At 40.1% G+C, this 225,515-nt stretch overlaps 7 protein-coding genes across 25 annotated transcripts; 3 read left to right on the forward strand and 4 right to left on the reverse strand.

Moving 5' to 3' along the window:
- Nucleotides 1-13,515: 13,515 nt before the first annotated feature.
- Nucleotides 13,516-39,300, reverse strand: PLA2G4F (phospholipase A2 group IVF). 3 transcript variants are annotated; one of them, XM_054828466.1, is made up of 20 exons: nucleotides 38,627-39,300; nucleotides 34,488-34,560; nucleotides 32,272-32,408; nucleotides 30,796-30,924; nucleotides 29,640-29,680; nucleotides 28,994-29,036; nucleotides 27,805-27,871; nucleotides 27,327-27,496; nucleotides 25,188-25,301; nucleotides 24,689-24,726; nucleotides 23,608-23,743; nucleotides 22,764-22,900; nucleotides 21,406-21,628; nucleotides 20,678-20,792; nucleotides 19,400-19,537; nucleotides 18,806-18,913; nucleotides 17,645-17,839; nucleotides 17,147-17,313; nucleotides 16,328-16,514; nucleotides 13,516-15,035 (listed from the first exon to the last, which is right to left on the reverse strand). In XM_054828466.1, exons 1-20 carry the CDS (start codon nucleotides 38,735-38,737, stop codon nucleotides 14,806-14,808), a joined length of 2,559 nt encoding a protein of 852 aa, XP_054684441.1. In that variant the 5' UTR covers nucleotides 38,738-39,300; the 3' UTR covers nucleotides 13,516-14,805. The 3 variants fall into 3 exon arrangements, with proteins under 3 accessions (XP_054684441.1, XP_054684443.1, XP_054684444.1); XM_054828468.1 differs by lacking the exon at nucleotides 30,796-30,924; XM_054828469.1 differs by lacking the exon at nucleotides 13,516-15,035 and having other exon boundaries at nucleotides 16,378-16,514; nucleotides 17,147-17,323.
- Nucleotides 39,301-43,082: 3,782 nt separating this feature from the next.
- Nucleotides 43,083-66,989, reverse strand: VPS39 (VPS39 subunit of HOPS complex). 5 transcript variants are annotated; one of them, XM_054826903.1, is made up of 26 exons: nucleotides 66,745-66,989; nucleotides 65,019-65,084; nucleotides 64,144-64,170; nucleotides 63,636-63,700; nucleotides 62,793-62,835; nucleotides 61,650-61,744; nucleotides 60,495-60,590; nucleotides 59,718-59,810; nucleotides 58,001-58,184; nucleotides 57,352-57,472; nucleotides 56,859-56,979; nucleotides 55,966-56,095; nucleotides 54,656-54,798; nucleotides 53,651-53,794; nucleotides 52,943-53,084; nucleotides 52,576-52,662; nucleotides 49,274-49,347; nucleotides 48,556-48,654; nucleotides 48,187-48,304; nucleotides 47,584-47,712; nucleotides 47,001-47,103; nucleotides 46,006-46,051; nucleotides 45,235-45,384; nucleotides 44,927-45,061; nucleotides 44,410-44,501; nucleotides 43,083-43,508 (listed from the first exon to the last, which is right to left on the reverse strand). In XM_054826903.1, exons 1-26 carry the CDS (start codon nucleotides 66,815-66,817, stop codon nucleotides 43,433-43,435), a joined length of 2,652 nt encoding a protein of 883 aa, XP_054682878.1. In that variant the 5' UTR covers nucleotides 66,818-66,989; the 3' UTR covers nucleotides 43,083-43,432. The 5 variants fall into 5 exon arrangements, with proteins under 5 accessions (XP_054682878.1, XP_054682877.1, XP_054682879.1 ...); XM_054826902.1 differs by having other exon boundaries at nucleotides 60,495-60,593; nucleotides 66,745-66,988; XM_054826904.1 differs by lacking the exon at nucleotides 64,144-64,170 and having other exon boundaries at nucleotides 60,495-60,593; nucleotides 66,745-66,988.
- A 2,841-nt stretch (nucleotides 66,990-69,830) lies between these two features.
- On the reverse strand, nucleotides 69,831-93,770 carry TMEM87A (transmembrane protein 87A). 2 transcript variants are annotated; one of them, XM_054828666.1, is made up of 20 exons: nucleotides 93,549-93,770; nucleotides 92,405-92,462; nucleotides 88,790-88,887; nucleotides 87,803-87,919; nucleotides 86,119-86,172; nucleotides 85,970-86,026; nucleotides 84,194-84,341; nucleotides 83,389-83,450; nucleotides 81,314-81,497; nucleotides 80,394-80,493; nucleotides 79,586-79,679; nucleotides 78,965-79,040; nucleotides 77,198-77,302; nucleotides 76,710-76,768; nucleotides 76,350-76,453; nucleotides 75,918-75,991; nucleotides 74,649-74,710; nucleotides 73,382-73,437; nucleotides 72,057-72,087; nucleotides 69,831-71,698 (listed from the first exon to the last, which is right to left on the reverse strand). In XM_054828666.1, exons 1-20 carry the CDS (start codon nucleotides 93,678-93,680, stop codon nucleotides 71,657-71,659), a joined length of 1,713 nt encoding a protein of 570 aa, XP_054684641.1. In that variant the 5' UTR covers nucleotides 93,681-93,770; the 3' UTR covers nucleotides 69,831-71,656. The 2 variants fall into 2 exon arrangements, with proteins under 2 accessions (XP_054684641.1, XP_054684642.1); XM_054828667.1 differs by lacking the exon at nucleotides 78,965-79,040 and adding an exon at nucleotides 78,342-78,414 and having other exon boundaries at nucleotides 93,549-93,767.
- Nucleotides 93,771-93,780: 10 nt separating this feature from the next.
- GANC (glucosidase alpha, neutral C) lies at nucleotides 93,781-121,565 on the forward strand. 7 transcript variants are annotated; one of them, XM_054828661.1, is made up of 24 exons: nucleotides 93,884-94,048; nucleotides 95,210-95,272; nucleotides 96,812-96,920; nucleotides 98,426-98,553; nucleotides 99,083-99,259; nucleotides 100,097-100,142; nucleotides 101,496-101,562; nucleotides 102,922-103,018; nucleotides 103,595-103,775; nucleotides 104,650-104,803; nucleotides 106,027-106,262; nucleotides 107,433-107,559; nucleotides 108,432-108,511; nucleotides 109,394-109,537; nucleotides 109,941-110,037; nucleotides 110,422-110,523; nucleotides 111,022-111,265; nucleotides 112,938-113,002; nucleotides 114,124-114,200; nucleotides 115,443-115,517; nucleotides 115,949-116,062; nucleotides 116,790-116,902; nucleotides 118,431-118,534; nucleotides 119,412-121,565. In XM_054828661.1, exons 1-24 carry the CDS (start codon nucleotides 94,020-94,022, stop codon nucleotides 119,519-119,521), a joined length of 2,739 nt encoding a protein of 912 aa, XP_054684636.1. In that variant the 5' UTR covers nucleotides 93,884-94,019; the 3' UTR covers nucleotides 119,522-121,565. The 7 variants fall into 7 exon arrangements, 4 of the variants coding, with proteins under 4 accessions (XP_054684638.1, XP_054684639.1, XP_054684637.1 ...); XR_008577472.1 differs by lacking the exons at nucleotides 111,022-111,265; nucleotides 115,443-115,517; nucleotides 115,949-116,062; ... (1 more) ...; nucleotides 118,431-118,534; nucleotides 119,412-121,565 and having other exon boundaries at nucleotides 93,793-94,048; XR_008577473.1 differs by lacking the exons at nucleotides 110,422-110,523; nucleotides 111,022-111,265; nucleotides 115,443-115,517; ... (2 more) ...; nucleotides 118,431-118,534; nucleotides 119,412-121,565 and having other exon boundaries at nucleotides 93,791-94,048.
- Nucleotides 121,566-122,926: 1,361 nt separating this feature from the next.
- CAPN3 (calpain 3) lies at nucleotides 122,927-154,966 on the forward strand. The gene is made up of 24 exons (XM_054828665.1): nucleotides 122,927-122,969; nucleotides 123,696-124,622; nucleotides 131,564-131,633; nucleotides 133,455-133,573; nucleotides 134,195-134,328; nucleotides 134,787-134,955; nucleotides 135,617-135,757; nucleotides 138,311-138,394; nucleotides 138,796-138,881; nucleotides 139,609-139,686; nucleotides 140,144-140,304; nucleotides 140,848-141,017; nucleotides 142,836-143,044; nucleotides 143,746-143,782; nucleotides 144,746-144,763; nucleotides 145,882-145,983; nucleotides 147,297-147,374; nucleotides 148,041-148,098; nucleotides 148,687-148,751; nucleotides 149,795-149,863; nucleotides 150,447-150,525; nucleotides 152,098-152,214; nucleotides 152,560-152,618; nucleotides 153,256-154,966. Exons 2-24 carry the CDS (start codon nucleotides 124,329-124,331, stop codon nucleotides 153,280-153,282), a joined length of 2,424 nt encoding a protein of 807 aa, XP_054684640.1. The 5' UTR covers nucleotides 122,927-122,969; nucleotides 123,696-124,328; the 3' UTR covers nucleotides 153,283-154,966.
- A 130-nt stretch (nucleotides 154,967-155,096) lies between these two features.
- ZNF106 (zinc finger protein 106) lies at nucleotides 155,097-203,168 on the reverse strand. 4 transcript variants are annotated; one of them, XM_054828645.1, is made up of 22 exons: nucleotides 203,021-203,168; nucleotides 191,855-191,940; nucleotides 190,505-190,566; nucleotides 184,856-185,053; nucleotides 180,527-182,623; nucleotides 178,889-179,513; nucleotides 177,155-177,224; nucleotides 175,451-175,605; nucleotides 175,300-175,360; nucleotides 174,670-174,966; nucleotides 170,277-171,057; nucleotides 169,829-169,884; nucleotides 169,449-169,594; nucleotides 169,006-169,140; nucleotides 167,980-168,096; nucleotides 165,834-166,025; nucleotides 164,663-164,725; nucleotides 163,589-163,708; nucleotides 163,052-163,123; nucleotides 161,449-161,520; nucleotides 160,696-160,842; nucleotides 155,097-159,658 (listed from the first exon to the last, which is right to left on the reverse strand). In XM_054828645.1, exons 2-22 carry the CDS (start codon nucleotides 191,906-191,908, stop codon nucleotides 159,602-159,604), a joined length of 5,577 nt encoding a protein of 1,858 aa, XP_054684620.1. In that variant the 5' UTR covers nucleotides 191,909-191,940; nucleotides 203,021-203,168; the 3' UTR covers nucleotides 155,097-159,601. The 4 variants fall into 4 exon arrangements, with proteins under 4 accessions (XP_054684620.1, XP_054684623.1, XP_054684622.1 ...); XM_054828648.1 differs by having other exon boundaries at nucleotides 174,670-174,843; nucleotides 203,021-203,147; XM_054828647.1 differs by having other exon boundaries at nucleotides 174,670-174,864; nucleotides 203,021-203,147.
- A 1,129-nt stretch (nucleotides 203,169-204,297) lies between these two features.
- Nucleotides 204,298-224,762, forward strand: SNAP23 (synaptosome associated protein 23). Of its 3 annotated transcripts, none has more exons than XM_054828678.1 (8): nucleotides 204,298-204,436; nucleotides 213,580-213,685; nucleotides 214,259-214,300; nucleotides 216,023-216,071; nucleotides 216,589-216,706; nucleotides 220,146-220,298; nucleotides 220,836-220,980; nucleotides 223,569-224,762. In XM_054828678.1, the coding sequence occupies exons 2-8, from the start codon at nucleotides 213,629-213,631 to the stop codon at nucleotides 223,632-223,634; spliced, it is 630 nt and encodes a 209-aa protein (XP_054684653.1). In that variant the 5' UTR covers nucleotides 204,298-204,436; nucleotides 213,580-213,628; the 3' UTR covers nucleotides 223,635-224,762. The 3 variants fall into 3 exon arrangements, with proteins under 3 accessions (XP_054684653.1, XP_054684655.1, XP_054684654.1); XM_054828680.1 differs by having other exon boundaries at nucleotides 204,303-204,440; XM_054828679.1 differs by lacking the exon at nucleotides 204,298-204,436 and adding an exon at nucleotides 204,606-204,811.
- Nucleotides 224,763-225,515: the final 753 nt, after the last annotated feature.

Consider the following 225,515-nt stretch of genomic DNA (forward strand, 5'->3'; position numbering starts at 1 on the left):
GGGTTTTTTAAAAAATTGTTTATTTTATTTTTTTAGAATTCCCAAGTTTAAGTCAGACAAAAAAATTCCTTTTTGAAGCAGCAGGACTTCTTATGAAATAAAAAAAAACCAAACCTGACTTTGAACCATTTCTAATGAAAGTATCTGACTTATTCCAACTGTCTGGTAGAGGAGAACTGCCTTCAATAAAATTTCAAATAGTCATTGTAATTAGTGTGGCCTTGCATAGACTCAGGCATTGAATACATAAAAGTTCCTGCCTTAGGTTGTACAGTCATTTATGCAAAAAAGGGTGACTAGTTCCCAGCTACCTGTTTTTTGTTGGGTTGCTTTTTTATTTTGTGGAGCAGTCTTACTACAATTGAGATCTATTTCACTTTGATTATATGATAATGCTTTCAAACACTCTCTGATTTGAAACAAGAGATTCAGCTCGTGCTGTTACATGAGGCTGTACACAACAGCCATCACATGACGTAGCTCAGGCTCTGAAGTCATTCTGTGGCTCAGTTTGATGACAGTGGATTCACTCCAACTCTTCAAGAATAAAAGTTATCTGTTCAGTTAAATAATATGCCATGTTCCCCACTCAGCTGCACCCTTTCCACAATCTCCACATTTGGATCTTCTGTGGATTTTATAAATTAAATTGAGCAGTATTAACTGCTCAGTTATGTTGCTATACTATACATGCTTGATTTGCACATCATGAGAAATCCAGCTAAACAGCTCTCCCATGCAAAAGCAGGCATTGCCCAGAAATAGTAGGAATTTACTTGGTAACATATCATGATATCATGAACTGTGGTGGAGGCAAGTCAGAAAGCCACAGGCCGGAAGACAAGATAGTATTTCACCAATAGCGTTATAACAACAGAAGCCTTCAGCAGTACTAGTTGCATGGCGATACGAGGTCTGGAGTCCCACAGACACAAAATGGCCACATAACTTGCAGCACAGGAGCAGACCGCTCACAGCAGCGCCAGCATAGGGTCTGCAGCCTCTTGAGGGACAGCTGCAAGAGCTGGTGAATCCCAGTTGCCACCAAGATCCTAGATCAGTTTTGACACAGATTCAGGATCGCTTTTCTCACACAGAAATTAGAGACCGATAATCAGCGATATCTCCAAACTCTCACAGGGTTTCTACAGCCATTTAACATCTAATATAAGGCAAAGGGGGAAAAGCCCTCACAGTCTGGCTCACAAACCTTGCAAGATTGCTAACTTCTAATAGAAAGAAGCTGTGATAAAAATCCAGACACACCTTTGTCTCAGCTCTGACACACCAATGCAGCCACAGGATCCACCTTTATTTCTAAAAATACTAATGATTTTGTTCTTCATAACCCCCTAAACAAAAGCTGTTGGGCACCACCTCTAAATATCAGACTTCCTTTACGTGACCCAAATCCACGCAACTGCTCACTCACTGTCCCTCCAGCAGTAGAACAGGTCAAAACATACAGAGAGCAAAATCAAGAAAACTCTTGGGCTGAAATAAAAACAGTTTAATAAGTGAAGGAAAGAGGAAAAGAAACAACTTACCATTGCCCACAAACAGGAGCGATGCCCAGCCAGTCTCAAAGCAACAGCTACCCTGGAATACTTCACTCTAACAAAGATAGACCTCAAGACCAGCGTGTGTCTGAACTTGATGTGCTTGAAGAGCCAGGTTATCCATTTGACTTGAGAACAGATGCTCCCTAGCACTGAAGACTTCTCCAAGTGACAACAGCTAGAGTAATCCAAATAAGATCTACATGAGATATCTAAAAGACAACTGGTCTGAAATAATAAGCATCAATAATGTTTTGGCTTGATATCCAACCTTAGATATCCAATGTAAAATAGAGAAAAACACTATTTTAAATTCGAGAAGGTTTTTGGTTGTTTTGTTGTTTTGGTTTTTTTTCCCCCACATCTAGAGTTATGTGATATATCACATCCCCCAAATCCTTCCACTTTAGAGTCAGACTGAAGAAAATGCATCACTCAGGAAGATTTAAGTCTTCCAGTACTGATTTCAGCTATTACAACATTCCTTCCATTCAAAGGCTATGCAAAAAGCCTGGAGAATCTGGTCTGTTGTTCTGGATATTGTAGCTACTTATAAGAAGTAGTTTGTCAAAATCATCCTTACAGAGCATCATATTCATCTACTTATAAGGAGAGCAGCAGCCAGCGAGAGGTACCACTCCTTCCACCCACACTTGTAGAACTGTGCTCCACTCCTACAAAAGGGAGAAAACAGTTCTGTTAGCAAAGTTTCAGACTTCAAAATGGTTGCATAGCCGGCATCAGTCTTGACAGCACCTCTGCTTGTGACTGTTAAAGACAGTGCTTTATAAAATGGCTGCTTAGTGGAAAGATATTTTTAAAAGAATAACCTCAAAAGCTGTGCTCAAGGAGTCATCTAAAGGACAAAATTATGCTCATGCTTCTCTCCTCCTTCAGGAGCAGTGAGTGATGGGTGATGACGACATATATGGCATCAACAAGGCAGAGTTTGCTTCCTGGAGGTGTCAGTCAATCAGGGAGTAACTCCAGCTGCCAGTCAGGAAGGCAGACAGTCACTAGCACTACTCAGAGAGCTGGTCTGTACCTACCTTCACTGGCAAGGGAATCAAGGCATTTCAGCCCTTCAGATATGAGGAGCCACGGATGGCTGTCTCCATCACTGTGCCTTTATTCCACCCTAGAATAATTCCTTAGAGTAAAAGGGAAGCTTTGATTTATTAAGGCAATTTAAGTTTTACCACAGTGGAATAGGAGCCATAAAAGGAGGACTTAAGGAAAAAATTCAGATATTCAGATACACTCAGGTGGTCCTGCAATTCCCTGTTGAAAATAAAGCAAAAGCCATGGAGAATTTCCAAAATGCCACAGAGTTTTTCCCATTATTCCACTATGCAATAGTGTTTAGTATATTTATAAATTCCTATGGGATAACAGATAATGACATTTTGCCTTTTCTGTATAATTTATAGAGTGGTACACTAGACTAATGAGCTGATCCAATTTCAAAAGGGCCACTTTTCTTCATTTATAAAAGGATTATCACACCTCAGCCACAGCTCAACTAGAACTTGCTTAATGAAGTCACAGTGTGACCTCACATCTCTCTTTTTTTTAAGAATTCTTGAGAGATGCAAACCTCAACCCTTTGAATCCCAAACACTTCAGCTTTACAGAACTAAAGGAGAATACAAATGGTATTTGTCATAGGCGGAGCATCTGGATTAGATCTTCTGAACCAGCAGAAGTGTCTGACCTCCAAGCAAAAAGCAGCATCTCTGGGATGATGTAGAGTGAAGATCAGGTGTAGATAGGCAGCTGCTTTACTCTCCTCTGAAAGAGTGCCATCTAAGGGCTGATTGTAGGAACAGAAAGAGCACACAGAAACAAGAAGCATTTACATGGACCTCAGAAATCCCACTGAGTTACTTATATCATGAATGAAGTGATTTCATGATCATGTGGCTGAAAAAAATAAAAATAAAAATCAGTGGATTCACCAGTATTTCAGAATACTGCAAAGACACACCATAGTGTTCTCCTTGGGAGTGAGTTATCATCAGCAAGGGAGGCATTAATAAAAATCTCAATCCTCTATCTAGCTATCTATTTCCACAGAACTGCTAAGGATTTGTCTTTGATAAATAAGTCAAATTCAGTTGGGAATAGCCACAGATTTAAAAAAATAAAATATTAGAGTAGAATACACATGCACAGGGAACATGACCTCATAAGTCGTGATGCCTTAAAAAAAGCCAGGAAAAAGAGAGAAAAAAAATACAATTTCTTGGGCGTTTCTTTCAAATTAATCCTATCTGTATTCCTAAGGGAAACAGAGTCCACATAATAAGGCTCCTTGGGATACTTGCTCAACACAGCTCAAGGATTTTGTATTGACTTCTGAGTCAGGGTCAACAGTATCAAGCAAGGGACAAAAATCAGATATTAAGGTTAAAGGCAGGGGATAAATGTACAGCTGACTGATAAGTGCATTAAGTATATGTACTTTTGTGCCACTCAGAACAGAGCAGGATCCATAGATACTTTTGACTTCCTATGCTCTTTGTGCATATTTCCAGAAACACAGTAACGTAGGAAAGAAAAAGATATCTGGTTGTTATTTCCATTGACAGCCAAATACTTATTTCCCCTAACATTTCCATGTCTTTCCAGCACCATGAGAGATGCCTCAAAAATTACAGGATTTGCTAAAGAAGGCACGTTTTAAAGGATAATTGAACTTCCCAGTGCTTCTGCTAAATATGAGTACTGCCTCAAGCGGATACAAAAATTAAAATACCAAAGCAGTCCTCCTGTCATTGAAAATACACACTCTTCGAATTCAACGTGTCTATGAAAGCAAAACACAATCATGCCTCTAGAACAATTACATTTCAATCAGTAACAGATAACATAGTTCTCTGACAATTAAGTAGAGAGGTAGGGGATTTTGCTCCCAACACCTGACCAAAGAATAAATATCCCATAACAATTGGATAGAAAATGGACAGCAAACTGAGAGAAAACCTGAATTAGCTGTTAATCGAATGGAGCTGACTTCCATTTCCTGATGTGTACTGTGAACTCTACAGGACAGGGACCTCTGCATGTAACCCCAGGTATGTGCAATCTGGCATCAGTTTAACCAGAATACATGTTTTTCTGATTCCCCGCCCCCATTTCTTCTTGATGCACTGCTTTAATGCTATTGACACATTTTAAGTGAACCTATGGTGTAATATTTTCCTTAAAGCATCACATGCATCGTTATGCAGATTCCAGTAATGGATCCACAGTAAAGGCCAAGGGGAAATTCGCAGATAAAACATGCTTAAACTTGCTGTGTTTCACAATGGAGTAATGAATGCAGCTGTCCAGATGCCATTTTCTAGAACACATTACAAAACAGGATAATTTCTGCAGACAAAGCATTCATGAAGCACTTTTAAAATACATTCCCATCCACTCTGAAGCTACTCCCCTGCCAAGCTTCTCATTTCTAGCACTGCTTTTCAACTATCTCGATTTCCTAGCAATAAAAAAAAAAATTGGAAAAAAAAAAAAGCCTGGTGAGTTGGGAAATAATCTTAACAGCAGGGGAGTTCCATTGGTCTAGCATAAGTGACTGTCTGTGTGGTGGAATGCTAAAGGAAAAATATCCCCACACCCTACATTTAAAATATGAATATGCCTGCAGTGAGTCTACTAGCTCTGACGAGGGCGTAACAATGCTACAGTTGTACAATGGTCGCATTACAGTTTAGGTTTAGATGCACGTAGCCACTTTGCAATGGGAACCCTTAGGACTGGGGATGGAAAAGAATGTATTGCAAAGGTACAGAGACTGGTGAACTTCACAGCAATGTTGCAGAAACCTGCTTTAATTTCCACTTTTTACAAAGCAGAAGGAAATGTTTGCGGTGGTCAGGTTTGACAGGGCCAGTAACCATAACTAGCCTTTTAAAAAGATATTTTTTCCCCCCATTGGGGTTATGTAATGATGGGTTTTGTTTGCTTTAAAGATTAAGGTTGCATGTTACATTTAATTACCCTTGATTTTATTTTATTTTTTTTAATAGAAAAGGGTTTGACTTTTTGTCCATAAATTTCTAAGCAGCTTTTATTCTCCTCCAAGTTATTACACCTAGTTAATTGAGCCTTGCAGCTCTACGTGTTTACCCTTAAGGTAAACTCAGCCTAATATTTACTTCAACACCCTTGGTTGAAACTACATGAGGCATGAATCATAGCCTCTGTGGAATTCTCATCACAATTTCTGGTTTGTAGGACATCATACAACTCTTAGCAGACCTGAGCTGATTTAACTGTGATGGCTGGCAACCCAACAACCAGTTCACAAAAACCAAAAACTAACCAAAATACCCACATGCACCAAGAGCACTGCTGAGCTTAACTGCAACTGTGGACAAGAGTGCTATAGTTAAAATCATAGGCATGATTACACATCCACAAAACTACAGCAGGGAAGATGGGGTACATGACAAAGCTTGTAGTTAATAATTTACAATGCTTATAGTTAGTAACAGAATGTTTCCCAGGTCTCTCCTGTATTACTAACCCCAATTCTGACTGTCATAGTTTGCTCTGAAAATGAAAGGTCCTTCTGTCAGATACAGTTCACTTCAGAGAGATTTGCTGAGATATTTGCAGGAAATAAGACAGTAATAATATCATTTCATGGCATGCCCACTAAATACAGCCACCTACTCTTGCAATAGGCTAACGTAGTTACTGTTTCTGTAGCTCAAGGTCTTGTCTTATGATATTTTAAGATTATAAATACAGCAGGTGATGTTTGTTGAGGAGCGGGTGGAGAGTCATTGCAGTGTCATGTAAGAGGGCACTATCTCCCTTTAATGCATTTGAAAAAACGTGATGGGTATGAAAGAGCATGCAGGTATGTGCGTCAGTGCTAAAGCACAGACTGTACAACCCAGTCACTTTCCGGACAAAGTTTCACTCACCACCAGCAAAACACCAGTGGTGATGGCCTTAGTAGGGGCATCTGTGCTGTGAAAGTGAAGGGTCAATAGAAGCGAGGTTTGATACCTTTGCTGCCATCTTCCCCCTCCTCACAGACTGATATTTAGGAAATCCACAGTCAGAAGCTATAATCTCACAGAGAAAAGAGTTATCAATGTTCCTTCATGAAATAAAGAATGTTTTCATGGCTTAGAGGAGCAATCTCGTGCTTTTGTACAACTTTACTGAGCTTGGCTACTGTTTCACCAAGAGAGTCAGAAGTGAAGGAAGAATTATTAGATATATTCTATATAAATATTGGAATAGGTAAAGAGACATTTTTGAGTGCACTAATCTGCTCCTTAGACCACAAGAACCACAAGTCCTCACAGCAGTGCTTTAATTATATCTTTACGCTTAGGAGGGAGCAGCACCGGGATATGCATGATCGCATTCCTTTGGACAGCAAGCAAGCTTAATAATACCATCAGGAATTGCAAAAAAATTAGGTCATAAATAAATTTACACTCAACAGCGTTTGGCAGACTCCTCACCTTTCTCCCAAGAAAAATTCCACATCCAACTTTTACATTTTTCTCCTTTCCCTTCAGACACGTACATGGGTCACCTGAATACATAGTTCATAACCTCAGGGACCATTGGATTTTCCAGAGAGTAACTGTTCAAACATATCTTTACATTGGGTCTGGCCATCTGTTGGTGAAGCCCCACTTCTGACACAGATGTCATTTGATTTACATCCATGTCTTAGTTCTCACCATGTCTCAACCTGTTGCCATCAAGAGTATCTTACCTCTAAAAGAGGGAGTGGGAAGGAAAATGAAACTGCCCTAGAGCATTACTAGGTGGAAAGGTAGTAGCCTGTTTCCTCACCTTCATTCAGAACACAATACTTTCACCAAAAACCCACACCCAGCCAATCTGCAAAGACAGCACTCGTGAGGTTACCCTCGTGTAATGCTTCACATGCAGCATGGGATTCTCTCAGGGCTCACTGTGCTGCAGGAGGAGTATATACACCAAGTTATCATGGCTATGATTCTTAAATAGGACTAAGCTGGAAGAGACTGGAAGAAGAGCAAGTACTGTCCTCCAGCTGCCAGAAAGCCTGTAGCATCCTATTTGCCCTACCAGCATGCAGTCAAATGAAGCAGGAGTGACAAGGTTTGTGACTGAATTTCTGTGTTACAGCACAACTGAAGTAGTGAAATAAACATTTATTTTAATTTCTGAACAAATCCTGCAGCAAGTGGAGACATGCTCTGAAGTAAAACATCATTATCTCTACCAGCGTGAGGGATTTATGTCTAAAGGCCATTGTAGCTGCAGATGCCCGAGCCAAAGTTCAGGCTTCCATTGACTTAATTTCAAAGCCCACCTCTCCCAACAGAAGTTAAAAACCCTAGTATGTACGCTGCTGAGAGGGAAAACTACAAATAAACTGGTGTGATTAAACATCTCATTTCCTAAACGTACAATATTACATAGGAAGGCTTAAGACTGGTCTGGGTAAAATCTCATCCTTCGAGTCCCTGGACATCTATAGCTACTGAGCATGGCATTTTTTTTTCTTATAGCAGTAAGAGTACTTTTTCCCTGAAAATTCATATTGGGCAATTGTATCTTGCTTCAGCTCCTGTAGTAGTTTTTATTTTAAGGAGAAAACAATACAGGCTCCCTTTGCTTATACAGAGTCCAGGGAGATATCAGCATTTCTTTTCCTACCAGTTGTTGAGCTCTGATCACAAAACCAGAAGATATGGAACAGCAGAACACAGCTTAATAACACTGACATACCTTTGTATAATTCATTTGTTATATCAGTTCATCATCATCTACTTTAGGTGCCCACCAATAAGTTAGCCTAACCATTGTCAAATCTTTTGTAGATGCCACAAAACGCTGAAACTTTAATGTTCAGCCAAAGTTTATTCCTTAAAATATTTGTTCTCACACCAACACTGACCTTTGAGTTTTATGTCCCTTCTCCAGATTGCTTTCATAAAGAGCAGACAGGTCCATTCTCAATTGCTGCTGTGACAAGCAAATTAACCTACAGTCATCTGGTGTCCTTTCAAATAGCAGGTGTTCCCTTTCCCAGACTTTCTCATCCATGCGTCTGTTAGGAGTTCATTTTCCTCAAACACAGGTGACCAGTCAACATGCACTGTTCTACATGAGACCTTACCAGAACTCTGTTCAAAGGTATTAGTATTTCCCTCTTTCCACTGGAAATGTTTCAACATCTAACACATTGCCTTCTTCAAAGACATGTCATATCAACATGATGTTCTGATTAGACATTGCTTCCCATATTTGTCTTTTTCCCTTTTGAGGTGTTGAGTAAAGCGTCTCACCAGGCAACTGAACACAAATGCGTGATTAAAAGTCTGGCCTGGTGTAATATTTGCCACATCAAAAGCAATAGAGATAGTACCACTTCTGCCTCAGTTTAAGATTTTTGGGTGTGATTCCAGACACATTTTTCATCTACTAGAGTTAATAATACTGTAAATATTTTGCACAGCAGTAGAAAGAGGTAAAGTTCAACATAAATAACATTGTTTGGCTTGCAAATAATTTTTTTTGAAAAATGCAAAAGTTTCTTCAACCATCCTGCTCCAAAATACAGCACCCTTAAGAGAACATTACCTTCCCTTCACTGCTCCAGCATTTTCCCAGGCAATGCTTTTCCTAGGATGCTGAGCCCTTTCCTAACATTTCTGCTCTCCACAGAGCTGGCTTGAACACGCCCAACAGCAGGTCACCAGGGGTCTGCCCTCTCTGCTACCCTTAGCACAAGATTCTACTCCCTCCTTTGCCCTGGCTCTGCTGTTTATCTGGAGCTGCCCTGAGCAACCTAACAAAGCAGCATAAATTTTACCTTCACAGCATTGCGGTGCTTGCATTTTAAGTTTCATTCCACTTCAAATCACTGCAGTTACAATAAGACCTCTGTTTGGAAGTGACTGAAGATGCAGTCAGAAGATCTGCTGCCACATAGCAGAAGACAAACAAGCAGTTATTTTCATATAATCCACTGTTTTCTGTTTTCCACATATGATATCCTGTTAGTCATTTTATATTGTTTCTTCACTACTTCAGACTTCAAAAACCTGCAAGAGAAATTTTATTATAAAAATGTTCCAAAATATTTTATTTCAAAAACATAAGAATTGATTGTTTACTTACACAGTGGCACCAACACTGAGCACAGTGAATTACAAAATCTTAGCTGCTAAGCACTATAGCCGAAAAGAAGCTTCTCAGCTACTTAGAACATAACTTGGTCATCATCTGTGGAGGAAAAGAAATCCATATTTTTGTGAATGCTCTTCTAAGGCTCTTTAGGAAATAACTCTGGTATTATCTTGCTCATGCTCCCCTTGATCAGGTGGCCTATAGGAAGCACCAACTATGAGGTTTCCTTTGTTGGCTCAGCCTCTAATTTTCACCCACAAGCTCTCAACCTGTTCATCACTATTTTTCAAAGGCAGCTTTGTATAATCGATTTTTTACACGTTTAAGGACTGCATAAAAAATTTCCATGTACTATATATACTAAGCCATGATGTTTCCAACTGGATCATCCCTTTGTTCCTCCCTTACCCTTTGGAAACTCATTACCATAGAAATGGCTGCCAAGCCTTATTTTTCTGCAAATCATCACGTGTGGTTTCCTACAGAATAAGCAGTAGTTTAGTACTCCACCCTTCTTTAAGTACTTAAACTTCCTAGATTTTCTGGGTTTATCTGTACATATAAGACACCATTTCCTTGTTCTTTCCTCCTTCTCCATATTTTAGAAATTAATTATTTTATGGAAGGCTACCAAAGTGTCTTACCTGGAACCGAGGAGAAAAACGCAATCCTGAAGAGCTGTTACTTCTTGCACATAAATTAAGCTACTTTGGTGTGTAAATGCAGGTTCATTTACATGCTTATCACTTACACAAATCATTCACACTGAACATTTATGAAGAACTAGAGTAACCCAAGCTATCCTGCCACAGGACAAATACAAAAGTGCTGTAAAAACAAGTTTCTCTTTCTTAGGACTCAGTTTCTCCACTTCCTTTGACATCTTCAGCCGATTCCGAGAGTGCAGCCAGAACCCCTTTGACAAGTGTATGATGGTGCAAATCTCTTGTCTCTACTTGCTGGTCTGACAACTGACTCTGCCCCACTCACAGACAGCTTTTGTCTGCAAACATAAGCCACACACAGGCTCAGACCTTGTCTGCACTACAGACTTGCTCAGCTGGACCTTGAGCCCATAGCGTGAACAACAGGAAGTGTAGTAATCCAGCCAAGTTTTAGAGCACTGAATTTATTTGGTTTTCTGTTAGGACTCCCTTGATGCCCTGGAGCTGCCCCAGTAGCTTCTGGAAGCCCAAAGCAAACAACCAGAAGAATCAGAGACAGGACTACCCACAAAGTAGAGACAGGACTTGGATTTTTCCTCCAGTGTGGTTTAGACAGATTTTTGAGCAACACATTTGAAAGAAAGGAAAGAAAAGACAGAAAAGGCAGCTAAGTGAGGCTGCTCATAGAAAGATGGAACAGTCAGGATCAGGATCCTGTGCCCATATCTACAACAGTATTACCATATGGAGTAAATCAATTTTAAATACTACTCATTATTAGCTTTGCTGCAGTACCAATATCAGCCATATATGGCCCTCAAGTGCTACACACAAAATTTGTTATTTTGGACAATCTGAGACACAGAGAAGGGGAGGGATAGGAGTTCCAAGCCTCTGCACACTCTCTCTCTCTAGAGTAGTATATGAAATAGTTTGAATTATTTCACAGGATTAATCTGAAGATAAGGTTACTTAAATGGTCCAAGTTCCCTTCACCAAGAACACCGAGTCAATAAAATATTTATTGTGGGTTTTTTTTCCTCCATTATCCAACAATATTCCAATATATATGTCTGTGTACATATATAAACACATTTAATTATGGAACACAGAAATTCTTCTATAATAAGCTTTTCATGAAAGACTTAAAAAGTGTTTCAATGGACCCTGCATTATATATAAAAAAAGACTGAAAGGGATGCATGAGTTATCAGATCCACTAGGTGCAGACAGTGACAGAATAATCAAGAAAGGTTACATGAACTTCCCTTTCCCTAAATCACCGCAAAGCAGGGCCACAAAACATTTCCCAGAACCTCATGATAAATTTTGTCTGTCTAAAATCATAAGTCACAATTACAACATAGCAAAGACTACATCAGGGACACCACTTCATGTTCTACATCCTGACAAGAGAAGGAAAATTGGCAAGTAAAATTCCATGGTATTCTAAAGTGGTTCGTGTCCTACAGGACAACATACAATGGTGACCAAAAAACTTCGCGTGTTGAGAAATTGCCTTTTGAACACTAATACGATGAGCTGTTAAATATTCTTGGCAAATGAGCAAGTGTTTGATACCAGGAAAACCATTGCATGGGTAGTTTGGATTATGAAAGGGTATGAATCATGGGAAATATTCGATTAGCTGAATGCACTCTATCTCAGAACAATCAATTTTACCAACCAGGCCTTCCTTGGAATAAAGCTAAGATATTAGAAAGACAGGTTAGCCAATAGACTATTTTTGTACACATCTTGTTTGTGGACTAACGTGCAGCCTGTATGCATACCTACTCTTGTAGGCACCCATGCAAGTTCTTCCTAGGACAAAAAAAGGCGGTGCATGCCTCCCATTTTCAGGGCTCCTTTCCCCATTAGCACTCCTTTGTAAGTTAGTTCTAACCCTGGGATTCAGAGTTAAAAAAAAAACCAAACAACAACAAACAAACCCCACACACCCACAAAAAAAGCAACCCCAAACTTATCTGCTTCCCATTTCTCCTGAATGTTCCTTTGACTTGGGATGCCAGGCTGATCTCTCCTTAATAACTAGGCTTGAATTTAAATACCAGGACAAAAGACACATTCCTCCTACAAGACAAGGCATTTTAACAAATCTGAAGAACATATGCCATGCAGTGAGTGCAGACAGACACAACAACAGACTTATTGACAGCTCTTCTGCCATAACATGGAGTTTCAAATGAGGTGACTACTTACACACCAGTTCAGGAAATTAAAATTAACTATTAGGGCCTCGTATCTTGTTCCAACAAAGAAGCTCTGCCACTGTGCAAGAACTTACAGAGAAGCTGTGCCTTAAAAGACTCCATTGTATATGCTTAGCAAATATGAGTAGATTTTGAAGAGACTGTCCTTGCTGTTCAGAGTTTTTGGAGAAAACCATTCCACCTTCCCATCTATATCCTGGGATCTAAATACCTGTATCTCCACAGTGTCCATGTATCTCCAATTAGGAAAAGACCTCAAAAACCAAGAAAGTAGAAGTAAATTAAACCATGCACTCAGATTCACATCAGGAAAAAAAACCCAAACTCCACATGAACAACTCAGGAGAAACAAAGGAAACTCCCATCCTACACAAACAAACATTCAAAGGCATGGCATGGTGGCAGGCTGAAAGGCAGCTGAAGCAAGAATACTTGAAAACCTTACATGGAAAAATACACAAAAGTCACTTAGCAAATATGACGGATGTCCAAATCCTACAAAGCAGGTAGCTGTGCAGCACCAATTATAAAGAAACATGATAACACTGAATTGCTGTTTCTCTTATTTCAGCTTAAGTACATAAGTATTAAGGACATAAAGGATACATCGTTCCAAATATCAAGGAAGTTTAATCATCCAGATGAAGCCATTGTTTGAAATACATCTAAAAAATTCAGTTTTGAGCAATGCTTCCTCAAAGAGAAGTCTCTCAATGAGATTACTTTCTACTGCTGTGCAGTACCAGTCCAAGACGGACTTGCTAAGTCACTTTCCCTCTGTCAGGTATCCAAATGTAATAAAAGAAATTATGCAATATAGTATTACATTGACTTTTTTGCTTATTTTTATTGGAATAAGGAAAAATTTATCAAGACAAGTGTTCATAAGAAAAACTGTGAAATGCACATTAACAAAACTAATATTTATTAAAAGAGAAACACATTAAAAAAATATATCAAGAATCATACCCGTTTATGTCTTTACATCATTTCAGAAAAGACAAATTATTTGTCTCTAGTTTTCAAATACAGAATCAGTATTCAGCTCAATGTAAAAGCCACAAAAGTAAACGGTGTTTGTTTGCTGCTCTTTTTTATTAGATATTTTCCAACTACATAATTCAGCACTTTGAGCTTTCTGCAAAGTGATGTGAATTCCATCCCACAGGACAGCAGAATCTCACATTATTTTATTCATTCACATTCATAAGGTGTGCCAACCTTGAATATTGATGTTTCTAAAATACATAGACACACACAGAAATTTCTTGAACAAAGGTCTGGCTGAATTGAAGCCCAAGTGTAAGGAAAAAATATCTAATTCTGACTCTTCAAAGGAGCCTTCCTTCCTCTTACACAGAAAGAGAAAGATGAGAGAGCATTTTTAAACTTTCATCAGCTTGTGATGATCAAACTGTAGGAAGAAGCAACACAATCCCATGATGTGTCTGTCATTGTTAAATATAAAAAAGGGAACTTATTTTCTCAAAAACAAATGGTTACCAAAGTAAGGTACTCTATATTGAACTTCTGGGAGACTAAAAGCCATTGTAATCCTTGAGAAGGGTAGGAATGAAATATCACAGAGATCTTTGAAACTATGAATGGCAAAAATGGAAATAAGATAATGACTGTTCAGTCTTGAAAGTACATGAGCATCAGCCAGTAGCAAGTTGAAAGTAAAAGGACACATTTCCTCTCTCAGTGCATAGTTACTATCTGTAGAGTTCCTTGCCAGATGATGTAAATTGTAAAAGTGCATGGAGGGAGGGTTCAAAAAGTGAGAGAGATAAAAGCGTGGAAGAAATCAGTGTTTCCACAAAAATCACTGCACCTTTGACAAAAATAGGTGCTTCACTCAGTGGAGTTTGGAAGATTATTCTTCAGATGCTTGAACGGTTTGAATAGACCTCCCTAGTCATCTGGTATCAGCCACTGTAAGATGAGATACTGGGCTAGATAATTCCCTGCTCTTCCCCACACGACAAAGCAACATCCATGTTGTACTGTACATCCCTTGGGTTTACGTAAGAGCATCTGTTATCTGGAATGAATTTTCCGTGTTACATGTGCTACTCCCTTCCCAAGAAGAGAGTTTCCAGTTATTAGTTTTCAGTATTCTGTCTTGAACCACATGGCTTTCATACACTGCAGACTGTTTGTATCCTCAGCTATGGAAGCTGCTCATGTACTGGGTGTATTGATAACTTTCTTCAACTTTCTCCTTTGCAGCGCCAAGTTCAGGGTTTTGAAGAGAGCGTCCTTGCTGTTCAGAACATTGTAGCAATTTACTGCCACTAACCTGCTGAAATCGTATGGCTCAAAGGTGAAGTTTAGTGTACGGTAAGGAGAATCTTTTGACTCAATAACAAAGTCACCAAAGGATTTCTCCTCTTCTGACTCACGTTTAACTCCTGCAGCAAGGAAAAAAAAAAAGCACACGCAAAAAACCCAGCTGTGGTAGAGTCATTTAGTTGCATTCTGCAAGGAAGGTATCACAGATAACTGTTGAACTTTAAGTTTTTCCCTAAAGCTCCTCCTCAGAGATTTCAGATCCTTCAGGATACAAAATGCTTGGAAGCTGAAGGTAAAGTATTATTACCCTTTCTTCTTCCACTAGACTCCAAAATACAGGACTGTGATAAATTGTTTAATGCATCCATAATTATCATGCTCAAAATAGGAAATACAAAGCTCAATTCTTCCTGGAAGTGCTTTCTACACTAAAAGACACTAACACTCTGAGTTCAACTGACCTTAGGATGTTAGCATATACTCTTCAAAATATGGTAACTTGTATTTTTAGCACTTGATTGCTTAAATTTAAATACCAGTCTTGAAAGATGAACGTTAAAGTAGTTCGCTAAAAACACTTTTACTTGTCACTATTATAGAAATAGTAGTCTTGAGCCATATTTAAGTCCAACACTTTGAAACTCTTCATTATTGATGAGGAAACGCAGCCAGGGCCTAGCAATCGTTACAGTATTAATACAGATAGCATTCATAGTGTGCCTTACATCTCCCTTGCCTGCGTCAGTTCTGCACATAATTTTCTATGTATTCCAAAGGTTTTCTTCAGGATGCTGTTTCCTCCAAGCACGGGAGAAATAGGACACTGAATTTTGTCTGTCTCTTCTTAAAAGTATAGCTCTATGTTTCATCCCAGTGCTTTTGCTTGATAGACTGAGGTGGGCCTTACAGTGTGTATTAATCACATTAAATGAAGAAAGGATTGTTTATGACTTGACATTACACTACAAGGGCACAGGACAGTTAGCATTCAGCTACATGATCTGACACACAGATTGGTCTCCAACATTTTGCTGCTTAGTGGTTTACTCATATCTAATAAACAAATTAACTTATTATTTAATCTGATTTATAGTGCTTTCTTATATATTCAGAGTAACTAGAAGTAACAAAATCTGGTATCAAGACAGAAAGGTTCAGAAAAAAAGCAAAAATATTGCCTAATTTTGATTCTTCTAATCTTTAGATTTTTATTTTTTTAATTGTCAGCCTCTTCTCCCACTCTCCCTTCGAAAAAAAACTAGTGGAGGCTGCCTTAAATGAAAGTAGCAATTTAATAATTACAGGGTAATATTAAGAAGAATGAAAGGACGGACACTGAACCCACTGAATTTTCCCTGTCAACATACCCAAGGAATTGTAAAAATAGCTCTTTAAGATACAGCCCTCTTACCTGGAGCTTTGTATTTCTGGAAGGTGTCGTTCACCAATGGGAAATGAAGCACAATTGGAGCCTTTGGATTATTATCATCCACGAACATGTAACATTCTTTTGGCTTCTTTTCATCTTCCTCACTCAATTTGATTTTTGGAAAAGGAATTTCCCGCTCCTCACAGTATTTCTGAGTCAGCTCTAAAACCTGTTGTCAAAGAACAAAAATAATTGATAGAATACCAGCAACACCTCCAAGGTCATCTAACTACAATCCTCCAAGGGAGAGAGACTTTCACAAAAAAAAGTGACAGAAATCCAGCTTCAAATTAGCAGAAACAATTTCTCTGGCTGGTGATACAGAAGAAGAATGAAGAGGAGAACTGAGATCTGCTACCAAACAGCAAAAAGTTTCAGCTGCAAACTGTTATGTTTTATTACACTAAATATATTCACTTTGACTTTTCTGCACTTAAAAATAACACTTGTAGAAACAGGAAATAACTTGTTTGCATGAAGAAAATCACCAATAGCCATTTTTCCATTAGAAACGTAAATCTAAGTAGCAAGGATCATATGAGCTAAGCAAATACTCTTATTTTAGGTAACAATCTACTTCAGCTTCCAAAAAGTTTTGAATTTTATTACAGTTGTCATTTTCTATCCCCTCATGACATTCACAGAACAAAGCATAGTACAGTAATATTTGAAAGAGGTAAGGATTTATTTTAATGCATTCTTTCATTAGTGTTTGTTTTCAACATCAACTGAACTGCTGCCATTGTGAATATGATTCTGTGCTTTTATCTTCCTGTAATAACGCTCAGCTACATGTCTCACCTCAAACGGAGCTTCCCAGGAAAAATTGAATGACAAGATAACATCCACATCCCTCTCTGGCTGAAGTACCAAAGGAAAGGGAGAGTTGATAGAAAAGCCACCATCCACTAAATACAAGCTCTCTTCCATGGGGGTCAGCTGGTTGGGAAATGCATCCAGATGAGTTCCTGGAAGACACTCCAAGTAACACAAGTAACTATAATGATTCATTACACACCTCTCGGTACAAGCAAGAAACAAAGCTCATGCTGGGGCTATTAAGGAAAATGACATTCTAACATGCACGTTCATCTGAGACTGACCTGTAAAGTTGGACGATGAGGTTGTCTTATACAACAGAACATACACAGTGGATCAAATTTTTTGCTATGGTATAAGAAGGGTTAAATTCCCTGACTTCAGTGGAACCAAGTGAAGATCACTTATGTCCCATAACATTGACTGTTACAGAATATTAACACACTGTTTTATATCCCAGATACATATAGACTTATTTACCTCTCCAAGCCACAAATTTCTTGATGTTAACATAATCTTTATGAAGATACAATCCCTGCATGAAGTTGAAGGTTTCTCCACATGTGACCCGGGACTTGAAGAAATCCTGAAAAATTTGTAACAAGGGGCCCCCAGGTGTAACCAAGCGAGTCTTCAGTCGTGTTGGATCTTGGAAATGGAATCTTCTGCAGTCATCTACAGAAGCCACAGAAGGATGCAGAACACACAGAAAATGCTTGTGCATTTCCAGGATTTCAATCAGACTTTCTTCTACAATATTTAACCAGTTGTCCTAAGGTTGAATTTCTCCTCTAATAAAAAAAGTATTGTAATGAAATTTAAATGACCTTAATATTCTATAGTTGGATAATTTCACTGCACTGTTTAAAGGGAATAGCATTATAATCATTGTAATGATTATATAATTATATATAATCATCGTAAATCATTGTCCACATTCATTTCAAACCCACACAAAGAAACCCTTGTTACCAAGTGACAACCACTTCCATCTCATAAGACAACAGCAGTCATCCACACACAGTGGCATTTATAGTTACTACAACAACAACAGTGTAGGGGGGAAAAAAAACTAGGGCTGCAAAAGCAGAGAAGAAAAAAAATCTCCCCACCACCACTTACTATAAGGCTAGAACTATACACCTGAGCAACTCTCAGCCTTTAATACAATTCCTTTCCACTGCTAGGGAGGCATTGTACAAATGGAGAAAAATGTATAAACATACAACCATCTTATCAAAGATTATAAAAATCAGGCGGCCAAGGAGGAAACGGAAAACCTATTTTCCACCTCCTGCTTAGCAGTCCAGCTTCTATTCTTCCTGTTCTCATGATTAAGACCCCTGCACTGCAGTATGTGTTTAAGACAGCTCCCAGTACTAGCCCAAATTTATAGTTAGTTATATACAAAATTAAAAAAAAAAGGCAAGAGAAAGCGTACTAAAAAACTGTAATTAATCCCTTCACTATGTGTGTGATGGAAGAGAAGAATACATAGTACAAGAGAGATCTGCCCAAATTCATCCTTTATGCTAATCTTGAAAATTACACACAGCACATTTTTGAGTCATATTATTTTATGATCATTCCAAAACCAGGAAACTTTTGAAAAACCCTACTTTTTTTAATGTATGTTCTTACCTACAATTTTGATAACATCTTTGAAAGAATCGAGAAAGCCCAGTCCTGTACCAACCACCTTGAGGCAGATATCATCCAAGCTTGCAGCAAAGGCACTACCCCACATTCCTGCAGGAGAAACATGGAAGAATTTAATACTCAAAAGGCTTTTCACAGTGTAACTGAAAGGCTTATAAGTCAGCTACCATTTGTCATGGGAGAGGGCTGTCACTTGACCCCTACTATTCTAACAGGTGATGTTTGAGTTTAAACCTTTGAGTTAATCATGTGACAAATTCTGATATAATACTATAATGCAAAAACTTCTCCAAGAGAAAAGCTCTTATATCAGCAAGGGAAAGATGGCAAGAGAATGAGAAGACCTAAAGCAGAAGTTTGACAGGCAGCTTATAATAGAGTCTTCTTGCTGACTCAGGACATCAGATTGTAATACTATGAACCTACATCCAAACCTTCAGAGAAAGATTCAACATTCTTTTCTTTCCTCAAATTCTTTAGGAAGGGACAAAAAGGCATGGGTTTAAATTGATGAATCCAAAAAGCAGCGTAGCTCCTTTCCATCTCCCCATTTCATTCATTACTGTAAGATTATACCTTGTAGAAAACAAATCCTAGGCTCTGGACGTTTACGGATGAGCCGTCCCATGAAGAACTCACTGTCAAAATCCTCTGTTCGGACAAAAGCTCCATATTTGCGAAATCCAACTTCATAGGGAGTGAACTCGCACCATTCTAAGAACAAGCCAACAGGATATTTACTCATCTCAGAGTAAACATAGGTGAAGATACTCATTTGATTTCTGCTCACACAAGGGAGACAGAAAGGAGTCTCCCTCCACTTCTTTCACCATCACTATGGATTTCCCTGTCACTCTTCTCAGTGAGCCTCTATCTTACACCGATTAATAAAAACTCTTGCACAGGCTTTCATTGACTAAATACAACCTCCTTTCTTCCTGGCTTTTCAGGGGAAAAAAAAAAAAATTTGCTCCATCTTGACTTTGTTACTGCAGAAATAACCTGCTTATTTTACTTCCACTAAACCATTCTGATGGCTCCCTTTTCCGCCACAAATGGTAGCTACCTCACTTTTCTCAGCCTTTCTTCACACTAGTTATCTCTCAGCAACTATTACAGCACTGACTTGAAAACTCAACTGACCTACTGTCAGACTCCATTGTCTGCTTATCAAAGCATCCCCTCTTTTTGAAAGCTTTCCACAAATATTTATAAATCAAATTTGTTGTCATACACACTCGTCCAGAAGAAAACAAAATGTCCTATAGTGGTACACAGATGGACACAAGCATTTGTGTTCCTGTCTCACTGTATCTATGCTCATTTGTTGCATCATATTAAAAGTTTCAAGTGACCTGGAATAGGACTGGCCTTCATTTTTTATTGTAATTGTATAACTAGCAAGAACCCAGGCTACTAAATACAATTTTGACCATGTATGCTACAAGGTTGCAAATCCATCGTTTTACATGAATCCTACACAAATTGATTATCTGAGACTATAAAAGAAATTAGGTCACCTAATTACCAAGGACTTCAATTCTCCAATTTAGACACAGACTCAAGTATTATCAGAATCTTCCCTCTCAGCTCCTGAAAATTTCAGGCACTTTCTAGCAAAACACGTGGAGTGGCCACCACAGTTGAATCTCATTTTTCTGTTATAGCCATGATGAAGAGATTTGCGATCAGGGTGGTAACACTCTGCCAATCCATATCCTATTGACTCTTGCACTACCAACTGCTGCTTGAGCCATGCTTCCTATTGTCAGCTACTCACTACCCAAGGAAATGGATAAGTAAAAAGAATTTATAGATTTTAGCAAACAAAAATAAAATTTCCCATGTTCATACCTGCAAAGTCACCACTGCTAATATTGGGTCTCACATTGACAGCTGCATAGATAGGATAGGGGTTCTGGGCCCATTTCACTGCTGCTTGCTGATCAGACAGCTTTGATGGATCTTCCTGGTCACAAGCAAAGAAGGAGAAGCACACTAGTCAGGTAAGTTCTGTACCCATACTTTGAATAAGTACCCATACTTTGAACGATAGAAATGCTAAGCAACAGCTTCAAGTTAACTAACAATACTACTAATTCAAAGGTCCCTTTTCCTCCCTCTGTCATGCACATGGTTAGATTTTGCCAGAATATTTCTGCAGTTGCATATTTAGAATGTCTGGTGTCATTAATAAACTAGTTACCCCTCTGATTTCCAATTTCAATTAGCATAGCGAATACTGCACAGTAACCCCATTTTATAAAACCAACATCATTCTCTCAGGCTTAACCTGCCCAGTTCAAAAGCCATTAATTTAATAACAGTCATTCCAAACAAACACTACAGTTTTCTGTAGCACTGACCTATATGACTTCAAAATTCTTTACTAAAGAATGGTGCTGAGAAACCCAGGGCAGAAGGAGATGAGAACTCCTTATGTTTATTCCACAATATCATCTCTTCCAGAACAGCTCACAAAGGTAGAGAGCAATTGGTTTCTTGACACACAACACATGGGTGGGCAGAGCTCCCACCTGGAAGCCAAACAGCAGTACACATCCAAACATGAACTCTCTTACCTTCTGTTGTAGGAAATATTCCACAATAAGGCCCCACAAATCTGTAAAGGAAACTTTCCGTCCACTAATCTCCATTGCATTCAGCTCCTGGAAATAGTATTTCAGTCGTTCTGGGGAAAATGCCCCTGCTTTGCTGCTGGACACAGTACTCTGAGCTCTTCTGATTGCACCTTGAAGGTCTTTCTGCGACCAGTCAGGATCTTGATACAATGTTGATAAACACCTGAAAATGGTTATATTAATGTCATCAGTAATAACAATCCTCATGTAAACAGTAATTTTAGCTAGTTATAATTAGTGCTGCAGCACTGAACTAAAAGCCTGAGAAGTCTAGCTAAAAGATAAAACATCGTGAAGAGAGACCATAATAATGGTTCTCTGAACTCTAAAACGTGCTGAAAACCCCGACACCTACAGGACAACTTCATCCTGATTGCTAACCTACCTTTCAAGGATGTTCCAAACATCATATGCTAGCACACACAAACCAGTTCATAAATATGAGTTAATTCCAGGCCATGACAACCCTGAGAGACTGGCTGACAGCAAAGGTGGTACTAGATACAGCAATAGAGGCCATAGCCTTCATCAGAACACAGGTCTGATTAAACTAGAAACTAGTTTGAACTGTTGGCTATCCACATGAACAGATGCCTACATTTGTTTGAAAGTCTTTCTCTGAATTCAAAAGCAGCCAGATCACAAGGTAGTGGAAGAATACTAGGTACATAGGGAGTTAATTTATCGCACAAAGCTTTGAAAGGGAGGATTATACTGTAAGGTTGCACAACTCCTCACTGAAATCATTTCACAAAAGCAATGTGTAGTTACGAGGGATGATTTCACCAGAAACTCCAAGAACTGAGCTACTGAAACATTCTAGCCATGTCTAACATTTCAGCACATTGCTCCAGTCCAAAGGGCAAGCCGGTGCTATTCCTCTATTCAGCTGCATACAACATTTTAGAAGGTGGTGAAATAGTGGTCCATGTGGACATGTTTCCAGTGACTTGCACCACCTCAGTTATCTTCTTGGCAAGAGAAAGGAAGGGGAAGAAGTCTTTGAAGTCAGGGCTCTGTGGGAAACACACAGCAGTTTTATTCATGTTCTAACATTCAACTGCCGGGCTTGCAAAAGCAGCAAATTCATAAATTTAGCCAATAGCTGTATGGGTTAGAAGTGACAACAAATCTCAAACTCCTTAGGATCCCCATCAGAACTCACAGGGGAGAATCGATAAAATATTTGACTTCGTTGTTTGTCTACAGATAGCACAAATGCAGTTTGGGCCTTATTTTGCACCAACACCAACATATTCACTTACAAGTTTCTGGAATCAACACTGCATGTAACTTACCAAGTAGAGCCAGAAATCCCACACAGATACATTGCAGCATCCAAAAGGCCAAGCTGCTGAAGCCCAGCAAGACTGCCATAGAACGATGTCAGTGCTCTCATCCCACCTCCAGACCCCAGTACTGCTATGACTGGAACCTGCAGACAGCAAACTCAGGAGTCACAATCACAGACTTTTGAATTGCCAATAAATTACATAACTAATCCCATTTAACTCTCATTCTTATAAGAGATAAAAATATCTATTTCTATTTACATTTCAAGTAACTTGAGGTTTAAATTCAACCAGAACTCCTTTCTCTACTTTGAGATATATTGTTTACTATAAAACATAGCAGTGTCATCTTAGGGACAGTCACTTACTGAAGTTGTTATGTATATCATCACACATTTACTTGTGTGCCATACAATATATGCATAAGAACAAAAAAGGCAATCTTTCTTATAATAGCACAGAGCAAGCTATCAAGCTATCTAGATATAACACTGTCCTCAAATCAGCAATTAGGAAACTGTTCCTGTGGTCTAAGCTTCAATTTAACCATTCTGAAACAGACTTTCTCATCACAATTCAGAGCTCAAAGACCAAGATAAAAAAGTTCAACTAAATAAAGTACATACATTCTGAAATTTTAATGGTGTTCCAAAACGCACACATCCCTCAAAATTTTAGAAATACAACAACATTCAAGGGTTCAGAACTGAAACGTCACAGGGATCTATCTCATACCATGGTGAATACGAACCACATTTTCTGTTGGTTAAGGTAAAAAATACTACAATACCTGATTATTAGCCAAGCACAAAGGATTTTACAAATCTCACTACAGCGCTGTGCTCAATACCTCATGTTTTGGAGGGGATTCTTTTAAGTGAAGAGTCTTCCTCAGTGCCTCAGAAACTATTTTCTTCCTTCTGTCCAAAAATTCTCTCTCTCCTTTACAGAGGTCAAAACCCAGACGTATATCAAGATCCCAAGTGCTGAAATAGAAATTAAGACAAAAAAACCCCCAAATTTTGGTGGAATTGTAATTACCAGGGAAAATTAATTTCTGTGAACACACAATCTAGGTGCTAATCTGAATCATTGGATCAAACTCTTAAATGATGTTTCAGTGTATGTCTATATACCAGCTATTTTGTAACAACAGCTTTTGGAATTAAAAATGAAACTTCTCCCAGTTGTATTTCTCCCTTAATGTCTAAATATAAAGCTTGTATCAAACAGTATTCAGATTAAGCTTCAGGAATTTCACAAAGGAAGAAAAGATTCTCAGTAGGTAAAGATTGTATGAGGAGCAACTGAGATCACTGTATTGACATGGATGGAGAAATGAGGGGAAAAGCAATTTTAAAACAGAAGTTTCTGAACTTAAGAGGCTGAAAGGGAAAACTGAATACCAACAAACTTGCTATTAGTTTGTAAAAGGGGATCAGGATCTTCAGTTAATGACTATATAGCAAATGACCCTATCAACTTACTAGCCAACTGCTCGGTTTTGTGTGTTATTCTTGCCTTATGACTCCTTTCTTGTGCCATTCCTCTATTTTATAGTTCAAGCTCTTCACACACTGAAATACCTTTTCCTATTTGTCAGTACAGCACCACACATATCCTGGGAACCATCTGTACCTAACAAAGCTACTTAATACTTACACCATCAGCTATTTTACATTTAAGTATTAGAAACACAAAATTTGTTCAGATTTCAGCAGGACTGACACCAACCCAATAAACAGTATTTGCAAAGTGAAGAGTTGCAGCCTTCAGAAGAAAAATAACTACAAATATTTTTCTTTAACCTATCCCAAGAGATCAGTGGAGACAACAGATCTCCCCAGAACAACGGGGATAGTCACTCAGCTCCTTCACTATGAGACAAAGGCCTTTCCTGGTTTTGAGATGTCTTTGGGGTTCCCACTCACCTCTCTTCAGTTTTCAAACTCATATCCAAACTTTGTCCCTGTGAAAAGAGAGAACACATCTTGCAATTGATAGCAACTACATAGCTGGAACTACTAACTAGAGCTTTTGACATCAACAGGGTCACTAGATACTAAGCAGAACAGCACTCTAACCCACCAAACTGCATCTCTGGAATAAAACATGTGCTCAGACAGCAGGGTGAAAAAAATTATTTCTTCTGCACGCTTCTTGCTTTTCTCCTCCTCCGATATATTTCTTTCACCCCCTAACATACTTTTTGCTTTGGAAAGTGATGAACTTTATACTTATTTTGCAAGACACAACCACAAAAACATTTTAAGAAGAATTGCACTGAGTAATCTCAGTATTTCATTCTAGATCTCCAAGAAAACAGCACTCCTAAGAATCATGTGCCGCTTAACTTTCCAAATGCCTATAGGCAATGGGGGAAAAAGTTAACACAAGCATGTTAAAACAAGTGCAAAATATTGATGTTACCTCTCCCAGAGAAATGACTCTATCAACTTCTTGTCCAATAGGAAGGGAATTAACTGGTACAGTCCCCAATCCCAGAACTGTGGTATGCTTTTCAATATCAGCGTTCATACCATCCTAATAAAAAACAAAATGTTATTTGAGCTCTCCAGAAAAAAGTTAAAGATTTCATACGTCAAAATAGCAAACAATCCTTAATATCATTATAACTAAATCTTTCCCAGAAGTCTAAGGCTTTTCAAGATCATCCTGCTCGCTGCTTGACAGATCTTTGCTAGGATTATTTCTGTCACTCAAATAGCTACTTTTTTTTTTTTTAAATATGGCTGTCACAAGCAAAAAATCTTCATCTCCAAATATAAATTTTTCCCTGAAAATAGTTGTGTTTTGACATGTGTCAGAAAGCTTACAAGCAAACTTGCATTCTGTCTTCACAGCAGGTTTTGGAAAAGATAACACAAGGCAACAGCATTAATCATTCAGTAAAAATAACACAGAATAGGAATTAAGATAATAGCCTTAGGGACAAATGGGAGCATGTAATAAAAAAACCCATAATCATCTCTACAAGCAGAGCAAATTAAGCTTTTCCATGTTGTATTAGCAAGTAGCAAGCTCTCTTAATACAGAGTTGTGTGCAGATTCCTAAATTTAAGAGATGCGTCTTAAAAAGCCGCTCATATCACAGGGCCACACTCAAACCTACAGAGCCTACCAGGTGGGCTGGAGCCCTTCCACCCACCGCAGGCCTCAACCCTTGGGAGGGGACAGCATCCTAAAGAAACAACAGGTTGTCACCCTTCTCACAACAAGAACTGAAGACAGACATGGAACTACCCATAGATTTCACAGATGTCTTCTGACCAAAACCAGCTGTCCTGAGTCAAATGTCTCTCTAAGGCCACTGTCCTCCCCACAGCAGGGGCAAATAACATGCATTTATGTACAGGACAAGCAACATTACTACGCTCCTGGCACTCTCCTACCTCTGATAAGAGGGGAAAGGTGAGACTGGATAGCTTTGTGCTCTATGCCAGCTCTTGAAGGAGTATGTTCTGCTAGCTACCGGGGATGGTTTGGTTGAGGTTTACCACCTGGGCCAATCTCCACGGTTGACTTCTACCATGTTTTTGCTTGCCTGGCTCTGAGTTTTTGACTACTTATCTCCCTCTCCTTCTCATGTTTGCTGCCCAACCAACCCCACTGCAAAGCTATTCTTCCATGTTCCTTTTTGTGTTCTCTTCTCCATAACTGCCTCTAGAGTAGTCAAGATCACCATCTGCATTCATGCTACCCAAATGCTTGTGGGGATGAATAATATCACAGAATAAATAATTTCCTTGCTCTCATTTTTGGTGTCTGGCCATACTGGAAGCAGTCATCACAATGACTTTTCAGTCACTCCTATGGGATACACACGCTGCATGGGTACCTGTAGAAACTGTGAAGTGATAGACAAAGCCAAATAAACCTTTGCAAGCAGCACATGCTCTACAAGTTTCTAATAGAAAAGACTTGCTATAGAGTATCTCAACAGCTGAAAATAAAGATGTCTTCATGTAGCAAGCATGTGCAGATTCAGATTTTTTAACCCCCAAGTTTGAACCGATTTTAAAGTGTTGGGGACAGTATAACTTTAAGACAAGTTCACCTCCTTACCCAATGTCAAGGATAAATAAAAAATAGTGTGCAAAAAGCAATGTTAGAGAAAAACTTATCTCTCTGCCCATAAATTCCTAATACACAATCAGAAAAATAAAACATCCATTCAAGACAGGCTTCTAGGCCAGAAAATTTTGATCTGAGCAGTTACAACATTACAGAGTTAAGTTGGATCAAAAAAGTCTGGAAGTGCTGAGTAACCTTCATAAAAGATGGTACCTAGCACCATGTACATAGAGTACTGTACTCCACAAGAAACTTGCTTCTAATGCAAGCTTTTGGCATCCACACGTACCTGAATAGCATACCCAAAACTGACAACCCTAAACATCTGAAGAAGTCCCTAGCTGCCTTATGATCAAATCAAGGCTGTTCAATTTATGTTTAAGGACATTTCCATGGACCAAAGGCACTGGTTTCAGAGTGGATTTATTCAAAAGTGGGTTCTAAACTTCCTAACAGTTAGTGCAGATGCTCTACCTGTAGGACAGATATGGTTTGCTCCAGCTCCACTTGCAGTTCTGGACACATCTCTTTATCCACATGAAAGACAAATGAGGTTCCATAATCCTTCTCATTGTCCTGTCTCCAAGGAATACACAATTGCTTCTGATATGCGCCTGGAACAGACAGCTTGACCTCACAGCTCCCTGCACATTAGAATAAGAAGTTTAGACTGCAGGAGCCTTTTAAATAAATGTTGAAAATCAGATACTTGTTAAGTGTAGCTGAGACTATGAAAACAGAAGCAAAAACTCATTTGTGGTATGCAGTGGAAATGGAACTGACCCAGTATTATTTAGTATTAAAAATAAAAGCAAAATTAATTTTAAAAGTCCATTTTGTAGACAGTAAATAAAAATGCACTGTATATACAGAGAATCAAGTCTCCCTTCTCTTCTAAGGAATAAACATGCTGAAAAGTAGATCTGACTTTAAACTCTGCAGACAGTCATACCTTGCTGTTTCTCTTTTGTTTTTTCCTCTTTGTTGACAGTGCCTTGCAGAGACAAGCAAGGATGAACCTATAAAAAGAAACCAGCTCTAGTTATGAGATTTTAGTTCACTTCTTCGATGAAGCTTAATCCACCTACTATAGCAGGTGTAGGTTTACAGCTGCAAGCTGTCAAAAAACACTGAGGATTATTTTGATCTTTCAAATAAGAGCAAGTTTTGTTTCAGTACGACAGGATTATTTGCTCTTGTTTCAAAATCAAAACCACCCTTCCTATTGCAGTTATTTACTGCAAGCACTTCATAAATTCTGCCACGACTTTCTGTCCTGGATTGTCCATGTCCTCCCAAAATTTAGTCTCTCACACCATTCAATCATCAGCTTCCCTTCTAGGACAGCAGATGAGATACTTAATTGGCTATAATTGATCTAAAAGATACAAAACTACTCCACTGCTTGAATGTAAGACTGATTTGCTAAGGGAAATAGGAACGCAAAAGACTCTCTCCTGTGAAATAATTTGCAGAACTGTGCTGTTAAATAACACAGATTTTTCCTGAAAAAATGTTAAAACTCTACATTTCAATAATGATTAACTCTTTGCCATCCTTTTCTCCTTATTGAAAAACATCACTCCAATCCCTATCCTTTTGGGGGGGGGGGGAACAGGTGGTAACACCTGTCTTTTTAATGTATAACACACCAATTTTCTTAGACTGATTACCCCAAGAGAATGGACAAATCCCTCAAGATGAAGCCTCCCACTTCAGACTCAGAGTTATCACCTACTTACGAGTGGCACTGAAAAAATGTTAGAAATAATAGGTGTTAAGATGGGGGGGGGTGTTATACCTGGCCAGCATCTAGGCTAGAACATTCAGTACAATCTGCAAGACTCACTAGCCTCCTAAAAACTTTTTTTGCTTACATCTTTTAAAACAGCCCCAGTGGGGGAAAAAAAAAAACCCACAACAACAAAAACCAGAACACTTTCTGTGAGTTGGTATCAAGTTTTAAAAATTGCAGAAGCTTTTTAAACCAGCAAATTAAAAAAGAGAAGCAGATGCTGGAAAGAATAGGAGCTATTTGGATGCAGGAGTTGAATTCTCAACAATTCTTGTCCTCTCACTACTAAAAACCTACCTTCAGGAGTAAATCCCAACATATATGTAATTGACTTCTATGTACTCACCACAAGGACTCCATTGGTCAATACCTCTGTAGGGGCATCAGAGCTGTGAAAGGAAGAGATATAATGCAAATGTGCTGTGGTGTTAATTTGCTTCATTCTACTTTACAAACTGCCTGGATAAGAGGTGGGGGAGCAACGTACTCAGTGTGAGAGACCTATGCAAACTAGACTGATGCCAAGTATATTTCCCTTCACAGAACAACGAGGGGAAAAGTACTGAAGAAAAAAATTCCTCTGCAACTATAAGCACGTGCTATAAGGTCTCCACATCTCAGTTATTTTGATAACATAGAGAAAAGCTGAGGTTAGATAGACTATCAGATAGATAAAGTTGTTTATATTGCAAGGTTAACTGTGTAAGCTTTCCACTCTTAAGTAACACATCCATAAAATGTTCATTTCCTTTATTGCACTGCCATTCCCATGACGTCCAGCAAAGTTTTATTTCTTTTTTGGCACCCAAAAATTTTGGTAACTGCAGCTTTAAGGATATTTGTGATCAACCATTGGCAAATCAACTCGAACATCACAGAGAACTGTAAAGCATTAGCCTTTTCATAGGCAAGACTGTCCTTGCACAGCAAAAGCAACTAAGACAACATATCTGCAGAGCACAAGTTCATTCAGCTCTTCAGGCAAGACTCACCATTTTTCCAAGTAAAACTCTACATCCAGCTCTTCATTAGCCTTTGAAAATAAAAGTTGGACACAGGTGACCCTTGGTCTTGAATAGAATTATGAGAAGTTTTTCCAAGAGATAAAGCCTTCTTCCTGTTACAAACTATAGTAACTATCTTAACTGTTAAACTATTAAAGCTCCCATTATATTTTGGAAGGTTTGAATTTATGTCTTTTGTTGTTGGTCTTTAAACATTCCACTCTTCCCAGGCATATCCTATATGATCAGACACATCTACATTTGAGGAGACAAGCACATGCAAGTGAGAGTTGACTCTCAGATCCATTACTCTACTAATGAGGAAAAAAAACCCCATCCTCTTCTGGCTCAAGGACCACTGCAGCATCACCTGTGCAAACAGCTTCTATGCGAGGCTTTGTGCTTCTTCCCATTTACTATTTCAGCAGATTGCACACTTAGCTCATTGCTGTCTTTGTCTTGTACAGACTTTGATCCAACAAACCATCTTGTTGTAAGTCCATGAACAGGTGCACAGGGACTGAGAACAGCTGATATGCACCAATGTCATCCACACAAAGCAGAGGTTAAAAGTAACTGAACATAACTCAGGGAAAATAAGCTTTTCTTAGGATTTTTACTTATTAAATATAGAGGTAACTTTTGCAGCAATAAACTTCTTCACTGCAAACTGATGATGATCAACTAAATAAGACAGTCTGCAGTCCCCAGAATGACTGCTGACTGCAAATGCCTTTCATTTCAAGCCCAATTTATACCCCTCTAGTCTCCTGAAAAATCAATTCCCTTAAAAGGTATTTTAACATCTTCTGAAAGACAGCAGTCATGCCAAGTTTCATTTAGCTGGGCATCCCAAAGACTGTCGAACACACACCAAAAAAAAAAAAAAAAACCACTAGGGATTTTGGAAACATCTCAGATGTCAGTAAAACCACGTATGCTGTTGCATTGGGTTTGTGTGGCAAGGTTTTGGTAGTGGAGGGGCTACATAACTCTATCGTAGCCAGAACCAGGATATCTGTCATCACTTGCTGAGGCATTTGCCCCTTCCAGCTTCTACAACACAGACAAATCAACCAGCATGTACTGCTGGATTTCTGTAATGATGAGCTGCAGCTATTCACAGTTGAAGGCAGGAACTAACCTCAGAGTTCAACGTGAAAGTGCGCAGCAGGGGCTGACCCAGCTTCATGCCCCCTACATCAAAGACGACAGACGTGAGCTCATCGCTGATGAGGACATCTTTATCATAGAGTGTCAATTCCAGAATGTTCTAAAACCAGAGAGCCTCAGATGAAGAGACAGAAACACTTCCACAAACCTGAGTAGCTGTACACAATAGACACTTTATGCATTAATCAATACCCTTCCCTTTTCCCACTCATGAAGAGAATTCACTATTTCCAGCAGGACTTACGGCATAGCTACGCTAAAAGCTTTCAGTTGACAGTGATTAGCTAAAAGATTTTCTGAGCTTCCCAACTAGAGAGAAGCCCCAGCTGAATGCACATGGCAGTACTCCCTATCAGATTCAGGCCCACATTTGCCCGATGAAGCAATAACAATTTCCACTCTTTCAGTATGATTCAGTCTGGGATGTTATAGGGACCTGTCACTTCCTGCTCTGCAGTCTCAGAGCAGGTTAGTCCAGCAGAAACTAATTGAAATAGACACAATGAGTACATTTAGCACCCAAAAAATGGTCTTGCAGCAACTAGTTTTCAAGGAGACAAGACTGAAATTAGAATTGTGCTGGCATAGCCATGCAGCAGTAACCAGATTGGGGCTCACAAGCCTGCAGGGGAAGAAAAAGCTCACACACTCTACAGCTTAGTTTGCAATTTTCTTACCATTTAAGTCAAGTACCGTTCCACCTTTGTCACCAACCATTTTGGAAAGGTACTCCAGTGAGGGGGATAGTTTCTTGTTAATAAGCACCTTATTCCAAAGCCTAGGACATTATTCAAAGCTATAGTGCCATACTAAAACTAATCTTTCAAAGTACAGTTTCCTTCCCTCTACCTTTAGTGTCTACTTTGAGAATGAATGCTGATGGTCTGAAGACTTTGTTCAGTACTCTATTAGGTCCTGCTCAGGCAGCAGACAGATGTACTATTTCTATCTAAGAGTCTGAATTTTGCTTTTCTTGATCATAGTAACTGGTAGCGAAACTTGACTGAATGAACCAAGTGGCAAAGTGATTTGAAATTTAGTTCCCATTATCCTCACTCAGGCATTTGGCTGTGTAAGGCAAGTAGAGATACAAGAGAAGGCAACAGCTACTCTGTGAAAGTAGAAGCAATCCTCAAATAGATATTTGCTTTATCAAGGAATTTCCTTCAACTCTACCAGGTAGTGTCGTAACCTCCCTTTCCTGGGTTGCATCACAAGGACATTTATGGAAAATTCTAGCTGTAATTTGCATGAGATCACAGTTGCAAGCTGCTATGGTTAACACTGGACATGCATAGTACAGCTTTTTGTACCACTGAAGAAGACTGACACAAGCAACATTGGTTTTGAGGGTAATAAAGATCCTTGAGTTTTGAATTAAGTATCAAAAGTAAGCTAATACACAAATGCAGGTAGCTCAACCAGCTCCACAAAGTGCACTCCTTACCTTGATAGCACTATGGATTCGATACTGGAAAGTTTCATTCCATTCTGGGTTATCAGAGTTGTCAACAACATGAGTTCTGGAGATCACAGGAGATGCAGTGGGCAGCTTTAGTTCAACATAGCAGTCTGCCTTGGACACTACAGCAGAAAGTGTAGACACAGCAGGAACAGCTTTAATCAAACATACTCTTTCCCATGAGCTCCTCATTTTCTATATCTCACTGCACCACAGAAACGTACAAATTTAAGGCTGGACTTGTAAAGCCTTTAATGAAGTACATGTCTTTAATATTTCTTTTTTCTGGCTCATCCAAACCATAAAACACTTCATAAAAGACACTACTATTCAAAATGAGGAAGATCAACTTTTCAAAAAAGATTACTGCTGATATCAGGCCCATTGCCCCTTGTCCTGTCACTGGGCACCACTGAGAGTCTGACCCCATCTTCTTAACACTCTCCTTTCAGACACTTGTACACATCGACAAGATCCCCCGAGCCTTCTCTTCTGCAGGCTAAGCAGTCCCAGATCTCTCAGCCTTCCCTCAATATGATAGATGCTCCAATCTGTTTACAGTCTTAGTGGCCCTTCACTACTCTCTTCAATAGCTCCAATAACTCTCGTAGTGAAGAGCCCAGAACTAGACACAGTACTCCAGATGCAGCCTCACCAGTGCTGACTAGAGGGGAAGGATCACCTCGCTCATCCTGCTGGCAATACTCCTCCTAACACAGCCCAGGATACTGTTAGCCCTCCCTGCTGCAAGGGCGCATTGCTAGCTTATGGTCAGCTTGCTGTCCACCAGGACCCCCAGGTCCTTTTCTGCAAAGCTGTTTTCCAGCCTATCAGCCTGGAAACTGGTGCATAGGGTTGCTCCTCCCCAGATGCAGGACTTCCACTTCTTTTTGTTGAACTACATGAGCTTCCTGTCAGCCCACTTTTCCAGCTGTTGAGGTCCCTCTGGGTAGCAGTGTGACCCATTGGTGTACCAGTCACTCCTCCCAACTTTGTAACATCAGCAGACTTGCTGACAGTATCCTCTGCTCCATCATCCAGATCATTAATGAAGACATTGAAAAATATGGGACCCAGAATTGACCCCTAAGTTACACCGCTAGTTAGTGGCTTCCAACTAGACTTTGTATCACTGATCACCACCCTCTGAGCTCTGCCATTCAGCCAGTTTTCAATCCAACTCCTTATCTGCTCATCCAGCCCATACTTTATCAGCTTCTCTATGAGAATCTTATGAGAGACAGTGTTAAAAGCCTTACTAAATTCCAAGTAGACAATATCCACCCACTGCTATAACCTCATCTAGTTTGGCCATGAGCTGAGCTTTCTGTTTCCATGCCTTGAAAATAACTGTTTGTCTCAGAATCCTTCCTTCTTACTGTTAAGGCCCCTTTAACAACACAAGTACAGGAACCATTCTTCACTCCAGTTGAACAGAAAGTCCGTTAAAAAAAAAAAAACCAAAAAACTTCTTTTCACAGTGTGATTCTAGCCCTTGGCCTTTCAGGACAGTTTTTAATTCCCTGGACAGTCATTTAGCATTCCAGTAGTTTGATATTGGATGCCAGATATAAACTTAAGGCAAGCAGGCTACCTTACCATATTAAATGTGAAGGAATTAAATCTCAAATGAGTTTTAAATATTCAGTCGCCCCCGAACAGCCCCAAATGCTTTAGGCAACACAGATGTGTAAGAGGAAGTGAATATATACCATGCTATAAAAAACAGGGACAGGTAAAAAGCAGTTTGTCTTGGAACCACCTACGTCCTTAAAAAGCTTCAACAGCATAACCAAAATAGCAGACAGACGAAAAAAAGCACTACCACAACTGAGAAAAAAAAACATTTGGAAGCAAGAACTGAAGAGTGCTACTTCCAGGTGCAAGAAGACTGTGCAGCAGCAGGAAGAGTGAAATTTGCCACGATCAGCGAGTCACAGTAGGATATACAAAGGAGCAGGGAAGTAAAGAGTTACCAGGACTTATCTGATCTTGTTCTGCAAAGTAGCAGGGTTAATTTGCAGCTTGGCCTTACATCAAGCCTTTAAGATATCTATAATGCTTTACAAGAGAAGCTTTTGTTCAGACATAAATGCAATACACTACATGGAAGTAAGAAGTTCCCATAACAATGCTACCTGTGTTACAGCCATGCACTGAACCAGTCATCTGTTTTCATAATACCTTGATTAAATACTTACACAGATCTGTACCCTTGATGTTTCTGGCTCGGAGGACTTTTACTGTTAGGTTGTAGTAAGGGTGTTTCTCCCACTGAAAAGAGAAGAACAAGCTCAGCATGTAACAACTGCAATGCCTGTTCTATAACCACTCTAGAATCAGTCCAGAGACATGGATTGGACCAGTCAGCCCAAACTAAACTATTAATGAGTCAATCTGGAAACATACACAGTGCTTTCAGTGTCCTGGAGGAAGACTAAAGGAGTCTAGAATGAAACTAAATTCCCTTTCAGTGCAGCAATGAGTGATGTCTTAGGGTAACTCCTCATGGACTTGAAAAAATAAGTCTCTTATTTAGGGTTTCTTCCAATTATAGATCAGTTTCTACTTGCTTCATTAGTTCATTCCTGCTGAAGGATAAACAGATACTGAAGCTGCTCAAATAATTTTAATCATGACTTGGCTAGTTTAAGAGTACTTGTCAAGGGCACATGCATGCCTGAGTAAGACATGGCAAGGTCTAAGGACAGAAAGCATATGCTGTTTACAATGAGAAAACAACCCCACTTTCTTACAGCAACACATACTTCACAGCAGTTTGAGCAAAAGACAAACCTTAAATTCCTATTCATTCTCGACTGTTACTGGTATCGGCCAGTAACATGCATGCCACTTTACCAGCATAGATCAAAATGTAATCCTTGCTCTTGAAAGCTTCTGGGAGGTTATTTTTGGAAAGTAATACTAGTATCTAAATGCCTGGATGTGAAGAGGAAAGAAAAGCCTGACTGAAACCTAGATGATCATGAAAGAGAATGAGCAGCGAGGGCAGGGGAAGACAAGACAAAAGAGCTTGAAGGGATTTAGTGCAGAAACTGTACAGAAGCAATTGTGTAAGGCTCATGGACAGAATGGGATTCTGCCTCCTTTCCATCAGTTATGACACAATCCTGGCCAGCTAAGAACCTTTTCTATTCTTAAATCCCATTTCAAAATGCTTTTCACAAGTGGTCACTACTTCACATTTATCATTTTCTACATGGTTAATGTATCTGAAATTAAACTCTGGTCTCAAGCCAAGTATTCATCTACAACTGAATTCAACAGGATTTTTGCTTACAACAAAATGCTGCTGAGTGCCAAATATTACATAGAAATATAGGCCCTACATATCGCTAACTAGGATCTCAAGAAAATCAATGAACCCTGAACTACCAAACTCTTCTTGAATATTCCTTATCTGATAAATGGAACTGTACTATGTTTGCTAAGCAGTCACATACTGTTGGAGTTTTCCTTATTTCTTATCACTTCAAGATACTTGCCACTTTTGCGAAACAGAGTTTGAACAACACAATAAAACCAAGACATATACAGTGTACTAAATATCTTTAAGTGAGTGCCATCTGCCCTGACCCACAAATGGAGGTTAAAAATTAAACACATATCTCACAGGCAGGTGTCAAATTCAATTTGTGCAAATAAACTCCAATTATACTATTATTACTCTTACAGTGCTCTTATTTGCAGCATCAACATGTTGAAGATACTCCTTCCTTCATTTGTTTCTGGGAACAAGACATGCCTTCACATTGAATTTCACCATGACCTCTACCCTTCAGATGCTAGTTTTTCTTCCTTTTTAAACCCTTTCCTAATCATCTCTATTTTGTTCAATCACTGACACTAGTTTCTCAGGCAAAGCCTGACCTCCTTTCTACCTCGTCAAGTTGGGAAATGGACTACAGAGATAAATTCAAGATTGCATAGGTTATTCTCACCAACTTCCTAAAGGTGCTGCAACTCTTCAGGTTGTTGAGAAATGAAGCTACATGATCACACCCCCACTGCTGTCAAAGCAATCTTCACTCAGGTAGCCTGACTACCACCTGGAATTCAGACGCAGAGGAATTCAGCAGAGGAAGCACAGAACACCCTGAAGATAGCATATCCCTCTCTCACTGCATACAATCTGTCAACATAGTTACATGTTCAAAAGAAAGTCCTTTCCAAAGGTCTCTAACAACTGTTGATTTGTAGTCAGTCATCACATAGCTGAGGACACATTTTACACACCCACATAATTTAAGGACATATAATGCAACAGACATTTAATTGTGTACCCAAGTCTGTGCTGTTAATTATGCCGGAACCTTCCCATGTGCCTTTCCTACTTATCTTTTAGCCAAGGCACAGCAAGGCCATAACATGTTAGAAAGAGAGCTTGCAGAGTAATGAAGCATGAGAGTATCAGATATCTGAACACATCAGGGAAAAATCAGGCAAGAAATCTGTATGGGAAATGAACATATAATAATGGTTTTGCCTATATCAGTGTATGTGACAACACACCAATGTACGTGACAGATGCAAACAACTAATTTCTAGTTTGAAGTTTAATGATTTTTCAGAATCATCCCTTTTCCAGAGCTCAGGAAAGTGCATCTGAAGCAAAAAACTTGAAATCCTTAAATGAGGGTACAAGACCGAATTCTCAAACACTCAACCCAACAACCCCCTGTATCTTCCATCTAAACTGAAGTTGCTGATGCAGCAGCAAGCAACTTCAAAACAGGTTATCCCAGCTACAGGACCCAGTAGTCTTTACTCTCATAGAGCCCTGAACACCTGCCTTTATACAGGAAGTGCTGGGATCCACTCCACATCTCTCGGTGAATGCAGAGGACTCACAATAAGCATGCCAGTTTCATTACAGAAATGTTGTCAGTAGCAAGTAAAAATTTAACTTCTAAGCCATATTTTCTTTTGTGTCCAGTGCTACTAGGCAAATCAGGTAGCTCAAAGAAATGTCCAATTTACCAAGGGAGCACTTTCCTCCCATCTTGCCTGTAATTTCCTTCCTCCTTATTTCAGCCACAGCACCACAAGTTTGCTTTTAAAACCAAAAGCAAGCTCCTGGCTTTCCTAGGCACTCTCTGCATTTTCCCACCTCCTCCAGAGGCATGCACCTCACAGTCACAAAAGACTACTTCAGACCCAGCCCTAAGAACCACAGCCTTCTGGAAGGCAAGCTTTATAACCAGTCAGTTCATACGAGTAGTACAAGCAGCTCAGTATCACAACAGCAGTGGCAAACACTAGGCTCGCTCACAGTTTATGTTGTCTTTAGATGTGTGAAACTAAGGCTAAACTTTGGAAAGTTAAAGAGATCTAATCATACTGAATTCACCTACAAAGCCAAAAGGTTATTCTGCTGCCCCTCCCCTTGCTCAGTTGCCATTAATTAGTCAGTAGAAAATCTCTCCCGACCAGCCAGCACAACTTCACTAAGTAGTGTCTAATTTTTTTATTTATTTCTATAGCGAGCACCTGAGGGGAAACCTCACATCCAGTGGTTAATGGCAATCACAGTAGGCTAACACCAGTCTCTTCTACACTGATTTCCCAAGAATTAAAGAACAACATAAAAGTTAACGAGATAATTTTTAATCATGCTGCAAGCAGGAGCGCAGAGAGGCACACAGGCAGCAAGCCAGCTTGTGACATTTAACGCTCATCTCAATTTTAAGCTGTAGATTTGGGGTTGGGGGGGACGACGGGACAGACACAGGTAATCAGAAAACAGATCAGCTCTCCTATGCAAAGGCTCCTTTACAAACAGTTCAGTGCAATTCAAAATTGAGGGTATTGGCCAGACCGTCTTATACAATGGAATGATTATAAACCATTTGAAGGGCAAACATATTGAAACCACTTTATCTAATGTGGTTGCGCTGCATTACGAACAGGGGGTGAAGTCATCGTTAATCTTTGTCTACTTTACATTAAGCCCTGTGGGATAAGGAAAAGGGAGGAAATGGTAATCAAGGATATTTTGTAAGAAAACACATAACTATCATTTTATCTTTACTGATGAGAAGCCCAGGATGCTGGAGTTTCCCCCCAAGCTTAATTCTGTTCCCCAAAACCTAAGGAAACAGAGATCCACTCTGCATTGCCTCACACAGACCCCAAATTTAGTAAAAACCTGGAATCTACGTTAGTATTGTTACCCAAAATTTCCCCCAATGATAAACTTTTTGATTAATTCCTGTAGAAGTACATGACTGGTTTTCCACATGTGCAGTAACAGGGAGGCACTGCCAAACACACAAGCCAAAGATTGCTACCTCAAAGACAGTGTTACAATTTGTCTTACCCGCCAGTGATAAAACCCAGTCTCTTTCCTCTCCTTCCTTTGGAAAAGCACGGCTGCCAGAACAGGCAGCACTCTGGGTGGAAACGGGCCCCGCAGCACCTCATGGAACATGGGAAAAACGTCCTGTCGTCTCCTCAGAAAACCTGACAGGGAAAGCCAAGAAGAGCCCCCAGACGCCTGGCTGCGGAGGGCCGCTCGCCACAGGCTCAGCCTCAAGTTTTGCGCAGGACCGGGCTGCGCTCCAGCTGCCGACAGCGGAGGTGTGGCCCACGCTGCCCAGACTACCCGGTTCAAAACCTCGCTGGCAGGTTTTTCAGATGCTGGTAAGAGATAAGGGCAGCAAAGCAGCACCGAACAGGGAAGCGCTGGGTGAGGGGAAGCCACAACCTCAAACCCCCAGTACTGATTTTTCTTTCACAGTTCCAACAACCTGATCTAGGACTTTGACTGTTTTAAAGCCTTTCAGAGTTTCAGCATACCCTAAAAGAATATTTTTTAATAGAAATTCCCATCTTACAATCCTGAAGCAAAGCCAAATTTGACGTTGGCCTTAGTTGTTCAGAGAGGTTTCAGGGAGGCCTGAGCAGACACCACAGTTCAGTCTGCATTAGGGTGCCTCCGAGTATCGATTCACCACCACGTCTAACCTCTTGTTAGATGAGCGGCTTCCACAAGTCCCCCCTTTATTCTCATTTCCATGTAGCACAGTCTTTGATTCTCCCACCAAAGCGTCTTGAAAAATTGTACAACAGACACGGCAGATTTTTTATGAGCCTATTGTGCCTTAAAAAATTTAAGTAGTTAAGGAAATTGTTTACTGTAAGAGATTAGTTTATTAACAGCTGCTGATAGTTGGCTTGTCTGGAGCTTTCTATTAAAGAGCTTAAACTGAAGAAGCAGACCAAAAAACAAACTTAAGTGTTTCAACAATTAGAAAGTGGCAGAGAATGTATGAAAGCCAGCAACGCAGCAGCTCCACACAAACATGAGAATGTGACACATTCTCAGCAAGGTCCCATTCATTGATCATTTCCTGTCATTAGTGCCAGTCACTAGATCAGAATTTAAGAAAATTAATAAAAGCATAGGCACTGACATTTAGAACACAAACAAGTCAGTACTAATTAGTGAAGTCACAGACTTAAGAGTCAATGCACAGGCAAAAAAGCAAACATAATCCCATTGCAAAACAGCCAGCAACTGCTGTAAAGTTCTCGTGTAGTACTAAATGGTATGGTAAGGATAGACACTGGGTTGAAAAAGCAATTTCTTTGCATTTCTACATGCCACTGAATTGAAAGGTTTTATTTATCATCAAAAAATTGCAGAACCAGAAGTGTGATTTATTTATATTTAGTCCAGTATAGCTCAATTATAAGTTACAGGAAAATTGAGGCAGCCTCACACAGTAAGCTAAAACAGAGAAATCACACTTAGTCTAAGAAGTTTATTACAGGCAGTATATAAGACCTGTATTTTATCTTGTGAGTGCCCAACTGCATTTAATATCAGGCTTACCTGCCTTCTCCTGAAGTTCTTTTTCCTCTTCCAATGAAATCTCAGCAGAGGGATCTCATGTTCACAGAATTTCTCTTGAATTTCTCTCAAGAAAAACTGCTCTTTAGAACATAAGCTTAATAATTGTTTCATTATCAACAGATCATCCACGAGCAACCAGTGTTTGTGCACAGTTCTAGCTATCTACAGATACCGTTGACAGCCAACTTAATATCCAAAGACAAGCTACTTGTTTTTGTCATTTCCTAGCAGACTAAGAAAACAAGTGAAATGGCGTCAAAACATGAGGCACCAAAGATGGCCTCACACCTCGTAACTTTACTTGTGCTTGTATTAGAATCCCCATAATGGTAAATGTATATCTGTATTTCATTCAGTTATTTCTTTTGTCAGCAAGCATGAAAAAAATGACACCAACTATACTGTATAGTGCTTAAAATGTACACAAATATTGCAAGAGACCCCTTTTGCTCCCATTAGCAGCACTAAGAGAAGAGCTGAGATGCAGTATGTAATTGGAAGAGATGAAGATTCCAAAGGATGCTATCAAGGTTTCAGTTTGGGGGTTTTCTGGTCAGTTGGTCTTCTCCAGAAATACCAATATACTTAATTGTCTGACACAGAGACAAAGGACTCATCAGTGCTGATACTGGTATCTCCCATTTCTATAGAATGGGAAAACTGAAGATCTATATTCTACTTCCAAAACTAGACTAGTCTGTGACCTACAATTCAAGCAACTGCTAACCTGTTAATGTAAACATTTCCTGATTTGGTGACACAGAGCTCAACATCCCTCCCCCACACCAAAATAGCATACCGCCACTCAGAAAAAAAAAAAATTCAGTAATTTTAGTGTTCTCTAATAAGTACATATTTAATGGTATAAGACTTTCAAAAACATTATTCAAATAGAGAATACAAAAGTGGGTTTAGTAGGATTTTGAGAACATTCACAAGTCTACTATAAACATGTAGATTTAAAATCCGAAGTTGAGAAGTGATGACAGCTTTCATATGATATGGCCTCATTTGAATTACACATACTAAAGCAGGACTGATACTGGGAGCCCCTGCATTGGGTCTGACTTCCAGGAGAAAGTGAGGATTAATATATATTTTAGAAAAAAAAACCTACAGCAGCCCAGAGAAGCTTAACTGCACAATGACTGAAACACACACTGGTTCACAATATTTATTACAATCTATTGCTTTAGATAAACCTGCTGTATGGTTAGTAAACGAAAACCACATTATAAGAACCAACAAAAAAAATTACAGCACAAACCGCATCTCTGTAAAAGGTATGCAATGGAGGTGAACAGAGGCACAACCTTAACCGTGTAAGAGCACAATGAAGATCCTCATACGCGAGTACAGCTCTCCTGGTAGCAGATAATGAAGGTAAATAAAAATCAGACTAACAGTACTAAATAAGATAGGTAAAAATCATAACAATATTGTTATATCTGTATACAAAGAATACAGGGCCTTTTTAAATACCCTTCTTTCATTCCCAATGACCTGTAAACACAACTCTCCCACACCATCTTCCCTCCGTACCTGAACTAGTATATAAAGATCTATACAGAATGTGCAAATCCAATGTAAGTATTTTTAGGCTCTCTTCTTCAAATAGAAGAAATACAAGGTTAAAAACATTAACACCACAGATTCCCTCTACCCAGCCTCTGCAGAAAGACATCAGTAGCAATACTGCCCAAGACATCCAAGTACACAAGTAGCAGAACACGGAACCAAGAAATCGGTAAGAATGCATGGCATATGAGCAATCTATGAACAAACAGAACAAAGAAAGAGTTATCAGGGGAAACAATACTGGCAAATGAAAGTGAATTAGGACTTTAGTCAGCCTACAGCAGATCTGTTCCTAAAAACCATGTAACAATGGCTTAAATAAACCTATAATGCTAACTAAGATCCAATCACACCTTAGACAGACAGGCTTTATTTGTCTACTTGTGTGTTGAGAGGCAGTATCTGGTAGTTCCATGCCATGCTGCATACTATTTAATAATTACATATTTATAAGTACTGCTAGACCAGGATGATGGGAGTCAAATAGCCACTCTGTTGGGTTATTTGCTACTGCTGCCTTTTCATTACCACTGCACAGATTCTTTCTGCACCGATCAAACATTTTAATATCCCTCATACCAATCTGCTATAAAGTAAAGTTTGTGGAAAAATAAGTTAGACAAAAATATTACAGCGTACAAGGAATATGCTACAATCTAGTTCTTGTAGTTAAGACTTCTGGCCCAAGAGTAACTAAGAACAGTACCAGCCTGAGCAGAACACAGTTCTAGACCATTTAAAATAGAGATGTTGAAATAGTCTGGATTTTACTTCCATGCTGGAAAGTGAACCAGAGACCAAAGAACTTACATACACAAATCTCAAGTGTAGTCTAGAAGCTTAAGCAATAACTATAGTTCACTCCCTTCAGAAGTTGCTTTACAGGGTGTTCTTTGCTTTTTGGTATGCGTGCAGATGTGAACTTCTTAAAATAGTCTCTGAGCTTCCACTCATGCTAAGAGTGAACGTATTCAGTGCAAACAACACACAAGTTAATTCAATTTACAGCTCAATCTAAAGTAAAAAGAAAAAAAATGTTTACTAGTGGTATCTACTGTTTACCCGACTATCTCCTGTGGAACTTCTTATCAGAAGGTCAGGTGATAACACTGAATATCAATAAAAAGATTCCTTTGGCCAGCATTTCAACATTCCCATTACTGAGATGAAAGTAAAATTATATTTATTTTCTAGGTCTAGAAATAGGCACAGAAGCCTTCTCTATGCCAAACACCTGGTGATCTCCATGCAACACTGATACAGCTGCAAAGACTTTAAAGGAAATTTTTTTTTTTTAAGAACTATTTACATACAAGGCCAAATCACAACATTGCCACCCTAAGGAGGTAAGTTTTATAGTAAAACTTGACTTGTGATGAAGGCCCAGCAGTTGTCTAACAACTCTTTCGCAAGATTGGAGTGCAATACAAAACTCACTACAAAAATCAGTTTCTATTCTTCATCTTCGTACCGAGAGGTTCAGTGTAGTTGCTAGCACTATAACATGGTTAAAGTAATTTTCTAGTAAGTCAATATTGCCAGATAGGTGCAGTCAGTCCACGGATACAAACGACTTCTATCCAGTATAAGTGAAGCTAGCAACAAGCCTCAAAAAATTTCAGAGGCATCAACTTCTTAAGTCAGTTCTGAATTCCATATGTTAAGTTGGGATTATTGACCTCAATAAGGTCAGGTGTCCAATGTGTTGACTTCTTTGGAGCAGAAATAATGCACAACTATTGCATTAGGGTATCGAGCAAATGCACTGTAAAGAAACAGAACACAAAAATCAGCTGTCAATATGGACAGTTTTCCCTATTCAAACAAGAACATCCAAGTTATGTCAGAATCAGAAAAAGATGCGTATATGAAAGTGACACTTTCTTGTTTAAATTACAGCCCGAATATATTCTTGAGAAAGCCAGATAAAAGAATTCTATGGATTTTGTAAGAGTTTTGTTTTTAAACAATAATACCTATTTTCATTTCTATAGGCACACTTTACTTAGAAGTCACTGGTAACCAGTTAAAGACTGGGTAACACGCTGACACGCTTGCCCTTCAAAACCTTGTTGAACTTAACAGCATTAGAAAAATCCTAGACAACCAAAACAACACTGCACATGCAAATTTAAATTATGATGCTACACGCTACACACTAACAACAAAAAATTGAATATGCATAGCAATAAGTATAGCTAGACCCATGTTCATGAAAATGTTTTGGAAAATGAACCTTTCCCTATCATTGTGAATGCTACTGATACCTCAGAAGGGTTCACATCAAGAGAAACAATGAATAAGCTAGTGGCCAGTGGCATTTCACTGGAGTTCATATAAGAAAAAGAAAAAGTGCAAATAAAATTTGCATTCCATACTAACCCATAATTACCTACTAGGAATGGTAGAAGAAAAGTTATTGGCATCCAAGTATCAAGTGAATTAGTTCTACTTTTAGATGTCCTAAGATAGTTAGGCTACAAAATGCAAATCAGCCAGGGAACCACAAAGCCATCAGATATAGAAAACTATTACACATCTATCTTAGTTTGAGATTCTTTATATCATCCTTCTTAATTCTAGTTAAGAAGCAGGTAGTAGGCAGCGCTCTTAGTGTACCAGATAAATATTTGATTCAGTTTCCCAAGCCTTATATGCTCTCTCACCTGTTACCTATCTTCTTTTTACATACAGTGCACACCTTCTCTTCTGTAATAATGCACTTCACTTGCTGATGCAAGATCCGCTCCTCCTGGACCTAAATATTGGGAAACAAAAAAAAAAAAAAGGTCAAAAAGCAATGACACAACATGGCTCCCTTCTAGTCCAGTGAAACTGAAAATCCACAACCCTTAACTTTCAGTTGCTATATCTACACTAGTGCACAAAAGAAGCAGGTCTGTAGAGCAGAGCAGGTGGTACTGAACACCCAACAACCACATGAATTGTAGGATTTTACTTTCCACTAGTCTGCGCCACAGACTAAGGCATTCCAAGGAGTGTTCAATTGAACTACTGAACTCCTGAAAAAGGGACAAATCTACTTGATGCACATCTACTAATTTCAGGTGCACTACAGCACCATCTAGAGGACACACATTCTGTATAAGTAACAGGTAATTTAAACATGGAACATTTGTTTTAAAACACCATACCAATAAATGACATGTGGTGGGTACTTACCCTCAGAAACTCTGCATGGAGAAGATTCTTGAGTACTTGATTAAATCTTTTCTTCTGAGCGTTTTCTTCAAGGACTTTCTCTAAGAAGATTCGAATCTCACTAATCTGTGTATTTGCTGGGAGTAGGTTTATTGCCTGGAGCAAAATATACTTATTTAGGAAAAATTAAGAAGGAATAGAGGAGAAAATAGAGTAGCAATTCACACATTTAGCTTGACACTGTTACAATCTGTTTGCTTGCCTACTCCAGTACTTTCTGTCACCTCCTGCCAACAGTACAAACTGAGTACTTACAAGGCCTTTCTTACCTTGGTGGTATCCAGTTTGCTGTGATGTAGTTCCAAAACCTGCAGAGCAGCCTGCAGATTGGCTTGAGGCTCCAGCACTTCCATCTTGATTGGTCCCAGGCAATGAACACTAGGTGGGGAGAGATACATCCGGAGCAGTGACAGATAGACCTGTTGTACACAAAAGGGAAGTTCTGAAATGACTGCATGCACCCACAATTGACGGTGCTGGTAGAACCCAGCAATGGTACTAGTAGTAGTAGCCATGCCACTCAAAATATTGAAGTGCTTATTTAAACAGCTCTTATCTTAAAACAAGAAAAACTGAAAAGTACCAATGATGTTCAAGGCCTTTTAAGACTTGCATTCTATACTAAAGTTTTATATTAAAAGTAGTTTTAATCACACCACCTTCATTTATCTTGCATAGCTCATTTATAACCTTTGGAAACCAACACCTCATTGCTTTTTACCATTAGCTTTTCTGTAGATGTACGTGGAATACGCACACAGTATTTTGTCTTCTGAATTCCATTGGAACTTTAGCTACAGAATATATGCTCAACTCCAGTGATACAGTAATATTCTCAACAAAAAACATTCAAAATAAAAATAAAAAAATAAATCATCCAGTAATTCCTAAATTCCAAGACCTTATACATAGGTTCCTGTTCACCTGCACAAACCCTGAAAAAGTCTACAGAGAACTAAACCTTTAAAGTCCCTAACATGGTCTGAATAGTCTAATACATCCTTACTGAAAAGGAATACTGCAAAGATGAAGCTACTTACATCTTTGTTGCCATCTCTGTTTCTGTCATAATGTTTATGGCAGTAGCTAGAACAGAGAAGAATCAAGTGAAATGCAGGGACAGTTTTGGAACCTAGAGAATCAGTCCACAGAAATTAACATGCTTTGATTACTGAAGCCATCCAAGTTAGGTGACCATACATCTGACACTGATCGATTAATCACGCTGCACAATAAAATTACATCATTTACTCTGCATTACAATGCTGAGAAAAGGGAGGTTTTATGCAAGTCTCCCACTTCCAATCAACTTAAAAAGCTTTCATGCAGAAACTAAATTTAATTCAGCTATGTAAAAAAAGGGAGGAAAAAGATGTCTCAAATCAACACACCATAGCAAAAAAAAGTGTACATATATCTAATTACTCTACGTGAACCACAAAAAGAAAGTGCTCATTAGTACACACTGTTAGAGGACATTAAACTCTGGTATGCAGGCATTTACTGAAAATAGCTTTAAAAGAAGCGATGTTGAACAGGCCCCAATGTTCAGATATGCCTGACAGCATCGGTTAATTCTATTTCCACTTAAGTACCTTAGTTTCACTCAGAAAGTTCCCTAACAGGATACATCTAGCAAAATGCTGTATCTTTACTAGAGAGAATTCTGCTAACTGAAAGAGCTTAACTTCGCCTCTGGGCTAGTGAATGGCTCTCCAAAGAGAAAGGAAGCAGAACAACATACAGAAGTTCACAAGCTAAGGACAGCTGGAAATTAAGAACTCACTGATGACAGTCATATTGGTCTAAAGTGTAATGACAGAAGAGCATGAAAAGGTAAACCTCAAGGGGACAGCATCATCATCTGTAATGAAGAGATACCTGGAAGAGCCTAAAAGTCAAGAAAATATGGAAACCCAGAAGATCCTGAAGGCTTACAGCATTCACGCTCCACATACAGCAACATTTCACTATACATCCTATCCATAGGGCAGTGAACAAACTAAGTCTTGCAAAGAAAAAAAAAATTCCTTACTTTTCAGCCATGTTGGTGTCCTTCAAAATATGAACATAAATAAACAAGGCTTGCTCATGCTTCCCCATACGACCCAAGAGCAGAGCACGTTCTTCTAGGAGACCTAGTGATAACATGAAGGATTAGTCAATAGCTACACAGAGAAATGACAACATAAGCTCCATTAGTGACCAGACTAACAGAAGGAACTATAAACTGTAGTCTGAGCATGGGTTAAAGTGTTACTGAGACTAGTGTGAAGTAGACTTACAGTCTCAGTGTAATTTTTATGAATTCTTAAGTAACCTTAAGAAACAACAAACTTCAGATCTGTTGAGCAGTTCAGGATCAAAAAGTTAGGCTAAATACTTAGGTGATGGGAGACACCACAAGATCTTAGGGCAACAGTTACAGGAATCTTGCAGAGACTGGTAAACCCAGCTGTGCCAGCGAAACTAGAGTTAGTATACACACCAGTGGCTTACAACTACAGATACAGTTGTCTTCTCTGTTTCCAGTTACCACGATTCTACAGTAAGTGAGAAGGTTTTGCTGTACAATGCAATAAGCTAGGGTTTAATTAACCTATAGAAATTGAACTCACCATCAAAGGGGAAGTCACTAATCAGTCGACTAGGTTCATACCAGCTAGACTTCTCCAGAAAAAGTAGAAGCTTTTTCCGGTAATCCCCCAAGTCTCCTCCTTCCTCTCCAGCAGGGACTGGAGTTTTATCTTCATGGAAGAAAACAACATAAGCTGTAGTATTACAACTATTCCCCTAAATTAGTACACAGGAGATAAACAAACAAATCATTATGAGAGAACACCAAATGCTCATGAAACTGTTACATGGGCTGGGACTCTGGTGCACCTGCCAACTTCAGCTTCCTAAAACACATCAAATGGCTGGTTAAACAACAGACTCAATTCAAGACCCTTGTGTACCCTTAACATGCAAAATTCAAGGACCAGTAGCTGCCATTCCACTTAATCATGAAGAAAGTGTCACTTGGTCCCTTAAAATCTCTAGGGAGGCAATAAACTAGACTTCCCTACAAACCCACAACTTTTGTTGTTCCAGTTCCTTTATCACTTGGAATATCTTCTTCTGGATGTGAACCGGGAAGGTTTACAGCAATACACTGTGAAGGCTTCCCTGTGCTGTCCCATGTCCCTGGTCCTCTCACCAGAAAAGGCTAAACATACCTGCAGGGAAAGAGTTGAGATACTCTTTCATTAAGCCTTGCACTTTCTCACAGTACAGCTGGATCAGACAGTTGTGAAAGTCTGCACCAGTTTCTTCCCAGACATGAATGATGTGTTCCTGTAAATACATGTTCAGGTTCAGTTATAGACACTTCCTCTGGGAAGTAATTTGTTATAAGCAAGCAACAGTTCCATGCTTGCCTTTACCAAGCTTGACTTCAGGATTTTATATATTTTAATCTTTGCACAACTTCCGGCAAAGCTACCATTCTCTGAAACAGCATCAGGCTCCAACGCCTGGAGAACTAAAGCCTTACAGGTAACACGTTGTATTGAATGTAATGCAATAATAAGAGAGTGAGTTCTTACCAGATAAGGAATAGTCAAGCTTTTAAAGTTTTCTATCAAGAAACTGAGCACTTTATCTCGTGGCAAAGCTTCTACTTCAGGGAGATCTTCTGTAAATATCTGTTAAACAAAATTTACAGAATGGTGATTTTTTTAAAATTTAAGTGCCACAGCGTATTTTCTCTGAGGCACTGAAGCCCAGCGTATCATCACATATGTCCAAAGAGTAAGCACAAGAAGTATAAAAAAAATCTGAGCAGCTTATTCAGGCACTTAGAAGCTATCTTTCATATGAAGGCATTAACATACATCCTCACTTCTGCCTTAGTTAACATTCCTCTTTTACAGTGCCCAACACCTCCCAAATACAGGGAGTCAATTCTGTATCAAAGAGGAAAAGGAAAATAAGAAAGGCAAATTAACATTTGACATTTAAATACTCAATCAGGCTTTTGTACAAAAAGCATGACATCAACAACAGTAAAGATTGTATCAAAGGTTCCTAGCTACTTATTACAAGGTAAGATATTCCAAGAATGGAAAAACATAAGAAAAACTGAAAGGCTGTTGTGCTCTATCTACTGCTAATCTTACCACAGTACTGAACGTAAAAAAAAAAATAAATTAAATATATAATTTGATTTAGCATTAATACATGGCTTCTTACATTGAGGTCTCCAAATTCCATACACTGCACTAAAAATCTCAATGGTAAGGTGCTCATTTCAACCACACCTACCTTCAGTCCATCTTCAGGAAAATCTCTTAGCACCCAGACAGAGTAGGAAAATACCAAGTGCAAGTTCTCTGTGCCTGGAATAAAAAAAAGCAGCAGTGCTCAATGTTAAAATCCTAAAGATCTATCTACTCATAACACAAGCAGATGCTTTCAGGGCCAGCAAAGCTTAATTTACAGGAAGAATCCAGTCTGGGTTTTTTCCCTGCTCAAGTCAAGCAAATCATACATTCCAGGCTAAAGTCACAATTTCATTACTTCACAAACATGATTTCAAACAGAAACAAAAATTAACTCAAATACTAAATGTCACCAAACGTAAACAATTCAAACCAAAACCAAGCTCAGTTGTCTTTATCACATTCCAAAAGTCTTCCCTTACAATTTGTTTTTATTAGGGTAGAAAAAGCACTGTACTTTTTACTTGTGTAATTTCCTTCAGTCCATTTCCAGCCTGCCATTCCAATGGCTTCTATAGCAAATGGTCAAATACTTCACAACAAGCAGTAAAGCATCATAGTACTGAAGTAACTGGCATAGAAACTACATCACAGGTAATAACTTCTCAGCTTTTAAGATAATTTAGGACCTTTAGGATTTATTTAAAAAAATAATTTCATTTGGACAATTTGGTTCAAAGTTTATAAAGCAAATCAGGAAAGCATGACTTCCCCCTCACCCTCCTGATCAGAACCACTGAGGCATTCACTGCCTGAGCAATGCAACCACACAACCATAGAAGAAACAGAAACCTACACCAACCCTATAAAAAGGCAGCCGTTGTTTGTTTTTATTCATCCCACAATATCATCAGAAGTAAATTGCTTGTTTTAAATATTTAAAACAAGCAGCATCTTCATAGTAGCAGTATTTTAAAAACCAGAAAATGAGCGCTATGAAGTAAAACAACTAAAATAGCCACCACAAGAGCCAGTTTCAAAGTTTCAGAAACAAAACAGTGACTTGGCAAATGGCATTAAGGTCATGGGTCTGAATTTCGCTGACCTTCAATTAACTTTCTGAATTAACAGGGCACTGTATGGTAATGGGTTTGCCAGCCTCCCCTGAGAAAATTTAAATAAAGGACAGAACAAGTCATGGGAGTAAGCTCTAACTCCTTATAAACAAGCGTGAGATTAATTAATTGGCTCCTTTCCACAGCGCCAATCCAGTTGCCTTTGCTGAAATCACGATCAAATCAAATGTGAAGTTACCACCTCAAAACACTCAAAATGGCAGAAGGAGAGGAGGAACTCATCAAGTAACTCCCAAACTTATAGATAAGAATACTAAAAAGCCGCCATCACGTCACATGACAAAACAGCACAACTGGTTCGTCAGCACATAACATTCAGCTGCATGGGGATTTACACAGAAGGTCACAGGCAAGGATGTTTTGTACTACTAAAATTAAAGCACACACTGAATTTCTAAACTTTCTCAGCAACAAATCCCAAATCAAATATGAGCTATAATGGGAAGAAGTTCTGTATAACACTATTTTAACAGATAAAGAATTGCATAATACAGAAAATTATCTACCATCCAATCAAATATAATTCTCCTGTGCCTACCTCTGCACAGATAAAGTATATTTTTGATGGGCATGGCCAATCACAGAATTAACAGTATTTGCTTTGATGCAATAAGTACTTACTCTGTTGACATATGGCAAGCATCAAATCCAAATCAGTAATACATACTTGATGACTTAAAAGACCACAGCTACAAGCCTGGAGAATTTTTTCTATAATTACCCAAGAACTATTTAAGAACATTTCATTAAATGCCCAAAAACATTTAGACAAGAGATGACTAAAGAAGAGTTTCTACTTCACTCAGAATGTGAGCGAAAGCAACAAAAAATCCATCCCACATAATTAAAATTTTAAAAAATATTATTACTTAGATTAGAAGCTAGTAACTACAAAAGCCTTACCAAAGGAGGGGGGGCAGAGGGAAAAATCTGTAGAAACCCCACAGTGTGAAATGCTTTTATCATCTTATTTAAGGGACTCCCAGAAATTATACTTATCAATTAATCAAGGCAGAACGGGCAGTGCACATAAAAGCCCCACACACAGAGTGTTACATTTCTGCTATTTACCTGGGGGGAAAATCAGCAAGAGACACTAGTGTAAAACATTCTATTTATTAGCTATAGTTAACTTTCTAGGTTGTTTCCACTGCATTACATTACTCTGAAGAGAACAGACCCAAATATCCTTTATCAGTTTTAAAAAGCTGAGCAAGAAGCATACAGGAAAACTGATTTTCAGGAGGTCCCGAAACAGAGAAGCTCCAGAAGTCTAAAAGAAATTTAGCAAGCTGCCAATATTTTAGAAGAGTATTCCAGACAACTTGGATAATTATAGGTCTTAAGCATCAATCTCAGGTAAAACAAATGAACAGCTGAAATTCATCTTGGTTGGCATATGTATGAAGATGATGGAATTATTTTTTAAATATTAGAAGTTTGTCTTGTAAAGCTGTATGCTGAATATAACATGCCTACACTTCTCTAAGAGCAACATTACCAAATGACACCAATGAATAAGAAGTGTAAGAGAGACATGGCGCAAACGTTACTTAAACTGACACTGAGACCTTTCCCATATTATCATTGAATAAACATGTTGCTAACGGAAGCCAGCAGTACTTCAAAGCAGCAATTATGGGGGGGGGGCGTCCAACAGTGTAAGACTAGGAGATGAACAAAGGTATTTCCCTCAAACTACTCCTAAACTAGTGTCATACTTTAAGAGAGTCATGCATTTAGAAATAAATAATATTACTGGATGGAAGGAGACTGTTCTCAAAAGTAGCAAAAACAAAAAAGGACTTGGGAGTTCACAATGAACAGTGAACAAAGCAAGTTCCTACCATGATGCTGTGACCAGCAACTACAACTGCCGGTCACTATCTATATCTATCTAAACACAGAAAACAAAAACTTCATATAGGATTCTTCATCTCAGGAAAGATACAAGCCCCAGCAAATGGAAGTTAGACTTTCTTTTTGTCAGTGATGGTAAATCATCACTGGAAGAAAATTCAAAATACTACGGCACATTTCCTACCAATGGATATTTTTATCAGAAATAAGGAATGTTTTCCACTAAGATACGTTTCAACAAGATGCTTGTGAACTAATCCTTGAGGTTTGCATTATGCAAGAAACCAGATGAGATGACAATGATGCCCTTTAGCTCAATAGTCTCTAGAAAGTTGCTGAACAGCAGAGTAACAGCTAAGCCCAACAAGGGTAACAACTTCACAAAAACAACGCTCTCCTTCGCACTCACCCAAATGCTGCAGATACTGCACTGTTCTCTCATGACCCTTCAAAGGTGAGTTGGCTTTCTTTGACTGATCCACCAGTACCTGTAATGCTTTAAGAACAAAAAGGTTCATTACTTTGTAACCACAAGTATCATTCGAACTTGAACCACAAAAAACTGCATTTTTCCTGTTCTGCTACCAGAGACAAAAGAGATTTGTTTTAAACACAGACCAAACGGGTAATAGGAACACAGACTGATTTAATCGCAAGACAGACCCAGAAACAGTCTCTTCAGAATACTGCCTGCTCGCTGAAAACAAGTTAAAACTCAACACTAGGAATACATGCTCCTATCCCTTCTCCTCTCCCTGCTGCAACCTTATACCTACCTTTCTCATGCAGACCTTTCTTCTCATACAGTATTATCAGCTCACTGTATTTGTGTGCCTTCTTTAGTACATGCTCACTCTCCTCGATATGGCAGTGATTGTTCTCCAGACGTAGCAATGGTGCCACCAGTGCTACATTCGTCTGCAAGCAAAAAGGGAGCACTTAAACATACTTTTAATGTGTATCTCCTAAGCTTATAGTGCAAAACAGGAGTTGGGAAAGAAAAAAAAAAGAAGCCTTATAGCATAAGAAATGACAGTTTAACATCTCAGAGCAACGCCCATCTTCATTTCCATAATTTGCTAGGAGAGACAGAAAACAATATATCAGAGCTATTCCCCTTCAAGAAGCGAGGTCAGCTTTGAAAAACATTGTTGACAACAAAGATCATACTCTCCTGCATTTAACAGTACAAGGCAACATGAGAAGCATTCATTAGAACTTCAAAACACAGGCACAGCCACCTTCTTTTGACAAAGGCAGCAACCAGAAACAGACACATCAGCTTTATTCCACAAAACTACTTCCTGAGCAGTGAGCAAACTAGCTAACGACAAAGTTTCACAGATCGTTTTTAGACCAAAGAGAGACAGTTGTGTGCGAATTTCTGAAGTAGCTCCTTCTCCTCCTCCTTAAATGTTTCAGCCTGAAATTCCAACAGAGCTTGCATGGTAAAGGAAAGGCCTCTAGGTCAGGCAGAAACTCACATGGAGGTAACACTTCAACAGGGTGGTATCAATGATTTGTAGCAGCTTCTTTTTGGATTTGATCGTGGGTGTTCCTTCCATGAGGGGTGAAGTACTGGACTGATGGTCAGAATCATTTAGCTTCTTCACCAGCTGACTTCTTTTCTGCAGGACATCGAATGAAACTTTAACAGGAAAAGACCATGGATTTCTCCATCCCACCTCGGCAAATACAACCCACCCAGTAAAAAGGCTAAATTAAACCAATTTAATAACTTGTTTTATTCAATTCCTATTTTTATTGTTACTATTCAACACACCACTTTTCCAATCACATTCAGCTGTATACATTTGTTTTGCAAATTTACAGTTTTGCAAGGTGTCCAGAGTCTTGAGAAAATAGTCAGAAGGAAACTATTAACCTGAACAGAGACATTTTAGAGAAGTCAGGAGACATTTAAAACATTTGGAAAACAACTTAGGTTTTGAACTACTAGGCACAAAAACTATCCTCCTTCAGACACAAGCTTCCTTAGAATCTAGTAAGAATGGCAACAGAACAATTCAGATTCCAGTTACAACAAAATAAAGAGGACAGGAAGTCACAGTACCCGCTACCTCCTGTTCTACCTTTCAAAGCATGCTTTTGACCTGTCTCCTGGATAGAGCACCCTCCACAATAGTCACCAAACAAAAACAAAACATCAAGACCTTAAGTCTTCTTCAGAAGGCTACTCAAAATAAAATACTGGACTCATATTCAGATCCAGTCCGTAAGTAAATTTTGTCCAGTCCTCACAAAAGTCACCTGGGATGTCTCCCACATATCTGTGGGGCACCTCATGTCTGCCAGTTCCCCTGCTGTCTCAGGAGCTGCTGCCGTAGTTTCCAACCATGAAGACCGCCCGTTAAGGCTAGCACAACAGAGCTGGAGTAGGTGGCATACTGCTTCCTGCACAAACTTAAACAACAAAGTATGCTAAAACTGAATAACCCTGCTCTAAAAACAGATATAGGAGCACTCACTTGAGTTAGGTAGTCTATCAGAGCTAAATGTGCCTTCTCCAGCTCTGCCCCAGAGAGCCCTGGCAGGGGGTTGGGATACTGCAGCTGCTTCCTGTAATCTGTGGGCAGGAGGTCAGGATACAGACCCATCACATGAGTGGGATCTAAGCAAAAAATAACTAGTATTAGTAACCATTCATAACATTATTTTTTGCAAACTCTTAAATGCATGTAACCTTTGAGCAAGCTTAGCTTTCCAATAGAGCTGTTTGTAGTCAACTTGTATGTCCACAAGGTTCCAGATAACAAAATTTGCTTATTACAGAAAAGAAGCTAAAACAAAGCAAAAAAAGCAAGAGAAAGACTGTTTCAAAGTCCAAGGACAAGAAGTTCCAACCTGTGTGCTTGGCACACCTGGAGTACAAGCCATTATTATAATCCTCTTACTGCTCTTCTTACAGAATCCCAGCATTATCAACTCTGACAGTAGGACAGGATTTCTAGGAACAAGCAATATTTAAGAGAAGATTTGCTGTGCTTCTGAAACAAGAACTGAAGAGCACCATCTGTAACTAATGAACACCTGTTCTGATGGAGTTTAAGCAAATTCAAAACTACTGCCCTCTAATTTAAGCTCAAAGTGTTTTGAGTTCTCAGTCCTTTTCTCTCACTGTAGCTTAACAACCACACGATGTTAAGCGTCATCAGAACAAGTAAAAGTTCTAAGTTTAAATCCATAAGGGATGTGCTGTCACCAATAAAAGAATCTCAGTCTTAAGCACTATTCTATGGTACAGTCCAGTCTTCAGGTGTTCTTCTAGTATGAACCAGAGGAATAGCATCAGAGACTATTTTGACTTCCAAAACCACAGAGAAGTTTCCTGGCTTCAGTAGCTTGGTCTGTTAAACAGGAAACAGGGTTAAGGGTCCTCAGTTTGGTTTGAGTCCCAGGATTTAGCAAATCTGCAGATGTTCCTTATTTTTCACTCCAGTCTACAAGCAGGCTTTTAGCAGCTGCTGAAACCCTCAACTTCAAGGGTCTGTGTACATGCTATAAAATAGTCTACAATACAAATACAGTCTGCACAAAGGGGAAATTCATGATTTAACTTAACTCAATGACTGAAGTTAATTAAGTACTATAACCAGCTTCACCGAAAAGGCTAAATAACTGCTTATTTGCCATTCACAGGGGACTGGTCTGCACAAGACACCACTATTTTAAAACAAAAACAAAACAGAAAACAAACAGACTATTGTGGGGGGGTTTTTTGTAAGCTTCATTTCATTCCTCCTACCCTAGGTATCTCAATGCCAACCCAAGCATTTACCTGTACCGAGCTTGGCAAAAACTTGCATGGATTCATCAAAGCGCTTCTGGCAGAAGAGGTTGAAGGCATAGAGGTTCTTTATGTGATGAATTTGTTGTCGCTTCTCACTATCTGAATCATCTTTCATTTCCTACACACATACAAATTAAGAAGCATTAAAAACTCTTGGGCATCCTAAATGAGAAGGATACACTCTACAGAAGTAACAGGAGTATTATGCTTTGGATAGAGTAAGAAGAAAAAAATAAAAGATAGTCTTCCAGAGTGGACACCTCTGATGGTGATTCTCAGATGCTATGCTTATTGTGTCATTGAGATAACCTGGAAGATTTGAAAGCTACCTCTAGTTATCGATATACTCGCTCTATCACAACAACTATCTCTTCACACTTTTGCCTTTTCAAATCTTTTTTTGGAAACCAGAAAATCCTAAAACGGCAAGAGCAATATAATTAAACATACTGTTTCAGCATCTTTAAGAAATTACTATGTTTCAGGAGTTATGTGGAATGCCACTACAAAAAAACCAAACCCACTAGCCATTTGACAAAACAAAGCACACAACTCCAAACAAAACTGTTTACAAGCAGTCCGAAGACTGTGAAGTCCGACCTCAAAGTCTAAAAGAAGATAACCCATTAAAGAGTTAAGAGACATAATCTTTCACATACAAGATATCTCAAAATCTAAACCACAATAGATCAATATGGAGAAATGGCAGCACAAAACTAAAACTTAGTTAAGGAAGGCTAGAGTTCACTAGTTGGTGCAAAGTGGACAGTAGGAAGGTTAAACGCTCCAGACTAGCTACAGTCAAGCAGAAGGCAAACATCCTTTTGTGTACTTCTGCACAAGTGCCTTTGCTGCAAACCCAAAGGTTTTTGAGTACTTACTGCCAACTGCAAAGCCAACTCAAACTGCTTGTCCTGCAGAAGCTGCTGGATCTGTGTGGCTATGGACACCGGAATGAGCCGCCAAACAAAATGATTACTTGCCACATATATAATATTTGTGCTGTAAAGACGACAAAAAGGTCAGTTACTAAGTTCCAGCACTGAGAAAGGAGCAATATCCTATTTGAAAAAAACAATCCTAGTTAACACACACAGATCAATCAGATACAAGGGCAACTTGAGCAATATTGCAATGCAGGAAGGGTAATAACATATCTCCAGTTATCAGAAATTCCCAAAGACACTCAACTCCATCATTTACTCCTCAAGTTATGGCCTCCACCTATTTATTCATAAAAAACAACAGACTGCTTCAATGCTACTTCTTAGGCCAAGGGAGTTAGAAAAGCTCTTCCTCTCTCAGTTTGATTTCAGAGTGCTACCACAGCCCCAGACAGCCCAACAAAAGCAATAATCAGTTAACACTCCATACCCTCCAGAAGTGATGAAGCGTGGCCTCTGCAGCTCGATGCTCTGTACCAGTAGCCGGGGTTCAAAAGTGCGGATCTCTACATACCGTGGCAGAACAGCAATGATGTAGGGAGGCTGGTGTTCTATTAGTGAAACAAGTGAAAAATAAGTTGATTATTATCAAGTATTCCTTGAAACAAGCCATGAGTCAAAGTAAGGCTTCTCTTCAATATTTTTTTCTCTTGAAATGCATCCCTTCTTTGTTTATTAAAAACAAAACTCAATGCCCAACACTGACAGCAATTTGCTAATGGACTACTACCAGGCTTTTTGGTCATCTTTTAACATAAGGAACTTGTGTGGCACTCAGATGCCCAGCAGAACTACAGTGCTTTAACACACAACCTTCCATTTCAAATCTTGTCCCTTTATAAGAGATACGCAGTATGCCTATTTTCTGAGGAGGAGATAGGCGTACAGGCTAGAAGCAAAGAAGGGGAAGAAACAAAAATAAACACATGAAACCTTCCACGCTCAGAGTACAACTTGAAATACTTTAGAAACTGTCACACTCCAAATCCAACTAGTTTCTAAATACTGGGAACATAACGATTTTGTCATATACAAAGGAGTAAAGAAGCAAATTTTAAAAAATGACTGCTAATTCTCACCCATGGCTATAGGAATATCTGTCCAATTCAAGGCACATTTCTGAGTACAGATCCCTTCTTCATTGAGCACAACTGTTAGATCATCTTGGCCAACTGCAACTTTTCCATCTGCTACAGGAGCTACTAATGGTTCCAGCTGCTTCCCTGTGGGAAACAGTTCTTTGATGGATCCTTTTCCATCCACCTAGGATAATAATAATAAAAAAAACCCCCTGTTTTTCAAAATAACATTTCAAAGCTGCATAAGAACAAAGCCAAAAATCCCCTAGGGGGATTGCAACCCAGACTAACTATTAACAGGGCAAGTGCAATTTTAAAGTCTAGCAATAACATTTTCTGCATATCATCATTTATATTACTTATACATCATTTGGAAATAAAGAATACTTTTGTGTCTGAGATTATGTATTCCTGCCACCGTAACAGTAGCTGGTTTATAAAATGCATAGCACAGTAGCAACATCAAAGTGTCCAAACAGTTCTTGGTGCAACCAGAGGATTTCATTTAGGCCAAAACTTTAACATGGTTTTATTCTGGCATGACTGAGTGTTGCCAAAGAAAAACAAACTAAAAGCCAAGGAACCTGCCTAGCCTTTTCCCCTGACCTAGCCACTCATTCTTGCGGCCACATTTTGTCCAGGGAACTAAACCCACCCACCCCCCCACCCCCCCCAAAAAAAAAAATCCAAAGAGATATTTCATGAGCTGATCTAAAAACTCACTGCCACCAAAACGGAGAATCCTTCTCCTTCAACTCCAGCTACATGTTCCTGCTGCTTCCCTTGCATTACAGCTCAAGCATTCTTATAAATCAACAGCTAGCCAGCAGAAAACACCACCATAAAAACACGTATATTTTTTCTGCCTATTTAGTGAAATGAAGCCATTCAAGGATGGGTCAGTCAAGCACCAGAGCCAACCCAAAGCAAACACTTGGACAGCAAGTCTCCACTCTAGGTGCTTGAGCAGCTGCACAACTACTCGTATCAATATAATGGCAGGAATCAACATTTAGGACAGAGCTGCAGAAAGGCATCACTTCTTTCGTGAGCGGTGTTAGTTTGAAGTGACTGTAAAAATTACTGTGCATTTTTCCTGTTGATTACAGGACAATCTTGTCACCCATGTACATACAGATATGCATGTTTGGTGTACATCTTCATCTCATTTTCCTACATCATCATCAGAAGCTAATTGTAAAGGCAGAAAAGAGAATCAAATATAGCTGTCAAATGATGCGCAAGTGGAAACTGCAATACTAAATTAACAACAGTAAGTTTAGAGACTTTCAAACTGAAACAACTACAGTTCAGAAGAGAATAAAGAAAAAATGGTTAAGCTCCACTGTCTGCCAGATAAGAAGATATTCTTGGTCTTTTTCCCCTTTTAGAGCTATCTCCTTTGTTAATACATTAAGTAAAACACAAACTGAGATTCCACAGACTGCTGCCAAATCAAAATATATCTTTTCCAATGCCTTTTTTCTACAAGAGCTTCAGATATTGGTTTCAACAGTGATAAACAGAGTATCACTTCCCGACAAAATTTAAGTTTAAAAGGACAAACTGCCCTTTCCGAAACCACATATAGTAAGAGTACCAGATGCTGGTTTTCATATGTGTCTGTTAACTAAATCCTTGAGCACAGGAGCAGCCTCCATAGTGTCTACTGCCATCCAAATCTTCTTAAACACTGTATTCCAAACCCCCGTCTTACCCGTATAAGGTAATAGTCCCTCTTGAAGCCTACACAGATGGAGTTTTCACACCAGGCCATAGACTTGGGTACATCAGGTACACTAAAGTCTCCCTGAGGAAAAGAGGGACAGCAGGTTAAAATGGCTGTTGCAAGAAAAAAGCAAAGGTCAAATCCGGCAACACAGAGTCTAACAGGCAGCACTGTTGTTGACACCATATTTCTCACCACACATGACCAACTTCTGGTGGTCAAGGGATGGTAGTATTCAACTAAAAGGCTAGAGTCATGCACAGCGAAGAGGTGTGCTCCGAGTTAGCTGGTAACTTCCTAGAAGAGCAGCATAGCTGAAGAATTCTCTGCCCTTTTCCATTGGTTATTTTTATCATTCTGGTATTCACAAGTGCAGTTCTCTCTGCTTATTGTCAGTAACTACCTTCTGACTTAATGACATACCTGGAAAACTTTGGGTAGAAGTAGACCCACTTCCATAGTATTATTTTTAGGTATATATTTACAGAGGCTGCACACTAATACATTTCACTGACTTACAGATGTAGTACAACCAGAATGTTAAAATATAGAACACAGTCTTTGATTTAATTTATGAAATTGTATTAACATCATTGTTATTTCAACTGTGTATTTTCATTTGCTGCTTCATTGTTAAGTGACTGCAGAACCAACTGGAGTTGATGTTCTGAAAGCGAGCAGTGCCTCTGAGTAATAAGGACAAGCAGTAAAGAGCAACCACACTCTCTGTTGAGGCATGCTAGACTACAGAAATAACTAACTCACCTGTAGTTCATGGAACTCTCTGTCCTTCCAAAAATAAAGTTGGAGCTTCTTCCGCACGGCCACGCACATTCTCAGCACCTCTTCCCCTGTATCTGACTGCTGTGAAAATAGAAAGGCCTAATTCATAGGCACTCATAAACTATGAGGCAAGTAAGATAAATACAAGGCCAAAAGAATCCTCAGTCTGAAGCAAAGCTGTCAGCTGAAGAGCAGCTTTGTTCATCTATGCTAGAAGGGCATTCCCTAAACAAGGAAGCACAGAGAGAGGGGGAGTAGGATACTTAAAAATGAACTTTGGCAGGGATTGTGACACCAAGGAAATAAAAAAAAAAGCACCAAAGACATACATACACACAAACAGAAGATAACTAGAGAGCTATCAGCTCAGCCCTGAAGACTAGGATAAATAGTTTGAACTCTATGCAGTACAGGAAATGGAACAACGCAAAGAATGTGTTATACTGACAGATAAAAACATTAATAGCTGTTTCATATTCTAGCCTATTGGAGAAGTTTTCTGACAAGTAACACTAGCAAAGCTAAGTGCCTGTACAGACAAACAAGGTGCTTTGGAATGACCACATTTAAAGATGCTTTGAAGGACATTACTAGTTTTAACACCTAGAAAACCCTGCATACTTACTAAAAAATATTGAACGCTAAAGTCCCATGTGGCAAAGAGTTAAAAAGTGAAGAGCACCAAGACATCTCTTCTGGTTATGATTAAGGTTTCTGAATGATATGGGTAAGCTGAAATACTTGGTGAAGGGAACCACTATGAGCTAATACACTGGCAATTTAAGAGAAGGGAACAGATTTTATAATGAAGAGAATCTTTCAAAAAAGATGACAGTCAAAGTTACTATAGGACAAAAATGCCTTGAAGTTTTGTATCAGGAGGTTAAAGGCTACACCACAACAGGCACAGGAAGGTATCTTACAAAGCACAGGAAGAAAATTAAGGTGACTATATTAAAAATTGTTGCCTTATGCAAAGCTTCAACATCCAGTAGGTACTAATTTTAAAAAGCACTAGTACCCGAGCAACTTGCACATAACACAAAATTAACAAACCTAATCTATACAGAAACGTAAAAAAAGTCATCCTTGTTACAAACAGTAAGGACATCTGTGCCGTTGTGTTCCTCCTCTTACCTGAAGATCACAAGTGAAGAGAGATGCACCTTTTGCCTTGGAAACTGTGGTGATTTGTTGAAATGTCAACAGGTCATGGACATAAATGTTATTTTCTGTTTTAAACAAAATTCCAATTATTATTCAATATTTAATACATTTAGAGTTCATTGCTAATTCAAATAAGTTATCACATTTTACGTTTACATAAAAAGGAGAACTTGTGAAACTAAGAGCTGCAAGAAAGGAAAAGGAATGTTTTCCCAAAAGCTGAAAAGTGCTAAGGCACATACAAATACAAGACAATAACTGCAGAAAAGATGATTAACACCAGTGTTGGTAAAATTACATGAAGGAACTGAGAATAGGTGCTAACCAAGCAGAGGAAGTGGGAGCGGAAGGGACAGCAAGCAGGCCAGAGTAGAGCAAGTTCATGATGGAAGATTGCATGAACAAAGACCATTTTGAACTGGCTCCTGAAATTAGTACAAAGTGAATGGTTGCAAATGGAGGGTGCTGTGGTCAAGTTTTTGTACGCACGAGGACGCAGGCAGCAGAAATCTACACATGCTGGAGTCGGAAGAGCCGGGACTTGGAGATCATAAAGAAGGGAGTAGCAATATAAGCAAAAAAAAGACATAGGAAGATCACAAGGTTAAACAAATATAGCCAGAGACAAGCAAACTTAGATCTTCCACAAGATGGTAAAAGATCGCCATCTGCATATAAACTGAATTTGATTTGACACATCAACAGTAAGTTTCATACATCAAACAAGTTTGAACAGAAGTTTTAGCCCCTATCATACTGTGCACACACATACACATGCATATATGTATGTATGTGTTTATACACTTGCCAATACAGACAAAGCATATATATACATGTATATATACACACGCACTTTAGTGCACGTATGTGTTTTTTCATTTTTAATCACAAAACTTAGCATTACTACTTTGTTCTCCAAGCTGGCTTACGACAAGCAAAGCTGCTTCTCAATCTATGCTGCATAATGCTTCCTCTGCAAAGTGAAAAAGCCTAAATCCTACACAATGACTTTTCAACAACTCTACTACTATGCAGGTGTGTGGAAAGGGTGCCACATTCAGCCAAGTAACTGCATCAGAAGAGCTCACTGAATATTACATTTTCTTCACTCACCTAATAGACTGACCAGAATTTTAAACTGAGAAACAACATGAATCTGAAAGAAAAAATTCTATTAGTGATGCCATTCATAAACTAAACCTCTGAACAAGGCTTAATTATAGACAGTCTAAGAAAACACATCTTAGATACTCTCAAAATAATGAGAACAGCAACGCAGCTATCTATGCACAACCTTCTTCCAGCTATTGCAACCCCTTTCACTTACACTCAGTTTTTATAAGCTAGCACATAGAGCTTGCAACCTAAGCTGGTAAAAAAAAAAATGCTACAGTAAGTGGTACATTACTAGTACAGACATACTTTTAAAGGATATGCAGAGTGTTGCTGAAAGAGGCCGCATAATCTTTAAGTGCTTTCCTGAGTATCAATATAATCAATGAGAAAGTTCTAAATAATGAAACAGTAGTAAGACTGACAGCAGATAATCAGTTACTTTAGTTCTACATTCCAAATAAGAGGAATTACGTTCACATTCTTATCGCATTTTATCCAAGAGTCAAATTGTATATTACAGTCTGTTGGTGTATTACCATCTTTTTTACAAATATTCTCCGTCAGAACAGCTGAATATTTACTGTGAACAACAGCATTTCCATAAAAGCCAAAAATAAACCTGGAAGTTCCAATTCTTTGCTTTCTGCTTTAGCAACCAAACCGAACTTACATCTGTTATGTGGGCATAACCATTAGGCTGTGCCACCTCTAGAAGAATCTATAGTTTTGGGGAAATTTTTTGTTAAGCTTAGCAGAGATTCCACAAGTACACTTGATATTTCATTTCTTGGCTGAAAACACTGGAAAACTGTTCCACGTCAAGAAGATGGTATTTCCTACCTGCTGAATCTTTTTTGAGAAGTTCTTGTTGGATTTCTCTAGTGTCACTTCAAACCTATTGCAACCTACCAGAAAGATTTGAAAGAGTATGTAAACTGAAGTTGCCCTTAAATTTATGGTTGAATATATCTTACACTAAATAGATTACAAAGAATTATGAAAGAAAACTTGGCCACTTAACACTAGAAGAATGACTCTTCTAACATAGCTGTGCTATTTTTCCTTAATAGCTAAATGTATCAGAAGGTCTTCTACATAGGTGAAAATATAAATTACACTTCTTGTACCCATTCAAGGACCTCATCAATAGTTACATTTTTGCCCTGCTGAAATTTTAGATTACAAGAATTATATTTAAGTATTTTGAAACCCAGAGATACAGATACCCATTAAATCCACACCAAATATCAGCAATTTAAATTGCTAGAGAGCACATCACTGCAAAGTAGACAAGGAATAAACACTACACCACAAGGGTTTAAAAGGAGTTTTAAGGATAAAGACTTACAGACACTTTCTGATGACATAACCTCTCCTGGCATTGATGCAAAAAAGGGGGAGAAATTTACCGTGTGAGATAAGGCACTAGCAACTCAAGACTATCATGTTCTGATTGGAACAGATGGCCTACAAGTTTCAGAAAAAGCAAGCTTATTTCAGTCTCTAGAATCCAAGTAGCTACACATGAACATCTTCCCAAAAGCTGATGAACTTGGAAACACGTTTCGTTTTTTCCTTTCCTGTCCCACACTACACTACATTTCTGTGTTCAATTACACCAGTTTCTACATAATAGCAGACAATACGAAATACAAATCTGTTTAGTGAAAGTTGATTTTAACTAAGCATAGAATAGTTCTATAGGTGGCATATCCAGATTAGACTATGAACACTCATGACTGCCAAAGAGGCAAGGAAAAGTGTAAATACATTACAGAACTGGTTAGGAGGGATCCTTCCTCTCCATCCCTTGATGCTCATGGACCCACTGAATAAAGCTGCTCTTTCACTAATCCAGTCCTTCTTTAACAGAAGGCAAACATCAAACCTCTAGGAACTAGCACACTGCACTGCTTTTGCATGTTTGTGTGCTGTATTCACAAAAATTACACTTACTTACTGTAAATTCAAGCATACGGAGACCTCATACAAAACCTACTTTAAAAGAGAAAAAAAGGCTAATGCTACTTGCTATCTTTCTTGCACATCTGATAAATGATATGTACACTTTCACCAAAGATTCCACACAAATATTCATTAAACTTTAAGTAGGAAAAAATCAGCAATTAATCATACTTGCGTTAACATCACTACAACCTCTTAAAGTGCAGGAAATAAAAATAATGTAATCAACTTTTTGTGCCATTCTTAAAATCAACTTACCTACATCTTTCTTGATCCTGTAAAGAAGAAGATGCCCTTGTTTGGTGCCAACAAGGAGCCATTCCTCTGCAAAGACCAGGGAGAAAAACAGTCTAATTAGTTTCACCAAAGACTGCCCTTCCCAGCCAAGTTACATTTATCAGAACACTTGGAAACTTGTTTCTAATGCCAAAGAGGACTTTCTGTGGTGACTACATGCATGTCTCCTACCATCTCTCTGGTGGAAGTGCACAGAAGTAGCTTTCATTCTCAGGAGACGAGAGATCAAGATCAAGCAGTAAAACAGAGAGTACAGCCTAGATATCACATCCCACTTGTTTATACAAAGCTAAAGAATCAAACCATTGCATGTTTTGCGCAATCAAGAGAAGCAATGAACTATTTTAGACATTACTATCTCCCAGAGAGGAACAATGCTACATAATGTGAAGAGCTGTCAGGAAGAAAAACAAGTTCTATGTGGGTTTGTTTGCTTGGGGTTTTTTGTAATAGTCAAGTTTTTATAAGAACTATTTGAAATAGTCAGCTATGTCCGGAAGAACAGTGCCAGCTTTGTTTAAACAGCACCTGAATTGCTTGGATGACCAACAGTTACTAAAGACTTACAGAAGAGAGCACTTTTATATAGAAACTCTGTGGCAGAGCTTCAGACTCTTCCTATTTACAGCATTTATAGTATACAAAAGGCACAGAATCTTTATTGGGTCATGACATACGACTGAAATTCTTCCTCCTTGCTGATGATCATATAGGAAAAAAGCAAACACAAATATTTCTTTTTACATGTAGTTCTCCCTCATTAGCAAAGATAAAATCTCATTTCCTGCAAGACCTTTCTTCCACTATTTGATAGAAAAGTTGTAAAGACAGAAATACATCTCTCGTTAAACAACCATACTGTCATAGGCCTGTGGGTTTAGGCTTTCTTTTACTTCAGCAAAATAAATGCTTTCAAAGAGATGAAAGATAAAAGCCTCTACACACGAATAAGCTATCTTCACATCTTCTCTACCACACAACTCTGACATAAACAGGCTATGTTTAAATACGGCAGTACTATTCAGGTGACAATTCTGTTCTTAAGACACATTAAAGGGGTCACAATTCACTGTGTCTGGAGTTTTTCTAATTACCACTTTTGTGCTATGGCAGTACCTCTGATGGAAACTGCTGAAGCAGCTGGAAAAACTTTATCAAGCCTTATCATTACGACAGTCAATGCAATCACCTGACCAAAACCTTGACTGACAAGTATGCCCAAAAATACAGCCTACTATATATACCACTAACACACGCAAACAGACTCTAAACCTAGGACTTGGACATACCACTGGCCTTCCAAGACAAATTTTACCCAAAACATAGGGAATGCTTTTTAGCAAGAAAATAGCCGACCCACGGTTACAGCACTGGAAACCGGGCGGGCACCCCCGCGGGCGGAGCTCGGCCCCGGCAGCCCTCCCTGCCGCGGGCACGGAAGCCAACGCAACGAGCCAAAACACGGGGAAACGCTCCGGCGCTGCCCGCACGCCCACCGGCCGCTCCACAACCGCCCCGGGGTACAGCCGGCCGGGGGCCGAGCGACGCAGTCGCCCCCACCGCGGCCCACCGCAGGGGAGAGCGCGGTAGGCCCCTAGAACGGCTGACGGAGCGTCCCGGCCGCCCGGGATAGTGGAGGGGAGCGGCCCGGGCTGCGGGGCGGCAGCGCTGCGGCCCCTCGGCTCACCCCAGGCCGCCAGGCAGTCGATCTGCAGCGGCAGCTTCTCCAAGATGGGCACATGCTCGAAGGCGTCGTGCATGGCGGCGGCGGCTCCTCCAGGCCCGCTGCCACAGCGCCCGCTAACTGGGGAGAGGCAGCGCCGCGGGAGGCTCCCCCCTGCGCGGCGGCAGCGGGGCGGAGCGGGGAAACAGCCCCGACGGAAGGACCGCCGCCGGCGGCCCACAACTCCCCACCCTTCCCGGCAGACCCCGCGCCCGCCCTGCCGCCGCTTCCGCGCTAAGGCTCCACCCCCGCGGCGCGGCGCGGCGCGGCCTCGCCCCTTCAGCGCCCGTAGGGCGGGCGAGCGACGCGCTGGCAGCCGTGAAGGCCCTGTCACGGCTTGGGGCGGCTCCGCGCCAGGTACACAGCACCCCGCCCCAGCGCTGCTCCCACGCCGGCAGCCCGCAAAACAAGCCCTCTCCCCGCCGACATCGAGCAACCCGTCCCAGCTCCTGGGGAGTCGGGCACTGACGGGAAACGCGGGCCGGCACGGCCAGCGCAAACGGCCCGGGGGGGAGGAAGGGGGGAAGGTAGGCGCTGCCTGTCCCTGAGGGGCCTTGCGTCGCCCTGACATAACGCTTGTGCATCTTCGTAAAGCCTGATACAGGACAGACTCTAAGAGACTCATTTTTTCTTCCCACGATAACGTCAGAGGCATCAGGTTGCCATTTGCTAACATAAAACCTAGCAGGTAGGAAAGTCACCCTGTATACAAAGACAAAAATCGACAAACATAACATAGGAAAATCAAATGAGAACAGCAAAACGTCCCTTGCAAGTAAATGTCTATTTTTGGAGGTCTGAAATTTTACTTTAATGAACTTATCCTATGAACTTAGCCAGTGAAGTTGAAAGTCCAGGAGGAAATCTTTACTTGGTGCCTTGTCTCTTCCAGAATAGGCCGTGGCTGAATTTACATTGGCCGGGGAGAGGCACAATATTCACCACCACTGGCCTAGAAGCTAAACTAAACTTAAAAAAAAAACAAACCACATAGTGCTAAGTTCTGTGAGCACCTTCATCAACAGGAGAACACTGTTTCAGAAAAGAGACTGAGGACGCTCTGTGCTGGGAGATCGAAGGGCAGGAACAGGAGAACGAGCGCAGTACTCTTGCATCCAACTTCTTCCCTGCTCAGGAATGAAACCTGGCTAAGCATGAAATCATGATAAGCCATGTCCCCTTTGCAGATACCAGAACTGCAAATTGCCAATGGAGTTACAGTTGAAGCATGTATCTGGCCTCCTTGACCTAGGATTTGTACAAAAGGGAGAGGGATATAGCACAATTCAGTGAAAGGAAATGTGAATTTCGTTAACACTGGGTAATAATGACTTCACATGCAAATGGCTGTAATCCATTTTTACCAGAGTGGAAATCACGTGTGAGGCATTGACCTCTTCAGGTTTTAAAAACAGCATACTTTTCCTTTAGCATACAACATAAAATGCCATATAAAGTGAACAGAAGGATAAAAAAAAGCCCACAAACTCACACACCCCTACATCGGCAGAATAAGACAAATGTACCCTTCCCTGCCTCAGGTCTTATGATCCTGACTCACTGGGTGCCTATCAAGCCTGTTGTATTTGTTTACCATGCCATGTGATGATCTCTTTCTACTCAGTCCCTCCTTCCAAGCTCCTAGCAGGAACATCTTGTCACCCTAATGAAAAGCTGATCAACATCATCATCATCTTCTTCACTATTACTTTGTTCTCAGTTTTCTGCATGGCACACACATGCTACGACAATTCATCAGTAATATCGCAGCTACTTCGCAGAAATAAATCTACACACAACAGAACTCATCAGGCACAAGAACTCTAAAAAACTCCCTCTATATTTGAATTTTTGGCAGACTTTTTTTTTCTGCAAGTACAGCATTCTCTCAATTAGAAACAGCTTGTTGAAGATGTTCAAAGTCAGCAGCCAAATTTCCTAAAGAAAATTCAGCTTCTACACACCATTCTACTCACTAAAAACTGATGCAGATCTCAGACCTTCGTCTTCTCCCTCCTGTTCACCAAGTCTTCAGAGTAGTCTGTACACTTTGTTTTAAAATTACAATACCTGTTTTCAAAGAATGGGTATAAATTTGAATTAAGCCTTCCATGTCTACATAATTAAAGGTAACAATCTTGCAGGATTTCTGGTTTCATGCATTCTAGTAAGCTAGCTTGCTGATGAAGCTTTCCTGACAAGTCATGGAGCCCACACAGGAGAGGCAAAGATCTCCTTGGTAGAACCAACACATGTGACCGACTGTGCTGTCAGAGAAAACGCATCACATCTGCTGCTTTGAGCCACCTCTTCCGCAATCGCGACTGTGGTGGTAGCTGTGTGTGTGCCATCGCCCACGTGATACTGTGTGAACTAGGCTCTAATACAAGTTCTCCATAAGTCTGCAAACAAGGAAGTCGAAGCACGCGCCTGCTGCGTGCTAGGCAGCAGATGCTACCTTGCAAGCATACAGAAACTCCGCCAAACGAGTGGAAAAACAAGAACAGCTAATGAAGAAGCAACGAGCTCCCTGTAGAATTCAGAAACTTCAATCAGTAGTTGAAGTTACCCTGCAGGGATGGAAGGGTAGAAGACTGCTGAAACCCACTGTAATATATGCCAAAAGCACCACACTGCTACTACACTTAGTCTTTAAATTATTAAACTATGACCGCAATTAGGGAAACTGTTTAAATCCTTTACTTTTATTCAGAAATTTATGATTTGCCCTATCTATATTAGCTTTTCAAGTGACAGACTTCCACTCTATTGTCAAGCTTAACAAGAAAAAAAGAGCTAATCAGGAATAACTGCATAATAAATACCATGTAATAAAGAGTTAAAAGTGAGGGAGCTTTGTGAAGAGGTTAACACTTGCTCATATGAGAGAACAGGTAGTAAGACAGTGGAAGGACACAAGGTAAGCCTTTCTACTCTTTGCCTAGCTTTTATTAAATAGTACATACAAACTTCTTTTGTGCTTCCAGTAGAGAACATTTTTCCCCCCTATTTGTCTCCAAAAAAACCCAAACAACAGGGCTTAAAAAAAATTAAATAGCAAGTTTCATGTAGCTTTATTTCACAAAATTTCCTCTCCCCAAAAGGACACGGAGGTGACATTTGTTTCATCTGTATCAATTAAGCATAGCAAATTAGAAGTCAAAGTTATTTTCTAATTAAAGATTCTACCTGTGGCCTAATGGGCATGACAGAAGAGCTCCAGCAACTCTTGCAGAGGCAGACTGAGGTGTTACAGGCACAGCATTTTTTCCTCTGCCCATCCGCTGAGGGTTTGCTGCTTGCCCCCCCCCCCCTCCACGGCACAGCTAGCAGAAGATACTATGCACTTGTGCCTCAGCTACTCTACTGTGAAGTGCCATGTTTCAGCACGAAGTGCTGGTAAAGATGAACTAGAGCTAAGCTACCAGACCTTACAGTGGAATGAACGAAGTACAGGCACATGTTCACTTCTGCTGACATAGCTCTGAGGGAAGAACCAGAAAAGCTGACTCCCTATGCCATTCCAGCAGCAGCCGCCATCAGCTCCCTACAAGTCCAGCTGTACTGCTGCCTGCCTGGTAATTATCAGTGGTAAAGGTTATGAACCCAAATTAGAGCTTTTTGTCATACAGTCCACAGTGGGTTTTCATGTGTGAGTTATTGCAAGTGTAGCCTCTACGGCCAAGCATAGAATAGAAACAGAACACTTTCCAAAAGCTCTTTTTCATTTGAAAAGGAGAAACAAAAAGCAATTACATAGAATAGAAATCTGCAACTTGGACTGAAACAGAGTGATCTCAGAGTACCACTTGGCCACAGGGACCAACTGGGACAGGAAAGCCCATCATCAAATCACTTACATGGGAGGCAATTCTAAACAGACACTGGGAAGAGAACTACACCAGCACTGTGTACTCCCATCAAAGCCTCTTTCAAGTAAGGTAAGCAGTGCTTGCACCCTCTAGAAAGCAATGCCATCTTCTCGTAGAAGAGAGCCGACTTCTCAGTGGGAGATGTTACATGCGCAAGAAGAGTTCTGCTGAAATGTCTAGTTAATATCTGCTTAATGTGAGTAGTCAAGCGCTTGTGGAGGAGCACTGCAGGAGTGGGTTTGGTGATGTATGTTTGTTTTTAAATTAAATCATGCAACACACAGAAGGTAGGGGCAAATCATTTTTCCAGGCATCCACCACATTGCCGGCAATGAGATGTGCCACAACAGCAAGTGTTGGCTCTATGCAGCTGTTACCTATAGGTCAATGGCATTTAAAATAGAAAATCTTTCTTACACAGTGTTATGAATAAAATTGCACTTGATTTTGTTAAAAACTCATATCACTGTAACTTTTCCAAATATTTCCTTTCTGGCATCTTAATCTTCGTCATTAACAGGAGCTTCTCTAAAAACCTCTCATTCATGTTGGACACATGACGTACAAGAGCAGTAAACCATTATGTACCAGAAAATGGGCCTGTTGTTTCTTCAGTGCTTATTTCTATCTGTCCCCACCCTCCCCCCAAAAAAGGTACAGGCAGTTCACCTCTAAGTGTCAATTGTAACATTGAAATATAAACTCCTCAAGCAGACATTAGGAATTTTAGTTTCACAGATTAAATATTTGAAAAGTTACAGAAGGTGCTGGAATAGTACACATTTCAATTGCTTAAAAATCCAAACTTGCAGCAACTTTGTAAATTCAAATTTCCAAAAAGTTTATAATGTCCTTTGTGAACTTCTTCCGCAGCAAGGCATCCTCATGACAATAAAGCATCAAACTTCCACAGCTGAGATCAAGAAACAAGTCAGCAGGATGCACTTGCTCCACCAAGCAACTTTAAAAGAGGTGTCTCCACTTCCATAGCAAAACCTACTCCTTCATTCCATTTTGGACCTTTCAAAGTGTGTAATCATTCTTTCCTGGAAGATAAAATACCCAATGTTGTCATTTCCCCCAATAGGTTTACATTATTCAGAAATTAGGTGGTGTGGCTTTGCACATTCACAACAAATGCACGCTCGCACACGTTTTAAGCATGGAGTCCAACTTACACAGCAGATATACCACTTGTTTTAGAATACACATTTAGAATACACGTTTGTATTCTAAGAGGTTGTGTCATTGTTGTCCCCACTATCCTCCCCTCCCCTTGTAGTATTTTACCGCTGCCCTGCAAGATCAGGGAGTCCAGTTCTAATAACCAAGTCCTTAACAGCGGATTCATGACTCCTTTGGCATATCAGAACACTAATTGGAACTGAAGATTTGTTTACTGACCTCATCTGAATCCAGAAGAGCTGGAAGAGCACTGCAAGGAGAAAAGAAAAAAAAAAAAAAAAGAAATAGTTAAGAGAATTAGAGCACCTACTGAGTGCATATTATTAACAACCATTTTCAGCCTTATGCTTCACCTTAAGCTTTTTAAGGCACAGGAGAGCAATAATGAAGATAGACTTTTCAATTGAACAGATAGAAATTAGAGAAAGACACAAAAGAGGAGGAGCCCAAGGAGTATCCTCAACGACCTTCACGTATTAAAATTCTTTTTTCTAAGCTTCTCATTATCAACCAAACAATTTCCAAGTTGCCATGAAATAAGCTGCATTCATATGGGAACACTGCTGAACTACACTGAAGGCATTTACAACATGGGACCATATTGTAAAAACATGTCCCAGAAACCAAACAAGTTACACTGGTACAATAGCTCTTCAACTACAATAGACCTTCCATCTATCTATTGGGATTGGGATCTCATCTCTTCACAACCCTGATCAACATACTTTCAAGAACAGAAAACCCTGCATTCCTTCTTAAGGAATCCTACTGTTCTTCAAAAAGTATTAGAACTGGGAAAAACAAATTCAATTGAGAAAATGCACTTTTTCATCCTCTTGAAGCTCCACCTGATTTCTTTAACTTCAAGCAGAGTTTTTTACTTAAATCCAGAGCCTCTGCCAAAATTACCCGTTCAGATTTGTGAACATAATTGATCTGTGAACATCTGTTTTGCTATGAAAAATTTAGACACAGCCACTGACATTTTTAGGATGTAAAAAGTTATTAAAACCAGAATAGATATGGACTGCCTACATAGCTGACTACATTGCCAGAAGCATAAAAATGACTCATCAGACATTCCAAATAAAGTTGAGAACTAAGTGACATTATTCAGTGGTTTACCTTTGACAAGACACTCAAAGGACTTTTCAGAGCACTAAGCAGAAAGAGAGCATTTGTTTGTTCTTTGTTTTCCAAATTTGTTGAGTTAGTTTTAACTTCAGTGAAGTGCAAACAAATCAGTCTGTTTTCCAAATTTGTTGAGTTAGTTTTAACTTCAGTGAAGTGCAAACAAATCAGTCTGTGGTTTTACAGTCTGAGATGGTGACCTTTAAGTCAGCACATGTTCAAATGGCATGACCTGTAAATCGGCCAGACTGCATAACACCAAGTGGAAGGATGCTAAGAAGTCAGAAGCTACTTCCAGGCTGAACTCAGTATCTGCTCACATAAGTGCAGCATATAAGTTATACGGCATTCTAACGTATTTGTGTTTCTGTGTCCAAGGAACTTCTTTTTATTGTGACTATAAAAATACTCACACATCTGTCACCGATGAAGGAACGTTCTCCTCTACCCACTTCAGGTCATCCTCCTGCTACAAGTACAGAAATTAAATAGAAAACAAAAGTCAGTTTTCCCAAAATGCTGTCACATGCAAGCCTTTTTTCTTCTCAGCCTACTTGACAAAAACCAATGTATTTATAATGTCAGTTCAAAAAAAAACCACAAAACCACCTTCAACTTGATTTCTGGATTACAGAAAATGCATTCCGAAAAAAAGAAGAAACAAAAACCCACTTATAACTTACTGTCAACTCTGTAATAGTCTAATGGTGACTAGGAAAAGCAGGCCCTCAGGACACTTTTGTTATTTACATAATCTAGTTTAGTCTCCCCCAAAAGAACATTATCTTAGAAAACATCATAGATGAAAAATTATTATAAAAAGCACAAGCTAGATTTTGCAAAGCTAAGTTAAACTGTATTGTCAGGATTTCTCATTTCTATCTGATGAGCACACTCTAATTCACAACACAAGCACACTTGGTTTGAAGTTGGATAACTGACCTTTTCTGATCCCCTCCCCCCATCCCCAAAATAGAAAAGTTTGATTTTCCCGTTATCCTCAGATAAGTAGTACACAATTGCAATCAACCTTTGAGAAAAACAACGTTAATGATGAAAACATTACTGCTAATACCATTAATTCCTACAGGTTTTTTCCACTTTTAAATTTATGCATGAATTGCATGAAAAGATTCTGAGATGTATTTTCTACCTCCTAGCCGAATGTGAAGCCACCTCTGCTTATAAGCCACATGGAAAAAGTGCAGGTATATTAAAAATGTTCCACCCAAACTATTTAGGTAGCTACATAATAATACACACATTACCCCATTTGAGTAATGAATCACAAATCTCAAAATTAGAAGGGCAATTAGTGTATTTAAAATATGGCTCAGCCTCCCTCTCAGCTTGACAAACTTAATGAATAATACATTATTTTAACATCAGAATACAGTATTACACAGTTCTATCTATACTGGATTGTGCAAATATTCCTAAAAACCAGACTGAATTCTAAAGCTTCCATTGCACTTACAGGAAATTAGGTGAAAAACCTGTATTTACTTTTTTTCAGAAGTACTGTAAACATATGATACTTTGACTCACTCCCACTGTGAAGTAAGCCAGGACACTCACATGTATAGGCTGAACACTTTGCATATTTGTGAGCTACTACTGGGGGGCAGCCAAACAAGAGAGACAGATCTATATCCTTCAATATAGAGAGGGCATACTCACAGCTTTGTTTGCTTTTACATTCCCATTTGGTTCTTGCTTTGTACTTCTCATTTTCATTCCCTCTGAAGACAAAAGGAAAAAAGATTGGGGTAACTGAACTATAAATGTTCATAGACTGGCAGCGAAAGCGTTGAGTGGTCATTCAGAATATTGCATCAAATCCAAAGAGACAGAGTAAGACAGATAAGTTATTCATTAAGACAATGCTTTCCCTTTGAAAGCCTTGTATTTTTTCTTGATAGGCGGAGTACCTAGTTTTTCCTGAATTTTGCAATTTTACCCAGGAAATAACAATTTCTAGTCCCTTTTCTTTAAGCCAGACATAAACAGCATAGAACTCAAAGACACAGTTGCCCAGAAAGGCTGTGGAATATCCATCCTTGTACTCAAAAGCCATCTATCTAGACACTGTCCTGGGCAAGCTGTTCTAGGTCACCCTGTCAGAGCAGGGTGTTTGGACAGGATGACCTCCAGAGGTCCCTTCCAGCCTCAACCATTCTGAGACACAGGCAACGTCCAAAATTTATTTTACCTACTGACTGCTGACTAGCCACTTGGTTAACTTAAGAGCTGAGAGGCAATATGCATCTCCCAGCCTGGCAGACAGCTAGATAGGTGCATTTGCCAAATCAGCTATAAGGGATTACACACTCCTCCTCAGCTCCTAAACAAGTGAAGCAGCACTGATATATCCCAGCAGAATTGATTTGCGGACAGACAGCAGACCCTACCTTTTACACAACTTGTAAACAATAGTGTTACAAGGACAACAGACATAGCAGGGGATGCTCATCCATATGTTTACACTGGACCTTCCTGTATTAGGTCCTAATATGGAAAATGAAGATTGCAGAATTCATAGAACAGACAATAAATGAAAATCCTTGAACTGGATTTTTAAAAGAGAACTGCAAACTAAGCCACTGCCTAGCAACAATATCCAAGAGATGCTCAGACATCCATCATCATGGCTGGATCCAAACCTGTCACTTGATATATTTAATAAAACAAAGTCCAGTGGACACAGTAAAGCAACCACAACAGTAGCAGTGTGTTCAGTGTCATCTGAAAATCCTAGAATTAATCAGGCAATGTAAATAGTACACAAAGCCAATGTTTCTTCTATCACTGCATAAATCAATGGCAACAGGGAGGCATTGACTCTGTATTTACAGTAGTAATTAACTTTTTGCCAGAAACAAGAGGCCTCCCTCCACAGAAGTGTCTCTTCAACACTGAAATTAGGTGGGGAAAAAGTTTTTCTCTTACCAAAGCTTTCCTTTAACATTGGCTCCTTCTGCTCATCATCATCCTCCTCTTCAGACAGTGGTGAGAAAGCAAACCTTTAGGAGGGAAAGAATGAAAGCTATCTTAGAATAATCTCTTGCCACCCGAGAGATTTATTACCCCTACATTCACATGACTTGATTATTCTGTGTAGTTCATTGTTTTTAATAACTATGCTAAACTACAGAATCTGAAGTTTAAGTCACTTCTTTTTAACTAAGTTCACCACTAATAACAGATTGAACGTCATCTATGTGACTTCCAACACTTACTTTTCCTCAAGCCCTTACACACACTGCTTAGTATCCTTATGGATCAGCATACAGCAACTAAAAAGCACCCGCCAGTACTTCTTAGGTTAAACAACCATTCCCAAAACCCAGTATTTTTAGAAAGAGGTAAGAAAAGCTGAACCTTTGGTTATTAGCAGATGGTCTCCACAGAATCATGATGACAAAAAGGATCATTGAAAACAATAAACGCCAGATGGCATCATCTACCCATAGCTCCTGCCAGTCCTGTCAAGGAAAACAGCAGCACAAAAATTTGTGAAGATGACGACTCCATGTCCTCAGCTCTTTCTAAGGCTGAACTATAGGCATCTGACAGAGAGGCTCGTTTCCCACAACAGTGAGAATTTTAGCATGTGGTATATTACTTTAGACATAACCCACAGAAAACTCAGTTCCAGAATGCCCAATCTCACCTCTTATACTGCCAAATCTAAACTTATCAAGAGGCAGCAACTGCAGAAAGCATTCAATATAAACTTACCGACTGACAGTCCACCAGCCTGAACTTCATGGTGGTCCAGATGATAAATACAATAGATGCTGCAAGATTAAAACAAACAAGCTGCTTATTACTACAAAATACACAAATCCAAATACACTACTAACAGAACTCTGTTTCCCATACAAAGGGCAAAGACATAAGTTAGATTCCAAGAATTCACTATTTAGTAGTTTTGGAAAACAAGAAATTGATTTATTGCACTGACCTTGTATGGTAGTTTAGGCACAGAACAGTATATTTTGTTCTTGGTTCTTCAGAGACACAAGGCATAAATCAAGTATGAAGTATTTAGCCAAACTCCTCATCCCTATTCACTATTCTTAGATTACTTCCATCTTGTCTCCAAACCATGCCTTCATTATCAGTTGACAAATCAAGCCTACCTTGAAGTAATCTTTAGTGATCAAATCAAGCCATGTATGGAAATGGCAAGTGCTCTTATTTGATTAACGTAATTTTCTGCTTACCTGCTACTGCCAAGATGAGTGTGTTGGTGAAGTGCCGATACAAAGAAAGTTTCACAACATTCCTTCGAAGTTTCAGCAGTTTCATTGTTTGAGTTAAGCTGATGAATATGTATGAAAAGTCAAGGAAAGCCTCTGAACGGACAAGCTGGTTGCAGATCTTACGATCAACAGCTCTCCCACCCCCACACTTAGCCCTCTAAAAAGGTAGACCAGACTCAGTAGAAGAGAAGTTCATCCTATGGCAAAGGTGCCAAACAGCAGGATCCATCCCCTTCATGTTTAGTCATCTAAACCTAAAACTCTTGTCACTGAAAGATGGTATCCCAGCATCTATTTTGGACTACTGCCCATTCCTCCAGAAAAGTGTCAAATATATTTCTGATAAATGGAAAATCAAGCCTGAACTAGAAGCAAGTTAAAATCCAATTAGACAGTACATACACCTGTCTTCACCTTTTTGCCTACAATTTTATTTCCATAGTGACAAAACAAATGCTTAGGAGAGAATTGGGGGTGTCATGGCTAGGCAGCAAGCAACTCACATTTTAAATAGAGTTTTGTTGTTGACTTTTGCTAAAAACAGTTTACATGGATTTTGCTATACATGTCTTTGAGTTCAGCATTTGACAGCAGTTGCTAAACTCACACAAGATTATGGTTGTTTGGATGCAACACGTTAAGACACCAAAAAGTTAACACTGCCCCATTTTGTCATGTAACTACTTCAAGATGAGTTCAAATTCTACAGAAAAAAAAAAAATAGGTTTGATGTTGCTAAAAAACCTTCTCCCCAAAACATTAGCTGATTCTGTTCCCCAAAGGCTACTACTATGTATTGTTATAGTGCTACACTAGAATAAATTAGTTTCATACTTCAGTCAGAGACTGGTAACAGCAGACTTAACTAGTCTATGTTCAGGAACTGCTCTAACACAGGTATCTACTGATTACTTAGTTTTCCTTGCACTGGCAGTACCAGAAGCTTACCTGAACACTCAATTACAGAGGTTCTATTAACTTCACTGGAAGTAGAAAGAACATATACTTGAAGCTGATTTAAAAAAAAAAAAAAGTTCAGCCAAAAAGACTCCAACAGAAAAAAAAATTGAAAGAAAATACACCCCACCAAGTAAAATAGTGAAGGATATCCACCAGCACAGGGCAGTGTCTAGGAAAGCCAGGGGAATAAAAGCCAAGGAGGCAAGATCATTCTGGGCCTGGAGACAAAGAGAGAGCCAATAAGAACAAACTGAAAGGAAACAAGGTACAGAAGAAGTAAGGAGGGTCAAGCTACTTTATGGGAAACCACAAATATTCCACCACAATGCTTCTGGGTTTTACTACTCAGAAGCAGAGGGTTTGAACCAAGAGTTCAGCCCAATGCACAGAGGGGAACTGACAATACCACATTGTCAGTTCTCCACCAGCAAGTAGTTTTCCAGAATAAGTCAATCATGCACTGTTAAAAGAAGCCTCTGCTGAGGTGATTGCTGCGACGATGTGCTCTGGCCACTTCCGTTACAGAAAACTAGCAATCAGATTGTTAGAAATATAGTAATTAATTCTTTTACAGTATGCATGGAAGAACTGAATGCTCCACTGGCAACCATGAGTTTGACCGAAAGTGGCAAAAATTGCCTTTGTGTGTACATCAAAAACTACTGAAGTCCCAAGTGAAACAAGGCAATCACCTTTTATTCCTTTCAAGTATAAGACACAAATAATAAGCTGTGAATAAGCTTGTAACACTCTGCAGTTTCTGAAAGGATATCCACAAAATAATACAGGCATCAATCATGGACAGGGCCAAGTTTGCTATCAGAGCCACAGTGTCATAGAAAAACTGAAAAAGTACCAAATATATGACAAGTTAAACACCTTATCCCAAAATACCAAAACCAGAACAACACAAATCTACATCCTGAGATGCACTTAATGAAGCAAGCAGTACCACTCACATGCACTTCCGCAGGTACAGCCTCCAAGACTGGAATAGTGGTTTAGTTTTTTGGTTGGGTTTTTTTGTTTGGTTTTTTTTTTTTTTTTTAGACTCATGGCCAGGTGACCCAAGCTGTACGTTTGTGTCTGCAACTAGCCCTACCTAATCTGACAAATTAGACACAAGGGTTCAGGCACAATATTAGTGTGTAAAACCTGACTAATCAGAAAACTATTATAATTATTTCAAAATAGTCAGAATTACATCCTGATAGAGAAGACAAACTTAAAGTAATTGTCAATAATCCATATCCACAGTGTCAGAGTTTAACCAATTCATTGTCTCTGTTCCCTTCTTTCAGCATAGCCCTGGGATTTTCCCTTAGCATAAGTAAAATAAAGCCAGTAGTATCTGTGGCATATGTGAAAATTCAAGCAGTTATTACTGACCCCTGTGACTCGAAGAACACCTTCCATGCCAGAAAATAATAGATAAAGGGCTCCAGCCATAACTACTTTGTGAAGAGTAACTCCAAGGCGAGGCCTGTAGGAAAACAAATTTAGATTAAGTGGGGGGGGGGGGGAAGTGAAGCCATGCCAACTTGAGTCTAACATAAGGCATGAAGCATGTGAATAAAAGGTCCTTATGACAAGCTACTTCTAGATCTAGAAATAATTTTATTATAGTACTTGAAGCTTACTATTAATTTTGCCTTATGATATGATGTGACTAAGGAAGAGATTGGTAACTGTCCTATTTCCTAGTTAACCTGTTTAGCTTTTTACAAACATTTCAAGAAGTCTCAGCCCACCTCCTCTTCACCAGCTCCCCCCCCAGCACACCCACACTTGTTAGAAGCTTCCGCTACCACACAGCATGCTGTTTTACCATTGGATACAGCTGGTGACAGACAGATGATCACCAGTCTTGGCAGCAGAAGCCTCCTAAAGCAGATCCTCTCCCCTATCAGTGATTCTTGACCTCCCCCGTTTCTAGAAGCAACTCCTTGCCCAGAAGGCAGGCATATAAAGCTCCCACTCCAGTTAGCAGAGTATCTCAACAGTGGTACAGGGAAGGAGGTGATAAGAAGAGTAAACACCGTACAAAATTGTATGTCTCTCTTGACTAGTGAAGAAGTCTAAACCTTTACAGCACTTTAACTAAAGCTCCTAGCTTTTAAGTAGAGAGTACAGGGAGATGAATACTGCCCTAAGTTATTAAAAACCAGCAGTGAAAACCTGTAACAGAATTACTCACTTGACTATCCCATATCCTAGGCTGACTATGATGACCAGAGTTCGAGCCAATGAACGCTTCACAGCAGAAAGCAGTTCTGCCAGTATTACTGCTCCTTGAACTACCAAAAGCAAAGAGGAGGAAGCTAGGTTATTAAAATATAATTTCTGTTTTATTAGCTACTGCATGCAAATGTAGCATAAGAGCAGATAATTATTTTCAGAAAGTAGGCTATTAATGTGCATAATATTTTTATTATCTATATCTGGAGTAAGCTTTCAGAAAAGATAGATCACTTAGCATAAAAAAAGCTACTAAGAAATTTTACATCTGTAGAAAGTGGAGAGTAAATAATCAATAAAGTGTTTATCCGTAAGATGAACCTGGATGATCTTCCAAACAAGTCAACCAACAAAACCTTCTGTACCCTGCATGTGGCTAATTAACAAAGTCATAACGAAGTTTTACTTGCAGAGTTTCATTTGTATGCATCCATCCTCAAAGTTTTATGTGGAGAGAATCGCTTAAGATGGATTATCAGGCTATGGGCTGAATAACAAAGATCATATGCAATGGTGTCATGTTGAACAAGAAGTTTCAAAGTCCCTTTCCAAGGCCAATACCAATTGTCAGACATAAATTACAAGCTACACTTAGGAAGTCCTATTTTCAACTTCATGCCAGCACTACAGTGAATACTCTCCAGAATCTAGCATTTTACATCCCTGAGACACTACACTCAATGGTCAGAGAAAGCAACAGCATTTTAACTTTAGAAAAGCACAGATCATCATATTTACAATATATTTTAAAAAAATGCAGAAACTCTGGTTGTTTTGAAACAATTCTCAAGTAATTAATATGCATCTGTCACCCAATTTAGCATAAGCCATTAGTGCTATGCCCCATCAATTAAGCTGCAAGCTGCAATTGCTACCTACCAGATTCCCCTGTGTAGCGGATATTCTGGAACTCTGCATAGAAAACCGCTTTCTCGAGCATTCCCAGGAAGATAACAGCACCAATCCAGAACTGGATCCTCAGGAGATCCCGCCAGTAACAGGCTGACCACGCAAGCCATAGAACCCCGAAGAATACGTACACAATACACATCACCATGAAAAACTATTACACAAAAAGAAGAAATAGGAACCTTAGACCCAGAAAAATAATTTCCCTGTTTCCATTCCACAGCTGTAAGACAGGTCTATATTTTCCTCTGAGTATAGCAACTTTTGAAGTTTTTATATACAAAAGTGACTAGAAACAAGCATTGCCTCATTTGTCTTCTCTGGATTCTTTTACAGTGACAGTCTAATTTGACTGCCAAAGGGAATCAGAATAATTGAGTTTCTGAGCAGTTTCTCTCTTGAAGAGCAGTCTGCCAATTTATTCACAGGCAATTTTTCTAAGGAAGATACCAAGTACTACTAGGTTTCAAAAACTCAGATAAGAGCTGAGGCAAATCAGCAAGTACTAGAAACTCTGCCCCTTCTCACATATTATTCTATTACTAACTTCATCGCACATTTACAGGACTCTGCAAATAAGCTTACAAGTCACCTTTACACAACATTCCACAGAACAGAGATAAGCAACTGATGGTTGTAATCCCTCTGTTCAAATGATTTGACAACTTCTCTCAAAAGTTAATTTCCAGCAAACAGTTTTTGACCAAGCTTTAGGTCAGCCAAAAATCTGGAATTGAAGTAGAAACCCAGATATTCATTTACATATTAGCATTTTGCAATTTTAATATTTTTTTTTTCAGTCCAGTGTTACTTGCTTCAGAAGAACTTTCAGAGTACACATCTCCTACAGCAAACAATAAGCTTGACAACGCTACTCAGTGCTGAGTTTTCTAAATGACAGCACCATACCAGAGCAAGTTAAGTTTTCAAAAAGGACAGTGAGATAAAGAAGAGGAATAAGGAGGAGAGAGTAAGACATTAAACGAATAGCAGGAAGTACTTAGCCAAAGTATAGGGCAGTAACAATCAAGCAGTCTCCTCTTGCAGGAGGTAGATTTTTTTTTTAAACCAAGCAAGCACTGAAGTTAGCTGCACAATCCACTGAAGTGTTCACAAACTGAAAACACCTTCCTCAGGAGAACAGCTTACTGATCCTTACAGATTTTCACACCAGATCTATGCAGTTCAAATGGTAAGGACCTAGGTATGCTAGTTCACATTCAGATGCTCCATTACAGAAAGATTTAGACAGAGATCTTTTTCTAGACCAGCCACATGGGGATATTCACACTAGTGAATTACATGTCAGCCAAGCTGCTGGAGGCTTTTTACTTCTGTCAAGTTCTCCTATTTACAGGCCACTCCTGCCAATACAGTCAGGCTAGAGACCTTACTTGTTGTTGATCCCCAGCTGAAGTCTGTCTACATTACATAAATATTTAAGTTCTTTTATTTTCTTAGCCTCCTGGACAGAGGCAACTAGCAACCAAGTCAACAACTCCTTTGAATAAGAAGAGGATTAGCTCTTTGTAGTTCAGTTATGCTTTCACTGTTAGGCAGTATTAAGGACTTCCTCATGGGGTGTAAGACAGCTGGTGGAGGAAGGAAGATTAAGCTGTAAAAGAACAAAGAAAGCAGTGACAAATGAAAGGGTAACCGTAAACAAAAGCATAGAACAGCAAATTTTCAAAGATATGACCTAAGGAGAAAAACAGCATCAGTAAAACTGCTCAATTTAGAGCTAATGATACTGATAACTTGTAGAACTACAAATTGACAGGCATCAACTCAAACAATCCAGAGAAGGACATCAGTGGCACGTGCAAGTGTCTGAAATCTGTGGGGTTTTCCCCTACCCTGTTTTTAGTACCAAAAAAACCCCAAACAAAAAACCCTACATACCAAAACAAAAACCACCCTGTGGTAAATTTTTTTTTTTCTGAAACACTGGCTTTGTGTTTCCTAAAGTATGGAAGGAGAGTATTTAATTGAGACTCAAATCAACTGGTAACTTCATAGGTCAAAGAAAAGATTTTTTTACTCACAATCATCAGAGGATAGTCTGCAAGTGAGAGATACTCATATGGCCCCTTCAGTTCTACTGTCACTGTCAAAAGACAATCCAATAATCAAATTGATTAAGAACCAAAAGGAGGAAGTCAGGATAAAGTACTTCACTGATTTTTACTCAAGTGTAAAGAAATTCCGAATCTTCACATAACTTTTAAATCTAACTTGCACTTTAATCAAAGAAAGTTAAGACTCATAACACTCAGCGAAAAGCATGCAATTAAAATTACACGCTCCATTACCAAGTAACTCATGGCAGTACTTAAAGTAAAAGTAGTTTGCGCTGGAGATTCATGTGTAACAGGGAATTTCAGAAACACACAGAAGTTAACTTTTTAAGGGGATTTTCAAACTTCTCTAAAGTTCGGATACATTATCAATGCACTGTTAGATATACTATAATTTAATTTCAATGTGACAGTTATGATCTTTGCATTCTACATGATTTGAGCTTATAATATAAATTACTGTGTTGGTCTGGATATTTTTGAAACACAACACCAAGCCTCAAAATTGAATTGCTTGAGATTCTTCCTTACTTCCATCATTAAACTGACAGATCAACAACCTTAGGATCTTCAAGACACTAACAATTACCTATTTTCTTATGATAAGAAAGAGTTGTAGTAGGCAATACTTACATCTATGTGAAGTGAAAGATAGTGTCTTATGAAAATGAACCATACAGCATATATTTAAAGTACCTTAGAATACACTTAGACTGGTATAGATAAAAAAGGCCACTATATTTTTAGCTTACTGTATAAACAGGTATCTTACTTGTAAAGGGCTTATTTTGATATGAGGAAGGTGTTGTTTTCTCCATTCTTTTAACTTTGGTAGTAGAATCCTTCACAGTTGTAATTCCAATTTGCATGATAAATATATATGGCCCATCTCGCCAAGTTTTGATAACAGCATTCATTGCCTGAAAATAAAACATCTACGTGTAGACAGTGCATAGTCAAGATGACACAAAAAAGACAGAAGTAGATTCACCATACATGGGTGATGATATCTTCCATGTAAAAATAAAATTCATCTCTTCCCAGGCCTAAAACTTGTTAATAAATATTTGATACGTAAATTTTAAATCTACTTATTAGACGTAATACTTAAAATTTAGTTGTTTGAATCCAGAAGAATCCTCAAAGACTTGGGAGGTGATCAGGGCTTATTTGCAAATTTAATACTGGCTTACTGCAAGAGTCATCTCAAAAGGTACTTCAAAAGCTACAAAGAATTCAGCAAAGCATCCTAATTCCTTGTTTTCAGTCTAGAAACATTAGGACTGTAACAGAGATACTTCTTTCCTCCTGAAATCAATTATATGTAGCTGTGCTGTTGCCAAACAACTCAGCTCACTGGTGAAGGATGAATTTTACAGTGTAAGATAGAAGACATAGCTGAGAAGTAAAAATTTTCCATAGTAGTAATTTCCTGTGGAAACTACAAACTACTACTGCCCCGCAACAGCTCTCATACCTGTAAGACTCAAATCCTGCCAATGAACTAACAGAGGAAGCTTGCCCAGATAAATATTTGCACCATAAAACAAATCAGAGATTTCTTTGAGTTCCAGCATATAAAACTGTTAATTCCACAACTGAAGAAGTTCTACCCATCTCAGAAACTGCAATATTTACCAAGAGTTTTAAGGTTAAAATTAAGACTATCTACATGTATGGCACTCACATGACCACTGCACAACTACCACAAAGACTTTTTATAACAGCCTCTCCAAGAGAAATGCACTATTAAGAGTATGCATTTCTTTTAAGAAACCTCCTGACAAGGCCTGAAACCAACAGAATTTTATGTATCAGAAAAAGAGTTTATGCTGATATTGACTGAAGTTAAACGACTTGGTTAAAAACACAGTAAACTTAAAAGAAAATGAATGTATTTTTAATACACCAATGTGGCCTTTAAAATATCTCCATCCCTTGCTGCATTGATTCCTCATTTCGCAATTGCACACACAGCTACTTATGTTTTAGCTTTAAGGTAAATGGCCCTGCAAGTACACAGGGAGTTAAATACATTTTCTTTGTTGGCATCCAGGACATTCAATTTGAAGTTATTTTGACAATCGTTCCTGGTTAAGGCTTGAACATAATATATGATAAAAATACTAACAGATTTGAAAATCAAAAGCAATCACTCAACTTGTTAGGTACAATGCTTTAAAAGACAGACTCATTAAAGATGAAACCAAGTGTAATCTAAGTATTAGTCACCATTTCAAAACAGATCACATCAATGATTACTTTAAATTACTATGAAAAGAGAAATTTTTTTTTTTTTTAGTTTATACCATCAGTTTGAATGGTATGAGTTCTATATTTCACATATAGAAGCAGTTACTCTGTTACTGTTTTCTGGTTTTCCACACAGTGCTACCTAGTTCCAAGCCAAAAAAAAACAATCCAGGTGTCAAAAAACCCAGAAAACTGCACCATTCCTGTAAATGCTACCAGTCCTTTCTTATAAAAAGAAATATAAAGAAATTAAGACTGCTGGATTTCAAGACATGTTTAAATTCAATATACATACAGTTTTATCTGCCACCATTGTGTGATTTCCTCCACTTTCCTTCTTATCTTTTAAGCCCTTAAAGACAAACAGAAAAATGGATAAATGAGTATCCCAAAACTCTCTCTTCCATGCCTACACTTGCTCATTAGAAGGAGAAAAAAAATTACCTCTTGCTTCTCAGGGGAGAGAGGCTCTGGATGAACAAATTCTTTATAGAAAATCTGCAAGATATGAGAAAGGTACAGCTTTTATAAGCAGTTTATAGTAAAATGACATTACCTGAACAGCTTTCAGTGAACTTGATTATAAGGAAGGATTCTCTGAACAGCTGTATTAGAGAGCTTTCATTTTTCTAAATTAAACTGTCCATTTGTTGAGGGAGTCTTGAATACTGCAATTAGTATTTTGTCATTTGAGAGTTGCTTTCCACCCCTCAGACAAACGGTGTCTACTTTTAGAACTAGACCCACAGACATGACAGTAGTGAAGCTAATTTTATTTTCCAAATATCAATCTGTTGTCTGTCTCCACTAGTAGATTAAGTCTACACAGACAGAAACAGGATTTGGACATTTCTGTCTTAAGTCTATGCAAAAAAGGTCCCTAGATGAGTGGGTGCCTATTAAAGATCAAGATTTTGCCAACTCTCCCGAACTATGGTGACTTGAAATCTAGCAAAACTGCTATACCACAAGAAAAAAGCTGAACAGCAAAAAAGGAGAAATTTCTGTGAAAGTTCAGAAACTAATATCTGAGAAGAATATCTTTTGTTAAAATTTCAGTAGACTTTTCAAAGGAATTGGAGGAAAAGTCACTTAAAGACTTGTAAAACCCCAGTTTCACCAACCTAAACATTCAGTTAAGACACCCAAGTTTACTTTACACAGCTAAACCCACAAGATCTCTTCTATAAAACCAAGTAAAAGCAGAACTGACATTTCTCATTATTAAACATTAAAAGCAGGCAGCATACAGATTACTTTAAACAACCTTTCAAGTCATCTTTGCATATCAAAGGAATTAGACATGCATACAGATTACTAAAAACCCTTTTCAAGTCACCTTTAGACATGTCTTTTTTCATAAAAAAATAAAAAACCCACAACACCAAGTTCAATAGTAATGAGACATTTTCCAGTATTCTCTATCCACAATCCTTTGTCTAAATTGGAAATGGCTGAATACAGATACAACATTGCACAATTTGCCTTGAATTCTTAAGTACACTATTAAAGAAAGACAGCATGTTACATTGGTATTGTCATTAGTATGATTGCACAGTTTTGCCTGGTGACATACAGCTGGTGCAGAGCCTAGGTTTGCACATTACTCCCCTATGCTGTTTTGCATTGTCTTCTCTCTTCCATTTGATTTGTTTCAAACACATTCTAGCACTACTTATTTTTCATTTTTAATCTGCTGTCAGTGCTTAAGTAACACATTTCTCAACACATTCATTTCCCTTATAAATGAACATTATCTGAGCAAAAAATGCTGGTCCTTTATTGACACAAATTTAGTGGGAGCTTCACTCTGCTGCCAGATTCACACTTCTACTCAACTAACAGTAGCCTTCTGTAAGTGAAACAAGTTCAGAAGACAGAACCACAAACAAAAAGAACTTTGCAGTGGGTCCCCCCCATCCCGTGGTGGGCCAGATGTTGAATAGCAAGCCAGAAGTAGAGCAAAATTAAGAAATCATCATTGCAGTTTGGTTGTCACAAGCAGATAAAAACAAGTACCTCCCAACCTACAGTGATACTTAGGATGCTAACACATCTAACAGGAACTACCACCTTCTCTGTATATTGTATGAGAGAACAGAGCAAACTGTGAAGTTCCTACCCATACCTGAGGCCTGAAGAGCTCAGAGCAATTTGGAAAGCGGATAGAAGCTGTGGCATAGTATCCTGACCAACCCGGATGCTCTTCAAACGTAGTCCCAAAGTAGTATTCTGCCTGTTCATCCTGCCAAACACAGAACAGAACTGAGGTTAGCATCCAATATATCAAATGGGTTATCTCAGTAGGTAGCTGCAAGACCTGGAGAGCACCATAACTTCCCTTTGCACACACTGTTGAACAGAATTTAATAGGATAAAGGCCATCAAGACCACACAAGACTATTCTTCCTCAAAATAAAAAAGCCACAAAAACACTCCTGTACAGGCTTGGAGTATGAATTAGTACCTAATTAAAAGCAAAACAAAAAATGAAATCCCAGTATTCCTACAATGGATGTACAGCAGTCAGCATAGACATCAGTCTACAAAAACAAACTGTACATTATTAAAGACCTCAGTACTGTGTTAGGTTAGTAGTTACAACTGTCATAATTAATATTTTAAGTATACGTGAAAAAGGTGTTACACAGTATAAGCCACAGTTGTGTTCTACCACATCTGATAGAAACACTATACATTTTGCATAAATCACTAGTACTTACAATGTGCATCCACAAAGAACAGAATTTAGGCTAAACATGAAAATATTCTATTTTTTTCTGTCATTAAGCATTGTTGTAAATAACATTTTAATCTACCATAACTCACACTATTCAGTTCAGAGTTGATTCACTTATTTAAGCTTCTGGGTTTAGAAGAACTCTGACAACCACTTCTACCTTACCCAAAACCCAGAAGAGTCAGTAATTCCAGCAAGCTACGGATCTGTTCCTTTCCACTCCGTTGCCAATGATCCAGAAATTTGTTATCTTCCAACGAAGGAGTGTGTCTTTTAGGCCCAATAAGGATGCAAGTGAGACATCTCCAATCCCCTCACCCCCAAATCTGCTTACGCCTAAAAATCATAACCCATGTTTTTCTATACAATTCTTACCCCAAAGTTGAAGACTTCATTGTAGCAGTCGGAATATCTTAAGTACCAAGTAACATTGTAACTTTGGGAGGGATCACAAGATTTTTCATCCCCTTCAACTAAAAAAAGACAGATAAGAACATGTGTAAGAGACCCTCTGCCCATCATGCTTTTCCTCCTATTCTGTGCGAAACTACCACAATTAAACACAAAACTGAAAGCAAAACAATAGAAAAAATTTTCCTCAAGTAATCCATTACTGTTCAGTGAAAGAAAGAAGCATGTGGAAAACAGAATGCCATTACCATACTACATAATTCTATTAAAGAGCTGAAGATCATCTGGAAACTTTTTGTTCTCAAGACAATCGTGGATATTTCAGCAACTGCAAATACCAAACAAGAGAATAGCAGTGACTCCCAGTGATTACAATACACAAAAGGATTTCCATTTCAAAGATACATGGGACACACAGCAGGTAGAGAGAGCTAGGAAAAGGGCAATTTGCACAGATAATATAAATATAGTAATATCATAACCAAGAAAAGAAATAAAAAGGTAAGATTTTGCAAGTCAAGAGCCACTCCCAAAAGACAAACAAGCCGTCTACACATTAGCTCACACTGTCAAAGCTGCAGTGCTACCTAAAACAGCACTAAGACAACTTTCCACTTTGATTTATTAGAGAACAACATGCATGAAGACTGAAACACAAGACTCTCCCTCCCACTCAGGAAAGATCATGTGCTTTTTGTGTTTCACATCTCATTCTGGGACTAAGCCTGATGAAGAAAATTTGACATTAAGAAGGCACACTTCAGCCATAAACAAAATGAGCAGTGATTTTCAGAGTCTTGGAAGAGCCATTTAGATGATTATGTTCGGGTTTTGCCAGTCAACAGATGGCAAAACTTTAGAGTTGACAGCATGTTTCTAGTGGCTAAGAAATCCTTGCACCTTCACAGGCAACATTCATCTCAGACTAGACACCCACAAATTTGTTGCATGTACAGAGCTTTTAATAAATGTGTCCATATTGACCACTGCAGGTAAAAAATGCAATTAGAAAAAAGACCCTGCCATGGAGTCTTAACTGACTAATCCCACTTTAAACCACATGACTACTAAAGCAAGTATATGTAGAGCTAAAAACTCAACTGAGTCTCTAATAACATAGATTAAAAAAAAAAAGACTGGAATGCAATCACTGAAAAATGAGTTTCCTGATGACACCTTCTGGTAAGCATGAAAACAAGGCATCCATTCTCCACCTAGCCCTAGATGTTGCAGGGGGCACAACACACAGAGGCAACACAAGCACTGCCGTGACATGCGTAGATCGCAAATGCTTATAAGACAAAGGCTCTTCTGATAACATGGATCAAATGAGGAACTTCTCAAAAAAGTGCTACCAAAAAATAGGAGGGATTCAAAAATATCTTTTAAATACCTTTTTACCTATTAAAAATAAGTAATTAAAGGTAAAACATGCCATGACTAGAACAATCTGCCAATATCTGCAAACATCAAAATCACAGAAACCTTGAAAAGTACTTTAAAAGGCAGAAAAGGCATCCATTGCATTTATTGAATTCAGCAACATGGAAATCTAAGTTCCCTAGCCTTCCAACAAAACCAGCAATATTCAATTCAATTGCAGTCTTTGTACTCATTTACAGAGAGCAGGATTTCTACCATGATCCTAGAAAGGAAACCAGATGCTTTCTAGAATAGCACTTATGAAAAGCAGTAGATAAAAATAATTTCATTACTGACCATACTAAAAACCAGTGGCAGTCTTCCCAGTCAGAAGCAGAAAGCATCAGACACCAATAAACAAAAATAAATCAAAAATCAAGAAGGGGGAAAAAAGGAGAAGGAGATGCAGGTGCTCATCAAAAATGTAAACAACCCATGAGCAATCATGTTTGGCAAGAAGGATCATGTTGTCCACACAAACACCAGAGAGCAGACGGAAGAAGCAACAGACAGAAAACAAAAGAAGAGAGACCAGTTTCCACACAGACACTGGCAGAAAAGAAACAAAGTTGAAGCTTCCCAGTATTAGAAGCAGTTCAAGTTATCACCTAGGCTGAGAGACTGAAATTAAGTTCCTAGCCTTTGTTCCTTCCTCTTTCAGTGATTCATTACCTAAATCCATGTAAATTTTTTAATCACACTGGTATGTAAAACAGGTGTCTTCACTAAAGAATTTTAAGGCTTAATGGCTGTTTAAAGGCTGACAGCACAGTGTAGTTGAAATCCACATCAGGAGCCAAGAGATGGAATTCTTACTGCCAGATCTGCCACAAACCTGTCTTGTAACAAACAAATTTTATTTTCTCCATACCTTAGTTCCTTCTTGCTCTTGGTTATTTCAGCTGTACACCTCATGATTAGATTTACCACACACTTCACTGGCTTAGATGCCACATTAGTACAAGTACTCTATTTCTATTAAACTTTAGACAAGAAAGCCTAACGCCTACCAAAGCTCCAAACTGCTGTTTCAAACCCCTCCTCCTTTTCCCCAAGCATCAGATTTCTACATTTTGATCCTGCAGCTGCACACTTGGCAATTGTCTTGCTGCAAGCCACGAAACTCAGCATTTGAGCTACATTTGACAAGTGGGAAAACCTTAACGCTAACACCGTGGACCTTCACTAATAACCACTTTAAGACTAGCCTCCTGTTTCAGATTCATGTGAGATTAATGGAGGCCCTTTAACTACCTTTGAAACACTGTCCCAAGAAGAATTAAACCTGAAAAAAACAGTAAGTACTAAACATAATACAGCACATCAACATGCAATTTCATCAAGAAGCATCAGCTAATCATGCTACCTTAATTTTCTCAGTTAAAAAAAAGCACAATCACTGCAGCGACTAAGTCTTGAAGTGACAAAGGCACAGATACCATTAATTGTCTCTAAAGTGACTTTTATTTCCTTGTTTGACACAAGCTCAGAAAGGCATTCACAGGCACTGTAACTGTATAACTACCCAATTAGCAGCTGGAGATCAAACAGCTATCCCACTCCCATGGTAAGGACTGGTGCAAACCATCCCTTAAAGTGCTTAAAAGTGCACGGGAAAGATTTCAAGCCTTTCTAAATCAGCTAGTCACTTCCACAAGTCACCTACATCATCTAGGTCCCATCTAAATGCGGTCCTCACTTTCACAGATAAGAGGGTATTGGGCAATACCCGACATAACCCATAGCCCTGGCTAGATTAGCAAAGAGCAACAAACTGAAAGAACCAAAAGGAAGGCTGCAAACATGTTTGCTCTGTAGCACATTCATACACTGTGATTAGGAGAAAACAGCTCTCAAGAGAGCTCTGCCATAGTGCACAACAACATTCCCTTACCACTCCCAGAAGCACACAGCTAAAAAGGAACAGGGCCTCAAGCAGCACTGCCTCCTGCACACTGGCATCAGTCACCCCGCAATACAAATAGCTCCTGTTCCAGTTGCCACCAGATCACCTAGCTGAAGGAATTTAGCTTCACAGTGTTTTGAGTCCCAAATGTTACAAGTAGGTGGGGTGTCAAACTGTTTTGAGTCCCAAATGTTGAGTAGGTGGGGTGTCAAACAGCAGAGAAAGCCAATTAATGCCTTGTGACCACTTACATCTCAGGAAAATGGTGGTGTTGCTGAAGAGAATCTTCCCAAAGTTAAACTTCTTCCCCTGCAAAGACACAAAAAAAGGAAAAGATATTAGTGGGCTTAATGTCACTGAGCTTAGGTAAACATCATCTTCTACTCAAGAGTTTTAAGTCAATACACCAATGAAAGTCAATGCCAAATCAGGAGCCAGCCTTACTGGATTTTCCAGTCATGCTTCACTACCTCTTCAACCTACTCTTAAAAGATGGCTTGAGAGGCTTGGGGCTTTTTCTTCTGCAAAACTGAATCAATTTCATCACTATTTGTTGAAATGATTAGCATTTTCTTGACAGTCTGGACCATCCAACAACAAAAAAAAATTTGTTTTAAGAATCAACAGGAGTGTTCACTCGTGATCCTTTAATTTTGTTCCTGAAGCTCAAGAGCCTCACAGAAAACATACATCACTCCCTTCCACAGCCTGGTAAAGGCAGGCTTAACGTGAGGCAAAGTAGCTTTTCTGCACAGAACTTCAAACACGCACGGTACAACAGAGCTGCTAGAAATCCCTTCACCTTCCCAGAGGCCCACATCACCGCCTCAGGGGCCCAGCTTTCCCGACGCCAGGCCACAGCGCGGCCCCGCAGTGGGGGCCGCCAGCCCAGCAGCACGGGGGGCGCGGTGCGCCCTGTCCCCGCACAGGCCCCACCGACGCCAGGCCCCAGCCGGGAAGGCCACCTCCCTCTCCACAGACCTCATAGGGCCACTCTCCCTCCGCCGCCCATCGAGACTATTTCCCGCAGAAGCCCTCCCTCCCCTATAGCCACCGCCGACCCACCCAAGGAGATTTAAGCCCGGCAGCAGGCGCGCCGCGGCCCCGCGCCCTCGCATCAGGCCCAGGTGCGGTAAGGCCCCACACACGGGCAGCCCGGGCGGAGACGCCGCCGGCCGGACCGCAGAACAGCGGGTGGGACAGGCCGTAGCCGTCCCGCGGACTCCCGCGGCGGTCCCTCCTCTTCCCCCCTCAAGGAGGGCGAGCAAAGCAGCAGCGGCCTTCTACCCCCGCCACGCACACGTACGCTCCAACCGCCGCCACAGCCGGCTGGCCCAATGGCTGCGGAGCCGAGAGCCCCCAGCGCGGCGCTCCGGCTGCCCTCCCCACACTCACCATAAGCACTGGGAGCCGCCATTTGGAACGCTGCCCGGCGCCCGCCGCACCCGCCAGCAGCAGCAGCACCAGCAGCCGCAACAGTACGGCCTCAGACCCCCGCCACCCCCCGGAACGCGGTGCCACCGCCATCCCTGCCGCACGGAGGCCGCCGCCGCGCTGGCCGCGCCTCTTCCGCTCCCCGCGGGGGGACGCGGCTGTCGTGGGCCGGCGGGAGAGGCGCGGGGGGCGGGCCCGGGCTGTCACCGCCTCGGGTGCCAATTGCCGGCCCGGCCGTGCTCAGAGCCCGTCCGTGGCAGCGCGCTGCGCCGGGACTTCCGGCACCTGCCGCGGGCGAAGCGAGGCCGTTACGGGAGGAGCTTCCCCGCTACCCCGGCTGCCGCTCCCCCTCTAGGAGCACCCTGGACCCTGCTGCCGCCGGCGGGCCGTCACCCCTTCTCCCCGCCGGCAGCCGCTTGGGGCAACCCGGCCATGGAGGCGGTCGTGCCGGGGGAAGTCAGGTAACGCTGCCCGGTGGCGGCTCCTTGGCCGGTCCTCACCTTGCTCCCGGTGTTGCCGGGGTGGCTCCACAGCTTTCGGCGGGGAGCGGAGGGGTGCGGGCCCGGGCCCAGAGTCGGCCGGGGGTGGGGGGCAGGCGTGCGGGCGCCGTGGCGGTGCTGTCCCCGCCGGCCCTGCCAGGGCAAAGCCTTCCTGCGTACCTGGCCGCGGAGGGGGGGCAGAGAGCGGGTTAGATGGGGTGCAGGCTGCACCGCTGAAGGTAGTCAGGTTGCAGGGTGCTGAATACGGCAACAGAGACCCACAGACCTGGTGCAAAAACCAGAAAGCGCAGGTGTATCTTCAGGCAAAAATGGGAAGCGTTAAATTGCCTAAGTACACGGTTACCGTGAGGTCTTTAATGATAATCCAGGTCTATTAATATTTAGTTCACAATAATGGTGACCGAGTGCTCATGGCTGCCATCTGCATTTTATATGTTGCATGTATATTATTAATAAGTATTTTATAAGCATCAGCTTTTTGTCTGCCAGTAGTAATAGCTTATTCTCTTCCATGTGTGTCTGAACTCAGCATGTTCAGGGAAGTATTTTGATGATAGACACTACTGGCAGTCTATTTTTTCAGGCAAGCCAAAAATTTACTGCTATCTAACAGATCTAAAAGTTACCACAAGCCTAGAGGTAACATAGAGCTGTCAGCAGGGCCATCAGAAGCCGACCGACCTCCCTCCCTCCATCGTCGGTCCCACTGCAGGTAGGAGAGAAGGGTGCAGGGTTTTTCCTTTTCTGCCTATCCTGCCTCTTTCTCCATTCTTATTACTGGAACATAATATTTAACTGTAAGGACTGCAGAGAGAGATCTGGCTTCAAAATGCAAAGCCCCAAGAATTCACTTGTGCTGAAATTCAGCTCCCTCAGTCACAGATTCAACTGTTTGCCAAAATTATCAAAGTTTAAAAGGAAATAGTTTAGCACAGAATTAATGTGTAAGAAATTCTTCCCATATCCAAACACAGTAGTTCAAAGTCCAACACACCTTATATCACCACAGTTGTCTGCACTCTCTTTAATCCTTACCCCTCTTGAGGAGGACGCTCATCATCTGATCATTCAGCAGGTATTTGGTGAACACATTTAAACATTTTCTTTATCTGCTTTTTCTAGTGTCCAAGATGAGGCTGTGGACAAAAGAACCTTTAAGGAATGCAACCAGATTGCTTTTTACAGGTAAAGAAAAGAATTGTAATGTAGAGGTTGTTTTTAAAACTAGTAATATTAAAAGGTAAAAGAAGTAGTTACACATTGATTTTTAACCACAGCAAGTCTGCTACTTTTGAGATTTATCTTTCAACGTGAGCGTTCCACTCATCTGTCAGCAAGCAATAATCAGCATATTTTAAAAGGTGAAATCTTACATCTAAAACCTCTTCTGTTAAAACTCAAAAGAGTCAATCCTCTCATCTGACAAAGCCGTAGCAATATTTTAACTATAGGTACACTCAGACACAGATTGTTTTCTTGATGTGGATATTTTTTGAATATCTGTAGTTCAAAAGAATAGAATTCTCAATAGGAACCATTAGTTTGTGACAACAGCATCCATGATTACAGTCCTGTTGAACAAGTACCTTGGCCAGAGTTCAGCATCAAATCTAAATTCTAGCTCATTAGTCTCTTAAAGCTAGCCTTAAGCTAAGTGATCCTTCTCATCCCATTTCTGAGATACCTCTCCTCCACATTTTTTTCCTCCCATCCTCCATTGTCTTCTATCCCCATGCATCCTGAGTGAAAGGAACGATTGCCCAGTGTTATACCAATTAGTCACTGATGTACTAACAGTTTCAGATGTTCATTTCTGTTCTGCAGGAAATTATGTTCAGAAAAAGCCGAATAACGTTTTGCCAGTGGGAACAGCACTCCTTCCTCTTTTCACTTCAACCCTTTCTAGCCTGTCACCGTTTTAACTTAACACATCTAATTCTCATCAGGAGGTTGCCACACATTGGCAAGCATCAGATCCTATCTTTGGTCTGCTTTTAAAAGAATCCTTTGTCTGATTGCTCGCATTTGTGCAATATCTGTTTGCAAGGAAACAAAGTCAGTTTGCTAAGAAAGAAGCTTCCTTTTAAGGTAGCCTCCAAGACACTTATCTTCAAATGGTTCATAAAACCTGAGCTCAGCAAGGAGCATTCTACAAACAGTTGAAAGAGCCTCTGTTTCAGCGTCTCTCTCCTAAAAACACTATCAGGGCCAAAAGCTGTAGTCAGAATTCTGTAGTTGGCAGGCTTCTTGAATAACAGTTTCCTCAGTGCATATTCAGGAGGTTACAAATTGCAAACATATCCTGCTTCATCCCCACAGAGTGTAGAAACTGTTCACCAGGGAGTTGTAGACCAAGTGGGGGTATATGACAGAAAATGCAAAACAGATTATTCAGCTGAAATTTCTGGGGTCATGGAAAGAACAATGTAACTGGACAACTGAGAATTTAGTTGGACACTTGAATTAAGACTGTTATTGTTTTAGAAAAAGCTATAGAGTGGTGATTGGTGACCAAACCCCTCTAACATCTCATTCATAGACATGTATGTGTGCTCAGAACTATATTCCTTCTGTTTCCCCTTGACTTGAAGTGCTGATAATACTTGTATTTGAAAAAATTCAAGACAAAATTATTAAGTAAACATTTCTAATGATATTATGTCCCTCTGTGTGATATAAGCCACAACAGTTAGGGAGACCAAAAATAATTTTCTGTCTTGACAGGCGTCAGAAACTTCTACATCCTGGAAAATCCCTGTATCGAGCATTGTTGGATTCAGTCACGTTAAGTGATGATAGTGTCAAATTCCAAATTATTCATGAGGAGAATAAGGTGAGATCCTACCTAGCATAAGAGGGTGCTTACAGAAAGAGCAGTGAATATTATCAACAAGTCTGATAGTATTTGGAGATTCTTCAGTGATAGGTATTTAAGATACGATGCAAAGTATTGGCCTAAGTATGTCCTTACTGGTCAGCATTTATTTGACACCTTGAGACTGTGCAAGGAGAAGAGGTGTTTTAAGGAACTTTAAAAAAATCTTTAACGACTTTTTGAAAAATCAGAATAGAACTCTTTTTATCTGAAAAAAAAATGTTTTTAATTCAGAGTTTTTTCCACTATTTAAAAAAAATAAATTCTTTTTCTGTAATGGAATAAGACCTATGTTCCAGCACCTCGTAACCATACCTTTGTATTCCTGTGTTTGCTCAAAGCAGTTTTTTGGGAAAAAAGAAGTCTTCACATTTAAGAAGACAGCCAGGAAGAGGGGTGTCTTCTATTTCTCTAATTTAGGAGCATAGCAGCTAGCACATTCACTCAGGGAACAGGCAACCTAACCTGTCCTCAGACTGTGCGAGTTGGGAACTACAGCTCTCTTCCATGCTCTAAGCATCACACCATGTAGATACTCTGCATAAATGTATTTTCTGCCTCTCTTGTTAATCCTGACCTCCTTTGCAGTCAGCACAGAAAAAGGAGCCTATTTTTTGTCTAGACTTTGAGGCAGATGAAAGACTGAAGGCTCTGTGGCTTCCTAGACTATTTGGGGCTTTATGCAGAGATGGCATAATGTAAAATATTTCCTAGAAAGCAGGATTGGGAACTCCAAATGAATCTTTTCTCTCCCTCTGGTATTATGGCTCTTTCATTATTTCCTGCATTTGAAGAGAGCAGGGCTGATTGGCTTCCAGGTAGAGGGAAAAGATATCAGGCCAAAATTCTTCATCCAGTTTTGTGTCTCATGGGAGGAGAGATTAAGAAAGGAAAAAACAGGAAAAAAAATCTGGACTTGTGATGTAGAGTTCCTGCACAGAAGAAAAATGAGTCATTTTGTATGAGCTAGTGACTAAAATAGCAAGTTACAGTGGGTAGGGCAAGTATGCATTTTCTTTAGGTGTCTTTCTGACAGTTCATCAGTGTCAGCACCACTGTGAATACTAGTGAACACAGAGCACTGATGTTTTTGCAAAAAGCCCACATCTCGGTAGTATCCCACTCTTACACTGACAGCACAGTAGTGAAATTGTCCAAACTTTGACATTAAGGTATACTACCCCTGTTTTCCATGCTGCTTGTGGGGAGAGCTGCAAAATGATAGACGTGAGAGACTTGAAGATAAAAAGCCCACCTAAAAAGAGGTGCTTCTTCAAAAGGGAGAAGTAGAATTAGCTGGTGTAAATTTGTATGGATGGTGATTGTTGCTCAGCAACGCTGAAGAACATTAAATCAGAGAGCAGGCATGTTTTTTTCCAGACAGTAAGCATTCGGTGATGTTGAGTTGAAAACTAAGTTGGTATTTTTTATCACTACCAGTTTATCTGTTGGTTTACTCCCAGGTTCTTCTACAAGTAGAAATTTGTGAAATAGAAGGCAATATTTTCAGGCTTAAAATTGATGAGGTATCTCCTCTCAGAGAAAGACACAAAGTTCCTGATGTTCTTATAAAAGAACCTACCACACAGAGGTAAGTGATGGGGAGATGATTTAGTACCTTAATAATTTATACAGCTTTATTTGCAAGAGTGTTTTCCCTTCTCCCTCATTTGTGCTACACTAGAGTTGTCTCTATACAATACAAAGTTGTTTACAGGAATAAAAATAAAAATGCATGTGGTTAATTTACTTTTGAAAATTAATGTTAAATACATACGAGAAAGTTTTGTCATATGCATAAGAAACTTTGGGCTATTTTACCCAATCAGAAAATAGCCTATCTGTTATGATGCATCATTTTTACCTAAAGCATTACCTGTGAAAGGAATGCAAACTCTGGATGGTTTTCGTGGCAGTTCTGTAGCCACCTGTTGCACTGTGCAGTGAACCCTGAACACAGCATGTATTTCTGGTGTTCTTTGCCTCAACATTAGCCTTGAGGGTTTTATAATGTATGCAGATATTCTCAGCCCATCTTTTGTTTCAAATCACTATTTAGTTACAGTGGATTTCATGTGCTGCTGATTGATATAAAGCTGTTGTTGCTTTTCATTTGCCAGACTCTTCATATCCCAGAAGGAGGCAGGTATTTTGGTGCTGACAAGTGTTAATGAGGACTACAAACTTCAAGTCACAGCAAACCCCTTCCAGGTTGAGCTACAGTCCAAGGGTGAGACTGTTCTGAGCATGAATTCCAATGGGTTGTTATATTTTGAGCACCTACAACTACCTCCCAGGTACAGTATCTATCACATCATAGTAAGTACTGATTGTGCTGTAGCTGAACAATTCTATGGAATTGCAATTTCAGTGATAGAAGCTCTTATGCATTGAAATCTGCCTTCTCTTTTACTTCGTACCAGTAAGTACTATGGTGAAGTTTTAACAAATTCTAGATCAATTAAGTGAAGACTGTTTTAATCCCTTGCGGCAGCCATGTGCAAAATGCTAACCTCATTTAAGGGACAATTCTGTGAAACACTAAAGTATCCTGGTACCCCTTGTCTTTCTTGGAAATGAGTGATGATAGTATGATGAAGTTATTAGTTTTGTCTCCTTTTATGACTAAACTTACTCTTTAGGTAAGTTTTATTCACCAGATAAGTCATTGAAGTAAGTTTTGTTCAACTTACAATGAGCCATATAGCTGCAAGATTTTACGGGTTAGTCCCACTGCAAAGTGCTGGAAGGGTGAAAAACCACAGTGCAGGACATGTCATGACTAGAAAAAGAGCATAGCAAGCATCTCTCCTAGAGAGCATTATTTCAAAAATTGTAATTAACAGAGAGACCTTAACAGAGAATGATGAAGAAGTGAGGATCTTCTGGGTGGGTGAAACGCTGATGCAGATAGAAATAAATGTGAAAGGAGTGAAGGTTATTTTAAGACATTGAATATTAAAATTATTTCCCAGTTACAGCTCTCAAGTATGACATCAATTTTCAGAACAGTCAAGCAGCAAACTTGTTATATAATGTATATGGCAATGCATAATGCTATATGAATTTTCTGTTTGAAATCCTTCCTTATGTTAACAATAAACTGATTATTTCTATGTATTTGTTTTCCCTAGAAAACCTACAGCAGAAAACGAGGAGGCAGCAAGTGATTCCTCTAAGGTAACCCATGCTTACTGCAATTCCAGCATGAATATTTTGTAGAAAAGAGAATGAGAATCACATGCTCATTTCTTCTGGTACTATGTTTACGAACATAGTCTAACCACTTTTGAGTGAAATTCAAAAAGGACCTGGTATTTCATATTGAGATATTTTGCAAATTTGTAGTTGAATAAAGGTTCGTGTGTTTTACCAGGGCTGTAGAAGGCATCAGTCAGGCAGATCTAGCTCAGAATGGTTTTTCTGTGGCCTTTTAATTTAGAATTTCTTTCTCTTTTGTTCTCTTGTTTGATTTGGAGTAGATGTGTAAAAGGGAGTTTTGTGGTGATATTTGGTCACTTTCAAATTCCCTGTTCACTGCAAAGAGAATTTCAAAAGAATGAGACCTGGTTTATAACAGTCCAAAAATATGCCTCCACGTACATTCATGCTTAATACAGAAGTAAGATTCTCTCTGAAAAAAGACCAGGTCCTGGCAGTGCATAAAGGCACATACCAGTTTTCTCAGGAGGCTGTGTTATGTCCATGATATAATTTTAGCCTCCTGTAGAGCAGATGGCTGCTTGCTCCACCGTCCTGTTAGAAATGGCAGGAGCTATGCTGCCTTCAGCATACTTGTGTCTGAACTCTGAGTTCTGCCAGGGAGCGTGCTTGCTCTGGGGGAGTCACACAGCTGCAAGAGGCCATGTCCACTTATTCTGGAATGAATGTAGAAAAGAAAAACAGGAAAGACGCTGAAAAAAGTGGAAATTCTGTGACAATGAATGGCAGGGCTCAAGGCTCAAAATCTGAAGGAGGCTAAAAGTATCAGTTACACACACACGACTCTGGAGAGTTTTTTTGTTGTCTGACCCTTACTGTTTAGGGGAGTGGGTTGGTTTCTGCTTGTATAGTTTTTCCAGTTTGGTTTCATCTATTCAATCTTTGCATTTCACAATCATGTTCAACATCCAGAAGAAAGGCATTTTTTTTACAGTGAGAACAATCATTCACTGGAACAATCTCCCCAGGGACGTGGTAGAGTCCCCATCACTGGAGGTTTTCAAGATGCAATTGGACAGGGTGCTAGATAATCACATCTAGGCTCCCTTTTCCACGAAAGGTCGAACCAGATGATCTTTTGAGGTCCCTTTCAGCCTGGGCAGAGTGCATGTGTGCTCCACTAGCACATCGGTTTTCCAGTGTAAATTCCTGCAGCAGGATCTGAATTGTGTTTTGGATTTATTTATATTAACCATATTTGGCAAAAAAGCAGTTAACAATATACAAATCTCATGTAAAGAAACATTTGTCTTAGAAACACATGGTATGAGCAGTTGCATTTGCTAGGCTTAGCTATTTCTGTTTATGCAGGAGAAACAAGAGGCTCTAGGTCTCTGGCAAGAGAAATTTGGCAGTTTCGTAGACATCAAAGCTCATGGTAAGTCTCAGTCTAGTTTTGAAAACAGCTTTACTGCTTTGTAAACAGTACCTGTTTGTTCATATTTCTGTCTGCTTTCTGTTTAGCTGCTTAATGTTTATCAGTGTCTCGCTCAGTCCTTTTAACTTGCCTATCAGATATCAGTGACGGGCAATAAATTTGACAAAAGTACTGGAAATATTCATTAGATTTCTGTTCAGAAGGGAACACATTAAACATGAGCCATTTCATCAGCTCACTGTGTGCCATTTCTGACACAGCATAACCCTATTTGCATTGGCTGACTGGTATATAATGCTTTTTTTTTTTTTCTTTTTTAGTATCAGCACATAACATTGACTTCGTTTGTAGTTTATTCTCATGACACGTCAGAAATCATGATATCTAAGCATTAATAATTGTCACAGAGAAACTTTTTAAGCAGGTGACTACAAAAGAAAATACTGAGCTGTCTTAAGGCATAAGAAGAAGGTTATAGAAACGTGTAGGTCAGTAGCTCAAATATAATTTATTAATTACCAAAATTTATGATCATCTGCTGGCTGTCCAGTTGTATTCTACATTAATTGAGCTGGTTAGCTTTGTCCACCACTGTCGTGCAGACTTTTATAGCAACCGGCACTACCCCGCCGCTGTAGTAGGGAGAAGAAAGTCTGAAAGAGCTTCCTTTTGGTGACAGGAGCTTCTTCAGTTCACAGTCAAGACACAGAGGGGCTGGAAGCTGTTGCCCTTGTTGTTCATGCTGTATCTGATGTATTAGGTCAGCATCATGCTTTTCTGTTTCTCTGCGTTGGAGGAATAAAGTCCATATGGTCAGGTTCTGATCCTGAAGCCACTGCTTGTCAGTCTACAGGATCTCTGGTCACCTGCCAAAAGTTGCTCTGGATTCAGTAATGTGGCAAGATGATATCACTGGCAGAGGCTCTTGCGCATGCTACTCCCCTGGCTGAGGCTGAAGAGAAGAACAGTAGAAAACAGGCAACTCTGACCCTAAAGTCCACTGCGCTGTACCACTGTGCTGCAAGGCTTGGCTTGTAGGTACTGGGATAGAAACAGGAGATAATTTTAAGCAGTTTCACTACAGGATAAAGAAGTGACTCACTATTACATGTGGGGTTTTTTCTATTAAAGTGATTAATTTTATCTTCTTAAGCAGATCAAAATCAGAATAAATACAATAAAATCTGTTTAAAACATTACCTCTGTAGTACAGAAGTCATAATGACAGTGAAGTTGCAAGCGAGTATGAAAGAATTAACTATTAAAACCTGCTTTTAAATATTTTTTTCTGCTCTGTTGCTTTCAGCTAAGCCTGAGAATGACACTCTGAGGTCTTCTCTTTCAACGTTATTCCCACAGGTCCTAGTTCTGTAGGCATGGACTTCTCTTTACATGGATTTGACCATGTTTATGGAATACCACAACACACAGAAGCACTTCTTCTCAAAAACACCAGGTAAAGGTGGCAGATTGCTAGTGAAAGCAGTATCATTTTTGTAGAGGAGAATTATAACATTGTCTTAATTTAATGCAGACAACAGCTTGAGATATGTATATTATATAGCGTGTATTTTAGTTTAATGATACAGCAAACTGAATCATAGCCCCTGTCCACATGAAGTAAGTTGTTGTGCTTTCCCTTTCCACCCTGCAATTTCATGCGTGACCCCTTCTGTTCTCTGTCAATTTTCCATGCAGGTTTTTTTCTGAATTGCAAGATTGGTCATATTTAAGCAGAACTTTTAAAAGATCAACTCCATGGGAGGATGGCAGAGTTCAGAGTTCATATTTTAGGACTTAGAGCAAATGAACAGTGTGGCAGCAAAAATGTTATTTGATTCACATAGCTGGGACCAAAGCAAAGAAGCAGTAATCTAGGCTGTCTGCATTTCAGCTCTGGATGCTAAACACAAGACCATAATACAGAGTGTTCACTGAGTGTTCACTGAGTTTAGTGGAATGGCGATAGAGCTAAAATGGGCCTAGTGCAGGATGCTTACATATAACAAACACATCTGTTTGTTTGTCCTAGTGATGGTGATGCCTACCGGCTTTATAATTTGGATATCTTCGGCCACAAGATACATGACAAAATAGGCATTTATGGTTCAGTGCCCCTTCTCTTAGCACACAAGCCTAACAGGACTTCAGGGATCTTCTGGCTGAACTCTTCAGAAACGCTGGTGGATATTAGTACAAAGGCAGTAGCTGAGGTGAGTGTAGCTCACTTTCCTCAGAATTTAATAATGAAAGAAAACACTCCAGGGCAGGGCCAACAGGAACATAACAACATTATTGGAGATTTATCTTTCCCCCCCTAATGCAGGATTGTCAGTCTCTTCCTCCTGTCTTCCATACTGCTAAATTTGTTGTATTAAACCACTGAAAAGACCAAGGAGATGACTCCTTTTAAGAGTTAAGTTGTAGAGCTTGTATCTTAGCAGGTCTATAGGAGAAGGCAGAGAGGAAATATATAATGTTGGAGCAGAAAAAAATCTGCACAGGTGGATGTAGCAGGCAGAAAAAAGGGTAGACAAAAATCTTGACAATCCCTTGGATTTGAGGAATTTTTCTGAGTTTTTAAATTAATGGAATTGCCATACATTTCTGCTTAGCGGGCTCATTCTTCTGTGGAGTGTGATTGACTTTCAAGAAACATGAAATGTTCAGGAAATGAACTCACTCAACTCTTGAAACACAAACATATGAGTTCTGTTAAAATTGAAACAGAAAAAATATTGCTTTATTCCAGCACTTCATTACGTGGTTAAAATTATTAATTTTCTTTATTATTTATGATATAGTAAATCCTCAAAGATCCTGCAGAAAATGCATAATCTTTAATTACAGAAAAGCTTTAATTACTTTGCCCCTCATTCCCCATTTTTCCTCATTAACTATTACTTTATTTTGTATAAGCAGTATGCAAGGTAAAGGCTTTGTGAAGGATATATAAGAAACATTCAGTGTGTATTCCTAATACCTGCCAGGTATGTGTTAGTGAATTTTCGTGGGTTTCCATCTTTGCTCCTTCATTGAACAAAAGTTTGATGAAGATACTCGGTTTTACCTTGGTTTCCTTCAAAGCACGTGCCATCCAGATCTGCTGCAGAGACTGCAAAGCAGAGAGCAGTGCCTCAAACTAATGTGCGCTGGATGTCAGAAAGCGGGATCATTGATGTTTTCCTGCTGATGGGACCCACTGCATTTGATGTCTTCAAGCAGTTTGCACAACTGACAGGTACTAACTTATAATTGGAGTCAGTATGGTACATTTACCTGGGAGATTCTCTGAGGAAGGTACTGTACCCAAGAGTGGGTTAGTATTTACCTAGCTCATTGTGTGCAGGAGGCCAGTTGTTCCCAAACTGCAGTTTGTACGGCAAAGGCTGGTGCTTTGTGAAGACAGGCCTCCATCCTTGCTTTCCCTAGCATCTGCAGCTAATCAAATGTGGCCCTAGTTGAGAAGCCAGCATAACTACTGTTATGTGAAACTGCTCCCTTAGGTGAAGAGAGGAGACACAGGGGGCTAGAACTGCTAGAACTGAAGACAGGCCTCCTTATAATGAGAAAAGACTGAAGTTATGGAGTAATGTATCCAGGAGAGTAGAGAAAGAAGATGGGTAACCATCCTGTGTGTCCATTAGGGCAGGGAGCAGAGATGGCATGCAGATATGGGAAAGGAAAGAAGCAAGAGGCTCTGGAAGAGACTGAAAAAATGGAGGCAAGAGGACTAACATTTTATGAAAGCAAAATTCTTCATGTGCTAAAGAGAATTCAAAGCACAGAAACATCCCTGGTAGTTTTTTAGTGTGTTAGCAATGATGGTTTGCTGCACAGATGTTATGGAGACAATGTGGTTAAGCTAAACAGGAATAGGAAAGTAGCCGGATCACAACACAATCTCGCCAAGCAGAAGTGCATGCTCAGGAAAGTTTCCCAGCTCCCTTTTGCCATATGCATACATGCATACATGTTTTCTAATTTTAAAAATGCTTAACAATTGCAGTTCCATGGTTCTCCTTGTACTGCAGCACCTGTGGGCCTGGTTACACTGCTCAGGTTCAAGCAGTCACAGGAATTACATTCTTCTGATGCAAATCTATGTGTTTGCATTAATGACCATTAGCTAGTCTAGAATATTTTTACATTAGAAAAAAATGGAAGAATAAAATTATATTGGTTACTGGAATAACACTTCAGCATCATGGAACAGCAAATTCCCTCTCGCTCTTGTGTTATCATTACAGCACTCTGCTCTTTCTGGCTGTTGAGCTTGTTGTAATGTTTGTTATTTCAAGAATTCAGTCACTTTGGTATGAAGAACGTGCTCTAGACTCAACTTAGGCTAGCATTCCCTAGCTTCAGACAGATACATATTAATCATGTTACCTTTTCTAGAGTCTCTAGGTAAAATCCTGAAGGGCATTAACAATGTTATCTTCATTCATATACTCTTCCTAGGCACTCAAGCCCTGCCCCCCCTTTTTTCTCTGGGCTACCATCAGTGCCGGTGGAATTATGAAGATGAGCAAGACATCAAGGCAGTAGATGCTGGCTTTGATGAACATGACATTCCTTATGATGTGATATGGCTGGACATAGAGCACACAGATGGCAAGAGGTATTTTACTTGGGACAAAAAGAGATTCCAGAACCCCAGAAAGATGCAAGAACATCTCAGAAAGAAAAAACGCAAGGTAAATAATATAGCAGGAAGAAAGAAAATATTTCTTTGTAGTGGGAAGCTACCCAATATAGCTTTAACCAAGGTACTTCAGATACTGGAAAGAGTTTAACTACAACAGAGTAAATTAGACTGTGTTGCAGTCTGGTGGTGCTTCCAGTGTGCTGGCTATCTTGTTTAATTCAGCTCCTCGTGCCGTTTTATTATTTCATAGTTTGTTCTGTACCCTGACCATCAGGCTAAGTTTGACCCATGTGAAGCTCCATCTTACAGAAGCCGCCCAGTGCTGTCCTTGATGAGCACAGTAGAATGTCTTTCTACTTAATGCGAGCTTTCACCATTGGTAGTTGCTATCTTTGCTTCAGCTTTTCTTTGTATTGATAATACTTTTTATTTTCTGCTTATACTAACTGGGATTTGTCCTTTATGTTGATATGATTACTTACCATAAACTAAATGGTTCTGGTGAAGTCCTGGTACGATGCGCAGTCTCTTAGCTTAGTCTTTATTTCTGCTTTTACAGCTAAAATATTTTCCTTGGAATTAGAGAGGTATTAAAATGTACACAGTTAATATCTAAAAGTCGTAGAATTGCTTAATGCTTGATCTTTGCCAAAAGTCCATGAATGTTGAAATTGCATTCAAGTTTTATAATCACTTAGCTGAAGCTATAGTACTTTCTTGGCTTTACAGCAAGGCAGTTAATGGCAGCAGAAAGTAACTGCAAAATACAATACGTGGATGCTTAAAACATTAGAAACTTCTGTTGCTGTTTTATCCTATAAAAACTAAGATATATTTAAATGTCTTAAGGCAAATGATTTTAAGCAGGGACATGAACATGGAAGTCAGATATTCTCCCATTCACAGACTACTACAGTGAATTAAACATAGTGTTTTTAGGGGTTGGGGTACTAACTTTTATCTGAGACAATTTTTTTTTTTTTGTCCCTTATTTTAGAAGGGTAAGCATGAATTCATGCTCTCCTTGTGAATTCAGCTATTATGCATAAGTCTAGCACAGTATATACAGGAACTGGTAACTGCTAGCTAAAATTAGCGACACAGCTACCTTCTTAACCTGAAGTGAAATCATTATCTGCCTTTTATCAAAAGTGAACTCTTACTGTTTTATTCAGTACAGTTGATGCTAATGATGCATTTTATTTTCTTGTCCTGGCAGCTTGTTGTCATTGTAGATCCCCACATTAAGGTTGATCCCACATATACCCTGTATTCACAAGCAAAAGAAAAGGGATATTTTGTGAAAGACAGAAATGGGCGAGATTTTGAGGGCATCTGTTGGCCAGGTAAAAAACCACTCTGTCTCTTCATTTCAAGCTGTTTATTTTAAAAATTTTGCAGAATAGTTTAATTGGGACCCATGGAAGTGGAATTAAATTCTTACATTTCTTGCTTTTTTTGTAAGTATTCATAATTTCAAATACTTTATGATACAACTTCCTCTCTTAAGTCTGTTGGATCTGCAGATAGTCCCAGTGCCTAGAACTAAAAAAAGTTGATTTTGCTGATGAGAACAGCCATCTCTATTCCCAACCTGTCTTGGGTAACAGAAATGCAGTCTGGTCTGTTGCAGTGAGCACAGCTTGTGTAGGCTGGATGAAATTAAGTGAAGAATTTGATTCAATCATAATGTAGTGATTTGACATGTTATTTTTCATGAGGAGATCTCACTGTGGGGAGGCAAAGGAGGTTGTTCCCCTTCTTTACAGGCAGAAAGCTCACAGTCCTGGCAAAGGAATGAATATGGGAAAAATCAAGGACATATTACAACTTCTAGTAGCGTGGCAGGATGTAGTTATTCAGCTTCTCAGTGACACTTTCCTGTTTGAGCTCAAAATACCAGGGATGCTGTCTCCCCCTGGCTTCCTGTTCACATTTGAACATATTTCAAACTGCTAGCAGTCATCTTGAAATGATGCTGAGCTTCAGACCTCCAGAATCTACATGTGGTCGTCTACAGAACATGGCAAGGGGTGTACTGAGTTCCAAGTCAGCCTGGAATTTGCTCTTGAGCTTTTGTCTCAGAAACAATAGCAACTGTGTTATTGCTGCCCATTATGGAAAACCTCCTAGCTTTAGGCTGCTGTATTTGTGTGCAAAGACAATGCATGCCTGCCCTTAAAATCAAGTCAATAATTGGGATCTCCCATATCCACAGGTTCCTCTTGTTACCTGGATTTCACCAATCCTGAAGTGCGAAAATGGTATGCAGATCAATTTGCCTTCAAAACATACAAGGTGTGTATTTATTTGCTCTGATCTACATAACCCAGAAAACCTGAAAATGGGGAAAAGAGAGAAGATAAACTACTGGCTAAGCAAGTTGGTGGCTTTTGTAGCTGTATTATCATAAAGTAGAGGAAAATATCTTGATAAGCTGAAGTACCACAGAATTATTTTCTCCATGGACTTGTCTACATTAAGAAAGTTGGAACCCATATGCCACCAGTGAACCTGCTCACTTAGTTGCAATGGCAGGATGGACAAACTGCAGGCATTTTAGCAACCCATAATCTAAGACAGCTGCTGCAATTCCAGCTTTTACTGCCATGATAGCACACAATGAGTGATGTGGGAATGCTCTCTCATAGCTCATGGTCCCTTCACCCTGACCTTCCTTCCAGCACTCCTGCCTAGTGAACACTGCTGGACACCTCCAGTTCCCCCCTTGCCTCACCCCGAAGTTCTGCTTTGCAGTAGGGTTGTTGAAACCACTCCTCTAGTAGACGTGCGTAGTAGACATTTCCCATGCTGCTTTTCCTCTCCAGTTTTTCTCTTCTAGCCTTTTCTGATTTTTTCCTCATGGCTATTTAATACTTCCCTTTTCCCTGCCTCTTTTCCCTCACCAGAAGGCAGGAATAGCAAGTACCTACTGAGTTTTGTAAGAATTGCAAAAATCAAGTGGGCTTGTGGGCTGCCACCCTAACCAGAAGGGCCACCAAGAGAGATGAGATGAATGACTGGCACCTTTCAGATGACCACAGGGGTATAATTACCATGTCTTGCTTTGCTGCTGCTGTTTCTACTCATACCCCAGACTGGTCAGACACCCACTGGAGATAAACAGACTAAGTTACAGCAATGGCTCTGTTATGTCCTAATTGCAACCCTGTGTCATAGGGATCCACTAACATCCTCTTTGTATGGAATGACATGAATGAGCCTTCAGTCTTCAAAGGGGCAGAACTAACAATGCAGAAAGATGCTGTGCACTACAACAGCTGGGAGCATCGGGAAGTACACAACCTCTACGGATTCTACCAGGTAGAGTATCTGGAGACACAAAGCAGCAGTTATTCTCATGGAGTATGTCTAATGTGGTAATTTACACAGTAGTAGGTATTCTATAACCTCCATCAAGGACCAAAACTGTGCTGTGCTAGATATTGCTATATTTGAAATAAATTCTGTCATTGGTCACAAGAAAATGCAACAACATCCGTGCCTTTCTACCACAACAATGTGAATGACATTTGCTCTGACTACACAATATTAATAATTATTTTTGTTCAAATATATTGAGTAAGAAGGTGTTGCTTTAATAATACATATTATTTGTGGGTACAGATTTCTTAGTTTTCCTGCCTTGCAGGGGCTGAAAAGGCAGTGTAGCAAATATCCTAATTATAGACTTTGTCTTCCTGACTTTTATATTCATGATTTTCAGCAAATGGCAACTGCAGAAGGACTCATCAGACGTTCTTCAGGAAAAGAGAGACCATTTGTCCTCACACGATCTTTCTTTGCTGGATCACAGAAGTATGGTAAGTAAGGACTAGCTGGATGCCTTCCATGCTGCTTTGTTCTATTAATTTTGGTGTATAGTAGTTAAGTCTAGAGAGGACAGAAACTATCTTAGAAACACTGACATGGTGAGCTCATAAGACTGCAAGTAATTAAAAAAATCAGGACGGGCTGGCAAAGTGTGTACAAGTTTAAGGCAGAAGAACAACCTGTGTCCTGTGACAAACCACTACCTACTTTTATTGCATATTTCAGGAGCATGCATGAATAAAGAAAAAAAAGTTGCAATGAGCAGCAGTTCACCAGTAGTTCATGACCATTCTTGTCTTCTTTCCTGAACTGCAAGCATAAACTGAAGCATACACCCAGCTTTCCTGTGTAATGCTGAAACTGGGTATTTCCAGGGGCAGTGTGGACTGGAGACAACACGGCAGAATGGGGTTACTTGAAAATATCCATTCCAATGCTTCTCACCATCAGCATGGCAGGGATTTCATTCTGTGGAGGTAAGGTGTTTAGCTGGAGTTGCTCACTATGCATAAGTCACTGGTGCCACCAAGCTTGTATCTCAAGATAGACTTCAACACAGACGGTGGAAAGCTCAACAATCCAGTGCATTTCCAGGCAGTTTCACAGATTAGTCTGGTTTCAGAAGCCAATAACCTGGCTTTCACCATCATTTCTCCACTAACTCTTATGTAGTGTTTGCATCCCATCTGGAGCAGCGGTCCTCAGGTGGTGTTCCGTAGCATCACTGTGATAGTCCTCTGTCATCGGGGAAGGCACTCACCCTACAAAAGCTCTTTTGAGATTTTTGTTAAAGGATAACTTATTACACCAGTTTTCCACTCTGATTTGGACAAGCAGCTGCCCAACAGCAGAACTGCAAGCACACTGTGAAATGCATGGATTTATACACTTGGAATGTTTGTTAGAGGAGAGCTTCACATTTTTCAGAATAATTTCCAAAAATGTGTATTTTTATTTGTCTGCGCAATATCTAGCTGATGTGGGAGGGTTTATTGGAGATCCAGAACCAGAATTACTTGTTCGCTGGTATCAGGCTGGAGCCTACCAGCCCTTCTTCAGAGGTCATTCTAACATGGAGAGCAAACGGCGAGAACCGTGGCTCTTTGGGAAGAAGAACACCCAGATCATCAGGGAAGCCATTAGAGAGCGCTACGTCCTCCTGCCATACTTATACACACTGTTCTATCGGGCACACACAGCGGCTGAACCGGTTATGAGGTAAGAGCATAAGTCAGGAGGTTTAGTGATTATCTTCAGGAAGTTACTTGGAGGAGGGAAGTTAAATTGCTCTCTCTTGCTTTTGTGATTACTTATTTAAATATAAAAAAAGAAAAAAACACACAAAATTTACTAAATTCTGTTTCATCTATTAAGCAAGCTTTGGTAGTGTTCTCAGAGGAAAATTACATGTTTCGGGGTTTTTTACAAATGACGCCTGCAACGCACTAATTCAATAAACACTCCACAGTCTTTAAACATGTTTTTAAAGTACTGTGGACTCCAAATTCTAGTTATGATAAAGAACATTATGTAACATTCCAACCCACACTTAAAACAGTGCTTAATGGACTTTGAACTTGCTGACCTAAAAACATGAAGGCCATTTTGCCCCTTGTGAAAATGTTTGTTACTGTTTTAAAAGCTTATTTATTTCATACTGATAATTTGATCATTTCTCTCCACAGTATTTCTTATAATTTTTCTTTTAGTAGAGAATCTAATAATCTAGCACAGAAATGAAATTAGAAAATAAACTTCTCTTCTGCTGCTCTCTAACCTCTAAGAAAGTGCCTCCATGGAACTGAATGCAACAATCCTTTCAGCAAGAGATCAATGTCATTAATCTCTCTGATATTGCTGTGTCTTTGAGGTTGCCCTAGAACTGTTGTTTTGCACCACGTTTACCTTTACTTATTGTTACGCAAATACAGTACATCTCCTAAGTTTTAAAAACATAAAGGTCTTTTTGACAAGGGTTGAGTGGTTTGAGTTTTGAAGATGATTTGCATTACAGACATAGTGTGACCATCTGTCTGCGCATGTGTAGGTGTAGATGTCTCCGTTGTATGCACTGACTTAGTGGGTTTCTGTCTGTCTTGAAATGAAGCTTATGTTGACATGTGCACTGCTCACAATATTAAGTAAAACTTCGATTATGTTAAATTCACTGCAGTAGGTACAGGATTAGAGAGGAAGCATGGTATTTTTCTCACTGAGATAAGCAGAGTGGAAAATGTGTCTCATTAGCAAGCACGTGAACAGAGGGCTGCAGTGAACAAGTGGATGCCTATGAGTGAGCAGGTGAGCCATGCTTTTTGTGTAAGGAAATCCAGACCCCGTCTCGGAATGAGTTGTTATTGTCATAATCTCTCAAACTTTAAACAAGATGGTCATTGCACTACCCTTTTTAGAGAAAAACTGAAAATGAAATTCTGGTGCAGGTTTTTCAGTCGTGACCAGGAGGAGACATGGTAGAAAAGCAGTAGTGAGCTGCTGAGAACAGGAAGGACTGTGCCGCAGGGACTAGCTCATCAGGTGTCAGCATTGCTGGTAGACTGTGACAGAAAGGCTCGTCCATCTCTCCTTTGCTAGAAGGAATATGTAGTGCAAGTTTGTGAGGAAGAAGGCAGGAGGGAAGAAAGTGAGGCTGCAGGAGACCAAACCATAAATATATTGAAGTGTCTTAACCGATCTTATACTGGGACCTCTCATCAGCGACTCAAAAGGGGTACTTTAAGGCACAGAAGAGGACCTTGCCCTATCTTCAGTTCTTGATAGCTGTACCTTGTAAAAAGAGGGAGAAAATAGAGCATGAAAAATGCCAGGCGGCCTATAGCAGGCTGGTGGGAGAAGAGAAACTAACTAAATCCCACTGTCTGTCTTTCTGCAGGCCTCTCTGGGTAGAGTTTCCAGGGGAAATAGAAACTTTTGGTGTGGAAAATGAGTACATGCTGGGTAAGCGGGTGTCTTCCCATTCTCTGGAATTTGAGTTAAATATTTTTAGGTGATACCGTGTCACATGACAAGAAAACATGAAAAGTCTTCCCAAGACTTTTAAAAATTGTATTGTAACTGAATACAGAACTTGAGACCTCTTTAAGGGATCCGATTTTAAGAGCACTTTAAAAATAGGGGTCATATGAGATGCAAAAACTTGAGTTCAATCTCACTAGTCAGTTTGAAAAATATGGTCAGTTTTGACCCGAAACATGGAAGTTCACTGTAGCAGCTAAGACCACAGTCTGCTTCAGAAGTGACAGTAGCAAACAGCTGCCATCCAAACCCGATTGGTTTTTACTTCAATATGGCTGGCTGCTAAAGTCAGTTTTCTCAGAAGTTAAGCTTAAGAGATGAGTGTGTTTGTGTAAAGCACATTCAGCCTGTATGGGAAGAGAGAATGGGAAAAGAATGTTGTATTTCATTATTTTTTGTTACCTCTGGTCTCAAGAGTGCCTACTAATGGCTTTCAAATGAAGGGACATTCACTTCTAATGCAAAAGTCTGACCAAGGTAGGCAGGACATAGCAGCAAAGCTAAGTGTGGTGAAGCAGAGCATTTCAGAGGTCTCTGGGAGTTCAGCTTGCATCACCAGTGGGCAAGGAAAGAAGCTGTATATCAAACTGTACAGTCTGTATACATAAATGTATTTTTTTTAGGAGTGAAGAAGAACCATCTGCAATGTAATATGCTTAAGCAGATTTTTTTAATTTTATTTTATTTTTTGCAAAAACATTCCTGTCTTACACTCTTATGGCTAGAAAAGTGTATTTTTTTGTTCAACCAAAGAGCAACCAGGCAGACATCTCTTAGACTAGGAGGGACCCAGAAGTCCCTCCAAGCTGGTGGGTATACATTGCAGCCCAGCTGCATTCCATTGCCATAACAGAACAAGACCCAAGCAGCCATCAGCTCCCTCCACATGTCTTTTTTTCCAGTAGAAAGTGAACCTAAGCATATGGCATGTCCAAGCAAGCCCCTAAAATGGCTATGGGAGTCTGACAGCCCCAGAGCACACAGCTTCTGCTCCGATGAGATGCAGCCTTGAGGACCACAGCCGTGTTTATGTTTTTCTCCAGGAAATGCTTTGTTGGTGCATCCAGTCACAGAGCAAGAGGCCAAGGCAGTGAGTGTTCTGCTTCCAGGGTCAGAAGAGGTAAGGATGAATATAAAGCTGTTCAGACCAAAGAAGTATTTTATACAGCAAACTTCCAACTCCATCTCGTAACTGCTGAGCACTGCTGCTTTGCCAAGTGCTGGCCAGCCATTCTGTGCCACTCTGAACCTTCCTTCCAGCTTGATACCTTGCATGCTTGGCTCACAGTAAATTTACTTTCTTGCTTTTCCGAGAGCTGCTGCACAAATCTCAGGTCTCCTATAATTTAAACCTCCCCTGAAGGCTTGCTGCTTCTCATGGAACACCAAAAAACAGCTTCACTAAATTGTCAATTCCCTTTTTTCATGCATTTCTCTTTGGGTTAAACTTCTCTATTATGTGGAAGAAAACGGATCTTTGAAGAAAGGTCATAAGGAAATCAGAGGGAAGCTGTGGGGAGGGAAACTTATAACAAGGAAATACAAGCCTCAGTAGCCTGGGATGTGTGCAGCAAAGACTGACATGTAGAGATCGGTTCCTCTCTGAAGTAAAGTTATTTATCCACAGGATGGCACTGTGATCCACTCCTGCAAAAAGCGTTTGGCTGCAGCAGCTGAGAGGTGGAGGAAGGGAAATGATTTGGGGAAAATAGTTCCTAAGGGAAAGCCTGAGACTCTAGAGAGGAATGAGAGGAAGGACAGCAGAAAGACAGTGAGACCATGCAGAGCCTTGTGACTCCACTAATGCACCTGAGGACGCTTAGAATTCTTCTCAGTATAAGGAGAAAACCAGCCTAAGCTCTCCAAACAAGTTAAGAAAAATATTTTTATCGAGATTTCTGTGGGAATTGACTGCCTAGGAAACTGAAAGCAGTTAAAGCTGCTGGCAAGTGTGGTGCATGGGGAGTTTCAGATGTAGCTCTTTTTTTGTAAGCTGTTATTAGCAACTTTGTTGTTAATTTTCACATCAATATAAATATGCTTGTTCTGGAACTCAGCACTTCTAGATTTAAGAGAGAAAAAAAAAAAGGTATTTAATTGTTTTGTACTTCCAGATGCTTTAAGACATGCCAGATGTTATGCAAACTGTAGAACAGATCAGCTTATTTTTGTGCTTCAGGAATAAGAATTTACTCTTTCCATCCAGAAGGTCATTTGATTTAAAAAATAAGTTCTACTTCTTGCACATCAAATAGGTTGTTAGGAATAGTAACGGTAAGGTTAAGCAGAAGAGTAACTGCATCTGCAGAGGGAACAAATCTTGCCATATATGTCATGCTCATTCTTTTTTCACTTTTCCTAGATTTGGTATGATTTCAGAAAATTTAAACGAATGGAAGATCCAGGCATTCTGAAGATCCCAGTAACACTGGAGAATGTATGTTTTTGTTTTAAAATACCACTTCCTTGGAGCAGAGAAAAAAACCCAAACAAATAAGCTTTTGTTTTGTCAGCGTTCAAAATCAGAAGTGACATTTCAATTTCCTTGTAGGAATGTAATCTGAAATATCTTTTGTAGAGAAGGAAAAGTCCCATCTTTGTTGTTAGATGGAACACTAATGTGTCCTAGTGGTAGAGAGAAGCGAGATGATGTAAGGGTGACTTCTCCAAGCAAAGTTATTTCGCTTGTACACATACAGGAAGATTACTACTATTCCAATTGTTAGTTGAATAGTTTTCTTTACGTGCTTGTGGTAAAAGTTCATTTCTGAGCATTGATAAGAGCAAGCTTCAGTTATCTCTGTTCCAAGTTAAAATTATATGATCAGAGAATATGAACCTTTCTACCCTGGGTTTGTTTTTCCACAGATCCCTGTATTCCAGCGGGGGGGCACTGTGATACCTTTGAAGACCACGGCTGGAAAATCCACTGAATGGATGATACATATTTCTTATGAACTCCACGTAGCCTTAGACACAGAGGTAGTCTGAGATGACATTCCCTTTACAAAGTTGTCTTTTACTCCATCTGGCCTTTTTAGGTCCTTGTTGCCTATTCAGTCAGCACAATGGTATCTACATCTCTATGCCTAATGGCTCTCCTCCATTTCTCCTGTTTGAGGGGGCTCCCACCTCCCTCCCACTGTTCCCTCAAAGTGAGACTATCTGAGTATAGCAGAGGCAGAACATTTTTCTGACCTTTCTCAGCCCTCCTAGCTGTTGTCCAGAGAGGTTGTGGATGCCCCCTCCCTGGAAGTGTTCAAGGCCAGGTTGGATGGGGCTCTGGGCAACCTGGTCTAGTGGAGGGTGTCCCTGCCCATGGCAGGGGGGGTGGAACTAGATGATCTTTAAGGCCCCTTCCAACCCAAACCATTCTAGGATTCTATGATTCCTCTAGTCCCTTGGAGAAGTAGCAGGGAATGAGCAGGCCACAAACTTCCTCTTGGACACAGAGAGAGAACTTCCCACACCTGTCTTTTGTAGTAAATGATGACACCTGGCACCCACATCAGTTTACAAAACCAGGATTTCAAGTCTTCAAGCACTCTCAGAGCTGGACTCCCCAAGCCTTTCAGTGATACAGGTCACTAAAGAAAAACAAACACACACTCATCACTATGAAGCATAACATATAGTGAGACATTTTTAGTTTCATTGTCCAGCACTAGAAGCCACTGTTAATTTGTACTCCATCTGGTGTTTTTCACAGGCTTGTGCAACAGGTGAGCTCTACCTAGATGATGGGCATTCATTTCAATATCTCCACAAGAAGCAGTTCCTGTGTCGGAAATTCACTTTCCACAAGAACATTCTCTCTTCCAGGTAACAGCAATTATGGACAAAAGCCACCAACACACTGTCATTGGAAATACCTTTTCTAGTTCATGAGGCCTTCTTACAAATGTAGAAGTATTAGTCTCATTTATGGCTTAGTGAAGTCCCAGAGCACACAGAATCTGTCATAAAACTGCAGAGGTAAACAATGTTTTGCGTAGTCTAAGGGCAGCAACACATGAAATACTGGGTTGTGTCATATTGTTTCAGTCTGGTCAAATTAGAGATTCTACAGATTTACTCAAATACAAAGAAAGTAATCAGCAAGAGTAAAGCCTATCAGAGAGACAAAAGAAGATAAACTGGGAGATTTGCAAATAGGCAACGCCTGGAGTGTTTTGTATTTTCTAAGATGTATTTTTCTAAGGTCTTCACTGAGTGGGTGGTTGGTCATTGGAACACAGTCCCAGGGAAGTGGTCAAGGCACCAGGCCTGCCAGAGTTCAAGGAGCGTCTGGATAATGCTCTTAGTCACATGATTTAGTTTTAGGTAATCCTGTGAGGAGCAGGGAGTTGGACTCGATCCTTATGGGTCCCGTCTGACTTGAGATATTCTGTGATTCTATGTGGGAACCACAAACAGTCACCATTATGTGTAGTCTCCAAAAGTCATGAACAAATGCACCGTATATATTAGCATGGTAGAATACATAAGAAAAGCACTTGAAAGGAAGCACAAGGGGACACAACCTGTAAAGACTGCGTGAAACAACCTAAAAGCCAAAAATATCCATAGCTCCTTGTAAGGAAGGAGAATGCTAAATATGTAGCTATGACACTTTCACTATTGAGGTATGTTGCCCCTGGGGCATAAATGGTGATTTTACAGGCATTTCTTTATTCCTTCAGAGTTCAAAAATATGCAGGAAGTGGTGCTAAAACTACAAAATTTAACACAGAGCAAAACTGTAGACTAGCTTGGATAATGTAGTTAAAAGTATGCTTCAAATCTCTTTATCTGGGATACAGAATTTGAAAAGCTTAAAAATTCAGGGTGGAAAAGAAAAATGTTGCTAAATTGCAAATCTAGAAGTTGGAAAAAAGACATTTTGAGATGAATGATAAAACATTCTGTTCACTCCAGAAAGGAAAGTTTCATTTCGGTTTGAGTTCTGGTAGAGCTTGTTAATAAAAAATTAGCTACAAAATGAAAGATAATTTTGCCTCAGATTGAAACATCTTGAAAAATGTTAAAATTAGCTTTACATTTACAGTTAGGAGTTTTAACTACCATTTTGCAAAAATCAAGAATTTTTCTCGTTGTCAAAGCCATGCTTTTTGCCACAAAATATCTTCTCAAACTTTTTTCTTCTAACTTTGTGAAATCTGCTATGCAGTGAAAAATTAGCTGATAAGGGGAGAAAGTTTTGCTTGTTTCAGGAGAAAAGTACATAGAGGAAAGGAAGCCAGTACAGGGAACTTTCAGAGTGAAACTGAAGTAGTGCTTTCTCTGTATGATGCTGAACTTCTACTGATGGACAGAAACTAATGTATATGAAATAATTTTCTTTTTTCAGCTGCACAGATGAAAGCGGAAAATACCACACTACATGCGTGGTTGAACGGGTGATAGTTCTGGGATTTGTACAGCAACCCACTTTTGTGACAGCCCGTTCCAAGGGTAATGAACTGACTTCTATTTTACTACAGTGTTTTGAAATACTGTTGCTCTGCTGCCATTCACTCGAGGCGGCAAACTGACAGCTCTATAAAGGAAGTGTTACAGCATAGGGAGCATCTTTGTTTAGTTTCTTTGCTACTTTTTTGATATCAAGGACAGAATTTGGTAAAAGGAGCTAGTAGCTGCTCACCACTAATATTACACGCAGAACTGAAGCGCACTTGCTTTGAAGGTGATAGATACATCAGCAAAAGTGGTTCAGAATTAACAAGTTCAGATAACTTTGCCCTGCACAGAATATGACCAGAGATAGCATTTCAAACGAAGGACTGTTTGCTCAGATCTGTAAGCTTGCAGACAAAACCAGAATTACTTTTTTGTTTTCTTGCTCATTCAAAAGTGTCTTGAGTTTGCAACTCTGTGGGGAGCTCTAGAAGTTGTGAAGGATCCTATATGGATAGGCAGTAGCATCTACAGAAAGGGTTTATCATTTCTGGCTGCTTTCCAAGTTCATCCCTTCACTTTGGGAATCATGTAGACATGGACTTTCTGCCCCCACCTGTCAATCTCAAGGACATTAGGGTGCTTGGAGGAAGACCTATGCTGAAACAAGGGTTACTTTTTTCAGAAAAATCCTTGAATAGTTCCATAGTTTGACGTACCATAGTTTAAAGGGTCAGAAAAAAAAGAAATAGTTTTTCCAATTCTGCTGCATTCTTATGTGTATACTGGGCAAATTTGACTATTATTTCTTTTTTAATCAATCCTTTCCACCAGTGGCAGGGACACTCTGAATTAAAAACTGGAGGGAGTCATGTGTAACTGTTTCAGAAGGGTTCTTCTTAAATCACATAGTAAACTCTCTTGTCCTGTTCAGATGGGAAAGAAAAAGAAGTTGTTTTCACATACGATACGAAGACCTCTGCGCTGACGCTGGAAAACTTAGCCCTGAGTGTTGATGCTGACTGGGAGATTTGCATCAACTGAAAGGAGACACAACTTCTTCAGAGAATTCATTGAGAGGTTGAGGGGAACGAAGTTGGGAGGACTTAAACTGTTCACTTGAATCCAGTCAAATCGAGGAACATATTTCCCACCCACACCCCAAACTAACATTTCCTACAAATCTTCTTTTAAAGTAGTAGTTTAAACTTGGATAGCTCTTCTGTTTGGCAAAAGTAATAGGATTGTATCTTCAGGGAAAAAAAACTAAATACTGTCTGCTCCACGCTAGCTTCAGTTAGGCATTGAGTTCTGCCTTCATTTGCACCAAAAAAATCATAAATTGATTGCACGAGATTGTGGCTCATTGGCATGGCATTTAATGTAAGTATTTGGAAATCCCACTATTCAGAGACTGGAGTACTTGAGAAGGGCAGATCTGGGCCAGTTGGACAAGCAGCATCAGTAGATATGCCAGGCCCAGAGGTTATCATCAGAGTTCTGCCTGCAAGCTGCCTTGTGAAAGCCAACCCAGGAGGAGCCACCCAGTGTGATTACAGACACTTCCCCTTTCCAGTCCTGATGACAATGCAAAATTAGGCAGTTGGTTCAGGAAAGTAAACAATGGGCTAGGCAAACAGTTCAGTCACGGAAGGTAAGGTCTGAGTAGGTTGTGCTAGTCAGTTGTACAATAGTAAAAGACTAACGTGGGAGCGCAGAAGTCTCTTCAGCAGCTCTCTCTGAAACTAGTAGTTGGATTTTGGAAAGGCACAGGTCTACGTAAATGCAATACTGCCTTAGGGTAGCAGCTAGACTCATGTGGAAACATTTTCCACGTTCTTGTTCCCCTCTCTCTGCAAGTGCTGCTTGCTAGAAAGAATTGGCATTTTTGGGTGATTGAATATCGCTGCTTAAAGCCAGCCCAGGGAAGCAACTCTGCTTATGGAGAGCTCTGCTTCTCCACATTCTCCAACTCTTGCCAGGGATGGCTTCCTTCACATATATTTTAGTGATTTCTTGGTCAGTTTTTAGAATCTGGCTGAGATTTGAGCTTGGTATTTATGAAGCACATTTTTAATTTTAATGGGATTAATTCTGCATTTAGCCATCCCACTTCATGCTTATTCCCCTGTTCTTTTACAACTCACCCTAATGTTCCCTTGCCTCCTTTTCCCACCATCTCTGCAAACAGGACTGGTGTGTCCTGATGCTCAAAATTAGGAGACATCCTGAGCGCCCTATCCCCTACATCCTGCCTGTTCGCACAGCCCTGTCGATACCAACCATCTCTTTTCACAGGCTACTGTTGGTCCACAGCTCAAGTTGTTTGCCCTTTCCCTTTGCTATACTTGTCAACTATAATTTTAAAACCAGTTCTGCTTTGAGTCAAACCTGAACATGCCATCAGTTTGGTTTTGTGGATATGAAAGTGCAAAATTTACTTACTTCCTTATCTTGCTAAAAGATATTATTTTCTAAAAACATCAGTAAATTAACTCTTAGGAAACAGGGAAGGATGGCCACCATTTTTGCCGACTAAAGGTAACGTAACAGTCCATTTGTACGTTGTTCCCTATTCTTCTAAGTCCTCCCTGTGCTTGGTCAGTCATTCCCACCTGCTGCTGTTTGTCCTATGCAGGGCAGATTTCTGGGAATAGCAAGTGTGAGAGCAAATTGTGACTGCTCTGCTCTTGACTACCAAGCGCCGTTTGTCCCCCACCAGACCCTTAGGTTCCTTCTTTTTTATTCTGCAGAGCTGTTTGTCAGCCCCTTCTAGCAGGCAGCGTGAGGCTCCACTCCAGGAACTGGCAGCCTAAATACTGCTGGGCTTAATGCAGACGAGTTAATCCAGGTAGAACAGTAGCAAATAGATCTTTTACGTCTGTCAGAAGAGAGACAGAGCCTATTTTTGAGAAAGACCCTATTTTTCTATCAGCTTCTAAGCTTTAATTGACAACTGCTTCTTATGTTTAAGCATAGTAGTGCTTTTGACAGGATGTAATTATTATCTGGAGTATTTTGATGAAATGTTTTAATTGGTATTTCTGAAGTTAGAAAGTAAGCGAAATAAAGTAACAATGGAGCAAGTTACATGTGTTATTCCTTCCAGCCTTCTTTTTGCTGTTAACAATCACTACCAAGTATTATTCCAAGGGTATCTGGTTAAGGTGAATGACTAGCTTTTATACTCTGGCCCTCAGTATGATATCTGCACTATAGTAAGTACTCATGGGTCAAATTTTCAGTAGTATGACATGCCTAACTTCTGTGGATTTCAGTAGGAATTAGTTGCTGAAGGTCTTAGCAGATGTGTCTTTAGACATGAGGAAATAAATTTTAAAGAATATCTTTTACACTGATATTTGTAGCAATTCACATACTTTTCCACATACTTTTCCACATATTTATGCCAAAAATGAAGAAATAAATTTATCGTATATCTTCACAAAAAAGTAATTTAATTCAATTAGTGAAAACAACTGGAGATAAAACTTCATTAAAATTAAACTGATTATCATCCATGTAGTTCAGTTTTGCTCTGTCTGAACAAGGCAGCTATTGGGGTACTTCTGCTTGCAAGAAATTGCATCGCAAAAGTGGTTTAATTCCTAATGGACAAAGGGTTTATTTTGCTGTTTGTAGCAGACAGCACATCCATTCTTCTCTATGGTAAATTGTGTTTCTTTAAAGACACCATTTGTCTTTTACTAGCAACTGCTGTTTCTCACAAAAAAAGACCTAAATACCAAAACATCTGTCCAGTAAAAAAATAAGAAAAGGAGAGGCTGTTTTTTGAACAGGCATAACCACAAAATACTCTTGAACATCTGTAAAGAACAACTTTGGGTTCAAAGTGAGAAGTGCACGTCCACTCGCCATTCCCTCTGCAGGCACTAGCTGAACTGTTAGCTGTAGCAGTAGCAGCACGTTGTACCCTGACACTTGCTGACCATCCCAAGAAAAAAAAAAGCAAAACAAAACACTGCTAATCTTTCACTTGATCCTCCCCAGCAGCCCAGAAGGAGTTTGTCAAATATCACACCTGTGCTACTGACATTCTTCCCAAAACAGAGCTCTGTGTACGAGATGTAATATAAGAATTTTTATATTGGGCAAGAAGGGAGGACATGACAGAAAGAACACGTGCGCAGGCTCCAAAATGAGAATTTTTGCTGAAGCGGTGCAGTGAGAGGCCCTTGCATCTCCCTACTTGCATTGCTCTTGAAATATCCTGGAAAGCGTGACACATGGGTCTGCCAAGCTGTCCTGCAAAGTAATGTCAAATATGACACCTGCAATCCTTGCATCTAAATGTGATGAGGAAGTCATCAATTCTGCATCTGGACAACCCACCATGAAGCAATTACATTCCTATTTCCACAAACACTCGAATCTGTCCTTTCTGATTGCCCTGTTGCTGCAAGAAGGTTTGCCTTCATTATAAAAAGGATTTAAGCCACCATTAGAAGACTGAGGATTAATACTCCTAGAGGTTAGTCAAGCTTACTAACTATATTACCTTCTTTAAAAGTTCCTCTAGTGGAGGTTTTTTGAACGAGCTGTAGAGATTGTCCATTGTACTGTTGATTTGAAATGTGTAAACCAAGCAAATGGCTGAGAAACAAGAATCAGTGCTTTGGAAAACACCCTAGTACTAGTGCAGAAGGTCAGCAATGTGTACGTGAGCCAGAGTCCAGAGACTAGTGTCATTAGGCAAAAATAACACTGATGTCTTTGTGTGATTTAAGACTTCCCAGTCAAAGAAAAATCAAGGTGTTAGGGGGCTTTTCTTCACACTTAAGCAATGTCAGCTTTTAAAGGGCTGGGTTATAGAGAAGAGCAACATGTGGTTAAATTTTCTTTCACAGAGACTCTGAATTTGTCCCTTATCCCACTGTTGCGTGACAAAATAACGTGCAAAGTTGGACATCTCAGCTGTTAGACTTGTATATCCTAACACACACAGAATGGCCCAGTTTCCACACTGGGCCCCTTATAAACTTTTGTGCCCCTACCTGAAAAGGTGCCATTTACCTGGAAGGTGGCTGTCACCAGGTGAACCTTAGTGCTGGCGAGCTGCTCTCTAGAGAAGCCAAACCCAGCTGGCAGGTATTGACCTGACCTCAGTAGCATCAGGTAATTACCTTTTTCACCATTAGGAGCATGTCTTCAGATAATCTTCTCCACTACTAAAAATCTCTACATGTCTTTTCTGCAGCAAAGGGTAGAAACAAGTCGAGTACAACAGTTCCTTCGGGAGTGTCAGGACTAGTTTATTGACTGGCACTACGTCATAAGTCCATTCCCAAACCAGCAGGAGTCGAGCTCCCAGTTTCACTGTTGTCTCTGCTTAAGGAAGAGATGAGCTGCTTGCACCAGGAGTCAGCCCGCGCACGGAGCCCATCCCAGGAACACGCCTGGCCTCAGCACGAGCTGCGCAGAAGACTGACACCACCTCGCTAACCCCCTCCCTCTCACTTTCCCTCTCTCTCACTCTTTGCCTGTAGTTATTTTTAGATTTCACGGGTTAAAGCTTGTCCCTTCTGGACGCTTATACTCACAGGGCAGGCACACACGCATGCTGTAGATACAACTCGGGCACGAGAGTTAGCCAACAGATTAGCTTGTTCCGCATCAGGGAATAAATTCTGATTTCTTATGACAAAATACTGATCTTTGAGAGGATGCACAACGTGCTCAACCACATGGAATTTTGTTGCTTGCAAATTTGACTAGGAGACTTTCAACAGATAGAAAAAGCGGTTTACACAGCCACTTCCTCTTTTCTCAAATTTCCTTCCAGTTTGCAAGATCTTCCTTTCGTTCAGCCTTTGCTTTAAGCCTGATTCCCATGCCGTCTGCCATAAATGCAGCGGTGGCTCAGCAGACAGGCGCTGGGTCAGTTCCCAGCGCTACTCTTAGCACTACCACTGAAGGTGCGGGTGGGGGCACAGGGGGGATTTATTCTGCCATTATAAGTCGCAACCAGCCCATTATCAAAGTAAAAGAGAAGACCTATGAAGAGCTTCACAAGAAGTGCCTGGAGAAAAACATTCTCTATGAAGATCCTGATTTCCCACCGAACGAGTCCTCCCTCTTCTATAGCCAGAAAATCCCCATCAAGTTCGAATGGAAAAGACCACGAGTAAGTAACAAACATGTTTGCTGAGTGCCTTTTACTTTCTGTAAATCGAAGTATTCACCCTGAGCTTACATTTTTGCAGAAAGTGTGTATCAGAGGAGGTGGGGGGAATAAGCTGCAAGTCTATTTCTTTAGAGCTCTCCTGGAAGATAACTAGCTGGGGCTGTGGAAGCTTGGAGAGTGTGTATATAATAACTAAAATACAGTAAACCAAAATGAAACAAAAAAGAGATGGAATGAAAGCTGTAGAAAAAGAAATAATGGAACTTAATTTTTTTCTTGCATGATTTGCTAGGGATTTTCTTGTCTGAAACTACCAAAGAAAAAAAATCTCATTCTGCAACAAGTTATTGGGTTTTCCAAGGCTTAATTTTTAAACACTACCTTATTTCACTTACAGCTTTACTTTAGTATTCTGCTGGTTTCCTAATCTGTGAAAACAAAAGGACAGGTTATGGTCTGAAACATGCTTTTGTTCAGTTGTTTGTTCCCAACATTGCTTAGCCAACTCGCAAAGGTAGTTTAACATATTACCCACCTACCATGAAGGTGGGTGTTGTGATTTCTGTGAGGACCCACTCCTGCCTACTAATCCCATTTAGTTTTCCTATTTGTAGGCATTCCTCAGCCAGCCTCTTTCTTCTTTCCCAGCCTGAGTCTCTCTCTCAGGCAGAGGACTAACTCCTCACTTCCCAGTTGATTCCCCATCCTACCGCAGGAGGAGTTACCCTCTTTCGCTGTCATTCCTGCGGGGCAGCTGCTCCCCTCCAGCGAGGCAGCCCCCTCTGCCCCTGCCATCCCGTGCCCGGCAGTGAGGACGTGGTTCTCAGGAGCTTCCCCAGCTCCCTCGCTGGCGGTTTTTGGCCACCTCTTTTAGATTTGCCATGCTTCCCCAACACCCAAATCTGTGCTGCAATGGCAAGGTCAGTGGTGATAGATAAAACTAACCACAGGAATGTAACTAAATAGCGAAAGATGGGGAGCTCTTGCTGACGGACGTAGAGGAAGGCCACGTGCCGCTGTCACAACAACGGCATGAGCAGCATGGGGGGGGAAGCGTGACTCCCCCATCTGCCACGCCCTGTGTGTACGTGCTCTGTCATTCCTTCATCATCACCACGGCTGCATCAGCTCCTGGAAACATGTACGAATGAGTTATGTGCAGCCACAAGTCAATCATCTTAAAGGGATGGGACTTCCCCTGTTTCTAGAGAGAGAGAAGCGATACAGCGGTACAGTGGATGAGTGCCAGCACGCTGGGGCAGACAGACTGCAAGTGGGCATGTCAGAAAGCATTAAAACGTTGAAAAAAAAGCACAATGTAACCTCAGACTTGTCTAATATAACTGAGCAAGCACAGATCAAGCCGTTGTTTTTTCAGGGTCTCTATCCAAAGATATTTCTTTAAGCCACTCATTAACAAATAAACGTGGAAGCTCTATACTTATTATTCACATAGCAACAACAAGCTGGGAACTGCATAAGACTCAAAATGCAACCTAAACATCAAACCCAAAGCTATCTGTGCTCTTTTGACCCAAGTGTTCAGTTGCCTGATGTATCTTTGGTGCCAGCTGCAGGCGGAGCAGAGGCAGGAGATCCAGAGGGCTGCAATCTGCGCCTGCCGAGTACTGGCACGCGGTGGGATCATGAATCCGGTCAGTCCCGACCCCAATAGAGGTCGATCCCCTGATAGAGGGGACACACCAGGCCTGATTTGTAGACACGCCTGTGCCTTCTGTCGCAAATGCGTTTGTTTTAAAACATACCCTGTAATTCAGGTCTCTGCCGTAGCCAGCAGGTCCCCAGAGAAGAGAGACCCACATATGACGCTTTCTCCTTTTATAGCGTGTCCCCTACTTTGCCATCCATACCACAACTGCAAAGTGAGACGTCTCTTGGGTGCTGATGTAAAAGATCTGTATTTATTGGTGCTGGTCTCAGATTGACCCAGGACTTTTGCTTCACTGGACTTTGTAGGTTATATAGCACTGGTAGGAGGACTTGTCTGATAATATTATATACACGAGTAGCCAAAATAGACACGGTAACAGAACGTCATAAAGTCAAGTGAGTATGAAGTAGTAATACTGGGAATAAAGTGTATTTTGCTAAGGGATTAAAGCAATCACTGAAGGACCGAATGTAAGGATTCAACTGCACAGGCCATTTTCATAGTAGTCTGTAAACATATGGACAACTTCTGTTCTTATTAAATTGCAATAGCATTTTTTTTGCAAAGAAAGCAATTAGCTTATAAACTACAGTCCTATAAAATGGTAACTTTTAATCACTTTGAAATTCAGGTCAAACTTGAATTGAATCAGACTTGATAATGTATTCTAGAAGAAAACAAAATACCAGATAGTTCAGAAGTCCTGAGAGAATATCCTAATACTGGCTTCACTCCAGATCTTTTCCCTGATTTCTGTAGCATACTGTATATGCCACCCCCAGAAACAGCCAATAAGCAAGTGATCAATGTACTCTAAGATCTCATTTAAAACAGAGAGCTGGGAAACAGGCAGCCTCTTCCTGACTGCCTCTGGCTCTCTGAGTCACCTTAGTCATGCCACCTAACCAATTTGTATCCAAGCTCCCCATCACCACACAAGATCAACGTATGAGAATATAACATACATGAAAGATTAACGCTGGCCTTAAATGTGCATTATTTACGGTGACATGAATCCATGTGGGACTGTTGAGTGCAAGCTTTTCCGGAATCTCCAAGTATTATTTGAGGAATCACAAAGTCAATCTAAAGGGCACGTGTTTGCCAGGTCCCAGTGCCATAACCAAGCACTGCTGACAGTGCCGTTCCTCAGCCGAATAGTGTTTCTTCGCTGTAGCTCTCAGCATACCGTGCTGACGTATGGAAAGGCTATGAGTCTGCTTTTGCACCTGGGATTTATGAGGACCCCACAGCAAGTCAGCCACATGGATCCCCGGCTCTGAGCTGAGGCACCCACTGAACCCGGCATGGGCAAATTCCCCTCCCACGTGCAGGCTGCAGAGACCTGGGGTCTTTCTGCTTTCCCTGGCAATGGCCGTGCTGTGACTCAACCTCTTCCTCAAGGCTCCTGCAATTCATTGCTGAGGTGGTGAGAGATGTCGGGCATCCCAGCCCCAGAGCTACTCCTTGCTCTCGTGCATCTGGCCCTACACGCTCTTCTCTTTGCAGTCGGTGCTACCCGGAGGTCAGGTCCTCCTCCACCACCTCCCGAAACGATTGGCCTCTGCTGCTGCGAGGGCAGCGAGGGCACGAGGACTGGTCTTGTGCCTTACCGTCAGAAGGATGGCTGCCACACAGGGCAGCTGTGAGCCTTGGCATGGGGACAGCAAGAAGGCCCCTGTAATTCTACCCACCTAGTGCCACGACGTGAATGCACAGAGCGGACCTCCTGATACTCAATTTGGGCAAAAGCCAAGTGACAGCCCTGAAAGTTTCCCTGAGCAAAGACTGCAGGATCCATCCAGTGTTTCTGTTCAGAGCATGCATGAGCGTGGTTTAGGTATGTAGAGGGAAAATAAAATCCCTCTCAGTTAATGCATAATATTAAATCATTCGCTCACCCGTGGAAGTTAAGAGAAGCCCAAAGAGCCGCTCTCACCTGCGCCAGGTTATCTCCAGCTCAGTGACAGGCTGCGCTCAGCTTTCTTAATGGCCTCAGCCTCCCCCACCAATGCTGCCTGCAGGAGCTTCTCTCAGCTGAGAGCAGGGACGAGGTCACCGATCTTTGAGAGCTGAGAAAGTCTGTGTTATAACATAATGCAGAGTATCGCGAGGTCCTGCTGCAGTCCTGTTTGGATCTAATGACACTAAGGCATTAACAGGAAGGCTCTGCTGCGACACCGTGCTTTCAAAGGCACCGTTGTCATTCTCCTTGCTTTCAAAGGCACCGTTGTCATTCTCCTTGCTCACAGCCAGGACGTCAGAGCATTAACCACCACATTCAGTGACTTCCCTATAGTGATCCTCTCAGCCAAGAAAATCAGGAGGATGAACTTTCTTTTCATAACAAATACAAATAAAATCAAGTCAGCAGACTAGTGCATTTTGCTCAGAATGAAAATGAATCAGTCAGATCATCTGCTGGACAGGTGTGAAGCTGTTTGAATTTAGTGATCACAAAATGTGTGCCTCTGCAGGCAGTACCACAAAGCAAAGATGGCATTTAGTGTCACCATGACAGGACTTTCAGATGAGGGCAATCCAACTCTAAAACCAGCTTGGTGTCTGACAGTGTCGAGCTCTACCTTGAAGTCTGCAGCACAGCCACTTAATAGCATGGTTTAAACCACAAGAGGCCAAGGGAGAAGCATGAGATTACAAATTGTCCTAGGCAGGCCAAAGAAGATGATTCCTCTACCTGGTAGGATCAGTTTAGGGAATTTACTCAGAATGCCATAGTTTATTAACAGGAATTTTTAAAGACATGAATGCCTTTTGCTGCAACAGTATAAGCTGACTGGAGGATTTTTCCTGACACAGAAGAAAAGCTAATGAAAATACAACAAAGGTCAAATGCCATTTTTAGTTGCACGCTGCCTTTGCATTTTCCAGTGCTCCCTTCCAGCTGACTCGTAAGTACCCTCTGCCCAGAAAGCAGCACGCGCTACTAATGGGTTTCTCCTAGGATTCTCTGTCTCCCTTGCTGTAACTTTGACTCTGTAATGAAATTACAGTGTGGACTGAATCAAGCCAGTGAACACAAAAGTCCTTTGGATAGTACCAAGGCAGTCTGAGGCACTCAGATCAGAGGAGACTCTTTCTAGATGAATCGTTGCATCAGTGAAGTGCAGCCTGTTGGGACTCTGTGATAACTTGACCTCAGCGATGAAGAGCAATCCCTCGTTCTGCCAGGAAGGCTGGAAGGAGAGACCTGCCACCCGCATCTTGAACACCAGGTCATCTCGCTCTGCTGACTGAGTACTTTTCATCAGCCTTGCAAGACCTTGAAACCTTTCACTGTAACTTTGGCTGCACTCAGCACATCTAGCACAGCTGGAGATGAACAGAGTAATACAATATTAAAAGCATATCCACAGTGTATTAAGCACACCTAGCTACCGTAAAGAAATGCAAGAAAAGCATTTCTGTCATAGCTAAATCAGTCCGTGTGACAATTGTACGATTCCCTCCTTTGCAGTCCTTTACCAACCATCCTCCAAAGCAAACGAGACCAAGATGCAATATATTGCACTGAGGAACAATCATTGTACATTTAATATTTGGAAACACTTAGGCACCATCTTACTACCTTCATCTAAAACACACCGTGCTGGATTTCAGAATTTGTTACTTCAATAGGAGCAGGATCAAGCTAAAACACAGTAATAGAGGTTGAAAAAATGCAACCCAAAACCCTGGCATCTCACAGCTAGTTTTCAGGAGACCACCACAGCAACGCGAGGAAGAACATTTTCAACAAAGCGAGTGGGTGGAGAAAAGCATGAAAGCATCTCAAACAGCTGCCTTGACAGAACTAGACCCCAGGACAGCTGACCGAGGCCCAAAATAACAGGACAATCTCTCTGTTCCCTCCCTCGAGGGGAATAAGGTGACTGCTGCGGGGAGCCGGAAGCTGGTCTCTATCTGGCTATATGACTAATCCAAATATTTACATCAAAGCAACTCTGCCGGTTACTGTGAAGGGGCAAAAAAGTGGGCTCAAGCCAAGCGAAACTACTAGACCTGAAACATGAGTCTGGGAAAATCCAGGGCTACCCTGATGACAGGGAAAAAGGCTTTAGACCACAGAGGTAGCGTCAGCTGCCTGTACTGCCACACAAGCAATTGTCAGTTGTTTCTGCTTTCTCCTTCCCACTCCAGCCCTGCCATCCTCCAGCAGATTGGGTTCTTGGCCCTATACTTTGTCTTCTTCACCATTTGCAGCTGCTCAGGGAAGTGGTCCTCAGGTTGCAATATCTTTCTTTCCTCACCTTCATGAGAGATGTGTCCAAAAGTTAAGTGTCGTCTTTTTCTTCCCCCTACCATGTATTTGAGTATGAGAGATGGGATGAAACAGGGACCTTTCTTTCTCTGTAGGACAGGTTGTACCTACTGCTTCCCTTGGCTTTCCTATATCCCATGGTTCTTTGTCTCATATGGAAAAGGTTCTGTGTAACCCTGCAATAGTCTCAACTCATTTGCCGGTAGTTCTACATAGTCCTTCCCTCCCTACAGCAGTTCCTTAATTATTTATGCCTGTGCAGCATCTTGTGCCCATTCTGTACTAGTATAAATACTGACAAACCCAATACATTGTCCAAAGTGCGGGACAAAAGAAGAGCTTCCTGTCCTTAGAAACAGATTATATCCATATACATTTCTGAATGCAGCACTGGCAATGAAATACTGCAGCATGAGGAAAAGAATAAAATCTCTTAAACAGCAACTGATTATTCCTGAGAATTAAACATCTGATCCTGGGCAAATTTTAAGGAGGAGCATTACTGGGGTTCATTCCTGATGCAATGCATTCTTCAATGCTATTAGTGCCTCAGCATATTAGTTGCTGCAAACTGGACACCTTCAACCTGAAGTCATTTTAAAAGAATTTAATCTGGTCCCTTGATGCTCTTTCAACCTACCTGCTCTCCTATCTCCTCCAGTGGTTTTTTTTGTTTGTTTCATTGTGTAGAAAAATATTTTTCCCTATTCTTCTCATTTTAATGTGTTTGAACCCCATACAGAGGGATTCCCCCAGGCTAGCTATTAGACCCTGTAGATACATGGAGAAAACTCTGGCTGAAGTCTGGAACATCCAGATTCCAAAACACTTTCGTAGTGAAACTCTGCAGCTGAAAACTCTGCAAGAGATTTTGATATCGACAAACTATCCTACATTGTCCTAAACCAGGACAAACATTGTCCTAAACCGGTGGCAAACAGGCATCACAATGCATGCTTTTCCTGCTCATTCGTTTGTATTTTGCAGGAAATCTGTGAGAATCCACGGTTTATTATCGGCGGAGCCAACAGAACAGATATCTGCCAAGGAGAATTAGGTATGAAATTCTTACTTCAACTCTGCACTTTTTCAAGTCTGCATCACTTAATTGGCTTTTGCTTCCAAGGTGATATTTGAAATCCTCTGTCTCAGTATACCGCTACACATCTACTCATTCCTTCTCTCTATAGTAAATCATTGATACCTGCCTAGTAGCAATCTAGGGAAGATCTTTAAGCAAAAGATGCTTTGCAGAGTGTTTTGCTTTTCATGAACTAATATCATGAGTGTGTTACAAAGCACCATTTGGCCTTTCCTTCGGGCTTTGAGGAGGGACAAAATTACTTAAGATGAGAATAAGAGATAAAGAAAAGGACTTATTTGACCGAGAGAAAAATCTAATCAGCTACTGTTGTACTTTTTCAGGTATTTAGTCCTGTTAATTCCATACAGGAGATTCTGAAGGCCTCCAGCTAAGTGTGCCTTGTACTCAAGGACAAGCCCAATATTGAAGACCTTTAGCTCAGATGCTCAAAGATACTTTGGTATATAGAGCTGCTACTTAGGTACAAGCGATGCCTCTGCAACAGTCATCCACGCAGCACTCACCTGCACTGCTTTGTAAAGTCACTCCCCACCCAGCTTTCCCATGTCTTTCATGGTTTTATAACTTCTCCTGGGATCTTTTTCCTAAGCTAATCCATCCTAACCTGTGTTAATCTTCTCATTTAAGTGTTGTTTGGTACTTGTGACTGTCCTCATCACTTTCCCAGTACTTTTTTTTGGTTTTTTAATTTATTTAAGACTGCCTTTCTTTTTGAGGTGACCAGAATTTCACGGTTGCCAAGGTGCAGACGCAAATGAATTTATGTGCATAGTATGTTCTCTCTTTGGTCTTCCATTCCTTCCCCAATTACACAAAGCATTGTTTACCTTTTTGACTTCTGCTGAACACTGGACGGTTTAGAAGACTCCTGTTCACAGTGGACCCCACATCCTTCCAAAGGGGAAATAGGTAACTTAGAATGTATAGAGTTGGCTTTCCAAAATAAATACATATATGTATTTCTATATGTTTTATCACTCCACCTGTTTCATAAATTTCTTTTACAACTCCCTGCAATCAGGTTTAGTTTTCACTGCCTCGTATAACTCTCTCACCCCACTAATTCACACTGCTCAGGCAAGCTTACCCTATAACCTGTTTTGCAGTAGCAGCAAGGAGATTTTAATTAAGGGTTGAGGCATCCTTTGCTGAACACAAAATACTATGGGAGAAAGTCGCTTTCCCAGAGCTCCCACAGAGGCAGCAAACTTGTGCAGGAGTCTGAAGGAGGAACCGAAAAGCGCTAAAGGGGACAGTGTTTACAACAGCGCAGAGACAGATTCAAAAAGAGGAAAACACGTCAGAGCAATGAAGCAGGAAAGAGGCCCCACAGAACGATGATCGGGACAGTGGGTTGTCTCGAGAGCAGAAAATGAAAGTGAGAGACTGAACCTCAGCTGTAGAGAGGTCCACCTGGGAGACAGTTATCTCTCAGCTGGCCTCTGCCCTAAGCTGGGAAGGAGAAATAACGCAGGAAGTCAGATAGGCATTCACATGGGACAGGGAAATCATAACATAAGCTGATGTTTTTACAGGGAACATCACCTATTTAACAGATGTGTACCTAGCCATGGGTGATGCCAATGAGCGTTTCCAGAGTGCAAATAAACAAAGTGTGAAAGTACTGCAGAACACATGGAGAAGAGCCCTCTCCTGAAAGGCGATGGCATGCTCTACTGAGAATTAACGTGCTCCTTTGCAGTTCTCAGGTTTTCCCTTTGATTCTAGTTGCTCTGTCCCTTCATTTTGTCTGCTGCTTCTGCTTGTTTACAGGTGACTGCTGGTTCCTGGCTGCCATTGCTTGCCTGACACTGAATAAAAAACTACTCTGTAGAGTCATACCTCATGACCAGTCCTTTATACAAAACTACGCTGGCATCTTTCACTTCCAGGTGAGTCCCTTCATCTAGCAGGAAGCAGATGTAACTATTTACCCAAGAGAGAGCTCAGCTCTTGGGTGCGCTCTTCCCTCTCGCTTCTCCACCCTATGGAAGCGCGAGCGACAGCAGGGAAGGAAGAGGGATTGAAATGCCTCACCCAACAGGGCAGTCGCAGAAGGGTCAGCCCATACAGGCGATTAGGGAGCATTAACCCACCAAGGAAGCATTTGCAGACGGCTGTGTCCTGCGTGTAAGGGATAGCAACAGGTGCCCAGTCCTGCCTCGCTGCTCAGATGCGGCGCTACAGCCAGCACAGGCGCACTGGTAGTTGGCAAGAGCATCTATTTTTAGGCCCACAAGCAGCTGGTCTGTCAAAAACAAGTTATTGAAGAACCGCTTATTCAGAAAAGATTGACTGCTTTCCATATTTCCCTTGGGTCTCCTAAGGGACCTCTCACTGTCCCGCACGCGTTGCTCGGGGGAATTCAGTCTGGCTGCCTCCGTCCCAACGGCCATCGCTTTTTGCCACATTTCGAAGCAGTTAATTTCCACTTTTCTCCTCTCTCTTCTCATTTCTCCCTCTCCCTGCACCAAGTCAACTCAGAGGTTTTTTTCCTGTTTGCCTTTATCCAGTTCTGGCGCTATGGAGACTGGGTGGACGTCGTCATTGATGACTGCTTACCGACGTACAACAACCAGCTGGTCTTTACCAAGTCCTCCCAGCGCAATGAGTTCTGGAGTGCCCTCCTGGAAAAGGCCTATGCAAAGTAAAACGACCCACTGGACCATGCCGGGCTCACCACTGGGGCTTTGGCTGGGAAAGGTGGTTAAACCACCACATACAGGACCTATAATGAGCACGTAGAGAGGCTCTGAACATACCATTGCCTTTTCCCATAGATTTTCATGTCTCAGAATTGGGGATGGTGCAAAACATATTTTCTAGGAGGTTTTGCTACTCATTCACATGTCTACATTTGATTCTCAACATTATTATTATTATTTTTTTTCCCCCCTGATGTGTGCAGGTGGCATGTTTTAAAACTTTTAACTAGAGGGTTACAAAACAGATGGTTTGGGGGATTTTTTTTTTTGGTATATGTGTTTACATATCTTAATTTACACACACACACGCGACAAAAATATATTATGTATAAAAAAAATATATAGGTAGGTATCTTTATTGGTGTAAAAGAGAATCTTATTTTTCTTTTCTCTTTCCAAGACTCCATGGATCATACGAAGCTTTGAAAGGAGGCAACACCACTGAAGCCATGGAGGACTTCACTGGAGGAGTCACAGAGTTCTACGAGATAAAGGATGCCCCTAAAGATATCTATAAAATCATGAAACATGCCATTGATAGAGGATCCCTCATGGCCAGCTCCATTGATGTGAGTCCATGCAAACTTTGAAGATGAACCATAAGAAACAGCAGAGGAGAGGGACCTCTCCATCCGTAGTCAGATATATGCCACATTTTGGAACTCTTTGGTTTAGTCCACATAGCAAATATCCATTTCGAAGCGATAGAGTAATCTCCACTAGACACCAACCATTAGCAAACTGCAATTACCAAAAGGGAAACAAAGAGAACACGGAGGTAGGAAGAAGGGGGGACATCAGCAAAACCAGCCCGCCCCCCCCCCCCCCCCCCAGTGCCTTTACCCAATAAAATGAGGTTAGTAGCAGGGTGCTGCAACTCTGTTAAGACACAAATCTTCATGTCAAAGATGCTACGTGTGCAAATGCTTGGGAAATCAACTCTTCAATTGCCAACATAGTCTTATATTGTCTTCATTTACTGTGGTTGATTTAAAAGTGAAAGTACAAAAAAACACCAAAACTAGCTTCAATAACCATTATGGAGTATGAAGTTGCAGTGAAGGCAGAACAACAACCAGTGCTATCAACCACTGTAGATAAGTACGGACCATCTAGCAGTAATGAGAGAGAAGTTATCTAGTCTATCTTTTACCACTCATCTTTCTTGTGTCATTTCTCTCTCCCTGCCTCATCTTTCTGCACAATACTTTTCTCCATTCTCTGTACCAGGATAACCTAGGCTTTTCCTACGGATCGGCTCCTCGGAGTGACATTGGGGAACTGATTGCTCGAATGGTGAAGAATCTAGAAAACGCACAGATGACTCACTCCACTGTGGACTACCAGGGGACAGACGAAAGGCCGGCCTGGGTTCGTACGTTTCCAGAAGTGGTTGACTTCACAGGGCTTTTATTTACAGGCAGAACAGTTAGAGAAACATATCGTCTATGCTTTTAAATCCTTATTTGGCTTCACTGAGTTATCCCAACACTAAAGACTTGTTCTTACGGATGCTATTTGACATACGTGTGAAAGGATTACAGTCCTTTGAAACACAGTGACTGATACTGGAGGGCTTTGCTGATACTGAGGCAAAGGGCTGTTGGCTTGTGGCAAAGGCTTATAATTTCCAGAGCTTACTTGTACAGTAGAAACGTAGAGCAAAAATTACATCAAATATGTCAAAAAGTGGCACATTGGCTATTGTATTAGGGAACTGGACATGATTTGTGGATTTTTATAAAGTCCCTCACTTGCAAAGGATGGAGAGAGCAAGAATATTAAAATACTAGAATGGAATAAGATTCCCGAGTGTGGAGGAGGTGTGAAAGAAAGAAAAAGCAAGCTCTGCACGGCTCTCACTCCAGGCATAAAAGCTCTTGGTGAACTTATTTTGAGACAGAGCGCTATGGAGCTTTGCCCATCAACAGAGGGGAGTCTGGTCTCAGGATGCTCCTTTGAGATTACTGCTTTTAAGATCCTCGTTTAAGATGCGCAACGAGGAAAATAAAAAACGTGTTGAGTTTTACACGCGTGATAAAATACAAAGTAACTCCAGCAAAACAGAGAGGGGGATGTTAAAACCATTAAAAGAAAATCCCCTGTTAGGAAACTTAAAAGCTTCCAAATCGTTAGAGGGACCCCTTTGTCATGCAGCTGTCATACCTTGCCCTTTAGGGAGCTGCATTTCCATGACAATGAAATTACATCTCTCACTTTACAGAGAGGAAAAAAATCCAACACCCACCCCAATTACATCATCTAAAACTTTTGGTTGCGCAAACCGTCTGCTGCATTTGCAGCAGAAACAGATAATTTTTCCTCTTTTGACACCCATATTTAGTCTTCCTAAAAGACTGAAACGATGTAATTCTTCGGGAAAGCCCAGTATGATTGTCTTGTTTTGCAAGCACAGCTGCCCAAATCACCCATGTTTTGGGGGGAATTTCCCCCCCAGTGACTGTCTACTCAAAGGTTGGAAAACTCTATAGTTGCTGCCCTGGCAGCTGTTTTGCTGCTGGTTATTACACACTCCTCAGCTGTCACCAGAAAAAAAAATAAAATAAAAAAAAAATCATGACTCTTGATGGAAAGAGGCAGATAGTACAGCCTTCAGAAGCACTTTAGAGAAGTGGCCCAGGGCACCAGCAGATGTTAATATTCTTGAACAGAAAAGAGAGAAAGGGATTCTGAAAGGTAACGATAGTGACAACATGAGTAGAAATGAAGAAAAAAGGAAATGGATATGAGGTTATAGGCATAAAAAGTATGGAAACAGGAGGGAAAACAAAAAACCCCAAACAACCACAAACAGGAGCAGAAGGGAAATAATTGCGACAGCCAGGAAATATTTGGATGAGATCCTCCCTGTGCAAGCTGAGAACGTGTCTGTGTGACCTTACTAATTCTCCATTTCCAGCCCTGCCTTTCTCATGCCATCAGATGTGTCAAGAAGGGATGGCAGAGTTACTGGCACGGCCTTGCAATCAACTCTCAGTGACAGACATAACGGAGGAGGGAAAGTTTTGCACATGGACCACGTGCGCATAGTGGAGCCTTCCCTTCCCATCGTTCTCAGTGATCTCTCCTATAAACACAGCAGATTGTGTGCACCTGCCATCTTCCCCTCAATTCTTTATCTCCCAGATAAACAGCATGCTGAGATTTGCAAATTTAAAAAAAAAAAATAAATAAAAAAAAAAAAAAATCTATCAGACACACTAACAGTTGATTACCAAGACAGCAAATGTACTTACACCTGAGCAACTCATTGCTGAAGCAAGCTATGCTCTTTCTGAATGTCTGTTGGAAAAAGTTTCAGTCATGAGGATTTTAACAATTATGGAATAAAAAGTACATCTCCACTGGAAATTAATTTTTTTTTAAATAATGTAAGTTAGTAGGAACAGTGTATTAAATAGGGTGTTTTAATGTCATTGTAATAAGATTGCAGCCATGTGTAAAGATGAAAGCATTCTTCTAGGTGTTGATCTGCTCTGATGTTTGCAGTTAATATGTAATACCCTTACTGAGCCATACAAGAACATACTATCCCAGAAAGGGCCAAATAGTTCTACTAATAGAAAATCTAATTGTTTTGATTAAGCATGCTATGTACTAGCATGTTCCAAGTACAAAAAGCAGTAACCTGCACAAAGGGAATAAGTAAATCACAAAATGTCCTTTGCATCTGATATTATTAACTTTTTTGCTTTTTTAGTTCACACTTCGCTCCTTTCTAACCAATTCTGCGGGCACTAAGCTTGGCCACCTTGACAAATGCAAAGAAGAGAACGAGACAAAAACCCCTGTCACCTGAACGGTGTCCTCCTCCCTCCAAAAGCCCTGGGTGGCAATACCTGCCTTAGAGCAGTTGACTGAGCTTTGCATAACTCTTACACATTTTTATCTTGTGTCTAACAGACCATAATGCCAATGCAGTATGAAACCCGGATGTCTTGCGGGCTTGTCAAAGGTCATGCCTACTCTGTCACGGCTGTGGAAGAGGTACGTACAGGCCCTTTCCTCCAGCTGTGGTCTATACTGGCTTAGAACCATGCATGTCAGCAAAACTATGGGGCGGAGGGGGAGGAAGAAAAACAAATTATGAGCTAAGGAAACAAAATTTATATTTAAATAAATGAAAGCCTTGTGGAGAAATAAACCTGTCCAAGTTCTGGCTTTCTGGGGAAATGGATATGCCACCATGATCTCTTTGGGCAAAGGTGGCCACAGCCAGCCACGTCCTGGTATTGCAGCCTTCCTGCACTCACTCCAAACAGGTCAGGCTGGGCCGTGGCCCAGGAAAGCACCATCACTGGAGGAGCTGGTATCAGCACTTTGACAGGCAGAACGTGTCCTTTTGATCCTACTCTCAGTCTATTCTTGTTGCGTTCTTTTTCAATTAGACAACATACAAAGGGGAAAAAATACGTCTGGTAAGGCTGAGAAACCCCTGGGGGCAGGTGGAATGGAATGGACCTTGGAGTGACAAGTAAGTAAACAGAGCTTCACCTGATTTGAAAAAAGAAATTGCAGCTTTATTTGCCCTTATGCAGCTTGTGCATGACTCTAACATTTAATGATGAGGTATCTGAATTGTCTTTGCTGTCATTTTGACACATGCACTTTGAAGTTGATCATAGTTGAGTGCTTAGCTGAAGCTATAAAAAGAAAAGGGTACCTAAAAAAGATGTTGAGGGGCTTTAATCAATGGAAGTTAAGAGAGAGCCTAGTCAACCTGATTTTACTGTCTAGCAAGTTCAGCAATGTCCATTTTCAAAACAAGATGTGACAGTAGAAAAATCTTTTAAGTTATGGAAGAACTAGATGAAGCAAGAAGTCAGTACATGAGCAAGTTTGGATAGAGCTTCTCATTCGGTTTTCCTAAAAGGAATTTCAATAGCTACTCCAGCAATGAGAATCTGCAATCACTTTTGTCTTCAAGCTAAATCAAATGAACACAGTTCAGCAGATTTTTTGAGAGCTGCTAAGAGGAAGCCCAAAGGGAAGGCAGAGAGGAATAGGGCAATTGCTTCTTTATTTGGGCATGTGGACAAGAAGGTAGCATTGAGAACAAATGGTTGCAAGGCTCACAAAGGAAAATTTATATGGATGTATCAAGATGACTCTTTCCATTCTATGAGACTTACAGTAAAGAGTAGTAATTTTAATGAAAACTGTATTGCAAATTGTAATCTAACTTGTGTACTCTTTTGAAGGTCAGAGGAATGGAACCTCATTAACGAAGAAGAGAAAATCCGCCTACAGCACAAAATTGTGGAGGATGGGGAGTTCTGGTGAGAACATCAGTCAAGAACCTGTGTTTCTCTAGGAGATATGCAACTAGAGCAAAAATTAATCACACTGCACTACTTAAATCTGCTAAAACCATTGCAGTAATCCCTGTTCGCCTTCATATTCCCCATGTGCCCTGCTCTGTGATCCCCTCATTCTCCCACCAGGGTTTGTTGAGTGCCACCAGCACAGTCCTAATTATGCCACACTTCCACAAGCTCTCCATCACCCTTCCTATGCACCATCCTCTCAGCCCAGCATCCCCCGGGTTGGAGCTGTACCTGTGTTAATTGGCCAACCAGCAGGCCAAATGCATTAGGAAATCATGGCACTCCCACTGCCAACTTGCCCTAATAGTGGCAGTGACATGGGTCACCCTCCTCCACCTCACCAGGATCTTTCAGACAACCGCCCACCAGGTAAATCCATCTCGGTTCAGTTTCCCCTCAATTCCTCTAGGATATCATTTGAAGATTTCATGAGGCACTTCACAAAACTTGAGATCTGTAACCTCACACCTGATACACTGGAAGCCGATAAACTCCAGACCTGGACTGTGTCAGTCAACGAAGGGCGCTGGGTGAGAGGCTGCTCAGCTGGAGGTTGCCGCAATTATCCAGGTGAGCAACGGGTCTTAAAAGAGATAAGGCCTCTTTGATGGGGACTGTATTAGATCCTACAGGTTAAGTCATACCACAGCCTGGTCAGTGCTCGGCCATAGGAAAAGCCTTGCTTCGTCAGTGGATGAGGCGTGCGATTTTGTAGCTGGAAATCTACAGCCCAAAAGGCAGGTGTGGCAAAGATAAATCATTGTTCAAATATTTCACAGTACCCCAAGTAAGATAAATCAACATCACTCCAACAGTTAGATCTCACCTGAGAAATCCACCTTCTGATAGCTTTAGGTACTTGGGAATTTTGTCAGAGGCCAATTCTTCATTTTATATCTTCCTTTGCTGTGCAGGTTTTTTTTTCTTTGCTGCAGTTGCAGTGCAACTATGTAAAACCCATAACATGTAAAAAAATATACACATATTAGCCAAATTTTAACCTTTTCCTCAGGAGCCACAGGCAGGGAACTAAAAAGCTCTCTTTGATCACGAATATCATTAGAAAACCGAAGCTTTACATGTTTGCTTTGGCTTATTGGTGGGGTTTCACAGACACGTTTTGGACCAATCCCCAGTATCGCTTGAAGCTCCTGGAGGAAGATGATGACCCTGAGGATGAAGAGGTTATTTGCAGCTTTCTCGTCGCATTGATGCAGAAAAATAGGAGGAAAGAACGCAAGCTGGGAGCCAACCTGTACACCATTGGCTTTGCCATCTACGAGGTACTAGCTCTAGGCTTCATTCTCAGCACCGTGGTTGCAAATCCTGACAGTACGCATTTACCAAGAGAGTCACTGAATCATTCAGCCTGACTACACAAATTGCAATTTTTACTTTGCAAAGAACTCAGGGGAAACCTGGAAGATAGGAAGGAAATTCAAGGTTTTCTAACCATTCAGCCCATAGTAACCTCGGGGTTTACCCCATCCACAAGTAACATATTTTTTAAGCTTTTATGGTGTCTTAATGCCAGATTGTAACATTCTTTTCCATATATTCTTCAATTGCCCTTTCATCCTTGCTGAAACTGAACATTTCATTAACAGAATAGCATAAATAAGGAAACAGACATCCAAGATGCATAGGTAGCGATGAACCTCTGTCCCTGCTATCGACTTCACGAAGAAGTCAATTTACTCAGTCCCTTACACAAACATATGTAGTTCAGATCTTAGTGGATCTCGTGCAGATCCCAAGAAATCTGGAAAGGAAGAAAGAAATTGCTTAGAATAATTATATAACTTGGGGCGTTTTGTTTACTGGCTGCGTCCCCAGAAATCTATGTGAACATCTGTCTGTACGATCTATAAACAAGTGGCCTCACCTAGCAGCTCTGACTGTTTCTTCTCTCTGTTTCTCCCGAAGGTGCCCAAAGAGGTATGAGCAGAACGGAGGCAGATTGACGCCTTGGTGTATGCTCACAGCTAGTGTTACTGTTGTGCCTGTCTGTAAGTCAGCAGGAAACTGTCCAGTCAAGCTTGTTTTCAGGGATGTAACAAAAGTGAAACTGCTAACCTTTCTGCTTTTAGTGTTTATTAGTAACGTTTTGTGAGTAATTTTTAATTCCTTCTCACCCGCACCCTGTTTTCACCTGCACCTTCTCCTTAGCCCTTCTTTTCTATTTGTATATGACCTGGCCATGGCTTGCGCGGTCGGTCAGTGAGCCTGGGTTGCAGGAAGCAGCGTCAGCAAGCACTTGGCCATTCCACCCTAAACCACTTCCATTTCCTCCTGTGAATAATGCCAATGGCCTGTATCCTGCAGCCACAGACTTTTCTCTATAGTCTCAGAATTTGTTTGGGAAAAAAAAATGGTATTTTTAGCCATTGAAGAAAATGTATTAAAAGTACACAGATTGAGTTTTTCTGACCCTGCCTGTAGCTGAATCGTTAGCATCACAAGCTTTGCAAACAAGCTCACCTGGAGGCTATGTTACCTGGAAAACATGGAGATGACAGTCTGAATGTTTTCTTTGCTGACTACTTTACAGGTGGTTGGTTATTTCTGCAGCAAACAGCTTAAAAGTGTTCTTAGCTCACAATTTTCAACTTAATCTTCATATTTGAACTGATGCAACGTTTGATTATCAAGTTTCTTTAGCAGATACAGAATTCATGTTTTATCCATGCAAGGACACGTTTCCACCAAAAGCACCTTCTCCTTACCACACTGCACATAGGAGTTTGCATATACCGTTCCTTCCCACACCACTCCCCAAGGAAAGTAGGTGAACTTTGGTCACACACAATTTAGCATCCAATGAAGCAGTCAGATAGAAGTGTCTACTCAGCAGAAGTCAGCCAACACGCTGCAGGAGGGCCCTGGAGCAGCCCTCAGAAGCCAGCTAGACACAGCCGGTAGCAACTTAAAGGTGACAGTCTCTGTATCTGTTCCCAGCGAGCATCCCTCGTCAGCTCCCTGCTTGCTAAGCTGCTGCTTCATTTGTGTTTTCTGTCCCAACCATGTACTGCCTGCATGACAAGCCATCTGGGGAATGGGTAGGACTTCCTCCAAGACAAATTAACTCACTTGTTCTGCAGATGCATGGTACTAAGCACCACTTGCAAAAGGATTTTTTCCTCTACAATGCCTCCAAAGCTAGAAGTAAGACCTATATAAACATGCGAGAAATCTCTGAGCGCTTCCGGCTACCTCCCAGCGAATACGTTGTCATCCCATCGACATATGAACCTCACCAGGAGGGAGAATTCATCCTGAGGGTCTTCTCGGAGAAAAGAAGTCTTTCAGAGTAAGTTGCAGATCCATTTATCGGGAGAGCTTGCTAATCAGTTATAGTCATGTCCCCAGTTTGCTACATCCTGCTTTTAATGTCCTTAACCTCATTACAAACTCCAAGCTGCAAACTCATTTCCCTGAGCTTCCCTTATAGTCTAACATGAACCAACTTTGAATCATCTTTGGAGAAGCTTACTACTTGCAGGATATCCTTTGTAAAAATACCATTAGCCATTTTTAATAATTAAAATGAACCTGTTTGGTTTTTATTGCTATATGCCATTGGCTGATGTTTTGGCCAGATAGATCATTGAACCAGATCTAATTTGAGTCATGAAAGAATCACAGAAGTAGGTAGTTATTTCTTTTCCATCCTGCTCCTCAACTAGTGTCCCAGAGCTCAGCAAACTGCAGCCAGTGTCACTTTACTTAGGCCAAACAGCTTCTGGTTTACTCCCAGCTGTCAAAGGCCGGTGTTAACAAGGCTCTTTAGAAGAATAAACCAAGCAGCTGTGCTCCTGGAAGCGGTACTTGGGATGCTCAGCTCAAACTGGGAAAAGCTACATCTAGAGCCAGCAGCTGTAATGCCTGGAAGCCAGCTCACACCGCTGCCTGTTTGGAAAGTTCAAGTGGCTGATTACAAACCAGTTACAGAAACAAAAAACGTTGGGAACAGCCACTTCCCTGATTTATTTACTTTCTGCTTTCTTCTAGGGAGGTTGAAAACATGATTGAGGCAGACCGTCCATCGGTAAGTACTGTCCTGGGCCTCTTTCACATGTGAATAGAAGTAGGGTAGGGAGGAGCATCACATCTAGGGAAACCTACAGCAGGAAACCATTTTGGGCCACGCAACAGATCCTTTAGCATAAATTCCCACATTTTCTCATCAAGATACTTTTATTAACACTTGCTTTATATACACTACTTGCTAATTTGTACAGACCAAAGTCTTTTGACAGATTTGTCCTGGCATAAAGAACCTGGATGCCAAGCATTGCTTTTGCCTCCATCAATTCATTCATTTACTGGGGAGGCCGACCTCTGTGCTCTGAGATTTGTCTGTGAAATTGGTATCTCATCCAATAAAGGAAAAATGTATCTTATTTTGAAGTACATGCTTTCTGAAAAGGGATACTACTGATATTCTGATTCAAACTAGCATCCACAACAAGCTCTAGCTCTTCAGCCTGGGGTTTTACACATCTACATGGGAATATACTAGAGCAAACAATACAATTAGTCTTGAAAAAAGAATCAGAGGAGATGCTCTTGCACAGAACAGAGCGCCACCAAACCTTGCTCAGAAGTTTCCCCCTTTTGTTTGCTGTCATGATAACAAAATAGCTGTCCAGATCTGGTGGAATTTAATTGCCACTTCAGATAACATTGATTTGTGGGCACAGAAGTCCAATCTCCACTGCACTGAGGGCCAGTAATAGCCAGAGCTAAAGGTACAATAGAGATTTTATCCAAGCAGAGTCCCAGATGAGATGGGGCGCTGATTTGCTATGGTTTCTGCAATTTCTTGGTGGGTGCATTTTCCCTCATTTTTTGAGAGTTGAAAACTGTATGAATATAAGAACAGGAAAAATAAATGCAAGAAAGGGAAAGAGAAAAAAATGAAACTTTACCATCAGCTCTGCATAACGTGCATAAAATTTACAATTCTGTTTAAATACACTTTTAAAAAAATGTCTTTTTTTTAATACAGAAGAAGAAAAAGGGCAAGGTAGGTATTTGTGCAGCGTGCTGAGTGCCAGCGAGAGAAAGAGCACGTGCAATGCATGCAGCAGGAGCAGAGCTCCTTGGGTTCCTTGGCATCATTAGTGATTTCTCTGCATCTGGAAACTGCTCTAGTTAATGAAGGGCACAGGATAAGAGGCCATTTGCAGGCAGCAAAGATTTTATCTTCCTGTGCTAAAATCAGTGAAATAGCTATAGCATCATATTCCCCTCTCACTCCAGGAGGTCACAAAAGGGTGACAAACTTTTCAGCTTTACAGGCTTGATCCTCTGGGTTGCCCTTCCTTCCTGCCCCTCCATGGGCACCCCAACAGCCCTTTCTAGCGAAAGCCACCCCTTCTGCAGACATGGGCCCTTACATTTGCTTTACATTGCCCAATGCGGCTGCTCCTCTTACCTGAAGTTTCTGCTTGCCAGAGTCCAGGATTCTCCTTCCGATTCTAAACAACACATTTAGGACCCCAAAAACGTAACTGGGCATTTTCATCTCAAGACAGGCTGATTACAATTAATACTCTAGGGTAACACATTTGCATCTCGTAGCAGCTTTCCTTGTTTTAAATGCACTAAACCAGAACAATTGCATGTGGCTGCTAACAGCTGAATGCTTCAAGAATTAATACAAAGGAAAAACATAAGCTTCACATACTGAACAGGCTCCTACACAAATACTCGCTTCCTGTGTAGGGTTCAGATTCTGTTTGCTTTCAGTGCTACTGTCCTTCATAGGGAGGGGCAAGTTCATCGGTTTAACTGAGAATTGGGAATCTGGGAGGCTTATTTGGCTTAAAAAAAAAAAAAAAGTAAACAGTTACTGGCTTTCTGAAAAGGAAAGCTAGAAGCCAGAGATAGCACTATTTTGCCAAAAGACTCTTGCAGCTTTTTTAGCATGAGGAGAGCAGTAACTTCAGAAATTCCTCTACCTTTTTATTTTTCCTCTTTCTTTTCTTCCATTCCCAGCTCTGGCTTCTCCAGGCACCCTCTCAAGGGAGGAGCTGCTACTGCATGTGCTTTACCACAGCATGGGTGTCCCCAAATACTTCTCCTTCCACTATTTTTTGTGTAATTTCCACTTCTCTTTTGCTCTCTTCCTTCTTCTTCTAGCCTATCATCTTTGTTTCCGACAGAGCAAACAGCAATAAGGAGCTGACAGCAGATGAAGATGCTGGCAAAGATGGTGAAAAAACCCATGTGGATGAGAAAAAGGTTTCTGCTGCAAGTGGCAAGGGGGAAAACAGGGCTTGGTCTGGTCAGCAGGAAAGAGTGGCTGGGGAGAGCACAGGCATGGGGCAACATCCTTAGATACTTAACAGCTTTTCATCAAAGCTTGGCATAACTTGCATCTGGTTTACGTGGATCTAATGAGCATGAGCCAACAGAGACTATCCCTTCAGTTATTTAACACCTGTGCTGGAGGATGTAGTTGCTTGAAGACATCTCCTGGTTGCTCTCTCATACAAGGATCCCGGCGGTGAGAGATCCCTTGCCCACCAGCAGCGCAGTTCAATCCACTCTTGCTCAGCCCCCCCAGAGCGGTACCCGCTTTACACAGGGCACACACGCAAATTGCACCCAAGGGGCTTCAGGAGCTCCTGGCAACCATCACAGCCTCTCCCCACTGCACATTACACGGCCCTATACCAGTCCCTGTTGGCCAGAGAAAAAAATGCCTGAGTAACCTCAGGAGCTGCTGCACCCCTCCTCTTTTCTCTCACTACTGGAGAGGAGGAAAGCAGGGTAGCGAATTCGGAGTCTCTGCCTGCAGGTGGGTGAGGGACACGAGATGCAAGAGCCAGATCCTGCACGCAGGCTCGCGGCGTCTGAGCGTCTGCTTACAGGGATCGCGCTGTTGGGCTGCACCACTGCCAGAGCACGCGGGTGGCGAAGCCAGAACCGATCTTAACTTTCCTCTGCGTTTAAACACACAAAAATAAGAACTAAGCCAAGGAATTCTCTTTGCTTTGTTACACAATTCCTGTAATTTATTACTGGGGGAGGGGAATAAAATATAGTTTTCTTTTTCAGTATCGGCCTCAGAGTTCAGGCTTGCGCTTTGCATGTGTCTGAGAAGGCTTCACTTTCATCATTTTCCTGTCTCCTGTGCAACTTGTGTCCAGCAAGGGGTCCCCTACGTTACAAATTGCTCTCAAGCCCGAGTCCCTCTGGTCAATTCATTGCCTACAGGGCGCCTATGGAGCAGATATGCCTCTTCAGCTCCAAATTTCTCCTTTGCAAGGTTTTGAAACAAAAAATTAGAACATAAATATCTGTCAGTGAAAGTAACGGTTTAGGCTCCTCCCAAGAGAAAGGAAAGCAATGGGATGAAGTTAAATACTCGGCAGTTTTGCCAAGGAACACATTTAACCACAAAAAAGGGGAAAGGAACGGGAGGACAACCCGTTTCTCCAAAGAGCTTCAGATTCACTAAAGGGCTCCTTCGTGCAAGGGCGAGCGAGCCCCCCAAGGCCTCTTCCCTGCTGGGCAGAGGTTGTATCTCTTCTTTGCTTGTCTCTTTTCAGCGTCCTTCAGCAAAAGCTCGTGAGGGGAGTGAAGAGGAAAAACAGTTCAGGAATATTTTCCGACAGATTGCAGGGGATGTGAGTATGCAACCGATCCCTATGTTTGCATTAAAGCAGCCTAGCCACAACAGCATCTAAATCAACTGCTTCACGAATTGAAAACACTGGATTTTAAAATTTGCTTTGAATTTCATTCCATCAAATTTCCTTTGAGATCTGAAGCTAAGGAAAATCAAATCAAAATCCAATTAAGTATACAACTATCCTCATATGTACATATAAACTATTCCCGTTGTGTACAAGGGAGCCTTCAATTCAGACTTTTATTTCTATCACTACAAGATACTATTCTGCACAGCATGTATAAACAAGTTAGAAATAGAATGCCCTCCAGTATATGTTTAAGGAGGTAAGTTAAAAGTACAAACAGATCAAAGATAAATCAAGAGGCTGCAAATGGGTTACAGGGATTTTTGGCTTATACAGTGGCTTGAAATCACTAGGCATTCTTCTAGTTGTAGTTTAATAAGCACTATGGTAACTTTAGACCTGCCTTGTACTGCAGCCTCAAGAAAGATTTGGACTAATGTTCATATGAACTAGAATGCTCTCTAGTTTGAAGCATGAATAGGCCATACTGAGAAGTGACCAAAGACTTCATACTGCAGGCATATCCATCCATAAAATTATCTGCTCAATAAGGAACGCTGTAATTAATGATATTCTCACCATATTTCCCACCAGGACATGGAGATCAATGCTGAAGAACTCAGGAATGTTCTCAATAACGTCGTAAAAAAACGTGAGTTTGAGCATGTTTTTCAGCAACCCCGGACAAAGAAATCTGTGATATAATGAAACCCTCTACCTGAGTTGCACTATTTATAGTTTCAAACTCACAAATTTCCTAGTTACACTTCCATGGACTTTGCATCTGAGACTTTAGTGAGTGGAACTTTTCATAGCGATGCTCTGTATGAGTTATTGAGTACCAATAATGCAGAAATAAGCAAATGCTCATTGGAAGCACCACACAGGATAACATAGCATTTCTAGCTGTCTGCAAATGCCCTGTAAAAACACAGTTTTAATGGAGAAGCAGACCTTCTGTCCTGTTTAGCAAACTTTAGCCTACAGACCCTGCGCTTGCTTAGTTACCTGGAAGTTAGAGTTTTCCAGAGGTTTTTCATGTATATAACAGGTCAAGAAAAGTAACATCTAATTCACAAGCAGTAACATTACTTAGAGTCTTTTCAGATTTCTCTACCACTCATTTCTTACTGGATGAAGCAAGTAGGTTTGGCTTCTACTTTGAGTAGAGTTACACCTAAGAGGAAGAAGCATTTGCTGACTTGCATGATCTGTTTTCACCTGGGATCATTTATTTCAGATAAGGACCTAAAGACAGAAGGATTTGAACTGGAATCCTGCCGCAGCATGATCGCTTTGATGGATGTATCCTTTCCTGGTGAAAGAGGAGTGCTCAATACCACACTAGTCTACTTGGGTTTTATTTCCCACCACTACACACACACAACTTCGTAAGCCAGGAAAGCAGGACAGTACATGATAGTCCGTAGTCAGGTAACACAGCATTCCTGGTTTGGTGCATCTTAACTCCAGTCATCTCAACATTAGCGTAGTTGGCAGAGAACATATCCCAAAACAGAAAGGTACAGAATCAGTCAGTCAGTATGATATCCTTCCTTAGGTATCAGCAACCGGCCAGCTCAGGCACTAAGGCATGATTTTTTAATTTTTTTTTTTTTTTTAACCAACTCAACATAACTACAGTTCTTGCCAACAAACTTACTGTATTTCTCTCTTATCTTTAAGTTTATAAGGTATTATACATTGCAGTGCGTGCTTAGCATGCAAAGCATACAGAAATTGTCTCAGAAGTATAATAAATACACTACAAGATGCCATATGACGTTACCTCTGATGCAACATCTCTCAGTTTTCCTATTTGACATAACAAATGATTTGAGAGAACATAAGCGCATTCAAACATAACCAGAACAAAATTGTAACTACAACCCAGAGCCATAATGGTTGGAGCCTAAACAAGTTTTTGTAAATGGCTTTAGTCAACATTTTGCTTAGTTCTCAATTAATTTTAAGCAAGGCAGAAAGAACTTCACTCTAGGATAAAGCTCAGTTGTCTTAAAAATGTTGGGTAAGCTTCACATTTGGAAAGAGCCCTCTAAAACATCCTGCTCATGTACTTTATAATAGCTCCAAGGAACAAGCCTCTCTCCTGTACCAGAGGCTTGCTTCCACAAAGTACAAATAGTACTTCACACTCCTGAAACAAAATACTGTGCACGATAACCAAAGCACTCACAAATATTTTACTGTTCAGCTCAGCCAGCTCTTAATGCTGAGGAGATCCTGAACTCAGTTTCACATTCATCCCTTCACCAGTAGCTGCAGACTTAATTAACTTTCTCTCAAAAAACATTGTGGCTTTTTTTACCTGAATGCTTGCATCACAGACAGACGGCTCAGGGAAGATAAACTTCGATGAGTTTCGACATCTCTGGGACAAGATTAAAAGCTGGCAGGTATTGCTAGTATCTGCAGTGCTGTTCTTCACAGCTTCTGCAGCACAAAAGCTTGTGTAGGAAACCCAGACCTCACTATGTACACTACAACAAAAAGAAAAGCTAAAAAATTTGCAAATTAGATACTAAAAAGAAAAGAAGCGTCTCTCCTCATCCTACTCACAGCCTGAGCAAATAGCCTGAACCTCTGAAGCTCCAGCACTCTTGTAAGAACTTCCCCCATAGGAATAGCACAGAGGCATACAGATTGGAGGAAGAAGGTGATGGGAACTAGAATCAGGCCTCACAAATAGCTTAATTAGGACAATCAGGAGAGAGGATTAACAACATAAACTCAAGTCAATCAAGGAGATTCTCTAGGGCAGAGCTTTATGCTTCTCACAGCATTGATCTAAATTATTTTACTTTGTGACTGAGAGGAGCTCTGTGCTAATAACCCAGATCTGCCCAGAAGCAGCAATAGCAGGCAAAAGGCAAAGCCTCCAAGTGCCCGAGGCACGCATCCCTTACCCACTCAGTGCGTGCAGTCAACAGAAGCACAAGCTTTTATTTCTGTTGTGTATTTATTTTTTTCTTTTTCCAGAAAATTTTCAAGCGTTACGACACGGATCATTCAGGAACCATTAACAGCTACGAGATGCGCAATGCAGTCAACGATGCAGGTACCTCTCCTAGTGTTCAATGCCTGACAGCCAAAGAAACCTTATTTGGGTTGATCTATCACAGGGTGAAATTGGGAACACAGTGCAGCCTTGTAAAAAGAGACCCTACAGAAATTAAAAAATCCCTTTTTGTCTGTCAGACCTTCTCAAATACCCAAACAGCAAGTCTCATGTCTTGTCAACCAAATAGATCTCTTCAGCTCTTTAAACTTTCCAATGAATGATGCTCTGCTATCTTAAGGATCTCCCACTCAGGGTCCTGCCGTTCAGGGGGACCAGCGAGCCCTGAAGACATTTGATTTCATTTAAGCTGTGGATTCTTTATGTTTGTGTAAAATAACAATCAAAGAACAGCAGAAAACCTTCAACCCAAGCGTACAGGCACTGAAACCAAGGCAGAGCAGGTCAACATCCAAGTTTGCATCAGAGGCAACGGGATGGACGTTTCCTGAGTTCCGCTGATGTTTCTTAGTGGCATTAAGCCACCGCGGGCTCAGTCTCCTCTTTTACCAGCGCAGCAAGACGACAATATTTTGCAAAAGTTGCAGTTAATGCAATTAATCCCTCAAAGAGAGCCTTTTGACTTTTCTTGCTGCTTTTCTCAAGCACATTGGTGTGCTGCGTTCCCTGGACAGCAGGCCTCCCCCAGAAAATGTCTTTACCAGCTGCTGTTTCTCTAAGCGTGCAAGATGGCTTCTTTAATCAGAAAATCTGTAGCAAACCTATAAACTTAGATGTGATGATTTCAGTCACACTTCATTTTCGGTAGTATTTTGGCACATCAGTTACCAGTTCATCAAGGAACAGAAGCAGATGGCTATCTTGTACTTCACAAAACATCAGTGATTTGATCCTTTGCTAAGGACAAAACTACATCTGGATTTGGAGTCCTGCTGCACTAGAAATATGGGTCATTTTTATTTTCCAAGTTTCCATTCTTGCCAGGAAAGTTGTCAATGAAAAAAAAAATTTAAATACCTCTTATCCTGACTGTAGAACTAAGAGCACATTTTGCAATAAAAATTTCTGAGTCTTACAGCACATAGGCTGTGCATGACCTTGCATTTAGGCAACAACCAGCAGCACCCAAGTCACGACAGACCCTTTATGAAGTGCGGTCACACGCTGCAGCAGACAGTGCCACAGTTGGGTAACGCCACGCCAAGGAGTTACAGCCTCATCTATTTTTTGACCATTGTGTAATTGTGTTTTCACAGCAACTTCCTCCTATGTTTCTGCCACCCAGTTTTTGTTGCTTTGCTCTTATCAGGATCAGCTAAGCTGCAAACTCTTTGGTGTAGGCCTCTCCACGCTTACAGCATGATGTAACTCACATGCTACTGGCCCTCCCAAATCATAATTTTAAAATGTTACTCCTGTTTTAAGAAAGCAGATGGACACAGGGAAGCTCCTTATAGCTTCACTTCATTTTATTTAACGGGTGCAGCAGTACCCTCCAGCCTGAGCCTCGGCCGGGCCCGGGAAGCACCTATGGCCAAACCTCTCCTGGAGGCCTGAACGGTATCGGCACTTCCCCCGGCCAAGCTGTGCCCCATTTCTGGTCGTCCGCAGGGTTTCGGCTGAACAACCAGCTCTACGACATCATCACCATGCGCTACGCCGACAAGAACATGAACATCGACTTTGACAGCTTCATCTGCTGCTTTGTGCGCCTGGACGCCATGTTCAGTGAGTGGCTGCCCTGGTCTTACTGCGCCACCTCCCCTCCTCGCCCCCAAAACACACTTGTGCTCAAAGCACTGCTGCCTACATATACGTTTTAATAATTTATGTGCTTAGGGAATCTAAAAATATGACAGCCATCCCATACAAACCCAAAAGAAAATAAGGCTTTGCATTTCTCTTTGTATTAGCTAAGGAAAAACATAGCAGAAATACTTGCTGACCACATAAGTAAATATCTGCACAAGTTTGCACAACACAGCAGAGGCACAGTTTGGTTTGCTATCTGGGATCATCTTTACACACGCAGTAATTTAATCTACTCTGTATGCTTTTGTTTCCTTGCTTTAGGGGCATTCCACGCCTTTGATAAAGATGGAGACGGCATCATTAAGCTCAATGTCCTGGAGGTAAACTGGTTTATGTCAGTATTTCTAACACAAACTCGCAATACTAAATTTTATTTGTATTATTCATTGCACACATTCTCAAGGGAGCCTATGAGAGTTGGTCTGAAATCATCATCCAAGTGGTAAGTCCACGAAGCCTCCTAAAAATTTTGCTACCTGTTTTACACAGAAAACGCCTGTATCCATGATCTGCCAGCAACAGCTGCTCTGTAAGACTCCAGCTGGTGCTGAAGGGCACGATACCTTCGTATCATCTTTAAAACACTTTAAAAACCATTTGAGCTTTTTTTTTTAATGAGGCAATTTAAATCAATTATACTTTAGTTTAAAGGGTTAACTGATAATGGGGTTTAACATAGCTCTTTACATTTTTTTAAATCTTATTAAGAAGACTTAAGTTTCAACTTAAAAGCATGTCTTCCACTAGGGAAACCACAAAAAACCCCTTCACTCTTTGCAAGGGAAGGAGGAATAGGAGCAAGAAGCCTAAGACACAGTTCCCCACGGCCAGTATGCTCTGTAATAAGTATCACCAAGCAGCTGCCTTCCAGCTAGAGAGACGATGGTGTCTCAATACAAGTTGTGGAGGATGCCAACAAGTTTTTCATCCTTTAATTCTAACTAACTCTTCTTTCAGTGGCTGCAGCTCACGATGTACGCGTAACACCAGAGCCAGCACCAACTTTCCTCAAGGAAAACACTCAAGACTTCTGTTTTTAGTAACTGTTTTGAAAGCATTTCCTTATTACGTGCTTCACTCAGCGAGATAAACAGCGCATGGGAAGAATTGCTTGGAAAAAGAGATATCCATAGTCCAGCAGGCAAACCAGTGTGCATATTCTGTAACTACTTTTATAACTTCCTACCATTTTCCTTCAGGCAACAAGGGTTAATTTATTGATGACTGAATTAAGCTTTTTCTGCATGGTAACGACATGGAGCATGTGTCATTATTCTGCTTATGCTGACAACTGGAAAAGTCTTCCCTCAAGTCAGGCAAAACTGGGACTGTATCTGAACTGTGAAAGTCGGAGGTGTTTACTACCACCTTGTAATTAGTCATTAACTCTGTCCTGCTTTTGATACTATCGTTTCAGCCTCTTCATAATGTTGACTGAATATTTCACATGAGATTGTGCTAGATTACATTAATATTATGCATCCTAATCACTTACGTTGTTATAGATGTGGCTGTGCAGGTTGGCTCGCTGCTATGCTAGACACGTGGAAGTAAAGCACAACAGACCGCAATACCTAGGTACAGAGGAGTCTTGTATCAGAACCGAGCAATTTGCTCTCATTTTTAGTAGCCGCGTAGTATCTTCATGTGTAAGTACAATTAGTTTAATTGAACCGAAAATAAAATCAACTGGATTTTGGCCTAATCTTTAGGGTTGGTTTTGGGTTTTATTTTGAAAGAACAGAGGATGATGAAACGTTGAGCACCCTTCCATCATTCTCCTGAATATAGAACAACTTTTGGAGTTTTATGGCAAGCGTGAAATCACCTTCGTATCTCAAACGCTTGCTAGTTTGCTCCTTGAATTAAAAAAAAAAAAAAAAAACAACAAAAACAAACCAAAAAAACAACCCACAGTTGAGAGGTTCCATCGTTACCAGCTTTAAGGATGACAGGCTTTCAGAACTGAGCAATCATTGATCGATATAAAAATGGAAGGTAAACCAAAATGTGCAAGAAAAGGTGTGAAGAGATCAGACTTTGTGAGGAGAACCTTCTACTTAGTTCTCCAGTGGTGAAAAGTAACAAAGCAATCCACTATTGTAAAGCAAAATTGTAAAAACAAATTTAACTGAAAGGTCACCAAGAAACAGAAAACCCTTTGACTATGACGTTTTGAATATTGTCTTGGACTGTAACTTACTCTGGAAGAGTAAGAAAATACTATAGTTTATCTGAAGAAGAGTTATTCTCCTTTAAATTCAACTTTTGTTTTAACCCGAATAACATTTTTAAGATGACTTAAGAACACTAGAAGCCCTGGGTCCCAGCCAAGTGTTATCTCCACTAAGCTATTATTTTCCATACAAAAAATTTGGCAGAGATGCAATGTGCAGAGAAAAACAAAATCTGTCTGTCAAAAGATCAAAATCAGGATTTTTGATTGGTAACTCAAAACTGGTCCTTAAAGTCCTGGTGGGTGAACTACCAACAGCTCTAGAGAACTTCCCTTTCCAACGGGCCATGAAACAAGGGAGTTGGTACATTGTCTTGGCAGCTTGAGCTGGGTGGACAGTTTCCATCTTCCCTGCCGAACGACTAGGTCTGAGATTCCTGCACACTGGGAGCGGAAACTTGCAACTTTCCTGCCAGTGCCAGAGCTTCAAAGTGACCCGTCTGGTTTTATCCAGCCCTCTTAAAAAAGAGGAAAAAAAAAATCCAGAACAAAGTCAAGTTCTACCAAATCTTGTGAAAGTATCATTCTATTCAAAACAGAGAAGAATCAGACTGACAAACCGTAACAATATAAAGAACTTTTATTTGTTTATTTCTTCTTTTTTTCTTCTTTTGCTGTGTAAAGTTTCATTATTATGCTCACAGCTTTGTACCAAAGTGAAAGAAGAAAATCAAGGTCAACCTGTGCACGTTCTACACAGCTTAAATTATTAAATATTCAATTATGTTGTTTTTATTCCACTTCCATTCTTCAGAAAGACTGTTAAACACTTACAGCAAAATGAAATTTGAGAAGCTGGCAGGCGCATATAACAGAATATATACCTACACAGTTTGCTCTTTACTTTTACTATTAAATATTTTACAAACAGTAGCTGAAACCGTTTCCTTATCCTTCCTCACATATTCTGCAACTCTGGACAACTTCTACTGTTTGAATGATAGTACCTTACAAGGCTGAAAACCAAGATTCATCTGTACCTGTGTTTTAATTCAAAAGAAGGGAAAATATTTTCTCAACACCACATTTTTGTTTCTGGGAACCTACAGTTTATTGCGAGTTTTCAGTTATCGTTTACCTTGATCTGGCATTACCGTACAGTTTGAAAGCGTGCATTCAGAACTGAACTACTTCAAACACACCGCACAGCCAAACTCCTGCTATTTTGCAGAAGTCGGCTCATGCGCTGATAACACGTTTAAAGTCTGCAATCCACACATAAGTGACACAAGGCAAGCAGAAGCTGGGATACTTAATGCAGCAGGTTTCCCTCTGACCCCTTCCACAGATAGAAGCAGCAGTGTTAGGTCCTGAAGTATTTTGCACTGTCAGTATTTTTCCGTGATTTGAAGGAAAAAGGAGCAATGGATATAGACCAATCCTAGCATTGTCTTATCATTCAATAGACCTGAGGCTATTGAGGGTTGGGGAAGGTTAAGCTTTGCAGCACATGTGAACTTTAAGTGATCATTTTATGCTACTCACACCCTCCTTTAGGAGCTCGGACAGGGCTTGGTACGCCTATGGCGCAACAAGGTCTCATGCTTTTGAAAAGCATGATATAAGCTGTTTCAGTAGCGTCTGGCCCATTCTTTATATCATAAAGACCATAATGCCTCTGAGCACTTTCTGTCCGTTGAGGAGTCTCATAGCTTAATAAGCTCAGCGTCAGTCCTGCTAAGAGGAAAATGGTGGCTTGCCCTCCAAAGGGCCTGCCATATTTAGTCAGCCATACAGCAAGTCCAGAGCTCATTGTTTAACATTTGACTAATGAAATAAACACAGCTAACCATAAAATAAACCCTCACTCTACTCACTCTTCCACAACTTTTTACCTGCATAAAAAAAAACAAACTGAAAAAAAAAAATCCTGAAACAGGCTTCAGATGTGCAGTACTGCTTTTAATCCAAATATTACTCCATTAAATTTCACAAATAGTCCGCCTTCCCAAAGTTACTGATGCTCTTTGACCAGAGCTATATCAGGAGTCAAAACCCTAGGCTGCAAGACTGGAGGGGATCTCATTAATTAGCTACCAAGCCAACACATTCGTTTCCCACCCCTCTTCTGCAATTGCCTCCACAAGAAGCAAATGGCAATTAGTGAAAGCTGAACAAATAGGAAACCTCCCCACAGAACGCTAGGGAAGCCTGGGGATTTCCACAGCTGCACCTCTACTTCATAGCAAATCCTTTTAAGATATTCTAAGGACAAAGCAGCACAGCATTTTCCTATGAACCCCTGAGCAATTTTTAAAATTGGTTTTAATTTATGAAGCAAAATTTTATAAACGCTCATCCAGCTCTGCTATTTTACTGCCTTTTATCCATTTAGATTCTTAGAATATCTGAAATGACCTAAAAGGAGCAAAAGACACCACTGCTAAAGCTAAAGCTGGATTTCACAAGTCCAGACCTTTCAGGAGGATTGTTTTCAATAACAGATAAGGAAGTGTCATGGAATACAAGAAAAGGAAGTCTGCTTCCACCAACTAGAAAAGATAAACCCAACAAGCAATCAGGAATGCAAATAAAGTGTAATAACTGTGTTTGTTGCATCATCTAGTGAGAAAGATCTTTACATGTTCCTGAAAACAGCTGAAGGAACGCAAAGAATTACAAGGAAGAAGTAACAGAAATCTATTCTCTCACACCATTTTTCAGAATGCTACAATCACTCCACATGCCTTGTCCTCTAGACACACACCTCCACAGCTTCACTTCAAGCACAGTCCATGAAGGACAGCTTGAGGTATTCACATTGTTTATGCCACACTTTTACATGCTCCCTCATTGTGATTAAAAAAAAAAAAAAAAAAAAAAACAGGAAAAAAACCCCACTCTTGAATATAGATAATTTTGGAAATGGTTTAAGTATTATGCAGTCTTCTGCTTTTAGGTCATGAAAAAAACCAAATACTCTTGGAGACTCTAGAGCAATACAGCCTGCATCAGAAAACATTTACACTGCTCAGAGATTTCCCTGAACTTGATTCTGTCTTGAATTGCTTCATCCACAGACCACAGAAAGAAAGAGGAAAAAAACCAAAACCCAACCAACCAACACCACAAACACACACCCGAAAAAACTCAAAACAAAAAAACCCTCAAAACAGCCTGGAGTCTGAGCCACATACTGGGGTTTTTTCCTGTCCGCAAACAGCTTAATAAAAAACCCAAACAAATCACCACAAAAGTACTGGAACCTCAGAGATTGCTATATCTTTTGAAGTAGGATGCTACTGCATCTCATTCCTATTTTACTCCTGTCCCACAAAAAATCATCAGCGTCAAGCAATTACAGAGAAATTATGCTTGTCCGCTAAGACAATACAAAAATAGTGTTCTTCAGAGAACAGAGGCCCTGAAGTTCCTTGATTGGATGGCAGATGAACATCCATGGGCTTCCCTCAATCACTTCCTTGGCCTAAAAAGGCTTTTTTATAGTCAAAGAATGAGGCTATAAAACTTATTTGGTCTATGGTTGGCATACCAAGCCTCTAAGTAGTGGTGAAATAGATGCCCAGTAAAAATAGTATATTCAATTCATTTGAACAGCGCTGGATTCATTTATAAGCAGCTCAGTTTTGACACTGGACTGTCTTTACCTTCTGTTACAGTTTAAGGAAAGCTCAGCTTTTTTTTTTTATCCTGGGCAGCAAGTTAGGCAAAAGTGAACACAAAGCTCCTTGCTAGATTAGTCTCATTGATTAAGAGAGCTCTTTGCTAAATTAGTGCTGTTATGGGAGAGAGGATCGCAAATGCAAGAAGTACACATCACTGAACTTAATGGGTAAAGTTTTCCACCGCAAGGGACACCCGCAGAGGAACCCTGACAAGTAGGAACAGTCTCGCCCTCTGCACTGGCTTCTCTGTGGCACCTTCCATGCATGAGTAGAAACAAGACTTTTACATGCAATATGCATTTTTTTTATCCTCGGCTTCTGCTTGAGAACTGTAGACTTTAAAATCCTTTAAAATCCTGCTCCATTCTTTCCAGTTGAGTTTTTGTGAACTTGATATAGCCCAAGCCAATTAAGCCAGTTCACAACAGAAACAAGACACTACCTAAGACAGGCAATGCCTTTGCTTTTCTCTTAGTTTGCTGTGCCATGAAGATATGGGACCGCAAAGCTCAGTCACTACGATTCCAAATAAAATCAGGAATCCAACTACGGTGTTGTATGGAGATAGCAGTGGTTATGCTGATAGTTAAAACAAAAGCTGACACCTCTTACTTCTTTCCTGTACATAAGGACCTATACTTAAAAAGACTAAGATCGCAAAGGACGTGAGCGAAACCACTGTTCTGGCTGTTTTGCTGCTGCTGGCATACCTCTCAAGTAGTAACTGCTTTCCTCCAAATAAACAAAATACCTCAGGGGGTACAGTATTAGGGCAGTCTGTCACCATATATATTGTGCCAGTTATAGCAATTTTTACACAAGGAATAAAAAATAAGTTACAATTAACATTAAAAAAATTTAATTTATTCCAGTTCTCCATAAAATACCTTTTCTTTTTATGAAGAAAGTAAAAATGTACAGTGGATATTCAGCTTACGCTGTTGGAATTTGTGATATTCTGGTTTGCAGAATTTTATTAAAATCAGCTAAAAAAATTGGATACAACATAAAACCAGACATGTCTTAGACACTTAAGAGACTTCAAGCTGAGTTTGCAAACACCAGCACCTACTGTCATGTAAGTTCTCAATACCCCTCTGGACTTCCCAAAGACTCTCAGACTATGCTGCTTAAAAAAAAAAACCCACAGAAAAAAAACAAATAACAAAACCTCAAGGCAGACAAGAGGAGGGAATATTCTTATCTGTCAATGAATTAAAAACTTGCAAGAATTTTCCATTTGAGCCAAGTATTAATTGATGAGCCTAATTTCTACAGAGTGCAACACAACCTGCAGTCTCTGTAGCACGGCATTTCAGCCCCACTCCATTTTTGCATTCCAAGTGGGAAAAGAAAGAGGAAAGACTGGAGTAGGAAACTGCTATTATTTGGAATAATTCTGATGTATAAAATTACTTCCCAATGTGGGAGGTGAAAAGCTTCATGAGTCAATCCTGCTGTCATCTTCAGCATGTCTTTCTATGTGTCCTACAGCATCCTAGAAAAGAACCCAGAGAAGTCAGTTAAAAATAATAATAATAAATTAAAAAAACCCAACCCACAAAAAACTTTGCAAAAGATTCTTGAAGCCTCAGTGAAACTGACATTGTGGATAATATACATTTTTTGGCTTAAAGCATCTAAATAAATAAATATCAATGCCAAGCAGTTAAATCACATATATAAAACTATCTCACATACCGCATCATTCAAGGCAAATAAACAGCTTCCCTTCTGATGAGAAGGGCCTGTCAAATGAACACATCATATCCAAAGCCAGTGCTTAAAGAGAAACTAAGGATTCTAACTTCTGCTTCTTAGTTCTCAAAGAAACCTTCTTCCATTGTGTATTTTGAAAAGCATTCAACAGGAAGGTAGTTTATATTACCAAGGAGTAAAATAAAAATAAAAAAGTGGATTTTACTAACCAGTCTATAGGTAACAACCCTCCTTCCATCCACCCACCCCCCGACCCTTTCCACATCATTTAATCCAACTGGCATCCAATTCTTATGTCTTCTTCATTTTTTCCACATCTGTGCTAACGTTTACTCAGAAATTTATGCATTATATTTAAAGATTGTTAGCAAAACCAATCACGTGTGAAAAACAAACAGCATCAGCATCCACAACAATGAGGAAGGGGAAGTGATGGATAAAAATTAAGAGGATAAAAATCTGTTTCAAGACTGACAGTTGTTCAACTTCAAATTAATTTTTCCTACAAAAAAATCATATAGTTATATATATAGTATAATTACCAAAATTTCTGCTAATATTTCAAGAATTTTACCATTTCCATATAATATTTTAGGATCAAACTGTTTTAAAGGGAACATATCTCAAGTTATCATACTTAGCTGCACTCTTCATCTGTCACAGGTTGAACCCTATGAGCCTTGTATGACTGTAACTGTATGCAGTTAAGCTTGTCAAGACTAGAAGAACTTAACCCTTTTTAAAAGATTACCACAATTGTGGTGATATAGAGTACTTTATACTACCAAATACAACCACGCTAGTTCAACTACAGACCTGCTTGGAACCTTTCCTGGAAGTAAAGAAAGCATCACAGTTCTTCCAACGACATTTTAGGGTCTGAAAATTTGGGTTGGTGTGGTCAGTTAGCAAGTGTTGTTTCAGATGGTCCACAACTCCAAAGATCAGTGAACATCCATGCCACTGGTAGAAAAAACATGCCAGAATAAGCCAGGGAAAAAGAATTCTAGCTAATGCTTTTCTTCTTGCAACTTCACAATATTATACCAAGACTGTTCACACACATGCCACCTCTTGTAACTTTTTAATCTTCTTATTCCATTTCCATTCTCAATGGTCTCTATGGTTTTAATTACAGCTTTACAAAGATTCTTCCTGCCTCTAGGCAAGCCTAGATCATCAGCAAAAACAGCAGAAGAAAGAGAGGAACACAGTCTTTACAGGATTTAAGCTTACCTGAGACAGTTATTGGGAATTTAAATAAACTTATTTAGCAGAGTAAATCAGCTTTTCTGTGTAACTCACCTGACGTTTTTGGTTTTAAGCAGTTACATATCACTATCTAAAAATTGCCAGAAAGAAAAATAAGATGCTACTACCAACTTTCCCCGAAGCATACACATATACTAAACAGCATGTAAAATGGAAATAGTGATATATACTTACATTTAAAATGTACAGATAAATTTAAAAAATAATACTGAATTGTAATAAATTAAAGGTCAAGCTATCCAAGACTGAGTAGTAACTACCCCCAGAAAATAAGCCTAAAAACATTTTGCTCATTACCCAGCAACGATAATTCTGCATCAGATTAAGCCTCACAGCTCTAACACTGCCATCATAGCATCCAGTGTAGATCTGTAAAAAAAAAAAACAAAACCACCACACATTTATGGGTAAGCAAGCTGGGAATAACAGGGGAAAAAAAGAAACCAATTTTGAAGGAGGCTTCAGTAGTATATTAGGTGAACAACAATAAAATATCAACATGCAAGGCTTCTAAATTTAAAAAATGGGTCTAGCCTAATTCTTTTACGATTTGCATTCATGGTTTACAAAAACCTACTAATGAATAAGAAATGTTTCCATACTTCTATCATTGATAGTGTCATGTGCCTAAAAGTTCAGAAAACTTTAAAATATAATGTTACTATCCACTGATAGTATACACTATTTAGGTGTAAATGTCAAGTTGAGTATATTTCCAGAACTTAACCAGTTATATGTATATCAAAAAGGGATGGGGAGGAAGGGTGAGGAGGAACATCCGTTTCAGAAAGAGAAGGCAGATGCAGATCCAGAGAAGGTAGACAAAATGGTATCTTAAAAAACACTTTTGTTAGACAAATGCTCTACATAAAATTGTCCTTTGGAAAGAAAAGGATGTCAGACACTTGTAATCCCATAAAGAACATTCATTGTTAAAGAGAGTCCTCACATAATACAGAAAACCCTGCAAGCTGAAGATTTCATTTGTTACTTTTGTTGAAGTCTTTTTGTCTCTTGGAAATTTATCACTAGGATATAACAGCCAACCTGCTGTGTGTAAAAGACTACACTTTACTACTAAGACTACTACAGAAAATTATAATCTTTTCACTCGTCACTAAGCTTCTCATCTGAACACTTCTTTGATTTGAGAATGCGCAAACCAGACTATTGCTGGGGGACAGTTCAAGCCTCAGACTGCAAGCACAAAGCCTGAGTGCACTTAGTGCTCCATCTCACTCCCATAAGAAGTGAAGCTTGGGCAGTATGTATTCCAATTAGTAGGAGATCAGTTCTGTTAGACCTTATTCTTCTGTTATTACAGATCATTACCATATATCTCTTATTTTACAATCTGAAAGAAAGTTTGCAAACAAATTCCTACACATGCAGGCAAATAACTTGCTTAAAATAGTCATTAAAAACACTTATTTGTTCAGAAGTGGTTCTGAAACCTATCTTGCAGTGCAGAAGCGTGAAAAAATCTGTGCACCTAAATCAATTACATACCTTTGTTTAGGTTCTATCAAAGGTTATTAGAGGTTTGAACATGGGTGAAGTTTTTCTCTAGCAGCTGTGAGACTCTCTTGAGTAAAAGTCAAACAGGCTTGATGTTTGAAAAGATGGAATATTTTACTATTTCTAGACTCTTCATTGCAATCACCACTGTAAACAGAACTATTGTTTTAAGACTACAGTAAGCTAGAATATAATTTTTCCTCAGACAACAATATTACATAAATAAAAAGCTGTTATAGAAACACGACTTTTTTGCTGAAATTTCTAAGTTGTTCTTAGTCTGACAGCAGGTTGCTTTCATTATCTGAAAAATTTAAACTCTCTTGTATATGCCTGTGGAAATTACAAACTTCTCTGAACCCAGTGAAAAGAAGGAAGTTACCATGCTCTTATGGATCGTCATACACATGATCATATCCGTGTGGCCTCCATAGACTTGCAAGCGGTCGTGCGACTTGAAAGAAAAAGAAACAGAAACAGACATTTAATAGCAACACAGTTAATAGCAATTTTTCACAGACCTGCAAATGACAATGCTTCCAAGAGCAGTTTCCTGGGTAACAACTAAACTCCTCTGGTGGATTCCAAACTTCATAGCCACCATTAAAGCTCACTTTTGCTTACATTGCTTCTGTGAGTCTTTTGTCCAACTAAACATTTGGTCTTTCAAGCAGACAGAAATAACATTTCCCCACTTTCTTGAGCTGTCATTATCTTAGGATAAACCTAAACCATTTTTTTTTTTTTAGAACCTGGGTATCTTCTTTAAAACCCATGTATTTTGGCTGGTGAGACAACTGTATATTCTGAGTGACCGGAAAGAGAGGGATAGGCCAGAGACCATTAGGCACAAAGATGACTTCTATTTGACTTCAAAATCATTAATTAACACGTACTAGGCAACCATCTATTTTCTTACCTGCAATTCATAAACACGAACAAATTTATCCAGACATGCTGTCACCATCACTTTCCCAAGAATGTTCACAACCGTTACTGCATGGTTATGGCCTTTATAGATCCGTACCAGCTCTCCAGTCTGCGTCAAGAAAAGGCAGAGACAAATAGGTGTTTGTTTTCTTTTTTAAAAACACCTAACCAAACCAGTTTCATCTAACCTAGATAGGGTAGCTAACGTCAATGCTCACTACCCAAAAAATGGAAACACTCTTTATTAGACTTCCATTTCCTGTGAGGGCACTCCTAGATTATGATCAAATATTACTTATCCTTTTCTTTGCCCAAGTTAACACAGAGCCATTCCTGCACGACTGAAATGCATGCCACTATGAACAGTGTTTACTTTTCTTTACATCATTAGTTACATTAGTTCCCACCTATCCTGCAACTAGTACCATGCTATTAGTACTAGCAGTATTTATGTAGCCACAAGGATCAGTAAGTAAATTTAGCTACATACACAGAAATATACAATATTTTTGTCAATTAAAGTTTACCTCTGGTAAGTTTCTTAATCTAACTTGTTGCATTGCTACATGAATGCTTCTGCTAGCACAGGGGAAAGATGGTGTAAAAGAGGAAGAGAGTGAAATGCTAGAGACAAAGCATTCACAACAGGATAACAGCTTTTGAACCAGCTAATTGGAATGCTGTGTGTGTTCCTCAAGTTCTTCCTGTACTAAAGAAAGTCTTCCCCAACCAGAATATCTCACATGGCTTTGCTCTGAACCCCTCCCACATTATCAGCACATTTGTGGTAATATTTGCAAAAGCAAGATTCCCAGATAAAAAGGCATTGCATATCATATTGCAAGATGATTACAAGTTTATGTTTCCCAAGGTATTTTATCCTCTGCATCCCTCCTTAGTTAGCTATAGTGCATAATCGTATTGACAAAATCCTATGACTTCCTTTGCTGGAAGCTATTCTGCCCCAACAGTCAGTCAAAAATTCTGCAAATACTGACTTTATAGCACAGGAATTCATTGCCTTAATAGCAAAAGTCATTCCAACTTTATATATGAGACTTACATGTATGTTGTGGGCATGGACAGACTGATCACTGGAGCCACTGAATACCAGATCATTCACAACCTTACAGAAAGAAAAAAAAAAAAAGAAAAAAGAGAGAGAACAGTTTTATTTTTGTAATAAATCTGGAAATGGGCAAGCAAAATGTTACGACCCTGTTCAGTTTAAAGTTGCACTGTAGTATTTCCTAAATTTGACAGTCTTAAAATCAACAGCAAGTATGAAAAAAAAAACCCAACCATGCACTGAGCTCTTTACATAAGAGCTAGAAAGTGTACTATGCTGTCCTAATGACTTTTGACACTTCATAACTGACATTAGAAGCTGTTAACTTGCAGCGCACCAGGCTAACTCATCCTACCTACAGACAGCAGCAAATCAGGGACCAAGCAAACTGAATGCAGAATGCTGCTCTGTACATGCACAGTAAAACATGTTGCTTCCTGGAAATACTGGATGTGCTGTGCACTTATATTCTGGTCACGTAAGAAGGATGGTGCTCCTGACAAGTACTAACCTAGAAAGGAAGCTTAACATATCCATCATGGATCAAGAAGGGACCACAGTATGCTGCCACGCAAACAGGACTAGGATAGCCTACACGGCAAAAAGTTTGTGCCACTGCAACATAATACATAAATTGTATTTGTCTCTTTAGATAAGTCATCCTCTATCTGTTACATGATAGTGGTCACAGGAAAGCAGTCAGACGAGCGCATATGTTCCACCTTGCTTTCTCAGAAGCCAGAAACCTGTAAATAAGTGGTAGTGACTCTTCTATTAAAAAAGAAGAATACTCCTCTAGGAGTTACATTTTTTCCAGTTTTCTCTGAGGTTTGTACAATCAGGGTACGTGAAAACAAGCTTCATCTTTTTCCCAATGCTCCCTCTGTTGGCAACTCACATTTCAAGATTCCCTGAATTTTCTAACAGCATGAAATAAACATGCTTCCTACATACACACCTCCAATAGTTTTGCTGGGAACATGAGATATGGCAGCCAGCCAGAGACAATTTTCCTACCAAATTACTCAGTTTTTATCACTTAAAAATAGATAATTCCTCTATTTCCTACCACAATTTGCTTGCTATTAGATGAGAAAGAGAAAGGAAAAAACCCCACACCATTTTAAGCATTCTTTGCCAAAACTGTATTTTCAGAGACACCTGCCTTCATGCAGAGTATAGTCTTGCTGTGACCTTCCAGGGTTCTGAGAAGTAGCCCGTTCCTTGCATCTCGCACGCTGATGGTACAGTCGTAGGAGCCCACTACCAACAACTTGCGTGCTCCTTCCTGAGCTGTGGCTAGACAGCTCACTGCTCTAGGGCCGTGGCATTCAAAGGTATCAACCTGCTTGTTGTTCTGTTGGGGGAGGAAAAAATGGTATTTAAGAATTAAAACTTTGCTGTGACACTGACTAGAGTCCTATGACTATGTGCTATGACACTGAGTCCTTTTTGTGTTGTACTTGTTATAGCATCTGATTTCAGTTTAGTAACACACCATTTCAGCAGTGGTAAGAGTTGCATCTTAACAACTAAGTTTCCAAATCAAGGAAATCATATGAAGCCCCTCATGTTGGGCTTCATATTTAGCAAAGGTCTAGTAAATCCTCCTTCTGAGTTAGAACAATGAAAGGAACGTTTTATGAAAAAAATGCAACACACAATAAATTTGTAAGGAAATATTTGAGAAATTGGTCCAGGATCCATGAAAAGAATAATCAGAAAAATAATTTATTTAAATAATTATTTTTAGTCACTTTTAAATATCATGGGAACTGCTGATCAAGCCTCTTTGCCAGAAAACCACGTGAATGAGTCTCTTCTACAGCTGCAATGGAGCAGGCAAAACCAGCAGACTTCCATAAAGTCTCTCGCACTACTTTGCTGGGCAAGTGTGGTGGGTTGACCCTGGCTAGAGGCCAGCTGCCCACCAGAGCCGCTCTCTCACTCCCCTCATTCACTAGACAGGGGAGAAAAGGCACAACGAAATGCTTGTAGGTCAAGATAAGGACAGGGAGAGATCACTCACTAGTTATCGTCACGAGCAAAACAGACCGAACTTAGAGAGGGAATTCATCTAATTTATTACTAGGCAAAACAGAGTAGAGGAATGAGAAAATAAAATCAACTCTTAAAACACTTCCCCCCACCCCTCCCATCTTCCCGGGCTCAACTTCACTCCCGGCTCCAACCTTCCCCCCCTCAGCGGCACAGGGGGACGGGGAATGGGGGTTACGGTCAGTTCATCTCACGGTGTTTCTGCCGCTTCTTCATCCTCAGGGGGAGGACTCCTCTCATCGTTCCCCTGCTCCAGCATGGAGTCCCTCTCACGGGGTGCAGACCTTCAGGAGCAAACTGCTCCAGCGTGGGGTCCCCCACGGGGTCACAAGTCCTGCCAGCAAACCTGCCCTGGCGTGGGCTCCCCTCTTCACGGGTCCACCGGTCTGGCCTGGAACTTGCTCCAGCGTGGGCTTCCCACGGGCCACAGCCTCCTTCAGGTGCCTCCACCTGCTCCGGCGTGGGGTCCTCCACGGGCTGCAGGTGGAATCTCTACACCCCCTCATCCTTCCTCCATGGGCTGCAGGGGGACAGCCTGCTTCACCATGGCCTTCACCACAGGCTGCAGGGGGATCTCTGCTCCGGCGCCTGGAGCTCCTCCTCCCCCTCCTTCTGCACTGACCTGGGTGTCTGCGGAGTTTCTTACATCTTCTCACTCCTCTCTCCGGCTGCAAAAGCTCTCCCTCTCTAAGTGTTTTTCTTCTTCTTAAATATGTTATCACAGAGGCGCTGATTGGCTTGGCCTTGGCCAGCGGCGGGCCCATCTTAGAGCCGGCTGGCATTGGCTCTGTCAGACACAGGGGGAGCTTCTAGCAGCTTCTCACAGAAGCCACCCCTGTAGCTCCCCGCCCCCCCCCCCCCCCCCCCCCCCCCCCCCCCCCCCCCCCCCCCCCCCGCCACCAAAACCCTGCCACGCAAACCCAACACAGCAAGAAAGGAGGATTCACAAATAATCAACTGTGTCAGAAAACTCCCATGTCCCATGTCACATGACTCGTAGGCCAGGTGGAACCTTAAGGAAAAATGTGACAATACAGCAGTTAAGAGAAAGATAACCAGAGAGAATGGGAGATGGGACAGCTTCAAGCACTGACAAAATAAAGGACCCAAAGGGGCTAACAGTGACCATTTACACCAAAATACTTTAATTACAAACACATTTACTACTCAAGAGAAAGAATGTAAAGAAACACAAAGTAGAGAGAAACAGCATCACAATAGATTTTTAGGTGCCAACATTTAAACAAACTAACCTTTATGCTGAAAGTAACCACACTGCCATTTGCAAGGCCTGCATAAAGGATCCGCCATCTACTGTGTAAACAGAGCACTCGATCTTCCAATTTAAACTGTTCCATGCACTCTCTGGTCTGGCAATAGAAAGAAGTAATTAAAGCTCTTCATTAACTGAAAACAATTCAGGGGAAAAAGCCTGATGTGAAAGACGGTTTTCACCTACAAGTTGCATTTTTTGAACCAACAGAGCTGGAGAAAAACACGTGAAAGTCTGGTGTCACATGGCAGTTAGATCCTCATTTTAATAAGCTCACTCTCATCGCTGAGAGAGAATGAGTACTTCAGCAATCAGTTGTAACCCTAAAATCTTTATTCTAGTCACAACCTCTAATATATATAGAAGTTTAGACTACAGACTATATATATAGTTTTTCATGTATACAAAAAACCCTGTTAAATGCTTCAGTTTGAGGAATCCCCATGAAGTTCCCCACAGGGAAGTGCCATGAATCATCACCTTAAGAGTTAAAAGCCTCTGGCAGTTTGTCCCCTGAAGCCGATACTTGCTTTCTAGTCTTTCAAGCCACAGGTTGGACAAGCCTTTCTATCATTTATCCTTAAAAGTCCAGCTTCAGGAAGTCTCAGTCTGCTCTTCTACCTGCCCTCAGAATAATAGATACCTATTCTTTCTACAGCTGCTCTATGAAGAGAGCAGTGCCTTCCATAAGCAATGAAATTACAAATACAGCAAGATAAATATGATATTCATAGCCAGACAACCATCCTGCACTTTGGTGTTCCCAACACTTGGGATCGCAACATGCTGTTCTGGCAAAAACTCTGCTGACAAGCTAGCCAAAAGATTAGGGTAGTAAACCACCTACTGGTTTACTGTTTGTTTTTTTCCTGCTCCATGCTAATGAGGTATGATGTGGGGCTGATGGACAGCTCATATGGGTTTAAAAGGCTTTTTTCATTTACATTTGCAAAGAAACACACCCATAAAAATGCAGTACATGTTAATCAACACAGAGTTTGAGTACCTTGATATTGTAACAGTTGATAGTGTGGTCGCTTGAGCCAGTGTAGAGTGCAGCATTCTTCCCATTTGTCTGAGTGACCAGGAGGCAGTTCACTTTTGAAGTATGTCCTTCAAAGATGGCCACACACTTCCTGCTCTAAAAAGGAAAGCATAGGGTCTGTCAACATAAAGGCCCATAATGCCTCTCGGGATTGGTGCCTGACAGAGTAGGGTAGGGCAGCTAACAAAAGCAGGACACACACAACAATCTCTCTCCCCTTACCCTACTCATATAGAGAAGGGGTTGGAGGAGAGGGAGAAGAGAGGTTGAAGAATAGCATTAAAAAATTAGGAGCTTGGAAAAACAGCTGCTTCCTTAACTACATAGTAAGGCTTTACAAAAAACAGAATTGCAAACTAGTGACACTACAGTTAATGTAACACCATTCCCACAACCTTACTTACAACCAGATTGTAGGCACACACAGTTTTGTCTGCTGAGCAGGTATACAACAAATTCCCAAAAATCTGAATAGCATTCACTGCAGCCAGGTGTCCCTCAAAGTTTCCCTCTGTAGGTTCTTCATCCTCACCTGGCTCTGAAGACACTTCTGTAGGATAGACACACACGTATTTTGATTACGTGAACACACTCAAGCAAACATGCTACTGTTGTTTGTATTACCAAACAGCAGAACTATTTCGTGGACTCAGCACCTTAAAGTCAGATTTCATTGTGGGTCCCAGCTGAAGCCTGTAAGTGGCAGAAGGCACTCCAGACTTAACTCACAAGTCCTGCAAGATACTATACACAAAGTATCAGAAGAAAAACTGAAAAGATATACCTGATGAGTTCTTTGATCCTCTTAGTGATGATATGGAAGTCTGCGTCTCAGCCACACTATAACACAGAAATAAAAAGTAGCGAGATTGGGCTTTGCATGTTCATTTTTCAGACAAAATACTAGTGTAAGTCATACTTCAGAATACAAGACTCTGCACTTAGTAGAAAATAAGCTGTGACAGATAAGCTCAAAAACAAACTTTACATGGAGGATAGCCCTGTTCTTTTACTACAGTAATTAGTAGGTAACAAGACACATTCATTTGTTGGACCAAAAAAGCAAATTCAATTTTCATTTTTCCACTTATTTCAATCCTGAATGAAATTAAAAGTTACTGATGTTGTAAGACTTTCTGAAGGGGGGGGGGGGGGAAGAAAGAAAAGAAAAAGAGGCCTCTTATGAATATTGTATAATTCTTTTACCTTTGAGAGATCTATAATAATCTCACCTTCTTTTCCTATCATCCCTATAATTTGTGCCAATCTCACTGGTAGAGCTCACTTCATCATAACCAGAGCAAGATGCCTCTAGGACTGCTTGATCGATAGAGCTGCGTGAATCCCTCTTTGATGGACTGTCTGGTTTCTCATTTCCCGACTCTGATGAACCAACGTCAACAACCTCACACTGGGGTGCTGGAACTTCCACTAGTTCCAGAGAAGCATCACTGTCATTCTCATCTTTGTTTCTTGCTGTTTGAGCACTAGCACCATCCTCCTGTCTCGGAGGAGTGGATGTAGTAACCTTTTCTCCTTTAGGAACCTTTCCACCCTTGACTTTCCGGACAGGCTTAGAGTCAACGATATCCTGTTCTGTATCACTGTTCTCTGGCACGTGGGCTGCCCTCAGAGTTTTCTTCTTCCTTAACTTTCTCCTCCTCCTGTTCCCTTTCTCTGCTGGGACTACAGTGGTTGCCACCTGTTGCTCGGGTGGTTCTGCTGACAATTTGGGGGTTTTATCCATTGGCATTTCTAGAAGGACTGAGCGCTTTGGAAGAGAAGCGCTACACTGATCCAGTAAAAAGCTTTCAGTCACTGTGTCATTTGCTTCTCTCTTGCTGAAAACAGACAGTGAATGAGGAGAAGGGTTCTCGGGAAGTCCAGCCTTTCCCCTGTCCACAGCAGGCTTGTGAACATCTTGATTAGCGTGTTGGAAACAAGCTGCCAGCTCTGATAGGGATATGGTTGCAGAGATAACTGGATACACTGAAGTTTTCTGGTTGGTCTCTTCTGAAGAAAACAGACTAGTGTTATATTCAATCTGCACAGCAATAAATATTTATGCAAAATTGCTTTCCGTGCATTTTTCTGTTCATTCTCAATTGTGCATGGAAAGTACATATTCCTACATGTTGAAAGCTATGTGCGCATGCAGATCTGCTATTTCAGTCAGCTATTCAGCCTTTAAAAAACATAGCTGGGGAATAAAGTGTTTACCTGTGTACCCAGAAGCAAAGGAATGGGGCACATCATTCGAGTTGCTGGCTGACTGTATGTTTTTAAAAAGTTGGGACAACCAACCTTTGGTGAATCCTACACTGTTGGTTTAAGATGCTACCACCCTTCACTGTGCGCTCCCTTACCAGCTGTCACCACTGCTGTAGGACTGGTATTAACCAATGCATGCCTGATACATTTCAGCTGCTCGGTGACACAGTTTGAAGACCTTATGCTTAACTCATCTATATTAGTTATTTCTACCAAGTTACTTGGACCTAATTCAAGGTATACGAGTCATGCAGAACCCACTCTGCAGCATCATACCTTCTATCCTGGGAATGGCAGCGCTGTAAGCCATCAGGGTAAGCTTTGTTAGTTCATCTGTGGTGGACTATGCAGTGGGGACTCTCCCTGTCATTTTAATCGGAAGCTAAATGAACAAATGAATCCAATCTCTCAACAGAGACAGGCTAAGAGCACAGGCAGCATCTCACAGCTGCTTTTCCCACACCCTAAAATTCCCTGGTTGCATTTGCAATAACTGCAATCCAGAACAGGATGTTTCAAGTTCACTGCATTTATTGGGTGGGATCCCTCAATGCAAATGGGAAGCTGGCAGTATTTGAAACACTTCCCTGCTTCAGTCTGTCAGAAACCAGCAAATTAAACCTACAGCAATGCTTAGTCAAAGCTGTTGGAGTGTTTAACACACCACAGTACAAATTTGATGCTTTGGAATTACGCATCCAACTAGGGACAGCTTAAATGTGAACATCTTGCCCAACACCTTCCTCAGATGGAAAGTTCCAAGATAAAACTAGAACTTGCTGACAATGTAGGGTATATCGTATTTAAAGTAAATCAATGCAAAGCTGGTTTTCCCCTGACCCATAACTGCCATACATAGCTGCAACCCTTTAGAAAACCCTCTGTACAGAAGAAATTAATGCTTAAACAAGGTCTGAACAGTTACTGTGTTGAATTATACTGGGAAGAAGGCAAACAAACCCTTCAGTTTTGAATACACCTCTAACATTGTGCATCCCTCCTTTCCCATAGCAAGGGGGAGGGAATGAACTTGGTCACTTAAAAACAAAACAAACAGGAAAATAAGAGTAACCAGTAACTTAAACTGAAATTTCTAAAACCAGCAGTTACTAATTCTCACCGCTTGGAGTACTGCAGGTGTTAGAAAAGGATGTAGAAAATCACCATGGTAGTGCAAGAAAACAGAATCACTCAGTTCTGCAGGTGGGAGAGATTGCTGGTAGTTAGGAGAAACCAAATGCAATCAGCTCCTTCAAAGCAAGGCTGAGCTGACCTCCTGGGGAAGCTGACAAGCCAGATGTTCCAACCCCCTGAGAGAATTCCTCTCCCCCAAATTACAGAATTTACCTGACAGTAAATGCTTATTTTCCCCTCAAATTACCAAATCCATTTGATGGCAGACACTCATTTTAAATGTAGCACGTATAGGAGTTGATCAATACAAAAAAGAACATTCTTGCTTTCAATATATAAAAAATAAGTTTGTAGGAAACTGACAAATATGCTAATGTGATTAAGACATTTTAAAAGTAATTATTTAAGTAATAAATACAGCTATACATTGAAGCTTCATCTTTATGAAAAAAAATTTTAAAATCTCTTCAGTTTCTGTTTTGCCTGCACAGACACCAATAAGGCCTGAAGATTCTGCAAACAAGACACTTCATGCCACTACAGCTAGTGATCACTAAATCTTTATTCTGAGTTTCCCAACTCTAATATTAAAGAAAAATTACACCTCTCTTCATTGATGTTTAAACATAACAGAATGGCATATACCAATAAAAATGGGAAAGCCAAAGAAAGGTAGTGGCTACCTACAAGCTGAGTCTTAACAATGAAAACAAACACAAAAGCTGATTCTTTACCCCCACTGCATTTACTTTAGTGTGCACTCCCAGAGCTCCGTCATCCCTGTCAAATCCTCCAAAAAGAGACGAAGCAAAATTCACAATACTACATTAAGGTAATGTAACACAGTGGAATACAGGAAATGCAATAGTGACTAAAAAAGCACAAAGACTATTGATACAGAATTCTAAATCTGAAGCAAACTGCAAAAAGGTAGAAAAACCTTCAAATTCTTGTTTTTACAGAAGCCTAAGCTTCAATTCAGCCAACACTTATTTCATGCTTGACAAAAAAAAAAAGTGCTGATAAAAGTAGAACAGCGTGGCTTTTTCCAATAGTATCTTCCACTTCAGTTGAAGGGGGAAAAAAAAAAAAGTGTTGACTATGTTTACCTTTAACAAGGATCTTACTTATGAATCTTTATCTCAAATTATCTAAGTTAAGGGTTTGGGCAAGTGACATTATTATGGCTGACAAACGACTGTCATTAGAGTCACCCTGCTTGACTTCACAGGCTTTTAGGAAAGTAAAGGATGACTGAGCTTTTAATCTTCAGTTTGTACCTTCAGTCACAGTAGCAAGTTGCAGCGGAAAATACCAATAGCATTTAAACGTTTGACCACAGACTACAGTACATGATTTCCAGGGGTTTTAAACTGTCTAAATAAAGAGTTAGCAATTTCAGTTATAGCCATTAAGATCTCGTTTTTTCTGAAGCAGTAGCTCCCACATTAGTAGTTCAGTTAATTCAACGGTTTATCCTCCAGACAAAAGTGAACACACACTTCATTGATAGCCCTCCCCTACTTACTCCCACTCCCCTCACATAAGTGAGCAGCACCTAACATCCTTCTTACAGTAAATTGTTTACGGAAATCACAAATAAGATCGCACAAACTTTGAATGAGCATCTCCAGACCAGTGTGACTTAGAGACAGAAAGGGGGAGAAGATGGATTGTTATTTTTAATATCACAAGTTATACTCTTTGTGCTTATCCAGCAGGGCCCAAGAACACCACAGAATACTCTTTATGTAGTTGGTCATAATTTTTTGAAAAAAGATCTTCAGGCATGCATTTTTCCTTTGTAGGCAGATTTTCAGCTACCAATGCCCATTAAGTGATGCAGAGTAGGAGATAAAAATTACAGGGCAGGTTTTAAGGTTTGGTTTGTTTGGGCATTTTTATTAACTAAATTATTCTAAAAGGATGTAACCTTCAAATTCATATTTCTTCTATTTTTAAAGTAAAACTAGAAACCTGTAGGTACATATGACTACAATTTGCATGTGCTTTTTATTTAATTTTAAAAATGTGGAATCCATTTGGATGTGTTTTAAAGAAGACTATGAAGCTGCTAAAGTCCTACACAAGTTAATGGGAATTCACTCCGGTACAACAGGCTGCAGTTTGAGACCCAACTTACATTCTTCTGGGAAAAAAAAATATTTTCCTTATTTTCTTAAAGCTAGTTCTCTTAAAACTAAGAGAAGCCACACATACCATCCTTCTGCTCCACTTCTTCTGCTCGTGAAGCACATGGAGAGCTCTGGAGTACAGAATTCACATTTTCTTCTGAGCCTTTTGGAGACACAGGTTCTCGTTTAACTTGTACTGAGGAGTCAGGAGGAGCAGCAGGCGTGATGCCAGAAGACTGGAATGGTGACGGCAAAGTGTCTAAAAGGGGCAGGAAGGAGCCTGCAGGAATTAAGTCAGTTGCCATCTGAGATTTGCTATTTCTTCTCTCATTTAAGACACTGCAGGAAAGTTGCTCTGATAGTTCAGAAGGTTCATATGTTTCTAATGGCGGAAGAGGAGAGACCAAAAAAAACCAACAACAACAACAACAGAGAACAAAAATGTTCATATTTTACTATAAAATTTAGTGGTGCCAAGGGCTCGTTTCTTGCGGACACAGACAAGGAAGAGAAAAATCTGTAAAAAAGCCACTAGATGGCACTACCAAAGATGACAGATCACACTTGAACAGTGAGACTTCAACATTGAAAGCCTGCAATTTTATTGTACGTTTTAAATGAGCAAATTCAAGTTAAATGCAATTTTTGCAAGATGCTGAGTTCAAAGAATATGACAGTCAGCATTCCACTGTTGTAACTTTATGGTATCTCATACCTTGTAGCCCCTGCAAGATCTGGATTCTCTGACTTCTCAATGTACTCATTTCCATGGTTATCTGCAAAATAGTTGTGGTTTAAATCAGTCCTACTTAAGGAAGTTTTTCAGGCTGCTAACTTCCAGTTCAGTCTCAAAAGCCCACTGTTACCTGTTGCTTTAATACAAGGAACCGTTGAACCTCAACATATGCAGCCTGCAGGGCAGCCCTAGCCTGCAAGAGACTGCTGTCCACACTATGCAGGGACTTGTTTAACTCTTCTTCCCTCAGCGAAATAGCCAGCAACTGGTCTACCTGAGAACGTTCTGAAGAAGAAACAAAATGTAGAGTATAATTGTACTTGACAATACATTAAAATACATTACACATGATATCTCAGTAAATACTTCCACTTCAGAACATAAAAATCACATAAATTAGGTCAAGCATCAATAGTCATACAAGTATGACAAGAAGCCATACATACAGAAAGAGTATTCCTCTTTACAGAATCTCAACCTTGACTCTAGTAAGTATTTCCATAGCTTTGCCAGCACTGATTTAGTTTAGTTGAACAAAGACATTCACTTCAAGATCTTTTCTTGAAGTACATGAAGTACAAATACACACTTTCCATTAATGTAATCAAAAAGGCAAACTGAAGCTAAACAAGATTTAAATTACTCAGTTAATCCAGAAGCCAATGAAAGGCTTAAGAGAAAAAGAACCCAATGATAAAAAAAAAACCATTTACTATCCAGGATGATTTTGGGCTGTGAGACTCATGTTTGCAATCTCTTGAGAAAGAGCCTCTGGGCACTGTACTCAGTAGAAGATCCTCCTGTACTACTTTCTAAAGTCTTCTGGCATTCCAGAGATTCACCAAGCAAATTAAGTTTCAGTTTGAGCACTGCTTACTTTCATTCAGGTTATAGTTTCCTTTAGTAGATTTACTACAACAATGACGATGCTGAAGCAAAGTAATGGGAAAGAAAGTTTTTACTAAGTCGAATGTCTTATTAGACTCCATAGTAGGCAGTAGTCATTGAAAACAGAGGCTGATAAATCCCCTCCACACTTTTCAAGTAGTGAAATATTAGTTCCCACAAGAAGATCCATATTAATTGCCCTGCATTCCAAACAACTCTTAATATAAATTAATATAAATAAAAAAAGAGAAATGGAACATTTGAAATCTATCTTCTGGACCCAATTTAGTTTCCACAGAAAACATTTTGCCTAAAACACAGATGGTTCATTTTGAATCGTGGTGATGTGGATGTGTTAGGCATGTTTGAGAAAGACCTGCCTAATGCTAGAATAAGAGTTTTCTTTGGTCAGGAGCAGGAAGGAGTGAGGCATTCCACATTCATTTCCATTAAGGACAGAGGAGGAGTAGTTAAAAAAAAAAAAAAAAAAAGTACTGCCAGAGATGTCAAAAACAAAACACAGTCCAAGTTATGCAGAATACAAGTTTTCTGATTGGACAAGCCAGAATTAGAAAGGGAAAGCTGCATGGCTGAATTAGAAGGCAGTGATGGGTGCTTCTCCCTTCAGAACTTCCATCCCAAGAGGCAACAAATCTCTATTCCTTAAGCAGGGGAAAGCAAAGGTCCCATCTGCACAACAGGGAACATGAACTGCAGGCAGAAAGGAGGCACAAAGCTTCACCTAGAAATAACTTCTAACAAATTAAGATGGGACTCTTCAGACAAGAATATGTTGCAGACTTGAGAGCAGTCCACCCTATGATCTTCAGTAAGAGCCCAAGAAGCACCAAAGTAACACCAAGAAATTACCATTTAGCCAAGTCAAAATACTACTAGGTATTTATAAACTCTATACCAGATGCACATATGTATGATATTGACTCACCTTTTTTACCTTTGATTTTTCTTCTCTTATTCTTTCTTTCTAGACTAGGGATTTCAGGAGAAGATCCCTCCTGCAAGTAAAATCATTTATTAACAAAAGTTACAAGAGCAACTTTGCCTAAAACAAGAAGTCAAACATCCACTGTCTTTTCAACTATTACTTGTACCCACAGAGAAGAATATACAATTAATTTTGCACATTCTCATGTAACTCATCCTTCCCTCTGCCCTTAAAAGAGAGAGGGCAAAGTGACTACCATGTTTTCATCTCAACTAGGAAGAAATACTAAAGCTGACAGCCTTCTACTTGCTCAGATGTTTAAGACCACACTTGGGTCAGATTTTCTGTTCTACAGTTTTAGTTGAAGGTCTACACAATTAAATAGTGAGGAATAAAAACTATCACTTTCTGCATACAACAAAACCATTTTGAGGATTTTGATCAGAAACTTTTCCCACCTTTGCATAAATACAAGACAGGACAGTGAAACAAATTCAGATTTAAGGATATCATTTTAAGTATACAATTCTGTAAAAAAGGGTTGTCTTTCCTTGCTTGATCATGAAACAGGGAACATCTAAGGAAATCATATTTCTACTACAGCCTACTTTCCATTTAAGTTTTGAAACACCAAGATCCTTGCTACAACACCAAGTACTTCCACAGAAATATTTTAATAGCTTTTGTTTACCAGTATAGCATGCCAGTTACCAAATCAAAATTAAAGAGCATTTGCTGTTCCTACTAATAAAAAAAGATTAAGCAGAAGTCCTGCACTAGGAATCACAGAATAGCAGGGGTTGGAAGGGACCTCTGGAGATCATCTAGCCCAATCCCCCTGCTAGAGCAGGATGCACAGGATTGTGTCCAGGCAGGTTTTGATTACCTCCAAAAACACCTCCACAACCTCTCTGGACAGCCTGTTCCAGTGCTCTGTCACCCTCAGAGTAAAGAAGTTTTTCCTCACATTCAGGTGGAACTTCCTGTGTTCCACTTTGTGCCCATTGCCCCATGTCCTGTCACTGGGCACCAATGAAAAGAGTCTGGCCCCATCCTCTTGACATCCACCCTTTAGATATTTGTAAGTATTGATGAGATCCCCTCTCAGTCCTCTTCTCCAGACTAAACAGACCCAGCTGTCCTAATCAGTACCCTAATCATCCTTGTAGCCCTCAGCTGGACTCTCTCCAGTAGTTCCCTGTCTTTCTGGAACTGGAGTGCCCAGAACTGGACACAAGACTCCAGATGTGGCCTCACCAGGGCAAAGTAGAGGGGGAGGATAACCTCCCTCAATGTGCTGGCAACACTCTTCTTAATGCACCCCAAGATACCACTGGCCTTCTTGGCCACGAGGGCACATTGCTGGCTCATGGAGAGCTTGTTGTCCACCAGGACTCCCAGGTCCTTCTCCACAGCACTGCTTCCCAGCAGGTCAACCCCTAACCTGTACTGGTGCTTGGGGTTGTTCCGCCCTAGGTGCAGGACTCTACACTTGCCCTTACTGAATTTCATTTGGTTCCTCTCTGCCCAATTCTCTAGTCTGTTCAGGAAGGCAGAAAGGGAAGATTCTTAACGAAAATTAAGTCAAATAAGCAAACTAGTCTGACTCTATCAATGTACAAGACAATCAAATGGAGAAAGTCCTCCTTACAGAGATCATTCCAAAGTTGAATGACCATTGACAGTGAAAAAACATTTTTAGCACACCAAAGCTGGACAAAATTGCACACTTACTCCAGTTGCTCTTCGTTTCTTTCCAATTCCTTGGCTGTCATTCTGCTCAGTACCAGATGTGCAGCTACTGTCTGTAGCTGCATCTATGTTATTAGACACGGTAAGAAGTGAAGGATTATTTGAAGCCGGACAATTTTCTTCTGAGATTTCTAGCACATTTTGTTTTTCAAGAAGCGGTGTTCTCTTCTCTGGGCTCTCCTGGTCTTGTTTCGTGAGGCCTGTGACCTCAGAAGTGGCCTGTAGGCTGCGTCTCCTTCTGCTAGTCTCAGTTCTTTCAGACATAAATGGTGATAAAGGAAGAGAGGAGGTCTCCTGTTTCAAGTCAGCCTCAATGTCAGCGCTTGCCTCATACCCAGATGTTATGTGATGAGAGTGACTGGCTGCAATTATTTGCCTTTGGCCACTTTCTTTTATTTTGGCTTTTTCACTGAAGAAGCTATAAGCAGAAGGATTTCTGTCTGTAATGACACTGCTTTCAGAAAAGCTACGTTTTCTGGCTGAGCCAGGCACTGCTAAGGAAATCCCTTCCCACTGGAATCCTTCCAGAGTAGACAGGTCAGATTCTTCACCAAGTTCTAGACCCTCTTGCTCATTTTGAACAAGAGGCACCATTTCTATGCCAAACCTTTAACAAGATAAAAAGAAAAATAAATACACATGTAACAAGCCAGCTAAATCTAGAAAAAAGCTTCCCCCTTCCCAAAATGCACACTACTTCTTAAGAGATCTGGCAACTCATTACACTGGTATTCTGAGCTTTCTGTCTCATCTGGCAATGGAATGTCTTTTGCATATCACAAAATCAGATTTAGTGGCTAAGAACTGACAGCATGATTTCCAAATCTGAAATTGTATTATTGTAATTATTCCAAACCAAGTTTCGAATAAGCAAATATGACATCTTTTCAAGACACTTCAAAAACTTCAGGTTTAAAGAAAGTTTCAAAAGTGAAGTATTATATAATTGCTACCTCTAAACACAAACCCAAACTGCATATCAGATTAAAAGATTAACAAATGAAGAGGGAGCATTTATTCTGCCTGCAGCAATGCAAGGATTTCTTGTAGTCCTGAATAAACAAAGAAATAAGCGACTGTCACAGGATTGTTCACATCCTGATTGCATTTTTACATTCTTCATAGAATCATAGAATGGTTTGGGTTGGAAGGGACCTTCAAGATCCAGCCCCCCTTCCACTTACTAGAACTTGAAAAGCAAATATATTGCTAGTGTCCATATTCAGATATCAAGCAACAATTATGAACTGATCAGAATCTTTTGTCCTGCTTTTGGTTGGGATAGAGTTTTCTTCCTAGTAGCAGGTATATTGCTGTGTTTTGGATTTAGGATAAGAATAATGTTGATAACACACTGATATTTTGGTTGTTGCTAACAGCATCAACAGTGTGGTTGTTTTCGCTGCCTGCTGGGTTAAACCACAACACTACTATTACTTACAGCAGCAAGCAATCATAAACACTCTAAATTACTTGTATATGCAAAAGATCATGGTATAGCAAGCTTCATTCTGAAGACCTAGTTTTAGGATTCTTGAATTCATTTCAGATTTGGAGAAAAACCACCCTCCCCCCTCAACATGCACAGAGAGAGGCATGGTTAGTCTGAAAGCTACCAACCTTGGTAAACCTTTGCCAAGTTCCTGTTTCTTCTTGGTTACTTGCTGAATGACTTGATCCCAGTTTACGTTTCGCCGGGAAGCACTGAGAATCTGCCTGAGGGTGGGTTTAAGCCCCGATTCTTTCTCGGTGTCACTTCTCCGATGGCCGCTCACATTCCGAATGCGCCGTGCGTTATTGAGATTGGGCTCTGGAAGATGTGTCCCAACTTTGCTCTTCAGACTAATATGTCGTGTCAGGTCTCTTTGCAGAGAGGCAGGGAGGCCAAATTTGCTTAAATCAGGAAGGAGGCCTAGTGATTGGCTTCCTCCTTTTTGCAGCTCATGATCTGAAGGATTTTCAAAACCTTCCATTTCAAAGTGATCATGTGACTTGACACGCTCTTCATCCCCTTCTCCATCCTGTGAGGAGGTTTTCAAATCCACATGCAAATGGTCCTGACCGCTTGATGGAGAAACTGTGGATTCCATCTGAAAAGTAGCATCTTTTACATCAGCAGAAGCAATACTTGAAGCAGCCGGCTTTTCATCATCTACCTTTTCAGAGGTGGCAGGTTTAACTTCTGGAGTGTCATAGGGTAAACAAGAACTAACAGAAGAACCCAACTTTTCAACTCTTGCTTCTGACTTCTCACTTCCTGTTAAATCATCATCGCTCACATCTTCTAATGAATCTAGTCTGAACTCGTTCTTCGGCGATGCTTTCCCAGTTCCTTCCCTATTCTGGTCGCTTGTATCCTTGCAAGAGCTTAAGGGAGCATTTTGCAAGGAATGGTTGGACTGAACATCTTTGGGATTTTGTTCTGCTTCACTTAAGCTGTTAACAGACTCTCCAAGATTGCCACCAAGCACATCTTTGTTGTCTTGTAAGTTACCAGGACTTGCACCGTGCAGCTTTGATGAATAAGAAGAGAAACTGGTTTTTTCCAAGTTCAGTGCATTCAAATGATTCTGCTCTTCACCACTAGTTGATGATAGCAGCAGCTTGACATTTTTTAGGAGACTGTTTGTGTCTTGCTTTGGGGAAGATAGCTTCCTATCTGTGATATTCAGAAGAGGGGATTTCAGTGATGGCATCCTATTACTTCTGCCATCATCTTTGCCAGGCTTTTCACCACTGGAACAGTCCTTCATTACCTTGCAAGAATCAAGGTGATCTGAGGTTACATTAGAAGGGGAAGATGCTTCCCGTTTTTTAAGTTTTGAAAGGCTAACATTGGCTTCACAAGTTTTTCCTTTCACTGATGAATCAGTATGAGGCATAAATGCAGAATCTGTTTTATCGGGAGTTTTAGAAACGTTATCTTCAGACCGTGGTTGCTGCTCTGCAGCTTTCTGGGATGGGTAGGGAGTCCAGCGATACATTTTATCTCTGGAAGGACTGCCACTTTTTCCACTGGCTCTTGAAGTTTTGCTTTCTGGTTGCTTCGACGTACCAAAATCCAATGCCCCCTCAGAAGGAAGTTTATCACTAGTAAAATCAACCAAGTCACTCCTATTTTTTCGATCTCTGTATGGCAGAGCATCCATATCTTTCTCCTGCCGCTGCCATGTATATCTTTCCTTATTATATTTAATTGGGTCTACTGAATATGTGTCTCCTGAGCTTCCAAAATTCCAGCCATTTGCACCATGAGGACTAGATTTCCAGTTTCCTCCATAACTCTTGCAATTCCAGCTAGAAAAATGACCTGTTCCTTCTGAGTGCCAAGTAGAATTTCTCTCCCTGGCACTGTGATGCCAGTTTGAGGTTCCTCCTCCCCGTCCACTTGAATGCCAAACATTTCCAGAATTCCCATAGTTATGCCGATTTGAAGAGCTTCCTGAAACATTTTGATGCCACCCAGGGCGTCCCCTTGGGCCTCCTGAATGTCTGTTTATATTAAGGTTCCTCTGAGAATGTGAAAATTTGCCTTGCCTAGGACTAATATAATCATCCTTTTCCCACTTCCAGTCCCTCTGTGATGTATTATGATGATGCCACGATGACTGATCATAAGCTTCTCTTTCTTTGTAAGTAGCTCTTTCTTCTCGCCTTCTCTGTGATCTCCTATCATCACATTCTAATTCTTGGTTTGCACAGCTTGGTTCAGCTTGTCTACAAAACAATTGAGAAAAATCTAAATTCTGATGCCATTCCACTGAAATCCAATAGCACACAAGCCTCATGCATTTTATTTGCACTGGGAAGAAAACTTTTTTAAATAAAAAGAAACAGAGATAACTTATTTATCTACTTTACTGTTCAGGCTTCTGTAGTGTTTGACTGACAAAACTGATGTTGTACCTTTACTTAAATATGATATTTCAAAATTGCTCTTACAAGAACAACTGATTTGGTGCAGGGACAGTTCAATAGACTAATTCTTAAATATTTCTGTTTAACTCAGAAGATAGTATTCCTTTCAATTTGCTAGTTATTTGACTAATAAGAAACAAACAAAAAGAAAGCTTCTTTCTGTAGTATAATCTCTGTACTTGAGTAATCTTGCTAGATGAAAAATTCATTAGTAGTGAGATAATTATTTTTTCTGAAGACTATTCTGTTAGTGTTAGATGGCGTAAGTAGAGTGAATTGATACAAAATAGAAGGAAAGTTAGGCAGAGAAAGGCAGTTATTCTTCTTACTGAAGAAAACAACTGAGATCACGTCTCAGTTTATAAAGCTTAAGTTAAAAACACAGATACAAAATATCCACAGAAGTTGTACCTCAGATACAAAAATATTTTGTCTTGTTTGAACCAACAGACAAATAGTCCACAGCATGCAATGCTGAGTCTGTATGAGCCCTCCAGAAGCACTATCTATTGCCCTTTGGATAGTACTTGTGTTTGGCAACTTATCATGAACACGTGGTAAATTATCACATGCACATTTAAAGATAAATACTACCTCAACACCAACAGCTATTCCCAGGGTCAGCACTCTAAACAGTCTACGTATTTATTCTACCAAATGAGAAGTTTGTATTAAAAGTTTTTCCAAAAACTGGTTACAGAAATGCTTCTTTCTGACATTAGAGGAATACATTCATTCTAGATCCCTGGACAAGCAAGACAGGAAACTTTCACACTACTGCTCAAAAACAATTGATTTGAGTAAACTGAAAATTCATATTGTATCACCCTTTAATATTTCACCACATTCCAGTTTTGCTAGAAGATGCACAAATAATTACTTTCTAATGGAAAATGGCCTACTGCATAAGATCAAGTGAGCTCTAAGACAAGAATTCAAAGAAATGATGCCTAAGTTGTACCATAAGTTCTAGGAGCTGACTCAACTAGATTATGATCTAATGGAAACAATTTTGCTGTATTAGTAACTTAATCCATGTACTTTATTTTTTTCTCCCTCCAAACCAGCATCCAGCAGAGACAACTTTCTAAGATTTTAGTTGCCTCAGAATACCACTGTACTGACAGCATTATTCCTTTACCATAAAACCAGGAAAAGTGACATTGTCGCCAACTACATAGACAAATATGAAAACCTGACCATCGTGCAGTACAAGGACACCCTGGTATGACAGAATGGTGTCAAAGCCAAATAATCTCCACAGATTTGTGCACTTGGAGACACTAATTGAAATTTCTAGCCGCAGGAAGAGCTCCTTTCAAAAATCATATGTCCCTTAAATACCATCACCATGCCATAAATCTATTCAAACAACATATTCCCAATGGGAACATCATATTAGCAATGCACACTTGCAGAGTCACATGGAAGATAAAAGGCAATACTTAATACTCTCTGCAGCCTTCTATTTCATAGTGAGCCACTAGAATTATGTTTAGCTAATGGTAAGCAGTAAGATAAAACAGGTAAGAAATTTCATTCAAGGATTATGGTATTTCAGTGTGACATTGACAGAACAATCCAATTGAATTTAAAAATACAGATTAAAGTTTTATAACAAAGCATGTTCAGCAACAGTTTCTAAAAGGCCAGGTTCCCACAGACACCCCCTGCCCCAAACAATATTAGCACTACTGTCACGTTTATTAAGCCTTTCATTTAAATGGGTATAAAATATTAAAATAAAAACATTAGAGCTCTCAAAACCCAAGATTCAACACTGGGGACTGTTTTTATCCATAATGGAGAGTAGTTGTACTTCCTTACTAGTAGTAGATCAACAGAACAAGAACATTCAGCAGAATCATGTTTACACGTTGAAACTACAGTATCCATGGTCTCTTGGTTTCTTCTCTTAACAAGTACACTGGCTACAGGCAGTTTACATTTCATGAGCACCTATGCCTTATAAGCATATCTTAACTGTGTTAAAAGCAATTCTATGATGTAAGAGGAGAAAGAAAAACTCACCGGTTCCGTTCCTTTCTTTGCTTGATTAGTTGAATAAGTTCTTTGTCAAGGTACTCTTCTTCTGCCTCTTCTTTCTCTTCCTCTTTTCTGTCATGGGCATCAACATTATCTTTGTGCAGCTGGCTGGAGATGTGCTTGGCATATGCTGACAAACCCACCAGGGTCACCCTGCACACCCGGCATTCATGGTTGCTATCCCTAGGAAGAGAGGCAGAGGGTGGACTTTCAACTCTGCCAACAGGCATGGCAGGTATCTCTGGTCTTGCTTTGTTTCCTCTGAACGTGCTTGAGTTGAAGGCAACTAGGTTTTGTTCAGTATATTTAAGTTACTTGAATTCTCTGGCTTTTTCTTTCAAGGTCTAGTTTTTTGATGGTCAGTTTTTAAAAGATTTTTTTCCAACAATCAAGAGGTAAAAGACTTAGTAATAAAGCTGCGTTAACTGGGAGGAGGAATTCTTCTTGAATTGTTGTACTCAAAATCTTTTCAGAGGAAACATAGTGAGCGAGGAGGCAGAGTGGAAGGCTTACAGAGCTAGCAGGAGCTGCTCTGAAGCTCATCCATGGTGCCAGCTGCACTGGGAAAGCCTGGTGACAGCTTCTACATTTAATCCTCGCCTTGAGCCTTCCCCCAGTGAAATTTAGAAAAGGGAGGAGGCAGTACATGGATACAGCCAATCCTGATACAACATAACCTAAACTGGGACAGCTGAGACTGCTGCCTGGAATCCAAAGACTCCACAGCACAGTGAGTGATAGGAGGGTGTCTTCGGTTCACTGTACTTTATTTGGTTCAAGTGTGCATGAGGTCTGCTTTCTACTTTAGAGGACTTATCTTAAAAAATACAGAAATTATTTCAGCTGGAGGAAGCTGACAGCTGTGTCAGACAAATGGCTTTACTCATGTTTCAGTGAATACTGGATTAAGGTTACAACATTTTTTACCTTTTTTTTTTTAAAATCAGATTTCTAAAAATACTTTATTTGTTCTTCTGACAAATCCTTTCAATACTCCACTGTTAAGGAAATGCACTGTTAATAATAAACCTAAACAAGGAAAATATGTTCACCAGTTAAAAAAAACCTCAGAAAAAACTTAACGAGAGCATAGTCCACTACAAATAACTCTGCAGGACCAAGTTAGGACTCACTGCCTGCCTCCCCAATGCTTTCTTCAATTCTGCCATTTAATTCATAAAAGCAGATCTGCATATCCCCATGGCGCACTTGAGACCAAAGTATTATAACAGCAGCATTATAATACCAACACACAGTTCATGATGGGGGCAAAAAAAATGGGATCCATAAAGGAAAGAAACAAACATGAACCTTTGGGTTTTTAGAGAGAAGTTAAAAATAAAATGAGAAAGAGATCAAAAGATGCACCTTCACGCAAGATATTAAGCAACATCCTTATTGAAGTGGTTAATGGAGTGTCAGCAGCTATGTTTTATTTATCCTGGACATCTGTGGGTTTCCTACTAAAATAGTCGAGATATTTAGCCAATGCAGTCATTCAGGCACAGATAGAGAGGGTTTTATCTTAAATAAACTAATTCATAAAACTTACACTTCTTACATTTAATTATTTTGTATGTTACAGCCTAATTAATTTCAGATGAAACATTTGGATCAATTACATTTACAAAGTCAGTAGCTTACAAATTTAGTCTGCATTTTCCAGAGAGGTATGTGCTTCATTTTGCACACTTCACACTCACTAATAAATATTCAAAGCCCAGATACTATATGTTGTGCTTTGGGCTATCTCATTAACCCAATAAAGATAACCAATACAATCAGTAAATTTTACTAAAGCCATCAGAAGAATCCTCTTCACACTCATGAGTGGCACAGCTATGCATTGCTAATAAGACTTATTTCTAACTTAGGTCATCACACAAGGCAAACTGCAAACAAAAAGCTGGCTTCTTGCTGAAAGAGGTGTTGTTTTTACATAACGTTCCACTTCAATCTAAAGGACACTTCAACGAGAAACATACCTCAGTGGTACGAACTAGGTTTCGGAGAAGAATCGAAATCCTTCATAAGACCCATGTTTCAATTCTTTCATAAAACCTTCATCATCCTCATTCATAGACTAATTAAATAAATGCAAAGTTTTACTTATTTTAGACAAAGCTGGTGTATTAGCAGCTGGCCTAAGGACAAAGAACTTGGGTCTATCACTTCTAACTCGTGAGTTACTTATTACAAAGCTGTGGCTCTTGTACCAACTGACAGTCTGGAAAGAAAGGACTCAAGTGGGTAGTGACTAGACTTCTCTGTCCTGCTCTTAATTTATATGAACCTAAAGAAAAAATGACACTTTTTTTTTCTATATGAGCAACTGCTTTAATTAAAGATTAATTGGCTAGAGTTCAGACAGTTACTCTTAGGAGAATTTAGACTTCCTTCAGTTCTTTCCTTCCCCTATCGGCCAGAACTGGGCACACTCCGCAACACACACTGATCATGTCTACACATTTCCCTACCATACAATGGAACACCACACAATCTTAGTTGTTCAACAAGAAGGCCAAAAGCAGTTTGAAATAAACATGACAACAAAAAGCATTCTCAGTATGAAAACATCCAAGAGCTTTATTTAGTAGATGTGTACTTCAGATGTCAGATTCAATGTCCCTTGTACAAGAGCATTATTTAACTTTCAATTTAAAAAAATGCAAACAAAAAACAAAACAAAAAACAACACACTAAAGCTTTGTACTTGACATCTAATTCTCCTTATAGATCACATGGAGTAAGACCTCCAAAAGAGAAGAGCATTAAAATGTTTCAGAAAATTATTCTAGCCCTTGAGATTATTAAATTAACTTTGAAAGGAGAAAAGCTTCAACCAATGTGTGCATTTCCTTTACCTCTTCCCTACAGGAAGTCTAAAAAGTGACTTCTAGTTGGATGTTAAATTTGAAGGTAGTAAGATGCTGGTACTACACACTTTGATGGTATTGTTCTGTTACAAAGTTCAACTACACTCACGAGGCTGTTGCTTGTGCTTCACATTTTTTACTTGGAGTACCTTTTGCTTTACAAGGCTGTGAGATTCCTAAAAGACTTCTACTAAACTTAAATGGGAGGAAGGAAGGAGGAGAGGCACAGGGGAAGATAACAAGGCTGCTGCTGCGCAGCAAAAAATGATGTTCATTATTCATTTTGAGAACAAATGTCTTCTATGCATTCTTCTGAAAGAAGTAATGAAGACAGTTACCTTAGCAACAGAAAATGTAATGATGATGAAACAAACTTAATTTCATTTCAATCTTATGGAAATGGAAAACCAAGAATTGTCAGATCACTTGCCAGCCACTGTGGACACAATATATAACTTCTAGAAATTACTGTTACCTTCAAGAGTCATTAAAAAAAAAAAACAAAACCAAAGAATGCCAGAAATAAAATATCACATATTTTGGCATCTTAAGCTGATCTCAGAATCATTGTTGGAATAAGAAAGTCCAGAACAGAAATGCTCTACAGGTTAGCTGACTAGAAGCTGTACGTCAGCTTCTAGTGTAGAGGACATTCTGGTTTCTGAGCAACCCCTTCCCAGCTGTTCAGTAACAGAACAAATCTTTTTCACACTCAACAGGACATATATCAAATAGCATGATGTGCTTGATCCCAGGCACATTTTCAGAATGTTCCTAGCTCCCAAGACCCAGTTGTGTGGGGAATAGCAGAGAAGAAAACAAAATTATCTGGGGGTTTTTGGGGTTTGTTTTCTTTAAGTCAGTAGCTGAATTCAGAACAAACAAACAAAATCCCACCAAGAAATGTAGGGTGGGGAATGTGAGGAATTTATAATTTTTATGCCCTACATCTTTACTACAAAGCAATTTTTATTTGAAAAAAATTAAATAGCTTCCAAAAAGCTGCTTTTATACATTTTCTCAACGTGACCCAAGAACAACTGTTGTTAATCTGGACAACTTGAAGATTTTCTGAATCCCACTAAACCAAATTTAATTTCAAGAGGGAAAGATTCTTTAATTTTCTTTCCAATAGATTTTAACATTTTGATAGACAACACAACCCCTGCCTAAAGACATGCTGATGATGGAGATTCTGAAGACAGAAGTTCTTTTCCCAGTTTACTAACCTGCTGTGAAATCTCAGACAAATTAATCAAATATTAAATGGAAGTAGAAATTAGAACACAGGCAACAGAGGTTATTTACTGACACTATTTACCTTGAAGTGCATATGAAGTATCTTTTTACTTATTGTCCTGCAATAAGGGTTATTTTTTCATTTTAGAGAGAGAATTTGAAATGTTAGCAGATATAAGCAGGCATACACATATGCTACAGATTTTCTGGAAGTCTTACTCTATAAGACTTTTTAAGGTGCTGATTTAGACAAACTCTAGCAATACTTAGCAATTATACACAGCAGTAGTATAAAATACTATACAGTTGGCTCAAACAAATGTCTTCATTTGTGGCACGTATGTAATACAATCTTGTACTCCAAATGTGGACACTTTTCTGCAGCTATACGTATGCTTTGCATATGAAAAGTTACTGAAGAGAAATGAGTTTCTAACTTGCTCTACTTTTGAAACGTAAAACAAAACAGTTTAAGAGTTTTACTAGAATTCAACCTGGCACAACTTAACTACACGGGCATCATAGCACAGATCAGAGACTTAATTTTACTCAGCCTTTCTTTAATAGTTAACTATTTTTAAAAGGGGCCTGGAGCCCTAACAGCTGCTCTCATTTTACACAAAACAGAATAAAAACTACATGAATGAAAAGCTAGCATGTGAACAGAACTACTCTTTTCTTCCCTGGATATAAGATAGATATCCTGGCAAAATGGATCTCCCACACTTCTAAGAGTCAAAAAGAAGATCACTTCTTAGCCTTTTAAAAGGTGTTTAAAAGAGATTTGCCATTTGCATATAAAGTTTGTGCTGCAAGATGATTAAAAATTAGTCTGTAGATCAAATACTTAAGTGCAGACTATCTGATCTCTCTGGCTACCTCAAAACCCGTACACCTGAAAGCACTTTTAAGTGCACTCTGGTTACAACCTGATTCCGTATTATCAGGATGATATGTGAATACCCTTTAGCTACCTCCTGTTTTCCAAAGGTTGCAAATAAAACCAAGGAAGCCAGAAGGAAAACACTATCCACCATGGTTAGGTCCCTTAACCAAACAACCGGGCCAGGGTGACAGAGGACAAGACAGTCACTCGAGCAGATGCTGACTTTACATCCAAGATACCAGTCTTCTCACAGTGGTTTAAAAGATTGGCAATTGTTTCTACATCACTGAAAACTTAAAAAACATTTTAAAAAGGAAAATACCAGTGTTCATAATTCTGCCAGAGGCAGAATTCTAGTGCTTCCAAGAAACTAAGCATGAAGGTGCCAAGACTTAAAAAGCATGTTCTTTAATTTTATTTCACTGCAAGAAATACAGGAGAGCTTTCTTCCACATCATTGTTTGTCTCCTGAGTTTTTCACATTAAGAGAACACGTTCATTGCCAGCTTGCAACTAAGTGATGCATAAAAATAAATTGTGCAATTCAGCTTGTATGGGAAATAGAACATGAGTTCTTCCAGAAAGTGACATACAAAATGCACAGAGATGAAGGATGTAGGATTGTTCTCATACCTTCCCTTCAGGTTTTCAAGTTCTCTGTGGTGAAGCATGCTTCTCATGTGTTCTTCCATCTCCTTCAACATGGGGGAAAAAAGTAAAATTGGTCAAAACGAAACAAAATGGTGCATCACATTTGAAAAGCTCACTTTTGAGAACTCTCCTGCCTTGCAGGAAGGTGTACTCTACTCCTGTAGGGCTGTACCAGTTGCCATTCCCGTTTCTATGATCATGAAAGCACAAGTAGTCGCACTCTCAGGGAGTCATATAATGTTACCTTTCTGAGGAAGGACACACAGGAGTCATTAGAATTCAATAGAAGGGGAGCAGAATTCCAGGAGAAAGACAAACAGGAGTACATGCAGCAAAGCTTATTAGACTGATTTTTGACAAATTACTGTTGATCATCATTTTTATTAAAAGCCTTATTGATACCTCTCTTCAGAATCACAGCACTTAAATCACTGTTTTCCTGCACAATCTGAGCAGTCTTTCTGTATTGTGACACAACTGTAATTTCATCTTTACATACTATTTTACTCTGCTAGGTGCACTTCAGAAACAGACGTACATAACACATCAGTGTTGTTTACAGCAACCTTGATCTGTGAGCTACCGTGCTGTTATAATTAGCTGCTATTCAGAGAGAGCTGCTGGAAGAGAAAGAATGTTCATAATTCAGCAGAAGGAAGCAGTTGAGAAGATTTAACTTCCTCTTGGTGTTTGGAAACCTTCAAAGAACAGATACTATCCTCTTTAGTCCTTGAAATCCCATCTGCAAAGGGAAAGCAACATCTTCAACCTTGAAGAGTTGTGTGAATTAATACATTGGCATTTGCAAGATATCCATGTGCCATGTGGCTAAGCAATATATGAAGGTCCATTAAGAAACACTCAGTTTCAATGCAGGCTTTGTATGATGTGCAGTAGACAGAAGATACACAATAAATTGACGCATTAATGAAAACACATGCTGTGCTGCATAATTCCACATCCTCCTTCCATATGGAAGCACAGACCTCCCCAAAGGAATTTTAAAAAAAAGTGTATTACAGTATTTTTAACACATTACAATTTATACTCAAATGACTTTCAGTGCTTTTCGCTTTAGTGTCTTTATACACCAATATAAAAAACTCAAAGACCTCAATATTTTTATATTCAGAATCAAGCATGCTGCACAGCTCATATCAAGAAAGATACTCCAAAGCCCATGCAAATATATTATTTGATCTGTGACAGACGAAGATCAATATATACCTGTTAGAGGGAAAAAACCTCATACTTCGCACAATTTTAAAATGAAAGAATTTCTTACACGCATTTCCTATTAGTATCTACCGATAGATGTAAAGCATTATTTACCTTTTTTGAGTTGTACACAATGTGACATAATATGCATTTTCGTTCTCGAACCATGCTTCTTACTCTGGAAAGATCTTATCCCATACCTGCAAATAAAAATAATTTAAAAACTTTTTTTCTTCTCCTTAATCTGAGTAAGGAAAGTAAAAATAAGTTACTGTACATGAAAATACTTGTGCTGAGTTTCTTTAACAGAATACATACCTCTTGTGCATAGTCAATCCTTTTAAAAAAAAAAAAAAGGTAATTTTGCATAGTCATCTAAAACAATTAATAAAAAATAGCTTTCCCTTTCTTCCATTTTATTCCTTGTCCTCCAAGACATGGCACTCATTCTACAAGCAAAAAGGAATCCTCTCAGCTACCCAAATCAGATTAACAAAACACTTTTCAACTAGGATGATAGGGAGATAAGGAATTAGGGAAACCAAGCAGGGCAAACTCAGACCTTTATTTTGGTACACAGGGCAGCTCAAGTAAGATATTTAAGCCTCTAGAAAATTGAAACAAAGGCCATTCATGACATCAAAGACCATCAGTCTTCAACGTTTATCAGTCCATTTATTCACCATAAAATAAAACCTAAAGTGATTTAAATTCAGTATTTTTCTGATTAACCTCCATAAGAACTACACATATGCATGTACTGAAATACTCAATTTAGCATTTTAAGATACGTGCTCTAACACCATGCTCTATATGGGCACCTTATGTATTTGAATCATTAATAGAAGCTATTGATTTTCATTAATTATTCCATACAGTACAAGATTATTCAAAACTTTGCACCAGAATATTAAACATTTTAACACTGATCTACTTAAGACTTGCATATACGCAAATGAAAACAGCAGTAGGTCAAACCGAATGCTGTATGTATTTTATCACAATGTTTAATTCATAAAGAGAGATACTAAATTAGAGAGGTACATAACTGTCTAGGTTGTAATACAAAGATGGACATGCCTGCATAAGTAACAGGGTATAATCTTTGCCCTTCCCCCCCTCCTTTAAAAGACACTAAAATGCAGAATGGTCAAGCATTATAGTAATTTTTTATTGACTTGGCAGAGGTAGTTCCTCACCCTAAAGTGGAAAGAAATGTATCTTTTTACTACTAGGTGTTTTTATATCTCCACACAAAAAGACAAATCTTCCAAGCTTTGCTATCTTACATTAGTCAACTTCAGAGCTAACTTAGCAAATACCATCAAACTTAACCTACAAGAGCTTTCTTCAACAGCTCATTTCCACATCTTAGCCTACAAAGTTGATTCTAATTATTTACCATCAGCACTTTTTATCAGGGGCATCAAACCCTCCAAATCCGGTACTAACTAGAAGCTGTGAGCAAACAGCAAGAACTGGATTTTTACCAAACCGAGATAACCTAGAGTTAAAGCAGTTCTGACATTCAGTGGTACTGTCCCAACTGTAAACAAACAAAAGTAAGCACCCCCTCTAATTCCTAAATGTGGTTCCTTGACTAATAACTCTTTTTCACCAGATTTGCATATCCATTTACAGTTAACATATGCACCAGCATCTGTCCAACTTAAAGGGGAAGGCACTGAGAGTTGCAATAGCCCTTTTACCTTTAGACAACAGAGAAAGCAGTTTCCTCCCTAAAAAAATCCACATCAGACCAAAACAAACACATTTAAAATGATGATTGAATCTCCTGTTGTGTTTTATGTTCCCTAAACAGCATTCCTAGGGTGCCATTCACTGAAATACCTGATAGTGTTTAAATATGCATTCTCTAGGTTCATCACATGGGCACTTGTGTACTTGAATCATTAGTTACAGCTATTTCTTTTGACAAATCACCCCCAAAGGTGCAAGATCATTCAGAACTTTGCACCAGCCTAGGTCATACAGAGCACACATATGATATCAGTGATGTGCATGCAAAAGCATCTGCCTTCATGGAAGGTCAGAACACAGAAATACCAAGTTTTGGAGCAAATTATTTTGAAACCACATATAAAGACTATAACTTGCTTTTAAACATATTTCAACTGAGACAGCAGTTAAGGAAAGTTTAAGCTAATATGAAATGAGACAGAAAATGAGATATTTCAGCCTCCTGATTTTCCAGGAGGTTATTAGGTGAGTATAGGAACACATCACCAACATACTGTTTATACACAGGTCCGTGCAGCTGCAACAGATCTAAAAGAATTATTCATGCTGATACACAAGTGACAAAGGTTTCAATTCCTACCCAATACAGAGGAGCTGTTTTAATGTGAATAATATGAAGTTACTCCTGTTAAAAGCAAGGGTGCTAATCCGCACATCAATTTCAGGTACTTGCTTTTGCATTAAAATATTCTGTACTCCTCCAACATTCTTCACTAGTACTACTTTGTAGTTTAGCAGAGTAATACCCTACACGTGGTCAGGATCTTGTTCAAGATTACTCAAGTATTTACAGAATTCGTTCCGCACAAGGGTGAAACAGCGGCATGGAGCTCCACCTGGGGATGGATGAGGAGCCAACCAAGAGCATATGGGTCAGGATTAAAGGGAGGGCTGGGGCAGGGGACATCATAGCGGGGGTCTGCTACAGGCCACCTGACCAGGGGGACCGAGCAGATAAAGCCATCCATAGGCAGATAGGAGCTGCCTCATGTTCACAAGCCCTGGTCCTTATGGGGGATTTCAGCCACCCTGACATCTGCTGGAGGGACAACGCAGCTGAGCACAAGCAATCCAGGAAGTTCCTGGAATGTGTCGATGACAACTTTCTCCTCCAAGTGATAGAGGAGCCCACAAGGAGAAGTGCCATGCTGGACCTTATTTTCACCAATAAGGAGTGCCTGATAGGGGACATCAAGCTCAAGGGTAGCCTTGGCTACAGTGACCACGAAATGGTGGAATTCAGGATCCTCAGAGCAGCAAGGAGGGCATGCAGCAAGCTCACTACCCTGGACTTCAGGAGAGCAGACTTTGCCTCTTCAGGGATCTGCTTGGTAGAATACCATGGGACAAAGCCCTGGAAGGAACAGGGGCCCAAGATGGCTGGCTAATATTCAAGGGTCACCTCCTCCAAGCTCAGGAGCGATGCATCCCAACAAAGAGGAAGTCAGCCAAAAACACCAAGAGGCCCCCATGGATGAACAAGGAGCTCCTGGGCAAAGTCAAACAAAAAAGGGAAGCCTATAGAGGGTGGAAGCAAGGGCAGGTAGCCTGGGAAGAATACAGAGAAACTGTCCGAGCAGCCAGGGAGCAGGTTAGGAAAGCCAAAGCCCTGACAGAAATTACTCTGGCCAGGGATGTCAAGGACAACAAGAAAAGCTTCTATAGGTATGTTAGTGAGAAAAGGAGGATGAGGGAAAATGTGGGTCCCCTCCAGAATGAAACGGGTGACCTGGTTACCCAGGATATGGAGAAGGCTGAGGTACTCAATGACTTCTTTGCCTCAGTCTTCACTGGCAAATGCCTGAGCCACGCTGTCCAGGTCACAGAAGGCAGGGACTGGGAGAATGCAGGACCACTGTAGGAGAAGATCAGGTTCGAGAATATCTAAGGAACCTGAAGGTGCACAAATCCATGGGACCTGATGAGTTTCATCCACAGGTCTTGAGGGAACTGGCGGATGAAGAGGCCAGGCCACTCACCATCATACCTGAGAAGTCCTGGCAGTCTGGCAAAGTTCCCGCCGACTGGAAGAGGAGGAACATAACCCCCATTTTTAAGAAGGGTAAAAAGGAAGACCCAGGGAACTACAGGCTGGTCAGTCTCACTTCCGTGTCTGGCAAGATTATGGAGCAGACCCTCCTGGAGACTATGTTCAGGCACATGGAAAACAAGGAGGTGATTGGTGACAGCCAACATGGCTTCACTAAGGGCAAATCGTGCCTGACAAACTTGGTGGCCTTCTATGATGGGGTTACAGCATCCGTGGATAAGGGAAGGGCAAGTGACGTCTTCTACCTGGACTTGTGCAAGGCATTTGACACTGTCCCGCACGACATCCTTGTCTCTGAATTGGAGAGACATGGATTCGATGGATGGACCACTCGCTGGATAAGGAATTGGCTGGATAGTCGCACTCAAAGAGTTGTGGTCAATGGCTCAATGTCCAAGTGGAGAACGGTGACGAGTGGTGTTCCTCAGGGGTCGGTACTGGGACCGGCACTGTTCAACATCTTTGTCAGCAACATGGACAGTGGGATCGAGTGCACCCTCAGCAAGTTTGCCGACGACACCAAGCTGTGTGGTGGGGTTGACACGCTGGAGGGAAGGGATGCCATCCAGAGGGACCTTGACAGGCTGGAGAGGTGGGCCCGTGCGAACCGCATGAAGTTCAACAAGGCCAAGTGCAAGGTCTTGCACGTGGGTTGGCGCAATCCCAAGCACAGCTATAGGCTGGGCGAGGAATGGATTGAAAGCAGCCCTGAGGAGAAGGACTTGGGGGTATTGATTGATGAGAAGCTCAACATGAGCCAGCAGTGTGCGCCTGCAGCCCAGAAAGCCAACTGTGTCCTGGGCTGCATCAAAAGAGGCGTGACCAGCAGGTCGAGGGAGGTGATCCTGCCCTCTACTCTGCTCTTGTGAGACCCCACCTGGAGTACTGCATCCAGCTCTGGGGGCCCCAGTACAGGAGAGACATGGAGCTGTTGGAGAGAGTCCAGAGGAGGGCCACGAAGCTGATCGGAGGGCTGGACCACCTCTCCTATGAGGACAGGTTGAGAGAGTTGGGGTTGTTCAGCCTGGAGAAAAGGCGGCTCTGGGCAGATCTAATTGCGGCTTTCCAGTACCTGAAGGAGGCCTAGAGGAAAGCTGGTGAGAGACTGTTTATCAGGGAGTGTAGTGACAGGACAAGGGGTAATGGGTTTAAGCTGAAGGAGGGTCGATTTAGATTAGATGTTAGAAAGAAATTCTTTACTGTGAGGGTGGTGAGGTACTGGAACAGGTTGCCCAGAGAGGTTGTGGATGCCCCCTCCCTGGAAGTGTTCAAGGTCAGGTTGGATGAGGCTTTGGGCAACGTGGTCTAGTGGAGGGTGTCCCTGCCCATAGCAGGGGGGTTGGAACTAGATGATCTTTAAGGTCCCTTCCAACCCAAACCATTCTATGATTCCATGACTTAAGTCATGAAAATCAGGCCAGTAAAGTGTGGTGACTTGCTGACACTAGTCAGCACAAAACATTAAAAAGCGTTCACAAGTAGAGTTAACATTACACCTGTTTTAGCTAATTAAAACATATAGTAACTATACACGACTACAGGAAGAGTTTTAGGCTAACTGCCCAATCAACTGGGCATTACTTATGACAGAGTACTAAAAATACTAATGGAATGCAAATGCTATTGGATGTCACTATGAAACTTTCACCTCCACAGAGAGAAATCCTTAGAGGCAAGGACTCAGAAGTAAAGAGACTCAGTAGATGCTACAGGGACTGGGAGAAGACAGACCCACCATGTTCTATTTCCAGATTACCTCTTGACTTACTGTCTACATAGAGATAAATCACTTTCCTTCATCCTTAGCTTTCTACCAAATCCTGCTATAAAACTGATGGCTTACTTTAATGAAGAACTTCAATTTCACTGTAAAAGAACTTTCATGAAGTACTTTGAAAAACATTATAAATTCAAGGTATTCCTTCACTCACTATGCAACAGCAACAAGAACCAGACAGCTTTTAAGCCATGTAGTCAGCGATGGCATTTCATCTCATCATACACTGGTCTGTTCAATCATAAAACTTTCATACCAAGAAGCATCAGAAACAGAGCTTTCTCTACATAAATGCAGGCATATTTGAATTCTTAAAAAAAAAATTTTAAAATCCCATACTTGAAGCACTGAACAACCCTCAAGCTTTTATCAGCTTTAACAGTCTGTGTTTTTCAAATCACCAACTTGCTGCACAGCATAGGAAATTACTTCTTATGGGACATTAATAGGAAAATGAGCTACTCCAAAAAATCAGCCAACTGTAAGCAAAGATAAGGTTTTGCCAAAAAGACCTCACCACCATATAAAAGAGAAATAGGTTTCAACAGGACAATGTAAAGCCTTCAAAACAAACGAGATGTTACAACAACTTTCTATTTTGAGGGAATGTAACTGTTCAGTGGGTGATTTTTTATTTGTTTGTTTTAAAGGGAAGGGATGCATTTTACAACTATGTGATGTAAATGCAACTTCCCCATAGCCCGCACCTGCCCAGAGCTTGAAACACCACACAGTTTTAATTAACTTAAGCTTAAGTCTGCTACAGAGATTTTGGAGAACACTCCTCACAAGTAAAAATAGTCTACAAAGAAAATAAGGTATTAGACTACTTCCTGCTACAACATCCATTTGTCCACAGTTATTCAACCTTACCGGATAACATACATTAAAAATGTACGTCAAGGTTAAATCTGCTACATATCAGCGGCTGAACGCTGACTATATAAAGCCACAAGTGCCATGGAGTGGGGCAGGCAGCCCGGCATTCCAGCTGCCTAGAAATCCTCAGGAGGCCTCCAAGAGATCAGTAGCGCTGGCCTGTCTAAAGGCCTGCCTAAATGCTGCATGTCCATACAGATAGCAGTGGAAACTCTACACTTGACAAGAATGGGCGTCTAGAAGTTCACCATGGCAGAACGCTCTGCAGCAACACACTCCTCAGCTCCTCACAGGGATGTCATTCCTTTTACTTTAGTGACTTCTCTCCTGCAGCAACTGACTGCACACGTCCTAGTTGAGCTGTAGAACAGTAACATAGCTGCCATGGACATGGGAGAGGAGAGAAGAGCAGAGAGGAAAGCAGCAACTCACCACAAAGTGCATTCATGAAATATTCAGTTGGCTGATGGGAGGAATTGATGGAGACACAGTCATTTTGACTTGGAGAGAAGCCTCTTACTCAGAAGAGTTAGGAATGGAAGTGTATTTAGGCCCTGGAAAGCACTTAAACAACCACTGCTAGGCTAGACCATATATAGTTTGATTATCAGCACAACTTATTTTGTTAATCTGCCAAGAAGCCTGGTCTTTTCACAGGAAAACCTGGAGAACCCCACATAGGACTTTCAAAGCTGTATCCAACCACCTGTTGTGATAAATGAATGCTACAAAGCAATAAGGATTGCTAATCTAACTGAATAATGATTTATTAAAGCCTAGTAATAGATATTTTCTTAAGGAAAAAATTTATGACTATAAAACCATTTCCCTGTATTACACACTGCTCCAAACATCAAAGTCCTGTACTGCTGTGCAAAAACCAAGAAATTCACCATAACAAGACCTAGCTCAAATTTCATCACCTCAAGCGGAATTTATGTGGAATAAAGCACCAAGATTCAAAGACTACCTTTCCTTCCCAGATTCATTGCCCTTGAGGCATCTGAATTAACTACACATCCCCTTGCTAGATCGTAAGTTTTACCAATTACCTCAACATTACTTCTGGGCATATGTGGGAGGCACTTTAATTTTCCTTCTGAGATGCTCATTTGTGCAACCTAACACGATCAACGACAAAACTTAAGGACTTACTAAAGTTAAGTCACGACTAACAGCATTATTCTCCTTTAGCATACTATCATGTACTGTATAAACTACTTTGTAGTCACAGGGTTGTTTTTTTAACATGGCAAAGGAGATAACTATATCACAGCCCAGTAGTTAAAAAACTTGTACCAGAAGCAAGATTTTAAAGGTAAATTCCTCCCTGCATTCCAAGATTTAACTTCATCCTCGTGACAGACTGACAGTACTCTAGACCCCTCAGCACTGAAGAAGCAGCACCGCTGCACAGAAAATGTAACTGGGTGACAAAGAGCTCAACTGTTTTGACATTGAGACAAAGGAGAGAAGAGTTATTTCACAGATCAAAGTTCTGTAAGTTCCTGTTAAAAGCAATAAAGTTGACTCCACTAACTAACCTAGAAGACATCTAGCAGAAACTGTTTGCATGCTATCCCATGAGTACAGCTGGCTTTTTACAATATACAGGGAAGGTATACTAGAGATAAGGAGACTGTAGAGGAATACCTTAAACAGACCAGCGCAGGAACAGGAACACCTGGCATGAACAGTTTTCATTGATGTCTATTTTTATTTCAAGTAAATGGGGTACAGACGAGAAGAATATATACACCTTAAGTTACAATCAAACTGCATCTTTGTAATTCCCTATATATAAACAATGCTAACAATTTCCTAATATCCAAACCAGGTTTTCCTTGCTGTAAATGGAGATATAATTCCTCCCTAGTGAATGTAAATGCTATCTTACTTATGATAGCTTTTTACGCACCAAAAAATTCAGGGATATACACTGTCCTAATTGGAATAGACTTGTTCACTAACATTGCTGTATGCTGTCATTTAGGACAGCTAAAACACACACACCTGGAAAGCTTCTGTTTTCCCCTATACTCCCAGTTTGTCTTTAGACACATGCAAACTCTTTTTCTTCAGATGTTTTCCTCAAACATCACATTTCCTGTGCCTATTAAAATTGCCATTCCCCTTTCCAAATTGCCCACAACACTCTAAAAGAAATGTCCAAAACTGGACACAGTACTCCAACTAAGACCCCTGTTAGCACCCTTTGGAGAGGGAAACTGTCTTTGTACCCCTACTACCATTACAGCCTCTGAAATAATTGATAATGATTGAGACGAAGTCTTATTAAAAAGCAACATAGCGATCCACAAGATGTGGGACAAACAACCTAACCAATTTAGATACTTCTGTGACTTACAAAAGAATTCACATCAGCTTATTCTGATAACCTTGTGTCACTTTTTATAAAGTCTTCAACAAACAGACCATTATAAGAATGAGAGAAATACTCATCACTTAATTTTACACTTATTTCTGTAACATTTAGCTGTATCTTTTTTTCCTTCCTACGGTATTTAAGCTCATAATACCCTTCACAGGTATGCATATTATGTCTCTTTCACCGATTAGAAGAACAGGGACTCAGAAGCCAAATCAGAACAGACTATACATCCCATCTATTGCAGTTCTACAGAAGCAGGTATCTGGCCTCAGCAAAATGACTCAAACTCCCTAAGAAAGATCTACGTAGACATGAGAGAGCACGTAGGAGAGCATTCAGGTAGCTTTTTCTATTTATACAGTCACTACAGAGTATGAAGAACCACTGGAGAGTGATTCAAGGCGCTCAAACCAAGGTAGTGAGGTCACTCTTCTGTATATGGAGCTTTGGTGCCAAGTAAATTCAAGTTGAGGATCCCAAACATTAAGATTGCAGTCATTAATGACCAGGCAATAGAAATACAGGGGTCTGTCTGTAACCCAGTTTGTGCCAGGGCTGAATATTAGCAGCTATGTCAACTTGAGATCAAAATGTAAAACAGTCTAGGACTAGATGAGAAAAATCTCTTACACTACAACTATGAAACATATTTTTATAAAAATAAAGAAGTATTCTCTTGTCTTCCTATAATCAGCTTGAGTCAGATACATCTCAAATCTTATGACACCATCTGGTGGCAGAGTTCACAGATGATGATTACGAGATGTTAAAAAGAATTTTATCAATTTAAATTTTATTCTGATCAAATTTAAATTTGATTCCACATATCTTATTAATTTTGTCTTTACAAGACAAAGTGGGAAAAAAATGGAAAAATACCTTAATTTTACCTAGATGAATTTATCTACACGTCTTAGTATCTCTGTACACAATTTGGATATGTATTTATAGGATAGTGATTGCTGTTATTCTTTGTACTGGATATCATAGCCCTGCATAAATTAAGATGCATTTAGCTGACATGTCTTCAAACATGTGACATTTTTGGACACATGGGCTAGAAGTTACCCAAAGTTTGGTCACGGTGACCAAATTAACTCATGTAAGAGACTAACATAGTTTGGCTAAAACCAATGACTTGTTCCAAATTGAAAATGCTAGACCATAGTGCCTGTTTAACAAACTTTACATTTAAAAATCAGTCAGTTGTGGAACAGATATGGTGGTGCAAATGCAGGTACCGTGTACTGCCACTTCAGTTGAAGTAAAGCAAGGACTGGTAAGACAATACAGTTGCCTTTAACAAAAGAGACTTCAGGATAGGAATCTACTTGCCAAGGTAAGAAGTTGAAAAGCCACATTGCATTGGCCCTTAGAACCTGCAATGTTCATCCCAAATATTGCAGTCCTAATGGGGACATACTTTTAAACTTCAGCAAAACAACCAAATTTCTGGAAGGCTTAAGTAATTCTTTTAGGCTTAGATCTATCAGTTCAGCAAAACAGTCAATTAGTTTAATATAGTAATTGAGGCTTGACTGAAAGAAGTAGCAAATAACAAAAGAACAGAAACAACCAGCACAGGTATAGGAAAAGCAGCCCCAGGAACTCATGCTGAAAACAAAGTCCACCAAACCTCAATCCTCTTCTCTTTTAGGTCACTCCCCAGAACTCATCTGTTCTACAAAGCTTTTTTAAACCTGCATTTCAGAAGGCATAGGAAGGAAGGCAAAAAGGAAAATTTCTTACTTGCTTAAGACCATTGTCACCAAACCACTATCAATAAAGTATATTGAAGTATAACCTTAATCATCAATGCCACTTCTACCCAATGTTCATAAACTTTTCCAAGTTGAAGTTCACAAGCACCCCTGAACAGTTCTTAATATAATTTGTTTGCATGTGAAATACCCTGCTTGCAATAATGAATGATTATTTTTAAATACTGCCTATTTCATTGTACTATTAAGACTTGTTTCACACTATCAGTCCCACTCCTTTTAGGTTATCAGACGTTTATCACCACATTCATACGTGCTTTCACTACGACACATTTTTAGCTCTATGTTATGAGGAAAGTAACTAAGTAACTCTGTACCCAAAGCCACACTTCAACCTTGGAAATGCTTCTGGCAGGTACGACGAAACAGCATAATAGCTACACATCTGTAACAGAGAACCTGCTCCAACACAGCTTGTATTTAACAGGACAATAAAGTTCAGGAATCACTGCAGCAATAAAGGATAATCACAACGCAAAGCAAAACGCATGCTTGCCTCGCTGTAGCCCCTCTAGGCCGGGCATGCCCCACTCCCCTCCCTCGGCCGCCCCCTCCACCAGGGCTGGAGTAACCCACCACCACCCCCGCTGACGCCGTACAGCTCCCCCCACCCTCTGCTCCCCAGGACCCCGGTACTCACACATCACATCCCCAGCCAGGGCAGCGGCCCGGAAACCCATCCCCCCACCGGGACCGAGCAGGCCCGGCCGCCACCTGCCCGAGGCCCGCCGCCCTCACAGCACCAGCGCCGGGCCGACCCCACAGAGACCCGCGGCACACGGCGGGGCGGGGCCGCCGCTCGGCACAGCCAATGCGGCAGCAGGAAGGCGGCCGCGCTGCACGCCGGGAGGTAAGCCTGAACCGCCGCTGTGCCTGACGGGAAATGTAGTCCTGGTGGCGGGACACTCGGGCAGAGGCGCGCGGACGAGCTTCACTGAGAGGGCAGCAGCCTTTGCTGCGTGTTGGGGGCACTTACCGACCGATAATGATAAAAAGAGTTATTATTATCTGTAAATATAGCGCTACGAACACACATAGTGCCACGTGCTACCTCTCTAAAAAGCAGGAGGCACTGAAGACCACAGGTACCTCAGCAGCGAGAAGCCACCGACATTGCGATGGGCCAGCCCAGCCAGGGCGGCTGCGTCTGGAAAACCCGTTCCAGGGCCGACCCGAAAGACAGAAGGACAAGAGCACGTGCTCATGCCTGGGCTGGGCAGCACGCAATCAGCCTTAGCCCGCTGCGACTTTTTAAGAGGCCAAAGCCCACAGGGGCTCTGAGCATCCTGAGAGGGAGAGAAGGGCCAGTTCTGTGATCGTGGTGGTTTCACTGAGAGAAAGGCCTCATGTAGGCTCAAACAGCCACGTAAGCAGCTGTGCGCATCCAGGCTGTGAGAGCTCCCAGCGGGACTCCGAGCCAGCAGCCTTACAGCAGGGAGAGGGTCCTAACAGCAGCCTGGACAGGGAAGCAGCTACCCATACGCAAGAAGGAAAGCATCTCAGGAAAGGCCACCCGGTTCAGCTACAAAAGGCAAGGTCTGTGATTCCAAATAGCGACTTTCTGCCCTCGTTCTCCGGAACACTTCCTCCTCACAGACAGTAACTTACCCGGAGGAAGAACCCCGCTGATACAAACACGGCTATTTCTGTAGCATGCTATTTGTTAACGTAGCCACAGTTAGCGAGGCCTGACCACACTAACAGCGCCCGTCGCGCACCGCCGAGAAAAAGAGCGGGACGCCCACACACAAGCCCTGGCGTGGCGCCATGTTGGGTGTACACAGCCTGCACGCGGCGGCCGACGTCAAGCTAGGGCATTCCCACAGCCCTGCGTATGAGAGGGTGACGAAGGCGTCGGCTTTTTCCCGCCATGTTGGATGTGGCGCGCGGCACCGCCCCCGATGGGCGGTGCTGGTTCCCGCTTCCGGGGTGTGGGCAGCGACGCGCTCGCGGGTGGGCGCTCGGCACTGAGGCATGGGCACTTAAGGGGCGGCTCGGCGCAGTGTGGCTCGGCTCGACGGCGGCGGCGTGTGAGGGAGCGGCGTTGGTGCTGCCGGTAGGTGCGTGGCGGCTTGGGCTTGCCGGCTCACTGCGCCCCGGGCGGGGCAGCCGGCTGGCGGAGCCGGTTTGTGGCCGCCTCTCTGCGGCCGCCTCTCTGCCGCGTAGCGCCCCGTGTAGGGCGGGCTTGGGGGCCTCCGCGGGACGGGGCGGTCCGGTCCCAGCGGCGCTGGCCCAGCGGGTGCCGCCCTGCTCCGGCTGCCGGGCCTGTGAGTCAGCGCAGGGTAACGGGGCGGCCGGGACGCGGCCTGGTGCGGGTTCTCGGAGGGTGCCTGCCCCTCCATGCCCTCAGCCGCGGGCTGCGCCCATACCCTCGTGTGCGGGGAGGCCTCGCCTGGCCCCTCTCTGCGAGGGGCGTCAGTGCTGTTTCCAGGTATCTTTTACTTGCTTGGTGAAAGCCCTTGAATTGAGCTGTTAATGGGGTACAGGCGAAAACCCTCTTCTCGCTATGCCCTCTTAAACTCGAGTTATGGCTTCCTGCCTTTAGACTAATCGGGAAGATGCTGTTGTGGTATGTAGTAAATAATGAGCATCGAAAGTAACCTGTGCTTTTGTGCTTCTCTTAATTGTGTATCTTAATACCCTTGGCACTTCTGGGAAGCTAATAGGGAGCTTTATTTTTCACTTTTATTTTCTCTTTTCACTTTCATTTCTGTTTCATGCAACAAAACCTTTCAAATCAATGATATGATTGCATAACCTGAGCAAATGAACTGAAGAAACTTCAGAAATTTCTTTATGCAACTCTCTAGCTATTTACCTTCCTCTTTTTTGTTCTCTTAAAAAGGGTAGTATATGCTCAGCATTCAGAACTAAGCAGCAGGGTGTTGCTTTACTTCTTCATAAACAAACCTGATTCTTGCATTGCAGAGAGAACAACTATGTAAGAAGGTGTTTAGGGCCAAAGGAAAAGCCTCCTATGATGTCAATTGGTTGATTCATTGACTTGAGCAATTAATTGCTTACTGATAGCCTAATAACCAATCTATATACCTGACCTCCACTGCTATGCAGTTTTTGAAGTAGCTTATACAGCACAGTTTGTGTCATTAGAAGAAATGGAATTTGTTACTGTCTGTGTGTGGATCTAGGGTTGATGGTTAATTTGTGTTGGCTAGTAACTAGTTTAGAGGAGGTATCACGAGGCTTTCCAGGGACAAAAATGAATTGTTGAGACAAGTATAGAACTGAACACACTGCACAGAGGAGGTGGCATTACTAGCGCCTATTCTTTGCGCTATCGCCTCTGTGCAGTGTGTTCAGGAAGCTGATAAGAGAAAGCAGGAAGCATGCAGAGTAGTGTCTTGTTCTTGGGTCCTGGCCTCTTTCCCCAGGGTCACAGATGCTTTATTCATTTATCTTGTAGGCATAATCATGTGGAGGAGTACGTTCTGGTGCTGATACCTTGTACCACCCTGTATTAGCTGGGCTGAACTTCAGCTGACTAACAAGTAGGATAAGGGTTTGTGTTAAGGAAGGGTTTTAAAGAAACAACTCCTTCTACAGTAGTGATATGAAGAATTTGAAAAAAAACACAAAACCAACCCTTAATACAAATACATCTAACTTACAAACTGTCTAATTTTTAATCTTTGCCAGAATGCACAGAAACTTCTTAATTAATGTTCACATTTTTCTAAGAATGTTATTTCATGAATTTTTCTGTCTTTTGGGGAAGGCAACAGCTCGCTTTACAAGAGAAGGAACTGAGCATCTGTGATTGCCTGAGGCTGTACCATTTCACTGATGGCTAAAAGTATAGCTCTTGAGATCCTGGCTTTCAGTCAGTTGCTACAGCAGCAGGGTTGTGTCATCTCCTAGTTCCTACCTTTTGTGGTAAGATTACCCAAAAGGAGGCATGGGCTGCATTTCTCAATCATACTTTTAGATGTATTGGTTAGTAACTATTATTTAAAACTTCTTCCCTGGTATGTATATGAAACATTGAATGAAAGAACTAGTTGAACTAGGAATTGTAGGATTTTAAGGCTTATTAATTTGGTATTCTTACCAGTGGCTTATGTTAAAAGGGTAGTACTTCTCTGATTTATCTCAAATGAAGAGGTAGTCAAATATAGTTATTTGGAAATAGAAAGGGTAGGATTTTTTCATATCATGACTTAACAAAAATGAGTAACTTGGACATACGTGTATGAGAGTTTTCCACTCAACTCCTGCTACATTTAGTTCCTGACTGCCAAATACTTTCACTAGATTTTGAAGAGGAAAACAATGTGAAGACATAAGCGTAGAGTCTTGCTAGAACACTTTGTAGGAGTTATGTGGTTTTCATTCACATTTTCATTCACAGCTTGGAAATAGCTCTTTTGAGAGAGAGACAAATTATTCTAGAAGGCAAACATAATAAACCTTATGGATTTGGCATTAAAGAGATAATCTTATACCAACTTTCATCTCACAGCTATTGTATTCCATGGCCAAAAGTATTATGCTGATTTCTTCGTCTTTCACTTTACTGCCTACTCACAAGAAAATTGTGTACCTCTTGCTTATCTTCCATTTACGGAACCAGGTACCAAGGCACAGCCTGCTGTGTATTATTGATGTTATCAAAATACCTTTAACAGGAAAAAAAGAAACATTTGTACCTAACTTCTAGTTTAGAGTTGTCAGTGAAGGAGGAAGAAAAGTTTGTGATATTGATTAGAAGCATAACTTGATAGAGAAGGGGCTAGGCTCAAATAGAGTACCCTCAGATGGTGAATAATGAATTAATGATATTTAGCAAATGTGATGGATGTGTGACAAATTTCTGAAAGGCTTTTGGTCTGTCATGGGCACAAAACTCTTGCATGTTGGCCAGAGATGCAAGACAAAAATCTTATGGTCATTCAAGGTGGGTTTGTGAAAGTGCAAGCAATCAGAACAATTTATTGGTCTGGTGCAAGTTGATGTGTCTGGTTTAAGAAAACTTGTCACTCTTGACAGCCTCTCCCTGCCTACAGTACTTTCCAGATGTGGACTGTGTAATTGCAGTTGAGCAAGCACTTTACTAGGCCTTGTGGTGCCCTGCAGTTGGTTTAAATTCACAAAGATGGGTAAGACAAAATATTCTTAAGGGGTTTTAAGTGCTTTGGATAGCACAGCCTGAATATGCCATGACTGTTGTAAAATAAGGAAGTAAATTTCCTTTTTTCTAGAGCTAATAAGCCTTAGAATTGCTTCTCAGCTAGTGCTGAAGAAAAGCATGTTCAAACAGCATGTAAATTGCCTACTGCAGCTTTCATTACCTTGGAAGTGTCTTATAAGCCTCAGAAGATCATTGGGATTGAAAAACCCTTGAAAAGACTATGCAACCTCACTGTTGTAATGGCTTTTGAAACTTGTTTACATTGGAAACTGAGTGTTGGCACAAATAGCTGGCATCCAGTTTACAAGTAATTCTGAATGAAAAAAAAAAAACACAACAAACCACTTGTAAGAAAAATCCTTAGTGGTGCAGAGGAGTATCTTAGACCAATGACAGAGACAACAAAGAAAGATTTCATGGTAACTTTTTACTGTGTGCTCTAGGAAGGTGGGTGGTGATGATGATGTTGCTGGCTGCATAAAACAGTACTTCTTGAGGCTCTTTCAAATGCTTTGGTTTTCCCCCCAAAAGTTTTTAATGTGCCTATTGTCAGGGAATCCCAGCCACAGAGCTGCTGTTGGATAAAACGATACTGTCTTAGCTTTCTGATCACAAGCAGATAATTTAAACTTGGAGACTTATATGTGCAGACAGTAGGTCACTGTGGGTATTACTAACACTGAATTTGCTTGTGTTGCACTCAGCTTTATGGAAGTTATGGCTTGGCAGGTGTTAGCTCTCAATTGAGTAGTTGAGGTTGGGGCAGAACTCTGATTAAATAGTTGTGACTGATCCACCTGAAATGTGATAATATGAACAGCACTTTCCCTAAATGGAAATTTGCATTGTACTCTCCCAGGATCACCTTACTGCTAATATAGACATAGCAATTGCACACATCAATCTGTGTCACCTTCCAGATTTCTTAAGTTAGGCAAAGAACCTACTAAAATGCTTCAGCTGCTGTATGGGTGTGTTGATTAACCAAATTAAGATCTCTAAGTCAATGATGCTTTGAATGGGTCTGGCACCATGCTATCAGCCCAAAAGTGCCTGTCATGTCCCTTATTCTTTTGCAGGAAGTACCTTGAAGTTTTAAACAGTTCTGTAAAAGCACCTTTGCTATGTCTTTTCCTCAGCCTTCTCCAATCTAACAACTTCACTAAGCATAAATTGAAGGTTTTTTAGGGTTTTTGGAGCCATGACTAAATGCACACTAAGTGGAAAAAAGTCTGTGCAGACATAAATTGTTCCCCTCATCCAAGGGATAGCAGTAACTAAGTCTAATCCATCCTCAACTAGCTTAGACTGCAATATCCTAATTTTAATATGCATTATAATAATGAGCTTATAGGGTGGCTTAGCACAATATGAATAGTCTTGTGAAGATATAACAACTTATCTAAAGCTTGCAGTCAGAATTGGAATTTCAAAGAACTTTTTCTGGTCCCATGATATCCAAAATAAAACATGGCAGAAAAGCCAGATTCCTATGATTTGCAGGCCTTGAGTTGATTTCCTTGTTGTTCTTGTTTCTCAATGAATCTTGCTTTTTATGAGACCGTGATAGTTAAGATGATGAATGTATTGTAGTCTTCTAAGTTTCCTGGTAGAAAAATTTCATGATACCCATAATTTCAAGAAAATGTATTTTTGTAGCAAGCTTAGTTCTGAATAGTCTGTAGGTGCCAAGTTTCCCTCTGCAAGGGTAGAGGGGGAGTTACACTGAAATGTGTTTAACTTTAATCTTTACAGTCTGGTAACTTAGTAAATACTGCAGAGTACTTCTTGATGACATAAAGTGAATACAGCTGACATTATGTCCTTCTTTTAAGGAGTTCTATTTTGTGTTTAGGCACATTAGTTTCTTTTTTAAAACTTACCACTCTAGAGAGAAAATAAACTAAAAAATGTTATTTGTAATACAATTATAAAGTCTGGTTGTAGGCAGTCTTTTTTTGGTTACGTTGTGCCTAGGATTTTAAAAATGTAGGAGATGGAAAGCAAAGAAAATTGGCATTGAGCATTCATATTAAAGTAAATGCTTGCTTTGCAAATCTTAAATTATAATAAAAATACATGCCAGGAACACTTTAGCCTTATCAAGTATTTTCTCCCTGATTATTTCATCTTCAAGGGATCTTAATATTTTTGATACAAAATCATATTGTCGCATACCATTAACTTAAGAGCTGGATGCTTTATGATGGTGAGTGCTTTATGATTCCTAGGCAGAAAGATGGGGGGAATGAGTATCCTTTCTTTATGTATGTAGACTGTGTTCTGTTGGAATAGCCGAGCTATTATTTCAATACAAATGGCCTCATCTTGGGTGTTCTAACTTCTTTAGAGATCTTGTGTGTTTATAAAAGCAATGTTGGCCACCTCAGTTGTACAAACTAACAGGAATAAAGCTATGGCTTTTTGGAATCTTAATACATCAGTTTTGGATATTCAGCTTTAAGCAACATTATAATCAAGTCAAAGAGCATGCTTTCTTAAGCCTGTCTTAAGAAGGAAATACTACCTTTTTTTACTTAGCTCTGATGGCAGTGGCTGAAAAGTGAAGATGGGTAAGCTGGCTGGGAGGTCTAAAGAAAGGTTCTGTCACTGTTTTCAGTGACATAAGACATCAATAAATGATAAGAAAAGACCAGCAAGTAGCTGTACCCTGTTATCATTAATAAAAGATTGTCAGAACATTTGTCTCTCAACTAAGTGTTCTGAGTGGTTTTATTTAGCTTCCTCCCATGTAAGTCAGTTATCCTAGCAATTGTAAATTGAGCATATGAGCTGTCACTTTAGATCATGGTTTCATCTCACAAGAGGGAAAACACTGCAGGTGTCTAAATATGAGAATCAGAAGATAAGCACATGTATACCTCAGCTTTGAGGAATCCTGGAAGTAACTGTTTTACTCTGCTCTATGAGTGTCTGCTATGTAGAAGGGTTTTTTCCTTCATATCTTGCAGCTGGATTTCTTCAGTGTTAGGTCAATTCATAAACAGTTTCAAGACTAAATAGCATTGATTTAGAGTGAAAGTGAAGGGAATGCTGTGGGTTTCCATAGAACTTCTTGCAGTCTGGCAGTGGAGTTGAAGAAGCTGTGAGCAAGCTGGGGGGTGCAAAAGCTTGTCTGTCAGCTGTTAGAACTGGTAGACTCAGTGGCAAGTGCTTGTGTTTGCAAGCCGTTGTCTGGTGTCAAATGCAAATTCAGGTACTTTCTGGTTTAGTGTGTTACTACAAATTGTGTCAAATAATGGATTGCTAGTTCTTTAGTGAGCTAACATAAATAGGACAAAGTTGGGGGATAATAGTTTGATAGCTAAAAGTACACGAAGCAGCTCTTTATGTAATTGCTATATATCTGTGTAATTACTGTACGATTTCAATGTCATAGAATCATTGAACGGTTTGGGTTGGAAGGGACCTTAAAGATCATCTAGTTCCAACCCCCCCTACTGCAGGCAGGGACACTCTCCACTAGAGGGGTGGAGGCATTGTCTTTCACAGGACTTTATTAATATTGTGGTTAGCAAGCCCAGGGTGAATTTAGTATAGTGTATGTGAGCTTCAGTCCTGAATTTAATTCAAGACTGTCAGCTTCCAGTAATATGTTACCTTCCAAACTGTACCACCAAGAATTATTAGCTTGAGAGTTGGAAGTACTGACTGTTGTCTCCTTCCTTATCCTTTTTGCAGTCTCACTGCTGGTTTGTTTTTCAATGGCTTCTCCATGAAGTTGTGGTTCTAGTAGCACAGCACGACATTCTGATGGCATTGAATAAAACACAACTCAGCATCTGGCCTAATAAAGTATACATTCTTTCTTCAGATTTTTGGGTACTTTCTTTACATGAAGGTGGTAGTATAATGTATTTGCAAACATCTCTTCAAAAATAAGAGTCTTATTACCCATTAAAGACTTATTTTATAAACAAGTTCTTCTTATGCATGTTTGAGAATATTGTCATACCCTTGCCTCAAAAGCAAAGAAATAGTTACTGTATTGTGTAGTGTTGACTGCAGTACAGTTCTTGGGTAACTCAAATATTGCTTCTGAGCTGGGGTTACATCATATGGCCAGCAGTTGTGCTTTATGCTGATATGTGAATGCCTGGGCAGCCTGAATCCACAGCTGCAAAGGGAAGCAGGACACCAGGGCTGCTGAAAAAGAAACCTCCAGCTTGCTCTGGGAATACAGCTGCATTTCTAGCCCTGTTCTGCAGTTAAATGGGAATTATTGGGAATATGTTGTATTCATAGGGTGGGCATATGATATCCCTTTTGCTGTCCAAGATGAGATGTGTTTTATGGCTCCAAGCTGCAGAAGTACTTCACTGTGCAGCACCCGAAGTAGGGAAAGGCTGGCCAAGTCTACAACAATTACAATAATCCAGATATTGCTTGTTCAGTGAAACTATATAATTGAAATTTCATCCCATATCTGAATATTAAGTGAATGTAAGATCTTCACCCAAAGAACCAGTTTGATGTCATTTTCCTGTGCTTAATCTAATTCAGTGAAATTAGGTCCTTTTGTCTCTGGCTTACTGGTCCTTGGCTGTGCAAGCCAGCTTAAAGGGCCTTCCCAAAGTCAAAGCTGGGACTGAACTGCCCTAAGTTAACCTCATGAAAGGAGCTTAAGCCTGTGAACAAAAAGATAAGTCACTGATTACACTGTGCAGTTGGACTACTGCAAACTGAGTTATTAGAGGCCTTGTGTGAGAGTGTCTGATTTTTTTTAATTATGGCAAAAACTAACTTGTGTTCTCAGCTACTTAAAAAATCCTCCTATAGCCATAGCATTAGGCTGAGGAGGTATGTTAGGTGCTAAAGACTAGACCTGCTGAAGTATTCTCTAAATCCTGAAGTACTTCAGGTGTCTTGATTTCAAATCACCTGCAGAGAGGTATGCACACTTCCTGCAAAGAGCTGTGAACAGCATCTGTTTGCTAGCTAACAGCTGGGTGAATCTGCATGAATTTGCCCCTCTAGGAGCAGTTACTAATGTTATGTCTTCTAAAATATTGATCTTATAGGGAAAAATGGAACATAGTTCTGTTACTCAAGCAGGATGCTTGGACTGATCTCTATGGATAATGTGAACTTAATTGGAAGTTACCCATGGAAAGAACAAGGACTAATCTAAAGTTAAGGGGAAAATGCAATAAAAAAAAAATCCTCTTATTGCTCAGCTTATGTGCTATCTCATTAAATTCTTGTATAGCCTGGGAGCTCTGTTTTCCCATTGCTAGGAGTGCTGGCTTTATTACCATTCCTCCAACAAAAATCCAGATTCTTGGCTCTGAAAAACCTGGCTCTGATAAGAATGCACTTATTGGTGGGCTTGCTTTTTTTCTTGTCTCTTCAGGTAAAAAATATCTCCTGTTTATAGCAAAAGTTAAATCATGGTGTGTTGGGACTTGAGTTATGAAAATCTTGATGCTATCTTTATTATAGGAAAGGCAGATTGGAAAACCTTTGCTGGAGTTGCAGACTTACCATTTAAAACTTTTGCATTTGAGGGATTCACCATACCGTAAGAACAACTATTTCTAGAGTGTTACTGGAATAATTTTAGGCGATGCTTGGTCTATGAAAGTGTTTCCCCTACTGTCTGTTGAAATCCGTCGAAGGGGAAGAAATCTTAAAGCTTATGCTAATAACTTAAATGCCTTGATGAGTGTCTTTCTGGATTACTGGGTGAACCAATGTGCTTTTCCAACATGGAGAAGCTTTTTATTTTAAGACATCATTTCCTGATTTTTACCTTAAACTAACAATAGATAGGATTTTCCAAAAGTGTTTAGGAAGCCAAGTCTTGGAAAGGAAACTATTTCACATACTGATTGTTCCTGCATTTCTCTTAGTTCCTCAGTTATGTCACACAGCTGAATAATTCTTTTAGTGCCTTCTAGTCCTAACCAGGTGTTGTACTAAGCAGAATGAAATGTCTAGTCTTTCATTCTTTGAACTGTCTTCTAGTTTCAACTCAAAATACTGATAAAAGGATCATTCTGATGCTTAACTGGTATGTTTTATTACAGGGTGAAGATTCTCTTTAACGTGATTACTTACAAGTAATAGGTCTTCATCATGGCTGAACTATCACCTGAAGAAATTCAACTGAGGGCCAACCAGGTCACTGATGAGGTAAATATTATAGGAAGCCATCTGAGATTACAGTATTTATTTGCCAAGATTACAATATATTTTAAAAATAAGACAGTCTAGAGTAGTGATTCTGTAAGGGTACAGCTGAATGTTTCAAACTCTCACTATTTGGTAAATACTGAAGTGAAGACTACTCCTAAAAGTAAGAATGAATTTAAACTTCTGACTTGTAAAGCCACCTACTTGACTGACTACTAATCACCCAGTCCTGATTACTGAGACAATGTAGGCTGAGTACCTATGCTATTCTTAATAAAAAAAGTCATGAAGTATCAACATGATTTAACTAAAATTAATTTGAATATATTTTCTTTTATATTGACTTTCCAATGGAATAAGCAAAGTACTAGTAAGTATTAAAAATCAAGAGTTTACTAGCTACTGAAAAAAACTCTAGTGTACTGCCACTATGTGTTGCAGCATGTATTACATATAGACAGGCTGATGAACCTTTGTATACAAGTTGGCTTACTGCAATGAACTGGTAAAGACGACTATCAGGCACTGATGTATACTGTCAACACACTCATTTTAAAATAATTCTCTTTCTAGTCTTTGGAAAGTACAAGGAGGATTCTTGGCTTGGCCATTGAGGTAAGGAAAAGCTTTTGAATTCCGTGGGGATTTATTAATTTAAGTATAAGAAGCAGCATGTTAACTATCACAAAGTGATCTTAATCACCCTTTTGTCTTTATCAAACTTTTTTTGAGACAAACGTCATTATTAGAAGTTGCTGCTTCAACTAAGTAGTAGAGTTGGAATGACTTAAACCTAGTGTTTTTCACATTATGTAAAGTCAGATCACAGAAGCATCAGTATCCTTTTTACCGATTTTCCTCTTAAGCAAAATGGGCTAATCTCCAAATGCTACACAACAGTTAGTCGTCTTTGGTCAGTTATGGTTTTGGCTGCTGCATCACTTGCTTCTTGTAACATTTTCTGTTTGTCTCTTAGCTCACTTTGCCTGTGAACAGTGTGAGAATGTCTTCCTTTGAGGGGAGGGTAGTGTTCAGCTGGAAGGGGTAGTGGGAGTGGGGCTGCTTCTAGTTCTAAGCAAAAGTAGCTCTACATACACCTTCTTACAATCTGTTCATCAATTTTAACTTTAAAGATAGCTAAGTGTTATGATGAAACTCTCAACACCCTTGTATATGACTTGAAATGAGTAAACCCAAAATACAGATTTAACTAGGTGACATTGTGTGAGGAATATCTTTCTCTACACTGTTGCAGCTTGCATGCCCCATTGTAAAAATGACTGAAAGTTTACTTTTGATACTGTAATTCCAAAAAATACGGAGCATCCTGTTGGTAGGGAGTAAGGTAAGATGGCTGATAGTCAGCTCTGGTAGACTTAACAAAGCTTAACTCGTACAGCAAGACAACTTTGCTGCTACTTGGATATGCCATAGACAAATGGGAATCCAGAGACTAAGCAGTGATGCCTTTCAAAGCTAATGCACAAACTTTTAGTGCTGCTGAAGACTTGAGATCATTTATTGTCAGTGTGAGAACACACAAAAAAATAATCCGCTGAATAAGGACCCTGAAGTGTTTGGTCACTACTGCTTTAGAGCCTGTACTTGCTGTCCAGATGGTAGCAGGCTGCTGTGGAACTGAAGATGATGCTTTTAGTGAGGCATTTGAATCAGCATAGCCTAATGAATACCTCTCAAACACAAACATTAAGAATGTGTAATGAGCCAATGTAATTTCTCATGGTTTGGTGATTCGTAGAAGCTAAAATAACTCCTACCATAGACAGTTCTATACTGCCAGTTTACTGTAAAGCATGGTTGCACTGTGGTATATTCCTCACTGCTGATTTCTTTAGCTTTGTTCTAAAACTAGTGATGGGCTGTTCTCTTCCTGATATCTGCTGAATTCTTAAGAATGGTTTTGCAGACTTTGTTTTGTTTTCTTCCATTCTGGCTTCCAGGACTAAAGGCCTTGTCAGACCTGTTGAAGGGTGTAGGGCTAAAGAATGAACTAAATGCCACTTTTCAAAACAAGGCATAGCTAGGTTTACCTTTTTAGCTTGACATCGCTGTCATAGTTCAATCTGAGTATTACAATAAATTTTATTACCTTGTAATGTAAAGAAAAAGCCCCACTAATTGAGATAGCATAACAGGTGAGATTATCAGCCTAACATAGGATCTAATTTGAGACTTAGCATAGCTTTACTACAGAAATTATTCCTAACGGTGTTTTATTATTAACTTGTTTGGCTTATCAAATTTAGTACAGAGACCTTCTGATTTTGCACTGCTGTATTGAAAACTGTTTTTATATCTGCAAATTTATTTCTGCAGTCCCAGGATGTCGGCATCAAAACTATCACAATGCTAGATGAACAGGGAGGTGAGTTCTTTCTTCTTCCTCTCTAACGCTAAAAATCAATTTTATGGTTGTAAGAAAAAGGATTATCATTCAAGAGTTGTTGCTGAAACTAAAGGGTTAGTAAAGACTAATTATGTGAAAATGAGATTTGCTAATTGGTTATATTCCCATGTGTTTGTAGTATTTAAAAGAGGTTTTAAAGTAGTTGAGAGACCGTGTTTGTTACAATGTAATACAGCCTCTGCTACAGAAGCCCTCTTCCACCATAGCATGAATGTAACTGCATTTATTCTAAAAGCAGTAACAGAAGTGCTGCTCTAAAAACAGGGAGGATATTTTTAATTTAGTACACAACTTATCACTTAATCTTTTTTTAAAATAAAAAAATTAAAAAATCCCAAAAGCAGGAAAGACAGACGTTAGTCTTTGTATAAAGATAGAACTGAAACTTCTAAGTTCCTGCTTGAAAGAAATGTTAATATCCCACCCCCATCTTCCCCCAATCTGTGTTTATTCAGGTTACTTGTTTCTCTTCTAGAACAACTAAATCGCATAGAAGAAGGCATGGACCAGATAAATAAGGATATGAGAGAAGCTGAGAAGACGCTGACAGAGCTCAACAAATGTTGTGGGCTCTGTGTCTGTCCTTGTAACAGGTCAGTTAAATTGGTACTTAGGTCTGAAGTTCTAGTATATTCCCAATAGCTACTATACTGGGAGATGGTCTCTAATAAAAGAGCCAATTAAAAAATGCTGACTCTAAGAAAGTTGACTCTTTTGGTTTGTAGAGGTGCACCCTTTTAAAATTGTATGACAGTAGCTAAAGCTTACTTGCATCTAACCATATATTGTGCCCTTTTCACTGTAAATATAGCTGCTATATAACATCCTGCACAATTGTGCCCTAATTTCCTTAAAGCTTATATTTAGTAGAATACTATCAATGTCCATACAGATGAGACCAAATTGGACTGCAAATAGCTATATGTAAGTGCCTGTCTGTTAGAAATTTGACTCCAAAAATCATTTTTTTCACAAAAGTACTTTTGTACTAACTTCAAAGCAAGAAAGCTTCTGATTTGGAGAAGGAAAGTAATACTGGTTCTCTAGGCATTTAAAAAATGTTCATGCTGTAGGGACGAAGAGATCATGAGAACAGGCATTGGTGTTAAAGCTTTAATCCATCACCAGTGACTACACAAATTCTTGCAGACCTGCTTCACAGTACCTTTATAACATTGGTGTTATAGCTACCATATCCAAGTCAGTTAAGAGTTATCTAATCTTTTGTATGGGACTTGATTTGTACTTCTGAAAGCTTAAACAGCCTAAACAATGATCAGAAATCAGTATAAGGAAAACAATATTTTTTGGGGGTGTGCTAGCTTTATCTTTATGCAGCAAAGTATCAAATTGGTTTGTGTGAATAGAATGTGATCATAGTTCTTCCAAGTGAAGGAGAAATAAGTTTATTTTAAGGGTGTGAACACTGAAGTGAATAGTGTGTGTGTTTTCATTTTTAGCTCTTTAGCATGAGAAAAAAAAACAACAAACCCATATTCAGCTGTGAGGTAGCAGAAATTTAGGTAAATATTCCTTGGAGTAGCTGAGTCTGCTTATCCAACAGAATAATACTTTGAAGATCATTTAGAAGCCACATTCACATCTATCCTAAGACACCTTTAGTACCTTGAAAAGGCAGATAGTTCCGTCCTGACCTCTGGATAGGTGTGATTACTGCTTTATATTAGTTTTGTCAAGCTGATGGACTTTGAGCATATTTTGACACTCTTGGTCTTTGTTTTTTATAGTTCAGTCTTATTTCACCAAAGCTAAGCAGCTTATTGACACTAAGCAAGCTCAGAATTTGTGAACTCTTGTGGCACTCCAAATACACAGATAACAATAAAAAATGAGTTGTATACCAAAATAGGCAGTAATGTGCAGAAAAAGCTACTAGATAAGTAGATGGCAATGAAGAAGAAACTGAATGCCTTTTATATAGCTACTGGTACATCAATTTTTATGTCAATGTCAGAGTTATTTGTCAACCAATTACCTCCAAAGCTTTTCATTTTTTTTCATAAAGCATAAAGATGAATTAGAACACTTGCTGAATTAAATATTGCTTTTCTCATTTCTCCTAGGCTGAGACTTTTTATAAAAACTTTGTGAAAACACAGAATACTGGCAGTATTCTAATATAACCTCTGTACTAATAATTTACCTATTTGCTGGTCTTTTCTTTCTTCATTCTCTCCTAACACTGACGCTTGCTTTCTAAAAATGAAGACTAGGATAAGAAGCTGTAATCACTTAACTGGTGAAAGCGGATTTTAGGACAAGGTCAGTCTTATTAGTGCAGATGTACATTTAACCAGCTGTCTGAAGTGATGCTTCTATTGGATTTGTGCTTGCATGTGCATGTCTGCATGCAGGTCTCCTTGTGACTACTGTATTGTAATACTGATGTGAATAGAAAATGTTAATTACTGTAGAGTGTATTACTATGGGAATGTTGAACAACTGCTTGAGGCCTTGCTCATTTGACAGGTTGTATAATTGCTTTATACGGAAATGAAACATGAGAAAAGTGAATGTATAATAACTTGAAAAACAGCTCTTAAAAAAATAATCAGGTGGTGAGAAGCTTTGCTCTTAACTGTGCTTAGTTTGAGCAACAATTCTGTTTCTAGCTGTCTACTTCAGATGTGCAAGTAGTTTTCAGGCCACTTGTTTTTGTTCAATAAATTCCTCAGTTCTGTCTGGCACCTAAGACTTGGCTAATCCAGAAGCCAAGCATACAAAGCTCTCCTGCTGTTGCAGCTTTAGTATGAATGAGATTAAATTATAATGCTCAATCTAGTTGCAGTAAACCTAGAGATCTTTAAGCCTCTGTATGCACAAGGAGCTAAAAGTGCCTAGTTTGGGTTTATTTAGGGTTCTGCTGGGTGCAACAGTTCCATTATGAACTGAGAAATTATTCCATTTCTTCCTCTTGATGCATTCATACTAGATTACTTTTCATAGGATCTGACCTATGAAATACAATTTCCCATTTTGATTACATAAATGCCAGAAAGAGGGGCATTTATTACACCTAATGTCCCACCTCTTCAAATGTGAAACATCTGGGCTACTGAAAGCCACTATAGATACAGAAATTGATTAACTGTAAAGTTAGATGTACTGAAAGACACTACAGATTTCCCTTCACAGGCTTTGAAAGGAGCAGAAAAATGGCAGTGGAGTCTGGATTATCTAGCTTAAACCTGAAAATGCCAACAAACAAGGTGAACACGAGAATATTCTTCTCAAAATATGTTCTTTAGGGTTCATGAGAACTGACACCAGCTTAGATCAGGTTTTTTCTGTTATTTTCTTCCTCTCTTGCTTTTGTGGGTCTAATTCTTGAGATTGCTTCATGTCAGTGTGTTCTTTTTATTTTTTTCTGAATTATGTGGTAAAAGTGTAATGGGAAGTTGGTTTGTTGCTTTAATGGAGTTGGTACAATTGAGTTGCAGAATGAAGAAGCTATTAAATATGATTACTGTTATTAGCATGATTACTGTTACTTCATAATCAAATTAACCTGAGAAACATTAACTTAAAGAAGGAAGACTTGGCAACAGAAAATGTTTGACAAAAAACAGTAGAGATTAATGGTTTTCTTGCATAGTGGAGCTGTTTGACGGAGTTTTTTTCCTTCATCCCCACTTCTTCCCTGAAAAGTAACTAATCCTGACTCTAGACTTAACTCCTGTTGTAAATGCAACTTTATCTTATGACAGTGTAAGCTTTCCTGTTACTGTCATAAGCTTCCCCTCTTCTGGTAAAGTATATTACTTTCAGGAAATTACTGTGCTTGAATTAAAGCTTAAGACCAAATTAATCACTGTCCCTAGAGTAACTCAGTTATGTTTGTACTATCTCAATATAAGAAATTCTGTTGTATAGACAAGGCTTTGTCTGTATGGCATCTAATCTTCCAGGCACAAAACAAATGTTTCTGAAAACCCTAGATTAATACAGAATTTTAGTCAGGAAGCCACATTTCTGATGTAGCAGTTCAGATTTATTATTTTTATGGAGTAGGACGAAGAACTTTGAGGCTAGCAAGGCATACAGAGAAACCTGGGGAGATGGAACGGAGAACTCAGCAGATCATGTGATATCCATGCAACCAAGAAGTATGTATCAGCAGCAGCCTCAGACTTCTGGAGGACCAAGTGGCGGATATATTACAAGGTTTGCTTCAGATTTCTGCCTTGGAGAAATATGAAGAAGTTACAGGTTGTCAGCTCCTTTCAGATGCATTTAAGTGAAGTTGCTAAATAGTAAGGCTTTTTACTACTGCTTGGAGGAGCTGTTACTGCTCAGAGAGGAGATAGCGGACAGCTACACTTTCAGTATTGTAGTGCTCATCTTACACTTTCATTTTTTTTCATAGTGGTAGTATTATCAGTCAGTTTCTGGATGTGAGGACTGAGCTTAGTGCTCAGTTATTGAGGAGATTGTTAAATATCAAGGACTTTTGTCTCAAATATACTTTATGACAATAAATTCATGTCTTAAAACAACAGCTACCAGGGAAAGTTTAAAGGCTAGCTTAGCACCTTTTTTAGTGGGCTGCTTGCTAGGAATACATGGTGTTTTAAAAAAGGAAAAACATACCTTGGCTTGATTTTGTCAGATTTTGTTGCACAGTAATCTATTAAAGTAAATTTAGAGTAGGGAAAAGCAAGTTCTTGATTCTTGGAAACATTGTCTTAATTATTTGAACAGGATAACAAATGATGCCAGAGAAGATGAAATGGATGAAAATCTTGCTCAAGTGGGAAACATTCTTGGGAATTTGAAAAACATGGCTTTAGATATGGGCAATGAGATTGATGCCCAGAATAAACAAATAGATCGGATAAATGTAAAGGTAAGTGTCAAAGGTGTTCTCTGCCTTCAGCTTAGAGGTTGTTACTGGGAAGTTATAAGGAATGGATTCACTGTCCTATCTACCTGTATTTGCAGTAAATATGCATTAAGATTATACCATCATCTAGGTTGCAGTGATAAAGAGATATATCTTGGTGTTTGGGTATGTAGCTGAAAATTCAAATATTTCAGAGTGTAAGAAACTTAAAAATACAGCACAGTTCACTGCTTACTGTGAAAACAGCTAAACTTGATTGGATAAAAACTGCAAATGTTTACTGGAGGTATAACTGGGGATTGTTGCTCACAGGCAATCTTGTATGTGGGAGGAAATAGGTACTTTTAACAATAGCATGATTCTTCTGGAGTTCCTAAAAAGTCACTATAATCATTGAATATAAACCACAGGTAATTCACTGCCCTAATTCTTGTGGACACATTAATGCTGGGGCTGGGGAGACTTTGGAATAACAGGTTTTGTAGGTGCACAGGGACATGGTCTTCCCTCATCTGCACACGAAGTCGGTCATAGCCAGTAACATCTCTTATTTTTCTTATTTTACTGCTTTAAAGATTAACTTCCCAAAACAGATGAATTGTATATAAATATGTTGGGGGAGTGTGTTTCTTTCAGAGAAACAACTTATGAGGAAGTTAGTTGTATTTTAGAAATCCCCATATTCTGAAACAAATAGAAATTCTTTTACAGGTGTCCTGATTAATAAAAGATATTCAAGCTTTAATGAATAGTGTATATTAAAGTTAAAAAAAAAAAGCAGAAGTGAACACCAATTGCTGTAAAGTTATAGAATTAAGACAAAATGGGAAGTTAGATATCACTGAAATGCCCGCTAGGGTTAAAAGCAAGAAGAGAACTTTTGCAAATATACAGAGCTAGTCTGATGTAAGTGCTGGTTGTACCTACATCAGCATCTCAATTTCATCTAGTAATTTAGGGGTTGTGGTATTAATAAGGCTAATCAACATGAGCTTATGGAAGATGCCTTAATTGTCTTTCACTGTTCCTTGAAACTGCAGAGCTGAGTTGATTATCAAGTAAAAGTAGTCAATCATTTTAAAGAGCATTAGAAAATTTAATTGGAGTTTTAAAATGAGGTGTGAAATTCTTACAGCTTATGAAGTAGGCTGAAAATTGCCTGGCCAAATTAACTGCAAGTGGGAATTACTGTTTTTAGCAGTAGTGTTTCTGGTAGTTTCAAGCATGTGTTTTGGCCTGATGCTCTTTCAATTTTAGTGGTCTGAATAAATTTTGCTGATCAAGTCTTACTGACTCTTAAAATACGATGTAAACAAGTTAAATTGCTTTACAAAACAGCAATAAAAATGAAAGGGCAATTCCTGGCTTTGAGACTGGCAACCTGTCTCAGGATATTTAAATTAATCCCTTTTCTGCTGATAACTGTTTTTCAATCTAGTGAACAGTGTGGAAAACAAATCAAAATGTGGAGGGTAAATCTCCAAAGGACAGTATCATATAAAGAAACAAAGAGCAGTACTAAGATTAACTTCAGAATAGAGTTGATGCTTTTATTTTTATCTCTTAAAATAAAAATTCCAACTCACCTGGCAAATATATAGGCTTGACTGTTATTCTTATTAGCCTACAGTGTTATGCAGGACTCCTAATAAACCCCTAATAAAAGCTTATGTTACTGGCTTTTTCTTAGAAAATCTAATAGCTAGAACAATGTGTTTGCAAAATGGTGCTAACACTTACTCTCACTTTTGTATAGAAGATTGCTGCCCCTCCCCAACCCTTGACCCAAAGGGCAGGAAGGAAAGAACAGGAGAGAAGGGCTTGAACTGCCAATGTCCTCTTCCAGCCCATTGCAGTATGAAACTATAGGCTAATAGTTGGCAGAGATAGAGCTTCTCAAGAGTTCCACTCCTCTTGGTGAGAGCAGAGGCTAGTTTTGTGCTTATTACCCCTCCTGCTCATTCCCCACTGCAGGCTTGGGCAATCAGGGAATTATTTTGAAGCTCCTTATCATACCTGTCAGTAAAACTGTATTTTGACACTTGTTCAGCCTAGATGCTGTGGCTGACTTTTGATGCTGTATAATAGTAAAACAATTATAAAGTGCTTTTCTTAGAGATACCATACTATTATGACACTAGGACACTGGAGGATGCATGGATGAAAATGAGGTATTTGCACTAAGCAAAAGAATTCTGACTCTATGCCCATAGGTCACTTGCAGTTTTGACTATTACTTCTAGTCCATAGCAACAAAGCTGCTCTGTAGAGGTCCTTAAGATGTCTAAACACTTGGAGAGAGGGAATTTTTATCCTCATGTTCTGTTAATATTCTTCCTGACTTACTGAGGCAAGCTACTGTATATTTTGGAAGTCAGCTGAAAGACTGAAAACTAATTGTCCTGATTCTGCTTGTCAAAATTGACAGTGAATGCTGGCGGGGGTGGGGGGGGAATTACTTCCAGCTTGTAAAAGTTTTCCCTTGTGTGTACCACAATGATAATACCCTGCGATTCAGAAGTTCCTGTCAGTTTGGATTTTTAAATTGTTTTGCATGAAGTCTGCAAATGACTTAAATTTATTTCTTTTAGGCTGATACAAACAGGGAGCGCATTGAGCAAGCCAACATCAGAGCCAAGAAACTAATTGACAATTAAAGCCTGCTGTCATTGTTCAATGACAGTCTCTCCAGCTGCAAGCCACCGTATTCATGGATCTGTGAAACTTCTCCTATTCTGAAATAAGAGGGTCTGGGAAAAATGAAGCATACCCTTTCTATAGGGATTAATTTTCTTTTTTTATTGCTTCATGTAAATGTGGCCTTGACTCTAAGAAAGCAGCCAACATAACTTCCTCCTATTCATCTGCCTTCTACTTTCTTTAAGCTGCTCAGGGCTAAAAGTGTTATGGCTTTGAGAATCTTGCATGTTTTATTCCCTCTCCCAGTCTTTTTCCTGCACCCAAAATACAGTCCTTTATTGAACAAGCCGGGTAACCTGAATTCACAGTTGTGGAAAGTTGGAGAGGGCACTTTGCACTGTTTGAAATACCTCATAAGTTGAGTGTCTTCACTAAAATAGGGACTTGGTGAATATTGTCTGACTTGTACCTCTAGCAGGCTAACCATAGTTTTACAATCCAAACCATGTGATTGGTTTGGGGTTGGATTTGTGGATTACAGAATAGAAGAGGCCCACTGCTTATTACTTGTGGACTGAGGGCTTTAAAATAGTTCCTAACCACATGAACTTTAATATAAAGGTAACTGGATGGGTATACAGGTTTCCATTTCTTTACTGTAAATTGACATTGGTTTGGAGGCCATAACTAGGAAATCACACTGCATTGTTCTGGTAATATTTGTTTTGTGTATATGTACCTGATCTAAACTTCATACACATGTGAGTAGAAGAAGAAAAAACTATTGCTCAAGTATTTATTTGATGGAAAGTGTTATGCCCCTCATCTAAAAGTTAACTTTTAAGTGTTGGAATGATGCATCTTAACTGGAAGAAACTGAATAGAAAAGCATGCAGCTTTCTTGCATCCCATATCAGATTCTATTTTGGCCAGTTTTCACTGGAGATGAGTTTATGCCTTTCTCTAGTGCAAAATAACAACGGACATCTGGTGCAGAGTTTGTTCTCAGCAGTGACTTTGAGGGAGCTTCTTAAAGCTACTGAAAACAGAGAAGCTTATTATGAAACTTCTATGTCACAAGTCTGGAGGAAGCAGTACCTATTTAAGAACTGTATGCTAGTTCTAAATAAACTAGTTCTAAACTAGTCTAGTTCCTGACTGGTTTATTATGGCAGACTTTGGGACTGGCAATTGGAAATATTACATGTCCAAGTTGCTTGCAATTAAAATGTTCCTGTTCTGTTGCAGGATAGGATCATGGAATGGCTTGGGTTGGAAGGGACCTTAAAGACCATCTGGTTCCAACCCCCCTGCCATGGGCAGGGACACCCCACTAGACCTGATTGCCCAATACCCCATCCAACCTGGCCTTAAATGCTTCCAGGGAGGGGACACCCACAGCTTCTCTGGGTAACCTGTTCTCACCACCCTCATGCTAAAGAATTTCTTCCTAACATATAATCTAAATCTGTCCCCCTTCAGATTAAGGAGTTTCTGACCAGATGAGGTAAAACTCCTCCTATGAGGAGGAAGAACATTTGGGGTTTACTGTAATGTAATGAGATTTATTCCTAGGTTTTTCTTGAATAATTTTTGCAAGTAAATTGCAAGTGACCTGTATAATTTTAATTCCACCCAGCAATATATTATGCCTGTTTTAAAGGTGAAAATGATGCTTTGGACTAACCTGTAATAATCTTGGATGGCAAAAATCTTCAAATTGTTTGGAGGAATAATTAAAACTGATAGCATTATGGGGTGTTTTTTGGAAGGACAGTCCACAACTATCCTGTAGCCATTAATAATCCCAGGGCTAGAGAGATGACACTAATCTGCTGAAATGTAAGACAGTCTTAAGTGTTTTGTTTTCTTTTTAGTAGAAATACAATCAGTATTAC

The sequence above is a fragment of the Grus americana genome, chromosome 5 (genome assembly GCF_028858705.1).
Source record: "Grus americana isolate bGruAme1 chromosome 5, bGruAme1.mat, whole genome shotgun sequence".
In the NCBI taxonomy this organism is placed as follows: domain Eukaryota; kingdom Metazoa; phylum Chordata; class Aves; order Gruiformes; family Gruidae; genus Grus; species Grus americana.

What these genes read in the sequence shown, in the direction of transcription:
- PLA2G4F (XM_054828466.1), bottom strand. Translation starts at nt 38,737, where the DNA reads ATGTTCCATGAGGTGCTGCGGGGCCCGTTTCCACCCAGAGTGCTGCCT. An exon ending in TGACCAATGGAGTCCTTGTG is followed by an intron (nt 27,872 to 28,993) that starts GTGAGTACATAG and finishes TTCTTTTTATAG; the next exon opens with GTTCATCCTTGCTTGTCTCT. An exon ending in CCAGAAATACAAAGCTCCAG is followed by an intron (nt 15,036 to 16,327) that starts GTAAGAGGGCTG and finishes TCCTTGCTGCAG; the next exon opens with GAGTTAAACGTGAGTCAGAA.
- VPS39 (XM_054826902.1), bottom strand. Translation starts at nt 66,817, where the DNA reads ATGCACGACGCCTTCGAGCATGTGCCCATCTTGGAGAAGCTGCCGCTG. An exon ending in TCTCAAAAAAGATTCAGCAG is followed by an intron (nt 62,836 to 63,635) that starts GTAGGAAATACC and finishes TTTTTCTTTCAG; the next exon opens with ATTCATGTTGTTTCTCAGTT. An exon ending in GCAGTATCTGCAGCATTTGG is followed by an intron (nt 49,348 to 52,575) that starts GTGAGTGCGAAG and finishes TTTTTATTCCAG; the next exon opens with GCACAGAGAACTTGCACTTG.
- TMEM87A (XM_054828666.1), bottom strand. Translation starts at nt 93,680, where the DNA reads ATGGCGGTGGCACCGCGTTCCGGGGGGTGGCGGGGGTCTGAGGCCGTA. An exon ending in GGCGGCTCCCAGTGCTTATG is followed by an intron (nt 92,463 to 93,548) that starts GTGAGTGTGGGG and finishes GTGTCTTTGCAG; the next exon opens with GGGAAGAAGTTTAACTTTGG. An exon ending in ATGAAGTCTTCAACTTTGGG is followed by an intron (nt 87,920 to 88,789) that starts GTAAGAATTGTA and finishes TGTGTTTGGCAG; the next exon opens with GATGAACAGGCAGAATACTA.
- GANC (XM_054828661.1), top strand. Translation starts at nt 94,020, where the DNA reads ATGGAGGCGGTCGTGCCGGGGGAAGTCAG. An exon ending in TTATTCATGAGGAGAATAAG is followed by an intron (nt 96,921 to 98,425) that starts GTGAGATCCTAC and finishes GTTTACTCCCAG; the next exon opens with GTTCTTCTACAAGTAGAAAT. An exon ending in ACGTAGCCTTAGACACAGAG is followed by an intron (nt 116,063 to 116,789) that starts GTAGTCTGAGAT and finishes TGTTTTTCACAG; the next exon opens with GCTTGTGCAACAGGTGAGCT.
- CAPN3 (XM_054828665.1), top strand. Translation starts at nt 124,329, where the DNA reads ATGCCGTCTGCCATAAATGCAGCGGTGGCTCAGCAGACAGGCGCTGGG. An exon ending in GAGAAAAGAAGTCTTTCAGA is followed by an intron (nt 143,045 to 143,745) that starts GTAAGTTGCAGA and finishes GCTTTCTTCTAG; the next exon opens with GGAGGTTGAAAACATGATTG. An exon ending in GCATGATCGCTTTGATGGAT is followed by an intron (nt 148,752 to 149,794) that starts GTATCCTTTCCT and finishes CTTGCATCACAG; the next exon opens with ACAGACGGCTCAGGGAAGAT.
- ZNF106 (XM_054828645.1), bottom strand. Translation starts at nt 191,908, where the DNA reads ATGGTTCGAGAACGAAAATGCATATTATGTCACATTGTGTACAACTCA. An exon ending in TCAACTGTTACAATATCAAG is followed by an intron (nt 168,097 to 169,005) that starts GTACTCAAACTC and finishes TTCTATTGCCAG; the next exon opens with ACCAGAGAGTGCATGGAACA. An exon ending in AGACTATACTCTGCATGAAG is followed by an intron (nt 164,726 to 165,833) that starts GCAGGTGTCTCT and finishes TCTTTCTGTAAG; the next exon opens with GTTGTGAATGATCTGGTATT.
- SNAP23 (XM_054828678.1), top strand. Translation starts at nt 213,629, where the DNA reads ATGGCTGAACTATCACCTGAAGAAATTCAACTGAGGGCCAACCAGGTC. An exon ending in AATGCTAGATGAACAGGGAG is followed by an intron (nt 216,072 to 216,588) that starts GTGAGTTCTTTC and finishes TTTCTCTTCTAG; the next exon opens with AACAACTAAATCGCATAGAA. An exon ending in AGTGGCGGATATATTACAAG is followed by an intron (nt 220,299 to 220,835) that starts GTTTGCTTCAGA and finishes TTATTTGAACAG; the next exon opens with GATAACAAATGATGCCAGAG.